The 219,358-nt window shown below is 41.1% G+C and overlaps 1 protein-coding gene across 1 annotated transcript; it reads left to right on the plus strand.

Moving 5' to 3' along the window:
- Positions 1–13,073: 13,073 nt before the first annotated feature.
- LOC136872750 (facilitated trehalose transporter Tret1) lies at positions 13,074–188,020 on the plus strand. Its single transcript, XM_068227417.1, has 4 exons — positions 13,074–13,350; positions 16,509–16,589; positions 51,360–52,148; positions 185,941–188,020. The coding sequence occupies exons 1-4, from the start codon at positions 13,074–13,076 to the stop codon at positions 187,323–187,325; spliced, it is 2,532 nt and encodes an 843-aa protein (XP_068083518.1). The 3' UTR covers positions 187,326–188,020.
- The last annotated feature ends 31,338 nt before the right edge of the window (positions 188,021–219,358 follow it).

Below are 219,358 nucleotides of genomic sequence, written 5' to 3' on the forward strand. Positions count from 1 at the left end.
GTGGACTTTCACGAAGTCTAGATTCAAATCGACATCGACATCGATTATAAGTAAACAAAACACTTCCTGGAAAAGAAATATATCAAACACATGTATCAATAAAGACAATGGCTGTAATTAACCCATTGTAACCCGCTGTCTTAGCGAGCTGTTGATCCCTGCTGTGCTCACACGAGGTTTGAACCTGAGACTCTGGTCGTCTCCATCCAGTGTACTGTAATCAAGCCCTAATTAATCTAATCATGTATCGAACAGTCATAACAAAAATAAACATCTATATTGCTCTGTGGGTCATGGTCTACGGCGTGGCAATTAAAGAACTTGCTGTCTTTATTCTCAAAAGAAAACAGACTGTTGGTCCGACCAACCTTTCTGCTTGTATCTATTCCTCCCTGTTCCAGACCCTCCCCCTCTCAGCCATAATTCACGGCTGACACTTGTCCCACGGTCCGGAGACTAAAGACACTATTCAACCTGCTTCCCGCTAGGATTTTTCTTTCTGTGTCCATCAAATTAATTCATTAGAAAACTGGCACATTTCATTCAATGCTCGGGCCAGCCCACATACCTTCAGTACACGAGAATCATTTCTCAAATTCGACCGTTAATTCACATTTCATTCTCTCATATCTCTGGAGGTCTGGAGTTCGACTCGTATCTTCTCTCCTTCCAAAAGTTCACCATCCGTTAGCTACTGACCACAGCAACACTCCTATTTCTCCGCCTCTGAGGCGAGAGTGTGTACCTATCAGATACTACCCTATTGCTCGAAATCTATCGGTATAAATCATCAATCAAAATACCTTTGGTAAAATAATAACAATAATAATAATAATAATAATAATAATCATAATAGTAATAACCCTCTAACCTTTTGCTTGAAATGTATCGCTATCAAAACACTGATCAAGATACATTAAGAAAATAATAATAATAATAATAATAATAATAATATTCAAAATTAATTAAAATTATTAAATCCTGCCAAAACACTAACAGACCTTCTATGTGTAACCTCATTAGTGTAGTGGGGGACAGGGGTTCAAACCTCGGCACGTCATTCCTTGAACATCTTCAGGTACAGCCACAACTTATATTATCATGCAACAAACTCTATCTTTACGGACATAGTGCTGATTCTAGCCCAAGCCTTTTCTTTTATACGGGCGCTTGTTGATGACTCTGTCACCTCGCTAATCCCTGCGTAACTTAGGCAATTGCTCGGATGAGATCTACATTATTAATCTACATAGCATTCTACTCCTTTTCCCCCTCAATTCCTTCTCAGCACTAAATAAACAAAATATGATAACATGCAAATGTAGCCACTAAAAAGGGGTCCCATATTCTATACACTAACATAGGATCACTCCCTTCCCATATCTAATTAATTAAAACAAAAATGAATAAAAGGATTCCCGACCATTCTGAGGCGGATTTGGCTTATTTACGAATGTTATTTATAACCCTATACTTCATGACTGTTATTTACAAAGGGAAATACTAGCATTGGGATAGAAACATAACTTTGTACTCAACGGTTGATGTCTTCGGCCCCCTCCGAAAGCTCCGGAGGCCTACCCATGTTGGATTACTCCATGGTGCTGGATCCTGGAGTCCTGGAGTTCAGAAGTTCCATATCTTGTCTCGCGTAATCCATTTTTGTAGCACACGGGTCACTGAAATTAGATTGTAATTTACACAATTTATCGATTTCTTGCTCACGTGTCACCATTCACTCCTATTACTTCTTTGTCTACCCACTGACAGTTGCATGGAGATGACTATATCGGCTACTTTCAGCTAGTCTATTACACTGTTAAGCCGGGCGTTCCCAGCATCCGCAAGACGCAGAATTTTCTATCCCTATCTTCCGTATGGTTTAATAGTTCAGGAACACTCCTCACTACCTGTTAATCAGTTAATAATCTGACCTGCGCTTTGTTCAGAAACAGCGTGGATTTATACAGTTCTTTGTTCTCCTACAGAAATTCTGCGTACTATCAAGTAGTTGTTGCTATACAAAACCCTACTTCATATTTCACGAAGTCTTAGTCTACTTTGCAACCGAGATCTTAAGTACATCTCATTACCGTAATCTTCTGTTGCCTATCACAAATTATAAGCGGAAAGACTGAAAGATTTCACTCCCGCTTTGTTCACACAGTATACAATGGAGCGGTAATTCGATAGCGGACCGGCCGTCGTTTCCCGTCGAAAGCTCCTCAACGAATGCTGAAGCTCCCTGGAAGTGCCAAAAACTTATACTGGCCCCGGCGGTAGGGGCGGCAAATGAGTTCATCCCCCACTCTTATTTCGACTGCTCCTGGATAAACCAGCCTGTCGAAATTAGCAATACGCTAGACTGTGTGACTTGGTTATGCACAAGTACTCTATGATATGCTGAGGTGAATATGTTCGGCGGATCTGCAGTAATTAATTAATCAGCTTGGAGGGGAAGTAGGGAGTCCCCGAAGGCATCTGGTTTTTCACTAGGCGTACGTACGCTAACGGAGTTATATAAGTTGTTTACCAATGCCTTTCGCTTGGAGAGTATTTTCTATCAGAACTCCTGACTTTATAATTCCACCAAAATTCTGCACACTGCTCTGAGGGGTGCAGTTTTGTTAATCAAGCCTTATTTACGCCGAAAATGCATTAAATTTAGCCCGATCGCTTTGGCGTCGCTGTACGCCGGCATTTGTTTCCCAATATGGAGTCGCTAAATAGTGTTCTTCTCCTGCTTCTTCTATGACGTGTGCCTAGTTCGGGGATTCTCTAAGCCACCCAGTGGGAGGGTGAGGCGCCTCTCTGGCGGGCGTCTTATTGCACAACCTGATGATACTCCCAACATCCACACAAAGAGAGCTTGCTGCTTGCTTCCTTACCAAGCATATCACTTGAAATAAATATTAATTGTGCCGATACGGTCACAATACGGGCAAGAAAGAAAATTATTGGTTACCCTTAAACCGACATTGTGTAAATACCATTACCATTGTAACATGTTTTCATCATGTTAATCGAATATATTAATTAATTGATTAATTGCGGTAATTAATGGGTTGTTAAGAGAACAAAACTTTACTAGGATATGCCAGCCTGCCATAAGTAAGTATAATCAATTTGGACTCGGGGTCATACGGGTTCCTCTCCACTCTCACGATGCCTTTGGGATTCGCTGAAACAGCTATCAAGACTCAGCTGTTGGAGTAAGAGACAAGGACCTCTCGGGCATGAAGTTCTAGGTCAATCAGGTGTTCCACCGCTTTCAGAAGTCCTATGAGTAGCTACTAATTATCGATATAATTATCAGAGCTACCATTGTTTCCTTTATCAATCTATTAAGTTTTACATAGGCATTCCTCAAACTGATGATCTTCATTAATGTACAGTCTGTGGGAAACACTTGTATAGTGGAAGATCTTCAGAACAAGGCCATTGTTTATATTACCATTCTTGCCTATCTTATCATGACAGCGATATCATTCAACGTATTGTCTTCCCATATTAATGACTCATTACAGTACGTTCTATTCTCAGGGATAGAAGGGATGGAAGAAATTAATTAACTCCCGAACTAACTTATCACTTTAATATAAACAGCATAACTTACACGGTGGTCAGCCAGTAGGCACATCAATAGTGGTGAACAAGTAAGTGCAATTTATTAACTTGTTAATGTAAATCTTCCTTCAGAAGAAATACTTGAACCTCACATTTTATGCATGAGCATGTTCGGTTGAGCGTCGTTTATCCGAAACAACTTAGGACTGGCGGTGTTTGGATAAATTATTTTTCGGATAACCGATAATTTACGGACAAATTGTTGTTAAACACAAAACTCTGTATGCATTTGGTATCTCATCTCTTACAAGTAACTTTATATAGAGTAATTCATTCAAGTAGACCTACACTTTAGGAAAATAAGTCTATAATTGTTTTTGTTTCAGAGGTGGTACTCGTTTAGTTTTTTGAAACTAAATCTCGCATTTTTTTAATTTTTTACTTTTTTACAATTTGCTTTACGTCGTACGGGCACTGACAGATCTTACGGTGACGATGGGATGGGGAAGTTCTAGGAGTGGGAAGTGGCCTTAATTAAGGTACAGTCCCAGCATTTGCTTGGTGTCATAACCACCTTCAGGGCTGCCTACTGGGATTCGAGCCCACTATATCTCCCGGATGCAATATCACAGCTGCGCGCCTCTAACCGCATGGCCAACTCGCCCGTTACAAACGTTTTCACCACATTCTTCTTGTTGCAATATTCATTTACAGAATCAATTTGTCGAATCAGGATGTATGTACACAAATTGTGAAGCGGAGTGGCCGCGCGTGTTTAACGCTGCAGCTATGGAACCAAGCTCTGCATTCGCGAGGTAAGTGGGTTCAAGCCCCAACGTTGGCTGTCCCGAGGCGTGATTTTCTATTTTCATTTCCAGTCCATTGCCGAAAAAACTCCTATTTATAATCTACAGACGATTCCTTCGTACTCCTCACCCGACTTTATTCACAATTAATTGCTTTCATTTCCAATAGATCCTCAGCCGAGGTTATCTTCAGTGAGGGCATCTGGCCGTAAAAACATGCCATAATTTCATCTCACCTCATCCCAAAACCCCTAGCAGAAAAACGGACATATAATATGTGAAAATAAAAACCTACAACCTGTTTTCGAGTCAATGACGCGTCAGGGATGGAATGAATGAAGCTCCCATCTAACAGAGAGGATAGGAATTGTGCCGGCTGCCGAAGCCTGTCGCACTCCTCGGGGGTAATGATTAATGGCTGACAGATGAAATGAAATCATACTGGAGAGTGTTGCTGGAATGATAGATGACAGGGAAGACCAGAGTACCTGGAGAAAAACCTGTCCCGCCTCCGCTTTGTCCGGCACAAATCTCACATGGAGTGACCGGGATTTGAACCACGGTATCCAGCGATGAGAGGCCGATGCGCTGCCGTCTGAGCCACGGAGGCCCCTTACAATTAAATTAAATTAGGTAAATGAATAGCTGAACATGACCGAGTCATACAGTCGAAACTAGTCCTATTCGTATAAGTATTGATGAGATGACTTCGCTTCTATTACTATTATTATAAAATATCACCAAGAAGTTAGTTATAAAAGGTTGTGTGTTTTAACATTCATTTTGACAGTACTCCCTTAGCACTCTCGAGTTGTGAACGTAGAGTGGCGACCCGGAAGAAAACCTGTGCCGCCTCCGCTTTGTCCAGCACAAATCTCACATGGAGTGACCGGGATTTGAACCACGGAACCCAACAGTGAGAGACGGACGCGCTGCCGCCTGAGCCACGGAGGAACTTAGACATACAATATGTATGTACACAAATTATTATTCTCAAGAACAGTAAATCTCTACTTTTTTTTTCCCCACAAAATCTGGGATTTTGCCTGAACTTACTTTGCATAGCGTCTTCTTGCGATAGTATCTCTCCATCGGTTTATCAGGAGGCCATTTCATGGCCTAACGTCATTACTATGTTGAAGAGAGCATAAAACTATATATATTTTGTTGTTTATATAGTAGAAAAGCCAGAATTTGTCTTCTTCTTTTTTATCTGTTTACCCTGCAGGGTCGGTTCTTCCCTCGGACTCAACGAGGGATCCCTCTCAGCCTCAAGGGCAGTGGCCTGGAGCTTCAGATTCTGAATCGGGGGATACAACCGTGGAGGATGACCATTATCTCGCCCAGGCGGCCTCACCTGCTATGCTGAACAGGGGCCTTGCGAGGGGGATGGGAAGACTGGAAGGAAGAGGGAAGGAGCGGCTGTGGCCTTAAGTTAGGTACCATTCCGACATTTACCTGGAGGAGATGTGGGAAATCACGGAAAACCACTTCCAGGATGGCTGAAGTGGGAATCGAACTCACCTCAACTCAGTTGACCTCCCGAGGCTGAGTGGACCCCGTTCCAGCCCTCGTACCACTTTTCAAATTTCGTGGCAGAGCCTGGAATCGAACCCGGGTCTCCAGGGGTGGCAGCTATTCACACTAACCACTACACCACAGAGGCGGACAAAGCCAGAATTATTAGATAAATTACTCACGCCCTAATTAGACCGAGTGGATTGCGGCTCGTGTTAACGAGCTACGGCCATGGAGCCAATGAGTGGGTTCGAACCCCACCGTCGGTTGTCCTAAGACGTGGTTTCCCAATTTCATTTGGAGACAAATGCCGAAAGAGTTCCTATTCATAGACCACTGCTGATTCCTTCCACCTCCGTATCATATTTCATTGCCATTTCAGGAAGTGCGTGTGGTCGTAAAATCATGCCATATCATTTCATCTCACCTCATCCCCGACACCGTATCAGGAAACGGAACTAAGTGGTAGTCATACATATTGAACCCATTTGTGATTCTTATCCATCAGACCGAGCGAGTTGGCCGTGCGGTTAGAGGCGCGCAGCTGCGAGCTTGCATGCGGGAGATTGTTGATTCGAACCCCACTGTAGGCGGTCTTGAAGATGGTTACCCGTGGATTCCCTTTTTCACACCAGGCAAATGCTGGGCCTGTACTTTAACTTAACGTACCCATTAAAGACGTACACGAAATGCTGTCAGTTGGTACAGTTATTTATTTACGTCTATTTACCAATTAACACACACATAACCTTAATCACAGTATCACAAACAAAACACTTCACTCCGAGAACATCAACAGCCGCCATTTTAACAATTGCGTATCATAGCACATAGGGATTACAAGCTTGAAACACAGTTGAAACAGATGACTACCTCGGGATGTCAGTTAACACGTGTTCACCAGTGAAACTCTTACTACACGATAACTTTACTAAACAATAACTCTCCGTTACCATCGAGACCACCTCCTTATATACGTGCCTGGCCAGGCTTCCAGAAAGATTACAAAAAATACCTTCTCAAAAGTTCTAGAGTGCTCAACAACATGATTATAATGTATGGAATAATCTACCATGATCTAGTGCCATTCTGGAAGTTACAGTGTGTTTCACAATTATGTAGTGGGTTACAAATTATATAGAGAGGTAAGAATAAATGATATAATATTAATTTACACGTATTTACATTAAGTGAACTCATATAAATATTTATGTAGAGCACATGTTTCATGCTGCCGCCTCTGTGGTGTAGTGGTTAGCGTGATTAGCTGCCACCCCCGGAGGTCCGGGTTCGACTCCCGGCTCTGCCACGAAAATTTGAAAAGTGGTACGAGGGCTGCAACGGGGTCCACTCAGCCTCGGGAGGTCAACTGAGTAGAGGTGGGTTCGATTCCCTCCTCAGCCATCCTCGAAGTGGTTTCCCCACTTCTCCTCCAGGCGAATGCTGGGATGGTACCTAACTTAAGGCCACGGCCGCTTCCTTCCCTCTTCCTTTTCTATCCCTTCCAATCTTCCCATCCCTCCACAAGGCCCCTGTTCAGCATAGCAGGTGAGGCCGCCTGGGCGAAGTACTGGTCATTCTCCCCAGTTGTATCCCCCGACCAAGAGTCTGAATCTCCAGGACACTGTCCTTGAGGCGGTAGAGGTGGGATCCCTCGCCGAGTCCGAGGGAAAAGCCGAACCTGGAGGGTAAACAGATGATGATGATGATGATGATATGTTTCATGGCATAACCTCACACACAATACGATCATTTGACTACGTAAATAATAATAATACTAATACTAAATGGATGTTATCAAAAGTCATAACAATAATAATAATCATTGAATATTGAATTTTCACGACCGCATTGTAATCGAAACAGACTTTCAACGTATTAGGTCGTGTTACGTACATGTAGTACGTGTTGAAGAGATGTTAAGTACAGAACAAAAATGGCCAGCCGGACACCAGTGGGATCCGAACCCACAACTGCCCGATTCCGCGTCGGTTGCTCTACCAATTGAGCTATGGTGGCCTAGGCCATCTTTGTTCTGTTTGAAAGGATCTGAGCTACAGGTCTGGCACTGCTGCTAGCACACTGTAGAGTGCGTTTAAGTCGCCTGTTGTGGGGCATGTCCATGAATGTTGAATTTTCACGACCGCATTGTAATCGAAACAGACTTTCAACGTATTAGATGTTAAGTACAGAAAAAAATTGGCCAGCCGGACACCAGCGGGAGGTTGTGGGTACTCTGTGGGTTGCTCTGTACTTAACATCTCTTCAACACGTACTACATGTACGTAACACGACCTAATACGTTGAAAGTTCGTTTCAATAATAATCATAATCGTAAAATAATAATAATAATTCGAGCTCGATACTTGTATTATTTACCCATGGGTGAGAGAATATTGTTTTCAAGTTATATCTGTTTATCATACTTGCGTCAACTCAGTCCACTCGGTCTCAGGACGTCAACTGAATAGAGGGTTTTTTATTCCCACCTCAGCCATCCTCTAAGTGGTTTTCCGTGGTTTCCCCACATCTCCACCAGGCAAATGCCGGAATGGTACCTAACTTAAGGCCACGGCCGCTTCCGTCATTCTTCCTTGTCTATTCCTTCAGCTTTTCCCAAACCCCACCCTTCTCCCACAAGGCAGGTGAGGCCCCCTGGGCTAGGTACTGGTCCTCCTTGCCAGGTATACTCCCGACCAAATGTTTCATGCTCCAAGACACTGCCATTGAGACGGTAGAGGTTGAATCCCTCGCTGTGTCTGAGGGAAAAACCAACCCTGGATGGTAAACGGACTAAGAAAAAAGAGAAATACCCAGTCTCATCTTAATATGAAATAAATATGAATCATTAAACCTCGAAATTTAATTCATCACGTTCTAATAAATTCGTAATGCCATTTCATTAAACTCACATTGTTCCCTTCCAAATGCCTAAATCCATGTCAATTCTTACGATACCAGAACTGACTGGACCTAACCGTATAATACCAGTACTACGTCATGAAAGATAAATTAAGTTACATAAAAAATAAAAACATAGCGCAAGGACCAGGTACTACCAAGCAACAGCTGCTCAGCCTATGGGCTGCAGATTACGAGGTGTCGTGCGGTCGGCACGAAGAATCTTCTCAGCCATTATTCTTGGATTTCTAGACCGGTGCCCCCATCTCACCGTCAAATAGCTTCTCAATTGCAATCACGCTGAGTGGACCTTGAACCAGCCCAGAGATCCAGGTAAAAATCGATGACCTGTCCGGGAATCGAACCGGGGCCTCTTATCAGGAGGCAGGAAAGCTGCCCCTACTCCACGGGGCCAGCTAAATTGAGCTACATAAATATATAAAATGTCAGGTTGGGAAAAAACGCTGGAACAGGTAGATCATTTCAAGAAGGTATTCAGAATGTGTACTCCCAGGATAGTAGTATAGTAAGTGAGATTGAATCAAGTGCAGCAAAGCTAATACAGTGAGCTCGAAGTTGGGATCAACAGTATTCTATAAGAAGGAACTCGGCTCTCGTACAAAACTACAGCATCTTTACACTGGTCTGTTTTCAGAACAACTTTGCTTTACGGGAGTGAAAGCTGGGTGGACTCAGGATATATTTTTAATAAGTTAGAATTAACCGAATTTTGGCTTGATTTGATATGATTTGTATATTTATAATCAACAGAGCCATTACTTCTCCAATTACAGATAATAAATTCAAATAATAATACTAAATAAATAAAATGGTGTATGGCCTCCGGAGAGGACTGGTGTGGGTCTCTTTTTTCGTAGACGGCCTATTAGGCCACCTGCTTGTCTGTGAAGATGAGGGTCCTACCTAGGATGATTTCTAATGTTGAATACGCCACAAACACCCAGCCCCGAGCCATTGGAATTTAACAATTAAGGTTAAAATCCTCGACCCGGCGAGGAATCGAACCGGGGATTCTCTGGATCAAGTGCCAGCACGCTAACAATTTAGCCATGGAGCCAGACACAACAATACTAACAAATAATAATAATAATAATAATAATAATAATAATAATAATAATAATAAAGCAATACACAATACAAAAATATTTACAAAACTCATATGGAAGAAGAGAACATGAAAACGGGAACGTGTTTATAGATTTGAAATGACAGATAGATAAAATAAGTTAACAAATGCGCAGAGGGATACAAGGAACTCTCTGTCTATGAAGCGTCCGTAAGATATCTATGAATTATGGTAGCTACGAGTGGAATACATCCACCGTCGTGCTAATTTCATTCAGGGATCTCAGCGTCTGCATAAACCAGGAGTTCTTGTGTGATTCAGTTCTGCACCTGGGTAAGTGAAAGGCCGCGCCTCAACCGTCTGAGCCACTCAGCCCGGCTAAATCAGAAGTAACCGACATGAAAGTAGCGAGAATGCTTCGTCATACAAGCAGATGAGAACAATGGCAAGAGGGTACTCGGAATAAGGAAAAAAATCGCAAATCAGAGGAAAGTATGGCTTCCTCCTTAACAAACAATCAGAGGCGGTTGTGCGGTTTTCCGGGTTCCTGCCACATCAAGATACTGTGGATGATTTAATTAATTAATTAATTAATTACAACAATTAAAATTAATTTAAAATATACACACTGTGACGAGATAAACAGTAATTACAGTGTTCGACAACAGAGTAAAGTTAGTGAACATGTGTCTACAAGAAAACTGTTAACATTTTCAACATCTTTGGTAAATGGCTGACCTTCAGATGATTTATTTATTATTATTAATATTATCATTATTCATATTATTATTAATAATATTATTTGTTTACTTATGTTATTTCGTTCACATTGCATGACTTGTATGTACGAACCCAACGGATTCCCTAACTTGTACCGGTTGGGCAAAGTAAAAATGGCTGGAAAAATATTTACAATAGGACTGACGCGGGATGACCCTTGCTAATGAATATCACAGAAAATGTTGCAAATGGCCTTGTCTGAACAAATGAAGAATGAGGATCCAAAAGTCCTGACTCCACTTCATTCAGAAACCACCGGCAGAACTCAACACGCGAAGGTTCGTCTAGACCAGAGGTGCTCAGCTGGGCGCCCGTTGAGGCTAGCCCAGTGCGGTCGGGCTGGCGTGACGTAAATACGGGCAGCTTACGTAGCATGCATACATCACAGTGAAGCGAGAGAGCGAACACACTTGGCAGGGAAGTTTGATTCGGGTTCAGTATTAAAAATAAAATAGAAATGTTATAATCGCAAAAGTAAGTCCTTCTCAACATTTTCCTGTTTGAATTATACTGCGCTCAATATAAACAGACAGTTTTATTATATTTATACATTCAAAGGAAACTGGCGCGTTATAATTTTTGTGTTACAATTTACGAAGATACAGGGTTTAAACGTAAAAGGTACTATTTATAATTCCCTGGATGGGAATGAAATTATTTCCATTCCTTAAAAAGTAAAATTCCTGTTATTTATTAAGCAAAACGTAACGTATTTACATAATTCAACATGTTTACTGCTTGATTTTGCACAGTATTGTAGTGTTATGGTGGCTTTCCCTCTTCACTGAATTTCTGAAAATATTTAAAAACTTATCTCTCAGGCGCTCGATGATAATAGCTAGCCTCTAAATGGTGAGGGAGTTTCACCACGAGTGAGGACATAGATATTTACTATCCTAAAGTACAACAACAATGCAAATGCATTTACTAAATAGATATACAGGATGCCTTGAAATAAGTAAGCTAACTGATGTTATTTCCAGTAAGCATGATTGCATTGCTGGCGAGTTTAGCAGATAATTTAAACTCAAGCAACCACAAGCCACACCTTATCCACTTTAACTCCGTATTACATTACAAATATTCCAAGAACACCTCTTAAAATATAATATTGAAAATTATGACCGCCTCTGTGGTGTCGTGGTTAGTGTGATTAGCTGCCACCCCCGGAGGGCAGGGTTCGATTCCCGACTCGGCCACGAAATTTGAAAAAAAAGTGGTACGAGGGCTGGAACGGGGTCCACACAGCTTCGGGAGGTCAACTGAGTAGAGGTGGGTTCGATTCCCACCTCCGCTATCCTAGAAGTGGTTTTCCGTGGTTTCCCACTTCTCCTCCAGGCAAATACCGGGATCGTACCTAACTTATGGCCACGGCCTCTTCCTTCCCTCATCCTTGTCTATACTTTCCAATCTTCCCATCCCCCCGCAAGGCCCCTGTTCAGCATAGCAGGTGCAGCTACCTGGGCGAGATACTGGTCATTCTCCCCAGTTGTATCACCCGACCCAGAGTCTGAAACTCCAGTACACTGCCCTTGAGGTGGTAGAGGTGGGATTCCTCGCTGAGTCCGAGGGAAAACCGACCCTGGATTGTAAACAAATAAAAAGAAGAAGAAGAAATGTGTAATTCATTACGTACAGTGCGAAATATTTTAGGTTGTTGGCCTATCGCTTTATTGTATCCGGTCAAAATACATAAACTACAATAAACAAAAATAACTTGTTTCTTACAACGTAAATTGAAAATAACGTAGATTTCTGTCTCATTTCTTTCATTATATTCTGCCTCCATTTCAAACTCGGGTATCAGCACAGTGATTGAGAGTGAGAGGGAGAACTTCGCCCAACCTTCATGGCATGTGACGTAGCCACGTCACTGTGTCTGAATAACGTACGCTAATCGCCTGCCTGCCCGTCCGCCCGTTTACAGTGGTGTGTGCCTACGGGACGAAATGCCCAGCGCGAGCACTTCTGGTATAGACGCTTTAACGCATGCACAACAGTAAATTTGTAAGGATTACAGATGCAGGTTCTTTTTCATAATGTTTCGAGACGGTGATCTCTTAGTTCCCACTTGCACAGATAAACGGCGTTTGAGATTTCGTCGGACTTCGTTCCAGTCTTTCCTTCACTCGAACAATGTTTTCTGGTGTTCGAACTTTGTTCGGACAGTTGCGGTTTTTATTCGCTACAGAGCCCGTTTCAAGCCATTTTGCCACTCAGTTTTGCATTGCAAATTTTGACGAACGATTTACGTGAACACTTGTTTCGCAAACAGTTCGGCATAGGGGTTCCACGAATCGTGCTTCGCATGACACTCGACTATGAACACGCGCGGTTTTTTCGTGAGCACCATTTTGTGTTGAATTCAACTGGTCAATAAACACTTCGACACAGCGATATACTCAGGACGGAGCATGCTAGAGATGCACACGCGAAGACACAGCGATATACTCAGGACGGAGAAAGCTGTAGATGCACAGGCACAGACACAGCGATATACTCAGGACGAAGCATGCTGCAAATGCACACGCGCAGACACAGCGATATACTCAGGACGGAGCATGCTCGAGATACGCACGCACAGACACAGCAATAACTCAGGACGTAGCATGCTGGAGAAGCACACGCGCCGACGCAGCGATGTACTCCGGAAGGAGCATGCTGGGAATGCACACGCGCAGACACAGCGATGTACTTAGGACGGAGCATGATGGAAATGCACACGCGCAGACACAGCGATTTACTCAGGACAGAGCATGCTGGAGATGCGCACGCACAGACACAGCGATATACTCAGGACAGAGCAAGCTGGAGATGTGCACGTGCAGACACAGTGATATTCCCAGTACGGAGCATGCTGGAGTGGCACGCACGCAGACACAGAGATAAGCTCAGGACGGAACATGCTGGAGAAGCACACGCGCAGACACAGCGGTATCCTCAGGACGGAGCATGAGCGACATACGCTCGTGCAGACACAGCGATATACTCAGGACAGAGCAAGCTGGAGATGCGCTCGTGCAGACATGTGACAACAACCGATTGGTGCATCGGAATTACAGTTTCCAGCATTTTCTCTGACGAGCACTTCTCCTATTCAGTATCCAGGGGCAGTTCCGGATCAGACCTTTAAATACTTTTCGGGCCCCTTATATTTGTCCCGCCCTGTATGTATCCACCCAATTCTTCGCTTCGAGCTGTGCTGACACCTGAATTCCTGTCTCAAGGGGAATATTAGTTACACCGGAACGCGGAGATACTTCTCGATCACTCTGTGTTAGGCGAGGTAAAAGAAAAGAAAAATGAAACAGCGCATGGTTTTTAATGACGAGAGTGTCAGAGAACAACTTCGGCTCGCCAGATGTAGATCGTTTGGTTTGACGACCGTAAGCGATCCGTGCATCGTGTCAGCGGAATTAACCAATTATGGTTAAAATTTCCTGATCCTGCCGGGAATTGAATCCCGGACCCCTACCACCAATCGCCAGCACGCTAACTAGTTAGCCATATATAGAAAATGCAATGAAGCAAAGGAATCAGCTGAACACATAATTTTCGAATGTGAGGCGCTGGGTAGAATCAGACTCTCCGCAGACTACCAGGTGAAGAGAGAGAAAAAATCCAAGAAGACCCAAGAAGAACAACCTGCAGCTTTGTGAAGGGAGCAGGTATATATAGGTGGGAATGAAGGGAAAACGTGGTGGTAAAAGATCTCAGAGGCCAATGCTAATTAGGAACTAATATTTAGAGGCCCCATGAAGAAAATAAGTAGAACAACTTAGCCATGGAGCCGTATTACGTGAGGTTATGATCACTTGATTTTAGTGGCAGTATAGTTACGCCACTTGTTCTTGTGCGTTATTGGGTACTGGGAATGATATTAATTTATTGTTTATTATTTCCTACTAATAACAACAACAATAATTCCTACTAATGATAATAATTTAGAATAATGACATTAATAATACTGACGGTTTTGTCTGTACATTCCTCCGAATCTAAAAAGAATGGCATTATTGTAACGGCCGGGTCCATAGGAAGAAGGGAATGCACTTTCTAAATTTGCGTAATTTCTGTATGTGTGTATGGACGCGCATCACGAGAAAACGGCTGAAGATAATTTCATGAAAATCGATATGTAAAGTCGGGGAATAAGTCGCTACAATCTAGGCCATAAATAATTATATTAACGCAGAGTGAAATGGTAGTTTAGGGGAAGGCCTAAAATTTAATTCACCGAGCGAGTTGGCCGTGCGGTTAGGAGCGCGCAGCTATGAGCTTGCATCCTGCAGATAGTGGGTTCAAACCCCACAGTCGGCAGCCCTGAAGATGGTTTTCCGTGTTTTCCCATTGTCAAACCAGGCAAATGCTGGTGCTGTACCTTAATTAAGGCCGCGGCCGCTTCCTCCTCACTCCTAGGCCTTTCCTATCCCATCGTCGCCAAAAGACCTGTCTGTGTCGGTACGACGTAAAGCCAAATGCAAAAAATAAATTCTAAAATATTTATATTATTACTCCTCCTATGGATATATACTACTTAATTGAAGTGATATAGTATTACATTTCCGTCTAATACGTTTTTACCTTACCGGCTATGATAACAGCGATATTCATGAATTTGGATTTTTCTTGCTAAGTCCATATCAGCGCCGAGCCGCGAGAAAATGGGTAAACAGAATTTAATGAAAATCGGTCTGTAAGGTCGGGGAATAAGGAACTACAGTCTACGCTATAAATAATTTTATTCACCCTGGTTGTAATGGTAGTTTAGCGGAAGGTGCCTACAAATTAATTTTAATTGCCTATGTTATTGGTCCTATCGAATAGTACTACATAACAAATGTTATAGGGATACAATTTCCGATCATTTAAATCTTATTCAGTCTTACCGTACCGTCTATGATAAAATTGGGGTGATGGTGATTATTGTTTTATGAGGAAGTACAACCAGACAACCATCCACCATTAAACACTAATCAGAGAGAAAAGAATGGAAGGGGTCAGGCTCTTCGATGTAAGAAGGTTTCGGCCTAACAAAGACGAGGGTCACGAAGGGTGTAAGTATGACACTCACTAAGCCTCCATATGTAATACTGTCGTCGGTCAGAAAAGAACGAAAGTTGACCAAGGGAGGTCGGATAGGACAGATGTGAGAAGCCTGGTACAAGTAAAAGGAAAAAAAATACCAGGACGCTGCTAAGGGCCCCGTGTTTGCCAACCCACCCTCCTAAGTTCACAACGGTTTGGGCCATATTTGGTTTACAACTTTCATTTTGAAATAATTTTAAAATCAGAGATGACTGCGAATGTGGTCTAATGGAGGAATCAAAGAGGGGATTTTTATCTTCAGCGATAAGAGTTTTTTTTATGTTATTCATTTTATTTCTCATAACTTTCAAGGCATGAAGCTAACAAACAAAAGCAACACAACAAGAAAATCACTGAATCTCTTGTTACGGTATAATGATAATGTTCACTTGTCACATGTCATTTTATCCTTTGAAAAAAATTACAATTTCTCTCGTACAGTAGTCCTCTAGAAAATAATCATTTCAAATGGGAAAAAAAGAAGTGGCACAAAACATATCATAAAAAACATATTGCTTGAAAAACACTGTACTGTTTACTGCACGCCTCACCATATGCATAACACTAGTGGACGTCAGGAGAGCTTTCCTAGAAATCTTCAGAATAGAATACAAGATAAGAGGATTTGGAAATCAGTGTAACTTGCAATTTATTGTTATGAATGTTAACTAAACGTAACAGGTTATATGTGAAGTAAAGGGTGCAGGTCTTTTATTTTCTATTTCGCCAGTCATGTGTCATTTTGCATTATTTTTCCACAGGCCAGAATTTCCTCAGTTCGTACATACTATTCACCATGGAGAAGGGGAGTCTTCGGATGCAATTCATTGCTGCTGGCTCAGGTGAGTGAAATTATTACTTCGTGGTGATGTGAATCAAAGAGTAACTGAAACAAATGTACTGTATAATATAGGGTTACAATGTCTTCAAGGCGATAATACAGCACACAAATTATTATTATTTTAGAGAAGACAATAATGTGGTGTGAGCAGAACCTGAAAGTTTCTTCTGTCTAAAACTGAACCTTCAATATACACAGATTTTCTCAGCACAAACAAGTACTCGTAAAAGAAAACTCTGAATCGACGGAAGACTCAGACCAGTGATACTGATACTCCTTTTGTCTCTCAAGAAACTAAGCGCAATTTTTCTCCTATTTGTGAAGATGAGGCAAACTGTAGAAGTATAGGAACTCAATTTTCACCGATTTTTAGGCCAGTAGTTAAGAAGTTTCTTCGAAAAAGGCTCCTAAGCGGGACGCCATTATTAGAAATTTACGAAGAAAACTTCATAATCTTCATAATTTATTGTACAAATATGAAACTAGAGCAAGTTATGCTGTTCATACCCCGTATCATCCAGTATCCGCTTTGGAAAAACTTGCTCACAAACTGCGCAATTTTATTAAAGGGCATGCTTTTTGTGACAGTCAACTGTGACAAATGAAATGACGTATAAACTTCGCATACTTCTTATGCAAAACTTAATGAAACGGCTCCTGGAAAACCTATCATTTTATCACACGAGCATGAATGAAAGAGTTTTCCAGCTTCACAATAAGCCTCTCAACAGAGAAGTACTGACGTTTTAATGAATGACGGCTTGTTTATGATCTTCTGATGAGTTGCAGATATAACAGAGAAACCTGGAAGTTGTAATTGTAAACAACAGCGGTGATTGGAAATTAGAAGTGGGAGGGGTGTGCAAAAATATGCAGAGAACGAAAATACTCTGGTTTCTAGGATATAGCGAGCGGGGGAGGGGGTGATATACTCGTGAAAACTGAAAGAAAACAGCTACACAATGGTAAGAATTTTTATACTCTCTGAGCGAATTTCGATTGAGAGGTAAAGGTTGACAATATTTACCAACTTAAGTGCAGGAATAGCTGCCTTTTTGATATTTCGATTCAATACTATAAGCCTTCATCAGAGGAACAATATTACATATGTATGACAATTTAATAAATGTACGAAGTGATTATACAATTTTATTAAAAATAATTTAGTATTTCACTACATACTAAGAAACTAAAAGACACTAAAAGGATTGTCAGACTGAAGTATGTGCGTGGCAAGCGGGTGAAACATGCCTCAGTGCCCATGACCTTGCCAAAAAATATACCCCTGCTACTCCTCCTTACAGCACAGGCAAAGTTTCCACTACTTGTTGTGACGCTAAACAAATCGGTTAGCCGCAAAGAACGACAGTTTTGCGTAATCGCGCTAATAATTTTGTTAAAAATAAAATAAAGGTAAGAATTAGCTTATAAGACAACAGGGCTTGTGCAGATTGCTTTTCTTTAATAATTCCTAGGTTCAATCAGCTAAAATAGAATAAAAATAAGTTTTCTCCACAAAGTAGGGGGGGGGGGAGGTCTGCCGCTGCTGACTATAAATTGGCATAGGAAAAAGAATAAGTATATTCTGTCATCTCTAGAATAAATTGATAATAGCGCGCTCATTAGTCGGGTGTTAAAGCGCGATCCTGGTGGCAGAGCTCTGAACTCCATCGTTACACAGTCGCTGCGCGACATCTCCCGGTCTTGTATTACAATTTTATTCAACGGTAGAAAATCATATAGTGTTCTACTATGAGGAGAACTGTTGCTGTTGCTTGAATTCTGGCCTGGGTATGCAACTCACTGCCGTCTCGAACCTAGGAGGATACAAGTCTACACCGTTTTAGTGTAACTATACCTACAGGAAATACATACCACCTGGAACCACCTGGAACCACCGGACAAATTGAGCCTCTGAATGACTGTATGCCTCACATTGCAAAACATAATACAAAATCATTATCTTACCAAATAAATTACAAAGCTAATAGCGGAAAGAGTCTCGGAAATACAAAGCTTTCGGATGAGACAGCGCCATGAACGCTATCCAGCGGCTCGCGGTTATAAATACTTGTTGTCTGATACTGTTGGCTGTTATGACGTAATACATGAACTAGAGACTCGAAATTTACGAAACTTTGTCGCTTTTAAAGTGTTTAAAGGAATTATGGAACACGAACATGTTTGACCTGCGGTTCTAAAATTGTATTAGTCACGAGACTACGCATGTAATAAAACATACAATTTGGCCTACAACTTGACGAAAACCACTTACACATATATACGTTTCTGTCTACAATGTTAGGATCAGACATGAAAAGTGACAACTATATAATTCAAAAATAGGGGCCGATGAGCTAGATGTCAGGCTCCTTTAAACAACAAGCATCATCATCATCATCACCATAGCATTAAAAATAAATTAAGTACGTTATTTTGTTCAAATTAAAGATTAGACATAAAAAGCTAACAATTGCAGGCTACATACAACTATACGCCATGAAACCATATTTACATTTAATTCTCTTAGGTATACATAGGCCTACATCTTTGGTAAAATTGACGCCTGTAGACAAGATTTTTCTAACGTTATGAGTAAGTGTAAATTAATGAAATCATACTTGGAATGCCTCTCAGAGGATAGATGTGTTCATAGCGATGTCCAGGAACCCACCATCCCGCCACCAGAAGTACTGTACTTTTCTTTTATAATCTAATGAAGAGTATTACACACCATTTTCATTCCTGAAGTAGCTACTTGCATTTCTATTGGCCAACGTAAAGTGGCATGTGATCTCATTCCCATCAATTATGATAATCATATTCCGTTACTTACCCCGGCACAATAAAAGCGCAAGGGCCGTAGACCCCCTGTGCTTGTCCCTATATCACAGGTCTTGTCCAGGTCCCATCCTAATCGTCAGCACGGCAGGAATCAATCCAGACCAATGGTGTTTCCACACGAAACTAGAGACCTAAGGCCGCTTCGCGTCTCTAACCTGGGAGCTTACGCCTCCAGACCCCCCTTGTTTGTCTCTATATCACTGGTCTTATCCAGGTCCCATCCTAACCGTCCACACGGCAAGAAACAGTCCAGACCAATGGTGTAATAATAATCACTACCATCACCACCCCACCACCACCATAACCATCACCATCACCTATCGAAGCACCACTCACTCATTAGTAGAGAGGTTGGCAGCATTGAGCACCGTCGGAAAATATCCTTCCCGAGAAGGCCGCGAGCTTGTAAACAATCTACAGTCGTTCCGCGCGTGTGAAGGTCTTGTCTCCAGGGAGCAAGTATTGATAGATATTTTATATATGTGACTAGCAAGATACCCGTACTTCGCTGCGGTTTTACACTGGAAGTTATTACGTATTTTTGGAGAGTCCACTGTCAGCTGAGCCTGTAAAATACGCCCTCAGTTCGTACGTCAAATCATTTTTGGAGAATGATTATTTATTATCTGATCTAACACTCATTTGAACCCCATTCGGAAAAATTTGAATGTTTTAAACTTTATCTTATTTTACATCTAGGATGTAAAAGGGAGCAACCTATGAAATTTTGATTTTGTACGTCGAACAGTAATAGAGGAATGAATACTTTTATAAGAGGTGAATGTTTATTTAGTATTTATTAACATCTAGGATATAGAAAACCACTCTCCATAAAAAACAATCAAGTTCGTATGTAAAACGGTCTTGGAAGAATGGATATTGTGTTTTTGAGAGTCAACCATCATCTCCACCCCTTAGGGGAGAAATATTTTGAAGTATACGATATTTTATACCTAAGACATAGAAGACCCTCTCGTAAAATTACAACTTTGTACTGTACCCATACTGTGTCATTTAGGCCAACTATTACATAATTTGGTTTCACAAACATATGTATAGATGGAATTGTTGGATGAGAACCTTCAGAAGTCACTTACCAGGTTCGAAGTCTCGTTCTCCCTACTTTTATTGCGTCTCCGGCTGAACTCATGAAGCATACGGGCGATGGAATGTTCGAAAAGAAAATAGGCACTGCATAAGATATAATGAAAGTAGGATTCTCTATAATGTGAGAGGAATACACTACTATTATTAAATGAGAAGAATCTTCGTTCAAATATATTTTTCTAAACATTTTATTATACTGATAGAAACCACACGAGATGATGCCATATTTCCACATGGGCAAAGAAACAATCAAGACTGATCCAAAAATTATACACATGGTATGCCTTCATGTCCTTGTAGTTTAATCACAGTCGTGGTTGGTCCTTGGCATACCTCAAGCCATTTGATTAATACACACTGATAGGTGATTTTATTTATTTATAACAATGGTATTAAATGGTATCTAATATTTTAATAAGCTAATCAAACATGGGTATTAAATGACATTCATTCTGTTGATTAATTATCATAAATCGACATTAATTAACCATATCTTTAATTAATTGTTAATCATCATGATTTGGCATGAAATCACAAATACATCTACTTTACACACGAGATTGCATCGCCGCATATCAAACATATGGTCCATTTGACCATGACAATTATATATTACACTGAACACATACGTGTTTACCTAAGAAATTATACATACATACATTATCATTATAGACTGTTATGCCTTTCAGCGTTCAGTCTGCAAGCCTCTGTGAATTTACTAAACGTCGCCACAATCCTCGATTTACAATTAGTGTTGTGGCCTCATTTAGTTCTATACCTCTTATCATTAAATCGTTAAAAACCGAGTCTAACCATCGTCGTCTTGGTCTACCTCTACTTCTCTTACCCTCCATAGCAGAGTCCATTAATTTCCTAGGTAACCTATCCTCCTCCATTCGCCTCACATGACCCCACCACCGAAGCCACTTGATGCGTACAGCTTCATCCATCGAGTTCATTCCTAAATTAGCCTTTATCTCTTCATTCCGAGTACCCTCCTGCCATTGTTCCCACCTATTTGTACCAGCAATCATTCTTGCTACTTTCATGTCTGTTAATTCTAACTTATGAATAAGATATCCTGAGTCCACCCAGCTTTCGCTCCCGTAAAGCAAAGTTGGTCTGAAAACAGACCGATGTAAAGATAGTTTCATCTGGGAGCTCACTTCCTTCTTACAGAATACTGTTGATCGCAGCTGCGAGCTCAATGCATTAGCTTTACGACACCTTGATTCAATCTCACTTACTATATAACCATCCTGAGAGAACACACAACCTAAATACTTGAAATTATCGACCTGTTCTAGCTTTGTATCACCCACCTGACATTCAATTCTGTTGAATTTCTTACCTACTGACATCAATTTAGTCTTCGAGAGGCTAATTTTATACCATACTCATTGCACCTATTTTCTAGTTCCCAGATATTAGACTGTAGGCTTTCGGCACAATCTGACATTAGGACCAAATCGTCACCATAGGCCAGACTGCTTACTACATTTCTACCTAATTGAATCCCTCCCTGCCATTTTATACCTTTCAGCAGATGATCCATGTAAACTACAAACAGCAAAGGTGAAAGATTACAGCCTTGCCTAACTCCTGTAAGTACCCTGAACCAAGAACTCATTCTACCATCAATTCTCACTGAAGCCCAATTGTCAACATAAATGCCTTTGATTGATTTTAATAATCTACCTTTAATTCCATAGTCCCCCAGTATAGCGAACATCTTTTCCCTCGGTACCCTGTCATATGCTTTCTCTAGATCTACGAAACATAAACACAACTGCCTATTCCTCTCGTAGCATTTTTCAATTACCTGGCACATACTGAATATCTGATCCTGACAGCCTCTCTGTGGTCTGAAACCACACTGGTTTTCATCCAACTTCCTCTCAACGACTGATCGCACCCTTCCTTCCAAGATGCCTGTGAATACTTTGCCTGGTTTCAGAAATGGCTCCAAACAAGGGCCGAGGCAGACAGGGATTTGTACGTAGATGAACTCGTCCTGGAGATTTTCTACCCTTATTCGTTTGCAGACAGATTTCACTTTCTCTACCCTAGGCCTAGAGATACTTAGTTCACTACAGATCAGATAATGGTCTGTATCATCGAAAAATCCCCGAAAAACTCGTACATTCCTAAAAGATTTCCTGAATTCAAATTCTGTTAAGATATAGTCTATTATGGATCTAGTACCCCTAGCCTCCCATGTGTAGCGGTGCATAGCCTTATGCTTGAAGAATGTATTCGTAACAGCTAAACCCATACTAGCACAGAAGTCCAGCAAACGCTTCCCATTCCCATTAGCTTCCATATCTTCCCCACATTTACCAATCACCCTTTCGTATCCTTCAGTTCTATTCCCAACTCTCGCATTGAAATCGCCCATTAGCGCTATTCTATCCTTGCTGTTGACCCTGACCACGATGTCACTCAATGCTTCACAAAACTTGTCAACTTCATCCTCATCTGCACCCTCACATGGTGAATACACGGACACAATTCTTGTCCTAATTCCTCCCATTGACAAATCTACCCACATCATTCGCTCACTTACGTGCCTAACAGAAACTATGTTGCGTGCAATGGTATTCCTGATAAAGAGCCCTACCCCAGACTCTGCCCTTCCCTTTCTAACACCCGTCAAGTACACTTTATAATCTCCTATCTCTTCCTCCTTATCTCCCCTTACCCGAATATCACTTACTCCTAGCACATCCAGATGCATCCTCTTTGCTGACTCAGCAAGTTCTACCTTCTTTCTTCCATAAGCCCCATTAATATTGATAGCTCCCCATCGAATTCCATTTCGTTCACCAAGTTGTTTCCAAGGAGTCCCTCGCCATAGTATCTGGTTAAATTCTTCGCTCCAACATCGGTCGAACTCAGGTACCTCATCTTCCAGGGCAAAAATTTAAAACTCCAATCACGAGCTAATTCAATGCTTACCATGGGAAGGGATCTATCCTTTGCAAAATCAGAAAATTATCCGCATTACTTATAACATATTATTAGAATGGAATTGAGACTGCTCTGGTGAATGAAAAGGGTCTCGCCAGTAAACAATAACCTGCTGGAAAACGATAAGCATTCCTCCGACCCTAAATCCACCCGAAATAAACCTGTCAATCATGACAACAGCTGTGTGGCCAGCTCTGTGGCTACAAACACATTGAAATCGTCGTTCTTTCTTTCTTTCTTTCTTTTATATATCATCTCGGCTTGGTCTCAAGTACGTATTCATTTGAGAGCCATTACTTATTATTATTCATTATTTGGCTATATATTCAGCCCAATTCAATAAATCACAACAGCCTCAATTATTATTATCTTTTATCATTTCAACAACGCAACATGTGACAGCTTCACCCTTCCATACCATACCACCGCATCTCAAATCCGTTCTATTAATTCACAGAGAAGACTCCATTCTTGCAGGTTATTTAATTCTTCTATAATTCGCAAAATACCTCGGTTTGGGACATCTTCAATGATCAACTATTATCATACAGGATTTATAATACCTGAATTACCTTGAAGCAAACATATAGTTTATATTCAGACTACTATAAAAATCTTTACCAGATAATAACATTACAAAGAAATTATAAGTTTAGCTAAATCACTATTCTTCCCAAATATGTGCTTCATATACACTAAGAATTTAAGGGGATCTATATAATAATTCATGCAAATAAACCTGCTAAATATCAATGATTATTCTTAAATCATTTTAAAATCCTAACTAAAATAATAAATCTTTCCCAGTCACACACGTATGGTGTTCCCTACATTTTAAATGATCAATTATACATTTTTAATATTTACAAAATGAAAATTGCTACTGGCATGCAAATCTCGTGGTTTATATATTAAAATATGTACTTATCAAATGCTGGGTATGGTTTGCCGTCATCTCGAGGTACATCTTAGGTTTTTACTCCTTCATGATGAGCGGTCTTCTTTTTGATAGTCCTTGGTTCCTCTCCATACTACCTCAATCCAAGTCTCGAACTGTGGTCTTCTTAGTTGAGTCTCTGGACGCTCGCTGTAGAAATGACTGCAGGCACTTAGGCGCGATTCTTGTAGGCTCCAAATCTCGGGTTCGACGATCACTCACGAACATACAGGCAAAATGGGAAATCAGTTATTAAACACTGTTTATGTACTTTCAAAAGGGATCTACTGCTGACACGATACGCCGATAATTTTAAATAGATAAATGCAAATAGTGGCAAGTTTGTAGAAATCACTGTTCATTTCCCCATTAATCACACAGTCTATCACTACGCGTGTCCATGGAGTATGCAAACGCTAAATTTGTCAGGAATAGTTATTTAATTTTATTGAATGTCACTCACTCGTAAAATGCTTTGGATCGGTTATTACTGATTATTGAATATAATTAACTGTCTCACTACCTCTAAATAATCCGACGCGTTTGGCCTTTCATTGATGATTGCACCATGAGCCGCAACTAACTGTTGTTAACAATTAAAATGTTAAATATTAAAATAAGCCTTCTATTCACCAATACTGTACATTGTCTGGTACCACACGGCTTATTCCGCGATATCTTACATCGCACTGATGTGTTTTTCTCCTATGACACAACACTTCATAAACTGATATCCAACGTGTTAGTACCGCAGCTACACAAATTACAATGAGATACTGTATCTAGGTCCTGGCTCTACTTATAGCCTCCAGACAAAATGATCAGGGGGGAGGTAAATTATGCCCCTGCTGAATTTGAAGGTCCGGTAATCGGAATCTTTCAGCGACATGAAAACACTCAAATTAAAGCTTGTGACCTCTACTTTCTACTGAACACATATAAAACTAAAGCGATCAGTAGGTCATTCACAATCTCAAAAGCGTCCTTATAGAAAATCATGCGTCATGGTTCATCACGCAATATCTCCCACTTTTTTCCACACGTTGTCAGATTTCAGCAATCATCTTTACTCTGCGTACTGCTATATGACAAACGTCATTACCGATCCACTATTCAAGTATTGCATTTATATGCATCAATAATTAGCATTAAATACATCGGTTCGAATGAGACCTGACTCATAAATTTCCAAAAAATATTTCAGATGAAGGTGTTCTTCTTCTTCCTCTTTTTAGTAAATTATAGTGAAGTGGCACCAGCGAATGAGGTGTTGAATTAGTAGAGGGCATTTATTTCTCAGGGGTTAACACCCCTTAACTCAGCCCACTCTCCGACAACCTACATTTCCACGCGTAGCGTCGTCCTCCCATCTCGCTCACACGTAGAGAGAACGCGATTTCAAGGTTCAGCGGTACTGCGCTATCCTTTTCTCGTTACAGCGCAGAAAACTGCTCCCTTCGGGCTGGCGTATCGCAAATCACACCCGGTTCGGCATGTAGACTGCTAATTGCTACATTATATGTCACAGAATGTCGCGGAAAACGGCATATATAATTGACTAGACCTCCTGACATGCCTATGGCATGGTGATGAACGGTTACAGTATGTCTAACGGTTTTGGAGGGATGAATAATTTCGTTTAAGGAGCTAATCTCATTTAACACTTTAGGGGTGGAACGTAAAAAAAAAAAAAAATTCCTATTTCACACATAGGACTTAAAATATACGTCGCTATTTGGAATTTTGTCTTCGTACGTTAAACTGTTTCGGAAGAAGGAATGAATATATTTGTTTTCGGATCTTAACCACATTTAACTCTCTGACCGGTTTAATTTGTTTCAAACCTTCTGTTATTTAACACCTAGGATATCTTTTGGAATTTAAACTTCATAATTCAAACGGTTTTATTTAAATACAAATTTTTGTCATTGTTTATTGCTTTAAGTCCATTTCTTATTTGTATCCTCATAAAAATAATTCAACTCCTTCTACGCCCCCCTTAAGTTCATTCCCCCCCCCCCCACCCTCAACTCCACCACAAAACACGTGGTTTTTTTTTTTTAATAAATATTCCGAATACCTATTTTCTCGTCCGTTAACACTCTTCGTTTACGAGATATAAGTGTCCCCAAACAGATAATTCAGCTAATTTTTTAAATCATTTATCCTTCCCTTAATTGGATTTTCCATAAACAAACAAGTGTTTCTTTATATTTAAAGGAGGTTCCAAATACATATTTGTATGTGTTTAACATCTTCAGCTTTTGAGAATATAAGTATCCTCATAAAAAGAACTCAACCAGTCCTTCAGTCCCTTTTACAACCTCACCCCTTAAGTGTTTTCCGAAACAAAAAATACGTGTTAATTTATTTTTAAAAGAGATTAAGAATACCAATGTTCACGTCTATAATATGTTAACTTTTTGAGATATACCGCATAAATGCTCATTTTTAAAATTCACCCTCTTTAACACTTCCCCTTAAGTGGATTTTCAGAAGACAAATTGTGCATGTTCCTTTACTTTTATAGGAGATTCCAAATACCAAGCTTAACACGTCTGTAACGTCTTCAGTATTTGATATATAAGTATCCTCATAAAAAGAATTCAACACTTTCTTAACTTTTTTTACCTACAGTACCTTAGGTGGATTTTCCGAAAACAAAAATATACGTGTTTCTTTGTTTTGTAAAGAAGATCCCAAATACAAATATTTATGTCTGTAACGTCTTCAGTTTTTTAGATATAAGTATCCTCATAAAAAGTATTCAATGCGTTTTTCAGTCCTCGTTACAACCCCTTAAGTGAATTTTCCGAAAACATAAAAATTCTCTATATTTAAAAGAGATTCCAAATATCAATTTTCACGTCTGTATTATTTTCAGTTTTGAAGATACCAGTATCCAAATAAAAATAACTCATCCCCCTTTTCATTCCTTTTTACCCCTAATTGATTTTCCAAATACAAAAAATACGTAAACATTCATAAGCAGAACTGCTCATGTATACTGTTATTGTTTTGAGAAAAAGTACAGCTGGACAACCATCCGCTATTAACACTAATCAAAGGAAAAAATTGAAGGGAAATGACACTTTATTCTAAAAATGAACGTATGTAGATAGATAGATAGATAGATAGATAGATAGATAGATAGATAGATAGATAGATAGATAGATAGATAGATAGGCCTAGATAGATAGATGTTCTTATTAATATCATCCGTCGAAATACGTAATCTAATTGACAGAAACATGCAAATCTGTTTGGCCATCCGTTATATCATTACAGTATTACATGGAATACTGAATTGAAAATACTTAAGGACATTTGTAGTAAATTACCTTAAGCATTTCCTTTACTAAGATATTATTTACCGGCACTGCGGTTCTGAGAGGTTACCCCAGCAACATGACAAACATTGAATGCCTCCTGAGTTAAGTGCATTAAATTATGTTTGCTAACTGTTGTTACCCATTCATGTGATAATTTCTTTGGGTGAAGAGGCAAAAGTACTCTCCACATATACAACAAGAGTGATGTTCTTAGCTACCGCCTAGTTTGTGGATAACCCTTGTAGATAAATAGTACAAAGTGGTGGTGGTGGTGGTGGTGGTGGTGGTGGTGGTGGTGGTGGTGGTGGTTGTTGTTGTTATTCTTTTGAGAGAAAGTACAGCTGGACAACCATCCACTATTAACACTAATCAAAGGAAGAAATTGAAGGGAAACGACACTTTATTCTAAAAATTAACATAGATAGATAGATAGATAGATTTATTAACCATTAACAGGCTACTCCCAATTACAAATGGCGTACTATGCCCATAATTGATTTCCTACAACTAACTTATTATTTACATATAAATACATATTATTTACAAATAATCACAAATTATAATGTTCAAAAATTAACATCTTACAATACTACATAGTGATCTATTATTTTGCCATATGTAATACTGCCTTCCTAATTGTCTTTACATCAGAACAGAAGCTATCCATAGGTTCCCAACTCTGTTCAGTGCCCGAATCCTGTGGCGTCCAGTTCTACTCTTGATTTTTATTTATTTATTTATTTATTTATTCACGAAGCACAAGATACAGCTACACTGAGCAAATTTCACTTGCACTGTCAACAGACTATTTAACAAACGTAAACTTTCATAATAAAATATAACAAACATAACAAAATATAACAAGATCAGGTACACATCCTACTAATAACTGTCCAAATCGAAAACCATGAGAATGTCCATGTTCATAGCCAAGTCGTCGTGGGTCAAGATGGCGGTATAATCCCTTCACATCAACTTATCTTTAAGATACTATTTACACACCTCTCGAATACACTTTTATTTGATGCTATATCAAGCTCTTGTCTCCTATTAATATTGTTAAAGAGTGTTGGGAGGCGGATTAGGAAAGATCGTTGAAGTATTGAGTGCTGAGTGTGGGGAATGTGGAGAAGGTCTTTGGTTCTATTGGAGCGGGAAGGAACGCGGAGAGAGAAGAGAGAAACAAGATGTTCCGAGCGGTAATGTCCATTTAAGATCTCGTGGAGGAAACTCAGGTCAGCTACCTGTCGCCTGATATGCAGCGGTGACACATTAATTGCCATTAATATCTGCTGCGTAGACAGATTTCTGAGCTTGGGGTTTCTGTTCCTTACAATTGCAGCAAAGAAGGACACTGCTCTGTCTAACTGCTTGGTATTGGAGGGGGCGGCTGTTGACCAAATCGGAGAGCAGTAGTTTAAGAGAGGTTGAACGATCGTGAGGAAGAAGTGGCGAAGAGCAACGGGGTCAGAAATTTCTGTGAAGCGATAGAGAATGCCTAGTAATTTCATAGCCTTGGTTGTATATGTTTCTATATGGGTCTTAAATTGTAATTTTGTATCGAATATTACACCTAGGTCACGCTGTTGCGTAACCACGGTGATGGGCTTGTCGAGTAGGTAATATGATGTCGGTAGAGGAGATTTACGCAGTGTTATGGTCATGTGGCTGCATTTTTGTGGATTGGGGATAAGTTTCCAAGTACGACATCAGTTCGAGAGGGCATTAAGCGATGACTGTAGCAGAGCTGCATCTGCTGGATTCCTGATCTCCCTAAATATCTTGCAGTCATCAGCAAAGAGTAGGGTATTCGCTGTTTCGTTGAGTTCGGACGGCAGATCGTCCATAAACAAAGAAAACAGCAAGGGGCCAAGAGTACTGCCTTGTGGGACACCGGAGGTGACTGGTAACCATGAGGATGAAGTGCCTGATATTACCACTCTCTGCCAACGGTTATGTAGGAAGCCAGCAAGAAGGGTCAGTAGACTGCCATGTATATAAAATCGTTCGGAGAGTTTATGGAGCAACAGAGTATGGTCAACAGAATCGAAAGCTTTCGAAATGTCTACGTAGCAGATATCCAGCTGTGATTTAGCTGCAATGGCGTGTGATGCAAAGCTATGCAGAGTGGCCAGGTTTGTTAGACAAGAGCCACCTGGTAGAAAACCATGCTGCTTGGTTGAGATATACGGCAAAGTGAATGCGAGGAGACGCTGGTGTATAATTTTTTCAAAGATAAAGGATAGTGTGGGGAGAATAGAGATTGTTGCCTGATTTGAGAAGTGGAACAATATTTGCCTGTTTCCAGGTAATAGGAAAATAGCCCGCGGCAAAACATCTGTTAAATAATTTAGAGAGAGGGACGCAAAGAGTGCTGGCAGTATTTTTTTAGGAAAAGAGGACCTATAGTGTCGGCACCGGTAGCTTTGTTGGTACGAAGAGTTTGAAGAAGGTTATGAACTTCACTTGGTGTGGTAGTTATGCTTGATAGGGTTCTGTTTGAAGCTGTACCAACGGGAGGGAGCGGTTGGTTTTGTAAGGGAGGGGAGGAAGTTGGAGAAGAAATACCTGTTGAACAGTTCATTGCGATCGGCGCCATCTGCTGTTGTATCGTTGTGGTTCACGCTGACAGGAATCCGCTCCGTCCTTCTCCGTGTGTTGATGAGACTCCAGTAGCGCTTGGGATTGCTGCGGACGTTTTCAGTGACAGTGTCTACGTGTGTTTTGTAGTCTCTTCTGACCATAAACCTCGCGTGGCGGCGGATTTTAACGAAGGTATTGTGAGTGTGTGGGTTAGGGAAGTCTTTCCACAGGCGCCAAGCTCTCTTCTTATTAAATAATATCAGTCTGGTCTCTTGTGATATCCAGTGTTGATGTTTGCTAGTAGTATCCCGTTGTGCAGGTACGAAGTCTTTAATTGCAGCTTGCAGCCAGTCGTACAGCAGGTCAAGAGCCGATTCGATATCAGCTATTTCGAGGAGACTCCAGGGAAGGCATTCCAGGGCACGACACATTGCAGGCCAGTCGGCACGGCGCCAGATGTAGGTAGGGCGGTAGGATGTCCTGCTGTGAGGCTTTGAGGAGGGGTGTGGAAGGAGGAATGTAGCATCGAGGGACTGGTGGTCGCACAGGAAAAGGTTTCTGCCTGGGGTTATTGTTTTAAGTTCTAATGAGGAGAGTATGAAGTCCAGGGTGTTGGGTTCAGGGGTTGGGTACATATTAAACTGTTTCAGTCCGAGGCCATTAATAAAACTGTCTATAAAGTATGTGTCACAGTTGTTAGCTGACAGTCCGGTAGTTGGAGAAGACCACTTTATAGACAAGTTAAAGTCGCCCATTAAAATTACTTCACCATGAGGGAGAGCTGCAATGACTGAGTCCAGGCACTGCTCAAGGTCACTGAATTGGCTGTTTGGTGGTCTGTAGTAACATCCCAGAAGTACAGGGCGTCGAGGAAAGAGTAGCTCCACCCACACTAACTCACAGTTCCGTTCGAGATCTATCCTTCGTTTACATGGTAAAGCACTGTTCACTGCTAGCAACACTCCACCACCTAGAGTAGCGCGATCACGACGGAATATGCTGTAATTAGCACTGAGTGGTAGTTCACTGTCACTAGCCCAAGAGAGCCATGTTTCAGTAAGTCCGATCACGTCAACTTCTCTTAAGTCTGGCAGGGATAGTTCACAATCAGACAACTTATTGTTTAGGCTTTGCACATTCTGACAATAGATGTTTATGTCTGTTTTCATTTCACAAGTGGTGGGACCGGGGTTTAAGTGGACATCTCCAGCCAGTAGTAGGAGGCAAAGCAAGCCCCTAATCGCTGAGCGACCAGGCCTAGGCTTGTTCGGCTCCGAGCTAGTAGGGAGGCGCCTATAAGTCTGGAAAATGGCGCATCCAGTCAGAGAGAACGCGGGAATGTAGTAGTTTCTCTCTGCTAGTAGCCATGCAAAAGGAGAACTCACTTTTCACTTGCACACACCGATTCCTTAACTCGAATAGACCCGTGCAGGGAACCGTAAAGCGCAACAACTCTGATTATTACCACACAAACAACACAAACTGCAGCAGCACTAAGCTTGCGCGTGTCTCCTCCAGCCGCCATCTTGCAGGAATATGAAGTGGTATTAGTTGCAGGAGCTCCAGACAATCTAATCTATCTGTTATACATTTTATTGTGAACACTGTGTTAACACATTTGCGACGCAACAGTAAATTCTTCATTTGCAGCTGTGGGCAAAACTCATCATATAATGAAGACGTCATCTTAATTCCGAAGCCCCTGTAACTAATCCACTTCATTAATTTTACCTGCGTTCTCTCTAGTGAGTCAATTAAATATTGTTGGGATGGTATCCAGATCTAGGTACCATATTCTAACCCTCAGCTAATATATGAAATATATAGAGTTTTCAGGGTTCGAAGAGAAACAAAATCCCAACAATTTCTCTTAAGAAAACCCGAGAAACCTAAGAGATTTCCTTGTTATATAATCAATATGGTCCTGGAACGAGAGGCCATTTGTATTGCTTAATATGATATCTAAATCATTGATCATATCTACACGGTTTAAGTATAAACCATTGAAAGCATAATTATACACGACAGGGGATTTCTTACGAGTGAAGCTGATTACATTGCACTTCGAAACACTGACCTGCGACATCCACTTCTTACACCACTCACTCATACGAAGGGCATCTGATTCCAAAAGTTTACAGTAATTTTCAGACTCTATTACCTTAAAGATTTTTAAATCATCTGCGTATAACAGACACTTGCTCGACCGAAAGATAGAAGGCGAATCATTAATGACCAAAATGAGTAGATGCAGCCCTAGAATTGAACCTTGTGGAACATCTCATGTTGGGTGGTACGGAAAAGATAGAAATCATTCAGATTTTATAAGACAAGTTCTACCGGATAGATAAGATTTCAGCCATTCTAGCATCCTTCCATTCTGATAATTTAAGAATCAGGGCGCTGTGTTGTGCTTTATCGGCCAAAGAAAGATAAAGTCCACGAATTTAGTGAAAATGGAAGACTCTCTACGTCTCGAATGCTGTAATACTGTCGGGGTCTGAAAAGAATAAGAGTTGATCAAGGGAGGTCGAATGGAATAGAAAAAGTGAGGAGCCTGACACAAGCAAGTGAAAGCAATACCAGGACTCAGCTAAGGGCTTGTGGTCGCAACCCACGCTCCCAAGTTAAGAGTCAGTGGGTCACATTTTAGTCGCCTTTTACGACAGGAAGGGGATACCGTGGACGTATTATACCATCCCCACAAAGTGGTTCAAAGCCACCATCTGGGTTATGTTTAAGTCAACATTATCGTAACTTGTCGGGCTACAGTCTTCAGTTGACATTTGGCAAGAAAAAATCAAGATAATAATCATCATAAGAACACCGAGCAAGTAGCTGTGAGATTTGGCTCAAGCAGGTATCAACTTGCATTCGGGAGATCGCTGGTTAGAACCCCACTTTCGGCAGCCCTGAAGTTGGTTTTCCTTGGTTTCCTATTTTCACACGTGGCAGTTGCTGAGAATGTACCTTGATTGAGGCCACGGTCGCTTCCTTCTCATTCCTAATCCTTTCCTATCCCATAGTCTCTAGGTCTGTGTCGGTACGACGTACAGCAGATTGTTTGAAAAGAAGAAGAATTCTTAGGCATTATATGAATATTGGGCTACACTTATCATTGGATTTACATATCTCTCTTTTATACGAGTGGTAGATAACTGCTAACCCGTTTGTATAGCTTTCATAATCTTTACCTCCTGTGGGTGTGGGGTGGTAGAATAACACCTACGGTATTCCCTGCCTGTTGTAAGAGGTGACTAAAAGGGGCCCCAGGGTCTCCTAACTTGGAAGAGCTGATTGGCGACCACGGGAACTTACTTGTGCCAGGTTCCTTACTTTGTTTTTTCCTAAACGACCTCCCATGGATAGTTAACTCGAAAACGAAAACAAACACCATTATTATTATTATTATTATTATTATTATTATTATTATTATTATTATTATTATTATTATTATTATTATTGATTTAAGCCCACTAAGGAGCGCTGATGACTAGTTCTTCCTCGATGCTCTTCTTCGTTCCCAATATCTCTTGAGCCCTGCTGATAATTTCTCCTCTCTCTCCTGTGAAAAGGACTTCCGACTTCTAGGGACTCTAGGTGGTGGGGTCCAAGACTGTACCATAGCACAAAATTTGGAACGATCTTCTATATCAATGCCTGAAATCCCAGCCAAATCCAAGTCCTTCTGTACTTCATTAAGCCACAAGCTTAGAGTCTTGTAGCCTTTAACCAAAGAGAAGATCTTCTTGGGAAGCCTGTTGCTGTCCATTCGTTGTAGGTGTCCGTATAACTACAGTTTCTATTACCTTTATTGCTTCATTTAAAAAAAGTGTTTGGGAGGTTTACTAAAATATATTTAAATGCGAGGATTAGGAACATTTTAGGGATGTACTTCCACTTGAGAGATTCCGTCTTTCGTACAAACTGCTATTCATCAAAACTGTTTCAGAAGAAAATATATAATGGAACCCATAAATAAATAAAAAATCATTCATTTAAACATATGATTCTTCAGGAATAATTTCATTGTAATAACTTACTGACCTCAAACAAGACTGAATTATATGTAGATAGTCATTTATCACGCGTGGATTTTTTACCGTACCAACTGAGCTCACCATTGCTTATCACTGGAAATCGGAACACTCTGATCCCACTAGTTGACTTATTCCGACAATTTTGTGTAGGCCAGTAGCCCGTTTTCCTTAAAAATTCAAATCTATTTCACATTATTGCATCGGGTTCACCCACGTCGTAAAGAAGCTGAATACTCAATAAGGCTGTCACCTCAAATAATTGTGGGAGCATGTCCTGACGTTCCTAGACTGACCTTGCCCAGTCCTATCGGAATGAAATACAGTAGTGGGAAATAGGCTAGTAATGTATTTGTCTATATATTTTAAATGTTTACTGAAAACAGATTTGTCCAGTCAGACCGGCCGTTCTACTGGACCGATTTGCTTCTTCCCTTTTAATGTTGAAAATGTTTCTTAGTAGACAAGGTAGCGGTCCTAATACCACGAAAAACGTAAAATTAAGCAATTTCCTCACTAGTGCCGAAAGTTGAACGGATAAAGGGCCCGGAAACATTTCAAATTTTGAGTCTTGGATATCTCTATCAAACTATAAAGACAAATTTCGGAAGTTCCGGGAAAACAGTCTTGTTTCTATACTCGTTTTCTTTTTTATTTAAATCCCAGCCAAATTAACGTATTTATATAATTATTTCTGTAATATATTCCTTGGCTCAATAAGCTCAGGCATGTCTTGACTTTTTGAAAAATGTCCACACCGAATGCAGTTATAAGGGCTTAAGCACAGCGAATAGAAGGAGAAAGCGCTTCCCATTACAGCAATGGAAAAACTAGTGGCTACAGTACGGAGATTTGCCACTGCAGCGCAACGATCGCTTTGGGTGAACAGATGGCGTTGTTTGTACTGGGTGCGTACGTTTTTACTTTTAGCGGGAGTGATTTCTTGAGTGTAATAACTATATTTTGGAATATAGTGAGTGGGCCGGGCTGAGTGGCTCAGACGGTTAAGGCGGTGGCCTTCTAACCCCAACTTGGCAGGTTTGATCCTCTCTTAGTCCGGTGGTATTTGAAGGTGCTCAAATACGACAGCCTCGTCTCGGTAGATTTACTGGCAAGTGAAAGAACTCCTGCGGGACTAAATTCCGGCACCTCGGCGTCTCCTAAGACCGTAAAAGTAGTTAGTGAGACGTAAAGCAAATAACATTGATTGATTGGAATATAGTGAGTGTGAAAATGCCGCCGTAGTTTGTGCCGGGGTGTCGATCTGCTTACAGATCAGGTGGGGGTAAACATTTCTTCTCTTCACCTGAAAATGAGAATTTCTCTCAGTGGGCTAACAGATCAGATGAGGGTTAACATTTCTTCTCTTCACCTGAAAATGAGAAGAATTTCTCTCAGTGGGCTACAGCGATCCCAAGAAAAGACATGCAGCTTACGCGTAAGTCTACGATTTGTGAGTGTCATTTTTCGGAAGATCTTGTTATAAAGGTAGACTCGTTTATTAATCATGGGAAAAAAGTTTAAATTCCGAGAATAAGGTGAAGCTTAAAGCCAGGAGCTGTCCCTCATATTTTTCCTAACTTACCGTCCTATTTAAGCAAGTCCCTGAAAATTCGAAAACCCTCATTAAAACTCAAAGAACATGTTGGCAATGACAATATTAACAGTAGTAGGTTAGAATGTAATGAACTAAATTTTCCTTCGATATCTAAAATACTTAATAGTGACGATAATGTAAAAATAAAACAACCTGGTCTTATTTTGCCCCGTAAAGTAGCTGATAGTGACGTTGATGCTTCTAGAACTATTCTAAGTTTGAGGAGACAAGTTAGAAACATTGGTAGGAATTTAATTAGAACCAAAAGGAAATTAGTTGCATGCAGAGCTAAATTAAACCAGATTGCAAATAAAGTCAATGTGTCAAGTGAAGCTGAAGACAGTCTTAAGTTGCTTAGCAAGAAACAAAATGTAATTGTGGACACAATTCTCAAAAAATGAATCACCAGCCCGAAAGGTATGCGGTATTCTAATGAATTTATATTAGACAGTTTGCTTTTGAAAATCAAATCCCCTAAGGTTTACAGACATTGTTTGAAGCATGAGTTACTTCCTCTCCCTACCGAAACTCATTTGAGATGTCTATGCAAAGGGTCCAAATGTAATTATGGTATTAATGGAAATGCCGTGAATGCAATTAAAGATTTTTATTTAAACGAGCAAGACGAAAACAAGCGACTAGGTATTGTTCCCGACAGGGACCTGAACCTAGGATCTATGGTCGAGATTAATCATATAAGTCACAGACGTAATGCTATTTGAGAAGAGAAATCTGAAATAAATAACTCTCAACATCCTGGCAAGAGATTAAATAATCCTATAAATTTTATTTCAAAATCTTTATTTACGATCTAGTTGAGTAAACTTGTCTTTGTATACACAGCAATTTCGCGGGAACTCGAAGCTTGTGACGCTACGGGTGGGGCCGAGCCAGGGAACTACCAAGATGAATATTAGGAAAAGTCACCCCCACCTCATGCTGTAGCCGAGTGGGAGAGGTAAACTTTTTCGAATCGAAATATGGGAGCCATTTTTAAATCGACACTACCAACCTGATCATCTACGCTAAAATAATTAATGAAATTAATATTCCTGCATGCCTTTTTGATCCAGAAGAACTGGTTGTAATTGGATAATTTATTTGGAGTGCGTGGTGTCCTTTCTGGTAATAATCTACTGCTAAAAGAAGAAATAGTTGGTTACGTAACGACGGAAAAGAACTGGAGGCCATCTGGGTTATCTATTCGCACCTAATCGACAAGGGGATTCCCACGAGAAGGGGAGAGAGTGAGGAAGGATATCTATTGATTACCAGAGATCGCATGATCGGATTTCGTACGGATATGTCTCATTCACATCGGAGGATACTAGTCACCTAATTATCGCACTATTTTGCCTCTGTTAGGCCGAGAACAGGCTGTATGCGAGTTTTGAGAGAGGACAGTCTCTTAGTTGTTATAAGGATGTAGAAGCGTCACTCCACACACTTGGATCTTTCTTCTCTCGAGGGGCGACCTATGCCTAGGCGAGCTCACAGTTTTCCTTTTTTCTAGTGAAATGTTGTTTTTGAAAACCGCTAAACATTGCTTAATTCAAGTGAATTGTGTACTGCATTAATACACGAGACTTAAATAAGTGAGTGATCAAACCGTGTCGAGTTTTTAACATATTGTGTAAACTCGTAAACTTTTTTATTATTATTATTACTCCAACGCTTACCCGAGATAACTGATGGGACGCGTAGTAATAAATGAACAGTTCCAGTAAGATACAGGGTTAACTCAGCATTGAGTCGTGGATATTCTTGTACGGGTCGTATCGTAATACCTTGTATCAATATTCTTTGATTCGGGACTTGCTAGTCAAAGATCGCGTCGGGTTGTGCGTGATGAAGCTGACGAGCGTAACGTGGATTAAACCTACGCATATGATGTGCCTAGATAACCGAAGAGCGTCCGTTCGCCAAGGACGATGGAGATTAAACCCAGCAGTCAACATGTGGAGCCAGCGACCGTCACACTGGAGATGAGCCGGCATTAAACCTGCAAGATGGACCTGAGTTGACGAAGGTGTACCCAGCGATATAAGGCTGAGTAGCTCTTTATGCATGACGTTGGAGTAAGGGAGTTTTTTTGTAAAAAAGCTGTAGGTATAAAATGTCCGGGATTCAATTTCATTTAAACATAAATGTGCCTAAGCAGAGCACAGAATCTTTCCTTTGTAACAAGTCTGGGAGGCTTTAATTGTAAATATGGGTAAATTTATTTATGGGTAAAAGTGTTTTACTTTCCATTTTATCAGGGGAATTTTTACGTTTCATTAATCGTTCTCTATGATGAGTAGTTTAATAGATTCCGGATTTGATATTGTAGGGGAAGCTGGAATTTAACCAGCGTAGTTAGTATGCATGCTTAGTGGTATTGTGGTAGAATGAGTTGTGTGAGAAGAATGCAACTGTCAGAATTTCCCAGAGAACTGAACCTACCCTCCAATGATATATTTAGCTAGGGTCTATTTCATTTTATTTGTGTTGTTTAAATTGCAGAGTGTGTTGTTTATTAACGCGTGTGTTATTTTAATTACCGTGTGTGTTGTTTTGATTAACGCGTGTGTGATCTTTAAATCGCGTAGGCACGTCAGAATGAGAGTAGACTCATTTTAAAGGACCCATAATAATAATAATAATAAGAAGAAGAAGAAAGAAGAATCCTGAGGAAAATTCTCGGCCCCCGAAAAACAGAAGATGGATATAGACTGAGGTCACGCAAAGAGACAGAAGAGCATTCCAACATTGCAGCAGACATCCGCAAAAGACGTCTGAAATTCTATGGGCACGTCCACAGATTGCCGGCAAGTAGACTGACACGCAAGATTCTCACTTACATAGAACATCTAAAAAATATTCCATGGGTACTAGAAGTGAAGAAGGATCTGGAAAAAGCCCAGATAAACCCAAATGACACCGCGGACAGAAACCTTTATAGGAAAAAAATTAATGGATGGAAAGTGCAACCAGAGAACGAAGTGAAAAAGAAGACTGGAGCAAAGTGGACAGAAGAACGAAAAAGGATCCACGGAGAAAGGATGAGAGCTGTTTGGCAACTCAGAAAACAGAATCGTTAGAGCTTTGCGTGATCCATTGGGTCCATACGCACATAATAATAATAATAATAATAATAATAATAATAATAATAATAATAATAATAATAATAATAATAATAGGATACGGTGTCTTGATTTTCATATGTACGTGTTTGATTGACTACCATCGGATCAGCTGTGTGTGTGTGTGAGATTATGTGCCCAGATGTGGTTTACGAAGTTAGGATGACTCGAAGTCAGGACTCACGGTGTGAGATATTGTTGTCAGATTGTAATTGCACATGTAGAGACTTATAATTTGTGAGATGAATCGGGAGTGTCCTCTTGGTAATGACGACATGTTGCGTTTTAATGTGATGTGTATTTTTAAATGCACGATATTTGTCCTTCCTTTAACGAGCGGTTGGATGTCCCAAGCCTAGCCCGCTGTGAGGGGTGGCTGAGCAGAACCATAATTTTTGTGCGAGATTCGTGTGCAGTAATTCATTTGCGTTAGCTTTGACTCAAAAGTGAACGTTTAGGCTGACTGGCGGTTTGTTCTTGCAAATGAATTGATTGATTTATTGCCTCAGCTGTTTTAGATCTACTTCAGTAATAAGCGAATCGGTGTTCTGTACTTTGTATTTTCTTTATTATTGTTTCTTGCATATTAAATGGGTAGTAGAGTTTCAGGATTCCTGGAGACATCGTGGACTTGTGTTCGGTCCTGGGGTTGTGAACAGCTATCTCACAGTGTTGGGATAAATGATGTGCATATCACCTGCTTTGGGTACATAAAAATGTGTGTTTCTCATGTGTATTTTTTCTTTTTGTATCTCATATCTTGTTTGTGTTGCTTTTCGACGTTGACAATGGTTGTTACCCATGGTATTGTGTATTTAGGTAAAGATTCGATTCGAACCCAAGACTTTGATGCTTGTACAGTTTGTATCATATCATGTTAGGTCATTCCAATGGGAAAACAATTTGTGGTAGGATAGGTGTCACTCAGACTTGTCTGCATTGATTGTTTAATTTAATTGCCCAGTAATGTGGGAACAGCTTCAGTGATTTATGTTAAATGTTTCCGTACACGTTAAGTCATGACATATTTGCTGTACGGATGGTAGGTACTCGGACTTACCCCACAATATCAGATTTTAAAATAATCCACAACGATGTAGAATTAATTCTTGTAAATTACTTGTATATATATGTTTCATTCCTCATAATCATCAAGATTTAACAAACCCATTTGATTTAATTTAATTTTTATAAAAACGTGTTCTCATTCTAATATAGATATGACACTCGCCTCTTCCTACACTTTATGCCGCTAAGTTATTTTATATTTGATGCCCACTTGATTTTAACCCGTTAGCGACCCTGAAGATTTCACGCCGGTGACCATACGGTAGGGAGAGGGTGCAGTATCGCACCCTTATTACGTCCAATAACTGCGTGAATAAAGTCCTCCGACTACTCATATGATCTCAGGGTATGTCTACTACAAAATTCGCTTTGCGTGAATACAGAAGAGTGGTGTATCAGCCTAAAATTCGTAATTCCAACTTTTGCGATGGACGTCTACATCCCTATGCACCTAATTCAACGCTTAGGACAGACTAGAACCGCAATACATATCTATCAATAAATTATTCTATCATTCCATCCTATAAATAATTATATCACACACATCCAATCTTCAGCAACTAGTTTATTAACATATTTAAGCATAGGAAAGAGAAAATCGTATTATTATCATATCTGATTCTTTAAAATTCCAAATAAATATCATTATATTGTCTTTATGTACATATTAATACTAATCATGAAAACTTATAGTCTTGACATTAGCTAACATTTTCTTTCATTAAATTGATAATTGAACACTTCTCTTACGTTATTACATATCCACAGGTATGTATACTGAAAATTATTAAAATAAGTTGAATAGAGATTCACATTTTACGTCCTTACGCTTTAAAATATGAATTGTAACCATCTAAATTGTTCTTCTGTCACTGTCGAATATTCTAATTACCATTGAATGACTCGCTAAGCTTGCTATCTCTACTGTCATGTATAATCCTACCACCTAACTGGCCTAACCATTCTGTATTTAATCATTTAAACAACATCATATGACCTTATGAAATCATTAAGTAAGAATGAATTCTAATTATTTTAGTTCTTAATTAATAACATTATTTAAGATTCTAAGTTCTCCCATATACGAAATACCATTCGCTTCTTAAATTAACTCACTTCTTTCAATCGATTGGATAGCTCAATTATATCTATGGATGCCAGAATTTATCATTACAGCATTATTCTCCACCTATAACCTTGTGCAATATCAACATGAGATAATTAATTAAGGTATTCCTAACCTTACATATTTATTTCCAACATATGGATACAGTGAACACTATTTGACTTGACGTTTATCTGTGTCGGTTGGCTATGCCTTCATTATATTACTCTACTCCCACGATGTGGTGTCTTTCCATGTCAGTGCTTCTTGTGTATGATCCAGACCTAATTAAACGTCTTCTTCATATTTATTTTATCACTTCTGTATCTAATTCATATAAATTATTCTCAACAACTCATTATTTATTTCATTATAACCTGCATATCATTTATTTCATTCATAAAATCTTCATAACGTAGCCATTTCTTTTATATCCCATAACCTTTATTCGTAAACACATTACCCATGACGTATTTTTTTCATTGAAAACATCTGCACTCCACTGGATCACATCTCATTTTCCACGATGACATTTAACCTCCTAGTATATTGTATTACTCCTTTCCGTTCCTGCATCGACTAAGAATAACTTATATTCCATATCATGTTATCATAAAAACCAATGACACGTTAGGTTACTTGACCCTTCTACAATATCCATTTCACAACATATGCTGTCATTACGCTGTAGTTACACCTACTCATTTCTTCTATCAGTAATATTCTCCATAGCTAACACATTGCATTCAATACACACTATCACTCCTCTCAATCGAGGTATATCGATCTTAGCATATCTTAATTTTGAGAACTCGATTTTGACATTTTATTTCATTAATCCCATCATATCGTATATACACAATATCATATAATATTCACCTCTCAACATCTTAAATTACCGTATTTTATTTAAGAACTATATTATAGAAAACTTAGCTTGTCATTCTCGGATTTATGACGAATGTGTAGCCATCCAGGCTACCACTGCTGCATTTGGCCGGCTGGTTTCTATGGATCGGCTGGTCTCCTGTTCTACATCAGGTTGGTTGGATCATCTGGGACATCAGGTTGGTTGAATCATCTGGGACATCACATTGGTTGGGCGGTCCATTGCATACTCATCCCCAAGTTGGTCCATTGCAGATCTAGCAGCACATAGTAACGGACTTCATTCTTGCGCTAAGTTGGTCAAACTCGTTGGCTGAATGGTCAACGTACTGGCCTTAGGTCAAGAGGGTCCCGGGTTCGATTCTCGGCCGGGTCGGGGATTTTAACCGCTTCTGATTAATTCTTCTGGCTCGGGGACTGGGTGTTTGTGCCTGTTCGAACACTCTGCTCTTCATATTCACACAACACACTACACTAACAACCACCAAAGGAACACGCAATAGTGGTTACATCCCTCCATATGGGGTTGGCGTCAGGAAGGGCATCCGGCTGTAAAACAGGGCCAAATCCACATATGGCGATGCATTTCGCACCCGCGACTCCACTGGTGTGGGAATAGCGGTAGGAAAAGAAAAGAAGAGGAATTCTTGCGCTAAGTTGAATAGAATATAAATACGATATACATAACTTCATATTGACGTATTTAATGTTTCAACAGTCTATTCGTGTTTTTCTATATGTCTGATGGTAATTATGACTGCTTTCAACTACGTTATATTATGTTCGATACTGCTCAAATATGAGTTCTGCTTTAAATCGATAGAGAATTCAGATTATCTTCTGCTTTTCTGAAGTTCTTTCTCTGTTAATCTTCTTCTTGAAGTTCTCTTCTTTTATTTATTCGGCAATCTTTTTCTTCGTCAGCGATCAGTATTCCGGTCCTTGTCTGACCACTTGCCTTGTCTACTAAGTCCTTCTCACCTTATTTTAAATTGTACTACTGTTGTTTTGTAGTGAATACGTAATATATTGGTATATTTTCCTTTTTTCAACAGTTCTTTGCAGACTACCTTATTCGTATTTAGCTAACTTCCTTGCGATCCTTCACAGATGATGTCTACGTCTAGTATTCAGTCTTTGCAGTTAGTTGTGATAATAATATATTGAACCATTCTGTTCATGGTCAAAGAACGTTGATATAATGATAATTATGGTAATCATATGAGACCACAAAGAATGGACAGTAGATGGCATTTTATTGTGCAGTAGTGTCTAACATTGCGCGCTTCTCAAGAGAACTTAGCGTCAGAAGTTCCCAAGATGCTTATTAAAATTTATTATCCCAAGCGAACCTCTTGACTTTCAGCGTGGGGACGCGAACTACACCGTGAGAAAGCCGCGTGGAAGTTACATTGGAGGGAAATGTATTCAACATCTCCGCCGACAAGAGGAATATAGAGCATTGGATGTAATAATTGCAATGAGCGCATTTTTTCAGAAAATTGTTATATGCAACATGACACTAATTGTAATTGCAATAAAGGAATGAATACGTACTCTGCGCACCGTAGGATAATTTTCCTCTCCGCGGGCACGCTCCCAAGGCCACGCACACATAGAGCTCTGTAGCGTGGGTGCGCGATCGCTAATATACACGGCTGCCGAAGGCGCGTGGCGTCATTTACTGTGTGCATCGCTGTCAAGAAGGTGTCTGTCACGCAGCGATGCAGCGAAGAGAAGATTACCTTTGTCTACGAGCATCGCAGTCAGAGTCTACTTTGTCCTATGGACTTTTTCTCTTACGTCACGTGTGGACTTGACGCTGCTCATCCATCACGTAGAGGCAGTAATTTGGAGCGAAGCTACCGAACATCCTTCACGGCATCGTGGTACGACCATGGACCATAGCGACGTCCAAGCAGCACACCGACCACATCGAGGAGGCTACGATCGAGTCACCTGAACGAGTTGCAGTTGAACGTCCCAGCAGACCAGGATGTCACCAGTCATCCAACTACGATTTCTGTCGCCTACCCACAACGTTGACATGATGGCTTAAGTTAGCAATGACCGGTGGGGAACTGTTCAGATGATATCACAAGACACAAGTCCGATAACTCTAATTATTGGCATGCAGCAGTCAGGGTATCGTTAGGTCAGCAGCAGATAAATTAGGCCTTCCGCCAAGATGTAAATAAGTAGGTGTCTAGGTCACATGTAAATAGAATTTATGCCCATGACTCAGGCTTAGTTTGATATTTAATATTTGCATAATGTTGTTCTCATTTATTTCGTTAGTGTCATTATTGAATAGATACAATGTTTCAATATAGGGAAGTTAAGCTCGTGTACTTTTATTTATCCATGACTTACGCAGTCGCATATGAGTCTAGCCAGAACAAGTTGTTAGGTACTAGCTAAATGCATGGAACATGGTGGTTTGTAGTGTTAATTTGTGAGACGACGTAAAGCATAAGATCTTCTATATTTCTTTAATGCACTCGGACTGGCGTATCAAAGTGAGAGGATCATGTCTTAAGAAGCCCACAAGAAATGAGGAATGTTTGTTATGTCCAGAGTACAGAGATAAGGCCCATAAGTAGCATGAGGAATAAAGGCTTAAGTGGTAATTTGATCATTTGTGTGCCAGTAAGTGCACCAGTATGTATTTGTATGAATGTGCCAGTTAGTGCACCAGTATGAAGTTAATACATGCGTCAGTTGTATTTGAGTCATAAAGGGATAGAGTGTTGAATTTTGGACTCTAAGGAATAAATTGGCATGTTGTAATCATTGTACAATAAGAGGGCAAAATGAAAGGTAGATCAATGGGCCGCAACGAGAGGAGTGTCGTCCCTCAGCTTTGTTTACAAGTTGTCGACCTTGAGAGAGATTTATGTTGTAGAACATGGCAGCTCAGTTTATACAAAGGCCGGGGTGTGTTGAAGCCCAAAAATAGTAGGCCGTTCTGACGTCACGACACGAAAGTATGCAGGGAGGAACAATACAGTGTCTGTCAGGGGAAAAGAAGGGCAGTGAACTTTTTATACTGCGGTCTGGAAGATAAAATGCTGAACACGGGTACGGATGTCATTTGAAGATGTATGTAAATATTCATATGTATTTGCACAATGAAAATCATGTTTTTGTTATCATACTTGAAGTCATGTTGTCGTTCGATTTGGGGATAGTCCTGTGCTCGATTCCCAGATGGTAGAGGTTGTATTGCATGCTTAGTTTAGAGCCTATATTAATCATGAGTACTGTGGCATACATTCATGTTAGGAATATGTTTGTTCTTTGTAAATATGAGTTGGGTATTCGCCGACCTAAGAATTAATTCATTTTCTTTTGACGGAGCCATTACGCTGGCTGTTGCAGCATCGGCCATTTCCTGAGGCTAAAAATCTCCTCCACGAGGCCATTAACTCAAGACGAGATGTCTCTTTACGTCAAGAACTCATTTATATTTTTATGACGTCATTGTCCATTATGTAAATTTCATTGATGATTTGGTTTATAACAAAAGTATAAATATTATTGTAACAAATTTTGTATAGTATAGCGAACGTGCAGCTCATTTTTAGTAATTTTTGCTCGCGTTAGTTCACACCCTGCTCATTTTATTCCTCTTCATTTATTTTATTCTGTCATGGTGACCCCTTTTGTACCCGAAAGACCGTATTTCTGCTGTTGCTGCCGGAGCTGATGAAGAGGATATTCGAGCAAGGTAAGCTATGTGCCAATAGGATTCACCTGGTGGTGAGCGTGTTGTTCACTATAATGGACTTGGTCAGATCTCAGCATTTGCTTGACGTTGACGAAGGCGTTATTGGGCACAATATACAGTATATTTTATCTTTTTTTCAAGCAATACACTTAGCATTATTTTAGCATATTTTCCACCGCCTTCCTGATTATGCTCTACTTCTCCGACTTCGGCCCCCTGTGAACTTCTGCATCACAGTTTGCTTTGCATAAATTCCGTTTCGCGTGGTCCATACATCTATTTTAACTCCATTTTATAACGCGGTAGAAAATGCAATGATACATTATCGTGATTTTTGATGAAGTGAAATTGAGGGAATACATTAAATTTAATACAACTACATTGACAGTTGACGGATTGGTTAATTTATGAGATGAAACTCCCTACGACAAAAAGAACTTCCTGGCCAATCACGCGCTTGTATTTATGTTTGTCCCTTTGTAGCCCACCTCGATCCAGCTTGTAGCAGTGTATGCTAGCAAGAATGCAACTCCTGGAGAACTATTGTCAAAAAGTAATAATTCAGGTCATAATAATTCAATTAGAACAAGCCGGGGTGAAAGTAATTGGTTTTACGTGTAATGGAAGTCAGTGTAATAGAAGGGCGTGGATAAATTGGGGATTTTCAGGGAAGAATGATAATATAAAATGCTCCGTTGAAAAGCCGGCTGATCATCAAAGGCGAATGTGGGCATATTCTGATTCCGTGCATATTTTGAAGTGCATACGTAATTACTTCTACGATAACGATAACGATAACGATGCTCTATAAAGTGAAAGAGGTGAATTACAACTTTTTTCTCCAAGGCTTCGGACAACTAACGCTTTCGAGGGTGAGTTCAACCTTTTTGTATGTGTCTTAGATAATGTGAAATGCATAATAATTTCAACTATGTCTCAATACTTTGCAAGTCATTTCAGAATTACTGATGTTCAAATCTTTTCAGAACATAACATTAAGCCATTAAATTAGTGTGTTTACCAGCTTCCTCTATTCAAAAATTCCTGTACTGTATACACATGGGACATTAAAAGGAATAATTCAAAGGTCATTCTGGCAACTGAAAGTCTTAGAGAATTTTCGTGTACGTTTTTATAGTGCCGCGCCCGCTTATTATATTAAAGCGAGCAGCGCTGTTCACCCATAGCTACACTAGCGCAGTCTGCCACCAACACCTTTTAACTACGAGAGAGCACTCACTTCCTCTTTCAATACGCTATACCGAGCTCGATAGCTGCAGTCGCTTAAGTGCGGCCAGTATCCAGTAATCGGGAGATTGTGGGTTCAAGCCCCACTGTCGGCAGCCCTGAAGATGGTTTTCCGTGGTTTCCCATTTTCACACCAGGCAAATGCCGGGGCTGTACCTTACTTAAGGCCACGGCAGCTTCCTTCCAATTCCTAGGCCTTTCCTATCCCATCGTCGCCGTAAGACATCTGTGTCAGTGCGACGTAAAACAAATAGAAAAAAATCAATACGCTATGGCTTAAGGGATACTCTGCATTGACTCACATTGGCGCTCGTGGTGGTGCTTAAATGAAACAATGCATTGACTCACATTAGCGCTCGTAGTGGTAGAAAAAGCCAAACTGCTAATTTAATCGACCGGATAATCGATGATTAAGAAAATGATTGTAATTTTTAGAAATAAATAAAGAAAATATTCTCATACTTTATTTCATTTAACTAAAATTCGTAGCTCATATCCCCTGGATATTTTTAACATTGAGTTACTTGCCAGAAGGGCTAGAACTGTGGAATGTTATATTATTTTTTCAGGAATTACCTGCCGGTGAATCATCAGACCTATCAAGGTCTGTCAGTTCAGTCAATTCTGAGTAATCCTAAAACAAATCACTGAATGGCCACTCCACTAATTGCAGGAGAAGGCTTGCCCTAGGACGCAATGCATTATGTATTTAGCGGGTTAATAAGCGATTAACACTTCAAATAATATTCTGATATACCGTATTTGATTTTCAACCTTGGTAATGTCACTGCATGCAGCCATGTTTGATTGTACCTGTCAGGTCAGAGACTACACACCTCCTTTGATCATGGAAGAATACTATTCTCTGCTAGATACTCTGATTCTCTGACCTTCCCCAGCTTCTAAATATACTCAACAGATGGCAGAACGTTCCTAATAACTTACATGCTGCTAATAGAAAACAGTCGACGTACGGACAGACGGGAAGTATCAAGTTGACTAGCCTTCTCTATGACTATTAATAAAGCGCAGGGACAAACTCTTGTAAAAGTGGGTGTCTACTTACCCCAACCAGTATTCAGCCACGGCCAATTTTATCTCAAGCAAGATCGTTTGAAATGTTAAAATCCAGATACGCCCGAATGGTCGAAGCACAGTGGATATTGTATGGAAAGAAGTGTTATAAACTACATTATGAATGAATGAATTATTACGTACTGGTATTAAATGTCCATAAAACTATTGAAAAGGGCAGGCAATACAATATAACTACGACAGGCATATCAAGACGAGTTATCTGACCTATTTACAACGAATGCTGTGGAGCAAAATGAGTCCACTAATTTTCAGTAAAAATGGATTACTGCTGTGTGCCTTTCTGTAAATGAAAGAAAGAATGCCATGACATGAAATACTTCCATGCATTGAATTGCGTCGAAGATTGCAATAAACATCTCAAACCACTGACCATTACAAAGAAAGCTGCCGGTGAGGGTGATGAAAAGGGCTTTTATCTTCAAGATCAAGTAAAACATATTTCAGAAACGGCAACATGTGTGGTCTGAAGAATCCATACGGCATTGTATTTGTTGGCGGATAGCTTCTCCGATAGGTTACGAGTATGGGCGGTAATCAGCACAAATATAGTCACATTCATGTAGAAAATTAGACAGACACCTAAGGACGGTGAACTGCAGAGTTGGTATTTCGATGCTAATAAAAGAAAGACTGCAAACAGAAGCCAGTAATTTGAATTATCTAGAAAATGTTTTCCCCTTTATTTGCGACGAAATAACAATTAAAGTGTGGCTGCTCTATAATAAAGAAGAGGACAAATTCTATGGACCTCTCCAAGCAGGGGGAGTCTGTAAAGAAGAAATTGGTTTTAAACCCTCAACTCATCAACAAATTGTTGTGCTTTGTAATTCATGTATTGACGACGTGTACGATTCCAGCTGCCTACTTCATGGTGAAGGCATTACAAGGAATTCAGCAGGTTCTGAAAACTGTCGAAAAATGTGAATTCTATGTTATTCATTGCAAGGAATTTGCTGATGGAGAATAAGTCGTGTGTAGTTTGTCTCCACGCGACAACTATATGTTGTCTTTCGATTATTGCCATATTATTAGAATAATCAAACTCATTTTCATGAACATGACAAGGCAGATAAAGATGACATCTTTCTTAAAGGAGCTGTGTCGGGTTCAGAAGAATCTCGTGGTGAAACCAGTCCGGACTCAAAAAATAAGCATGAAGAACAAAGTTGTTTTGAAAATAGGAATGTGTTTTATGATGTACTTTTCAGTTCCTGAGGGAAAAAGTCATTGAGTGTGACGACGATCTTTTGGAGGCTGGACCTACCGTACGAATTTTGAAATCTGTGTGTAAATTCTTCAGAGCCTATGACACCAGCGAAGAATCACAGCACTTGAGGAAAAATTATGTTTTTGTCTCCAGCAGAGAGCCTCTCCAGCGGCGGAAAGACGATTTCTGACAATATCTTAAAGAAATACAAGAAGCGTCCAAAGCTCTTAAAAGGACTTACCAAACAATCACATCAAACTATTACTTGTACTGCTTTCCTACTTTTTCGTGCAATCCGTTTCCACAGAAGCATTGTTAATGTGCTGACACAGGCATTTTTAGGATATCCAGTTGAAGCCATATTTAGTGCTATAAGAATGAAATGACTGACTGCATAAGGGGAATTTTAAAATTCGGTATTTTAAGGTCCACCGATGGTGTTAACTTTAATCACAAGCATCATTCAAAATTGTCTGCCTGAATATCTTCTCCCACTCCCTGAGTATAACTTGATTTACTAGAAGATATTAGCGAGTCCCCTGAGTCAGTTTGTACCACTTTGGAAACTGCTGCGGAGGTGTATGGTTATTTGGTGTGTGTAATCGAAGAAGAAACAGATCTTAATACGTGCTTGAATAATGTTTCCATCTAATGCATCCCCACTGATGAACTTAGTCGGATAGAGGAGGTCTGCGGTATCCCCAGCACTGATTTCTTAGCCTAATTATGGGGCAACAGAAATGTGTTGAGTCGGCGCTACCGTACTGCAAGAAATCAGCTTGTCCGCTTCAGACCATAAAAGCTATGTTCCACCTACTTTTTGCCAGTGTAACATTTTGAAGTGTGTTAGTAACAACAATCACCAGGAGGTTACTAGAAACTGTGGTGGCCAAATTCGCGAAACCTCTGTGTAGTAATGTAGGGAAATACCAAACAGACAAAGTTTCTAGGTTTCCTTGTTTTAGAAACCTCTTTCTTGAAAGTTCCGGAAGCTATAAATCTCAGGGACACGAATATACAAGTAAAATGTTTCCTTCTTCATTTTTATATCCAATGTTCTATTTTGCTTATGTAGTTACTATGGCTGTATACCACAATAATGAGGGCTGTTAGGTGCTGGCATCTAGCGGCGGATTCTTTGTAAGTCGTTTTACACCTCTGAATCGCTGCTTACGTTGTAAATTATTAGTATAACGCAAGCAATGGTGTGAATATTGAATGAACAGGCAGTATAAGCAATTATCGGATGCATATCGAGTAGGCGGTGGTTATTTCACAGTTGTTGATGCACTGTTTTTAGTGTCCACTTCGAGCCACCAGAGTGAGTTTCGGTCGTTGTTGTCAGTTTTTATTACTGCTTTTCGCTATTATCTTTGTAAGGTACTTGATCTCATCACGTGCTGCGATGCCATAAGGGACTGCTTGTTTTACGATAAACAGTGGGACAGAATGGTTCGATATGATTGCTTGGCATCAATTTCCATCAGTTCTTGTCTATGTTTTATATCGATATTGCCCCTGTGCATTCAGTAAGAGGTGATTTCAAGCTGGTCATCCTTAATGCTGTACGAGTTCGCTTTAATCTTTCTGTCGAGAATTATTTTTATCTCTGTGGCATCTCGTTTTTTATTCTCTGCTCATGATACAAGTCAATGTCTCTTTTTAAACATTTTTGAACGGCTATGATTTCCATTTTGCAAAGTGTACTAAATATGAACTAACAGTTAATGAAGACACTTCCGATTGAATATAACTAGATATTGCACTTGCGAAATCGATCTCTAGTAGGTTCCTTCTTAAACAAATACATGTTAAAATATAAGTAAAATAGAATTTGTTTCACTTCGTTTTTTTTAAGAGGATATGTATTTGACTCAGATCTCTTTATATTTCAGTGACCATGGTGTATTTCATCTGCGGTACATTCGCTGGCTGGCCCTCACCAACTATCGCTCGACTGACGAGTGGCGACGATGAGCCATACCTCACGTCTGATGAGGCATCATGGGTCGTCTCCATCATAAATATCACGCAGGTCATCACTTGTGTTCCAGCTGGATACCTGGCTAACATCATCGGTCGAAAGAGTATCATTTTGATAAGTACACTGCCCTTCCTTCTGTCATGGATCCTGGTGATTGTGGCGGAATCTGCCGGGGTACTGTACGCGGCGAGGATTGTTGGCGGACTTGGACTGGGTTTGACGAACACTGTAACACCGATGTACCTGGTCGAGATAGCGGAGGACCGTGTACGAGGGGCTCTCACCACTGTCTTCATGATAATGATGAATTCGGGACTCCTATTTGAGCAGTGCGTAGGACCGTATGTTTCCAAAGCCCTTTTAGGAATTCTTTCGGCAATATTCCCCGTAATATTCGCGGTAACGTTCATTTGGATGCCGGAATCACCCTATTATTACCTCGTGCGAAATAAAAAGGAAGAGGCAGTGAAATCATTGATGAGACTGAGATGTGTCCAGGACCCGGCATTGATTGAAGAGGAGCTACACAAGATGGAACTCTTTGTTGAGGAGAACAAGAGAAATGAAGCTGGTGTGAAAGACTTGTTTACGCATAGAGGAAATCAAAAAGCTCTTTTCATTGTCACTGGTCTTTTCATTTTTCAAAATTTATGCGGGATTATAGCCATAGTTTCATACTCGACCATCATCTTTAAAGAGAGTGGCATTAAACTAGATGCGAATATTGCTGTAATGATCATGAGCTCGATACAAATCGTCCTCAGTGTCGTATCTTCATCTACTGTGGATATCATAGGACGGCGGCCAATGCTGATGGTATCTTCTGCAGGCTGTGCCTTCTCTCTAGCAACTGAAGGCCTGTTCTTTTACCTCAAGAAAAAAACAGATACTGATATGTCGGGAACCGACTGGGTACCTATATCTGCTATGGTATTATACTTAACAACTTTCCAGTTAGGTATTGGGCCTATACCAAATGCGATTATGGCGGAGATCTTCCCCACCACTGTGAAAGGAATAGCCCTATCCTATGGAACTATCCTCGTCGGAGTTGGAGCAACAATTATTACGAAATTATACCAGGTAAGGATTAATGAATAATTATTCCCCTTATTTAATGAATTCCCAGGATGGCAGAATGCTTAGTGAAATTGTATCAAGGTGAGGTATCAGAGCAAGTTTGAGGAACGGGAGTGAATGCTGGATTATTATTATTATTATTATTATTATTATTATTATTATTATTATTATTATTAGTAGTAGTAGTAGTAGTAGTAGTAGTAGTAGTAGTAGTAGTCCCAGTCTGCCAGACGTTGGTGATCACCACAGCAAATGCTCTGTATAGCAGTCCAGTGTTTAATATTGTTACGGGAAGATGTTCGTCTTGTCCCTCTTCCCCTTTGTCGTTCAACCCCTATGGGTGGGGGTGGTAGAATAACACCCACAGTATCCCATGCCTGTTGTAAGAGGCGACTAAAAGGGGCCTCAGGAGCTCTCAACTTTGGAGCGCGGTTTGGTGACCAAAGGGCCTTTAGCTGTGTCCTAAGATTGCTTCCACTTACTTGAGTCTGGCTCCTCGCTTTCATCTATTTTATCCGACCTCCTTTGGTCAACTCTTGTTATTTTCCAACCGCGACAGTATTAGGTTGTAAGGCCCATGGAGTCTCATTTTTACGCCCTTCGTGGCCCTTGGCTCTCTTTGGACGATATCTTCATTTTTGAAGTGTCGGAACCCTTCCATTCTTATCCCTCTGATCAGTGTTAATAGAGGATGGTTGCCCAGTTGTACTTCATCCTAAAACAATATTCACCACCAAATTTGCCCTTCAATTTCGCCTTTAAAATAATTTTGCAAACCTTGTATTTCTCACCATGAAGTATATGTCCCAAATACATTATATTCCTGCTTTTGATAGTAAATAATAGTTCTCAGGATTTCTTAAGTTAGAAGTGACAGACATGCAAGTATCGAGCCATTGGAGGTCACGGGCCCCTTATACCAATACACTCAAAAGGTATCCTTGAACAACCTCCGAATGTTAGACTGTGGATTTCGGCTTCAGCCTGTATATGAGGAAATTCTCAGTCTACTATCTGCGTTTGACGAGAAGTCGCGGCAGCTTGTAAGTACGGCACGAGTAATAGATACTCTTTCAGCTAGAAACTTCAGTCGTGACAGACCGTGTGACCTCTCTGAAACAGATTCATGTCCATCATTAAACTGTTCATTGTGCACCATTTACAGTAAAGGTGTAACTAAAGTACAATTGCACTACCAAATTGAAACTTCGCAACAGCACCTCAGTTCGCAAGAATCACCGCGGACGGAGCCGATGTTTATTGTCAGGCCTTGAGACTTGAGATTGGCGCATGCGCAGCAGCCATGATTACCCCTCGCATCCCTTACCTCGTCAGACGACCACAGTAAGTTCAGAGCCAGGCTAAGTTGCCCAGACAGTATAGCACTGTTTTTCTGGGCCCAGGCTGAAAGAGTAGAATCTTGCTCAGTTCGGTGTATATTGCACCCGCACCCTCCCTAAATGGCACCGGCATGGAATCTACAGGGTCGCACATGGGTCAAGAAAAATTAAAATAAATAGGCGCTGAACTAAAGTAAACTTAAAGGCGTACAGGGGAGGAGAAGCGGGGCATACTTAACTAAAATGAGAACACATTCGAATTAAAAATTTAACTCACCAACCGGTTTATTCAACCTCGATGATGATGGGAAATGGCGCATTAAAATACACTAATGAACTACATTAAAATTTATAAATGTTTGTTGTGAATTATTATGTGGACATCTGTCCATTATGCTTGATAGAAATGAGTACGTTTATCGCGAAGCGATGTATCGTGACATGAAGCGAATGGAAAATCTTACCATAACACTGAGGCTATATTATCACTAACACATAAAACTAACATGGACCGACAACGTGTCTGAGCAATCTCTACTCTAATGAAAACCTAGATTTCCCAATGAAATGACGTAAAAGAAAAATGCACTCATATGAAACAACACCTGGGTTCGAACCGACCCTCGCTAGTATATACATCGCCAGGCTGATGGACAGAACTACCACTGACCTTATTTACAACCACACCTGACATAAAGAACACATAAAATCAACATGATATGCAACAAAATACGTAAGGCACTTTGATCTTCCTTCAGACGCCGTAAACCTCCAATGTCTACGTTGAGCATCGAACTGACAACCTCTTGCGATGAAGACGGGGTCCTGTAATCCCTATCTATATTATAATCGAACAATTAACAATTATTCACTAGCAAACATTAGCATTATCGGCCGGGCCACTTGTTAATAAATACACTGTTCTGGCGTGTTGATAGAATCACATATTTGGCCGTCAAACAAGCCTCTTTCTCTTCACTTTAAAAGCCCTTCCTTTACATTGGGACACACACAAAAAACCACGACCGGTGGCAGGGGCAGACGAAATGCTCCCTCCTCCACATGCGGTCAACAGCCCTGCCATTAACAGGCGTAACATTCCCTTTCATAAAGACACAAGACCACTCCACTCGGAAGTACGTCTACAATAAACTGAGGTCTCAAAGACTCGCGCAAATCACCTCGAATTCAACACATATTTTCCCAACAGTATCACATCACTTTCACAACGCGGCTCCGGTATTACAATGCTAATATTTGCCCGATCATTATTATTGTTATTATTATTATTATTATTCCTGCCGTTCTACATAACTTACCCGCTACATTGATCATACATGGTCATCTTGCGGAATCTATTCAGCAATTACAACACAATTACGTGCTCTCACGGCACTTAACATCTGATTACTGACTGATAATTAATCGATGATCAGCACTTGGTTATCTTACCGTCACACGGCAATACCTTAATTAATTAATTAATATTCACACGGATTGATATTTGACACTCGCACTATGATCACATCCTGGTAAGCTTAATCAGATAATCAATTAAAATCATAACGCTCCCTATCTAAGTATTTCAAAAGGGGGGGGGGTTTGGGCTGTCAGTTCGGCCGCTGAGCCTCGTAGTTACGTGCCTTACACACTATAATACTTACCATTTTTACTTGCCATGCACTTATCAAAATAATAATTACTCTAATTAATAACTACTCTCACTGCACTCCCCTAAACTCATTACTCCTGGTCTTCTGACGCAAATAATCAAACAAAATCTCCCAAGAAAGAAATAATTGAATAAATCTCTACCACATGCAAAACTAAAGTATTATATTCCCTAAATTAGTTACAATCAATTACTCAGACCTGTCGTCGGTTTCCTAAACTAAGAATTAATAACTACGCGCCCATTTCGGCGCTCTATTTCAACTGGACTACATCTTTAATCTTTTATAGCGTCAGCTTACGATAAACATTTCCCATCCCCTCTAAGCATGCCAGATATTAAAAATTAGTACTCATCTCTATCACATGATGACACCTTCGTCAGCTCAGGAGGTCCATCCTGGGCTTACTCCTGGTCCATGGGCACCGCGGTGATTACTTCCATTTCCATACCACCTTGAAGTTGAGGGTCCATGGTTCGTTCCTGGTGGAGCCGCTGGCAGTTAATCCTGTACACGCACAACGTCACTGTTTAATTTCACACTCCGGTTAACAGCGTTCAGTGTGAACGTCCGGTCACGATCTCGTATACGACTACGTAGTCCGCGGTTCAGTACCAAATCCCGTCTATCTCTCAGCCACTATTCAGTCTGCTGCTACGTAAGATTATTATGCTATAGTAATGATAATAATATTACTTTACACATCACAGGTTTATAAAAAGTTAACACTGATGTTACGGAGACCAAAACTATACATTGTTTATGCGAATTCTATTATTTCACTTGAAATGGGAGTTAACTTCACTTGAACAAAGAACTAACGGGGCCTTAACCAAGCATAGCTCCGCCGTCGATGAGCCGCGAGTCCCGAGTGACGCTCGTCCCTTACTGCAGTGGTTTTTACAAGGGAGCGATACCCCTTCCACTAATTTGCATATTGCCTATTCACGGCATACTCGAGGTGTAATAGTACGGCTAATCGGTGACCAATATTTAGTTGATGCGATTGAGACATATCCACTCAATTATCCTTCGGTGGATCTCCTTCAATTAATTAAAATCTGTCCGGCTTCCCCTACCACGCGGGGTGAAGTCCCTCCGTCGAGGACGTGTCATGAGAATAAACAGATGGCCCTAGTACTTTTCCACACAGAAACAACACAGTATTCTTTCTTCTTCTGAAAGTTATCAAGAAAGGGGACATTAGACACTCTAAATAAATGTTCCAGTGACATTTATCCCTTTTAAATCGGGAGACGACTCCATAATTCGAGTTTCATTAATTTTCTAGATCGTAGGTAATTAAGTTGGCTAGTCCGAATCCAAGATGGCTCCTGTATTTCGTTTCGAAAAAGTTGGTTTCCCCTCATTCTGTGAGTCTTGAGGAGGGATGTCTTCTCTTGAGTGATGTCACGGGGAATCCCCATTCATAACCCCTCCCGGGTATAAATGAGCTTGCGTTCCGCTACGGGGCCCCCGCTACACAAAGGATAATATGGCGCAGTAGATCGCAAACAAAGAAATCTCGTAAAATAACTTTCAAAGCCTCAATTTATCTATCTTAATGATATGAATATTAATTAGTTTCGGTGTCACCTGTACTAATGTTATGAATATTAATCAATTTCAGCATTGTCTTCCTCAAATAGCATTGCGTGCATAATTACCAAGATCGATATCAACCAAAGGTCCTTGGGTCATGCCCCTGTCGGGTTCAATATGAACGCGCACGAATACGTCTGTTTCATATTGGTAGATTTACTGTAACCGTTCATCACCACGCCATACTCCATGCTAAACGCTTAGCGTACTGGCCATTCAACAGAGGGGTCCCGGGATCGATTTCCGGCAGGTTCAGCAATTTAAACAATCATTGGTTAATTTCGCTGGCACGGGACTGGATGTATGTGTCGTCTTCATCATCAGTTCATCCTCATCACGACACGAAGGTCGCCTACGGGCGTCAAATGAAAAGACCTGCACCTGGCTAGTCGAACTTTTTCTCGGACACTCCCGGCACTAAAAGCCATACGCCATTCCATTACCATGCCATAGGCATGACATGAGGTCCAGCTAATAGTATATGTCGTTTACCGCGACATTCTGCGACATATAGTGTCGTAGTGAACATTTTTTGCCCAGCCCTGGACAGGTGCATAAAATGACGTTTCCCACGTGGGGCGTTCAAATGGTTTTTATATGGCTTTATAACTTATTTGCATACTTAACCCAGTATTAACGATAAATATGTGTGTCCCAAATATACAGCCAGATATTAAGCCAGGAGTTTTGAATACCGATACTATAAATGGGGATACTAAAAAGTAGGGTAATATTGTCAAAGTTGGTATGGTTAAAACCAAATGGATGGATATATTAATTTATTCCGAATAATATTTTTAGGAGAGAGATATATAGATATAAGGAATCAGAGCGTGTGAATACAGCATTTAAAGCGAGTAAATATGTCGGGTTGAGTGTTTAAGCCATGACCAAAGAAAATTATGTTACGCGTAATGATACCCAAATAAGTGACAGAACAAATTAACTTTAAGTCGTATAATATAGAGAACAATAAAAATATCGTGTATCCAGATTTAATGGAAAGTCCACGATAGTCACTCGAAATTATAGCAGACCCAGAAAAATAATGGAGTTGTGAATCTCCGGGGAAACAGTAAAATAATTTTTTTAATATTGAAGATGAAGTGACTAAGAAGAATTCTTCAAATTCTACTAGTTACGGGTCTAGGTTAAAGGTGATGCATTTGTAGCAAGCCTTGGTAGCTTAGGAGACATGTCCATTGTGAATGAGTCAGATATCACGGTTAAGAGAGGGAGCCTCATCCCGTTACTCTTAAACTTTCTATGATGGACAGTGCGATGTTGCCAGCTTAGAGACGGGTAACTGTCTACTAATGCTTCTTACCAATCTCAAAGCTGATGACATCCAATGAAATGAAATGTCGTATAGCTTTTAGTGCCGGGATATCCCAAGACGGGTTCGGCTCGCCAGGTGAAGGTCTTTCTATTTTACCCCCGTAGGCGACCTGCGCGTCGTGATGAGAATGAAATGATGATGAAGACAACACATACACCCAGCCCCTGTGCCATTGGAATTAACCAATGAAGGTTAAAATCCCCGGCCCGTCCGGGAATCGAACCCGGGACCCTCTTAACCGAAGGCCAGTACGCTGACCGTTCAGCCAACGAGTCGGACTATTACATCCAATGTTTATTAAATATGCCATGTGTCCGGTATACATAAATTATCAAGCCTATTGTAGGCCGCGAATTTCGGTTAAATTTAATTTATGAATGGCTAAAGTAAATTCGTTTAAGGAATATTTCAGGACATTAATGATGGACAATTTATAGATATACTCAGAGAGTCACTATTAACTATTAGGAGACGTGACACAGCTGTTTTGAAGCTTGTTTCGATTTAGTGTTATTTCTATATTTCGAAAACACGCCTAACTAACTAAACCTGGAATTTGAAATCATGTTATTTGAGGTATTGTAGTCTTGCTCGATTTGGGGGATTTCTCAGATAGTGTTGTTGTGAATAGAGAAGAGTTAAGGGAGGGGATAGCCAAAATGAGTGCTGATAATGAACAGCAGGCGAAACTTTTAAGGGAACAGATGAATGCCGAAAGTGAAAAACAGGCTGAGAAACGATTACGGCGACAGCGAAATAGGCGATTCCACCGACCTCTACGCGTGTGAGAGCTTGTCTTGGTGAAGCGACAAGCTGTTTCAGATCATCCGAGGAAATTTGACCACAATTTCACAGAGCTGTATATAGGGCCCAACAGGGTCATCCAGAACTTATAGAATAACTCCTATAATTTAGAGTCCGTTGATAGGACGACGGAAGCAATCCACAACGCATCCAGTTTAAAAGTATCACGTACCCAGGCAACTGCCGGCTGAAGATCCCGAAAACCATGTTGATGGAGAACCGTTAGAAGTAGACGAGGATAAATAAGACGGCGATATCGCGGACGACCCCGAAGCTGACGAGGAGGCCGATGAGATCAACTACGTAGTAATGGAAGGAGATCTTCAAGATGTGAGAAACGATGATAACACTTCAGACGAGGCGGACTGCCGAGAATGCGCAAGTAAACGTGGCATGATGATACAGGAGTACTTACGAATCCTAATGGAGAGATACGAGCTGACACTGGAGAACGCCATCCTTCGGAAAATGAAACCGTTAACTTCAAAGAATATCTAGTCACCATATGTTAAGTAATAAAAATCCCTAGTTCGTGATTTTTCTTAGTCAAAGCGGAGGAAGGGTGTAACCGTTCATTATCGAAGCCATAGGCACGAGGATCAGCTAATAATATATGCCCTTTTCCACGACATTCTGCGACATATAGTGTCGTAATCAACAATTTTCGCCCAGCCCGGGACAGGTCCATAACTGGCACGTGAAAGAACTCCTTCGGGACAAAACTCTAGCATATCAGGATCTACGAAATCCGCAAAATCAGTTGGTGGGAGAAAAGGCAATAACATTGAAATGACCTAAATGCTACTGTAGGTAATAATAATAATAATAAAAATAATAATAATTTAAACCAAACCCCATGGCACAACAACCCCCAAGAACGATAGCCTACCAAGCTATCGCTGTCAGACCGAAGGCCTGCAGATTTTGAGGTGTTGTGTGGTCAGCACGATGAATGCTCTCGGCCGTTATTCTTGGCTTTCTAGACCAAAGCCGCCATCCCACCGTTAGATAGCTCCTCAATTGTAATCACATAGGCTGGCTGGACCTCGAACCAGCCCTCAGATCCAGATAAAAAACAAACGCGGAGCCTCTGCGTAAGAGGAAGGCCTGCTACCCGTATACCACGGGGCCAGCGCTATTAATAATATTTTCGTGTGGCTATTTCTAGTCGGGTGCAGCCCTAGTAAGACAGACACTCTGGCGAGGGTGGGTGGCATCTGCTAGATCATTGTGGTTGAGGATAGTGTTCTGTGTGATGGGTCAGTCTCAGGAATGTTATGGACAGAACAGAAATCCAGTCCCCGAGTCAAGGGAATAAACCATTTAAACTTAAAATTTTCGACTCGACCGGAAATCACATCCCGGGTTCTCTGAACGGAAGAGCACTATGCTGACCATTCAGCGAAGGAGCCGGACAAGGTTAGAGCTCTGTGGTATCGTGTCAACTTCGGGATCCCAAGATCGCGGGTTCAAACCTGGCAGAGTTAGACCAGTTTGTTAAACATGAAAAAATAAAATCTGCACTTCATGCCCTCGGCATGTAAGGTATATCTAGTGACACATTTGACGTTCAACCGTCAAAATTACTTTTAAATAACTTGGACATAGATCGTCTAACAGAGGCACGGTTTACTCTGCCATCTGGTAGAGTAAACCGGAACGTCGAAACACGTGGAGGCAACCTGAATGGCGTCAAATAAAAATGCATGCACGCAGCGCTTTAGTCACGGCAAGACAAATACCGGATGCCAGACTATTCTGGCGTTTAAAATTAGTGGGCTCCAGCTACTTACAACAAAGCGAGATAGATAATTGTCCTTATTGGCGTAGTTAAGGCCATTAGGCCTTCTCTTACACTAAACCAATTATTGTACACTAGTGTCCAAAAGTTAAGCATAATGACTAAACGAGGCCAAACTGCCTGATAGGAATGTCAGACGGATTGTTGAACAAACGGAAGCTGAATCACACTACATAATGTCACATAAATTGTCCAAAGAAACTGTATCAGGAAGGTTCTGATAGCTAAGGTACACCTTTAGCAACAATATGCAACAAATATGCTGTTAATAGGGTGTATGGTTTCCCCTAACGGCCACACATGCTTCGCAGCGACGTGGCATGTTCTCTATCAGATGGTCAAAGAGCTCTTGTGTCAGTCGATCCTATTCCTCCGAAATGGCAATGCGAACGTGTTGGAGGGTCCTTGGTGGAGGCTGACGGGATGCAATTCACTTCCCCAATGCATCCCAGGCATGTTCTATATGATTCAGATCCACAGACCCCGCTGGCCAATCCATGCGATGAATGTCTTCCCTAGCCAGAAATTCATCCACCCGAGCAGGGTGGTGCGGTCGGGCATTATTCGTCCATTAAGAGGAAGTGTGGACCAACCGCACCTCTGAAGAGTCGAACATGTGGTCTCAGTACTTCATCCCTGTATCTCCAAGCGTTAACAGTGTTCCTCGGATCACCCATGAAGATGTGCAGGTCCGTACGGCCATTCAACATGATGCCGCCCCACAACATGACGCCACCACCACCGTATTGGTGCCGTTCCACGATGTTCCTCTGGTTATATCGACTACCCGGTTCTCTCCAGATTAATGTGCGACGGGAATCGTTCTGCAAACTGAAGCGGGATTCATCCGTGAAGAGCGCATGCCTCCATTCATTCATGGTCCAGTTTCGATGTTGACGGCTCCACAGTAAACGGCTCCTTCTCTGTGCTGGAGTGAGCGGGACGCACACCGCTGGACGTCAGGCAAACAGCCCTGCTGTTCTGAGCTCCCGGTACACAGTTTGCCGGACACGGCAGCCCCTGAGACGGCTGCAAACTCCGTCGACAATTGTCTTGCAGGTACACTCCGATTTCGTCGGGTGGTTAAGGCCAGATATCGGTCCTGCTGTGGGGTGATTACCCTTGGTCGACCTGGTACTGGTCTACGATTAACATCTCCTGTGTTTCGAAATCGTCTCCAAAGCCTGGAAATGACACTTTGTGGCACATTCAAGGATACGGCGACTTCGGTCTGTGTCTGGCCTGCTTCCAGGCTGCCGAGTATTCTACCCTGCAAAACGGGGTCTAAATGGCGTCGTTGTGCCATTATGTTGTCAAGTTCACCACGAGGCTACACTCCGCACACTATTGACGTCCGAAACGGGGGAGGAGCATACGGTCAGCTGTTTCCAATATGGCTGCGAGATAGTGACGGGAAGTAAACATGACAGTGATCGGGTGTGCGTCTATAGGATTTATTAAGTATTCAAAATGTCTTTGGTGTCGTATGCGCAACTGTTGAGAGTTGTCGGAGATTTCACGCGTCCATTGGTGGAAGGGAAAGAAATATTCAAGCGTAATTACTTGATATGTGTAGGTAAAAAGTTTGAAACCGAAGATGAAACTGGTGTTGTAGCGTTGTCTTTACAATCATCCCACATTGATTCAAAACAGCACAAAGTTAATGTTGTCTTGAACAAGGGGGTAAAAATGTGAAGTGAAACTGTATATGCAAAGCGGGTTTGTCAGAGAAATGTTACCGTTGACACGCTGATTCACCTTAACAGTTAAGCTACTGTAATTTTCCACTATTAGAGGTTATGGAGTAATTTCTTGTTGATTTGGTCCATACCAAAGCCTTAGCCAGGTGACGGGGGAGTTACCTGTTTTGTAAACTGTAATCTTGGGGAAGAAAGAAAATAATAATTCTACTAAGTAAATTTTGTAAAGCAAATAAATCCTAGGCTTTATACAGGCTTGTGTTGGAACAGCCCACATAAACTTAATGTTCTTCCATTTTTACCATCAGCACAAAATTTAGAACTTAGAACCGACAATAATAAGTATAAAAATTATAACTACCTACAGAATATGCAGACCAAACTTGGAAAATTATAATTTAAGAGTACTATAACCTCTACAGTCACAGCTGTTTGGGGTTGCAGAATACTTGGTTTGTCCAATTCTACCAAATAATTAGGTTATGGCTTCTAATTTAAGATGACCGGGCGAGTTGGCCGTGCGGTTAGGATCGTGAAGCTGTGAGCTCGCATCCGGGAGATAGTGGGTTCGAACCCCACTGTCGGCAGCCCTGAAGGTGGTTTTCCGTTTTTCCCATTTTCACACCAGGCAAATGCTGGGGCTGTACCTTAATTAAGGCCACGGCCGCTTCCTTCCCATTCCTAGACCGTTCCTTTCCCATCGTCGCCATAAGACCTATCTGTGTCGGTGTGACGTAAAACAAATAGCAAAAAAAGTTAATTTATGATGGAAAAATACTACATATTTTCTTTCATTGTTAGAAGTATTCTATAGGCAATTTAAATGCAGCGCTTAATTACTACCAGTTAAAGATATTACTCACATGTAGATAGTTAATTTACTGTCTGCTGTTACACATATGAAGAAGTTTACAAAGAGCGGATTACATTCTATGTGCGGCACTAAGTATTAGGCTACAAGTTTATCAGTATTTTTGATGTAGCTAAATCTTTGTGAATACAAATTAGAGACAATAAGTATCAATGAGTACAATAAACAGTACCGATACCTACGCTGTGGAAAGAAATAGTCTTCACAAGAATACAGACTGCACACTGTCATATATCGCGTAACGCGTTTTCGAATTGACAGCGCGGAAAACCATCTTTCTCTCTGAACTTTTTGTACAGGAAAGTAGTGAACAGATTTCGCATCCGTTTTATACGATTTACAACCGTATACCTCCTCAAATTTGACAATTTTCTTTCTGTTTCCATCACGACGTCAATGCTTCGCCATGTAAATAAATCTCACCAGTCACTATGTTGCAGCTTCAACATTCTACCGCGTGGCTGCGCCATCCAACTTTTCTGACGTCAATAACATGGCAAACACGATTGAGGGAATATGGAGGGCAGGCACTGGCTGTATTTACCTTGCACTTACGCCGCTAATCAAAGCAGGGAATACTCCTTTCCTATACAGAGCGAACACGTAAAATTGGTAGGTGAATATGTCGTGCGATTTGCGGTATGTTTCCTGTTGCCCTGATTGCTCGAAAATTACGCTTAACTTTTAGACACTAGTGTACATAGAATCAAAGTTAACACTACCGTAAATAATACTAAGTATAACACAGTTAAACACAATCTGAATACATAATATCAGAAATAAAATTCCACCCCAGTGAGATATACATACTCACAATAATAATAATAATAATAATAATAATAATAATAATAATAATAATAATAATAATAATAATAATCATAGCTAGTGGGATTAATGTACTAACACGATCAGTAAAACATAGAAATGCACAGTGCATTCGTATCCTGCTGTACATCTTAACGCTCGTTTAAGTAACCCTGTAGTTGTCCCAAAACAGGCACGTATGACATCTTATGATGATGAAGAAATCCATAATTTAATGCACTAGTTTGATAACCTAAATTTGCTCACACAATGGTTTTCTCCTGGTCCTACTTCCTGATATTTATAAAGAAATGTGCCTCTTTTGATCTGCGTCACTCTCTTCACTGGAACAAAAAACTCTTGAATTTGTGTATGTCGCAGTACGATAGTTTTGCAGCCACGTCTTCATAGGCTATATTTATTTTTAAATCTGCCAACTGGTGAGGCATTTCAATGAGCGTAAGGCTGGAGATGTAAAAAACAAACAGTGGTGACCTTAATTCAATGGCGGCTAATTATGTTAGTAATCAAGCCGAATCTTCGATATTTTACGATTACAAGCGTACGTGGGGAGTTAAAACTCACTGACAGAAAGGCGGCATTAAAAAGGAAAAGAAACCAAAGTAGGAGGTGTACTGTAGAAATCAGAAGGCATAGGCTACTCTGATGAGCGGATGTATGCAGAGGACATACGGCGTATACCCTCGTATAACCTCGACTACAGCCCTGCCTACATTTGGTTGCAATGATCTTCCGTTATTATCTATGTTAGGGTTATATGGACATACTTTTAGCAAGAAATGTAAAGTCTATTAAGAGAGACCCGCAGAATTCCAAATGAGCAAGGGCATTTCACCACCAAGTGAGAGGAACGGTGAAGTAACTCCCGTGAGATTTCTTTCCTCTGATGAGTTTAGTTCCTAACTATTTCTTCCGAAGAAATAATAATAATAATAATAATAATAATAATAATAATAATAATAATAATAATAATAATAATAATAATAATAATAATGTTATTTGCTTTACGTCCCGATAACTACTTTTTACGGTTTTCTGAGACGCTGAGGTGCCGACATTTAGTTTCACAGGAGTTCTTTTAGGTGCCAGTAAATCTACCGACACGAGGCTGACGTATTTGAGCACCTTCAAAAACCACCGGACGGAGCCAAGATCGAACCTGCCAAGTTGGGGTCAGAAAGCCAGCACCTCAACCGTCTGAGCCACTCAGCCCGGCCTTCCGAAGAAATGGCCGTTAGTACAGGTGTCTTCTAAGTTAGGCTTACGCCGGGCTGAGTGGCCTCGTGGAAGGATCTCCACACCAGACGCTGCAGCTGGTCACTAGTCTGATTGGATGTCTCCCTGGCGGTCTATTTCCATTAATCTTTCCCTCCATCACAAGTTTATCCAGGGTGTGTGTTCTTCTGGCGATGTGTCTGAAGTGCCGGAGGTAAGCCTGACTGATCCGCTCGAGAGGGCTAGTACGGATACCTATTTCTTCCAGCACGGACGCATTAGTTCGATATTCAGTGCAAGAAATTCGGAGAATGCATCGATAAACCCACATTGCGAAGCTTTCCATTCTCCTCTTATCTGCCTGTTTGATTGCCCAGTTCTCAGCTGCACATAGGGCAATATGGTGTATGAAGAAGTTGCAGTTTTGTGTTTGTAGCTGTATAGTCCTTCCATATCCTACTCAGCTTTGTGGTTGCTGCCCTGGCCATCACCGTTCTTCTCTTTATTTCATCGGAACACCCTCCTGTATTGGAAATCACCGGGCCCAAGTGGACAAATTTGTGGACTACCTCGATAGCAGCTATCTCCCTCACATTTGGTTGATTGCCTTTAGACAGTCATTACATTTGTCTTTTGTCTTTTCATTACCAGACCATATTTCCTACTAGTTGACATCAGCTTCTCCATAAAGACCCGTAGTTTCTTCGCACTAGCTGCCAGAATCAGCGTGTCATCAACGTACCTAAGGTTGCTGATCTTTCTACCAGCGATAGAAATACCTCCTTTCAAGTCCTCGAGCACTTTTCTCATGACGTCTTCAGTGTAGATAATGAAGAGGATGTGTGAAGGAATATATATATTTTTTTAATTTTCAATATTGTATACACTATTTTCCCTACATTTCATGCACCATTTTATTTATAATTTGGTCAGCTACAATTGTGAGATATTTGTCATATGCTTTCAGGTGATATCAGACGCTTGGGGAATAGATGTGATATTCTGGTGCTTCGCTGTGTGTACCCTCCTCAACGTAGTGTTTACGGCTATCTGGGTACCGGAGACTAAAGGGAAGTCTCTGATGGAAATACACCACGAACTATCATCCTCAAAGATTGACGATAAATTTCAGACATCACAGGAAATAATAACTAGCGTTGAGAAGGCGTAATATAAAAGGTACAACAAATTTTCAATTAGAACTGAGATGAAAATGTATTTTACTTGAGGAATCTAAAATGACCCTACCAGTATTATACCTGGTTGCATTATCAAACACAAGAAAACGGACGTCAGGCAAATACGATGTTTTAAGAAAGTGAACCAAATACCATAAACATGTGAAAAGCGGCGAGAAGGAAGGACTAGAGCTCTTATATCTCTACACTTACTGTACTCTAGTGTTAACTTATTGCGAGTGTCACACGTGCTACTGAACCTGAAACTCCCTAAATCATTCCAACACTAATGAAGATATTTCAACTTTCAACAAGATTCACCTCATCTGTGACATGTGCGACATGTGGTGGAAGTGGCCACTATTTGCGTCCAGGCAGGATCTAACCTGCGCGTCATATACAGGAAAATCCTTACTAGTATGTCCACTCTCACTGCCGGAATTTATTTGACATGGCTAAACAACCTTGGAATGGTTGTCTAATAAATTTCCCTTGGTTTCCAGTTTCTTCGACAAGGCCCGGATGGAGGACTGGCTCGGCGAATGCCGGCCTCCAGACTTTCCCAGAAATCGCTGTTGATTAGTTGACTCCAGTAGAAGGTTGGAAGGTTAGAATTGACAACACTGTAGCTATTGCTGTTGTCAGTCATACTTGGTCGCGAGAGCTGAACAGCTGTTTGCAAGGAAAGGCAAAAATAACAATACTAGGATCGAATAATGGAAAAACATGTGTAGCAAAAATAAACAAATTCGTTTTGTATCTGTTTTATTGTTTACACATATCAAGTTTTTACAACTGACAATATATGGAAAACCCGCAAATGATAGTGGAAAAATTATGCGATAAGAGCCAAACAGCTGATTGCAATGAAAGCACATCTAATCAACATAAATATATTCACAAAAATAAAAGAACGTTTCGTAGATTTCTTTCATACTTTACTACTATCATGTAAAATTGGTGGGTAAATAAATAATATACAAGTTCACGGCACACGCCAGACTGTGAAATGAATAAGGAAGAGTGATATTACAAATTTAATATTTTACACAAACATGTTCATGATACTGTAATAAGTAAACTATGCTCTTTCGGCTTCATATATTGCTACTGTCGAGCAATGAAGATAGGCAGTGCATTAATAATATGATGTAAGTAGTAGCAATGTGATACAGAAATGTATACATTCCATTTTTTTTCAATTTGCTTTATGTCGCACCGACACAGATAGGTCTTATGGCGACGATGAGGTAGAAACGAAGCGGCCGTGTCCTTGATTAAATATATAGTAGCCATATAAATCCTCAATCATCACAAATAGACTACACATAGATAATTTACTTCTCTTGTTACTGGTATCCATTCATAAACCGGCGACCCCACAGATGTGGGGAAAAGCGGTCGAAAAAGAAGAAGAAAACGATGCGACCAAAAAAATAAACATGGAGAAAGAGAAGAAAATCCGAGAAATATGGTCAGAATTTTTCACTACGGATGCAATGATAAGCCGAACCTGGACAGGACCCATTCAAAAACTCTGCCATGTACTGACCGGTTTAGCGGTTACAAGATTACCACCACAAGATTTGTATAAAAACTCACTTCCATGAGCAAGACGAAACTTGCGTGTGTAGCCTGTGCCATTGTGCGTGTGAAAGGTACCACATAACTTTGTGCCAACGATCACAGAGTATAGCGAAATGTGAACAGTCTGTGCCAGTGTTAATGTTAAACTCAGTGCTTGCGCAATTATACTATTATTAATAACAAACATCAGGAGTTTTCGTTATATTGTACCTTCCCCTTCCCACATACAAGTTTGCCGATTTCAAGAGCATCATTCCTTGCCTCTGAAAAATTATTTGGCAAAACATTTGCAATAATTAAAAGTATTTTTTCAAATGTTGGATATTCAACCCGAAAGCTGGTTTGATCCTCCACAGGAAGCCAACAGCTGTCATAGATAGCCTACACGTCAATGAAGAGGCGTACTAGGGAAACTAGGAGTGAGGTAGATTCCCGTTGCTTTCCTCACCGAGCCAGAAGTTGCTATTACATATCAGTCTGCCAAGCCAACTGAAATGCATCCACCAACCGACCTTATGAGTGATATTTTCACATCATTCATAACAGGGACTGGCTGCATAAGATATGGTATTACTAGCATCACACATACCTCGGTCACTTTCATATTGTCAAAGCCAAGGATGAGACTGAGACAGGTCAATGAAAGTAACAAATTTATTATAGCCCATACCAGAATACATAGTGCAGTGTAAACACCACACTTTGCCAGCAAAGGCATTTTCAAATAATATAGCGTACTAATTTATACTCCACACAGACACACATCATTTGGGAAACCTGTACACCAAACAATATTGTTGTATAGACAAAAACTAATGTCTCTTTTGATCCTTGCACTTTAAACCCTCTTGATTAATATTATGGCAAATCAGTGCACTTACGACACAGCAATAAAGTAACCAAGTTCATTTTACATCGCTTACAATTTAAACCCAACTGTAAATGCAATTAAAGCCTACTATACTTTGTTTAAACGAGCCAAGCATGAAAAAGAAATAGAAGGTGAATAATATTGTAAACTAAACGAGAAAACGTGGAGACTGAAAATTCACTTCGTGTTCCGCCTGATGCATTTGTAACCTTATGACTAATGAACCTGTTGCCTTCAGACTTTCCAAGTTGCGAGGTTCGAGGTGCGAGGTGCGAGGTGAAATGTGCGAGGTGCGAGGTGCGAGGTGCAAGGTGTGATGTGCGAGATGCGAGGTGCGAGGTGAATGGTGCGAGGTGCAATGTGCAAGGTGCGAAGTGGCTGTTGACATTCCTTTATCGACTTTGTTTTAGAGTAAGCTGCGAACAGTAATCACTCACTTCTCCAGAGTATGCTTATTAATTTCCCAACTATCCTGTGTGAACTCATATGCACACTGCATTGCACTGCCAGTGCAGTCTAATGACAAACGTACGGATAATCTTCATCAGTGAGGTTAAAAAGAGACTTTATAATGCTGTTGTTACCTTCTGTGATATTCTTCTCCCTCTGAATCAACGAACTCGAATAACATAGAAAAGCGGAAGCAGTGCCTGACTGAAGCCAAGTTTTCGGTGGTCATTTAAGCAAGGGGGCGTGGCCCTTGGATGACGAACAATGTTGGAAATACGCATTAGAGAATCACTGTTGCAAAATTAAGCACCGTCAGACGAAAGCTGCCGCAACATGGATGAATGGCGCTGTTCGCACTCTACGAATTTTAATGCTCACATGGATGAATTTTAATGCCAGAGCGCAAACAGCGCCAATTCATCCACGTTGCGGCACGAGACCAACATCACTATCAGCTGATTGTGACATACGAACAGCCCCGCGAACTGCCCACGATTATTACTCCAGCCCGGCTGACAAGACTTTCACACCCGCGTAACGATTTTCGTTTGACTTTCACAACCGCTGAACGACTGTCGTTTGTTTACACGCTCGCGGCCTTCTCACGAAGGATGTTATCAAGCGATGCTCAGTGCTGCCAAAATCTGTACTTAGGAACTAATGAATGAGTGGTGCTTCGATAGCTGGTTGTGGTGATTATTGTTACACCATTGGTGAGGAGTTGTTCTTGCCGTGCGGACGTTAGGATACGACCTGGGCAAGACCAGTGATATAGGGACAAGCAAAAGGGGACGTAAGCTACTTCAGAAATGAAAATGGCGTGTAATACTCTTTATGAGGTTATAAAAGTAAATGTTCTTGGGGCGGGATGGTGGGTTCCTGGACATCGCAATGAACACATCTCCCCTCTGAGACGCACTCCAAGTAAGATTTCATTAATTTCCACTTACTTATAACATTAGAAATATGTTGTCAGCCGAGTTGGATCAATACCCAGCCCACGAAATCGGAACAAGATCGTAACCATGTACGACGCAAATCCTTAAAATGAAAGACACCTACGATAGGTTACAAGGTCATTCTGGTACTATTTTAAAACTCATTGCATCCCTATGAGTACCACTATAATTGTTTAATATAATTATTATGATATTAGGCGACATATCATTTGTTGCCATTACCGTGTAATACTGGGATTAATGGATGAAAGGTAATCTTGAAAGTTGTCCATTATGAAGTGTAACCTAATTTTAAATATTAATGCGGCTGACATCTACAATAAATACTTCAAAAATTTCACAGTATTTACAGTGTTTTTGTACGTTTGACAGAAATAGGTTTACATCAAGCTAATGCCCAAGCACAAGAAAGTGACACATAGATTTCCGGACGCTGAGTATAGGCTGGCATTCTTGAAGGCGAAAATCTAACATTTTACTTCTTAAAACTTACAATGTTCGATCGCTATGCACATCTCCCCGCCACCTGGGGCCTATTCCACAAAGGTATGGTCTTGTACATTACAAGTTACTAGTGTGGGTTCTTGTAAAATATGGAGTTGTACATTTCACTTCCACAAAAGATTGAAAGTCTCTTTTGTATTACCAGTGATTTGTTACAAGTTTTACAAGTGACGACACATCAATAAACATACGTCATAACATGAATCAGCTGTTTACCTTCGTGTTCCATCGGTTGAATTAGGTTATGCTTGTCTCATTTATCGTAATATCGTATTTTAAGGTAAGTTATGCAGCAATGATTCAAAGAGCTCTTAATTTTTCTATGAATTTCGTAATGCTACTATGTTATTTATCAGTTTATTTCTTTGATGATGGCAAATTACTCCGCTATTATCACCCATTCTGGTCTCCCGCGACCCTCGCATAGTCCGCTATAGTCTGGCATATTAGACAGCAGATGCCGCTAATAACGATATTCAGCCGCCAAACTTAATTGTTGCGAAATTGCAAACTCTGCAGGAATTGTTAAAATGGTGTCAAGAGAAACGAATTTGTTCCTTTTGAGGGAACTAGAAAGAAGAAAAGATATTCTTTTCGGTACATTCAGCGAGAGTCTGAAAAAGAAAAACAAGACAAAATAAATTATTGGGTGGAAATATTTGACTTTGGAAAAGGTCATGGACCTTTTAAGGGGAAAAGTTGGACGTATGTAAGAGATATATTCCGGCCTAATTTCAAGAAGGTGAAACTAGTAAGTAAGTTTAATATAACTCAATCACTTATAGTTATATTTATATTGAAATTCTTCGATTAGATTGACTTTAATTTAGTTTAACAATAATTTTCATTTGGGTAATTATACTATCATATACTACATAACAGTTTTTTTTTTTTTTTGACAAAGATTGATAATCAAAGGCAGACTGGTACAGGTGGTGGAAAACATGCCAAATTGACTGATATTGACAATAAAGTTTTGGACATTCATGGAAAAAAGTCACCATCCGTTGACAGCCTCAGTGTCCCGGAATCTTATGACGAATCGCCCTCAACAGCCGTTCTAGACATCCCCACCCCAACATTTTCTTGCAGTGAACAGAGGCAAACAAGGCAGACAGTTAGTAAGAGTCACGAAGAAAACATGTCAGAAAAGAAAAAGGAGGAAGATTGATTTGCAAATAGATTTCTTCACCCTTAAAAACAGAAAATTAGCCCTTGAAGTGCTGGCAATGGGAAAGCAATTTTGCTTTCAGCCATCTGACACTGTGAAAAAAATATTATCCCGAATTATCCGTGGACAGAGTTGTAGTTTTAGAAGAAGTGAGTGAAGCTGTGATTGATTTAAATAGCAATTCTAATAATAGGTTAAAAATTAGGTCATAATGCCTTAGATTAGTTTTGGAGTTTGTTTAACAATATCGTAATATAACTTAAAGTGTTTTGTTTCAAAATAGCGTTTAGTATTTCATAATTATTAATAAATTGGATATACAGATGAATTATCACTCACTTTCATTGAAAAGTGTTAATTAGCTGATCTCTTCCGTAAGCTACAACGGGTCGGGCAAGTTCTTCATCTTCTGGCTCAGGTAAGTCATCAACAATGTTGTTTTCCTGAAGGTCTATTGCAATGATTTGTAACTCTCCATGAGAAATATTACATAGTGTTAGGCAACATTTGAAAATGTTAGCTGCAAAAAGATGTACTCGCAAATGGTTAAGACAGGGAATTTTTTCTTTAAGAATATCAATAGCATTTTCAATTAATCTCCTTGTATTCTTATAGGTCCTGTTAAACCTCTGCACTCTCAGCTCATCTAAATCGACTAGTTTAGGTGTAATAAGCCAATCCTGCAAGCGATAAGCAGAATCGCCAAGCAATAGTGACTGCGGAAAGGGTCTCCAACCCTGCTCCATCATTCGAAAGAGATTGCTGTTTCGAAGGATACGATCAACACGGACGCTACCTGGCCAATTTCCGCTGGCATAATAGAACTTCATACCTGGTCCACATACAAGCATACAGTTAATAGAGACCGGGCGAGTTGGCCATGCGGTTAGGGGCGCGCAGCTGGGAGCTTGCATCCGGGAGATAGTGGGTTCGAACCACTCTGTCGACAGCCCTGAAGATGGTTTTCCGTGTTTCCCATTTTCACAATAGCAAGTGCTGGGGCTGTTCCTTAATTACGGCCACGGCCGCTACCTTCCCATTCCTAAGCCTTTCCTATCCCATCGTCGACATAAGACCTATCTGTGTCGGTGTGACGTAAAGCAAATAGCAAAACAAAAAAAAGTGCAGTTAATAGAATGCTTTCCATACCGATCGACATACTGCTCTTCATGTACATAGGGTGCATCAACGTTCACCAAAGTTCCATCTACACAGCCCACAACTTGAGGCATTTGAGCTATATTATAGAAGTCGTGTACTATTAGTTCAGTATTTTCAGGCCAACGAACAATTTGAGGAAATTTTAAATCATTTATTGCAGCTACCACAGAATGTATTGACCTACAGACCGAAGATTTTGTCATCCCATGCATATCTGCAATAACATGGTAGTGACCACCATTTCCAAGCCAATATGGTGTTGTTACTAACTGTTGTTTAGGAGGGAGACATTCATTTCTGATCGAAGGATCTTCTAACCTATGCCCAATATCCATTCAAATTTCTTCCATTTGTACAGTGCTTAATCTAAAACGCTCATTGTATTGAAATACAGTGTTAAACTGGAAGCTTATTATTTCCCTATACAGACGGTAGGCTTCATTTTTAATCACCACCGATATTACTACTGCTAGACCCCATTTAACAAAATGTATATGAAATAAGTATATTTAAATAGCTCTAGTACATTTATATATTATTTTCCTTTCACTGGCAGAGAATACTTCCCAATTCACTAGTAATATACAAGTACTAGTATTTTCGTGGACCACACCCATAAAAATTCACTGGTAATTTGTAAGTATGGAGTAGTAAAATACAACTGCAGAAAATTATTTTGCCGAACAGAAACTCTGGTATTTGTACTAGTTACTATAGGTCATTCCATGTTAGAAAAACAGTATTGCTCTTATGACAACAGCGTTGCAATATCGAACAGCTCTGCTCGACAGCATCACGGAGAATTGGCGCCACATATATTGGTGGAACTGCATTAAAAATATCTAAGACTAGCAGAAGTACCCGTTCTTCGTACGGGTTATCAGAAACTGGCTTTAGTTACTCATACTATCGGTGTGACTGACTTCATTAGATATTTATATCACTGGTGTATTTACTTAAGTACGTAGAAATTATTTGTCATGTTTGGAATTATAGTGTAGGTATAATCTTCTTCTTTTCTTCATGGGGGCCTCTAAATATTAGTTCCTAATTAGTGTCGACCTCTAAGATATTTTGCTACCATGTTTTTCCTTCATTCCCACCTAGATATACCTGCTTCCTTCACAAAGCTGCAGGTTTAGTGTAAGTATACTTCCGCTAGATAGCACCACAAATATAAATATTATTGAATGTATTTGTTTGATCCGACATTTCGTAACTATTACAAATGATCAAGGAAATACGCGATGCATAAAAGAAACTACTATAATTATCGAGAATTATAATTCTCAGGGCTTGTCACTCATGTCGCACATCATATAATGAATCTGAGTATAAATGTTGAGACATTTTTTCAAGTCATCTTGACAATTGTGTACAGTATATAGATTGTTTTCATGGTTATAATGAACGTAAAAGTGGACCAAAATATCGGCACTAATAACATCAGTGATCCTACTACTCCGTGATTTGATAGAAAATAGTTTAAACTATAGGTAACAGACTCCGCAAAATGCTGAAACCTAAGGCAGTACGTAAAAACGGCGCTGGTCGCTGTACTACGGAGATCTCCGGGGCTATTATTTTTATACTTCACTCCCTTTCTATCCCCGCCCAAAGGAGTGCTATGAGCGTCTTACAAAACAATTTATATTTTCCAGATAGCAAGTCATATACGTATCAATTTTGGTTGGCAACTATGCCCAAACGAACATACAAAATCTAGCTGCTATAGAATCCTGGAGCTGACGTTGCCATGGTTACGGCCGTTCGTTTCTTTATCCGATTCCTAGAGCAAGGGTAGTGTGGTTCCAATATCCCCATAACGATTGGTTTTAAGGCCTTAAAATATGGTTTTGAGCTTTGTCTCGTCCTTGTACGACAAATTCGATTTCGCCTACTTTAGCCTATTATTTTAATATTTTTATATCTCGCCCGTTGCCGCCCCCCCCCCATCGAATTGTTTTGAAAATAAAATACAGCCCATGTTACTCACTGGTAATGTAGCTTTCTATAGGTGAAGTAATTTTTAAAATCGGTTCAGTTGTTTTTGAGTCTATCCATTACAAACAAATATACCAATTTTTCCTCTATATAATATTAGTATAGAAGTATAGATTACGTCTCTACACACACGGTTACCGTCGGGAAGGGCATCCAGTCGTAAAACAGGGTCAAATCCACATTTGTGACACATTTCGCACCCGCAACCCCACAGGTGTGAGTAAAGCGATAGAAGAAGAAGGTACTCAATTTAAATATTCACCCGCTTTCTTATTCTTTTCACCCCCTTAAGCGGATTTTGCAAAAAGAGTGTGTTCATTTTAAAGGTGATTCCAAGTACCAATTTTAAAGTCTGTGACATGTTCATTTTTTGAGATATATGTATCCTCGTATAAATAATTCAACTACTTCCTCACTTCTTTTCAGCCCCCCCCCCCGTTAAGTGGATTATCTGAAAACGAATATCTGTGATCTTTTATTTTTAAAGGGGATTCCTAATATCAATTTTCATGTCTGTAACATGTTAGGTTTTTGTGATTTATTGTAGATAATTTCGCTGCTGTAGAATTCTGGAGCTGACGTTGCCATGGTAACGGCAGTTCATTACTTTATCAGATTCCTAGAGCAGGGGTAGTGTGGTGCCAATATCTCCGTAACGGTTGGTTTTAGGGCCTTAAGACATGGTTTTCGGGCCCGTAGGGCTTACCGAGTTTTGTTTTTTGAGTCAAGAGGATTAAATTGAGCTTTGTCTCGCCCTTATACGACAAATTCGATATTTTGCCTATATTAGCCTATTATTTTTATATCTCCCCCCTGTGCCCTCTACCTCGAATTGTTTTGAAAAAAAAATACAGCCCATGTTACTCACTGGCAATGTAGATTTCTATAGGTGAAGTAACTTTTAAAATCGGTTCAGTAGTTTTTGAGCCTATTCGTTACAAACAAACAAAATTTTCCTCTTTATAATATTAGTAGGCCTATAGATACAGGGGCTATAAATGAGGTGGGGGGGTGTACTATTTAGGTTCGTACAGCGACATGGGTAAACTACTGCACGTACAAAACCTCATTATTGAAGTTCAATGCAAAGTGGGAGAAAATAGACAACATATCATTCTATAGGTTGGCGGGGAAGGGGGAGGGGGAACGCAGTTAAGTGTATTTAATAAATTTGTCCAGGAAACGCCGGGTACTACTGTGCCGTCATATCGCCCCAGGAAAAGAATGGTAACCCTTAAATGAGCTCATAATAAGTGTTAAAAATGTGGCAAACATTAAATACGCTTACGAAACAAATGCTAAATAACAAAACCAAGCACAGATAAAAATCATAGCGAATTTCTGGATCAGTATAAGTTATGCCGTGATGTATCGCTGCACACCACAGCATCAAAATCTTCAGTAACAACTGCTGTAAAGTACAAGAATATTATAACACACGCACAAATAAATAATTTCTCTTCTACAGTGATACGCTACCGGCGATTCCCAGCGTAACGAATTACGCGTTGCATGTTCCGTACCAGAGCAAATCTGAAGGAAATGAAGGAAGGCAAGAAAGCTATGGCTGTTCCGGCCATTGTGCTTCCTACCTGCGAATGTATTTATTAAACAGAGAATGTGAAGTAGTTATTTGAATAACTCAAGGGCAAAGACACGCCCCATCCATTTTCTTTCTTTCACAATACAATGAAAACCTGAAATGGCATATGGCTTTTAGTGCCGGGAGTGTCCGAGGACATGTTCGGCTCACCAGGTGCAGATCTTCTGATTTGATGCCCGAAGGCGACCTGCGCGTCGTGATGAACATGAAATGATGATGAAGGCGATACAAACACCCAGCCCCCCTGCCAGCGAAATTAACCAATGAAATTTAAAATTCCTGCAAAGAACCGAACCCCGGACCCCTGTGACCAAAGGACAGCACGCTAACCATTTAGCAGTGGAGCATCAAAAAGTACAGTGTAAAGTGCATTATAAAATTCCTTAATCACGAGGAATAGTGGGTGTCTAAGACGGCGTGTGTTCAGTCTTTGTAGGTCCAAAAGAGCAATACTGTTTTCTTTGCATAGAATGTCCTATAGAGAATGTACTTGTAATGTACAAGACCATACTTTTGTGGAATAGGACAATAATCATATGTTCTCGCGCCAGCTCGCTTTGTTTTGACAACTTTAAACATGGCTGCCCTTTATGAACTTGCCTCTGCAAAGATGTCTGGCATACAGACCTTCTATGCTGTTTTAGCTCGTCACAAAAGATGCTGGTACTACAACTGACATACGAGGGCTGTAAGTAATAAACTAACAAGTACAATTGCATCACGTTCCTTCACTGTAGTCACCCTCAACGTGTATTATATTTTCCCAAATGTCGGGAAGACGTAGTGGACCAATGTCTTGATGACAGCTACGGAAGCGCCCAACTGCGTGGAGTACGGTACAGATGCCACGTCAGAAAATCTGCGGCCTCGAAGGCGTTCCTTCAACTTTGGAAAACTGTCGAAGTCACAAGGACGCATGTTTGGTGTGTACAGAGGGTGTTCCTGTACCTTTCAAAGCCATCATTGTAATAAGAGCTTGACATTGTCAGCGACAATACAATGTACGTTGTCATGCAAAACGTTAGGGCTATCGTCTCACAATAAACGTGGAGATTTGGGTCGCATAGCCGGACGCAGATGTCGTTCCTGCAATCGGCAATAGTAGTCAGTGTTGAAGGTTTATCCTTCAGGTACAGCATGTGTAGGAATAACACCCTCGTTGTCGAATGCCACAATCAGCATAAGCTTCACCCGACTGGGTTCCTGCCGAAATTTTTGTGGACGTGGTGAAGCTAGATGACGCCATTCATTCGGCTGACGCGTTAATTTAGTCTCGTAGGCTCAAGCCCACGTCTCGTCAATTGCGACAATACGCTGCAGAAATTTGTTCCCTTCATTGCAATATCAATCTGGCTGGATGCCAGCCGGTGCATACCGGTGTGACATTTCTGTACGTTGGTGATTTGATGTGGAACCCAACTGGACGCAGTTTTGCTCATGTTAAGATATTTCGTCAGTATGTGCCACACCGTTTGATGACTGATGGATAATTCCTGGACAGTCCATCGATGGTACACGGAACCCAGAACACTCACGATGTCAATCTGATCTTAAGGAACGGACGGCCGACCTGTGTGGTGCAAATCCGCAGTCTCATTCCGAACCACATGAAACGCCTTGACCCATCGTGTACCGTCTTATACGGTAATGTATTCTCGCCAAAGGCTTCACGTAATCCTCGATAACATTCTGATGCATGTTTGCAACGGGCAACCTCGATTTTAATACATGAACGCTGATCACCTTTTGAAAACATGTTTTTTTTTACAGCAGTGAAATCTACACTCTTCACTTCAAGGCCACACAGCAACACTCCCAACTGTATACCCGTCAAATGCACACTACACAACAATAGGACCACCTGACAGCTCCCATATCCTATTTGCGCATGCGCGATCTCCTGCGAGTGTCTGGACTACGTTGCTACTACTTATTTACAGTCCTCGTATTCAGGATTCAGGGAAAAGTTTATTTTGTTTTGATTACTGTTATGGTAAATTGGGAATGAAGGATACGAAGTGGCAGAACCTTCGGGGTGTACGAAGTAATAGAGGAAAAGAGCATCATGGCAATATAAAATAATATATTTATTAAAGAATATGGCCAATTATAGACCGTTTAGAGACTACAATACAGTATTTTTCTCTTTTTATGGAAAATAATGTTTTGCTAAATATCAATTTATTGCACCTGATTTTAATTTAATATTTCATAAGTAAATTTCAAGTAAGATTTATATAAGGTTAATATAAATAAAGGGAGCCTCCGTGGCTCAGACGGCAGCGCGTCGGCCTCTCACCGCTGGATACCGTGGTTCAAATCCCGGTCACTCCATGTGAGCTTTGTGCTGGACAAAGCGGAGGCGGGGCAGGTTTTTCTCCGGGCACTCCGGTTTTCCCTGTCATCTTTCATTCCAGCAACACTCTCCATTATCATTTCATAGCATTTATCACTCATTAATAAATCACTTTGGGAGTGGCGACCCCATTGTAATAGCAGCCTATATATGCTTCATTCATTACATCCCTGACCCGGTCAAAGACTGAAAAACAGGTTGTAGGTTTTCATTTTAAATATAAATAAAAACGTTTCGCTAACATCTTTTACCCTTCATTCCGATGTGGGGGGATAAGGAGTTGGAAACGGCTTTCCACATGCGAGTACTCGCACGAGTACGCTAGTTAACCATATACCATTAAAATCTCAGATCCGACCAGGAATTGACCCCCGGACCCTCTGAACCGAGGGACTCGTCGTCGTAATTTAATTTTTCTCTTATTATTAGACGACATATAGTAGATACAAAAAGTTGTGATCACTCTATTATCAGTTGAAACATAAGGAGATAATACTTGATCATTGTTAGGCTGGAGAGCCCATAAAACTCCTTGAGTTTGACGGGATGGTTATCAGAAGTGTACGCAGCTAGAGAGGAACATTCACGCGACTGCAATGTAATGTGGTCTAATTGGAATAAGGAAGAAGCGAGTCACTTCCTTTTCAGCTTTAACAGGTTGCCCTGGAGTGCGTACCAAGAAACAGTTCATCTCCTCTGTGATACGCGGCGCCGACTAGGTAAAAAGAGTTCGTGTGAAGGTTTAGTAGAACGAAGACGAGTCCTAGATAATTCCCCTTTCGGTAATGTGCCCCGTACACTGTCTACGTCTGTTGAGTGTAGGATGTGACAAATGAATGTTGTCATTGGAGTGTGCCTGCGTGTGTATTTGAGGGATAAGAAATGCAAAGGATTCCGCTATTTCATGTTGACAATTTCCTACAATTAATGAAATATTTTTTTAATTTTTTTTTACAACTGGCTTTACGTCACACCGACACAGATAGGTCTTGCGGTGAGGATGGGACAGGAAAAGGCCAGGAGTGAGAAGGAAGTGGCCATGGCCTTAACTAAGGTACATCTCCAGCATTTTACTGGTGTGTGGGTTCGAACCCACTATGTCCTGAATTCAAGCTCACAGATGCGTGCCCGTAACAACAAGCCCAACTCGCTCGGTATAAATGAAAGAATTTCCTTAGAAAATTTCATGCTGAGCCAGCCTCCCTGGTGTAGTGGACAGTGTGTTTAGCTGCCATCCCCGGAGGCCCGGGTTCGATTCCCGGCTCTGATACGAAGTTTGAAAAAGAGGTACGAGGGCTGGAACGGGGTCCACTCAGCCTCGGGAGGTCAAATGAGTAGAGGTTGGTTCGATTAGCACCTCAGCCATCCTGGAAGTGGTTTTTCGTGGTTTACCACTTCTCCCCCAGACAAATGCCGGGATGGTACCTGACTTTAGGCCACGGCCGTTTCCTTCCCTCTTCCTTGTCTACCCCTTCCAAACTTCCCATCCCTCCACAAGGCCCCTGTTCAGCATAGCAGGTGAGGCCGCCTGGGTGAGGTACTGGTCATTCTCCCCAGTTATATCCCCCGACTCAATGTCACATGCTCCAGGACACTGCCTTTAAGGCGGTGGAGGTGGGATCTCTCGCTGAGTCTGAGGGACGAACCAAACCTGGAGGGTAAGCACCTTAAGAACGAAAGAAAGAAGGAAAGAAAGAATTTCATGCTGAAATTGCACTGTCGAGTTAACAGTACCAAGATTTCCTCATACACAATATGAGCCTTTTATTCAGGAAAACACACAACCTATTTTCGTATATATGTTAGTAGCTATAAAATGAAAACGGCAAATGCCACAAACCTGAATACAATGCAATGTAATACATTTATTATACATATTAGTAGTAATTAGAAAAAGCAGCAAGGAAGATAAATATCATTTTCTCTTATTCTTGAGAAGGCATTGATGTCAGTGCCGGCTTATTAACAGTGAGAACGAAAGTTAAGATAGGAAAGCTAAAAATCAATGCTACCGAGCTCGATATCTGCAGTCGCTTAAGTGTGGCCAGTATCCAGTATTCGGGAGATAGTGCGTTCGAATCCCACTGTCGGCAGCCCCGAGGATGGTTTTCCGTGGTTTCCAATGTTCACACCAGGAAAATGCTGTGACTGTACCTTAATTAAGGTCACGGCCACTTCCTTCCCACTCCTTCTTGTCCCACCGTCGCCATAAAACCTGTCTGTGTCGGTGCGACGTAAAGCAACTTGTAAACAAAAAGTGTTATTAGTTATAATAGACCCACTGGATTTATTTTCATGTTCTTCTATCCTGATGAGGTAGCGGGGGCGAACTATGTCCCACATGTTCATTTCGCTTCTTTACATTAACCCTGCGTGAAAGGAGGTATCAACTAATCATCACTGATCTGCATTTAGGGCAGTCGCCCAGATGGCAGATTCCCTATCTGTTGTTTTCCTAGCCTTTTCTTAAACGATCGCAAAGAAATTGGAAAATTATTGAACATTTCCCTTGGTAAGTTATTTCAATTTCCCTTCTTTTAAACGAATATTTGCTGCAATTCATTTGTTTGAATTCCAGTAGCAGGTGATCTCAATTTACCAAATGTCAATTGGGAAGGTAATGCGAACGACAGGAAGCATGAACAACAAATGGCAAATAAGTTAATATGGGAAGGTCAGCTGATTCAGAAAGTGATGGAACCAACTAGATGAAAGAATATTTTGGATGTGGTGCTGATAAAACCACATGAGCTCTATAGAGAAACCGAAGTAATAGATGGTATTAGTGATCACGAAGCTGTTTTTGTCGTAGTTAAAAATAAATGTGAAAGAAAGGAAGGTATTAAAATTAGGACTATTAGGCAGTACCATATGGCTGATAAAACAGCCATGAGGGAGTTTTTAAAAATTAAATATGATCGCTGGAAAATGGTAAATAAAATTGTAAACAGCCTCCCGGATGGGTTCAAAGCAATTGTTGAGGAATGTGAAAATAGGTTTGTATCTTTAAAGGTGGTAAGGAATGGTAAAGATCCACTATGTTATAACAGAGAAGTAAAGAGACTAAAAATGAGGTGCAGGTTGGGTCGAAATAGAGTTAGAAATGGTTATGGAAGTAATGAGAAATTGAAGGAACTTAGTAGGAAATTGAATCCAGCAAAGAAGTCAGCTAAGGATAACATGATGGCAAGCATAATTGGTGGTCATAGAAATTGTAGTGAAAAATGGAAGGGTATGTATAGGTACTTTAAGGCAGAAACAGGTTCAAAGAAGGACATTCCAGGAATCATTAATGAACAAGGGGAGTGTGTATGCGAGGATCTTCAAAAGGCAGAAGTATTCAGTCAGCAGTATGTAAAGATTGTTGGTTACAAGGATAATGTCCAGATACGGGAGGTGAGTAATACTAAAGAAGTATTAAACTTTACCTATGATAACAATGACATTTACAGTAAGATACAAAAGTTGAAAACTATCAATCAATCACTACTGATCTGCATTTAGGGCAGTCGCATAGGTGGCAGATTCCCTATTTATTGTTTTCCTAGCCTTTTCTTAAATGATCGCAAAGAAATTGGAAAAATCATTCAACATTTATCTTGGCAAGTTATTCCAATCACTAACTCCCCTTCCTATAAACGAATATTTGCCCCAATTTGTCCTCTTGAATTCCAACTTTATCTTCATATTGTGATCATTCCTACTTTTAAAGACACCACTCAAACTTATTCGTCTACGAATGTCCTCCCACGCCATATCTCCACTGACAGCTCGGCACATACCGCTTAATTGAGCAGCTCGTCTCCTTACTCCCAAATCTTCCCAGCCCAAACTTTGCAACATTTTTGTAACGCTACTCTTTTGTCGGAAATCACCCAAAACAAATCGAGGTGCTTTTCTTTGGATTTTTTCCAGTTCTTGAATCAAGTAATCCTGGTGAAGGTCCCATACACTGGAACCATACTCTAGTTGGGGTCTTACCAGAGACTTATATGCCCTCTCCTTTACATCCTTACTACAACCCCTAAATACCCTCATAACCATGTGCAGAGATCTGTACCCTTTATTAACAATCCCATTTATGTGATTACCCCAATGAATGTCTTTTCTTACATTAACACCTAAGTACTTACAATGATCTCCTAAAGGAACTTTCACTCCATCAATGCAGTAATTAAAACTGAGAGGACTTTTCCTATTTGTGAAACTCACAACCTGACTTTTAACCCCGTTTATCATCATACCATTGCCCACCGTCCATCTCACAATACTATCGAGGTCACCCTGCAGCCGCTCACAACCTTGTAACTTATTTATTACTCTTTACTGAATAACATCGTCTGCAAACAGCCTTATCACTGATTCCACTTCTTTACACTTATCACTGATATATATATTAGAAAATAATATTGCATTGAGGAATTCCCCCCTTAATAATTACAGGGTCGAATAAAGCTTCGCCTACTCTAATTCTCTGAGTTATCTTTTCTAGAAATACAGTCACCCATTCAGTCACTTTTTTTCTAGTCCAATTGCACTCATTTTTGCCAGTAGCCTTCCATGATCTACCTTATCAAATGCCTTAGATAGGTCAATCGCAATGCAGTCCACTTGGCCCCCTGAATCCAGGATATATGCTATAACTTGCTGGAATCCTACAAATACAGCTTCATTGGAGTAACCTTTCCTAAACCCAAACTGCCCTCTATCAAACCAGTTATTAATTTCGCAAACATGTCTAATATAATCAGAAAGAATGCTTTCCCAAAGCTTACATAAAATGCATGTCAAAGTGACTGGGCTGTAATTTTCAGCTTTATGTCTATCACCCTTTCCTTTATACACAGGGGCTACTATAGCAACTCTCCATTCATTTGGTATAGCTCCTTCAAACATACAATAATCATATAATTATTTCAGATATGGTACTATATCCCAACCAATTGCCTTTAGTATATCCCCAGAAATCTTATCAATTCCAGCTGCTTTTCTAGTTTTCAACTTTTGTATCTTACTGTATATGCCATTGTTATCATAGGTAAATTTTAATACTTATTTAGTATTACTCACATCCCCTATCTGGACATTATCCTTGTAACCAACAACCTTTACATACTGCTGACTGAATACTTCTGCCTTTTGAAGATCCTCGCATACACACGACCCTTGTTTATTAATGATTCTTGTAATGTCCTTCTTTGAACCTGTTTCTCCCTTAAGCACCTGTACATACCCTTCCACTTTTCACTAAAATTTCTATGACCACCAATTATGCTTGCCATCATGTTATACTTAGCTGACTTCTTTGCTAGATTCAATTTCAAAATAAGTTCCTTCAATTTCTCTTTACTTCCATAACCATTTCTAACTCTATTTCTTTCCAGTCTGCACTTCCTTCTTAGCCTCTTTACTTCTCTGTTATAATATAGTGGATCCTTACCATTCCTTACCACCTTTTAAGGAACAAATCTATTTTCACATTCCTCAGCAATTGCTTTAAACCCATCTCAGAGTCTGTTTACTTTTTTATTTACCATATTCCAGCGATTAGAGTTACTTTCTAAAAACTCCCTCATGCCTGTTTTATCAGCCATATGGTACTGCCTAATAGTCCTAATTTTAATACCTTCCTTTTTTTCACATTTATTTTTAACTACGACAAAAACAGCTTCGTGATCACTAATACCATCTATTACTTCGGTTTTTCTATAGAACTCATCTGGTTTTATCAGCACCACATCCAAAACATTCTTCCCTCTAGTCGGTTCCATCACTTTCTGAATCAGGTGCCCTTCCCATATTAACTTATTTGCCATTTGCTGGTCATGCTTCCCGTTGTTCGCATTACCTTCCCAATTGACATTTGGTAAATTGAGATCACCTGCTACTATCACATTCCCTTCCATATCAATTCCAACATAGCTGATTATCTTATAAAATAATTCTGAATTAGCGTCAGCGCTACCCTTTCCCGGTCTGTACACTCCGAAGACATCAAGTTGCCTATTATCTTTAGAGGAGAGCCTTACACCCAAAATTTCATGTGTTTCATCCTTAACTTTTTCGTGGCTTACAAATTCTTCTTTCACCAGAATGCCAACGGCCGTAGCCGTGTTGAAATACCGGATCCCGTGAGATCTCGGAAGTTAAGCAACATTGGGCGTGATCAGGAGTTGGATGGGTTGCCATGCCATGCGGAAAGGAACTGGCCACCCTACTGCACGTAAACTCCGGCTCAGGAACACCTCCGTGGAGGTTCGGACTTGCCTTCGGGCAGAACAACCCTTACCTAACCTCACCAGAATGAATACGTCCCCTCCTACCATCCTATCCTATCTCTACGATACACACTCCACTTCCGTGAGAATATTTCTGCATCCATTATATCATTTCTCAGCCATGATTCAACTCCTGTTACAATATCTGGTAAGTATAATATATATCTATTAAATTACTTAATTCGATTCCTTTGTTTACAATGCTTCTACAGTTGAGCACAAACATTTTTATGCCATCCCTACTTGATTTCCAGTTCCCTGTTGGCTTAACACCGCTCTCTAGGCCACCCCGTTTCCCTGAATGTATCTGCCTATAACCATTCTAAGCAAGTTTCCTAACCGCGGTTTAAGTGAAGGCCATCTGGGTGCAGATCCCTGTCTCCTACTCACCCATTAGGATCTAGAAATATCACTCCCAGTTTCCCACATACCCACTCCATAGTCTCAGCTGGAATTGATAAGATTTCTGGGGATATAATAAAGGCAATGGGTTAGGATAGAGTACCATATCTGAAATACTTATTTGATTCTTGTTTGGTTGAAGGAGCTATACCAAATGAATGGAGAGTTGCTATAGTAGCCCCTGTGTATAAAGGAAAGGTTGATAGACATAAAGCTCAAAATTACAGCCCAGTCACTTTGACATGCATTGCATGTAAGCTTTGGGAAAGAATTCTTAATAAAGGGTACAAATCACTGCACATGGTTATGAGGGTATTTAGGGGTTGTAGTAAAGATGTAAAGGAGAGGGCATATAAGTCTCTGGTAAGACCCCAACTAGAGTATGGTTCCAGTGTATGGGACCCTCACCAGGATTACTTGATTCAAGAAATGGAAAAATTCCAAAGAAAAGCACCTCGATTTGTTCTGGGTGATATCCGACAAAAGAGTAGCGTTACAAAAATGTTGCAAAGTTTGGGCTGGGAAGATTTGGGAGAAAGGATACGATCTGCTCGGTTAAGTGGTATGTTCCGAGCTGTCAGTGGAGAGATGGGTTGGAATGACATTATTATGACGTACCTATAAGTTTGAGTGGTGTCTTTAAAAGTAGGAAAGATCACAATATGAAGTTGGAATTCAAGAGGACAAATTGGGGCAAATATTCGTTTATAGAAAGGGGATTTAGGGATTGGAATAACTTACCAAGGGAAATGTTCAATAATTTTCCAATTTCTTCGCGATCATTTAAGAAAAGGCTAGGAAAACAACAGATAGGTAATCTGTCACTTGGGCGACTGCCATAAATGCAGATCAGTAGTGATTGATTGAAATTTATTTTCATACTAGCTGGTGTACCCGTGCTTCGCTACAGAATTCTGAGAAAGACTGTCTTTGTGGTTTTCCCAACTGAAATCATCATACATCTTTACAATGACGTCAGTAGGAATGTAGCGATTTAAAGCATTGTTATCATATAAAATACTCGAATAAATGAAAAACTGCACATTTTCTCGCTGTTAACAAACAGTGCCACGCTGCCGATCTAACAATCCAAAGTTCCAGGTACTGGTATGACCGGGCCGCAGACAACCGCGAACACTCTTCTGCCATTATTCCCTTAAATGTGCAGCACTGTTCATTCTAATCGGTGCCTCAGAGTAGGGATTGAATAGCTGGAATCCTATGTTGAACCGGTGTGTTACGTACCACTAATATCAGAAAATGTATGAACCAGAGGAAAATAATTTTTATTTATTTATTTATTTATTTATTTATTTATTTATTTATTTATTTATTTATTTATTTATTTATTTATTTATTTATTTATTTATTTATTTATTTATTTATTTATTTATTTATTGTTTTATATGGCGGGACTCACGCTATGAAGCCTCCTACATGAAGAGTTAAAAATACACTAAATAAGTTATCTACAATTTAATATCTTAAGGTATCACTTAAATGTTTTTATTAACCTAATAACTTGGCTATGATCTAATCCTGTGTATTTTTACTTATAATTATTATTTATTAACCAGGGTTGACCGAGTTTCTTAAAGCGGAAGTGGTTTGACACGCTCCTAATTTGAGCAGGTAGGGAATTCCAAATTCGACTGGCGGCGACTACAAATTATCTACTGTAACCATTTGAGCGGTGAATGGGAATGCTTAGTATTGAGGTGGATGATGATCTGGTAGGAATATTAGAAGGTGATGCTAGGTAATGGAATTGTGTGGCAAGGTATTCAGGAGTGTTTAGGTTCAGTATACGAAGTAACAGAGAAACAGTGTGTAAATTACGTCGCTCTCTTAAGCGAATCCATGAAAGTCTATCAAATGCGGGAGAAATATGGTTAAACCTTGGTATATCTGAAATAAATCAAACACGTGCGTTATGTGCCTTTTGGAGATTGATGGAAAGTAGGGCGTACGGGTTACTGTATACTACGTCACAGTAGTCGAATATTGCCATTACCATACTTTGGATAAGCAGTTTCCTTACATTTTGGTGGAGTAAATCTCTGAGTTTCTTAATGGAATGTAAGAAATAAAACACTCGCTGACATATACCTATTGCATAATTGTTCCAGCTAAGGTTCTTGTCCATTATCATCCCTTTTTAACTGTGTCTTTGAATTGTAACTGAGTGCCTCTTAATATTACTGGATGAGTATGAACGTCTGTGAGGCGTGCGTGGGTTTTTTGAGTAGCTAAAAGAATACACTGCGATTTTGGGCATTGATTTTTAGTGCATGGTCATCGGTCCACTTACATATTATTTATAGGTCATCATTCATATTAGTTATTGTAGTCGGTAGGTCACGAGGGCGTGCATGAGAATATATTTGTAGGTCATCTGCGTACACATGATATTTACAATGTTAAATTACTTGTGATAGTCCTGAAATGAAGATCCCTGTTGTATTCCAGTCTCCATAGATTGCCACGAAGAGAAATTTTCACCTACTGATACACACTGACGGCGATCAGAGAGATAGGAACACATCCAGGATAGTGTGCTTTGTGAGAAGTTAAGAGCACGTGCTAAGGTCCAGAAGAGTTAGAACAGTAACTTCTCCCTTATCCATAGCTACTCCTATGCCATTTGTAACTTTAAGTAGTGCAGTGGTTATGCTATGATTGCTTCTAAAACCTGACTGATATTTGTCAAGAAGTAAATTGGTATTTAAATATGAGATTGTTTGTCTGTGCAATATTGTCTCTAAAATTTTGGACAGAAATGGCAAAATGCAAATGGATCGAAAGTCTTTGGGTTCTACGGGATTGTTAGTCTTTGGGAGTGGGTGAACAATTGCACATTTCCAAAGGGAAGGGACTATGCCGTTCATCAGTAAGGTATTAATGATGTGGGTTAGAGTTGGTAGGATTGCTTCTAGAGTTTTTAACAGTATCTGTGGAGCAATCTCGTCACATCCTGTCGCAGTTGTCTTTATTGATCGTGCAATTTGTCTCACTTCTGCGGGAGTTGCGAGTGAAAAATATTACTGGTCTCCTCCATTGTTACTATTGTCATTGTGTAGAATTTTGTTTAATTGTCTGTTCTTTTGTTGTCTCGTCAATTTTAACGGGTCTTGTAGTAAAGTATTGGTTTAAATCATCCAGTGGTAGTTTAATGTCAGCAGTATGAATGTTTTTCCTCCTATGCCCATTTTTAACGGTTTTCCAGATTGTTGTCGTATTCCGGGTTAGCAAAATGTAGTTTTAGATTTTATGAAAGCTTTGTCTCTCTCTGTCATTAAGTCTCGTAATTACTGAGTCATCCATAGAGCCGCAGGGCGTGTTACGCGGGCAGGGTTAAACGTCACAATCAAGTCCAGTAATGTAAGTATGTGACGTGGCTGTGTGATGTGTTGCGTTAAGTGGCAAAATCGTCAAGTTGCAAGATGTAAATATATTGATTAGTTGCTTAGTATCAGTCATTTAGTCGTTAAGAATGTCAGTATTGAAGTCACCTAGTAATAAAATATGCTCATACCTGGGTAAGAGGTCCAGTAGGATGTCCTCAAGGTCGATGATGTATCCAATCTTTGGTGAGCTATACACTACACTCAGTAAGCACTTTTCACCTAGAGCCTCAATTTCCATGAACATGAACTCAGCCCTTGCGCAGTATTCACTAATTGTTTAGTAGATTACTTTATATTTTAGGTCGTTCCTAATATACATAGGTACTCCACCGCCGGCTTTACCTGTGCGATCATTTCGGATCAAGGTATAATTTTCGAGGTGGACGAGAGAATCTGATAACCAAGGTTGCATCCAAGTTTCCCCGTTCATCACGATGTGAGGGTTGACATTAGCAATTATGATACGGAGTTCGTGGAAGTTATGAATTAGACTTTGGACGTTAGCATGTACTACCTGCAAGAAATTTGGGAAGTTGTTAAAAGCATTTGTAAGAGGATTAGTTTTAGGTGGCTGGGTAGGTATGGGAGTGGAGATTTCGCTCAGCTGACCACCAGTTACCTTGCCGAAAATCGAAGCGTGTGCAGCAATCTCACTTTGAGTTGCCAACCTATACGCTATCTTTCCTAGTTATTATATGTAAATCTAATGAAGATATAATCTAAAAGTAATAGTTGAAATAGTAATACTCTAACGTCTAGTGTCTAGGTTAGTTTAAACTGTAAATTGTGTAGTGCAATGTTAGTTTCGGTCTGTCGGTTTATTTAATCCTGTCCAATTCCGCTCGGCTTGACAAAATGGCGACCAGTGCTTAGTAGCGTGTGTTTCAGTCTCCAGGTTTATCAGTGATTTGAAGGTGTAAGATCGGAATTTTAGTGTAGAACTTTAAATTAAGTGATAAGTAAAACCACCGTGCTACGAATACCAGTTCAAAGTGTTTCGCAAGTAATTAACAACAGAATATTTCTTGTAAACAGCCATGCCAAGGTAAGGAAAGGCAGCACCAATAGACAGCCCAGTGAAACGCGCCCTACAGGAAGCTCGGAGAGACAAGGAAACACTCGCCACGCTAGCAAACATCATACAAGACCAGGTATAGATATAGAGCAGCTTAAAGCTACGATAGACTTTAATACCAAAGTAATCGAGGAGACAAGGGAAGCGCTCGAGGCCAGAAGCAAGACAATATCAGACCTCAGGGAACAGTTCGGAACTAAGACCGATGCTCTAGAGCAATATCAGCGGCGGCAATCACTGCGTGTGTTCGGGGTGCGGGAATCGAGTGGCGAGGATATGGACAAAATTCTCATCGAGCTAGCTGACAATAATGGAGTACATTTAACGCACGAGGACATAGATAGAAGTCACACGGTAGGCAAGATGAGTACAGATAAGCCACGTCCGATAATAGTGAATTTCGTGTCGTACCGCAAACGGAACGAACTGTTCAAATCTAAAAAAAAAAGAAAACTGAAAGCAACGGGCAAAACAATCAGCGAAGACCTCATGTCAATTAGGATGAAACTGCTGCAAGAAGCAACAACTAGATTTTGTGTTCAATTGTTGTACAATAGACGGTATAATTATTGTGAAACACAATGGTGTGAAATATCGTGTGTGGCATGATAAAGAAGAGAAGATATAACTCCCCAGCTACTTCCGCTAATATTCAGTCAGTCTGTTATACTCGGTACGCAGCAGTAATCCCATCTATCGGAGATGAATGGCACCAGAAGACACCAAGCACATCACAATCTTCAATGTAATGTTATTGTTGATCAATTTTATGAGCTTCCTACGTTCCAAGCCTTCACAGTTTTCTTCGGACTCTGTGATATTAGAGCATTTTATAAAATTATTTATAGCGTAGACGATAGTTCCTTATTCCCCGACTTTACATCAGTCGGCATAGTTAAAACTGAAATAATTGATAAAGAGATTCAACCTATTCAATACAGTTTCTTCACGTCAACTGTTCTAAGTATTCTATAGGAGCACAATTACTTATTCAATTATATTGAATTGTATTTTATTTATCTATATAATTACTTTCCAGCGACCGAGGAAAATTACTGGATCTTCAAACTATTCTCCATTTTACTTCGGCGTTTGAAACCACAGTGCCTAATGTTGAATGTGTCGCGCTGATCACCGGGAGCTGGCAAGTTGCTTCAATGGATCTACTCGTCTTCAACTCGTGCACGATTATGGATCTTCGTATGTGCTCGATTGTGATGTGACTTTGTGCCTGTCAGTGTTTAAAAACTGGCTCATTTAACCGTTCTCCGCTATTCGTAAACATTGTGGGACTTTGCCTAGCGCTGCGTGTGCCATGCTGCCGCTCAGAGAATTGCGCACTGTTTTTTTTTTTAGTGAACTTGCATTTTACTTCTTCTGAGTTTTATAGTGTCTACCCCCGTTCATTTTTATATCGCCTCTTCTACTGATCCGGACTGTACTTGATCTTTCATTTCCTTTTCCTATGCATTGTTTTGTCATGTTTTAATCGGCTGATGATGACCTGGACTAGGGTCGAAACCGGTACCATTTCTACTTATTATTAAATGGGAATGTAATTCACTACATTTCTTATTCTTTTGTATTGAATAGGTTGAATCTCTTTATCAATTATTTCAATTTTAACTGTAATATTCTTCAATACGGAGCAATGAAATTTTTAACTTTAAATCAGTCGGCATATCCAAGGATTCTACTATGGCCAAAAGACTTCAAAGATTGATTTCTAACCTAATTTTCTAAAAGCGAACTTTCAGAAAAGAATTCTCTCCTATAAAATTTCTATGTGCAAATCTTCTTCTGTCAAATTTCTCCGGTGTCACCCCGAGGAAGGATCTTTGGGAGGGGAGGGTATACCGGGAGGTACACCTCAGCTCCGCACATTCAAAAGCAGAGCCGTAAAGAATTCAATCTATGGAACAAAACGTGAAACTGCTACTGCATTAAATTGGGACATTATTCAGAAGATGTCACTACTGAATAACTGAGAAGTTTGTCATTTCTAAGTTTCCTATGCTGATTGGAGTTATTTTGTTTTGTTTTGTTTTGGTGTACATCAAGAAGTTTGAGCTTTTATCCATAGATGTCTCTACAAAAACTGAGGTCACGCACTCTGGTGTAAAGTGGAATAATTTGTTATTGAAAGAAATTTTGTGTTCATAGGTTTTCTCAAGTAAATTAACGTTCTTTTTTTATATTTCTAGGTTTGCAACACTTCTCTCTCATTCCCCCAGTTTTGAATCTGACCAATCACCATTTTTTATAACTTTTTTAAGCCTATCACAGGCTTCTTGTAGGTATTTGGTGTAACTTTTGATTCAACCAATAAAAATGAGAGGGTGGGTCCGCATTTAGTCCAGAAATCTATCGAACTGTCCCCTCGCGTATATAAGTTGCGGCCTTTCCGGCTACCTTGTCTTTTGATCGCCGTATTTCTGAGAGAGTGTGTGTTAAGACAGGAGGTGGGGCGCCGCATTCTTCGCCAGGCAGTCCATCAACCAAGGTAATGTCCATCAGACTTATTTTTCTGCATCTACCTCCGCAGCCTTACACGAGGGGAAGGTTCAAATTTCTAATTATGTAACCTCCTGTTTTCTAAAAATGTAAACCTTCTTTCGGCTAAAGTAAAATTTCATAAATTCTTAAAACTGTAAATCGGGGATAGAGAGTGCGTTACCCTCTTGAGTTCCCCTTGAACTTAATTTGAGGTGACTATGATTTTGTAACCTTCTCTCCTTTATGTAAAGTGTCAGATTAATCTCCATTCTAGTCACCTCAGTAGCTTGGGATTAGACTCTGCATCATCGGGCTGAGAGCCCAATTAGGGTTTTTAATTTTCTAGGAGCGCAAGTGTACGCCTCCATTCATTTTGTGTTCCGGCCAGTAAGTTAACCTGTTCTCCTTTCCAAGAAGGCCCAGTAGTTTGGGTAACTGATACCCCTGTGTAAAATATTTTAATTGTAAATGGTGCCTAGAGAGACCAGAGATTATAAGGTTTTGTGCAATGTTGCCTAAAGCGGGCTGTAAGAAATTAGTTAGGGTGGGAGAGCATGTAAGCACTTTTCTGCGATTTCTAAATTCAACTGTAATATTGAGGGGTGCCTCTGCAAGGCTGTAAATTTCTTGGAGCCAAGTGCTCTTAAACTGGGATATTCCTGCCCTTGCATAAACAATGAGATTTTGCAGACGTTGTAAATTTTGTAAACTGGAGCTTGTAGCTCAGAACTTGTAAATCTGAAGCTTGAAGCCCAAAGTTGTTTAATTCCCTATTCTGGAGTGTTCCATCCTTGTACCAAAATTGGTATTGAACCAGAGATTTTGTTGTTTTCACTCAGTGAAAAATGTGTTAAGTTTGTGATTGGTAAAGAAATATAACCTTTGTTTCAAAGTTTTAATTTAATTTTTGATATCGTAGATAGACCCACTCTACCCAGCACCTTATTTCACCTCTTTCTGCTCCACGGAGTCTCAGAGACTACAGTATACTTGCGACGTTTCTTTCCAATAGAAAGAAAGCCCAAAAAGAAGAAATACAGGACAAATGCTTGATAAGAGAGGACGGTGTTCAATAGCAGTTAAGTAAACAAAATCAATTTACTGTTCATGTTAAGTTTTCTAACAACATACATTTATAACGGGGATACGTATATTTCGCTATATTTTGTGTAAATATAATAAATGGACAGGTCTTCGACATAATTCCGCTCAACGACCGAAAACATTCTCTCTTCCTACGAAGCGAATAAGCGAGCGTTTAGGCTTAAAAGCGTTGGCGAGATTTTGGAACAAAGTAGACAAAATAAACGTTATCGCCGGTTAAGGCGCAGGCTTTCTTAGCCCAAGGTGGCAAGTTCGATCCCAGCTCAATTCGGCGATATTTCTTGCTCAAGTGTGTCAGCCTCGTGTCGGAAATTTGCCGGTACGTAAAGGAACTCCCGTGAGACAAAATTTATAGTAATTTAATAATAATATCATCATCATCATCATCATCATCATCATCATCATCACTGTTTCCTAAACGTGACAACAAATGGAAATATGACACATGGTTGGGATTTCAGTCTATTATGGAGTGTTTTATTTAGCTTTTTGTGAAATATTTGATTTGCTTTAAGGTTTCAAATTGCAAAATTACTTCCTTTAATGGAAAGTAAGAGTGATGAATGATATGATAGTACAGAACTGAAAAAATCTTCACAATAATATTTTGTTTGTTTACAATCTGCTTCACGTCTCACCGACACAGATAGATTTTATGGAGACGATATGATAGGAAATGGCTCGGAGTGGGAAGGAAGCAGTCGTGGCCTTAATTACGGTGTGCCTGGTGTAAAAATGGGAGACCACGGAAAAACGAAAAAGCATTTTCAGGGCTACCGATATTGGAGTTCGAACCCACTATCTCCCGAATGCAAGTTCACAGCTACGCAACCCAAAACTCGCAACCACTCGCTCGGTATCATGCACTTCAGTGGCATTACAAGAAAGGAGGGCCATGAGGAGCCAATTATACCTGTCAATATAATCAGCGTTGTAAAAAACATGTTGATTATAATGAATGATTACGATGAAGAGTAACAGTGTATCAACCTACTGGTTACGAAAAAAAATTGTCTTTTTTAACGTACTTCTAACATTAGGTTCATGCATGTATGATCTACTAACACGATGTTAGGGGCGCTTGACACTAAATTGATGAGCATGGACTATATCTTAGAGTGTGGCTTAAAACATTGGAGTTGGTACAGAGAAAGGTGTAGTTCATCGAACTTAGAGATTTTTTGGATAATCTGAGTTTATTGACTATTGAAAACAAGTTAATATCACTTTCATACAGTAGAATTGAAGCGTTGTGGCTGGTTGGTAACTCCGGGTCCTGGGATGGTGCTGGATACTGCCTGGGCAGGAACCACGCCCGCCTGGATGTGAAGTTCTGGAATTTCTTGAAGTTCTGGAATTTCTCGAAGTTCTGGACGCACACGTTTCGGGGTTCGATTTTTAAGACAGACGTGATTCACGTGCAAGTCCCTGTACGACACTCCATTTATTTGTGGCACTGTTAAATAGATACGACCTTTCAATGATTGCATCCACTCGTACAATGAAACGTGACACGTGTTACTCAATCCTTGATTCAGACACTTCATTGAATCGAAAATATTCCTAAACAGTCACTTGAAAGACAGGATGATGGCATTAAATATTTGACCTTTTACTGGTGGAATTAATGTGTAAAATGTTAAGTTCGTGACGTAAGCTTACTAGCACAGGCACGGTAAACTAGAATATTCTATAGGATTGCCATTTATAGTCACCACAGTTCTTAATGCACAGTTTATGAAGGTTCGGAACACATTGACACATTTGCAATAAGCTTAGTAAATGAAATAGCACTCGGAAAATGTCTTATTCCGTCGATAAGCAAATTAAATAATCATTAAAGAAAAATGGTACTTGGAAAAAGTCTAACTCCGTAAATTGTGAGTTCACTTATAACGCTAGAAAGTTCTATGTTCTCTCGGAACATGGCATGTGTGTTCTAAGTTGTCACAGTCTATTATGTTGCCACGAGCCTAAGCACAAGTCCTGATGCAGTACTCGGAAAGTATTTCATATTTTCACAATCGAACGCAATGTTTTAAAATACCTTAAGTTCCACAGTTTGTCATAAGACGTAAGTGCAATGTGGTACTTGGAAGAAAAATCATACCATTCACACGAAAAGTTTACATTGACACAGCTTGTCATAGAACGCAAGTCCAACTTGCACACTCGGAGAATTTCTATGTTCCTGAAATTGATCCACGAAAGCACAAGTTCGAAATATAAGTTCAAACGTGGTACTTGCAGAAGTCACGACACTCACGAGAATTCTAAGTTCCTTCAATAGTCATTGGATAACAAAGTCCCAACGCGACACTTGAAGAAAATAACAAAGTCCCAACGCGATACTTGAAGAAAATAACAAAGTTCCAACACTCGGATTTCAAAGACTTTTCCAACTATAGGTTCGGTCTGCACTCACAGCGCTCCTCCCGTCACCCGTGCTGCAGAGACGGTGGAGTGACAGATACTGATTTTGAAGTCCGGGTCGTCCTCCTTTTATACCCGATTGTGTGGAAGTATCTAGAACATGGGTATTATCGACCCTTATAACTCTTAAAGTATACGGTGGAGTTCCCTGAAATGTTGACAGGTTGCGTCCATTATAATGGTCTTTACGATGGCAGTGTCAAAATAGCAATATTTTAACGCAAAATAGACCTTTGCAGGTAGGCTGGAACACGACCATGTATGGTCATGTAGAGGACACCCGGTATATTCAAACGATATCGATACATCGTTAATGAAAACCTAAGAGTCCAAGACTAACAACAATATCATCAGACCTCAATGCATATCGTCGCTTCATTGGTAAAACGTATCCCACAATACTCTTCCCATCCATTATTCTCCTTAAGACTGGTCACGCCTCCCAGCCACATATGGATACGCAGTCCATCAGAACAATGTCCGTTGTGTTCGTTTTCCTATGTCGACGATTAAACGAAAATGAACCTTACATGCATTGTACACTAGGAGTGCGTAAATACGTAATGCAAACGTACATTCCTACAGTACGGTACCGTAAGGTTCACTTTCCTTTACACACGGGCATAGGAAAATGAACACAACAAAATTTGTTCTGAATGACTGCATATCAATACGTGGCTGGGAGGCGTGACCAGTCTTAAGGAGAATAATAGATAGGAAGAGCTTTGTGGAATACAACCTTTTACCGGTCGAGCGACGATATATATCAATATTGGTATTCTCCCTGTACACGCGACTGGTTGATTGAGTTTATCTTGCTACTGGAATTCGCGGTTTACCATGGAATATATCCATCAACGGCTGCTAATTTCAGATGAGCACCAGCCTGCACGGTGCTAGGGTTATACTTCCGAAATGCAAATTTTCATTGACCCTCAGCCACAAGATATACTTATGTCAATAGGCGCCAGCATTCAAGGCATAGACCCTGAATAATTAGCTTTTTGAAAGAACTAAGTACACCTGTGAAAGAGAGTGAATAAATAGTGTCAGTAATGCTTGATGAAGTCCGTATAAACGTCGTAAATTAGTAGGAATGGCCAAAAATAGTTAAGAATATGATGCAGAATCTACCGTGCAAGTATTTATGGCTTTATCATTGCATTCTGGGAATGAAGATATCATTGGTCTTATTTTTCTGGTGAATAACAATAACTCAGACACTTAAAGTGTTAGAATTCATGGTTGAATTAGGTTTTGATGTTTTGTACTTTACTGCTGATACCATTTTACACAAAATATTTTGGTCATTATATTTGATTCCCTTAATTACCTTGTTTTTTTTTTGTTTTTTTTTTTTTTTTTGGAACTGTCGTGGTCCCCGTTTTATAGAGCTTCAATGTAATTTCAAATCCTTATATTATGAAGAAAAAAATGATATCGAGATATATCAATAATAATGTTATTTGTTTTACGTCCCACTAACTACTTTTACGGTCTTCGGAGACGCCGAGGTGCCGGAATTTAGTCCCGCAGGAGTTCTTTTACGTGCCAGTAAATCTACCGACACAAGGCTGTCGTATTTGAGCACCTTCAAATACCACCGGACTGAGCCAGGATCGAACCTGCCAAGTTGGGGTTAGAAGGCCAGCGCCTTAACCGTCTGAGCCACTCAGCCCGGCAATCGAGATATATCGATATTTTGTTTTGTTAGTAGGATAATATCGGCATGTCGATATCGAAGGAAATATCGATATTTTAGTACGGTATATCGGAAAGTCCCTAGATGTTATCGTTACCTACGAGGTAAGTAAAGGCCTCCGCATGCACGGTCTCTTCAAGTACTAAATTGACAGAGTAGCAGCAGTTCAAATGGCGCCGCTGGATGTCAGGTTTTCCCTCTATTCCTCAGCACGATTCCAATTTGCATTACGAAAATAACTAGCAGATAAAAGCACATTACAAACATAAAACATAGCGTTTTGAGTAGGAAAGTGATATTTCTATGACGTTTAATGAAGAAAAATAAATGTACCATCCAGTAATTCAAGATGAGGTAGTATGATTGCAACCGGAAAGTTCACGTCCTAACAAAAATGAAAATACTCCACAGCATATTTTAAAACACTGCAGTATTCACATAGCGTACGTCGATGAATGCAGAGTGGGTCTCGGTCCGCAAGTGGCCACGGCTGGCCCATGGTCCCACAGCTCTGCACTCCGACCGGCCAACCGAACAGAGGAGGGGTGGCCACGGCTCTACCGTGGCTCTTCACCTCAGTATTCGGAAGACCGGGCGAGTTGGCCGTGCGCGTAGAGGCGCGCGGCGGTGAGCTTGCATCCGGGAGATAGTAGGTTCGAATCCCACTATCGGCAGCCCTGAAGATGGTTTTCCGTGGTTTCCCATTTTCACACCAGGCAAATGCTGGGGCTGTACCTTAATTAAGGCCACGGCCGCTTCCTTCATACTCCTAGGCCTTTCCTATCCCATCGTCGCCATAAGACCTATCTGTGTCGGTGCGACGTAAAGCCCCTAGCAAAACAAAACGTATTCGGAAGACGGGACAGGGCTGGACCTCACGGCTGGTCCCCCCTGTCGACTGCCCTGAGAATGGTTTTCCGTCGTTTTTCATTCTCCTGCACTAAGGCGAATGCCGGAACAATTCCTGGTATAGACCACGGCCACCAACCCCCTCACCTTCTCCGAGCATCTCCTTCAACGTGACACATCTCCCGGACTGAGAGACGGCGTCACCGTCTAAGAGGCCCGCCTCCCCCTTCAGGTGAGGGATGAGAACATTTTAGTAGTAGTACATAGCCTAGCCTTGCCATGCAAATATGATGGACACCCTGAAGAAAGTGTTGGCATTGATTGCGGCTAGTTTTAGTAGAAATGCTAAAGCATGTGCTTTCAAAATGTTCACTACATACTACAGACTTCGAGGAAGGTTGCCACATGCTATTGTTCTCGTCACCCCGACATGATATAATTTTGACCCATTTTTCTCGTAGTTCTACATTTGCTCGTGGAAAGAAATGCCACTACCTTTCTGAAGTTTACTTTGGCAGAATGATACACAGCAATAAACCATTATTTATAACGCGCATTAAACATCCTGTGAATATGATGTTTACAAGAAAACTTTCTCGGCTCTTGCATATTTATCAACATGCACAAAACATTTTCTTAATGCAAATCCTCAGCTTGTTTAGTCATTTGACCGGGTCAGGAATGGAACGAATAAGGCCTCATCTAGCGGCGAGGATGGGAACTGTGTCGGCTGCCGAAGCCTGTCGCACTTCTTGGGGCAATGATTAATGACTGACAGATGAAATGAAATGATAGTGGAGAGTGTTGCTGGAATGAAAGATGACAGGGAAAACCGGAGTACCTGGAGAATAACCTGTTCTGCCTCCGCTTTGTCCAGCATAAATCTCACATGGAATGACCGGGATTTGAACCATGAAACCCAGCGGTGAGAGGCCTGCGCGCTGCCACCTGAGTCACGGAGGCTTCTATTTTCTTCATGTTACGTTTAAATATAAACCATATACTCACCCCAAGCTCAATACACAAATCAACGCCTCTTATGATTAATTTTAAGGCTTATCTCACATAAAAACTCACTGACTTACCTTTTTGCTTCACAGTTTCCTTATACGTCTGTGTTGTTAAACAATGGAGGGCTACCACGAAGTATAGCGGCGACTCTGGAACTAGAACGTATTTCATGCTGCGTAAACTGCCATGCGGAGGCCTTATTACTAATCACGTAGGCAACGGTGTTACATATTCCACCGTTTGTATTCGAATTATAATCCAGCCTATCAGAGGCTCAGAGCAAGCTATTATTTAATTTATTTTCCGGGTTGAACCGTGTTGTACTTGTACGCATATCACGTACAGTTTGCCGACGTTTCGAATACATTGCAGTATTCATTGTCAAGGCGACTGAAAAACCCCTACTCGATCCGAGGTAATCAGTCTCCCAGGCAGAGTTACACTACTAGTAGTAATTCAAAGAAAAACGATACATTTACGGAAAAAACGATATATTATTCGTTAAATTGAATCAAAATTTCGGTATCGATATACCGATAAATCGAAAGGAAAATATCGGTATTTCGTAAAAACCGATATATCGTTGCCATCCCTAGTTATAAACAACGCGCAGGGTCATACACCTAGCGTGGGTGGATTTGATCTCAGTGGAGGTTGATTTTTTCCTGGACAGCTTTACGCGTCCCTCTCGCGTGTTACATGAAAAAAGTAAAGCTTTTTGTGTTCACTACCGGAGGAAAATTGACTGTCTTAAACAAGGACATATTATAAGTCCTGGGTTAAAAGTAGTCTATCACCTTATATTCATCACTGCTCCAGTGCGAAATCCGCACGGGTAGCTAGTAGATACCCAATAAAGAACAAGATACAAATTTAGTTGTATGTTCACCTTTCACATTGGCTTCAGCTCTCGCCGGTATGATTAATTATTCGATAATTAAAGTACGTAGACACCAAGACTATCTAAAACTCCGTTTCACTGAAATTCTTCTGAGCCAGGCTGAGTGGCTCAGACGGTTAAGGCACTGACGTTCTGATCCCAGCTTGGCAGATTCGATTCTGGCCCTCTCCGGTGTTATTTGAAGGTACTCAAATTCGTCAGCCTCGTGTCGGTAAATTTACTTACTGGCACGTAAAAGAACTCCTGCGAGACAAAATTCCGGAACCTCGTCGTCTCCGAGAACTGTCAAAAGTAGTTAGTAGAACGTAACAACATTATTATTATTATTATTATTATTATTATTATTATTATTATTATTATTATTATTATTATTATTATTATTATTGTACCGGGCGGTACACCTCCACGCCGCTTATTTAAAATTTGCGCCAACTGAAACTCCTCTGCTGGAGGAAGTCTGAACTTTATCTACGGTATTAATTTTCAAGTTTCTCAGAAGATGTCACTACTGGGAAATGTTGTAGTTTCTGAACTGGGTCGTTTTCGACGCATTTTTGTTTCCCTATTGTAAGAAGTGTGAACTTTCTCTTCTAGAGGACACTACTGAAGATCAACAATAGTGCACCCTAGTGCGAAGTGAAAGAACTTTTTTTTGGAGAAATTTTTATTTCAAAAGTTTGTTTCTTGTTAAATTTCTTTCTGTTATTGTTTAAGTTGGCTGTATACCCTTTTCTTTCCCCTTGTTTTGTATTTAGCCAATCCCGAATTTTTAAAATTAATTTCTAACCAATCAGGTGTATCTTCTCCAAAGGGGATATGTTGCTGTACCCTAGCCAATAAAGTGATTGTGGGCGGGTGTTTTCTTCCCTGAAACGCCTCGAACTTTCCGCGAGAGTATATAAACTGCTGATTTTGGGGTCTCTGGGCCACTTCTGTTCCATCTTCCAGTGTGTAAAGTACTTAGCAGGGGGCGGGAAGCGCCTCTTTCTCCGGGCAGCAGTTCAACAATAAGGTAATGGCCGTATAATAACTTCTTTTCTTGCTAGCTCAGCAGTTTAGCTCTCGGGGCGGGTCCGAAGCGTTTCCACCATGTAACTTTCCCTAAAATGTAAAAGATACCTTGTATTTATTCTATCCTTTAAGCTACATATTGGGATAGAGAGTGCTTAACCCTCTCGAGCTCCCACTCATATTGTGTTGAGGTGAACTTATTTCTCACAACCGATTCTTCCTTAATGTAATGTAAATTGTTCTTTTCTAAAGTCACCTCTGTAGTATGGGATTAGCCCTTGCATTAGTGGCCTAGAGCCAGATTAGGGTTTTAAACAAATGCATTAGGAGTGCAGTTCGCCTCCTCTCAAATTGGTAGTTTAGAGGCAATGTAATTAATCTTTTCTCATTTAATAGGCCTCAGTAGGTTGGGTATCTTACCCCTGTGTTTATGTCCTTAGAGGACAGCTTGAAAGTCAAGTTTGGTGTGGTCTTTTATAGGCCAGAACATTGAGAGCGTATTGCTCTTTTGAAATTTGATTTCTGTGTGCCTCGAGCAGGCTTTACTGTGTAATTTTGGAGCAAGTGCTCCTGGGCATGATTGGGGTCTTCTGCCCCTTTGTTGAATTCCTGTATATTGTAAAATTGGGCTAATTGTTCAAGTATTGTGGGTTTGGCTCTCGGAGCCCATCCGGTAACTCTGTAATTGTACATTCTCGAATAGTGGCCTTGCTACTCTGTACCTGCCATGCTTGTTATTTTTTGATTTTATAAAGAAAATATAACCTTGTTAAATTTTACATGAACTCTAATGTCGTAGCTTGAGACCTGTTCACACCCGCACCTTCTTTCACCTCTAACTACCACGGAAATCTCCGTAACAATTATTATTATTATTATTATTATTATTATTATTATTATTATTATTATTATTATTATTATTATTATTATTATTATTATTATTATTGGTATTATTACATTCTTGTGAATAACCGGGAACGGCCACAGCGAGGTCTTTGATTGGATGTGTTAGCCAACGGTAGTCTGAAACCTGTAAAACTTACAAGACACTTCCAAACCAAACATTCAGAGCATACGAATAAATTTAAGCGTCACGAGCAGCAAGCTTTGAAAGTAAACGGCAAATTTCTAAGAAAGCATGCTACAGTTCCTACAAAAAAAAAAGTAAGATCATCCTTAGAGGTTTAGCTAACATCTTTGTTGTCACAGGCCAATCATTATTATTACAGAAGTTCTCGTGAGCCGGGGTTGCGTAAGAAATGTTATGTTCCTGAATGGGGAGCGCGACATTAAAAGTTTGCGGAAGACTACTGTTGACAAAGAACCGCAGCTATCGATTGGTCTTGAAGAGAATGGGTAACTACTGGGGCTTTCTGGCGGGAAAAACGCAAACCATAGAGCAGAAAACAGGCACTTGCAGTGATATGACCCGCACCAGACTACTATAGTTGAGGGTTAAGACTTCATTTCTAATCCGATATTTCCTGCATTAGACTTCATACCATTATTTTTGTTTTAGGTTTATTTACCAGATAGATACTGTACGTCTACATAACCCACACAATTATAAGGGTGAAGCTGAGGACAGAATCTGCTACCTGGGCGAGAACCCTAAATGCAAATCATTGATGATTGATGATTGACTGAGGAAGCGTGCTACCCTGGGAGGGCTCTAACCTTGGCAACTAGCCAGTTACCAACACGCCTCGGGAACTATTAATCTGCGGGTATTCCGGCAGAGTCTAGGGGTCCCACCATTAACTGTTAATGGACGCGCTAAGTGGAGGCAGTGGTTAACGTATTTTAAAGAGATCATAATATAGTAAGCGGTAATGCGTGACGTTCTCCAGGGGAGGTAGTCCCCATGGGGACAGTCATAGGTCACGAGGACGAGAGCATGTCCAGATGAGAGGTTGATCATAATCCATTCAACACAAAATGGGCCATATCTATAACTATACAGCTATTTTCGACTCACACAATCAGCTCACTTGACCGCTCCGCACACTAAACTCTCAGCTCACGATTCGTAACTGACTACTCAGCACTCCACACAGCACAACTTGATGGGATGAAGGTACCTCACGGGAATCATTGTAAGTACTTGTAAGAAAAGATCTTCATTGTGGTAACTGTATTAACGAGATCCCTTCGTATGGTTATGAAGGTATTTAGGTTTTGTAGTAAGGATGTTAGACTGGTAGTTACAGTATATTAACGAGATCTCTTCGTAACGTTATAAGGGTATTTACGAGTAGGTTTGTAGTAAGGATGTAAAGGAGAGGGCGTGTGAGTCTCTGGTAATATCCAAATTAAAGTATAGTTCTTGTTTATGGGACCCACACCAGGAATATTTGCAGAAGAACTGGAAAATATATAAATAAAAGCAACAAGATTTCTTCTAGGTGATTTCCGACAAACAAGTAGTGTTAGGAAAATGTAAGCTTTGGGCTGGGAAGATTTCAGAGTAAGGAAACGAGCTGATCGACTAAGCGGTATGTTTCGAGCTGTCATTGGACTGGTGGCGTTGAATGACTTCCGTAGACTAATAAGCTTGAGTGCAGCTTTTAAAGGGAGCAAAGATATAAAGTTGGATTTCATAAGGACAAATTGGGACAAATATTCATTTATAGGAAGAGGAATTAGGGGACTAGAATAACTTATCAAAGGAAGTTCAATAAATTGATTGATTGATTGATTGATTGATTGATTGATTGATTGATTGATTGATTGATTGATTGATTGATTGATTGATTGATTGATTGATTGATTGATTGATTGATTGATTGATTGATTGATTGATTGATTGATTGATTGATTGATTGATTGATTGATTGATTGATTGATTGATTGATATTATTATTTATTTTCCACTAATTGTAGGTACAAATTAGGGATGATGAATGGAGAAAGGCCATAGCCCCACATACACGAAAGTGCCTGCATCATCACTTAAAATTACAATACTTAGATATACGGTTGCATTCTACATAGTGTGCTTATATACATTTACCGTATTTATATAGGCATATTTACATAATACTCACCAGACCTGTTCAACATTCCAGTAGTTCGACTCTCGCTCTCTCTCTCTCTCTCTCTCTCTCTCTCCCTCTCGGATCCCCACATATACCTCAGCTAGGCCGGCTCACTCATGCCCACATACAATCTCACTCACTCGGGATCCCATAAACTTTCATCCGTCCTCCCACTCATATTGAACATTCACACAGTAGAAAAATTATGTTATGTACAGAAGGTTTTGTTATACATACATCCGTTTTTACCTCTTTACAAAATATTTCGGCAGGTAGTTATTTTATCTGTGATGGGAGTTCATTCCACAGCCGAGCAGAACGAACAAAGAATCCACTTTGATATGATGCTGTTCTTACAAATGGAGGGAAAAGGGGCGCACCTCGACCTCTTTGAGCGGAACGATAGTTCAGCTGTAAGCGGTTGAAAGGGTTTATATGAATTTTACCTGCGAGGGATTTCCTCAGGAAAGCAATATCTATTTGTTTCCAGAGCAGTTATGGAGGGCAGTGACCTGGCTGTATTTAAATGACCGTGTTGAGTAATTAGTCGTGCTCGGGGTTGAACTCTCTCTAGTTTCATCATATTCTCCACTGTAGTAGGGTGCCAGGAAGGAAGCCCGTACAACAGTATTGGCCGGACTAGTGACAAATAGGCTGTCTGAACTGCTTTCTTCCTGGCTCCCAGTAGAGATCTGTGGATGAATCCCAGGACTATGTATGCTTTGCACCTTATTTCTTCAACATGCTTGTTCCATTTTAAATTGCTGCAAACATGAATGCCATGCAATTTTATTCAGGTACAAGGCGTCAGGTTTTTACCACACAGTGAAATTTGATGTTGTAACTGTGATCTTGCTCTGGTTAAGCGGATGTATTTACATTTATGTACATTTATAGACATTCTATTTATTTTTCACCACAGAGCCACATTATCCACATCTGACTGTAACTTATTTACGTCGTTCTCATTGCGAATGGCTCTGTAAACGATGGTGTCATCAGTCTACTGTGCCATAGAAGAAGAAACACAACCTGGCAGATCCAGCGTAAATATCGTGTACAGAAGCGGCCCTAACACACTACCTTGAATCACTTCCGAGGTGACTAAAGTTCGTTCTGACCTGGTCCCACTGAACACAACGCTCTACGTCCGACCTACCAGGATTGATCGAAACCATGCCTGCAGCTTGCCCTGAATGCCATACTTGTTAACTTTTAACAGTCGTTGATGAGGTACGTGATCAAAGGCCTTACTCCAGTCGAGAGTTACGCAGTCCACTTGGGATATATTAGACTGGTCCAGGAAATGTTGCCACTCATCAATTACCGTTCTTGAAAGTGTAGTACAGGATTTTCCAGGGAGGAATCCATGTTGGTTGTTATTTAACAGGTTTCTCTCATTCAGAAAATCCAGCACATGTTTAACAATTAGGCGTTCCATGCATTTACATAAGCCAGATGTAATAGAGACCGGGCGATAGTTGTCTACATTTTCTCTGTGACCGTCTTTGAATACGGGAACGACATTTGCTTTCTTCCATTCTTCTGGCACAGTCCCACTGTTCATCGACATGTTAAAAACTGCACAAAGAGAAGGTGCTAATACTTCTGCACAGTGATGGAGAATTCTGGCCGGCACGTTGTCCGGGCCGTTCGCAGCATGAGGTCTAGTTCTCCAAGGACTTGTTACGACCTCGTTAGTAGTGAAGTACAAGCTAGTTATGGACGGAAAGGTAGGGGGTGCCCTTGTAGTGAACATGGCTTCATCCTTGTCAGCAGTGGTGAAGTTATTTTTAAATTTACTGTTAAATGTGTCTGCTATTTCTTGGGGAGAGGAAACTGATAGTCCGTTGTACTTGAAGACGGATGGAGTACTGTTGCCGCTTTTGTTTTTGACGAAAGCCCATAGCTCTTTACTATTGGAGCTAAGGCTGTGGATATATGAACTGTAGGCATCACGGATTAATGATTTGAGTTTATTCCTAGCCAGTCTGTACTTCTCCCACCTACTGTCACTTGGGTTCTCCTTCCATTTCCTGTATAGACAATTTCTCTTTCGAATCTATCTATATAAGAATGTTTTCATTCCCCACCCCGTCTGCCTCCGTAGCGTAACGGTTAATGTTATTAGCTGCCGTCCTCGGGGGCCCGGGTTCGATTCCCGGTACTGCCAGAAATTTAAGAATGGCAGGGGGGCTGGTATGTGGTTGAAATAGTACATGCAGCTCACCTCCAATGGGGGTGTGCCTGTAAAGGCCTGCACCACCTCGGGATGAGGACACGAGTTTACTTTATTCCCCACCCTGAAGGGTTACGCCCTCGCTCTGGCCAAGAGATGTGGGCGGGTTGGGAAGATGTGATGGAAGAAGGAGGTGGGTAAAGGAGGAGATGGGGGAGGAATTTTGCCTACGCCTAAGGGTGTTACTACTGTATTTATTCACTTATTCCTTTCTTTCTTTTTTGTAATAACATAGTTTACAGCTTTAACAAATCTTCAGGGATTGTCCATTATATCCGCCGCCTGGGATACCAGATATGAAGACAGACAGCGAACGGTGGAAATATTTAACCATGGGACATTGTTCTTGTAAAACACTTACAGACTTGCGAGATATACGGGAGAGTACGGGAGTTTAAACCAGTGTTTCCAGAGGAGTGAAACTGAAATGAGAATTTAAGCCGGAATGCGTGGTGGAGAAGTGGAGGTTTAAGGTTTGGTTGGCTGTGGTCTGCAGGTGATGGAGAACTAAGGAGCGATTGTAGGAGTGAATGTTGAGTAGGGAGAGAGTGACGAAACGGATGAGATCTTCTACGGTGGGTGGTGAGAATAGAGAGCGATTGGGCGATGTGGGCGGGCCTATGATTCTAATAGGGGCCACCAGGTCTGGGCGATTATGGGAAGGGGAAGGGCGGCTTCCACAACGGCGGGAGTATACGGGGTGAGTGCCTCTACAGGTATGACACTGGGGTGGTTGGTGGGTGTTGGGACATCAGAACGTAGTGTGTTGTTGGTTGCAGTGTCCACATGATGGGCGTTGGGCAGTGCAGTGCAGTGCGTGGTGAGATGATGTTTGTAGGTGAGGCACCTCTCACACCTGATGGATTGCGGAGGTGGTGCACGTGAAGGTTCAACCTTATGGTGGTGACGGTGAATCGAGACTCCGCTTGCCAGTACCCGGTCGATGTCTGCTGGTGAGGGGAGAAGAATCCGGACCATGTAAGTTGGACCCGTGGCGTTCCTGATCCGGAATGCCTTATTCGCCGGGATGCCTTCTGCGTTGAGCTCGGAGATGATTGCGTCTTCAGAAATAGAGGGGTTGACGCCGCGAATGACGCAACTAAGGAGGCTGTAGCATGGTGGGGGAGGTGGAATTTTCAAAGATGGCTGTGGGAGGGGTTGAAGGGGGTTGTTGGATCCGAGACGTTGAGCGCCGATGGCCGTAGTGAGAAGGTTAGCAGCAGCGTCTCTGTTGACCTGGATGATTACTCCATTTGTAGTTTTGCGGATATCCGCTACGTCTTCTCGGAGCATGTTGTAGCGTAATTGGATGCAAAAAATGGCCTGGGGTGAGTGCAAGTCAGCGAAAGGTCTAGTAAGTAAGAAGGAACGAGTTACTGCTGGGGCGGGTTGGAGGAAACGGGAGTGAGTGATAGGGCGTCGAGTACCGGAAACAGCAGAGAAAGTAAGCTGGGGAGAAGTGGAGGTGGGAGTGGCAGGAGTGGTTGTAGGAGGAATAGCCTGAACGGAGGTATCCATGGGTAGCGATGGGTCAGTTGGTGCCACTGCTGATGCGTGTTGTTGGACTCGTTCCTCGGGTGTTGGAGAACTTGGTGACAGATTCGAAAATTTAAACTGAAAGTTGGAGGCATTCCATTGTGGAGCTGGCGTCGTTGGGATGAATCTGGCCTGGTAATCTGGTGCTGCATAACTTGACATGACCGCCGAGGGGTAGGCGACTGCGGCTGATGGGCTGAGATCCTGGATGGTGGTAGTGGTACTAGTAGTGGCCGTTGTAGTAGTCAAACAGTGAGGAGAAAATGAAAACATGGTGTTCACATATGTTCCAGTAGACTGGCAGGACAATGTAGTCACTCTGGGTGGTGTGGTAGTTCCTGGCGATGGGCTCGTCCTGAGGTGAAACCTCCCCGATTTTGTTGTCCACCTGTTCAGTTCACTTTTTCAATAGGGAATGCCCTACGTGCCTGACTTGCGGTGACTGATAACCGTTGGACGGCTAAGAATCTCTTTCGAAATACCTGATGTTATCTCTTTAGTGATCCATGGTGTTTTTCGCTTATTAGAGATGGAAACTTTCGGCTCAGCTTGTTCGACACATCCAAAAAATACTATTTTCCAGTTTTCCCAGATCTCTTTGATGTTTATATCGCCGATGAAGGACGCGAGGGGAATAGGGAGAACTTTTGGTAGAAGGGAAGACAGGTCGCTCCAGTTGGTGCGGGAAAAATTATATATTGTCCTGGAGTAGAGTTTTGGGGACGGTTTTCTGTAGGTCAAAGTTGTGATTATAGCTTGGTGATCACAAAATCCAGGTATTACGTCCAGGAATTGGACAGATGATGGAGAGTTAGTAAGGAACAGGTCTAGCGTGGAGCGGGAATTTTGAGTAATACGAGTCGCTTCGAACACGAACTGATGGAGGCAAATGTCGTAGAAGTTGGAGTGAAAACTATTAGCAAGAGGATTGTTTGTTAATGGAGCGGCATTTCTAGACCAAGGAATTTCAAGATTGAAGTCGCCGGCAATATAAATGGCGTCGTAATTATTCTGTACTTGTTGCACACGATCCAGAGAGGAAACCAAGGCATCGTTCATCGTTTGCGAGGACTTCGGTGTACGATACACTGATCCGATGAGGAATTTATTATTACCGCACGTAATTTCTACCCACACGGCTTCAGCTGTCGTCTACAACTCGGGACGTCTAGTTTGATTACACTCTGGTTTTGCAGCAATAAGAACTCCGCCTCCTGTGGTTAAGATTCGGTCCTTACGGAACAGGATAAAGGAATCTGGTAGCACTTTTGAGTCATTAATTGTGTCTGAAAGCCATGTTTCACTGATACACACAATAGAGGGATCTAGGCTTGAGAGGGAAGCGAGAATATATCCTTTCCTTCCTGGACGTAAAATGCTGCGTGCGTTAAACGCAAAGAGAGTTGGATTATTTTTTACATATTTACAGTTGTAGCTATTTACAGAGTCACTGGTAACGTTACTGGTATTGGAAAAAAAGAGTTCGTTAGTGGCGGCATTTCGCATTGCCACCAAGTCCACGTTCTTCCCCCTTTCTTTAATTTCCTATATTCTGAAGTAGAAATTTGTGCACATGCCCTGTGACTACTTGAATAACAACTGTTACAGTTCACAAATAGTTGGTTACGACGCCCACTGCTCTCACATATTGTACAATGTTGAGGTCCGGGATGCAATTCAATGTCTCCAATTAATGCGAGAGTTAGGCACCACAGTGGTCCCCCAGCGATCGGAAGTCTGACAACTCTGCCCTTCCCATCACGACGCGGCCGCCCTACCGCCAGCAGCCCAAGGCTTTCACTGCCACACCAAGTGAGACACTTACGGGAAAGTTTCTCACTTACCAACAGTTTTTCCAGAAGATGAGTCTTCTTCAAATGACCACAAGACTTATCCGAAAGCACTGTTACACTTTTCGCGTACGTCATGGTACTTTTTACCAACAAAACTATAATTAATGAACGGAGAACACTTGTAACCACCGGCATCCACGCAGCCATCTTGATTGATTGATTGATTGATTGATTGATTGATTGATTGATTGATTGATTGATTGATTGATTGATTGATTGATTGATTGATTGATTGATTGATTGATTGATTGATTGATTGATTGATTGATTGATTGATTGATTGATTGATTGATTGACAAGATAACACAATGCCAACTGTTGCCGTTTGAAGGCAGCCTGCTTTTATAGTCCTAGTGATCAAGATCTATTATATTACGGGTGCGGACAAAATATGAGTGTTGTAGTTTCGCTTTCAAGAAAATTCACGGGGACAACAAATGAGAGGTACAATGGAGGAAGAGGTTGTGTGCCCGCTGGCCAACCGATAGCTCCCAAATCTGACTCCTCATCCCCTCCAGGAACTACCGATGGGAGCTTGCAAAGAGCTGACAGTCGGGTTACCACATAACAGGACCGCCGTGAGAAACATACGCGGTGAGGTCTTCGGTTCAGAGGGTGCCGGGTTCGACTCCCGGCTGGGTCGAGGATTTTAAGCACGTTTGATTAATTCTTCTGGCTCGGGGACTGCGAATTTGTGTTCATCCCTAAACTCTCCTCTTCATATTCAGACAACACGCCACACTGCCAACCACACAGAACCACGCAATAGTGATTAGGGTTGTCATCAGAAAGAGCATCCGGCCGAATCCACATGTGCGACACAGTTCACACCACAGACATATAGATTTAGACTGGCAATGGGCAGCAGGATTCTGAAGCCGAAAGCGTGCGGCCGCCGCCATCTTACACTATCCCGAAGCGTTCATGTAAAGTAGTAGCCGTCCTTTATTTCACTGTTAAAAATAAACATTGGCATATCAATTTACAAATCCTTAAAAATATCCAACCGCTTAAGACCGATCTATGGTCAGATCTGCTCATAATCAACACCATGATTCACATGCAACTTCGAGAACAATGACGAAATTATGCTAAAACATGCGTGTCCATTGGGTTTAGATCTAAAGCATGTGAACTCAACCTTGAAATACACTTTTTCGTACAAATGAACTGTGGCTTCATTAGGTACATTCCCTTTCATGACTGAGCTTAAAACATTACATGTATTCTCTCTAAAATACATCTCAGTAAGTTTTCACACATGAACAACATCTTTCGTAGGAGCATAGAGATTACCCATATTCTTCAAATAAATGAATGGAGAAGATTTTCTTTTTGTACAGCTGCTTCCTTACAAGTATCACACTGTAGAGAATTGACTAACATCTTTACCACTAATCCTGAGAAATATTCGATAATATTCTGTGATAATTAACACTTATGATTTATGCAAACTTGCTAATCCTTCCACTCTAATTTTAACAGAAAAATTGACTTCCTTACAACATATCCTTAAAGAATAGAAGAGATCAAGACCACTAGGCCCTATTATTTCATAAATTAACAATATAACAAAAATAATCAACATATAACCAAGTGTTGCAGTAACATAATTATTGTTAATATTTTTGTTGTTGTTGTTGTTGTCACATCCATTTAGGAAGGCTAGACTTGCACCGGTAACTTGACCTAAGCAAGGAGTCCCCCTCTTGATTATGAAAATATACAGATATATACAAACATTTACAACAGATTATTATTATTATTACTATTATTACTATTATTATTATTATTATTATTATTATTATTATTATTATTATTATTATTATTATTATTATTAAGGATACGAAAGGTTGATTGATAAATGTGGGGAAGATATGGAAGCTAATGGGAATGGGAAGCGTTTACTAGACTTCTGTGTTAGTATGGGTTTAGCACTTACGAATACTCAATCAATCAATCAATCAATCAATCAATCAATCAATCAATCAATCAATCAATACTGATCTGCACTTAGGGCAGTCGACCAGGTGGCAGATTCCCTATCTGTTGTTTTCCCAGCCTTTTCCTAAATGATTTCAAAGAAATTGGAAATTTATTCTTCAAGCATAGGACTAATTACCGCTACACATGGGAGGCTAGGGGTAACAGATCCATAATAGACTATATCTTAATCGACTTCGAATTCAGGAAGTCTGTTAGGAATGTATGGGTTTTCCAGGGATTTTTCGATGATACAGACTACTGTCGGATCTGTAGTGAACTAAGTATCTCTAGGCCTAGGATAGAGAAATCTAACATCTGTCTGCAAACGAATGGGGGTAGAAAATCTCCAGGACCAGGAAATTAGACAGAAGTACATGGATATGATTAGGCAGAAGTGTGGAACAGTGGACAATAACCAGGTTCAGGATATGGAAAGAGAATGGATGACATACAGAGATCCTATAGTACTCGTAGAGCCAGCAAGCGAATGCCTAGGAACAACTGTGTGTAAAGATGAGAAAAAGCGAACATCTTGGTGGAATGATGAAGTGAGAGCAGCTTGTAAACGTAAAAAGAAGGCTTATTAGAAACGGCTCCAAACAAGTGCCGGTGCAGACAGGGAATTGCACGTAGATGAAAGAAAGAGAGCAAAACAAATAGTTGTTGAATCCAAAAAGAAGTCGTTGGAAGATTTTGGTAATAACATGGAAATGCTCGGTCAAGCAGCAGGAAAACCTTTCTGGACAGCAATCACAAATCTTAGGGAGGGAGGGAAAAAGGAAATGAACAGTGTTTTGCGTAATCCATGTGAACTCATAATAGATCACAGGGAATCGCTGGAGACGTGGAGGGAATATTTTTAGCATCTTCTCAACGTAAAAGGAAATCTTCCTGGTGGTGTCGCGAACAACCAAGTTCATAGTGAGGAGGAAAATAATGTTCGTGAAATTACACTTGAGGAAGTGGAAAGGATGGTAAATAAACTCCATTGTCATAAAGCAGCAGGAATAGATGAAATTTGACCTGAAATGGTGAAGTATAGTGGGAAGGCAGGGATGAAATGGCTCCATAGAGTAGTAAGATTAGCATGGAGTGTTGGTAAGGTACCTTCAGATTGGACAAAACCAGTCATTGCACCTATCTATAAGCAAGAGAACAGGAAGGATTGCAACAACTATCCAGGTATCTCATTGATTAGTATACGAGGCAAAGTATTCACTGGCATCTTGGAAGGGAGGGCGCCATTTATGGTTGAGAGGAAGTTGGATGAAAACCAGTGTGGTTTCAGACCACAGAAAGGCTGTCAGTATCAGAGGTTCAGTATGCGCCAGGTAATTAAAGAATGCTACGAGAGGAATAGACAGTTGTATTTATGTTACGTAGATCTATAGAAAGCATATCACAGCGTACCGAGGGAAAAAATGTTCGCCATTGGCATTTATGTTGACAACTGGGAAGGCAGGGATGAAATGGCTTCATAGAGTAGTAAGATTAGCATGGAATGTTGGTAAGATACCTTCAGATTGGACAAAAACAGTAACTGCATCTATCTATAAGCAATGTAACAGTAATAGGGAATCTTAGGAAGGGATGGAAAAATGAATAGTGTTCCGAACAGATGTCAAACTCTTCACCCGCTGTTAATTTCCGTCAAGAGATTGAACATTTGCTCCAAGTTGGGAGTACCATTTGCTACACTTTCTTTGTATGCGCTTTTCGTTCTTAAGCATGTTTTACAATACCATTTCTGTTTAATAAATTTTGAGAGTTCACCTTCGTCCTTGAAACTTATTCATATGGTTAAGACGAGTCACCCTCCACCGCAGCGCTTTCTTCAATGTTAAACTTTCACAAAATACGGAGTCGTACTAGCACACATCCACTCACTCACTCATTCCAACTCATATTCCTCACAACGACAGTTAAGACGGTTCCAATTCTACTCACGCCAGCTATTCCACACTCTGACTCCACGATGGTGTGCAGTTCATGGTAATAAACATACAGTAATCCAAGGCTGTACACAGACAGTACTCCGTTCAATACACAAGGATACTGCGACTTCAACGGCACAATGACGACAACCAACACTACTGCCGTCCAGCCCCACTCACTCACTCTACGACTGTACACATACAGTACACCGACACGACGATATTCTGAACTCACTTACTTCACGTCGGTACACATATAGTACTCCAAGGCAGTACACACACAGTACTCCGACACGACGATACTTCGAACTCCCTCACTTCACGTCGGTACACATAGAGTACTCCAAGGCAGTACACACACAGTACGCAGTACTCCGACATGATGATAGTCTGAACTCACTCGCTTCATGAAGGTACACATATAGTACTCCAAGGCAGTACATGCACAGTACTCCGTACTCCGACACGACGATACTCTAACTCCGGTGGGACAATGACGACAACCAGCAGTACTGCCGTCACTCCAAGTCGGTACACATACAGTACTCCAAGGCTGTACACACATAGTGCTCAGTATTCCGACACGACGATTCTCTGAACTCACTCACTTCACGTCGGTACACATATAGTACTCCAAGGCTGTACACACACAGCACTTAGTACTCCGACACGACGATTCTCTGAACTCACTCACTTCACGTCGGCTCACATATAGTACTCCAAGGCAGTACACACACAGTACTCAGTACTCCGACATGATGATACTCTGAACTCACTCACTTCACGTCGGTACACATATAGTACTCCAAGGCAGTACACACACACAGTACTCAGTACTCCGACGCGACGATTCTCTGAACTCACTCACTTCACGTCGGCTCACATATAGTACTCCAAGGCAGTACACACACAGTACTCAGTACTCCGACATGATGATACTCTGAACTCACTCACTTCACGTCGGTACACATATAGTACTCCAAGGCTGTACACACACATTACTCAGTACTCTGACATGACGATACTCTGAACTTACTCAGTTCACGTCGGTACACATATAGTACTCCAAGGCCATACACTCACAGTACTTAGTACTCCGACATGACGATACTCTGAACTCACTCACTTCACGTCGGTACACATACAGTACTCCAAGGCTGTACACACACAGTACTTAGTACTCCGACACGACGATACTCTGAACTCACTCACTTCACGTCGGTACACATACAGTACTCCAAGGCAGTACACAAACAGTAGTCAGTACTCAGACATGACAATACTCTGAACTCAGTCACTTCACGTCGGTACACATAAATGTCTCCAAGGCAGTACAAGCACAGTACTCCGTACTCCAACACGACGATACTTTGACATCGGTGGAACACTGACGACAGCTAGCATTAATGCCACCCTATTCCAACCACTGAACTGTCCGTTGGCGGCTGGCCTCCATTTTATATTCTGATAATGGAGTAGTAGAATCTTCGCGGTGCGGCTTTAGAGGGAATGTTTTCGTTCCCCATTCCAGAAGGCGCACAGGAAAACCAGACGAAGGGAGCAATAGAGGAGAAACCGCAGCATATCCTCGGGCGGGCTGGGAGGTCCTCGGACTCGCTTAATCAGCCCTTCCAAGAAATACTGAAGGGTGCTAAACACAAATGACTGGCACGCAACAATAATTTCATCATTCCTAGAGACCTCAGGTTTGATTTCTGGGAAATCAAGGAGTTTTAGTCGTGAGTTTCAGAACAGAGTTCACTAAGCCTCATGAGGCCAACCAGGACCGTTCATATTATTAAATATACGATGGGCTCCAGAAAGGTAAACTTTCGAACGGACTTGACTTGAACCTTGATTGAATAAATACAAGTGAATTCAATCTGTCATAAATGAGCTTATGAAATCCCAGGTCGTGTCCGGTGTGTTGGGAATCCAATTACGTAGGGAAGCTTTACCTCACCCACGCCTAGAAATATGAGTTTGAGGAAAGGTAAACTTGTAACTATACAAATTAAAACACTAATCCAAAATGTAAAATACCACAATAAAACAAATTTTTCTTACCCATCAACACCAATAATTACATTAAAATTAGAGTCAAGGTTTGATCATGACGAATATAAGAACAAGTGTGAGGACTCCTCAAGTCCAAGCGCGCCCCGCCAGGGAAACTCCACAGTACCGATCAGCTGATTTTAGGAATGATGCCAGAGGAAACGTATTACTCCGTAACTGATGAGTATATACACTGTCTTTAAAAAAAAAAAAGAGATTACAATTAAAATACCACCGCAGGGTACAATGGAAAAATTCATACATGGAAATAAGAGCTACGGTCTTCATCACATGTTGCGGAAAACACAGGTTACTGGAGTGTACAGCACATGTACAGAGAAATAACACATAATGCCAGTATATTAAAACAAACATCAATGAACTACTTAAAGATAATACTCTACTTACAAACTCAAGTTTTCGGTTACTGAACTTTCGAAAGCTAGCGTGAAGATAAAGCGCATGTTCGAGATTGTAAATCTCCTTCGTTCTGAAGAAAAATCGACACTTCAGGTAATGATAAACAAGTTTGGGGATTATATCCATAACATGTTGAAGACAACAGCCAGTTCCTGAAGGATCAACCGACATTTTTTCTATGGAATCGATACAATAAAAAATATTTTGCCCCACAGTTTTCCATTAATTTCTTTCTCGGTCTGGAAAAGAATGTCAAAAACACTTTTCGAAGGACGTGTTAAAACACTTCATGTTGCTTGAACCATGGTATTTTATTCCGGTGAGAAGTGAAAATTTACTTTGATTATTCTCACATAGAGAATGGGCACAGTACGAACACTTAATAGATTTAGAAGAATGATCAATAACATACCCAGGCAATCGAAGAATTTCGGACTGCGCTATAATATGTAGGTACAGAGATTTCCCTGTCTTCGATATTTACTGCAAATTCTTATATTTGTCTTGCTACAATGACCCAACTTTTCATCACCAATAGGCTGACTTTTGATTCCCCATTCGCTGCTGCAATCCCGTCTTCAATCTTCTTTCTTTTCCTTATGGCGTGTAGGGTTTTTTTTCCTGTTGGGAGTTCCACGGGACTTAATCTCACTTGAAAGGTATTTCGGCAAATTAGGGTAAATGTGAGGCACTGCTCCTGGACGTAATTTCCATCTCACACGAGATGTATCCACTTTTTCACTATTCACTGTGAAATTATCTGATTTTGCCATCAAATCATCAGAGAAATGAATATGATAAATTCTGCTACTACGCGTTAACTCAGTGTCCTTCCGCGGAATAGCTCTGGTCCATTTCTTAAATTGATTTATATCCTTCTGTGTTGAAGAAGGTCGCATATCATCAACTTCTCTTCCATAGTCTGACTTACAGCCAGGCACAAAACAGTACGGCATGCTGAACCATTAAATTAATCAAGCCACATAAGATACATGCTCGAAGTACACAACACACAATGATCTGAGTTTAGAAACTGAAAACAAAGAAAATTGAACTCATTCACGGAAATATCTCACAAAGTAATGTCTCCCGCACTTTTCTATATCCGGCTTGCAGTAACTACTGGAGCACGTGTTGGATATAATCGCTTGCAGTGCTTGCAGAGGCGGGACCACGAACTACTATGCTATAATGGCTGAATCTTCACACTTGGTCTTACATTCGTCATGGTTGGGCATATTTTCGCACACATATCCTTTCAGAAAAACGTTACATCGGTAAACAACTAAAACTGGAACTTGATTCATTGGCTGCCACAATTGTCGTTCCTGAACTTGCCGATGTCATTATTCAAAAATGTTAAATTCAAAGTTCAACATACAATTAGCAGCATGCATGCTACTTCGAAGCTAAGGGCACTGGTTATCTTCAATACGGCTTGTAATTACTTCCCCATGCAACACTAGCCACCAGTTGTTCTCATCTTTAAAGATGTTGAATAACTTACTCCTTGCTTTCCAGATGACAAGGAAGTTACTTCCCCATGCAACACTAGCCACTAGTTGTTCTCATCTTTAAAGATGTTGAATAACTTACTTCTTTTTCTTTCAGATGACAAGGAAGTAGGTCACTGCCAACAGCTGGTGTGGCTACCTGGTTCTGCAATAAGTCACTACGCAACAAGTCGAACCTTAAAAGGATGAAGACTCGATAAGTCTAACGTACACAAGACTGCCAGTAACTAGACCCGCTAACGTCACCTTGACGTTAGGGCTCCAAATAATCTCAGGACACACAACCATTCCGTGCTAACTGCTGGGTCTATATACCTTTACAATCCAAACCACGCCAATACAGTTTTCCAAGAAGTCAACCCAAGCCAAGCTGAGTTAGGACCACAAAAGTTCGACGAAGTCAAGCTATATGTGACAGGCGCTCACACATTTCCTGTCTTCTTACTACACCTCGAATTACAGTACATCACTCTCAATACAACTCTGTGGTGCAGTGGTCAGTGTTTATTAGCTGCTATCCCCCGGAGGTCGGGGTTCGATTCCCTGCTCTGCCACGAAATTTGAAGATTGGTACAAGGACTCTAACGGAGTCAACTCAGCCTCGGGAGGTCAACTCAATAGATGGGGATTAGATTCCCTCCTCAGCCATCCTTGAAAAGGTTTTCCATGGTTTCCCCACTTCTACTCCAGGCAATGGGGATGGTATGTAACTTACGTCCACGGCCGCCTCCTTCCCTCTTCCTTGTCTATCCCTTCTCATTTTCCCATCCCCCCCACAAGGCCCCTGTTCAGCATAACAGGTGAGACCCCCTGAGTGAGGTGCTGGTCCTCCTTCCCAGTTGTATCCCCGACCCAAATCATACGCTCCCGAACATGGCCCTTGAGGTGGTAGAGGTGGGATAACTCGCAGAGTCCGAGGAAAAAACCTACCCTGGAGTGTAAACGGATTAAGAAAGAAAGAAAGAAAGAAAGAAAGAAAGAAAGAAAGAAAGAAAGAAAGAATTTTACAGAAATATTCGTGCATTCAAATAATAATACTGATTTAAACTAGGTGTAATGAAATCATTTATGCACAACTGAGGCGCTATGTAACGGGAGAGACAGTAAACCTCGTCATAAAGCCCGAACGGTACGATGAGGTTTGACACACCTCTGGGCTCAGATGTTAGAGTGCTGGCTTTCTGGACACAACTTCGTGGCTTCGATCCTGGCTCAGTCCAGTGGTATTTGAAGGTGTTCATATACACTGACTGACAGAGCAAATGCAACACCAAGAAGGAGTGGTCAGAACTTTATGCCAATTGCAGGGTAGACTGACGTCACTGAGGTATGCTCATGATGTGAAATGCGCCGCTGTGCTGCGCACGTAGCGAACGATAAATGGGACACGGCGTTGGCAAATGGCCCACTTCGTACCGTGATTTCTCAGCCGACAGTCGTTGTAGAACGTGTTGTCGTGTGCCACAGGACACATGTATAGCTAAGAATGCCAGGCCGCCGTCAACGGAGGCATTTCCAGCAGACAGACGACTTTACGAGGGGTATGGTGATCGGGCTGAGAAGGGCAGGTTGGTCGCTTCGTCAAATCGCAGCCGATACCCATAGGGATGTGTCCACGGTGCAGCGCCTGTGGCGAAGATGGTTGGCGCAGGGACATGTGGCACGTGCGAGGGGTCCAGGCGCAGCCCGAGTGACGTCAGCACGCGAGGATCGGCGCATCCGCCGCCAAGCGGTGGCAGCCCCGCACGCCACGTCAACCGCCATTCTTCAGCATGTGCAAGACACCCTGGCTGTTCCAATATCGACCAGAACAATTTCCCGTCGATTGGTTGAAGGAGGCCTGCACTCCCGGCGTCCGCTCAGAAGGCTATCATTGACTCCACAGCATAGACGTGCACGCCTGGCATGGTGCCGGGCTAGAGCGACTTGGATGAGGGAATGGCGGAACGTCGTGTTCTCCGATGAGTCACGCTTCTGTTCTGTCAGTGATAGTCACCGCGGATGAGTGTGGCGTCGGCGTGGAGAAAGGTCAAATCCGGCAGTAACTGTGGAGCGCCCTACCGCTAGACAACGCGGCATCATGGTTTGGGGCGCTATTGCGTATGATTCCACGTCACCTCTAGTGCGTATTCAAGGCACGTTAAATGCCCACCGCTACGTGCAGCATGTGCTGCGGCCGGTGGCACTCCCATACCTTCAGGGGCTGCCCAATGCTCTGTTTCAGCAGGATAATGCCCGCCCACACACTGCTCGCATCTCCCAACAGGCTCTACGAGGTGTACAGATGCTTCCGTGGCCAGCGTACTCTCCGGATCTCTCACCATTCGAACACGTGTGGGATCTCATTGGACGCCGTTTGCAAACTCTGCCCCAGCCTCGTACGGACGACCAACTGTGGCAAATGGTTGACAGAGAATGGAGAACCATCCCTCAGGACACCATCCGCACTCTTATTGACTCTGTACCTCGACGTGTTTCTGCGTGCATCGCCGCTCGCGGTGGTCCTACATCCTACTGAGTCGATGCCGTGCGCATTGTGTAACCTGCATATCGGTGTGAAATAAACATCAATTAATCATCCGTGCCGTCTCTTTTTTTCCCCCAACTTTCATCCCTTTCGAACCACTCCTTCTTGGTGTTGCATTTGGTCTGTCAGTCAGTGTACGTCAGCGCCGTGCAGGTGCAGAACCAGAGAATGAATTGTTGGAGAAGTAACTTTTATCCACCCTGTGTACATTCAATTTGTTCTACCTTTACTATATTTCTTATTGAACTTCATCAGTATCTTAAGTTCATCTTAGTTATTGATTTATGATGAGAATTTTAGAGTAGGTTTCCCTTCCCGCACTTAGTGGTGTAAATAACGCTTTGTCCTCACCAAAACGAGAAACTCACAGTTCAACAAGGATGACATGATATAATGCAGTTGACATGTTCCTTTCGTGTTTCGTCATGTGTACCCATTTGTCTGGGAAGTTTTCTCCTTTGTTGGCTTCAAGGGGACGTGATAGCCGAGTGACATCGTAACTCTATTTTCACCAAGGCAACCACGGTTCTAACCCCATTCAATGCATGTGGAATTTTAAAAATGAAAAGTCACGTTCCTGTAAAACTGCAGATACCATGACTGTGACTGCAATCAGTGGCGTAATATTACAGGCTGTTGTTGGCTATAAGTTTCTTATTGCTCGTTTTACTGATTTGTTCGCCGGTCAATTCTTAAACTACTATCCACATTCAAACAATGCATCATTGAGCTGATCATTTTATCGTTTCAATATGGTTTAATACCATTCAAGTAGTTAATGGTAGCATGGGAATTTTACGTTACTTGCGTTAGTAGTCGTACAATACCCGGATGTAGTGAGAAAGCATGCGCGAAACTCAAGCTGATCAGCCAGAAACTACATTCACAAATCATCTGTTTCCTCGTACAGTTTGCGGGATTTTTCCTAGGCCACGAAATAATTTTCTCCATGCGGGTTACAGTAAGATAAGTTTCTACATTCACAGCATGAGATGTCAACAGCCTGGAGGTCAATAAGAGAGTCGTACTCTGCATTTTCCTTATGACTTCCAGTGTTCAGTCAGCACGTCTCTGAATAAGAGATAGGCTCTGCTTCCGCTGCATACTAGGCAGCTATACCGCTTTTCACGAGAGTTTAATCCTGATGTAAACAAATAGGCGGAGCACCTTTCCTTTGCACGTGGACATGGACGTAGTTGATTGGAGAAGCAACCGTCGCACTCACTCGACTGTACGCGAGCTCGAAGAAAAATAGTACTTCGCATTAGTTTTATTTTAGTTTAGTTTATTACATTTAGAGAGTTTGGAAGAATACGTAATCAAATATATGGTTGTCATATAAACCGGTATATATATGTGTTTTTAATATAAAATAGTGATTAAATAACGAGAAATGAAGGCACAAGGCGTGGTGTAATACAGGAAGTCTTCTCGTAGTGGGGGAAAGTCCCAAGCTGTACAGCGTGGAGGTAAGGTGTTGCATCTTCCAGCAGTCAGTGAATCAGTATTCATAGTGAAAGAAATGGAGCAAGAGGTAGGATCATCGCGTGTAGTGAAGCACAAAAGAGGAAAACTGCTCAGAAGTGACCATAGGCAGTGGATTGTGAATGTGTTCAATAAACTAATTGAACGGAATCCAGGTTTAGTAGTTTATTCAGAAGTTCAGATCTTCGCACTGTTGTCGTATGCGATGCGCAGCCCTGTACGTCCGAACACGAGACGTTGACGGGGTGGAGGTTGGTACTACATGCTGAGCAAATCACAACTCTTTCTTTGGCGGAGGAGTGGACATACCATGTTTACATCAGGATTGAACTCTCGTGAAAAGACATGTAGCTGCTCTCAGTGTAAACATCCTACTCATAAAAACATTTCCTTTTATACATTTTCAAGAAAGCTATGTAAAGCCTCCTCTGTCCATCCTTCGAGGTAGTTGAGTAGTAGCAGGTAATAGCTTCCAGTTTTCATTTTTCCATTGCTATTGGTTATACGTCGCACCGACTCAGACAGGTCTTATGGCAACGATGGGGTAGGACAGGAAGGAAGCAACTCATGGCATTCCATTATTCGTCAGTAAGTGGGATAGAGTGGTTAGCTCTATGTCCGACCGCGTTTGTCCCACGGAATTTAAGTGGTGTAGGCTGAGTCAACCTCAGAGCCATGTGCCGCTTCGGAAGTGGTAAGTACCGTTTTCAATGAATGTTTCGACTTCTGGACGGGAAATCGCACACACATCGTTCTGGGTAAACCAAGAACGCGTTTATCGCCTCGGATAGGCAGCTCCCTATAGGAGCCCCGAGTTCTATTCTCTGCCAAGTTACGAATGTTTTATCTTAATCTGGCTACTGATTTGAGGTGAGAACAATTGACGAGCTGTCTGATTGTTAGATACTGGACCCGATCTAGAAATCAAAGAATAACGACTGACAGGATTATTCTCTTTTTTCTTTGCAAGTTGCTTTACGTCGCACCGACACAGATAGGTCTTATGGCGATGATGGGACAGGAAAGGGCTAGAAGTGGGAAAATAGTGGCCGTGGTCTTATTTAAAGTACAGTCCCAGCATTTGTCTGGTGTGAAAATGGGAAACCACGGACAACCATATTCAGGGCTGCCGACTGTGGGGCTCGAACCCACTATCTCGCGAATACTGGATACTGGCCGCAAGGATTCTTCTCGCTGACCACCCGTCACCTCGTAATCTGTAGGTCTTCGAGATGAGTAGCAGTCTCTTGGTAGGGCAATCCCCATCAGGGCTGGAGGTGTCACGTGGTTGGTAGTTTTTGTTTGTTTGGTGATATTACTTGACTTAAAAATCCACCTCACAGAGTTTTTCATTTTCAGAATCCATTTGCCATTGCCCCCATCAATTAATATATGCGATCATTCTCTCAGAACTCAGCTACAATCAGGCGGCGTTAAAATGCACGCAAGTGCAATACGAAAGGAGCAGGAAGTTGCTGGTAACTCACCTATAATAAATAATTATAACAAATTCAATTTAAATAAGGGTAGAGCCGTAGATAATGCTGTAGTGTTGCATACAACAGGGTAGTTAATAAATTAATTCCATGTCAGGATAACCACACATACCAGCACGACAGTTTTCTTCATTGAAAATTCTAAAAATCTTCCTATTTGTCTTCTTTCTTGTGGGCATGAGCTGATGACGTACATGTTAGGCCCCGTTGAACAACAAGCATCATCATAAAACAAGCATCTTCTGGGTATTGGATAACCTAAAAATAAATTTTACAAACTATAGATACCGAAATAACTGTTTTATATAGCGACCACATATTGTCAGAAACAAAGAACATGTATTAGGAACAGTGAGACGTGTCTCACTAAGGGGGTTATTGCGTTGAGGAAAGTTGCAACTGGGTGATTTCCGACAAAAGAGTAGCGTTACAAAAATGTTGCAATGTTTGGGTTGGGAAGAATTGAGAGAAAGAAGAAGAGCTGCTCGACTAAGTGGTATGTTCCGAGCTGTCAGCGGAGAGATGGCGTGGAATGACATTAGTAGACGAATAAGTTTGAATGGCGTTTATAAAAGTAGGAAAGATCACAATATGAAGATAAAGTTGGAATTCAAGAGGACAAACTGGGGCAAATATTCATTTATAGGAAGGGGAGTTAGGGATTGGAATAACTTACCAAGGGAGATGTTCAATAAATTTCCAATTTCTTTGAAATAATTTAGGAAAAGGCTAGGAAAGCCACCTGGGCGACTGCCCTAAATGCATATCAGTATTGATTGATTGATTGATTGATTGATTGATTGATTGATTGATTGATTGATTGATTGATTGATTGATTGATTGATTGATTGATTGATTGATTGATTGATTGATTGATTGATTGATTGATTGATTGATTGAACTATGAACTATGAACAGTGTCGAATGATCAATCAATCAATCAATCAATCAGTCAAACAATCAATCAATCAATCAATCAATCAATCAGTTAGTTAATTAAGTATGTGATGCTCTACTCAGAAACCACCAACTTAAACACTGGTATGGTAAACATTTACATTTCTTAGCTCTGAACACAAATATACTGATAAACAAATCATAAGAACAGTATCAAGGCTGAAACATAGAAATCCACACGGTAAACGATAATTGTTACCAAAACCACAGTAGATACCAACATCTGAAATCGAAATTTCCTAATGAAACTTATTATTTATTAGTGATTTAAACCCACTAGTGAGCGCTTATAACTAGTTTTTTTGGATGCTCTCTTTAGTTCCCAATACCTCTTGAATTCTGCTATTAGTCTCCCGTTCTTTCCTGTGAAAGATTTTTGCGAGATTTAACAACTTTTGGTAGAGGAAACAACGAATTTAACAATTTAAAAAAAAATACAGAGGTCTGAGACATCAGTATCAGAAATCCCAGCGGAAGCTAAGTCCTTTTTTACTGCATTGAGCCACATGCTTCCAGTCTTGTACCTTTTGATGAGTGAGAAGGTCTTCTTCGTAAGCTTGTCGTTGCACATTCTCAGCAGGTGTCCGTAAAACTTCAGCCGCCGTCGTCGCATGCTAGTGCGAGCCGTTTCCAACTGTTGATGCAGTTCAGACTTCGCTTTCAATCGGTAGGTTCCATCCAGGAATACTCTGGTCCCATGACTATTCCGGAGGATGCATCTTTCTAATTTTTTCAGGTCGTCCATGATGCCTTTTCCGTTTATCAGCATATAAGAACTGGGGTCTGACAAGAGTTTTGTAGTGGCATATTTTGGCGTTCTTCGAAATACACTTCTTGTTGTAACGGTTTTGCGACAGTTGGTATGCTGCGTTGAATTTGGCACATCTGTCTGAGATGGAGATTCCGTCTCTACCATAGGACTGGACCCATTCGCTAAGATACCGGAATTTTACTTTTTCTTTCCATAGATGGTCGTCAAAGGCGCTTTCGCAGGGTGCTTACTCTCGAAGTACTTGGTCATATCGTATGATATTTGTAGTCCTGTCTTCGCCGCTATCTCATGTACGGATTGAGCTGCAACTGCAATATCCTTAGAGTTGTTGGTTAGGATCGCGATGTCATCTGCAAAGGCCGGGCTCGTGATCTCGATCTTTCTTGTTCCGGGTTCAATGGCAACCGGTTTGATTCCGAGATTGCTCAGTGTGAGTTCCCAAGTCTTTATGACTTTCTCGAGCACAAAATTGAAGAGAATAGGCGAGAGGTCATCTCCTTGTCTCACATGACCTGATCTTGAAACTCCGAAACAGTTCTCCTCTGAATTTTACCTTGCTATTTGTTTTACGTCGCACCGACACAGATATGTCTTATGGCGACGATGGGACTGGAAGGGCCTAGGAATGGGAAGGAAGCGACCGTGGCCTTAGTTAAGGTACAGTCCCATCATTTGCCTGATGTGAAAATGGAAAACCACCGAAAACTATCTTCTGGGCTGCCGACAGCGGGGTTCGAACCCACTATCTCCCGAATACTGGATACTGGCCCCACTTAAGCGACTGCAGCTATCAAGCTCGGTAATTTTACCTTGGAGGAGGTGTCTGTGAGAGTCTGTTCGATGAGCGTGCGTGTGTTGTAATCTACTCCTTGTTCTCGCAGCACTGAGGAGAGTGTCTGGTGGTCAATGAAGTCATAAGCCTTTGTGAAGTCGACGAATACCACGCCCCTCGTATGTTTTAACTGGAGAGTAGTTTTCAGGTTGAAAATCTGCTCGGTGCAGGACCGTCCTCGCTGAAATCCTCCCTCTTATTCACTAATTGTGTGACCACACTGGCTCTCCACATTGTCCTGTAGAATCCTAAACAGAACTGTGTAGGCTACTGGCAACAGCGATATTCCCCGATAGTTGCTGACATCACTTCGGTCGCTTTTCTTGTGCAGTGGGTGTATTAGAGCTTCAGGTATCCTGCCAGTCTACCAACAGTTAACCAGGAACCGGTGTATGGCCTTGGCAATCGTAGTTCCGCCTGCTTTAAGTGCTTCCGCAATGATACCATATTCCCCGGGTGTCTAATTATTCTGGATGCAGTTGATGGTGGTAGTTATTTGCTGAAGTGTAGGTTGTTCAGATGGGAGGCAGTCATCAACTGTGTCTACTGTGTAGTTTTTTCCTTGGGATCTTGGGAGTTGAGTAACTGGTCGAGGTAGTCCACCAGAAGTTGCACGTTCCCACGGTTTCAAATAACCAAATTCCCTTTTCGGTTCTTGAAGTGAAGGCATTGTAACCGTACAACAGGGTTACAGATTTCATTCATAATTTATTATTATTATCATTAATTAACCCGATTCATTAGATTTTATATTCTGATTTTCATCACGTATACTGTAATACAATTAGGTATCACGCATATTATGTTATTTAATCATTGGATAAGGGAATTTTCATTGTAATTATTCTGTATATTAATAAGTGGTATTTGTTGGTTTCAAATAGTCATACTGTAGCTTGTAACTCTGGCCAGATGAGCTGGCATATTATTTTGCAATCGAGGCTATGTTTAACCGAGACTGTATTGAGCAAGTAGGTTTTCCGCTGACACATGACTGATGACATCAGTGCGTGGGCACGTGATTTCGACCGATTGTCTGTATTCGTCAGCTACCATATGTTGATATGGAAGGGATGAACAGAGAGTAGGGAGATGAGTGGTCATCACGAGGTTATAAAAGTCGATGCAAGAGTGGTGAGCAGAAGGAAGCAGTGCTAAGAGGTGTTTGAAGAGGTCTTAGAATCGTCGAAGAGGTCTACGAGTGGTGGTTGGATCTGAGTAGGGACTTTTTTTGCTAGGGGCTTTACGTCGCACCGACACAGATAGGTTTTATGGCGACGTTGGGAGAGGAAAGGCCTAGGAGTTGGAAGGAAGCGGCCGTGGCCTTAATTAAGGTACAGCCCCAGCATTTGCCTGGTGTGAAAATGGGAAACCACGGAAAACCATCTTCAGGGCTGCCGATAGTGGGATTCGAATCTACTATCTCCCGGATGCAAGCTCACAGCCGCGCGCCTCTACGCGCACGGCCAACTCGCCCGGTGAGTAGAGACTGGTACTAGGCTGATATTGAAACATCAGGTAGAAGTTCGCAATGTAAGATTATTTCAGATTTACCAGAGATTTAGTGCCATGGTACGCAGAAGTATAGGTAATATATATATATATATATATATATTGAACTTTACCGATATATATGCAGTTAATTGTCGTCATGGTACTTCGAATTCTTTATTGAATTCTACGATGCAAATCGCGAAATTTGTCGAGAATTGAATCTTACGTAGATACATCATATCGCATAGAACTGTTGTTTTATTTCAACAGTCTCTATATTAGTTCTCAGGACGTGTGAAGCTAGATAATATGCCTGGATATTACAGGTCCTTTCAGTGAAGTTTTCCAATTTCTTACAATCAATATTGAGTGGACGTAACTGCATTGGAGTTTACTACACTAGTACAGGGAATGTAGGTCAACTCCAGGTTACATAAGAAGATAACAGCAGACGGCTTCCGACTTCAGCTCATTGGTTTTTCCAGGAATTTCAGGTTCAACAGCGGTGTGTGCAGACATCAGGTAATTACAGCATCAGACATGTTATGCATTAATAACATGAAGAAGAATGTAATCAGCAGCGATATCATATTTCATTTAAAGTTCATGCCAATAGCTTTCCTTGTTTAGATTAAATTTTATTTTTGATTGTAACAACAAGTCTCACTGGTTATATATATTTTTGTTAAATTAAAGTACGGCAATGCCAGTTCATTGTGATGTAAATTATAGTCATAAACTCAGTTTTATTTTAATAATAATAATTGATTCTATTTCCAAGTACAATCCTCAATTGTGGAAATGTAACCGTAATCTACAATTGTCCTGATCCATATTCTTGTATATTGCCAGATGTGTGAATTTATCACCTCACGCCTTGAGATAATTGAGATAAGAGGCATGCTCTACGAATTTTGTTGCTTAATAAAGCACCTGGCGCTCAACGAATGTAATGTATATTGTGTGAAGGAGATTAAGGTGTTAGGGTAATGGTAGGAGTAGTCACAACATGGTGGATTATATCCTGAGAGCTCCTCTTTGAAAGCCCGAGAAAAGTTTCTGGTGTTGTACAGTTTGAATTCTTCATCCAACCTTTCTAGCCTCGACCGATCATAACATCCCTTCACACGTCCAATGGTTCTGCTTGACAGTGTTCGTACCTTTTTGAAATTCTCCCAGTCTTTCTGTCGCTTAGTCGAATTCCACTTCGTCCAGACTTTAGCTCGCTTGTCGACTGCACGGTCACACTCTGTATTCCACCATCTGTGTCGTCGCTTCCTTCGAGGTTGTCCGAGGTTATACAAGGTCTCGCATACTGTGGACTTCAGTTGGTTCCAGTCATCCATCTCTCTTTGAAAGAAGCCATTTGCAAAGCATTCTTTATTGTCATGGAGGAACTGGGAACCTGTCCTCAGTAGGGTTAGAGGGTGCTTGTCGCTTAGGTAGTAATCTGGTCCTCATTTGGGTGAAAAAATGGTCGGAGTCGACGTTCCATCCTTTAAGAATCCTCACGTTATTATTATAAAAATTACACTGACTGACAGAGCAAATGCAACACCAAGAAGGAGTGGTCAGAACTTTATGCAAATTGCAGGGTAGACTGACGTCACTGAGGTATGCTCATGATGTGAAATGCGCCGCTATGCTGCGCACGTAGCGAACGATAAATGGGACACGGCGTTGGCGAATGGCCCACTTCGTACCGTGATTTCTCAGCCGACAGTCATTGTAGAACGTGTTGTCGTGTGCCACAGGACACGTGTATAGCTAAGAATGCCAGGCCGCCGTCAACGGAGGCATTTCCAGCAGACAGACGACTTTACGAGGGGTATGGTGATCGGGCTGAGAAGGGCAGGTTGGTCGCTTCGTCAAATCGCAGCCGATACCCATGGGGATGTGTCCACGGTGCAGCGCCTGTGGCGAAGATGGTTGGCGCAGGGACATGTGGCAAGTGCGAGGGGTCCAGGCGCAGCCCGAGTGACGTCAGCACGCGAGTATCGGCGCATCCGCCGCCAAGCGGTGGCAGCCCCGCACGCCACCTCAACCGCCATTCTTCAGCATGTGCAAGACACCCTGGCTGTTCCAATATCAACCAGAACAATTTCCCGTCGATTGGTTGAAGGAGGCCTGCACTCCCGGCGTCCTCTCAGAAGACTACCATTGACTCCACAGTATAGACGTGCACGCCTGGCATGGTGCCGGGCTAGAGCGACTTGGATGAGGGAATGGCGGAACGTCGTGTTCTCCGATGAGTCACGCTTCTGTTCTGTCAGTGATAGTCACCGCAGACGAGTGTGGCGTCGGCGTGGAGAAAGGTCAAATCTGGCAGTAACTGTGGAGCGCCCTACCGCTAGACAACGCGGCATCATGGTTTGGGGCGCTATTGCGTATGATTCCACGTCACCTCTAGTGCGTAGTCAAGGCACGTTAAATGCCCACCGCTACGTGCAGCATGTGCTGCGGCCGGTGGCACTCCCGTACCTTCAGGGGCTGCCCAGTGCTCTGTTTCAGCAGGATAATGCCCGCCCACACATTGCTCGCATCTCCCAACAGGCTCTACGAGGTGTACAGATGCTTCCGTGGCCAGCGTACTCTCCGGATCTCTCACCAATCGAACACGTGTGGGATCTCATTGGACGCCGTTTGCAAACTCTGCCCCAGCCTCGTACGGACGACCAACTGTGGCAAATGGTTGACAGAGAATGGAGAACCATCCCTCAGGACACCATCCGCACTCTTATTGACTCTGTACCTCGACGTATTTCTGCGTGCATCGCCGCTCGCGGTGGTCCTACATCCTACTGAGTCGATGCCGTGCGCATTGTGTAACCTGCATATCGGTTTGAAATAAACATCAATTATTCGTCCGTGCCGTCTCTGTTTTTTCCCCAACTTTCATCCCTTTCGAACCACTCCTCCTTGGTGTTGCATTTGCTTTGTCAGTCAGTGTATTATCCTTCCCTAATGAATTGCCACATGTTTAATCCGATAAAAAACCCGTCAAGTGCACCTAAAATTAAGTTTCTTACTACAAAGGGGTCTGCGTTTTCGTTGTGGCTGCAATGGTTCTCCAGTCAGTTACGCGTTTGCATGTTGAAGCACGCGTCCCAGAGCACGCGAGCTAAGTCCATTGCTGACGTGAAAATATTGTTCAGTGTGCGTGGTAACAAACTAACTGGCAATGGTGTTCTTGTAATCTGGAAAACTGTGTTGTTTTGATCAGCAAGATAATGAAGGTGACTACAGAAATGAGAAGATAAACATGTAAATGACGGGGGGAGGGGGAAGGGAGGTGTTGAGCCTAAGCCCTGATAATGAAGGTGACTACAGAAATGAGAAGATAAACATGTAAATGACGGGGGGAGGGGGAAGGGAGGTGTTGAGCCTAAGCCCTGAATGCCCTAATATTGCCAAACCTGAAGAAAGAACCTACGTAACAGAAGAAGAAACAAGCAAAGTCTTCTCCAGATAGGCCATGGAGGACTTTGGATAAGTGGAATATACAGGTTTCCACTTTCCGTAACCTCAGCACTAATTGTAAGTATGTGGAGTGGTTAGCCGGACTCCTTTACTCCCAGAAATTAAACTGGTGCTCAATTTTCTTGCAGGCTGGATGAATCTAAGGGCCATGTGACACTCCATGAGCGGAAATCTAGTTTCTTAAATTTTTGACTTGGGCTTTATGTCGCACCGACACAGATAGGTCTTATGGCGACGATGGGATAGGAAAGGCCTAGGAGTTGGAAGGAAGCGGCCGTGTCCTTAATTAAGATACAGCCCCAGCATTTGCGTGGTGTGAAAATGGGAAACCACGGAAAACCATCTTCAGAGCTGCCGATAGTGCGATTCGAACCTACTGTCTCCCGGATGCAAGCTCACAGCCACGCACCTCTATGCGCACGGCGAACTCGCCCGGTTTTTGACTTCTTGATGGGGAATCAAACTCAGGTCCTTCTGGGGAAATCGAGCATGCCTTTACCACCTCCCCGTAGCTGTGACTGCCTATTATGAAGTCTTTATCTGAGTCCTGGCATTCTTCGCTTTACTTGTGCCAAGGTCCTCACTTTCATCTATGCTATCCGACCTCCCTTGGTCAACTCTTGTTCTTTTCCGACCACGACGGTATTAGTTATCGAGTCCCAGGGAGTCTTCCATTTTCACACCCTTCGTGGCCCTTGTGTTTCTTTGGCCGATACCTTCATTTTCGAAGTGTCAGATCCCTTTTCTGTCTGATTAGTGTTGGTCGAGGATGATTGCCAATTTGTACTTCCTCTTAAAACAATAATCACCACCACCACCTGAACCCGTCAACGACTGGTATACATCAGCTAGTATAAGCTAAATTCCTCCCATTAATGTTACAGTGAACGGAGGCTGCTTATTATGAGATGGGGGCGGGGAATTTTGAAAGAAACCCCATTTCTTCATCAGAAGCTTTATTTATATTTATTTAGCGTCTGGTGATAAGATAAGGTTGAAGTACATAATATTACAATTTCTTATCTTAGGTCGGCGGTCAGCGGTTACAGAGTACGTTTCGGCTTACAAATAGCCACAGCTGTTCCGAGGTCCGGCAGCTCAGCACTCCGACCGAGCAGAGGAGCGGTGGTCACTGATCTACGTCACTGTATTCGTCGGATTTCCTGAGAATGGGTTTCCATTCTCCTACGCTAAGGCGAATGCCTGGGCAGTTCCTGGTATAAGCCATGGCCGACGGGCAGCAACCCCTTCACCCTCACCGTATATCTCCTTCACCTTATCCAATCTTCCTGGCCAGAGAGAGGGTTTTACCCTGTAGCTGACCCGCCTCTCCCTTCAGGGGAGGAATGACAACTTGTACTAGATTAAGTCAGATTTCCTCCTTCTCTTTCATTATTTTCACAGACTGACAGAGTCCCAGGTGCAACCTGTGTTGCACATATGGACCTGGACTATGCACTTCCTGACGCCAACCCTGTCTGGAGGGATCTATTCACTATTCCGTGTTACTGAGGTGGTTGAAAATTTGGTGTGGTGTTGTGTATGTTAATGAAGTATTGTGTATTAGGATGATCCGAGCCAGAAGATTTGACTTGTCGCAACTGCAGTTCCTGAACTGGCTACGAATCAAACTCAAGATCCTCTGAATCAAAGGACCAATTAGTCAAAAGCAGGACGACTAAAATTTTTCACATTATCCACTTATATATTAACCGACATACCGAGCAAGTGGCTGCTCGATTTGTGTCACTTAGCTGTCAGCTTGCATTCGAGAGATAGTGGGTTCGAACCCCACTGTCGGCAGCCATCAAGATGGTTTTCTGTAGTTTCCTATTTTCACACTAGCAAGTGCGGGCTGGGGCTGTGCCTGAATTAAGGCCACGGTCACTTGCTTCCCCCTCCTAGCGCCGTCTTATCCCATCGTCGCCAAAAGACCTATCCCTATCGGTGCGACGTAAAGCAAATTGTACAACAACAACAAAAACAGTTTTAAAGATCCAAATATCTTATGTTTGCTACAAAATCCAGTTGACGAATCTGCTGGAGAACTTCGTCAGAACTAGGACATTATTATGTTTGCTTCTGAGGTATAGGAATTGCGCATGGTATCTGTGAACGAAAAAAAAAAAAAAAAAAAATTCCTATAATCCTTGCGTACACCTCTGGGAAGACGATGTCACGGACCTTTTACTTTTAGAAAGGTACAGTTACTGACAAAAAGGAGCCATTGTCAAACTTTGCTAAGGCCTTTCGTAATAAAATATTTCTTGTCTAACTCTAATATACATCTTTTCAATATACACTTTGTCGCTAAACTTATATAGTCCTAGAAATGATAATCATTTGAGATTTAGTTATTTATTTTTCCTGACTTACATTTGTAGCGAAATTAAGACTCACGGCCCTCTCTTACACTTAACCACTTTACACAATAAAATTTAAAAATTTAAACATATCGTGTCAAAGAACAAAAAGAGAACTTGTTTACGTTCCGAAGATATTTTGCTTCACGACTTCAAAATAGAATACACGTCTGTCCACGATGAAGACTTCTCTCACAATGACTGTAACGACGTACGGCTATTCGTGTCGGGAGTGTCCGAGGGCTCGCCAGATGAAGGGTCTTTTGATTTGTCACCTGTAGGCGACCTGCGCGTCGTTATTAGGATGAAATGATGATGAAGACGATATATACACGTAGCCCCCGTGCCAGTAGAATTAACCATGAATTAACCAATTATGCTTAAAATTCCCGAACCTGCCGGGAATCAAACCCGGGACGCCTGTGACCAAAGGCCAGCAAGCTAACCATTTAACCATGGAGCCGGACACAATGGCGGTTTGAAGTTGAAAATACTTGACCTTTGGCCTATTGTAAGTGGTCCTCTCATTCGACACCAGATGGCTCAATGTGCGTGAGCTCTCTGTGTGGAAATGCTCATCGAGGCGCTAAATGTCTGCACGGCCAGTGGCGCGGTTATGGGGAAGGTGGTGGGTCGAGGGGTGGGGGTGGGGGGAAGTTGTCAACCCATTTCGTAAGAAAATGTTTTAATTCCATTTTAGCGGCGTAAAACCAGGAATTTAAGAAATGCAATCGATACTAACCCTGTTGCCTTATCACCTAAACATTTTCCCTTTAATTTCTTACTGATTGAACTTTAGCAAATTATCACTTTTTGCTGTTTATTTTCAACAAGCCACATTTTTTAATGAAATTATTAAGGACCATTTGTAAATCCTAAAAAGTAGCCTACTTCTATTTAATTGGAACATATGTGTAATTGTTCCATAGGTGAACGTTTTAATGTATGGCATTAATCAAAACGTCAAAGAAACTAGTATTACCACAGTTATGTTGGTAAACTGTCGACCTTACTTCTTACCCAAACTTGCTCAGAGAGCATAAAAACTTACCATTTTAGTTTTATTTTTTCGTCTACGCAACCCCCCATACTCACGAGGGCACCGATAATTATTCTGCCCCCACCCCCACTGCCCGCTTCTAATTCACAATCGCCACCACTGTCCACGACACACACGGAAGCATGTGAGGTCGATTCCCTGTCTGGAATTCGCTCTTCTCGAGTCACAAAATGGTCTTAGGATTCACTCAGCCTATACAAGAAATAAGTACTAGGTTAATTCCTGGGGGTAAAGGTAGCAGGACATAGGTCTGATCACTCTCTCTCACACTGTACCGGGGTTACAAATTGTGGGAGACTTTACCTACAACTCCTCTAAGCACCTCTTCGGCCTGTATGAAATAGGCTATACATTTTGCTTCTTCCATCGTTTAAAATTATCCTGAAACCAAAAACGTAGCCTATATTGACAGAGTAGATAAATCTCCGAGTACTAACCAGCCACGTAAATTCTACGAAAATTGTATTCGTTTCTTTTGATCATGCATGTACTCGGGAACGTAAGGTTTTCAGCCAATCGTCTATTGTGTCAGAGAGTGTACTATCAACAGAATTTGTGAAGCAGAGTGGTATCACAAAGGGATGATTTTCAGTCAGGTTGGCGAAACTTCCACAGTATTGTTTTCATAGGCAGTGTATTGTAATAATTTACCGTTATATTTACTTTCAATGCTTTATTTTATTTTGGTTCTTTTAATTTACGCTATTTTCGTTTGAATCGTATTGAGTTTCGCAATCTTCTTCTTCTTCTTAATCTGTTTACCCTCCAGGGTTGGTTTTTCCCTTGGACTCAGTGAGGGATCGCAACTTCACCGCCTCACGGGCAGTGTCCTGGAGCGTGAGACTTTGGGTCGGGGGGATAAAACTGGTGAGAATGACCAGTACCACGCCCAGGCGGCCTCTCCCGCTATGCTGAACAGGGGTCTTGTGGGAGATGGGAAGATTGGAAGGGATAGACAAGGAAGAGGAAAGGAAGCGACCGTGGCCTTAAGTTAGGTACCATCCCGGCATTTGCCTGGAGGAGAAGTGGGAAACCACGGAAAACCACAACTAGGATGGCTGAGGATGGAATCGAAAACCCCTCTACTAAGTTGACCTCCCGAGGCTGAGTGGACCCCGTTCCAGCCCTCGTATCACTTTTCAAATTTTGTGGCAGAGCCGGGAATTAAACCTAGGTCTCTGCGGGTGGCGGCTAATCGCACTAAGCACTACACCAGGGAGTATTTCGCAATCTTTGTGTTGAATTTGAATAGATTTTCACTTCTCTATTTTACTCTATTTGACGTCGCATTGATATAGGTTTTATGGTGACGATGGGATAGCAAACCGCCAAGGTACGTAGAATACAAGGTAGGGATCACGAGAGAGGTGCGCAGTGGCAAAGCAGAGCTGTGACGTCACGCAGGACCCTCGTGTTGAATCTGCTCTGAATGAGGTAGAGGTAGTTCGAATAAGAATCGCTGTGCACGCAGAAGCACACAATAGTAACATATCTGTGGTGTATAAGAAACCGTGTGTGTTTATTTTATGAGATAAAACGTAAAAAGCAGTACTAGTGTACACTTTTCAGTATGCTTTCTCATGCCATTGCAGGCTGCACAAATCATAGCAGGCACGCGAAGGAACGAAACATACACTTTCATGTATACCCTAAAACCACTGACGTAAATATATGGTGACAGAAGTAATCAAGACATTATCGAAAGCTATCTTTCTCAGCTTCGAGGGTTCGGAAGGCTTTATGGCGATCCTCTTCCGACAGCTGTGACGCGATAGGTGAAGTCATTGCTTCTATATAGCCTCAATTCTTCCGAGGCGATAAGAAATTCCAACTGTTCTCCGGAAGATTATGAAATATTACGCCCAAATACGTACTAATGAACTCGATCAAAACTCGGATATCGTGTGCCAGTCTAAGGCCAGCGTTGAGCCCACAACATCCTATTTTTTATCGGAGGATGAGGAAGGGTTCGTTAAAGCCCTTGAAGATCTAGTAAAACAGTTCGAGGACAGTCGTGAACCCAAGGAGTTGCTTGAAGACTTCACTGGCTATAAAGCTTTTAGGATAAAGAAGAAGAACCTCGATATAGAAAGTAATTACGGAGAGAAAATAGGTCAAAGTACAAGGGGTGGAAATTAAATTTCAAAAAGAGTCCCATTTTTTTTTTGTTTTTTTGTGCACGTTGCTTTACGTCGCACCGACACAGATAGGTCTTACGGCGACGATGGGACAGGAAAGGGCTAGGAGTGGGAAGGAAGTGTCCGTGGCCTTAATTAAGGTACAGCCCCAGCATTTGCTTTGTGTGAAAATGGGATACCACGGAAAATCATCTTCAGGCCTGCCGACAGTGGGGTTCGAACCCAATCTCCCGAATATCGGATACTGGCCGCACTTAAGCGACTGCAGTTATCAAGCTCGGTAGTTTCAATTTTACCACGGGAAAGAACTGAAAGAGGGTTCTAACATCATCACAAACCTTACGGATATCCTGAAAAAGAAATTCCCCGAAATTTATGAGCTTGCAAATTGCTTCGTGAGAAGCCGTTCTTTTATTCGAATGGACGCTTTAAACAGAAGTAAGACATTCCAGAGACCGGGTTTCAGTTAATACAACACCGATAAAGAAAGAAGAAAAGCAAAGAAATTCCACTGATGCTATGGAAAAGTGTGTTTGATTTTCTTTTTTTTTTAATATCAGCATTATTCTTTGTGTATAACATACCTGTTATTTTTTATTTATGAAAGGCAATTTATTATGTTGTATATGAAACCAGTGCTAATAATGTTAATATACAGGCTCATTAATATGGCCTATCTAATGTTAACGTGGAATTCGTCATTTCCTGGCACTTGGAGGAGAACATTTACTGTACTGTTTGTGTTGTGGACAGTTTCCTAACATTTGCTGTCTGTGTTGTTGACAGTGTATATAGTTTCTCAATACTGCTTGTAACAACGGACATATTTTTTGCAGTCATCAAGCTTTAATGTTCGAGTCTGTAACAATTAGAGCCCCTTGTTATTGTTATCATAGGTGTTGAGAACATGAACATATGGAATGGCCATTCCACTGCGATCACAGTCTTAGCATTGTTACAACCTTTTATACAGATCGAAATAGTTCAGAAACGCAGCTGGATTCACATTGTAGCCTATTTGATCTCCTATAATTACTCTACTGTAACAGTGAAGTAGAATGCATTTTCTTAGGTGATGTTAAAATATCAATGTTCTCTTATCTCTAACTTGTGGCTAAAACAGAATAGCTTTCAGCAGTGTATTAGCCTACCTCATACAGAAGACAAGGCGCTGAGGGTTCACGTTGACGTCATCGACGGCCAAGTGTGGTGGGGAGACCTGCGCGTGATCCCTACCTCTTACTCTAACTACCTTGGCAAACCGCTAGCAGTAGAAAGGAAGCGACCATGACATTAGCTAAGGTACATCCCCGCCGTTTGCCTGGTGCGGAGATGGAAAAATAGGGAAATCATCTGCAGGGCTACCGAGAGTGGGGTTCGAACCTACTAACTCCCGAATGCAAGCTAGTAGCTACATGACCCAAACCGCACAGCCACTTACTTGGCGAACGGGTTTCTGTTATAGATGCATAATACATCATAAGAAAAACAGGAAGTATTAATGACTTTGTTGATGAAGTGCAAGTAACACATGGGGATCACTGTAAGTGTCTAGGCGTTAATATGAAGAAAAACTTTAATTCGGGTAATTACATAAACGAGATTGCATATAAAAGTTACAGATCTCTGCACATGGTTATGAGGGTATTTAGGGATTGTATTAAGGATGTAAAGGAGAGGGCGTAAGCCTCTGGTAAGACGCCAATTAGAGTAAGACTCCACACCACGATTACTTTATATGAGCTGTGGAAAATATCCTACGGAAAGCAACATGGTATGTTCAGAGCGATTTCAGACAAATGAGTAGTGATGCGATGATGTTACAATGTTTGGTCTGGGAATGTTTGGGAGCAAAGAGACGAGCTGCTCGACTAGGCGGTATGTTCCGAGCTGTCGCAGGAGAAATGGCGCGGAATAACATTAGCAGACAAATAAGCTTGAGTGAAGTTTTTAAAGTAGGTAGGGAAGATTAAATGTGAAGATAAAGTTGGAATTAAAGAGGACTAACTGAGGCAAGTATGCTTTCGTAGGAAGAGAACTTAGGGATTGGAATAATTTATCAAGGGAGGTGTTCGATAAATTTCCAACTGATAGGGAATCTGTCACCTTGACAACAGCTCTAAATGCAGATCAGTTGCAAATGTATAAAAGAAATCCATAGCCTGTTTCCAGACATTCGACCGGGTTAGGAATGTAATGAATGAAGCCCCAATTTAGCGGTGAGGATAGGAACTGTGCCGGCTGTCGAACCCTGTCGCACTTCTCTGGGGCAATGATTAATGACTGGCAGATGAAGTGCAATGATATTGGAGAGTATAGCCGGAATGAAAGACGACAGGGAAAAGCTGAGTACATGGAGGAAAACCTATCCCACGTCCGCTTGGCCCAGCACAAATCTCACATGGAGTGACCGGGATTTGACGCACAGGTCGCCTAAGTGCGTCAAATCAAAAGACCTACACCAGACCTTCCCGGATGCCACACGCCAAAGTTCGACTCGTTGGCTGAATGGTCAGCGTTCTGGCCTTTGGTTCAGAGGATCCCGGGTTCGATCCCCGGCAAGGTCGGGGATTTTAACGTCCATTGGTAAATTCCAATGGCTCGGGTGCTGGGTGTTTGTGCTGTCCCCATCATCTCTGCAACTCACACACCACACATAACACTATCCTCCATCACAATAACATGCACTTACCTACATATCGCAGATGCCACCCACCCTCATCGGAGGGTCTGCCTTACAAGGGCTGCACCCGGCTAGAAATAGCCACACGAAATTATTATACCGGGATTTGAACCACGGAACCAAGTGGTGAGAGGCCGGCGCACTACCACCTGAGCCACAGAGGTTTAGTTTTAAATGAAAATCCACAGCCTGTGTACAGTCAGTGACCGGGTCAGGAATGGAAAGAATGAAGCCCCATCTAGCGGCGAGGATAGGAATTGTCCCGGCTGCCGAATCCTGTCGCACTCCTCTGGGGCAATGATTAATGAAATAAAATGAAATGGCGTATGGCATTTAGTGCCGGGAGTGTCCGAGGACAAGTTCGGCTCGCCAGGTGCAGATCTTTTGATTTGACTCCCGTAGGCGACCTGCGTGTCGAGATGAGGATGAAATAATGATGATGAAGACGACACATACACCCAGCCCCCGTGCCAGCGAAATTAACCTATGATGGTTAAAATTCCCGAAAATGCCGGGAATCGAACCCGGGACCCCTGTGACCAAAGGCCAGCATGCTAACCATTTAGCCACGGAGCCGGACAATGATTAATGACTGACAGATGAAATGAAATGATATTGGAGAGTGTTGCTGGAATGAAAGATGATAGGGAAAACCGCAGTACCCGGAGAAAATCTCACATGGAGTGACCGGGATTTTAACCACGGAACCCAGTGGTGAGAGGTCGGTGCGCTGCCGCCTGAGCCACAGAGGCTTCGTTGTAAATGAAAAACAAAATAAAAATGTTATTAAATTAATTAATTAAATAAATAAAAACTATATACAGCGCAGGCTTACTCGATCTAGAAATTATAGTTACGGAGTGAAAGCGTCTTGAATACCCTGCCATTTATTATCTCTTATAGCCAAAGGTCATTCTTGACCCTCTTTCCATGACGTGCTATCCAATGGAGTTCATATGACAATTCTGAGGTCAGATGTGTAGTGCCCATTCAGCTCGGAGCATTCTTATTGACACTACAAATAAGAATCCTCCGTGCGGGGTGGAGCGGTTTGGGGTGGGGGTACTGTAACTCCCGGTGTAAGTCAAGTCAGTGAAACCAGTGCAGTCAGTTGCCTGTCCCCTGTACAGCCTGCGGGACACAGGCATACCGGAACTAACAGTTACCAGGTCAGTGGGTAGCTATTCTAGACGTAGTGTTCATTAACGTTTCAGGTGACAGAGTTTGCATCTTTGTTTTCAATGATTTGAACCAGAAGCCATTAATTAATGAAATTTTACTTGAAGTACTTATAGCAAGAGGGTTTTTTTTTTTTTTTTTTTAAATCGGTCTTTCAGGCCTGTGAAACACAAGTTATAAATTTATGAAAACACTAGAGCATATCTGTTGAGCCTCCGTGGCTCAGGCGGCAGCACGCCGGCCTCTCACCGCTGGGTTCCGTGGTTCAAATCCCGGTCACTCCATGTGAGATTTGTGCTGGACAAAGCGAAGGCGGGACAGGTTTTCCTCCGTTTCGCCACTCTACGTTCCCATCTCGAGAGTGCTAAAGGAATACTGTCAAAATGAATGTTAAAACACACAACGATTTTTAACTAACTTCTTGGTGACATTTTATAATACTCGTAATAATAATAATAATAATAATATAAGTGAAGTCATCTCCGTACAGACCATGAAGGCCCTTTGAGGCTGGAAGGTAAAGGTTCCTACTATCCGTGACCTCGGCACTTGTTAGGGTAAAACGGTTAGCTCTACGCCCGGCCGCCTTTGCCCCAAGGAATTAACCTGTACTAATTTTTGGTGTAGGCTGAGTGAACCTCAGGACCATATGCACCTCCGGAAGTGGAAATCTCGATCCTTGAATTTTTCTACTTCCTGACGGGGAATCGAACCCACGTCCTTCGGATGAACCGAGCACGCCTTTACCGCCTCGGCCAGGTAGCCCCTCTAATAAAAATAATAATGATAATAATAATAATATGGCTACTTGGCTGATGGTCAAAGTAGTGCCCTTCGGTTCAGAGGCCCCTCAGTTCGATTCGCGATCGGGCCAAGGATTTCACCCAAGTATAGTTAGTACCTCTGACTCGGGGACTGTGTTTTTGTTTTCTTAATCTTAAAACTCTCTAATTAAGCTTCCATGATAACAAAATTATATCAACTGACCAATTTACTAATTGGATAGAGTAACCGATGCGAAATCAGAAGGTTGTGGGTTCGGATCTCACTGGTGACCGTTTGGCTATTTTTGTTATGTGCATAATATCTCTTCAATATGTACTGTATGAACTGAAGACGACCTAATCAGTTGAAAGTTTATTTTGAGTACAATGTGGTCATGAAAATGAAATACTCATTAAATTTTGAATTCATAAAAAGTTTGTGGAACGTTTACAACAACTCAATATAGAAACGTGTGCGTTAAAATCACTTGCTCAAAGTATCATCTTGGGTATAATACATCCACATATTTACAAAACCTAATGGTTTAGATTTATCTTTAAAAGTTTGCAGTGATTCAAGTCTTACTGTACGGCCAGAAAGGGATGGAATGGAATGCGGTGACCCAAAGCAACTTGAACAAAATCAAGCAGCTTCATTTATTATGTATGCAATATCCATAATAAATGTATTTCTTCACAAGTTCCTATCATTACATTAGTTTCCCCATTGCTCTTTCTCATAAAATATAGTTCTGAATTTTTTCACATTCATTTTGAATTTTGGTTTGTTCAAGAGAGTTTACAATAACTTATCTCTTAACATTTAATTCATATTATTTTCTGACTATGTTATGACTAAAATACCTACCGCGAACTTCCTGGTGGTTATGGTTCTAATAGTTTTCTCAATTAATAATTTGAATAGATAGGGGGACAGAGGGCTGCTGCATTGTTAAATCATTTTGTTTCCCAAGTAAAGTCACCCGATAATGTTCCAACATCTACCCTACAGTCTGTACTAAGAGCAAGGCTAAGTTGTTCAGACTGTACAGTTGTAGACTTCTGAGCCCACGTTCGCGAGTTTGATCCCAGCTAAGTCTGGTCGTATTTGAAGGTGCTCATAAATGTCAGCCACGTGTCGGTGGATTTACCGAGTATATGAACTCCCTCGGGACAAAATTCCAGCACTTTGGCGTCTTCGAATACCGTAAAACTAGGGAGTGGGATATAGACCCAACATTATTATTTACAAGCGGCCTGTAGCAGCAAACGCTGCTTATATTCATGGTGATTAAAAATGTAACCAAGCAATGAAAACAAAATAAATGTAGGCTACATACCTGTATTATTAGCCTGGCTGGTGGCCATGGTCGTTAGCGTGAAGTCTATATGGTCACCATCGGAATGTTGGCCGGTAGGGTAGGAGAGGTGATGTTTAGAGACAGTCAAAATTCTTGAATAAGAGGGCTAAAATTCTTGATTAAAAAAGATAAAAATTCTTGAGTGAAAACGAAAATTAGTAAACATGAAATAGTGGTTTTTACTAGCAATATGCTTCTTCACGCCATCTGATATCTCCCATGCTATCCACTTGTTGCAGTAAGTACACAACATCAAATTTCCTGACTTCGTCATGCCATCTTGCGAAAATTGATTCAGTCGTTCTTCCAAACGTACCTTCGGCGGCATGACAGGCAGTTTAAGATCACAGAAGGCAAAAAGTAACAATGAAGATAGCAATGCAAGCCAAGATACAGCCAAGAACGCGGCTGCACAAGAAATGACATATATCGATGTACGATCGATAGTCTTATACCTCCTCGATTCATCTGCCACCCATTAGACCGTTTATGAACCATTTCAACTCCCCCATTTACCGCCAGCAATTCAAACCTTGCGCATTTTTCAAACAGAACTGCTAAAATTTCCAAATTAAATCAAGTGTTTATCAATTCTTTTCGCGAATAACGAGAGAAAATATTCTAAATTCGCCAGTCATAGGATTTTTGCGATTTTTCGCGAGTGTTTCGCGACTTGAAAGTGTAATTAGTCGTCCATGATATATTTTATACGAACCATGTTTACTTGGTTTTTAGTTTTTTCGTGATTTCGCAAGTTACAAATTTTGACTTTCTCTAGTGATGGCATGCAATTTCTAACCACTAGATTGCGTGCCAAAAGCCTGGGCTAAATTCCAGACTTCTCCGCGGTTTTCAAATGGAGTGAGGGCGTATGACGCTGTTGATGGCGATTCGTCCTTCGGATGGGGAACAGACCCCTTGGTGGTATCGGACAGGTACTGCTTTTCACCCTCTCCCTTCCTACTATCACACCACTTCATTCATTTCATCTCATTAATTCTTCTACAGGGTTAACGTTAGGAAGGACACCCGATGTGAAACTCGCTACGAAGATTTTTCTCGCCTCATACCCGACGCCCGTACGGAGACGGAACAAGGGCTGGACATACATACATACATACATACACACTTGTAAGATTTCTTTTTGTCGTTGCAAATATCATAAAGGGAACTGCAGTGTCATAACGGGACCTGCAGCCTTGTCGTGAAGAAAGACATGTTAGGATCTTTAGAAGCTGATTAAGTTCTTGGCATGAGAAAAATGTTTCTCTTACCAGCACCTGTAATGACTTCCACTTTATAGATTATTCCAGTACGTCACGTACCTCCATCCGAGCTATTAAATAATCATGAGCCCAAGTTCAAGTTTTTGATGAGTAAAGCAATATTGAACCCTACTTTCAGGATATGTTTGTTTAGTGGCATTCCTGAAGGTGTGATGTTGAGAAACTCCAGCGATATGTTCCTCTCCTTTGATCGTCCGTGATGACCGTCGGTACTGCAGTTCTCTTTGACATATCCAGGAATGAAGTTATTTTGAAATTTCAACTCTGTAATCAGATGGCTTTGGAGGGATGAATATTTTTGTTTTCGGGTCTTTACCTTCATTTAACCCCCTAAGGAAGTGAATGTTTTAAAACTCTGCCTTACTTAACATCTAAAATACGGGGCGGTGGGAAACAACGTGAACCAGGTATGTGAGCGTTAGAGGGTTGGTCATGCTGATAAATAATTTGAAAGAAATTATTCGGTATCTCGCACCGTTGCAATTTTATCAGCTGCTGAAGTTGGCCAATCAGATGGCTTCGTGGGCGAATTCGTATAGGCTTTGCGCGTCATTGTTGCTCTGCCTCTGCTTCTGGTGTAAAATTTCAACTTTGTATGGCAAACAGTTTTGGGGGAATTAATTTTTAATTTTGGGGGTTTAATTCCCATTCAATTCATTTTATCAAAACCTTCCTTTATGATCACCTAAGATGTAAGGGTAACTAACATGTGATATTTGAACATCCTACGTTACAGGGTTTCAGAGATGTAGTGACGAGTCATTGAGTGGAATTTGACTCAATATTAATTTTCATTTTTTAATGTTTTGAATTTATAAGCGAGCATTTGCCGTTTCCAGCACACTTCTTCAGTTTATGAGGAATCGAATAAGAATAATGTTATTTGTTTTACGTCCGACTAACTGCTTTTACGGTCTTCGGAGACGCCGAGGTGCCGGAATTTAGTCCCGCAGGAGTTCTTTTAAGTGCCAGTAAATCTACCGACACGAGGCTGTCGTATTTGAGCACCTTCAAATACCGCCGGACTGAGCCAGGATCGAACCTGCCAAGTTGGGGTTAGAAGGCCAGCGCCTTAACCGTCTGAGCCACTTAACCCGGCTATGAGGAATCGAACGAGGCATTTCGTATTGTCATAGATTTCACAGTACTCTCACAATTTCGTGTAAGCAACGGAATAAGAGACCTGATTTCCTAATCTCCAAATAAAACGAACCGCTTATGGTGACATTCTTGTTGTTAATAAATTCCTCTTCTTGACAAATGCGTCCTTGTTCAAAATTATTCTAGTTCTCAAATTCAAATTAAAGTCAAGAAAGTTCCATTTTTATTATTATCATATTATTTCATTAAAAGTTTTTCTGCTTGTTTAACGCCGCGCTGACACATTGAAGGTTTTTGGTGACAGAAGTATGGGAAAGGGAAAGGATTGGGAAACTAGTGGCCGTGGCCTAATTACGGTACAGCCCCAGCATCTGCCTGGTGTGAAAATGGGGAACCACGGAAAACCATCTTCAGAGCTACCGACGATGGGATTCGAACCCACTATCCCTCGAATGCAAGCTGATAGCTATGTGATCCAAACCGCGCAGCCACTCTCTCGATTCCGTCTGCAGATGTGGATATTAAGACATCATTTAGTATGTGGTGAGGATGTATTCGTTGCTGTCTATTAATTTCTAACCGGGCGAGTTGGCCATGCGGATGGAGGCGCGCGGCTGTAAGCTTGCATCCGGGAGATAGTGGGTTCGAATCCCACTGTCGGCAGCCCTGAAGATGGTTTTCCGTGGTTTCCCATTTTCACACCAGGCAAATGCTGGGGCTGTAGACTACCTTAATTACGGCCACGGCCGATTCCTTCCAACTCCTAGGCCTTTACTCTCCCATCGTCGCCATAAGACCTATCCGAGTTGGTGCGACGTAAAGCCATTTTAGCAACAACAAAAATCTCTAGGGTTTCTAAAATGTACAATTTTAGCCCTTTCGGATGTGTGCGTAAAACACCTTGGGAGAATTTTGTATATTTGGTACTTCACGCCACGTAGATGTACAGTGCGTCTGCTGACATTCCACTGACCCACTATGCTGGAATTCGATCAAGTAACGTTCGACCAAGAAGCGTAACTTCTAACGAGGCTACAACATCCAGCTGGTCTTCAATGTACTAACGATGTACCGTATTTTATATACGATTCGCGTTCTAAAAATCACGGCGATCATCCAGTCTTATATTCAGCACAACCTTGTTATCATTATGATTATTTACTATCAACGTGCGTGTGTCAGACTTCGCCAGCCTTTTATCTTACCTCAGCGTAAACATTGACTCTGTCCCTCGCTGACTCAGCACTAGATGATTTCACATTCAAGTCGTTGCACTTCATACCTTGAGTAGCTCACAAACATATTGCATCATTAAAAACAAAGTAAAACATGAATTCTATTCACAGACCCTGGGTTCCAATCTCACTCTGTAGATGAGCTTAAATAGAAGAAGGTATATTATTATTAGCTTATTACTATTATTATTATTATTATTATTATTATTATTATTATTATTATTATTATTATTACCGAGCGGAGTGGCCGGAAGTGTAAACGCGCTACAGATACGGAGCCAGGCTGTGCATTCGGAGGACGCGTGTGTCCAAATCCCACCGTCAGCTCTCCTGAGAATGGTTTCCTGTGGTCTCTCACTTTCACTTCCAGACAAAAGCCGGTGCAGTTCAAAATCATAGACCACAGCCGATTCCTTACCCAGTTCCATTCACCGTCACTTACATCGCCCTCATTAGCTACTCATCTGAGGTTGACGTCAGCAAGAGCATCCGGCTGTTTAAAACATGCCATAGGAATTCGTCCCACTTCATCCCCGTTCAAGTATCAAGAAATGGGACGAAGGGGTAGAAAAATAAGCAATAATAATAATAATAATAATAATAATAATAATAATAATAATAATAATAATAATATTATTATTATTATTATTTTCTTTCTTTCTTTCTTTCTTTCTTTCTTGATCTTTCTATCCTCCAAGGTTGGCTTTTCCTTCGGACGCAGAGAGAGTTCCCACCACTACCGCCTCAAGGGCAGTGTCTGGAACGTGAGACTTTGGGTCGGAAGATAAAACTGGGGAGGAGGACCAGCACCTCGCATACCTCGCATAGGTGGCCTCACTTTCAATGCTGAACAGGGGCCTTGTGGAGGGATGGGAAGATTGGAATGGATAGAAGGGATAGGTTGGAAGGGATACTGCGGTGATGGGGGTGAAAGTTCCCTTTGGGGATCATTGTTAAGTACCTAGGTCTTAATACACTGACTGACAGTGACAATGCAACACCAAGGAGGAGTGGTTCGAAAGGGATGAAAGTTGGGGAAAAAACAGAGACGGCACGGACGAATAATTGATGTTTATTTCAAACCGATATGCAGGTTACACAATGCGCACGGCATCGACTCAGTAGGATGTAGGACCACCGCGAGCGGCGATGCACGCAGAAACACATCGAGGTACAGAGTCAATAAGAGTGCGGATGGTGTCCTGAGGGATGGTTCTCCATTCTCTGTCAACCATTTGCCACAGTTGGTCGTCCGTACGAGGCTGGGGCAGAGTTTGCAAACGGCGTCCAATGAGATCCCACACGTGTTCGATTGGTGAGAGATCCGGAGAGTACGCTGGCCACGGAAGCATCTGTACACCTCGTAGAGCCTGTTGGGACATGCGAGCAGTGTGTGGGTGGGCATTATCCTGCTGAAACAGAGCATTGGGCAGCCCCTGAAGGTACGGGAGTGCCACCGGCCGCAGCACATGCTGCACGTAGCGGTGGGCATTTAACGTGCCTTGAATACGCACTAGAGGTGACGTGGAATCATACGCAATAGCGCCCCAAACTATGATGCCGCGTTGTCTAGCGGTAGGGCGCTCCACAGTTACTGCCGGATTTCACCTTTCTCCACGCCGACGCCACACTCGTCTGCGGTGACTATCACTGACAGAACAGAAGCGTGACCCATCGGAGAACACGACGTTCCGCCATTCCCTCATCCAAGTCGCTCTAGCCCGGCACCATGCCAGGCGTGCACGTCTATGCTGTGGAGTCAATGGTAGTCTTCTGAGCGGACGCCGGGAGTGCAGGCCTCCTTCAACCAATCGACGGGAAATTGTTCTGGTCGATATTGGAACAGCCAGGGTGTCTTGCACATGCTGAAGAATGGCGGTTGACGTGGCGTGCGGGGCTGCCACCGCTTGGCGGCGGATGCGCCGATCCTCGCGTGCTGACGTCACTCGGGCTGCGCCTGGACCCCTCGCACGTGCCACATGTCCCTGCGCCAACCATCTTCGCCACAGACGCTGCGCCGTGGACACATCCCTATGGGTATCGGCTGCGATTTGACGAAGCGACCAACCTGCCCTTCTCAGCCCGATCACCATACCCCTCGTAAAGTCGTCTGTCTGCTGGAAATGCCTCCGTTGACGGCGGCCTGGCATTCTTAGCTATACACGTGTCCTGTGGCACACGACAACACGTTCTACAATGACTGTCGGCTGAGAAATCACGGTACGAAGTGGGCCATTCGCCAACGCCGTGTCCCATTTATCGTTCGCTACGTGCGCAGCACAGCGGCGCATTTCACATCATGAGCATACCTCAGTGACGTCAGTCTACCCTGCAATTGGCATAAAGTTCTGACCACTCCTTCTTGGTGTTGCATTTGCTCTGTCAGTCAGTGTATAAGGAAAGATCTTCATTGGGGTATTCACATAATTATGATTGTAAATAAAGGGTACAGATCTCTGCACATGGTTATGAGGTTATTTTCGGGTTGTAGTAAGGTATAAAGGAGAGGGCATATAAGACTCTGGTAAGACCCCAACTAGAGTATGGGTCTAGTGTTTGGGACCCTCACCAGGAATCAAGAACTGGAAAAAATCCAAAGGAAACCAGCTCGATTTGTTCTTGGTGATTTCCGACAAACGAGTAGCGTTATGAAAAGGTTGCAAAGTTTGGGCTGGGAAGACTTGGGACATAGGAGACGATCTGCTCGACTAAGTGGTATGTTCCGAGCTGTCAGTGGAGAGATGGCGTAGAATGACGTCAGTAGACGAATACGTTTGAGTGGTGTCCTTAAAAGTAGGAAAGATCACAACATGAAGATAAAGTTGGATTTTTAGAGGATAAATTGGGGCAAATATGCGGTTAAAGGAAGGGGAGTTAGAGATTGGAATAAATTAGCAAGGGATATGGTCAATAAATTTCCAATATCTTCGCAATCATTTAAGAAAAGGTTGGGAAAACAACAGATAGGGAATCCGCCACCTGGGCGACTGCACGAAATGCAGATCAGTAGTGATTGATTGATTGATTGATTGATTGATTGATTGATTGATTGATTGATTGATTGATTGATTGATTGATTGATTGATTGATTGATTGATTGATTGAAGAGGGAAGGAAACCGCCGTAGCCTTAAGTTAGGTACCATACCGACACTTGTCTTGAGAAGAAGTTGGAAACCGCGGAAAACCACTTCGAGGATGGCTGAGGAGGGAATCGAACCCCCGTAAACTCATTTGACCTCCTGAGGCTGAGTGTATCTCGTTCCAAGCCTCGTACCACTTTTCAAATTTCGTGGCAGAGCCGGGAATCGAACACGGGCCTCCGGGGATGGCAGATAATCCCACTAACCATTACACCCAGTGGCGGACATTTCCTATTATTATTATTATTATTATTATTATTATTCACCTGCGTAGCGTAACAGTTATCACTATTAGGTACCGCCGGAGGCCTAGGTACGATTCCCGGTACTGACAGAAATTTAGGATGAACAGAAGGGCTGGTGAATGGTTGAAAAGGTACAGTACATATAGCTCACCTCCACACGCGCAGGCCTCCCATGGCTGTCAAATTGAAAGACCTGCACCAGATACCATTATTTTATGGATATTTTCGTGGTGTAACGCCAGCGTGCCCGTCTCGCACCTGAAGGCTGTAGGTTCGGTTTCCGCTCAATATTCTGAACTGAGTTCTGGTACGGGTTTCACTCAAACTCGTGAGACCAACTGAGATAAGAGATGCCGCGGAACTGGTTTTACAAACCAAGCAATAATCCAGGGATGTCGTAACGCTGACCACGAACACTTCAGTTCTTGAAGACCATCTGTTTCCGCAGTCGTCATGGAAGGCCAATATCCTGATTGACTTTGCTGCCACAGGTTTCGTTTTGGTTTGTGTTTGTTTGTATGTTTGTTTATTTGTTTGTTCGTTGGTTGGTTTGTAACTTTTATTTAACTGCAAGCACTTCCAAGGTTGCCAAAATTACTTCTGAAAGAAGTATGTCACGGACTTACCGACACAAGTTTCATGTATTTATTTATAGCACCCTTAAATGGACCGTATTGCATCACCGTAACGTTGGGCCGTAGAGACTAGTGGCTAACCAACTGTATCAAAACAACAGTTAGCGGCCAAAAAAAGTTGGCCCTACTAGCAATATGTTTCTAAAGGAAGCTACTTTTCTCCTGTATAGATCCCTACTGCGAATCCGGCATTTAAGCATATAAAATGCTCTAATTTGTTGCCAGTGTTCGCCTAGATTAACTGTTCTGAAATAGAATGCTTGAGAGGACCTACTGTCAGGGGCACCAACTCCAAGGCGCACAGGTCCCTTGGGTCCTCCCGAAAAGTATTTGCGACGGACCACCCCTCCGTTACAAACCTACGTAATTAAATAAACGAAGACGATGCTTCCAAAATTGTTGAGCGTTTTTCAACTCCTACGAACGATTCTTGTATCAGCATCTACAGCAGAAAGGTATATTTCGATTCCGAGGAGACTGAGGTCAACATTAAATTCCAAGTGTTTAAGCCACCTATTAAATAGGTGAAAAATTCAACTCTTTGCACAAGGACTCAATGGCTAATGAATTAATTTCCAGGACAAAAATACGTAACTCAACTTTCGCTGTAAAAATTAAATTTGAACTTTATTTACGATCAAATATTTCTATACCAGCGCCGTCTGACGGCGGTGGTTTATATCGTATTGTTTAGTAGCTGTAAGATGTTCCATTAGAGTATTACTTCAGCCCGGCTGTCATCTTATTTGTAATGTTATAGTGGAAATTAATGAAATCTTACTTGGGGAACATCTCAGAGGAGAGATGTATTCATTGCGATGTCCAGGAACCCACCATCCCGCCCGAAGAAGTACATTTACTTTTATAACCTAATGAAGACTGTTATACGCCATTTTCATTTCTGAAGTAGCTACTTGCATTCCTATTGTCCAATGTGAAGTGGCACGTGATCCCGTTCCCGTCAATAATGTTAATCATAATCCGTTACCAACCTCGACCAATGGTCTTGTCCAGGTCCTATCCTAACCGTCCGCACGGCAAGAACCAGTCCAGACCAATCGTGTTTCCACACGAATGTAGAGGCCTAGGGCCGCTTCGCGGCTTCTAACCTGGAAAGTCCCCAGACCGCCTTTGCTTGTCCCTATATCACTGGTCTTGTCCAGATCCTATCCTAACCGTCCGCACGGCAAGAATCACTCCAGACCAATGGTCTTGTCCAGGTCCTATCTTAACCGTCCGCACGGCAAGAACCACTCCAGACCAATGGTCTTGTCCAGGTCTTATCCTAACCGTCCGCACGGCAAGAACCAATCCAGACCAATCGTGTTTCCACACGAAACTAAAGGCCTAGGACCGCATAGCGGCTTCTAACCTGGGGGCTCAGCCCCCAGAACCCTTTGCTTGTCCCTCCAGCTATCGAAGCACCACGCACCCATTACTTTCTAAGTACAGATGTTGTCAGCACTGAGCACCGTTTGACAACATCCTTCACGAGAAGGCCGAGAGCGTGTAAACAAACGACAATCGTTGTGTGGGTGTGAAAATCTTGACAGCCGGGCTGAATTAATAATCCATTTGTAGTCAATTTCTATTAATTCTGTAATGTAAATATTGTATTTTCTGGTTATATGGAAGAGAGGGTCTACTGATCTTTATCTTCCCGGACAAAATAAATGGGTAATAATAATTCTTTACAAAGCAACTGAAAAAATATTCCTCCAATAGAGACCTAAAACCAAGTCTAAGGAAATGGACTGGATGCGGACTTGCCTACCACCCGTCATCTCCCAAACCCCCTCCATTTCAAATATGTTCTGCTACTATTGAGGTCACCAATAGACCGTCAACTTGAGCATTCACTCAGTCACGCAGCAAGTCTTCTGCCTGAAACATTCGCATTACCCTACGTATTTCACAATTTAATTGCATAGCAAGGACAATCAACATGCTTGAAAACTATAAACAAATAATGAGGAACATCGTTAAGGATTGCGGTAGTGATTTTAAGAGGAGGTACAATGAGCAAACCATCCTGTTAACATTAATAAGAAGGAAAACTGAAAAGATCCGACCTTTCGAACAATACGAATATCGGAAAGGAAGGTTAGGAACCACGAAGGATTCCCTACGGCCCACAAATATAATACCTTCGGGGTCGTAATCACTCATTCCCACACTTGCCACGAAGCTAGAGGTCTGAAATTTGGCTCAGATGTTCTATATTATCCAACAGGAAAACTAACGTGTTTCATCCCGATGTTTTGTGATTAATGGGGGTGAAATCGTCCCTCGTGCATAGCCTAACTTGGGCGAAATATGTAATTTGTCATAGAAGGACCGGACAAAGCTCAATTTACGCCCCTCAATGCGAGAAATAATACTCAGCCCAAAAAAACTATATATTTAAGGCCCTAGAACCAACCCTTTTCGAGATATATAAAAATAATCCTCGCTCCGGTAAGCTGATTGGTTCATTGCTAAACGTAAGACCCGATGACTCACTTGTATTCGCCATCTCTCTCGAATTGCGTTTTATACACATAAAAATAATAATAAGAAGAAGAATTGTTCCGGGGTTTTTGTGGACCAGAGAGGTGTAAGAAGTGAATGGGTGGACAGTGAAAAGATCAGAGCGTAAATTAAAGTACAAAATTTTGAAATGTTATTTGTTTCCTTCTGTTTTTCTGAGTTTAAAATTTGATAGATAATTTGAATAAGCAATGACAAATAACAGTTCAAGAGCTCGTTACCTCGGATAATAAAAGTGGACTGTAAGTCCAAAAATCATATACAATGGAGAAAATTATAGACACAATAGTTTACAAGAAATAAACTTTGTAGCTCGAAAGGTACACTATTACAAGAGCATATTTGCTCCACACACTTGCACTTTAGGAGACTGAACTCCGCAACTTACTACAGTCCAGCCTCTCAGAGCCACAAGCTTCTTGCCCATTTTACACTAGATAAACTTCAAAACTGTGTTTACTGTCATTTCTGCTCCACAGTCTGTTACACACTCGTCTATGAATAAAGATAATTAACATAGGGGCAATGAGTGGCCATTCTAAATGGCCTTAATGTACAATATAAAGGCTTTAAGACGATCGGCCATGAACAAAATGCTAGGAGGTGAAACACTTGCACTTGCACTCCTTTTGAAATACACTTACGGGAATGAAGCAAATGCTGATAGAACTGCACAAAAATGGTTTTCTCGCTTTCGAGCTGGACGGTTTGACTTGTCTGATGATCCACGTCCTGGAAGACCTACAGAATCGCTTGAATGAGTTGCTTCATGAGACTCCTCGTCAAACAACGCAGGAAATGGCAAAAGTTTTTGAATGTGATCAGTCAACTATTGTACGCCATTTGCATTCGATGGGTAAGGTACAGAAATGGGCACCACATGTGCTAAGTGACAGCAATAGGGAACATGCATGATCCGGGGTTTTAATTAAAAATATGCTAATCTGATTCAAAATTTCATGCAGAATTCAAAAATGTGATCAGAATGTACAAATAATAACTCCAAACGTGATAAAAATCTACGAAAATGTCATGTCACGCAAGCACGCGATCTCATTGGTCTGACGTCATCGTACAGGTTGACTGAATTAGCAGACGAAGTAACACATAGTGTGCTGTGAGAAGCAGGATACACTTCGCGTATTTCTACTTTGCGTTAGTGTCTAGTATGGTTAAATTCGAGGTCTATACATTGGATAATAATCTGAGTGGTATATTTTAGACTTAAAATGAATCCTGCACAGACAGTGAGGCAGAAAACTTATAAATGGTGTAGAGTTCCGATGTGCAATAGCACATCGCAAACCATACCAAACAAATTGTTTATAAATGTTCCAAAGACGCTAAAACTAGGGAGAAATGGATTTTGGCGAGCCGGAGAAATGCTGGTGATATATCGGAAAAGTCTACAGTTTATTTTTTTTGAAGATTTTTAACGTAAGATGAATTTGTTTGAATTTTCAAATCACTTTTCCATGTCAGCTGTTCTAGTGGTACAACTTTAAATTTTAATGTATGATGCTTTATTTAAGTGCTTCAATTACATCTTGGAATATGAAAGTAAAAAACAGTGCATTAAATAATGCTGATTATTAAAGTATTCTCCAAACCTAACCTATGTTTTGGGTGATCCATGTCAAGATAATAAATCAAAGGGGTTATGAACCATTTTGACAGCTCTAATTCTACCAATATATCTTGGCATGGGACAGTTATGTATGTCTTTATTGAAGAGCTTAATTGGTAAAGAAATTTAGGCTATATCTAAATACTCTATAATGTAACAAAGAATAGGCGTGTACATCATGAAAGGAAACAACGTGAATTTAACAAATGTATAACTCTACACAAAACCAATGCTTGTCTGTTGGGGTCTTATAAGTTAACAATACTCAATTATAATAATTATCATAATATTAATGAAATAAATAACATAATTGCACACAGGTGAAAATAGTGATGTAGGTGTTTAAAATATTATCCAACTTAGCCTAAGTTTTAGGTTATACAAGCCAAGTCAATAAACCGAAGGGTAAAAATACCGCGCGAGTTGGCCGTGCGGTTAGGAGCGCGCAGCTGTGAGCTCGCATCCTGGAGATAGTGGGTTTTGAACCCCACTGCCGGCAGCCCTGAAGATGATTTTCCGTGGTTTCCCATTTTCACACCAGGCAAGTGCTGAGGCTGTACCTAAGGCCACGGCCGCTTTGTTCCCATTCCTAGGCCTTTCCTGTCCCATCGTCGCCATAAGACCTATATGTGACGGTGTAACGTAAAAAAAAAAAAAAAAAGTAAAAGTCACAGCACCCAAAGACATTCCTGTATTGAGCGACTAAAATGTCACCGGGACACTTTTCTTTCCTGATATGCTCAGCTTGTTAAAAGCCAAATGTAATTAATGTTATTGGCTTCACGCCCCGCTAACTACTTCTACGATTTTCGGAGACGCCGATGTGCAGGAATTTAGTCCTGCAGGAGTTCTTTTACGTGCCAGTAAATCTACCGACACGAGGCTGACGTATTTGAGCACCTTCAACTACCACCGGACTGAACCAGGATCGAACCTGCCAAGTTGGGGTCAGAAAGCCAGCACCTCAACAGTCTGAACCACTCAGCCCGACTTGTGAAAACTAGATGAAGTCATATTTATCTTTATCATGTTTAACTTTTTCCCTCCACAAAGATATTTAATTCTCTTTCATGGGCCCTGGAAGTGGGTAGGCCAGTTGTCCCAACCATAATTATATATTTTTTGGGGAATGATAGATTATAGCCCTATAGTACTATGATCTTTCTTTCCTTCTTTCTTTCTGTCTTTCTTTCTTTCTTTCTTTCTTAATCAGTGTATCCTTCAGGGTTGGTTTTCTCTCGGACTCAGCGAGGGATTTCACCTCTACCACTTCAAGGGCAGTGTCCTGGAACGTGAGACTTTGAGTATGGGATGGAACTGGTGAGGAGGGCCATTACCTCCCCCAGGCGGCCTCACCTGTTATGCTCAACAGGGGCCTTGTTGGAGGATGGGAGGATAGGAAGGGATAGACAAGGAAGAGGGAAGGAAACGGCCGTGGCCTTAGGTGCCTGGAGGAGAAGTAGGAAAATACGAAAAACCACTTCGAGGATGGCTGAGGTGGGATTCGAAACCCTTCTACTCAGTTGACCTCCCGAGGCTGAGTAGACCCCGTTCCAGTCCTCGTACTATTTGTTTTCAACTTTCATGGCAGAGCCGGGAATCGAAACCGGGCCTCCGGGAGTGGCACACATTAACCACTACACCACAGAAGCGGACTAGTACTATAATGCTACCTATATGTTTATGTTAGTGCTGAAATCCGATTTCTTACTTTACTAATGCTGAAAGCCCGAAAATGTAATGTTCTTCTTTAATAGGGGAATCAGTCTAGAAGGAAATGTTGAAAGTGATGTGATATCTATCCAGGTTCGTTGTTATCCTAATACTATGGGTTACAGTACATTGCACGTATATAAAAGACGCCACTTACAAACTTGCTTGTTATCCGCGAATTTCTTCGGCCACAAAAGTCACATTTTTCAAGAATGATGACATCTACACATGGTAGATTGTCTGACTGTGCTGTTTCGAACCTTTCTTCTGTCATTTCGAAGTTATTCGCGATCGTGAATAATAAACAATCTGCTTTTAGCAACGGCTGATGCACAACGGCTGATAGAGCTCCATGCGGTACTGGATCGTGACGTCACAGCGCGCCGCTTACGTCAGAGGCCGTTTCACTCGCCTTGCGGAAAGGCACTATTAAATATTTTTTTAATGGTAGAAAACAAGGCAACATACCACAATGTAATACGTTTACGTACTATTTCATTGGTGTACTTTTCAAAAAAAATATTTTTGAAAATGATGCATGTTCCCAATTATAATCAACAAGTAAACATCTGTTCGTCATTGCTTGCCCGGCACCGGTTGGCTTGTGATAGCCACGAAGCATTCCTTTCGAATATTGCCACCGGTGACGAGAAATGGTGCCTGTGGAGGAAAGAGTAGGTCAGCCCATCAAAACAAGCAACTCACCGTCCAAGGATAGTGCCCATCACAGAAAATCATGTTGTGTGTTTGGTGGAACAAAGATAGCATTACTCACCATGAACTTCTTTTGAAAAATGTAATGATTACCTCTGCCGTGTATAGTGACTAGCTAAGACGGCTTGCCGTAGCTATTGACAAAAAAAAATGTCAAAGACAACAACCAGTCTTATTGCCCCATAATAACACTCGTCCACATACAGCGCAATTGACCAAAGGTGTGCTTGCTGAACTTGGCTGGGAACCTATTCCTCACCCTCCGTATTTGCCTGACCTTGCCCCCTCAGATTTCCATCTTTTCCGCTCTTTTTCTAACAACATTCAGGGGCAAGTGTTTCCTGACGAAGCTTCCCTTAACCCATGGCTAACAGATTTCTTCCAGTCAAAACCAAAACAGTTCTACAGGCGAGGAATTCAACTGCCACCTGAACGTTGGCAGAAGGTCTTAGAGAATGGAGGTGAATACATCACTGAGTAATTGTGAGTTACAGTGCGTGACAGTGACAATAAAATAAAATATACAGAATGGAAACCGCACGAACTTATGCATCGACCAATAATACTGTTTTTACGTCCCACTAACTACTTTGACGGTTTTCGGAGACGCCAAGGTGCCGGACGTTTGTCCCTCAGGAGTTCTTTTACGTGCCAAAAATCTACCGCCACGAGGCTGACGTATTTGAGCCTCTTCAATATTCTGACTGTCGGGAAGTATTATAATCTGCCGTAATTATTATAGGCCGGCACTGCGGTCTACGGTTAGTGAGCTTGCCACTTATTGGGAGGCCCCGGCTTCGATATCCGGGCATGCCAGTAATTTTTATCTTGATCTGTGGGTTGATTTAATGTCCACTGAATCTACGTGAGAACTGCTGAGAAGCTGTTTGACAATGAGATAGCGGGACCGGACTAAAAAGCCATGAATAACAGTGGAGAAGATGCGTTACGCTGATCACGCACCACCTCGTAATCTGCAGACCTTCAAGCTGAACAGCGGTGGCTTGGTAAGCCTAGGCCCGACAGCGTTATAGCACCATGAGATTCAGTTGTGTTTTTTTTTTTTTTTTTTAACAATTTGCGTTACGTCGTACTCACACAAATAGGTCTTATGGCGGCAATGGGACAGGAAAGGACAGGACATATAGAAAGGATGAGGCATTTTTGTATGTGAGTTATTAAAATAAATACACATCATTTTCTTTTTCATAAATATGTTCGGAGGGAGGAAGCACAATGGCACGAACAGCCATCGCTTCGTTGCCTTCCTTCATTTCCCTTCTTCTGTGTTGCTCCGGTACAAGCCGCTTGTAGTCCCTCACTCTATGAACCGCCGGCAGCGCACTTGTGTAGTGAAGTAATCTACAGTATTTATTTGTTGCGTGTATATTTTTAGGCTTTAAATCAGTACGTACTTGTCTTGTGTTGAGTGAGAGTTGGTTGTATATAGCATAGTATTTATATTTTTGTTCTATTATTTTCGTACTGGACAGAAGCTGTTACTGAAGATGCTGGTGTTGTGGTGTGCAGCGATACGTCATGGCATAACTTGTACTGATATCTGTGCTTGGTTTTGTCATTTAGCTGTTCTGTCTTAAGCGCATTTTCATTTTACCACTTTCTACGACCGCATATAATTTTTACTTGTGTTTTTGTAACGATACGACAGCACAGTAGTACCCCGCGTTGCCTGGGGAAACTTATTAAATACAGTGAAATGCATCCCTCAACCCTCGATCGCATAAAGTATGTTATTTTCCTATTTTCTGCTCCAATTTGCCTTACACTTCAAAGCCGAGATTTATTGTGTACCGCAGTGTACCTCTGATTTCGTACATAAAATTAATTTGCAGTTTAGTTTCTTCCGATTTTTATCTTGGACTTAAATAAATGACTAAATTTCGCAAATTTATGTGCCGCCGTTTTCCCGAGATCGTGTTTAGTAGAGACGTTCGATGTGGCAACCCTGTTGTCATAGGAGCAATACTGTTTTCTTAACATGGAATCAACTATAGGAGAGGAATCGACCGTGGCCTTGATTAAGGTACAGCCACAGCTTTTGCCTGGTGTGTAAATGGTAAACCACGGTAAACCACCTTCAGGGATAGGTGAAATGCGTGGTCTAAATGCATACAAAATATAATCTCGATTAATGGTAGCCAATTTAAGAAGGTTGATATTTTGGTAACCTTGTTATTTTAGCTGCTTCAGTTTTATCCACGAATATCTGTTCATTTTACGTTATCAGCAATTTCTCAGAATTATATTATGTACACTTATTCAAGCTGAAGTTCACTGTAGTTTGTTGGTATGAAGGTCGCTCTAATAATGATATTTACTTTCAGAATTTTCCAAGAAAAACTCCTGAATTACAACATAGGCCCGCATGATCAACAAAGTCAGGAGCTGCGCCACCACCAACTTAGTGGATTGCATCATTATAGGAAGAGAAACTCAACAGTATTTTTGAAAATACAGATTTTGCAGGTAAATATATTTTGTTAATTGTGCCTTCCGATATACGAAATAAATAAAATGAATCCAGGCTCTTAGCACGCAATGTAGAAGACCGGCTATAGTGTATTTCCTCAATCAGGATACCATGGATCTGGATGTTAACACGGCAGTATTATCACACGAAAACGAAGAAATGCAGGCCCTTGGAGGAGTGGAAGGTAAAGGCTTCCACAATTGTTAACTTCGGCATGTGATGGGGTAGAGTGGTTAAGCTCTACGCCCGGCCGCCTTTGCCCCCAGGAATTAACCTGGTACTCATTTTTGCTGTAGGCTGAGTGACCCTCAGGGCCATATGCACCTCCGGAAGTGGAAATCTCGTTTCTTAAATTTTACGACTTCCTGACGGGGATTCGAACCCGCCTTTACCGCCTCGGCCAGGTTATCGCTATTCTCATATTTTAGTAAACCGGTCTGCCCTCGTTTCTCTGAATATATAGAAAAAATATTCCGCAAAATTGTCAGCAACTGATTTGTCACTTGATAATTATTTCCCACTTGTATTTCATTAGGCCACACTGACATTCGAGTTCCGTTATTTAGTTTTAACGAATGCCAAAAAAAAAATCTTATCCAAGCCAATTTCATTCACTACCTGTGCGATATAGTCCAATTATGTGAATTTCAAGAAATGGAAAGACTAATATCTTCTCCCTTCACTCACCTTTCTATTCCGGTATGCTTTCCGCCCAATGTTATTAACAATGCCAGATTTTTTTATCCCCTTGAAACATGACAAAGAATTGAAGTGTACAGATGTACACGTTTTACCGTTACTCCTAATATTATTAACGATGTGTTATTTAAAATTGGACTGGCTTCAATGCCGTTGTAAAATTCTTTATACGGAGATACCGCAGTACTAGGCGGAAATTATAACCACACAAATAAAGGTACTATCAAGATTTTCCCCCAAAAGTTCAACACATACATGCTCAACCGAAACATCTACCGGTATATCAGTTTCAAAAGCTTGGTGATTGTTTCTGACAGCCCGTAAAACACCTCCCCAAAGACCTTTATTTTTTCTGTTAATATATTTCCATTGCATCGAAATACGTTATATCTCTGATCAAAAAGGTCATGGTTACTGATAGAGGGATTTATCCAACTCTACGTCAAGACCAACATATGGAAGTTTACATAAGTTTGTATAAAATATATCCAGCTTGTTTCTTAGACCTCTGCAGTTCTGGTAACACATGTTCCCATTTAATGACTTACTTAGGGGAACTCCTTATAGTTGAGCCACGGCCGACTCGATGCGTGGCTCTAACTATCTCCTTACCGGCCTTGACAATCGGGTCCATGCACTGTAAACGGAGTAGTTACACAGCTCGACACGTGGCGCTGGCGGCGTAACTATTTGCGGTAGAAATGAGTACTTCTTTATGGAAAAGATATTGACTTTGCCGATTTAACATAGTCATGGAGAATGTTACACAGGTTAATACTGTTAACATGATTAATCCTAAAGGTTACTTTCTTTGATCTTCTTCTTCTTCTTATTCTTAACCTGTTTATCCTCCAGCGTTAGTTTTTCCCTCGGACTCAGCGAGGGATCCCACCTCTACCGCCCCAAGGTCAGTGTCCTGGAGTTTCAGACTCTGGGTCGGGGGATACAACTGGAGAGGATGACCAGTACCTCACCCAGGCGGCCCCACCTGCTATGTTGAACAGGGGCTACGCTGGAAATATTAGAAGGGATAGAGAAGGAAGAGGGAAGGAAGCGGCCGTGGCCTTAAGTAAGGTACCATCCCTGCATTTGCCTGGAGGAGAAGTGGGAAACCATGGAAAACCACTTCCAGGATGGCTGAGATGGGAATCGAACCCATCTCTACTCAGTTGACCTCCCGAGGCTGAGTGGACTCCGTTCCAGCCCTCGTACCACTTTTCAAATTTTTGTGGCAGAGCCGGGAATGGAACGCGGACCACGAAGAGTGGCAGCTAATCACACTAAACACTACACCGCAGAGGCGGTACTTTCGTTGATATTTGCCAAAATAATGTCGTGAAGTGAAACTGCGGAGAGATGGAGTAGTCCAGCTGACGTTCTGATATTGACTCTAATTGCCGATTTATCTTCATTTACGGAATAAAGGAGTATGTTACATTGACTAACACAGTTAAAATGATTAGTCCTAAAGGCTACTTTCACTGATATGTGCCAAAATAACGTCGTGAAATGAAACTGTGGAGAGGTCCAAATGACGTTCCTTAACTGTGAGGAATAATAGTAATCGCTTTTATTATCATGGCATTTAGATGCATAGTAGAACTTACCACAATACTTTTGTCTTCTTGTGTTAATCTTGAGATTAAGAGTATTGTTCAATTAGAGGTGCATATGGCCCTGAGGTTCACTCAGCCTACGCCAAAAATGAGTACCAGGTTAATTCCTGGGGGCAAAGGCGGCCGGGCGTAGAGCTAACCACTCTACCCCATCACGTGCCGCGGTTAACAATGGTGGAAGCCTTTAACTTCCACTCCTCCAAGGGCCTTCATGGCCTGTACGGAGGTGTCTTTGTCTTTGTCTTTTGTTCAATTAGAGTTTTAAAATTATTCAAGTGCTGCTCTCAGGAGGGGTGCTGGACAAAACATAAAAGTCTTACTTTTTTCTATATTCGTTGTATGGATAACGTAAATATTTTGAATCAAACATGTTTAAATTTAAATTTCAATATATACAGTTTCAGATTACATTTCATCCATACCTACCACTAGAATTTTTAATACCGGTCGAGTTGGCCGTGCGATTAAGGTTGCGCAGCTGTGAGCTTGCATCCGGAAGGTAGTGGGTTAGAAACCCACTGTCGGCAGCCCTGAAGATGGTTTTACGTGCTTTCCCATTTTTACATCAGGCTGTTGGCCTACCTTAATTAAGGCCACGGCCGATTCCTTCCCACTCCTAGCCCTTTCCTATCGCACCGTTGCCATGAGACCTATCTGTGTCAGTGCGACGTAAAACAAATAGCAAGCAAAGAAGAAGAAGAAGAATTTTAAATAAATATTAAGTGAGAGAAGAGTATTTTGAGTAAAAACATTATAAACTGTTCATTGCTCAGGTAACAACACTTCATACGTTGGCCTTACCGTCATAACAGTAATTGTCAGTGTTTAAATGTTAAAGTTCAGATTATCCTGGATAAAAATGTGTTGTGTTGCTGTCATATGGCAAATACGACTCCGCCTAAAGGATTTTCAATGAAAGAAAATTTAGGGGTAAAAAATACCCGATTAGCGTGATTAGCTGCCACGCCCGGAGGCCCGGCTTCGATTTATGGCCTTGCCACGAAATTTCAAAAGTGGTAGGCCTACGAGGGTTGGAACGGGGTCCACTCAGCCTCGGGAGGTCAACTGAGTAGAGGGGGATCGATTCCCACCTCAGCCATCCTCTAAGTGGTTTTCCATAATTTCCCACTCCTCCTCCAGGCAAATGCGGGGATGGTACTTAACTTAAGACCACGGCCGCTTCCTTCCCTCTTCCTTGTCTATCCCTTCCAATCTTCCCATCCCCAACACAAGGCCCCTATTCAGCATAACAGTTGCGGCCGCCTGGGCGAGGTACTGGTCATCCTTCCCAGTTGTATACCCCGACCCGAAGTCTCACGCTCCAGGACACTACCCTTGAGGTGGTAAAGATGGGATCTCCCGCTGAGTCCGAGGGGAAAGCCAACCCTGATGGGGTAAACAGATTAAGAAAGAAAGAAGAAAGAAAGAAAGAAGATACTCGTAAATACACGAAATAGAAACGGAAAACTGAGCTGAAAATGCTATCTGCTTTGTGCCACTCCGTAGTTTTGTTCTGGTCTACAGAGAATTCGTGAAATGCTAGTGTCCCTTTGCTCTTTTTATTCCTGTTAGAAATACAGAAAGGCACACAGTAATACATATTCGAATATTTCCAAGCACAGTTAATGATAAGCAAATCACTACACCATTAAAAACACGAATTAGCGCATACATTGAAATTCTTGTTTAGGACGGAGTTACAGCGTGAAATCTCCTTGCGCCGCTCATTAGGTCCTACATTTGTTCTTGTTTTTAGAAAATTTCTCCTCGAAATACAAAAAGGCGCACAATAATATCACAAATTCCAAGATTTGTAAACACAATACACAATACACCACACTACACAAAAAAGGGAATAAACTCGTTAGCGCATAACTATCAGCTCTCATTATTAAGCCAACAGTTCGGCTCCATGGCTAAATGGTTAGCGTGCTGGCCTTTGTTCACAGGGGTCCCGGGTTCGATTCCCGGCGGGGTCGGGAATTTTAACCATTATTGGTTAATTTTGCTGGCACGGGGGCTTGTATGTATGTGTCGTCTTCATCATCATTTCATTCTCATCACGGGGCGCAGGTCGCCTACGGGAGTCAAATCAAAAGACCTGCACCTAGTAAGCCGAACATGTCCTTGGACACCACAGAACACCAATATATAGGCTAACAGAAGTGCACAGTACATGTTAGAGCTTGGAAACAAAGATGACCGCAGCGTTCCTAGTGGGCTGGCTGATAAGTGATAGCACGGCCGAGGCCGAATGGATCCCTTGCTGCACTAGCGAGAGCGACGCATCAAGTAAGCCGTGGTTATAGGTATGAGAATCTTAGCTTGCAAAGTACCTGCTGGCATGGAAACTTTCGTTTTGTTGTATAGGATATCCCGCCTCCCCACACGTTTCTCAATATTTTGACATGTTGAATAACATGTAATAGTGAACATTTTTTCTCTCATAATGAATATGGCATGACTGAGCAATATGATTTACTATTGCTTCATAAATTACTTTGTATTTTCAGACTTTCGTATACATAATGAAACGAAATGCAATATGTTATTCAATATGTTAAAATACTGAGTAACGTGTGGAGACGCAGGAAATCCTAAATAAGAAAACGAAAGTTTTCATACCAGGAGGTACTCTGCAAGCTAAGATTCTCATACCTGTCACCGCTGCCAGCTCGCTAAATTCGGAAATATACAAGCTGAAAAATAAACTTTGTCACTGGGAACAGGATCACAATGTCGCATAGAATGACATTGCGTGTTCAGTTTGGAATGAGGTGCTTTGAGTGCTTTGGTTTCTGTGGGAGAAACACTAACATAACGTTATCTTCTTCTTCTTAATCTGTTTACCCTCCAGGGTCGGTTTTTCCCTCGGACTCAGCGAGGGATCCCACCTCTACCGCCTCAAGGGCAGTGTCCTGGAGCTTCAGACTCTGGGCCGGGGAATACAACTGGGGAGAATGACCAGTACCTCGCCCAGGCGGCCTCATCTGCTATGCTGAAGAGGGGTCTTGTGGAGGGATGGGAAGATTGGATGGGGGGAAGGAAGCGGCCGTGTCCTTAAGTTAGGTACCATCCCTGCATTAGCCTGGAGGAGAAGTGGGAAACCACTTCCAGGATGGCTGAGGTGGGAATCGAACCCACCTCTATCCAGTTGACCTCTCGAGGCTGAGTGGACCCCGTTCCAGCCCTCGTACCACTTTTCCTATTTCGTGGCAGAGTCGGAAATCGAACCCCGGACCTCCGGCGGTGGCAGCTAATCACGCTAACCACTACACCACAGAGGCGGACACAGAACCTTACCAAACAATAAAAACAAAATCATGATGACATTTGAAGCTTACTGAATTGCAACTTAATTAATACATTGAAAACACTACAAACATTATAAATGACAACAGGAGAAGCAGATGAAACTGATCTTTCCTTCAGAGAAAGTATAGGTACATGAAATCAATCAATCAATCAATCAATCAATCAATCAATCAATCATCAGCGATCTGCGTTTAGGGCTGTCGCCGAGGTGGTAGTTTCATTACAGTGTTCACATACAATGTTTACCAACACACAAGTCTTAAAATTGCCTAGACCTTCATCAGTTAATGAAGATAACAATAGGGTACCATGGTTTCAGCAAAAGTACAAGCATCAATAAAATACGGTTATGCCCTTCACCGTTCAGCCTACAAACCTCTGTGAATTAACTATGTACCGGTATCCTCAAAGCTATCTTTTTGCCACTAGCTCTGTGGTTTCGTTTAATTCTACAACTCTGACCTATAAGTGGTGGTGGTGGTAATTATTGATTTGAGAAGAAGTACAATTAATCAACCATCCTCTATATAACACTAATCAGAGAAAGAATGGAAGGGATCCGACACTTCGAAAAGTGAAGTTATCGGCCAAAGGAAGACAAAGGCCATGAAAATGAAAGACTCCCTAGGATTCGCAACCTAGTACCGTCAGGGTCGAAAAGAACAAACCCTGACCAAGGGAGGTCTGATAAAATAGATGAAAGTGAGTAGCCTGACACAAATAATTGGATGCAATGCAAGTACTCAGCTAAGGGCCCGTGGTCACCAACCCACGCTCCCAAGTTTGGAATCCCTAGGGCCGCTTTTAGTCGCCTCTTATGACAGGCAGGAGATACCGTGGGTGTTATTTTACCCCCCTCCACACACACACACACACACATACATACACACAGGTGAATCTGACCTTAAAATCCCTGAAAATTCTGTCTAATCATTGCCTTGGTCTTACCCTACCTCTTTTACCCACCATGACCAAGTCCATTATTCTCCTAGGAGTCATCTTTATCCATTAGTCCCTCCCGTGGGTGGGGGCGAGAGAACAACACCCACAATATCCCCTATCTGTTATAAGAGGCGACTAAAAGGGGCTCTGGATTTTGGAGCGTGGGTTCGCGATCACGAGGCCGTTAGCTGAGTCCTAGCATTGCTTCCACTTACGTGCGTCAGGTTCCTCACAGTCTATCCTATCCAAACTCCCTTGGTCAACTCTTATTCTTTTCTAACTCTGACGGTATTACTAGCTAGTTGCTTTACGTCGCACCAACACAGATAGGTCTTATGGCGACGATGGGACAGGGAAGGGCTAGGAGTGGGAAGGAAGCGGCCGTGGCCTTAATTAAGGTACAGCCCCAGCATTTGCCTGGTGTGAAAATGGGAAACCACGGAAAACCATTTTCAGGGCTGCCGATAGTGGGGTTCGAACCTACTATCTCCCGAATACTGGATACTGGCCGCACTTAAGCGACTGCAGCTATCGAGCTCGGTGACGGTATTACACATGGAGGTCTAGGGAGTATTTCATTTTCCTGCCCTTTGTGACCCTTTCCTTTCCTTAACAGGTCCCTTCATGTTTCGAAGTGTCAGATCTCAGGACTCTCAGGACCACTTGCTAGGCCACTGAACCATTGCCCATGGTTCGCGTGCTAAGATGCGACTAGAGGAACGCACACCAGGAACCCATACAGAATAATACAGATATTATTTACAACCACAGAAGTCTTAAAACTAAATTACCTATGCAACAGATGGCGTAGCAAACCTAATCGACCAATGAAGAAAATATATTGGTGCCAGCAAAAAGTCTTAAAACTACCTAGGCCTGCATACAGCTAACTTGATAATAAATTCTAGCAAAATGAACACTGTTTACAAACACAATTGTTACCGGGATTTGAATTTTCTTAAACCTTTTTGTCATGCCCAGCTAAATAATTTCTCTTGACATTCTTTTAGATGAGAAATGGAAGCTGTCTGCAAAATTACATTTTAAGACAATGTTTTCTACAAAAGGAGTAGGCTGGCCTGGAGAATACACCTTTAAAGCTATCTTCTAATGCTTCTGTATGACCATATTTGTCCAAAAATATAAACAATTGGTCATGAATATGAAGCAGAAAATCTTTCAGTTATTCACTGGCATACGTAGTCTACTGCAAGTTAGCTGATGAACAGTTTTCTTTGAAATACGTAAATAAATGGCTTTCAGTCAAGTTATGTGAATATAGATTTCCCTTGCACACATCACACTCGTTATTTATACCTAAAACTTTCAAAATATATATGTCACAGCTTGATTGTCCTCCAGAAGTTCAGAGTGGGATTCACTGATCTGACTTGAGACAGTAATTTATACCTTCAACAGAGCCAGTGCCACTTACGTACTCCGGGATTGTCATCATCAGCACTTTTAATAACTGACATAAATTGCTAAGGGAAAAACAATGCTCTCACACTTACCCATATTCTTGAAGAGCAATACAGGTTTTTAAAGGTATTACAAACTGAAAACATGTAGGATTTGTGTTGGAAGCCATGTTATTATATAACATAATGCATTCTCTAAGGGGTCCTGATTGAGAGTTTTCATATTAAGATACCTGAATCCTACTTTCTTCTACCTATTCCACAAAAACATAATAGATCTTATAGTAATCTGCCACCCATCAATGAAACTGAATGTGCATGCCTTATCTCTACCAGTTTTAAGGTCTCTTATTTTACAGGTACCGTACCTATGTCTTTCAGTATGGTGTTCCAAAACTCAATGTGTGGAGAATTTCCTGAAAGGGCACATCTATACATCTCACTTTCATGGGCATTCTGGTTACAACTGTTCAAAGAATCCAGAAGGTTGTCACTTCTTTCTACAAATTCTGCTGTGTATGTAGCTTCTGAGGGCAACACTTTGAGTAACTACATACGTTTCAATTACAGTTGGCACAGTATGGCTTAACTGTGCAGCAGGAACTTTCATTCTTACATAGCTATCCTGGAAGTTGAAATGTTCTTTCCTCAGTGTGGGCAAAGCTTTACATCGTTTCTCTTGGTCTATATTGAATATTGAATGCATTTAAATTTTACTACCCTGTGATCATTAACCTGAATCTTATTTTAAAGTAAGGCAATTCTGGTATTTTTCAGAAGACGGGGAACATCATTTATGACAACAAATGGTTCACTATTCACAAGAAAATGGGATGGACTAGGTCTATCTAAATTACCTTGACAATGCTTTCTGATTTCTCGAGCCATGGCCACAAATTGTGCAAACAACTTTCAGCCCTTACATATAACAAATACAATCAGCTGTTGTAAGGCTACATTACTTGCTGGTACCGTACTGAATTTGTGGTGATATAATATTCCAATTTCTATGAATACCTCTTAACGTGAAAACTAATGCATGATTTGCTAAAGCAAGTGACCTTCCTAAAGGACCAAGATCTTCATACCGACATATACGTTGTTCATTAGCCTCATAATATAACCCCTTTTCTACTGACATTTCATCAAATAGGACGGCACAGTATTTGTCAATATCACACATTTAAGAACCTCTACTTTCAACACTTCAACTATGAATGGATTAAGTACAGTTTTAAAAGGTATTTGAGATGGTAAAGACTTCAAAGACCTGACAGAGGGAAGATTATTGAGTAGCCAAATATCGATATGAGAGAGGCCCACGTTTATAAACTGAAAGTGCCATAACCTTATCCTCATTCCACCGCATAACAGATGGAACTTTGTTGGCGTTCTGTAAGTGAGCACTGATAAATGATTTACTGACAAAAATGATACTCACCTTCATCCATACCAGTTTGTGTGTTTTCTCCAATATCAATCCCTTCAACATCACTCTTAATACTGAAATATCTAGATTACAAATCCTGTTTGTGAAATTACTGAAATTTCATTTAGATCTACATTTCAACTTTATGCCATGTTATTACTTGGCACAGGCATGTCTAAGTTACAGGGATTATAGGGGATAATTTCCAGATGTTTAATATGAAGATAAAGTTGGAATTCAAGAGGGCAGATTGGGGCAAATATTAATTTATAGGACGTGGAGTAAGGGATTGGAATAAATTATCAAGGGAAATGTTCGATAAAATTCCAAGTTCGTTGAAAATATTTAAGAAAAATCTAGGTAAACAATTATAAATAAATGTTAATATGAGGTAAACAACTGATAGGCAATCTTCCACCTGGTCAACCACCCTAAACGCAGATCATTGATTGATTGATTGATTGATTGATTGATTGATTGATTGATTGATTGATTGATTGATTGATTGATTGATTGATTGATTGAACAACATCATAATTTAATTGGCGCCTAGTGTACCGGTAATTAATAAAGTCCTTCTCAAGAAAATGGTCTTCACAATCATAAAAACTAGAACAATTTACACAATCACTCACACGACACACGTGCTTCCACTGCTTCGGAGCATCCTTCTTTGTTTCCTTAGGATATTTATAAAATGCTTATTCTTGATGTTGAGGTTGCCAGTCATATCGACATAATAGCCACTTGTACATGCTGGAAACTTGCAGGAGTACTTTAACCTTAAGGTGCTACCTCTCTGAAATAAATAACACGACATTTGAAAACAAAGTACCAAAACTGAAAACAATGAAATGGAAGGAATGAAAAAATATAATTTAATACACTATTTACAAGTATATTTCAATAACTTACCTTCGCTGTACTTAGCAACTTTCGGGAGAAAATAACATCTCACAGTGTTTATGTTGTGACTAAATGTAGCTTACAATGAAATTGCAAAACTACAGAACTCAAACATACAGCAAAGCTTGGACATTAATCGTATCCGAAAAAATTAACAGACTCCTTCTTCGTCGCAATTTCTTCTATAGTATTAAGCATTCAGCCTTATAGAACTCATTCGCCATTTTCCAATTTATGATTGTCATTACGAGCATAGGACACGAGGCCAAGCCAGCCAATCTTGACGCGACTCCTCACCTTGCAGCGCTTCCAAGTGGCATGGCCCTGAAGTACGGCCTGTTGCAGTTTTGTCGTATCTCACCTTCACCCCCCGTGTTGGACACTCCCAGCACTAAAATCCATACGACATTTCATCAAGCCAACAAGCACCTCATTGCGAACACATTGCCAACATTTACGACAGCAAAACAATATCTATAAAACTGGAAATGCGGCAATTTGCGGTATACAGCTTCCTGTCAGTGACTAGGAGGCCAGCGCTCCAGCGGCATTATGGGGAAACTTTTCAATTGCAGCTTTATGCTTGGCTTCACAAGGCCGGTACAAGGGGCGCAGCTAGGGATCCATTCGGCCGTGGTTGGGCGAGAAAAAGTTGACCAACGCTGCACAAAAATGGTCTGTTGCTATGTCAACGATAACAGAGATGCCACATTTAAGAACGCTATTGCTACGTGGGTTGGCTTGGTTTCAGTCGCTTTTGTTAGCTGCGTTAGTTGTTGGTGGTTTATGTAATAATTTAATTGTTTCCTGAATAATATTTTCGTACCGAGCTCGATAGCTGCAGTCGCTTAAGAGCGGCCAGTATCCAGTATTCTGGAGATAGTGGGTTCGAACCCCACTGTCGGCAGCCCTGAATATGGTTTTCAGTGGTTTCCCATTTTCACACCAGGCAAATGCTGGGGCTGTACCTTAATTAAGGCCACGACCGCTTTCTTCGCAGTCCTAGCCCTTTCCTGTCCCATCGTCGCCGTAAGACCTACATGTGTCGGTGCGACGTAAAGCCAATAGCAAGAAAAGAAGAAAAACATTAATTCCGTTGTTAGTTTATTTTTTTGTAAGTTAATCAGTGGCTGGTTGTTCAGTTCTATTCTCTATTTAACATGTGTATTTGTTGAGGTTATTGTCAGTTAAGTGAAAATGCAATTTCATATTTATCGGCTATGACGTGCCCTTTCTTAAATGCTGAAATTATTAGCACGAGCTTAGGAACGGGTCAAAGTTTATTGAATTGCATTAGGCCAATAAATTTGATTAAATATTCAGCCTGTACGAAAGAGTGATATGCCGCAGACTGAGGTAACTATGCTTCGTAATTAGTGCTTTCGCCGCTCAAATGTGAGTCCAACTCTCGTAGGCCCAACCAAATAATCCAGAGAAGAATGTTGATATCCAGACCTCTCCGCAGTGTTCATATGGAAATTAGGCCTTGAGCAGTTCCCTTAGTGATACTCGACAGGTTTAAGCTATGCTAGCACCGAAATTCAACCCCTTCAGTCCTACTTTCATATCAAGTCAATCATTTCATCTCATTAACTCCTCTGATGGAGCTGACGTCACGAAGGGCATCCGGTCGTAAAACTGGCTACGAATATTTATCTCGCTTCATAAACAGCCTTGTAGAAAATGCGACAAGAGTTGCACACACACATTATAGCCGGATTTCTGAACTTTTGTTTCTGTAGGCCTCTTTTTGTTGTCTGTCGTAATTGGTGTGAACACTTTTGTTTTTACAATACTATTTGCTTTGCGTCGCACCGACACAGGTAGGTCTTATGGCGACGATGGGATAGGAAATGGCTAGGAGTGGAAAGGAAGCGTCCGTGGCCTTAATTAAGGTACAGCCCCAGCATTTGCCTGGTGAGAAATGGGAAACCACGGAAAACCATTTTCAGGGCTGCCGACAGTGGGGTTCGAAGCCACTATCTTCCGGATGCAAGCTCAAAACATAGACATTTAGTTAGGGGGAATAAAAACGGTGTTATGCATCTTGCCTATAATGGTAAATAAGACACTCGGATGAAAATTATTAAACTCCGCTCATTTCATTAACATACCCATGGTTGTGACAATATGGAAGCTGGTGGGGTATGAGTGGTGCTGAGTAATGACATTTGGAGCACAAATAGTGCCTGAGTGTTATGAAAGGTGTTGCTCATAGGATCAGTCGTGCTGCAGTGGCACCTTCTGGTCCAGTGAGAAAAGCAATGGCAAACTACCTCACTCCTCATCTTGCCTAGTACGCCTCATTTGAGCTCTGGCATTGGTTTTTGCAGTTTTTCTACAACTGCATAGCCTTTGGTGGTGCTATTTGAGGATCCAACCAGCCTCTGGGCTGATGACCTAACAGACAGACAGACTCTCGTCTTAATAAATGTCATTATAGGCTCGTTGCACAGCATACTAATAATGCACTTCTTAAGTTATGTGGAGAAAACTAGTTGCAATAGTAGTAGCAACATTCGCTCAGATAGGGAGCTTTCAAAGGGTACGGCGTAGGAGGATTTGAAATTGTTATTTAGAATCCAACTGCAAATTTCGGACTCCACCTTTATCGTTGTTCTGTTTGGATTCGGTCAATTTTATAAAGTGCTGTAAATATGCGGCATTAAATTCTCTATACTTACACATCGTAACTAACTTCGAATGTCTTTTTGTTTCGAAATTATTAATCGAGAACTAAATCATTAAAAATGTTACCTCCTTACAGGCCATGAAGGCCCTTGGAGGAGTGGAAGGTAAAGTTTACGACCCCGACACTAAGTACGATAGATTAGTTAGCTCTACGCCTGGCCGCCTTTGGCCATAGGAATTAACCTGGTACTCAATTTTGGTGTAGGCTGAGTGAAAGTAAAGACCATGTGCACCAATGCAAGTGAAAATCTTTTTAAATTTTTTTCTTAGTTCCTGACGGGGAATATGCTCGATAATGAATGTCAACACTTCACTAATTATTGCCTATTTACAAAAGTCTCTTTCCCGTCGGTGGATGCAGAGAGTGTCTCGGCCATCAAGTGGCCACGGCTGGTCCGTGGTCCAACAACTCTGCACTCCGACCGGCCAACCGAGCAGAGGAGGGGTGGTCAATTGGCTCTACGCATCTGCACTCGGGAGATGGGATAGTGATGGACCTCATGGCTGGCCCCAACCGTCGGCTGTCCAGAGAATTGTTTTCCGTGGTTTTCCTTTCTCCTGCACAAACCGAATGCCGGCACAGTTCCTAGTATAGGCCTCGGCCGCCAACCTCCTCACCTTCTCCGTGCATCTCCTTCACCATAACAAATCTCCCGGCCTGAGAGACGGCAGTACCGTCTAAGAGGCCCGCCTCCCTCTTCGGGGGAGGAATGAAAACGTTTTACTAGTAGTAGTCTCTTGTTCTCACACACAGGAGCTCGAAGTAGCCAGGATTGAACGCACTTTCGTTGGTTGCTATCACAATGTAGGACTGCTGTACGCTTGGCTTGACTCCAGACAAGACCGATAACTCGCGCAGTGAACTCATGTGATAGCTCCATTCACTGAATCCTCAGATCACGACTCGTAACTGGTTACTCAACACATAACTCAACTGTTTGAGACGAGCCTGCTTTTATATATCTGATGATGAAGTCGTAGTATCTTCGAGGTAAAGCCAGAATACGAGTGTTCTAGTTTTTTCTTCTAGATAATTCACGGAGACACCAGACGAAGAAGAAAATGGAAGCAGAAGCTGTTATATGCCCGCAAGCCCGGAGGTAGCTCCCTATCCTGACCCACTCATCTCTTCCAGAAACTACCGAATGAGGCTTGAAGGGAGCTGACAGTTGCATTAGCACGTAACAGTAAACTCCAAAAACGTTACTCTAAAGTCTGGAGTTAGTGGGGCGCAAAACCAGTATTAATATTATTCATTTCTGAAGCCCTTCCCCCGCACCGTTTATTAAACTGACGCCCGCTGAACGTACATTTTCTCTCACATTTAACATTTCTAATCAATTGACATCTCAACCATAAAATATTTCATTAACTAACCATTGAAATAAATAAATAAATAAATAAATAAATAAATAAATAAATAAATAAATAAATAAATAAATAAATAAATAAATAAATAAATAAATACATCCTCCACAATTTCTGGTCGCTGTAATTAGGAGTAAGGAGTATTCTATAATGCAAATTTTCTTCGTACTTCTGTCATTATCTTGTGGTAAATAATTTTAAATATTTACAAAGAGAAGTCTCTTTGTCAGTTTAAACATAAAGAACAATTGCACAACTCCTAAAGATCGTACGCTTTCCATGCACTAAAGAATACATTGATCGTAAAAATTATTTGGCTGTTTACTTTCCTCGATTAAACTTTATAAACTTCCATTAGCATATTGTAGGTATTTGCGAGGTCAGCAGAGCCACCCTGGTTTATTTTGAGTTTTGGCTGGAGATGCCCTCCCTGACCCCTAGTGGATTTCCAGGTGAAAATTCTAATCCGGGACCCACTGAGATTTTAAACCTCGACCTACCAGGTGACAAATAAACAGCGAAATCACTGCACAAATCACGCTATTCGTGCACTTGATATCTGGAATAATAATTTGGGTGAAAGGAGAACAGGGACTGTAAGATTTTCTTTCATTACCTTCACGGTAAGAACGTAAATTTTATATGTAAAACATACATTCTTACTCTGCTGTATCTTATTTCAGAGCTGCTTCGAGACTGTTTACCTGAGAAGACCCGTTCGGTACCAAGTTTGACGTCAAGTACAGTACATTCGACCTACCGGCAGTTGGTGTAGGGAAGGCTACCTTCCACGCCAAGGCTCGAGCGATTCGTTCCAGGTACACAGCGATCCTCTGTATGAAATCTGACTCCATTATTAATACAGCATTTCATTCCAACGTTACAGAACTTATAATAATAATAATAAATCCGTAAAAGTGAACATCTAACCAAGTAGGCTATCGTAAAGCATGCTGGATTCTGTCAAAAAAAAAAAAAACCGACACCTTAAATTAAACGAACGACAGAGACAATACCTGGAGGGAATTTAAATTTTACCTTTTAATGTTCAACTCTATTGAACTGTAGAACCCAAATAGACCTTTGATTTATGTAAATTAGGAATACTATGTACCTCTGTTTTGTAGCGACTACAACTCTTGAAAGGAAAAGGGGACGTGACAGTAGCAGTGGGAGCGAGGATAACAGTGACAAAATTAGATCCCCGAAGTCGTCTATAACAGATACTGTAAAATTCTTCTGCATCCGCAGAAATAGCTGCCCATTACATCGAACCTTTTCCACCAACATCTGAAAAAGTTTCTGCCTCTGTAGTCAATCCTGAAACTGAAGAGAATGATTGCTGCCACGAAAATGACCTGGGACGATATACAGGATGATCTTCCCAGTGAACGGTGGAAAAGAGGAAGGAGTTGTTAAGAAGTCCGTGGCTTCACCTAACAATTACAATTTTGCAATTGATGTAAGCCATTTGAGAAGAAATATGAACTATGCCTGGTTAGATCAATACGAACCATGGCTAGTGTACTCCAAGCTACTGAAGGATGCTCTCCGCAAGTGCTGTGTTTTATTCCCTCCTGCCACTTGCATTGTTCGGGGAGTTTTAGGATAATTCATAATCAGGCCATTCACAAAGTTGAAGAAAATGCACGAGAACTGCAGGAATCAAGTCACCACCAACATTCACAAAACTGCAACAGGCGCTGCGAAGGCTTTCCTCGAAAATGTGTCTGTAGGTGTTCAAGTACAACCTTTTCAACAAAACATAATCGAAGACAACCATATATTATCATCGATTATTCCTTGCGTAATTTTCTGAGGCACGAGAAAAAGAATCTGACGAAGGGATTTGCTCCGATCTGCTGAACTTACCAGTGGACTCTGGCAACAAGAAATTGAAGACTTACCTAGAGAAGTGTCATCGGAATGCCGTATACACGTCGCCAAAATTACAAAATTAACTGATAAGTTTGTGTGGTGAAGTTATTAGGGAGAGTGTATCAAATGATGCTTAGAAAGCAACAGCTTGCGCAGTCTTAGCTGACGAATCAGCCAACGTATCTAGGAAAGAATAACTATCTATCAGTTACGTTTCTGTAATGAAAACCTGTACAATATCTGAGACGAATTCATAGATTTTGTGGAACTGAAAACCCAAGATGCACCATCAGTCGCAGAAGCAACCGACAATTTTTTGGCTGGCCATAATTTTCCACCAGAAAGTTGTGTAAGACTTGGTTTTGACGGCTGTTCAACAATGGCAGGCGAATAGAGGGGCGTGCAAGTGAATTTAAGGAAAATAACATTCTCGAGCATTATTTTTTCACTGCTTGCTCCAACCAAAAAATAAATCGTGTGGTCAACGGTAAAAATAATGTACCTGAAATTAGGAATAGATTGCTACTGTACACTTCAAGGAATCAATCAATCAATACTGATCTGCATTTTGGGCAATCGCCCAGGTGGCAGATTCACTATCTGTTAGTTCCCTAGCATCGACTGCTCGCAGGAATCTGGGTCCCAATATTCCGCGAATGTGCGAGATCAGATGGTCTGAAAAATACAAAAGCATTCTAATATTGGCACACAATATCCCCCAGCTTTTCAACGTACTGGATCGATTATCTATCAAAAGAAACTACACCACGAGATAATCAGTGTACCAGCTGCATTCAGCGGTTACAAAATCTTCGTTCATTGTTGCCCTAACTGCAATAGCAAAATACTCGCAATATTGTAACCGGTGGTTAATGCCTTGCAAGCAAAGAGCATGGATTAGGTCAAGGTGGGAGAGTACATTGCCGGAATCACTGTCGTACTAGAAAAAGACCGTGATGACGCAGACCGAGTTACTGACGAATTACTTCAGAAATCACAAGACATCGACATGGAATCGGAAATACAAATTTCTGTTCCACGGTTTGCTCAAAAGCAGACACACCGGAGCAATCCACCATCAGGCTGTGATAATGAATACTGGAGGCATTCACTAATTCATTTCTTGACTCGTTTACAACATCGTTAAAAATTCGATTTTCTCAGTAAGATACCCCATCTTTTGCCTTGGCGAAACTACATCGTCTACACATGCTAAAAAGGAGTATCAGCGACGAAAAACAAAACGCGGAATATTTTACAATGTTTTATAAATTGGATGATGTCACCGTGGAGCTGGACCTACGATGTAATTTGTGGAACAAAGAGAATAATTGAACAGAGGACAAGACAAAGAATACTGAAGTCACTGACCTTTTAAAGGAAACCAATGTTTTCTTCCCGGTCATGAGGTGGGCACTCTCAATTTTGGCCACAATCACAGCCACTACGGCCACCGTAGAATTGTGTTGGTGATGGTGGTGGTGACGGTGATTATTGTTTTAAGAGGAAATACAACTAGGCAACCATCCTCCATTTTAGAACGCTCCTTCAGTGCGCTTCGAAGAGTGAAGACCTGGCTGAGGAGTACTATGAAGGAGGAAATGCTCATATGAACATGTCTGATGAGCGTGCATCGCAATTTTATTAAAGAAAATCAGGAGAGCGTGGAAAAGAAAGTTTTAGAAAAAATCCGCAAATCCGAGAAAACTGTTCTTAATCTAATATAGGGTGACCAGATTTTCCAAACAGAATAAAAGGGACGTTTCAAAATTTTCTTGACTAAATGAAAGGGCAAAACAAAACACATGTAATTAAAATTCAGCAGTACCCAGTTGGAATATAGCAAAGGTGGTGGTTATTATCGTTTTTTTTTTTGCCGTGGCCTTAATTAAGGTACAGCCCCAGCATTTGCCTGGTGTGAAAATGGGGAAACCACGGAAAACCATTTACAGGGCTCCCCACAGTGGGGTTCAAACCTACTATCTCCCGAATACTGGATGCTGGCCGCACTTAAGCGACTGCAGCTATCGAGCTCGGTATTATTGTTTTAAGAGGACGCCTGCTAGTTACAATTTGGTCCGGATAATCCAGTTTCTATTGTAGTTGTCAATCGCGCAGCGTACAGATATCCGATTTCGGAATATGACGATTACTTAACGCTTTACTTAAATTGCTTTACATCGCACCGACACAGATAGGTCTTATAGCGACTATGGGACAGGAAAGGGCTAGGAGTGTTGGAAGGAAGCATCCGTGGGTTTAAGTAAGGCACAGCCCCGGTATTTGCGTGGTGTGAAAATGGGAAACTGGGCTGCCGACAATACGACTCGAAACCACTCTCTCCCGAATACTGGATATTGGCCGCACTTAAGCGACTGAAGCTATCGAGCATGGTCACGCCATTATTAAAAAGGTGTCAAAGTTGGACCGGAATTATTAAAAGGGGATAACGGGACTACAGTCGGAGAAAAGGGACAGTCCGTCGAACTGACCACACGACACCTCGCAATCTGCAGGCCTTCGGGCTGAGCAGCGACTATAGGACAGGCAGGCCAAGACCCTTCAGGGCTATATTGCCATGTGGGGGAGGCTGGTCACCCTAGCTGTAAATTATTTGTGTAAACAAGAAATGTTAATAAAATAATAACAATGCAATATTGTGTTCAGGACGAATACTTTTTTTTTCTAAATTCTATATTCTCAGTTTTTTTGTAAGAACTGCATGGTCATTGTATTACATCTTGTTGCAACTACCTCCCACCTCCCCTTCGATCTGGCAGGACTGCCCTCCCCACCCCCTCTCTAGTTCAGAACCTGGGTACGCACTCACCGAACGATTTATTTGCATCATAACTGCAACTCTACGTTGAAAGAACTTAACTTGTAGCCGCAGCATGTTTGGCGATCAAGGCCTACAGTAACGACTAATGTGACATCACTATCGTCACACATTTTGTCGTGTTCCACAAATGTTTGCATGACACGTAGCCATAAGACATATTTATGTCATAAATACCAACGAATGAAATATCAAGAGCCCCTATTTCCGCTGGCAGATGTCACTAGAATTCAGTCCTTCATAAATGGTCTTTCTGTCAGGTGATCAGCCCAGAGGCTGGATGAATCCACAAATAGCTGCATCAGGGCTTATGAGGTTACTAGGAAACCTCAAAAACCGGTGGGGTGGAATGTTAGAAATACTGAAAAGCACTTTCAACCTATATTATGCCAAAGAAGCTGTGTTTCCTTCTCTCCCTCGCCAGGCACGTTTCCGTAATTTCCTGTTTATTTTTCTGAGCTATGCGTTATCTTTTGTGTTCCAGGTAGCTCTTAACAAATGGTGCTAGTTTGCCGACAAGATGGAGCCTGGCAATATCAGAGTACAAGTCCTCGCTGCGTTCTCAGGTAACATTTCTTATTATTTCGTTGAAAATTGTTTGCATGTACACGCATGTACAGAAATGGTGTCCCGACATACACAAAGCATGGCGTCCTCCAACCTCCTCGCTTAACGCATTGCTACAGGTTGAAAACCAGCTACAAGGATTTGTTATACCGTAATATAAATGGGCATAGTGGCGGATCTATAGCAATACACATGCTGCGCCTTCTGCGCTAGCCGTTCACTTCCTTTCCCGCCTTTTGGGTACTGGAGTGGCCTTCAACGCTCTCTCACCTCATTTACAGTACTGGAGTGGAGCAGTGTTGATTATTTATGTCGGGACAACATTTCTGCACTTGCGTGTACCAGTGAAGTGCCCATGACGAAAAATATTAAATATAGATAAAGGAGATATCAGGAGCTTGGAGGAGGAATGACGAACCAGAAAAATCGATAATTTTATAATAATAATAATAATAATAATAATAATAATAATAATAATAATAATAATGAAAATCCACAGCTTGTTTCCATTCATGCGACCGGGTCAGGAATGGAATGAATGAAGCCCCGTCTAGCGGCGAGAGCGGAAATTGTGCCGGCTGCCGAAGCCTGTCGCACTCCTCTGCGGCAATGATTAAAACAATAATAATAATAATAATAATAATAATAATAATAATAATAATAATAATAATAATAATAATAATAATAATAATAACAATGTGTATATAAACTCTACTGAATATTTACATACAAACTTATGTAGACAATTTTAAATTTACATATTTACACTACAAACACTGTTCCCTTAAAATAATAATTATCTTGATTTATCCTGAAGATATTAGAGTAAGAACACCCAGCCATTTATACTCTCACTCAGACCCCTGTTATGTTATTGCTATACGTTCCACAAACTACTTTTACGGTTTCCGGAGATGCCGAGGTGGCGGAATTTAGTCCCGCAGGAGTTCTTTTACGTGCCAGTAAATCTACTGACACGAGGGTGATATATTTAAACACCTTCAAATACCACCGAACTGAGCCAGGAGTGATCCTGCCAGGTTGGGGTTAGAAGGCAAGCGCTCAACCGTCTGAGCCACTCAGCCCGGCTCGATTTATTTTTTATTTTTCTAGAAATAATGTAAACTGTTATCAGAAACAATCATACCGGATTTCGCACCTAAGAGTCAGAACAAAAAAGAAAGGAATGCTTATCGGGTGCGTCATGCGACGTTCAGTGTCAAAGAAAAATGTCGCTCTGTTTACAGAACATATTTTATCGATGAAACTCGGGTTCATTTAACTGAGTACATGAACAGTCAGAATACCCGACTCTGGACATCCTAAAATTCTCATGCATATACTTGTGAAAACCTTTATCCAACACTCCATCTGTATAATAAAAATTATCTGTCGTTATTTTATGATTATTATATTTCGAGACATGTTTCGTCCTCCATAGGACAGCTTCAGTCGATGATGTGCAAGACCTTTAAATATAGCAAGGACATTTAAAACATTGAATATTTACTGAAATTCAAAGTCGAATGCGTCGAATTAAAATGTGACGTATTTGACATCATGTCGTGAAAGCCATTATAAATCTTTAAAATAGCAAAAATTGTAATCTTTGGTGTGACTGTCAATGGGATTAAAAAGTTATGCGCACGTCAATCAACTGCCGTATAATCTTCCATAGAATGTACAGGCTTGATGCAGATCTTTGCTGCGTCGTGGGTGGAGTAACAACTTTTCAACCAACTTGTGCAGTTTGAATCAGGAATTCAACCTACTTGTTACTCCACTTACGACGCAGCTAAGATTTTCATCAAACCTGTGTATTCTACGAAGATTATGTCTGTCTGTTAGGTCATCAGCCCAGAGGCTGGTTGGATCCTCAAATAGCACCACCAAAGGCTATGCAGATATATGAAAACCGCAAAAACCAATGGCAGTACCAAAATGAGGCGTACTAGGCAAGACGAGGAGTGAGGTAGTTTGCCATTGCTTTCCTCACTGGGCCAGACAGCGCTATTGCAGCACGACTGACCCAATGAGCAACACCTTTCATAACACTCAGACGCACTGGTTGTACTCTGAATGCCATTACTCAGCACCACCCATACCCCAGCAGCTTCCATATTGTCACAGCCATTGATGAGACCGGGACTTCAGTGGAAGCTACACTTTGCTCTGGCCTGTGGCAAGAGATGGATGCAAAAGTACTGCATCCATCTAGAAATGACAGTAGGCGGACGAAGATTATAGGGAAGTTAAATAACGTGTGCGTAACTTTTTAATCTCATTGACAGTCACATCAAAGACTACAATTTGTGCTATTTTAAAGATACTAACAATTTTAATGGTTTTCACGACATGACGTCAAATACGTGACATTTTAACTGGATACATTCCACTTTGAATTTCTGTTAACATTCAATGTTTTAAATGTCCTTACTATATGCAAGTATGAAGAATGAGATTTCCACCTAATCAATACTTTATTACAAAATGTTTAAAGTTATCTACATTAAAACAGTACCGGTTTCGACCTGTAAAAAGGTCATCATCAGCTGTTGGTGAACCTGCTTAATAGCGATTGTACATAAAACATTACTAAAACTAATTTAACAAGAATGCCTTATTCTAATATAATATTACTACTAAGATATATACATATGGTACAATATGGGGCTTAGACTCGTTGGAGTTCCATTCAAAAATCTGTGCTGTTGCGAACATTATGTCAAACAATATACATATATACATATGGTGCAATAAAGGGCTTTGGCTTTCTGGAGTCCCTTGAATGCCACACACCCCAAAAATTGTATAACAGAGGTTGAAAAAAGTACTATATTTCAAAGTGTCTTGTATATCATCGACTGGAGATGTTCTAAAGAAGGACGAAAAATGTCTCGAAATATAATAATGTTGTCTTACAGTAAAGACATAATTTGTATTGTAAAGGTGGAGTGTTTGATAGAGTTCTTCCCAAGTATATACTTACACTAATACGGGCTTTATGAGGAAATTTATTTTGTATAAATCCTCATATGCAATTCATGAAATATTCGTTTGGCTTACTATTCGCTCATTTTCAAGTTTGCTTTATAATTAGCTATGTTAATGGTCTATCTTCGTGTAATAAATTATGACAAAACCGTTGTGCTTTTTATCTCTTAATTCGCTGTCTTGCGCAATATCTTAAGCTGTCGCGTCGCAGCTCACTCTGAGCAGACACTGCTGCGAACCAAACTGTTCACTCGGATGGGCCACACGTACTGCGGAGAGTCATTTCAAACGCACTGCACGTCAAAAATCGATGGTGACACTTCAACGAGGCGTACAATGCGTGATGAGGAGTGAGGTAGCTTGCTATTGCTTTCCTCACGGGTCAGAATGTGCTATTTCAGTATGCCCGGCCCTTTATTTATTGGCAGCTTTCATAACATTCTAACACACTAATCGTGCTCACAATGTCGTTATTCACTACCACTCATACATCATCAGCTTCCGTACTGTCACAGCCATAAATAAGGCATACTTTGGTGGAAGATATATATATGTATATCATCATCATCATCTGTTTGCTTGCATCCGGGAGATAGTAGGTTCGAATCCCACTATCGGCAGCCCTGAAGATGGTTTTCCGTGGTTTCCCATTTTCACACCAGACAAATGCTGGGGCTGTACCTTAATTAAGGCCACGGCCGATTCCTTCCAACTCCTAGGTCTTTCCTATCCCATCGTCGCCGTAAGACCTATCTGTGTCGGTGCGACGTAAAGCTCCTAGCAAAAAAAATTCATCATCTGTTTACCCTCCAGGTTCGGTTTTTCCCTCGGACATAGCGAGGGATCCCACCTCTACCGCCTCAAGGGCAGTGTCCTGGAGCTTCAGACTCTTGGTCGGGGATACAACTGGGGAGTATGACCAATACCTCGCCCAGGCGGCCTCACCTGCTATGCTGAACAGGGGCCTTGTGGAGGGATGGGAAGATTGGAAGGGATAGGCAAGGAAGAGGGAAGGAAGCGGCCGTGGCCTTAAGTTAGGTACCATCCCGGCATTCGCCTGGAGAAGAAGTGGCAAACCACGGAAAACCACTTCCAGGATGGCTGAGCTGGGAATCGAACCCACCGATGGGAAGATTGGAAGGGATAGGCAAGGAAGAGGGAAGGAAGCGGCCGTGGCCTTAAGTTAGGTACCATCCCGGAATTCGCCTGGAGGAGAAGTGGGAAACCACGGGAAACCACTTCCAGGATGGCTGAGGTGGGAATCGAACCCACCTCTACTCAGTTGATCTCCCGAGGCTGAGTGGACCCCGTTCCAGCCCTCGTACCACTTTTCAAATTTCGTGTCAGAGCCGGGAATCGAACCCGGCCTCCGGGGGTGGCAGCTAATCACGCTAACCACTACACCACAGAGGCGGTCTATATATATATATTTGCTATTTGCTTTACGTCGCACCGACACAGGTATGTCTTATGGCGACGATGGGATAGGAAAGGCCTAGGAAGTGGAAGGAAGCGGCCGTGACCTTAATTAAGGTACAACCGCGGCATTTGCCTGGCGTGAAAATGGGAAACCACCGAAAACCATCTTCAGGGCTGCCGACAGTGGGGCTCGAACCCACTACCTCCCGATTACTGGATACTGGCCGCACTTAAGCTACTGCAGCTATCGAGCTCGGTGAAGCTACATTTTGCTCCGGCCTGTCCCAAAATACTGCATTCATCAAAACAACCGGCAGATATCGTTTTTAAAGCGTAAGTAGAGCCAGAGAAATGTGTGAAACTGGAAGCCTCCCCTCGTCCTTAGGCCATCATGTTACAAGACTTTTGTTTTTGAGACGACTACATAAGAGCCCCAGGGCGAAAACTACACTCTTCTACTTGTCTGTTTCCGCGAAATTCCAATGAGTCGGAAAGTCTCCATCACATACACTGGCGGGGAAAAGCGATCTATCATGGAGGCGTAAAAAATCACTCCAATGTCAGGAATGAAACCCCCTACTCTCTAATACTGTCAAAAAATATAATTTTTGGAATTTGAAGAAGATGATGATTTTGGGGAGGGGGAAAGTTTCACTTCTTAACAAGAGGGTATTTTCAGGAGGAAGGGGGGGGGGATTTAATTTAGATTCTTAGTGAGTGTTTTAATTTGGAATAGCCGAAAAATGGGGAGGTAACGAGTTAAAACAGGTTGTAAGTTAGGCAAGGGCCGCGATGTTTCTAACGGGTGTTCGGCTTCTTGGTTACCCACTGCTATTTGTTCCCGCGAAGGGTATGTCTTCCACCACCGCTCACCAAAAACCAATAGGAGTTCTTCTCAGGCAACTCTGTCAAATATCGCATTATTCACATTCCACTACAAGCTTTCACAGAGTCAAGTTCTGTAAGGCAAGCAGCCTGGCTCGTCTGCAGCGCGCTAACCTGTTCGGTACCTGATACTTTGTTACATGCGATGTTCCCGAAGAAATCTAAAAGCTTAAATACTCCGCGCTATTCCTAGAATAAACGAATTTTGGAGAAATTTCAACATACCAGTATAATAGGAGATCATCATGTCGAAACATCGAGGTTGTAAAGGAAGGTTACAGATCTCTTCACATGGTTATGAGAGCATTTAGGGGTTGCAGTAAGGATGTAAAGGAGAGGGCGCATAAGTCTCCGCTAAACCCCAGTTAGCTGGTCTGAATGGCTCAGACGATTGAGGCGCTGGCCTACTGACCCCAACTTGGCAGGTTCGATCCTGGTACAGTCCAATGGTATTTGAAGGTGATCAAATACGCTAGTCTCGCGTTAGTAGATTTACTGGCACGTAAAAGAACTCAGCGGGACAAAGTTCCGGCGTCTCCGGAAAACGTCAAAAGTAGTTATTGGAACGTAAAAACAATAACATTATTATTATTAAATATCCAATTTAATGAAACAATAACATTATTATTAGTATTATTAAATATCCAATTTAATGAAAATTCCTCCATCCATTTTCCCTTGATGCTGTAACGGACAAACATTGAACTGAAACTGACATAGGCTATTATTAATCCGAATCATGTTCATATTCAGAAAGTACGGAGGGAGAGACGATTTTATATGTATGTGGATGACAATGAGTGTATGAATGAATGAATGAATGAATGAATGAATGATATCTGTGTACCTAATCTGTGCTTTATCTTTTCTTAGCTACCTTCGCTTTCCTGACGTGCGGAACTTTCACAGGATGGCCTTCATCCTCATGCCCGAAACTGATGGCGAAGGATTCTCCATTTCCAGTATCTTCGGACCAATGTTCCTGGATCATAGCCTTTTTGGCGTTCGGAAACATTTGTGGACCAATACCCACAGGGTACTTAGCTAATGTGCTGGGACGCAAGACAGTTCTGGCGTTATCTTCAGTGCCTTTCGTTGTGTCGTGGCTGATAGTGACTTTAGCTCAGTCGGTAGAGCAGTTGTATGCCGCTAGATTCATAGCCGGTGTGGGTTACGGCATCGCCTTCACAGTTGGACCCATGTACATTTCGGAAGTAACCGAGAATCGCATCCGTGGCTCAATGGTGACTCTCTTCCAAGTCATGTTTAACCTTGGTACCTTGTTTGAGTACAGTGTAGGCCCTTATATTCCCTACGGTACTCTCGCCTTGTCTTCTGCAGTGTTCCCGCTTATCTTTCTTGTTACATTCGTGTGGATGCCGGAATCTCCTTACCATTTACTCGCGAAAGATCGAAAAGAGGCAGCAGAGAGATGCTTGATGAAACTACGTGGTAAGAGGAAACCAGAAGGTGTAAAGGAGGAATTGCACATGATGCTTATGACTGTTGAAATTCAGAGACACGACCAGGGATCTGTTCTAGATCTGGCGCGTTCTAGAGGGAACAGGAGAGCCTTTTTCATCGTAATTGCTTTGATTGCAATCCAAAACTTCAGTGGTATCCAGCCAATTCTCTCATATACATCCAGTATATTCGCTAGCAGTGGAAGCGGTATTGACGCCAACATGTCTGCCATTATCTTTGGTGTGGTAAATGTGTTGGTGAGTGTTGCCTCTGCTGCTCTCGTGGATCGGGCTGGAAGGCGGCCTTTGCTTCTAGTTTCTTGTGCAGGATCATCTGCATGTATGCTAGGATTAGGGGTTTATTTCTACTTCGCCCATATCATAGAAAACTCCGATTATTTAGACTGGATCCCACTAGCGCTTGTACTCATTTACATCGTCATGTACATGATCGGATTGGGTCCTCTTCCATGGGCTGTAGCCGGGGAAATCTTCCCAAATAATGTGAAAGGTTATGCCATTTCATTCGTCTCAGTATTCAATGCCCTTTTGTCTCTAGTTACGGTAAAACTGTTTCAAGTTCTCACTGATGCAGTTGGCGAATATGTCGTTTTCTGGATTTTCGCCATATGCTGTGCCTTAGGAACAGCTGTAGTCTTCATATTCCTGCCAGAGACGAAAGGAAAGTCTCTCCTTGAGATTCACAAGGAGATGAACAAAATTAAAAGTGAAAGAAGGGACAATACGGGATCGAGTAACTCCACTATAATAAGTACGTGTCCTGAAGAAGTGTAAATAGACCACCGTGAATAATCATCAGTAGGTCTCGATTGTCAGTGGTTTAAAAGTAGTTCATCTGAAATATATTGACAGTATGCGCACAAGAAATTAAGTACTGTTCAAATGTATTTTTTATGAACTGGGCAAACGTTTGTTCCATATATTGAGACACATGAAGTGTATAACTAACATGTATTATATTTCAAGTATGTCTGTGTCCAAATGCCAAATCTAGAACGGAGAAACTCGTTGCCCCAGGCAAAGGGCTTTCTACAAATAAAAAGACATTTGATATGAGCGCTAATAGTAAGGTACGTCACAATCAGTAACAAATAAGATTTTATTAAAATTATAAACATTTAAGCTCTGCAGTAGGCTTTTTCAATCGTAAAATTACCAGCGTTTCGCCCCAGTGTAGCAGTGGGCTCATCAGTTGGACTGTTACACCTTTCTAAGACGCTGGCGACTAGTGCGCCGTTTGGACACCACTACAAGCCTCATATGTAGGACAGTGCACTAGGGGAAGCATGTGCCTCCACTTGTATAATTATTTTCAACGAAATGTCGTGGAACAAAGCAAAGTGATCTCCACCACCACTTTTTATATTATAACAATGATATGATTGATAAGGAACACACTCACAAGAGCTTTGCATTAAGTACAAATTAAATTACTCTCCTTTCCATAGTGCCTTAAAGCATCAAATTATAAACTTTATGAAACAACTAAAAGACCTAGCTGTTTCGGTGCGACGTATAGAAAATTGTATAAACAACCTAATTCCTTGAATTCCCTTCTAATAAATAAGTTATAAATAGGTTGTAACAAGGTGTTGCTTTGCACGAAGGGAAACCTCCAAATCTAATTTTTTTACACGTTGCTTTAAGTCGCACTGACACAGATATGTCTTAAAGCGACGATGGGATAGGAAAGAGCTAGGAATGTGTAGGAAGCGGCCGTGGCCTTCAGATTTGAGAGTTATACCTGGTAATGACTTAATGATATTGTTTGCCTACCGAGCTCCTGTAACTGTCCTTTGCGCGAGCTGACAAAATCCGAGAGAATAATATCCTATTTTGAAGTAATTAGCTGACAAATACATAATTATCAGTGAATGAAAATTATTGATAAATTTTCCTTGTTATTGCACTATAAATGTTGTTTGTATTATTCTCTGTTTCTTAGCTTGTTTGTTTTCTCCGTTCATGTTGAATGCTCTTAGTAATGCAAAGTCATCAATGAAGAAAGGTAAAGCGTTGAACGATTCAGTTTCTATGATCGAAACGTCGCAAGGAAAGATAGATCTTCTGTTTCAATTATGAGAAGAATAAAGGGATGAAACAGGGCTATTGGAAAAGGTTAGGACTGTGGTGAACCAAAGGTGAAAATCTACCATTAGAAAATAAGTAATACCGTAGTTAAAAATGAAGGTCTACACCTTGCAGCATTTTAAGATATATAAATTGGGGGAAATAAAATCTGAGATTCAAACTCTACCAGCACACGGTCCACAGTAACGATCCTGTTGTGTGTTGAATTTTCATTTTGTTTGTCATTTGTAAATGGTTGTAGATACATCATGTACAATGAATGCTGTAAATATGTATATCTGTTATATTTAAATGTATATAAAGTAAGGAAGGTTTATACTGATATTAATAATTTGTTCAAACGTGTGTTCCAATAAAGTATTTTCACAATCATGGAAATTGTGTAAATTCTCCTGTATCCAAATCTGTATTTCTAGTCTCGAGTATGCTCCATCTGTATGCCTTTACAGAGAATGAAAATCATCTCACGGTACAAACCAGTCTCAAAATCTTTCCGGAGCTGCGTTTTGGAAAACTATAAACAAGCAAGAAGAAGGTAAAGATAATTTTAAAAGAATTTACTACGGAGACTGGCTGAATTTAGTGTAATACTGAGTTAATTTCAAGACATATTTTGTAAATGCAGCTGTATCACTTTTAAAATTACAATAAAAGTGTACTGAATATTTATCTGCGAGGAATGCAATTAAACAAATACACGGACGCGCTAATTCATGTTCCGTTATGAGAAAAGAAGCAATGGAAAGTGTCAGCAACAGTGCACGCCCACTACACTGCTTAGAACACAACCCTAATTCCGATATATCAGGCTCCATTGCTGGCCTTTGGTTCAAGTAGCCCCGGGTTCAATTCCCGGCCGGGTCGAGGATTTTAACCTTAATTGGTTATTGCCATTGGCTAGGGTACTGGTTGTGTGTGTCATCCTTAAACAGAAAATAAGAGGAAAACAAGTAAAGAATGTGATAATAAGAAAAATCATTGGAAAATATGAAAAAGGATTAAAAAAGAAACGTCAACTGAAATACTCGCTCCCATTTGAGCGTGGGGTTCTGCCTTTTTGGTTTGAAGTACGTGCAGTTGTATGTTTACAAACATCCTAAGCGTCGTCTTTCCGGGCTGCATAGGACAGACCAAGGTAGGAACATAGTTAAAAGGTTCACAGGGGTGATGCAAAACTTTTGACATGTGTGTATTTTTGAAGCCATCCCCGTACTGCACGGTCGCCCAACTTTTCCAATGGGATGTTGGCTTTGAATAACATCGTAGTTGTATCTTGAATAAATACAGTTTTTAAACTCTTAGCTTTCTTTTGCTTGTCTAATGAGAGTTCTCTGCGCCTGCCGTTTTACAGTCCGAGTATTTAATTTACGCTGTAAATTGTCCTTGTTTTTAAAACAATGTTCTGACACAGTATCTTCCTTCTCGCATTCGATACGCACACTACGAACGGTGCACATTAAAATATTAGCTTCCGAAACGTACAAACCTTCACTCACAAACTCTGTAGCTCAGCAGTGCACCAGGAGGGTCGTCGTTCACCCCATCTTTGCAACTGATTCTACGGTCATTTTATTTATTTTACGTGAACCAGAACTCAGTATTACATTATCAAAAGCGGGAGATTAGGTGACACATGATAACTGCAAGGGCAACATTCCGAACATTTCACTTGGCAAGAGGCCTAGGCCATACGATTAAGGGATTTCCTAGAATATTAAAAACAACAGGTACCGTACTGCATATCTCTCCAGTTGAGAAATACTTATGCTCTCTTCCATTCCTCTTAACACACGCAATATTGGAATACAATTTTCATTTCTTTATGTTCCACGAATTTCGCTTAAGTTTCGCACTAACCTCAAAATTAGTAAATTTCGCTTTAAACAAACCTTATCGCCTTAATTCGTAAAACTAAAATCACTGTTTTGTTAACTAGAATAATGTTATTCGTTAAGATATCTCAAAATATATTTTGTCGCGTTTATCGTTAGTGCGAAAATATGTTTCTAATTACCGTGTATTTCTCTTCAAACTGTAGTGCCGATATTTGTGGTATGAATCTCGCATCTAATTTGTTATATCATTATGTGACTGTATTCTTACAAATTTCTTTGACTCTTCACAATCTTAATATTCATCTTGTGATGTTTGGGACATCACTGCATGTTTTTAATTATTGAACTATGTAATTAATTTATAAGGTGTGTATATTTAATCACTGATAGGTCATGTTTAAATTAATATGTATATATATACATATATAGGGTTTCTATCATCCATTTCAGTCATCATTTCATTTCTTTGTATCGCGGCTATAACGTATTCTGTACGAACAAATTATTGGGTAAAGTATTTCAACATCATGCATATTTATAACTTGCAGTAAATTTTCCAATAGCCGTTGTGAGGTGACCAGAGTCAGCAGGCTAATTTCAGCCCAATTCCAGGAAAAGTACGTCATCTAGGTTACGAGAGACCTTACCCTCTCTACCTCATGAAGAGACAGTTGATACATTATTAACACCCACTTTTCAAACTCCGCCTTGGGACGCTTTATTTCAGCGGGAAAGTTCAGCCTATGTGAATGAACGTAATGAATCAACGTGATGGATTCACAGCAATACATCGGAGTAGGGATGAGACCTCGAATCTTACTGGACCATGTGATATGGCTGATGGAAGGAGACTTTTGAACCGATATATACCACCGACAAGAGCTGGAGAGGACATTAGCACTCTTATTCATACTCGTGAGTAGATTGTCACTACAATTCGGACTTTTCAGATTTACATTCACATTCTTATTGGACATTCTGATTCTCACTCTTGGAAGAGACTCTTACTACGATTCTACGTCTGCACGTCGGAGAAGATTTTAACTTAGTTCACTTCGCATCTGAGTATATTCTACTCAAACGTTACTCTCATTGGGACTTGTTATCTCAATGAAGAGAGGTAGTCAACGGGAGACCGGTTTTGACTAGTATAGGGCAGGAGAGCTTTTATTATGAATTTAGCTACGCTACTGTTCCGTAATACGGAAAAATACAAGTGTATTCTCTCCATGAACATAACCCATGGTGGTTTTACATTTAAAATTAGGACTCATTACGACTTTATGTAAGGAGTACCATAGGAAGTGTTAAAGACAGGAAATGCAAAAGTAGGACTGGAATCCAACTACAGATGAAGCAGCCGGCACGAGAGATCTACATATTGCTACCTTTCCACCCCACGCCATTTACCGCATAGAACCAAATGACTGCATGATAATCCCTAAAAAAATCGGGATACCGCCATATAGCACCATACGCCAAAGCGCCTGATGGAAAGGGACCTTTTTAGTCTAGAGTCAAATGCCACCTCATCAGGAAGGAACAAAAAAAATTCAGAATGATGGGTGAGCAAATGCTCTTCCGACCGTGCAAGGGTCTACTGCACCCTTCCGTTCCATAGAATCAAACCACCGACCTCCCAAGGCCATGGTGCGTTCGCGGCAGAAGATCAAAGAAAATAACACATAACCAGCTTAAAGGCATAAATGAACGGAAGGAAACCTGGGATACAATGTTATTCGGCAAAATGACAGGCAGACAAAAATTGAAATACCTATTTATTGAGCCTTGATAAATCAAATTAATTAAAGGTTGATCCTGAATATTTATAGTATATCAATGTTGAATATGCAATGTCCAACGGACTAAATACAAATTGTAAAGTGTCAAAAAAATTTATTTCTCCTTTACCTCTTTCTTCTTCCCGACATGATGATAAATATTACATTATAATTTGTATAACATACATTTTTTTTTAAAGTCAGAAATATCCTTATAAATGCGACGGTTATCATTAATAACTTTCTTCACTATCAAAAGAAGCAATTATTTATACAACAAATTAAATTGAAGATAACTTGAAGTGGTCACCTAGCTAAATTAATTATATTACAAAAATAAACAAAGAATAAATGAATGCTAGTCGATATAATCCTAATCAAAATAAAATGACTGATGTCGGGTCCAGAAATCGAACCCACATCCCAATGAATCCAATGACAAAAATTACGAAAATAAAACTCGATTTTATATCCACATAAAGAGTGAAACACGACTAAAAGTGTATTAAAAAAAAGAAAATATGTACACAGTATGAAAATAAACAATAACAATATACACATGCAATTGGCTGTATATAAAAAAAATGTGACAACAAAAATCCATGGTTGCCTCAGAACTCGAACCAATGATATCCAAGATAGCATCGACAAACGGGACTAAAAAAACTGCCTTTCTTAATTAATCATATGGTCAACAAATAAATGATAATACTGGCGTTCCAGTTAGTTAAATATTATTATAAGATCATACATGAAAAAGTCAAAGAACCCTTTAAACAATAATCGGTGTCGCACGGCCTTCATTCTAAGTGGAATAGCTCGAACAATACAGCATACAGTAATCCTTTAAAACGGACAAGCCTTCTTCAATCTCCCCACATCGTAAATCTCTGGACGTCAAAGCCCGGGTAAATAATGGCCCAGTGTAGCAGAAATATCCTTTCAACATCTCAAGGTGAAAGCAAATCGTTTCCCTTGGAACACATATTTGTTAAATAATCTTATTTCATTATATATTCTCATATCATATTTCCAAAGCTCCACTGGCTTATAAATTCACTGTCCTGCCACAATTATATAATAAAATATCAATCCACTGTTCATTGTCTCATATTCACATCCATCAACTCAGAATGACCAGCTTCGATTCCATCCGATTACAGAATACAGCCTAGGTTTTTCCTACGTTTTAAAATCAAATCAATAAAATCAAATATGGATTTTAAACATATCCATAACGTTTTTCGCATATATAGAAAGGGAAAATATTTCACATAAAAGGAAAACGCTGATCACAATAGGAGGGCGTCTGTTCGATGTCTAGGCATGTCACTAGTTACGCATATAATTAATACAGCCATCTACAAATATAATCATGCAAATTACGTGAAAATAAGAGTGCCTTGCTATCCTAATGTTAACAGTCGATAATCCATTTTTACAAGCATAATCACATGCATTATCATAATAAGCTTGGATATCACGTAAATAAATATACAAAATTACGGCTCGGCTCAGTGCCAAAAACAAATCCACTATCTATTACATTTACCTAATCTAAGCACTCTGACTAACTAATATTTTATCATCGCGTCAAATACATGCATTACGTTAATTATATATATATTTAAGCCCATGGATTAGACTATAAATTCCATGAAATGAACATAAATGAATATGAAGACCACTCACAAGGTCTCTTTCTAATTTAAAAAAATACATGCAATTTACATGTCTAACCTAATTTACGTGATCTGCATAATGAATAACCGCGCATTTATTAAAAAAATTATTTCATTTTAGTACTTATCATCATGTCGTAACAATCCAAGGTTCGGGTCCCGGGTAAGACCCTCATTCTTTCCTTTTAAGCTTCCATGGTGTTGACGTTGGTTACGGGTTCACGTCCGTTGCTACTCCCGCTGAGCACGTTCATATTCCAATGGTTATCTTCTACACTTATAACAGTTTTTATGAGATTAAGACTTGTTGCGTCACTTTAACACAAAAAATACAATTAATAGCACTATAATGAAATTAATACTTGTTGCATCACTTAAAAAGTTACAATTATACCGTTCTTGCGATCACATAACTTCAACCTGTTTTTAAATACTATTGTTTGTAGACAATTACAATATTCTCGAAGATATAAACTGTACATTTACAGTCTGAAACACTAAATAGATCAGAACACCATCAAACCGTGGTTCTGCTTTGGATCCTTCGCGTGAAATGGATACTGTTGTCATCATCTGATTCCTTTTATAAACTTTCCCCCTTCCATGCAAGAGACAATGGATAGTCCCCACTACTTTTTTAATTAATAGTTCCACGTGTCGTATGACATCGGTAATACACTCAAACGTGTGACTCAGATTCTTAAGTAGTCTGGTTATGTGCGGAACCTGAAATGTTCGGCCATTTATTCATTTATTCAAAATTAATTATCAAAATAATGCCCCAACAATGTCTTCCATGAAGGTGCTGCGTACAAGGGACGCTTAGCGTGTTATATAATGCAACGATTGCGTATTCTTCCACACGTTAATATATTATAAAGAATTAGAATTTTGGCAGATGTCTATAATTAAATCATATCACATCCCGAGGTTTCCCATATTAAATATTATGCATGTCTCGAAATCTCATCATAATAATGCGATTCGCGAGCTGGCAACATCGTGTTCGGCCATTTTTTTCAACGGGTGACGGTATCATTATCGATTTTTCTGGCTTGAGATTTTCTTCCCTCTCTCTCTCTATCTGTGTATCCTTTTAGTTAAGACGGAGTGGTGTTTAGCAGGTTACAAAGGTTGTGTAAGCATGTGCAACCTAATGCAACTTTTTGTAACAAGTACGAGGGAGCTTTACAAACGTTTTTCACTGCCAAATAATTAATAAATAAATATGTACATGACCGATAAGGTCACATCTGCCTTTCCGTCGGACTCAAGAAATTTGGAAAGGGTTACAAATTTCTTGACTGATTTCAATTTATTGAAGAGACGCTCATTTATATATTTAATTGTGGTCTCTTCGGCAGTGTATTGTTCTCAAGAGCTCTCGGTTTTCAACCCTAAACCTTTGGTTATCCCGTTCGAGTATAAAAGCAAGTTGACCCAAAATTTCTCGACGTTGTTTTAATTCTTCACAATTTTGACACCATGGGATATCCTCGTCTTCCTGGTTTTGAGTCCTTGTCATCTGGACTTCAGCTTCCTCAAGATTCTCATCTTCTTCATCCTGTGGAATGTTGTCATCATCTTCATCTTGATCCTCTCCTTCCTCCTCGGAGTTCTGGTCCAAATCTACTCTAATGCTTCCTGGTGGATAATATAATTTTTGATTTTATTGTATCAAGTACAGTTTCCTTTAATCTGCGATCACAATCTGAAATATAGGTATTTACTTTAATGTCCCTTATACTACTACTCTGAAGATAGAGTTTGACACTTTAATCTTTCTTCTCTCTTTTCCTGCCAGAATGTCCTAATGATGTCGATGCTTCTGGATCGTATGTCATCACTAAAGACTTCTATTTAAGATCCCTACTTATGTCTCCTTGAGTTTCCAATTCTGGACCTCCATATTCGGTTGCTTGCTGCAACGCGGCTGTCTTCCGTCTGTTCTGTCGAATACGTTTCCGCTGCTCCACGTATCGTCTGGGATTCAAAATTCGCCCATCTACTTTTTCTTTCCAATTCGCGGGTTGTGGCTTCAAACCTCTTCTGCGTCGACTTCTCTTCTTTGAATACCATCTTCTCGGACTAGTACACTGTTCGTACTTGTAACAGTACCGTTTGATATGATACTGTCTTTTCCGTTGGCCTGACGATCCATTCTTCTTTCTTCTAGGCTGTGATCTCCAATTTGAACCTTTCGTGGGACTATGCGTCTTCTTCTTCTTCTTCTTTCTTATGTCCGACTTCTTTAATGAGATAGACTGCTTCGCCTCCTTTTGGATACGCATTTCAGTTTTACCTGACATACCTAATGTCTGAGTCTCAACACCTTCGACGCGCTCAATTACCGTTTCCTCTAAATTCTTACTCGTTTTATCTAACTGTTTACATATTTCTTCTTTACCTTCCTCTATAGAACCGTTCATCTTTTCACTACTCTGTCTTATATCTTGACCTAACTTTTGAAAAGTATTTTTTATGTTCTCATTCAACTGATCGAATTTCTGATCAATTATATTTTTAATGTTTTCACTCCATTCATCTAAACTCCTATGAATCACTTTAATGTCTACACTATTCTGACCTATCATATTTTTAACTTCCTCTATCAGAGCCCTCATGGCTTCCATATCCATCTTACACAATATTTCAATAAGGTGGGCCCCCCTTAACTCGAACCTCGGATTAGGAGAAATCAATTTGAAAATGAAATCAATTCAAGGTTACCTCAATCCAAAATCACAAAATTTTCACAACAATGTAATTTGAATTAAATTTATAGCCTGAATACAGCTATCTCAAAATTATTCAACAGTATAATTTATCAAGGGTACCTTTCATCACAATTTTTTAAATATGTAGCCTATCATTATTATATTTATTATTATTATTATTAATTTTGAATAAGTTCGTATAATAAAAATATCGCAAGTTAAATACCAACACAGGTGGTATATGCCAATAAATTAGGCCATCCTTCCAGTATTGAGGCAGATACACCTAATACACTGGGTAATATCGTCCCAAAACTTTCCACATGAATCCTAACTTACTGCCACTTAACAACAAACACTAAAGGCCTGAGGTCACCTTTACCTATCGCGAAACACTAACACAAATTTAATAAATGATTCACTATGAGTAATGAGGCCTGTTACAACCAGTACCTCCTGACAAGTACCCATGAATACGATTACCTGAAGGGTATCGATATTCATTTTTCCTCAGATTTGGGAAAACCATTTTATTGTTTCCCATGATTTAATTAAATCCCTACATGATTTTGGGTACCTCAATTACTATGAATGACTGTCCTGGTTATCGTCACTTACACTATAACCACGACTATGTTTTCATTTTGCCATAAATATCACATTAATTTTAATCTGTCATTCACTTCTCATACTGATCCAATTATCAGCATCCCACAAATTGAACAACCATCGTGTTCCTTCATATAATAATTGGTCAGTCCTATATTCCTAAATATGGCATTACCATGCCTGACGCCCATTTTCGCAAAAGTTATCATTTGAAATTATCTCTATCGAAAACATCGAAAAATTCTGAAAATGCCGAAAAATTCAAAAATGCCGAAAATGTCTACCATTGTAAATGCCTAAAAATGCCGAAAATGTCCCACGTTGGGCGCCAAAATGCTACCTTTCCACCCCACGCCATTTGCCGCATAGAACCAAATGACTGCATGATAATCCCTAAAAAAATCGGGATACCGCCATATAGCACCATACGCCAAAGCGCCTGATGGAAAGGGACCTTTTTAGTCTAGAGTCAAATGCCACCTCATCAGGAAGGAACAAAAAAAATTCAGAATGATGGGTGAGCAAATGCTCTTCCGACCGTGCAAGGGTCTACTGCACCCTTCCGTTCCACAGAATCAAACCACCGACCTCCCAAGGCCATGGTGCGTTCGCGGCAGAAGATCAAAGAAAATAACACATAACTAGCTTAAAGGCATAAATGAACGGAAGGAAACCTGGGATACAATGTTATTCGGCAAAATGACAGGCAGACAAAAATTTAAATACCTATTTATTGAGCCTTGATAAATCAAATTAATTAAAGGTTGATCCTGAATATTTATAGTATATCAATGTTGAATATGCAATGTCCAACGGACTAAATACAAATTGTAAAGTGTCAAAAAAATTTATTTCTCCTTTACCTCTTTCTTCTTCCCGACATGATGATAAATATTACATTATAATTTGTATAACATACATTTTTTTAAAAAGTCAGAAATATCCTTATAAATGCGACGGTTATCATTAATAACTTTCTTCACTATCAGAAGAAGCAATTATTTATACAACAAATTAAATTGAAGATAAACTTGAAGTGGTCACCTAGCTAAATTAATTATATTACAAAAATAAACAAAGAATAAATGAATGCTAGTCGATATAATCCTAATCAAAATAAAATGACTGATGTCGGGTCCAGAAATCGAACCCACATCCCAATGAATCCAATGACAAAAATTACGAAAATAAAACTCGATTTTATATCCACATAAAGAGTGAAACACGACTAAAAGAATGTATTAAAAAAAGAAAATATGTACACAGTATGAAAATAAACAATAACAATATACACATGCAATTGGCTGTATATAAAAAAAATGTGACAACAAAAATCCATGGTTCCCTCAGAACTCGAACCAATGATATCCAAGATAGCATCGACAAACGGGACTAAAAAAACTGCCTTTCTTAATTAATCATATGGTCAACAAATAAATGATAATACTGGCGTTCCAGTTATTTAAATATTATTATAAGATCATACATGAAAAAGTCAAAGAACCCTTTAAACAATAATCGGTGTCGCACGGCCTTCATTCTAAGTGGAATAGCTCGAACAATACAGCATACAGTAATCCTTTAAAACGGACAAGCCTTCTTCACTCTCCCCTCATCGTAAATCTCTGGACGTCAAAGCCCGGGTAAATAATGGCCCAGTGTAGCAGAAATATCCTTTCAACATCTCAAGGTGAAAGCAAATCGTTTCCCTTGGAACACATATTTGTTAAATAATCTTATTTCATTATATATTCTCATATCATATTTCCAAAGCTCCACTGGCTTATAAATTCACTGTCCTGCCACAATTATATAATACAATATCAATCCACTGTTCATTGTCTCATATTCACATCCATCAACTCAGAATGACCAGCTTCGATTCCATCCGATTACAGAATACAGCCTAGGTTTTTCCTACGTTTTAAAATCAAATCAATAAAATCAAATATGGATTTTAAACATATCCATAACGTTTTTCGCATATATAGAAAGGGAAAATATTTCACATAAAAGGAAAACGCTGATCTCAATAGGAGGGCGTCTGTTCGATGTCTAGGCATGTCACTAGTTACGCATATAATTAATACAGCCATCTACAAATATAATCATGCAAATTACGTGAAAATAAGAGTGCCTTGCTATCCTAATGTTAACAGTCGATAATCCATTTTTACAAGCATAATCACATGCATTATCATAATAAGCTTGGATATCACGTAAATAAATATACAAAATTACGGCTCGGCTCAGTGCCAAAAACAAATCCACTATCTATTACATTTACCTAATCTAAGCACTCTGACTAACTAATATTTTATCATCGCGTCAAATACATGCATTACGTTAATTATATATATATTTAAGCCCATGGATTAGACTATAAATTCCATGAAATGAACATAAATGAATATGAAGACCACTCACAAGGTCTCTTTCTAATTTAAAAAAATACATGCAATTTACATGTCTAACCTAATTTACGTGATCTGCATAATGAATAACCGCGCATTTATTAAAAAAATTATTTCATTTTAGTACTTATCATCATGTCGTAACAATCCAAGGTTCGGGTCCCGGGTAAGACCCTCATTCTTTCCTTTTAAGCTTCCATGGTGTTGACGTTGGTTACGGGTTCACGTCCGTTGCTACTCCCGCTGAGCACGTTCATATTCCAATGGTTATCTTCTACACTTATAACAGTTTTTATGAGATTAAGACTTGTTGCGTCACTTTAACACAAAAAATACAATTAATAGCACTATAATGAAATTAATACTTGTTGCATCACTTAAAAAGTTACAATTATACCGTTCTTGCGATCACATAACTTCAACCTGTTTTTAAATACTATTGTTTGTAGACAATTACAATATTCTCGAAGATATAAACTGTACATTTACAGTCTGAAACACTAAATAGATCAGAACACCATCAAACCGTGGTTCTGCTTTGGATCCTTCGCGTGAAATGGATACTGTTGTCATCATCTGATTCCTTTTATAAACTTTCCCCCTTCCATGCAAGAGACAATGGATAGTCCCCACTACTTTTTTAATTAATAGTTCCACGTGTCGTATGACATCGGTAATACACTCAAACGTGTGACTCAGATTCTTAAGTAGTCTGGTTATGTGCGGAACCTGAAATGTTCGGCCATTTATTCATTTATTCAAAATTAATTATCAAAATAATGCCCCAACAATGTCTTCCATGAAGGTGCTGCGTACAAGGGACGCTTAGCGTGTTATATAATGCAACGATTGCGTATTCTTCCACACGTTAATATATTATAAAGAATTAGAATTTTGGCAGATGTCTATAATTAAATCATATCACATCCCGAGGTTTCCCATATTAAATATTATGCATGTCTCGAAATCTCATCATAATAATGCGATTCGCGAGCTGGCAACATCGTGTTCGGCCATTTTTTTCAACGGGTGACGGTATCATTATCGATTTTTCTGGCTTGAGATTTTCTTCCCTCTCTCTCTATCTGTGTATCCTTTTAGTTAAGACGGAGTGGTGTTTAGCAGGTTACAAAGGTTGTGTAAGCATGTGCAACCTAATGCAACTTTTTGTAACAAGTACGAGGGAGCTTTACAAACGTTTTTCACTGCCAAATAATTAATAAATAAATATGTACATGACCGATAAGGTCACAATATCATCAGCTTCAAGACAACAGAGTCTACAGTTGGTGAGCTAAAGGCATAAGTTACTGCAATTTCATTCAATTTTTCTTTTGCTTCCGTAAGTTCAGATTTCATTAAAACGCCGTTACGTCACGTTTTTCATCTTAATAAATAGCTGTTTTAAATTTTATGTTCTGAAAATATTATTATTAATGATCCTTAAATTCCAAGTTAATGTACTTAATGAATTTGTGTCCCGTCATCTCACCCCTGGGAGTTTTTGAGTCTCATTACGTATTATTATTATTATTATTATTATTAATTATCAACTTTTGTTTTCAAGCCATAAGCTTGAAGACTATCGCCCTTGGGATACTGTTTATGGAGACACAATGACATATCATTTATTTATTTTAATATTAAAGTGACCCGCCACGTTATAATTTTGTCATACATCTGTGGGCTAAGTGGGTACATCACAATCTGTCAGCAGTACCTAAAACCATTCGAGTCGGAAGAGAACAAGAATTGAGTGGAGTTTACACAAGTTTGGTTGTTACAAGACCTTTTATTCAGAACTTCCATGGTACTCGAACCAAGAAAAATCTTCCATAGTGGAAACAGCATAACATTTACACTGATAACCCAGAATATTATGGCCACCTACCTACTATCGACATAAACCCGTCCAGGCGATAGCAGCCTCACGTGACGAGGAATGACTGCTAGTCAGACACACGCACGGTGCAATAGTATCAGTGAGAGTGCTGTCCGTGTGTAGAATGCGGAAGGCGCGCGATCTATGCAAGTTTGACCGAAGGCAGATTGTGATGGCCCGGAGGCTCGGCACGAGCATTTCGGAAACTGCATGACTTCTAGGGTATTCGAGGAGTGCTGTGGTGTGTGTCTTCAACAAGTGGCGAAACCAAGGTGAAACCACGTCCAGAGGTCGAGGAGTTGGTCGGCCACGGCCACCCCTCATTACAGATGTCGGACGTTGTAGGCTGGGCAGACTGGTAAAATAGGACAGGCAGCGAACCGTGGCGGAACAAACATCAGACTGTAATGCTGGGCAGAGTACGAGTGTGTCTGAACACACAGTGCATCGAAAGATGAACCTCCGCAGACGACAACCCATGCATGTGCCAATATTAACACTACGACATCGGCAACAACGACTGAAATGGGCACATGACCATCGTCACTGGACGTTGGCGCAGTGGCAGAGCGTTGCATGGTCGATGAATCCCAATACGTTCTTCATCATGCCGATGGGAGGGTGCGAATCCGTCGTCTTCCAGGGAAACTGCTCCTTGACACCTGTACTGTGGGACGGGGACAAGCTGGCGGCGGCTCAATTATGCTAGAGGAACATTCACGTGGGCATCCATGGGTACAGTAAAGCTCGTGCAAGGCACCACGATGGCCGAGAAGTATCGTACACTGGTTGCGGACGACGTAAACCCCTTCATGACGATCATGTTTCCCAACGGCAGTGGCATTTTTTAGCAAGATAATGCGCCATGTCACAAGGCCAGGAATGTGATGAAGTGGTTCGAGGAACACAGTGACGGCGAGTTGCAATTGATGTGCTGGCCCCTCAACTTGACAGATCTTAACCCGATCGAACACATCTGGGATGTGATTGAACGTAGCGTCAGAGCTGATCGTCCCCCTCCCCGGAATTTGCGGGATCAGGTAACTTGTATATGCAGATGTGGTGCCAACTTCCTCCAGCGACCTACCAAGCCCTCACTACTCCCATACCAAGACGTGTCGCCGCTGTTACCCGTGCCAAAGGTAGACATACCGGCTACTACGTAGGTGGTTATAAGGTTCTGGCCTGGCTGATCAGTGTATTTATTTATTTATTTATTTATTTATTTATTTATTTATTTATTTATTTATTTATTTATTTATTTAATTAGGGGATGTCTTTCAGAGTCGGGAGTGTCCAAGGAAATATTATCCTTATACTTAGAGACAAAACATGATGGCCTCAGTTCCTGGAAGCGAGCTGGAAGTCAGCTGTCAATCACACCATGCACTCTTGATCCTTGTTTGGTGTGGAGAGGTTGCCAAACCACTTTCTTACACACACTCTTCACACTTTACCCTTTCTTCGTGTCGAGTGCAGTAGACCATTTGGCAACTCCGGCTACAGCAGACGTAGTAAATCCTGTAAGCCGCTAATAGACACAAGGCTGCCGCTCGTGTGAAGTGCTGTGAGGCGAGGTCGTCATTTTTAGTCCTCAAATATACCTGGTGCAAATCTTTCTATTTGACGTCCATGGAAGACCTGCTTGTCAGCATGTGATATGATAATGAGCAAGGAAGAAGATGAAAACCGGTGTTGGCACATATCGTACTCCTGTCGCATAATACCGAGGGATAGGGATGGGTTTGAACGTAGCTCGAGCAGCTCGAGCTGATGACGTCATAGCTCGATGCAGGTCGAGCAGTACTCGAGCAGGAGTATGGCCGCCACATATGAGTGATTTCCTTACACTAGAGGCGGCAAACTATCGATAGTAATCACCATTGATATTTTCCGATATTATGAGCACTACTATCGATAGTAATTGATAGTTTTCAAAAAGTGGAACGAATCATATCATTATGCCCGAAAATAGAACATTTATTGAACACAATCCACAAAAAATCAGTAGAAAGCACAACTATTTCATTCTATGTAATTTCTGAAATTCAAATCGGAATCACTCATAAATCTCTTCAGGGATATGTCCGAGACATTCTTGGGCTGCAGGCGCTTGCCCATAACTTGACTGCCCAAGAAATTCTGTTCAGCTGCAGTGTTCATTTTGCGATCGCCCGACATTTTCTCGGGTATTGTAATATCTTTGGAAAAATGTTTTACAGCATTCTAAACTGATAGCAGGAGAGTTTTCAGTTGCTTTCATGAAGTCTTTGACCTAAAATGTGCCTTATCTTCTCTCGCCTACACACAATCTCTGACAATATATCAATATTTTTTTTTTTTTTTTTGTCCCGTATTGACATCAACTCAACTAAGGTTAGGTTGAATGGAGAATCCCACCTTCCAAAATGCTAAATAGTCTTTCTGCCGGAACTGAAGTTATAGATACTTATATGCGCACCTATGAATTGAAACAAACTCCTTTCCAGTTAACTACAAACAGCGGTACAATTTCTGTTAGCGCGAAAAATAAGCCAATGAGGGAAAAAGAACTATCGTTGACTATCGATAATAGGCAACTGACTATCGATGTATGACGATAGTGGTCGCTATCGATAGTTTTCCGCCTATACCTTACACTAAATCAGTTGCGTGGCAAACTTTTTTGCTCTTTGATGTCAAATACCGCAAGTTCGTGGTAATAAAATAAGTTTATATCGAAATATTTTGGATTATTAATGACTAATCCACTAGAATTACAAGAACATAATACTAGCCATGGGAAGCCTCCGTGGCTCAGACGGCAGCGCGTCGGCCTCTCACCGCTGGATACCGTGGTTCAAATCCCGGTCACTCCATGTGAGATTTGTGCTGGACAAAGCGGAGGCGGGACAGGTTTTTCTCCGGGTACTCCGGTTTTCCCTGTCATCTTTCATTCCAGCAACACTCTCCATTCTCATTTCATAGCATCTATCATTAATTAATAAATCACTTTGGGAGTGGCGACCCCATCGTTCTAACAGCCTATATCTGCTTCATTCATTACATCCCTGACCCGGTCAATGACTGGAAAACAGGTTGTAGATTTTCATTTTCATTTTCATTTTCATTTTCATTTTCAATACTAGCCCTATCTGTCCAGTGATGCATTTTCGCAACATGCAACATCTACGGATTGTGAGATGTAATTTTAAAAATCCTTCAGTTCTGTTCAGATTTTCTTATTATTAATACGATTCTCCTGTCCCTTTTCCTAATTAGCATATACGGCAGCAAAATAATTATAAATTGAATGGGCACAAATTAAATACCGAATGGTGTATTTTATATAAACACGTATTCGTGTAGGAGAAATAGTATTTTTTATGCTAGGGGCTTTACGTCTCACCGACACGGATAGGTCTTATGGCGACGATGGGATAGGAAAGGACTAGGAGTTGGAAGGAAGTGGCTGTGGCCTTAATTAAGGTACAGCCTCAGCATTTGCCTGGTGTGCAAATGGGAAACCACGGAAAACCATTTTCAGGGCTGCCGATAGTGGGATTCGAACCTACTATCTCCCGGATACAAGCTCACAGCCGCGCGCCTCTACGCGCACGGCCAACTCGCCCGGTAGAAATAGTATCATAGTACTATAAGAAAACTGAAAAGAATATGTTATTAAAATGATACATCCAATGATCAGGGGAACCAGAAATGGTAGCAGCGACCAAATAACGACAGGAAAACCACAGAAATAGCATCACTATGCAGAGCTCATCTTCATGTCGAGCAGTCAGTTAAATTTGATAACAAAAATGTATTCTGGGCATATATCGGTTTAATAAACTGATGCGTCCACTACGACTTGTGGTACGTCCGTACTTCTGTAGAATGATCGCTAATTACTCTACCACAATGTAATGCTGGAATGTGAAGACCAAAGAGAATGAGTGAAGACGGAAGTGTGGCTCGAGTCACAACACACAAGCCCTGCTTAGAACGCATGCACGCCTACATCACGAGGGAATTTTGTGCTGCTCGATCTTGCTCGACCAAGCCCGACACACTAGTTCGTGACGTCAGCACTCGAGTCTGCTCGAGCAGGCGATCAAGTGGCACATCCCTACCGAGGGGTCTTCTCAAGGCTTACCGTCTCCATCCGACAGACGTATCACTATCAACTGCATCATGTTCCCTCACTCCATATGAATACTGTGGAGAGGTTTGGAATTTAATCCTAACTTTAGGCACGCAATCTAGTGACCAGATATTGTATGCCACCACTTCTCCTAACATGCCGGCCAATAATTTTCTATGATCCGAGGTAGTGAGCAAAAATCTTCACATCCCATCTCATACCAAACCAGTAAAATTTGTTTTTATTATTATTATTATTATTATTATTATTATTATTATTATTATTATTATTATTATTATTATTATTATTATTATTATTATTAGGGAAATCTCCCAATATTGGAAGACGTTAAGCAAATAACTACATCATTTTTTCTGTGGGTTCGTTTTGTTGTTCCAATAAGTTTTCATTCTTCCCAAGAAGGTTAGTTACGTTCTGCCGACCACTTTGGTCTGTTCTATTCTTGTTGTGGTTGCTCTGAAGTAACTTTTCAGTTGTTTACTTTGTGTCTAAAGATGTCTCATTCTAGGATGTCTGTTGAACTTATATTTGCGTTTTTGAGGCCATTTCGAAGTTCGTCAAGCCAGGGTGTTGAGTTCTTAAGCGAGGTTACATAATCTATTATGGCCGAAGAATTTCATTCTTTTCCTAATGTCAATGATAATAATAATGTCAATAATAATAATAATAATAATAATAATAATAATAATAATAATAATAATAATAATAATAATAGTAATAATAATAATAATAATCTTATTATTATTAATATGAATATATTATATTATTATTAATTAATATTATTATTATTATTATTATTATTATTATTATTATTATTATTATTATTATTATTATTATTATTATTATTATTATTATTATTATTATTATTATGGTTCATGTTTGTGGGTTACTGTAGTCACGTCCTAGTTCGTGAACCATGGGCAACGGCTGAGTGGCCTAGTAAGTGGTCCTGAGAGTCGGGATACCAGTTGCTATGGAATTGGAGTGGGCATCTCGGACATATTCTGAGTCGTGGCCCTCCTTGTGCTCAGGCGGCTAGGACTACACAATTCACCGGTGGTCCATAACCCGTTAGAGGAGAGATCCTCACTTGGACTATGTGCAAGTAGGGCAGCATCCTGCTTCATGAATTTACCGAGCTCAGAACACTTTAAGTAAGCCTCGGACCTATGGGAGTAATGGAGTCCCACTCCCATTTGACAGGCGACGGACTCCTTCGAAACAACTTGGCGAACGAAATGGAATTCGATGGGGAGCTATCAATATTAATGGGGCTTATGGAAGAAAGAAGGTAGAACTTGCTGAGTCAGCAAAGAGGATGCATCTGGATGTGCTAGGAGTAAGTGATATTCGGGTAAGGGGAGATAAGGAGGAAGAGATAGGAGATTATAAAGTGTACTTGACGGGTGTTAGAAAGGGAAGGGCAGAGTCTGGGGTAGGGCTCTTTATCAGGAATACCATTGCACGCAACATAGTTTCTGTTAGGCACGTAAGTGAGCGAATGATGTGGGTAGATTTGTCAGTGGGAGAAATTAGGACAAGAATTGTGTCCGTGTATTCACCATGTGAGGGTGCAGATGAGGATGAAGTTGACAAGTTTTATGAAGCATTGAGTCACATCGTGGTCAGGGTCAACAGCAAGGATAGAATAGTGCTAATGGGCGATTTCAATGCGAGAGTTGGGAATAGAACTGAAGGATACGAAAGGGTGATTGGTAAATGTGGGGAAGATATGGAAGCTAATGGGAATGGGAAGCGTTTGCTGGACTTCTGTGCTAGTATGGGTTTAGCTGTTACGAATACATTCTTCAAGCATAAGGCTATTCACCGCTACACATGGGAGGCTAGGGGTACCAGATCCATAATAGACTATATCTTAACAGACTTTGAATTCAGGAAATCTTTTAGGAATGTACGAGTTTTTCGGGGATTTTTCGATGATACAGACCATTATCTGATCTGTAGTGAACTAAGTATCTCTAGGCCTAGAGTAGAGAAAGTGAAAGCTGTCTGCAAACGAATAAGGGTAGAAAATCTCCAGGACGAGGAAATTAGACAGAAGTACAGAAGTTTCGAACAGTAGACAGTAAGCAGGTTCAGGATATAGAAAGTGAATGGGTGGCATACAGGGATGCTGTAGTAGAAACAGCAAGGGAATGCCTAGGAACAACTGTGTGTAAAGATGGGAAAAGGCGAACATCTTGGTGGAATGATGAAGTGAGAGCAGCCTGTAAACGTAAAAAGAAGGCTTATCAGAAATGGCTCCAAACAAGGGCCGAGGCAGACAGGGATTTGTACGCAGATGAAAGAAACAGAGCGAAACAAATAGTTGTTGAATCCAAAAAGAAGTCATGGGAAGATTTTGGTAATAACATGGAAAGCCTAGGTCAAGCAGCAGGGAAACCTTTCTGGACAGTAATAAAGAATCTTAGGAAGGGAGGGAAAAAAGAAATGAACAGTGTTTTGAGTAATTCAGGTGAACTCATAACAGATCCCACGGAATCACTGGAGAGGTGGAGGGAATATTTTGAACATCTTCTCAATGTAAAAGGAAATCATTCTGGTGGTGTTGCAAACAGTCAAGCTCATGGGGAGGAGGAAAATGATGTTGGTGAAATTATGCTTGAGGAAGTGGAAAGGATAGTAAATAAACTCCATTGTCATAAGGCAGCAGGAATAGATGAAATTAGACCTGAAATGGTGAAGTATAGTGGGAAGGCAGGGATGAAATGGCTTCATAGAGTAGTCAAATTAGCGTGGAGTGTTGGTAAGGTACCTTCAGATTGGACAAAAGCAGTAATTGCACCTATCTATAAGCAAGGGAACAGGAAGGATTGCAACAACTATCGAGGTATCTCATTGATTAGTATACCAGGCAAAGTATTCACAGGCATTTTGGAAGGGAGGGTGCGATCAGTCGTTGAGAGGAAGTTGGATGAAAACCAGTGTGGTTTCAGACCACAGAGAGGCTGTCAGGATCAGATTTTCAGTATGCGCCAGGTAATTGAAAAATGCTACGAGAGGAATAGGCAGTTGTGTTTATGTTTCGTAGATCTAGAGAAAGCATATGACAGGGTACCGAGGGAAAAGATGTTCGCTATACTGGGGGACTATGGAATTAAAGGTAGATTATTAAAATCAATCAAAGGCATTTATGTTGACAATTGGGCTTCAGTGAGAATTGATGGTAGAATGAGTTCTTGGTTCAGGGTACTTACAGGAGTTAGACAAGGCTGTAATCTTTCACCTTTGCTGTTCGTAGTTTACATGGATCATATGCTGAAAGGTATAAAATGGCAGGGAGGGATTCAGTTAGGTGGAAATGTAGTAAGCAGCCTGGCCTATGCTGACGACTTGGTCTTAATGGCAGACTGTGCCGAAAGCCTGCAGTCTAACATCTTGGTACTTGAAAAGAGGTGCAATGAGTATGGTATGAAAATTAGCCTCTCGAAGACTAAATTGATGTCAGTAGGTAAGAAATCCAACAGAATTGAATGTCAGATTGGTGATACAAAGCTAGAACAGGTCGATAATTTCAAGTATTTAGGTTGTGTGTTTTCCCGGGATGGTAATATAGTAAGTGAGATTGAATCAAGGTGTAGTAAAGCTAATGCAGTGAGCTCGCAGTTGCGATCAGCAGTATTCTGTAAGAAGGAAGTCAGCTCCCAGACGAAACTATCTTTACATCGGTCTGTTTTCAGACCAACTTTGCTTTATGGGAGCGAAAGCTGGGTGGACTCAGGATATCTTATTCATAATTTAGAAGTAACAGACATGAAAGTAGCAAGAATGATTGCTGGTACAAACAGGTGGGAACAATTACAGGAGGGAACTCGGAATGAGGAGATAAAGGCTAATTTAGGAATGAACTCGATGGATGAAGCTGTACGCATAAACCGGCTTCGGTGGTGGGGTCATGTGAGGTGAATGGAGGAGGATAGGTTACCTAGGAGAATAATGGACTCTGTTATGGAGGGTAAGAGAAGTAGAGGGAGACCAAGACGACGATGGTTAGACTCTGTTTCTAACGATTTAAAGATAAGAGGTATACAACTAAATGAAGCCACAACACTAGTTGCAAATCGAGGATTGTGGCGACGTTTAGTAAATTCTCAGAGGCTTGCAGACTGAACGCTGAAAGGCATAAAAGTCTATAATGATAATGTATGTATGTATGTAGTATTATTATTATTATTATTATTATTATTATTATTGTTACGGAGTTATCCGTGGTAGTTAGAGGTGAAAGAAGGTGCTGGGTGGAATAGGTCTCAACAACGAAATTAAAATTAATTTAAAATTTAACAAAGGTTATATTTTCTTTTCGAGATCAAGAAATAACAAGTATAACAGGAACTCATTTTTATATTAACAAGTTAAGAATATACAATTACAGTTTATTAATGGATTTTGGGCTTCGAGCCCCAGATTCACAATCCCTGAGCAATGAGCCCAACTTTACTTATACACAAGGTTCAACAAAGGGGCAGAAAACCCCAATCATGCCAAGGAGCATTTGCTCCCAATTACCCAGTTAAGCCTGCTCGAGGCACACAGAAAATACAATTTAAGAAAGAGCAACCCGCTCTCAAAGTTCAAGCCTATTCAAAGGCCACACCAAACTCTACCTTCAAGCTGCCCTCCAGGCACACAAGAACAGGGGTAAAAATACCCAGCCTACTGAGGCCTATTCACTAAAGATACAGGACAATTACATAGACCGAAAATACCAACTTGAGTGGAGGCGTAACTTGCACTCCTAATACACCTTTTTAAAACCTCTTTGGCTCTTAGGCCGCTTATGCAAGGGCTAATCCCATACTACGGAGGTGACACGATAGGAAAATTTATTACATTATGAAGCGAAGAAAAACGGTTATGAAAACGTAGTCACCTCAAAAACAATATGAGAGGGAGCTCGAGAGGGTTAGGCACTCTCTATCCCGATTTGTAGTTAAAGAGACGGAATTTATACCAAGTGTCTTTTACATTTTAAAGGAAGGTTACATGATAAAAGTTTCGAACCTGCCCCGAGGGTTAAACTGCTGAGCTAGCAAGAAATGAAGTTATTAAAAGTCCATTACCTTATGGAAGAACTGCTGCCCGAAGGAAGAGGCGCTTCCCGCCCCCTGCTACATAATCACACTAGGAAAGATGTTACTGAAGTGGCCCGGAGACCAGAAAATCAGCAGTTTAAATACCCTCGTGGAACATTCGAGACCTTTCAAGAATGAGAACCCACACCCCCCTCAATTTTATTGGCTAGGATCAAGCAACATATCCATATCGGAGAAAACATACGTTATTGGTCAAAAATTAATTAGAGAAATTCGGGATTGGCTAAATTCATAACAAGCGGAAAGAGAAGGGTTATACTGCCAACCCAAAAAATGACTGAAAGAAATTTAACAAAGAACAAACTTATGAACAAAAAATTTCTCAAAAAACAGTTCCTTCGCATCAGGGTGCACAATTGTAGTTCTTCAGTAGTGCCATCTAGAAGAGAATGTTCACACTTCTCACTACAGAGAAAACAAATATAAATCGAAAAAGACACAGTTCAGAACTCTTCAAAATTTACAATAGCGACATCTTCTGAGAAACTTTAGAATTAACATGGTTGTTAAAGTTCAGGCTTCCTCCAGTAGAGGAGTTTCAACTGGCGCAATGTTTGAATTAGCGGCGTGGAGGTGTACCGCCCGGTACAATTATTATTATTATTATTATTATTATTATTATTATTATTATTATTATTATTATTATTATTATTATTATTATTATTATTATTATCGTCCGACTCGTTGGCTGAATGGTCAGCGTACTGGCCTTCGGTTCAGAGGGTCCCGGGTTCGATTCCTGGCCGGGTTGGGGAATTTTACCTTCATTGGTTAATTCCATTGGCCCGGGGGCTGGGTGTTTGTGGTGTCTCCAACATCCCTACAATTCCCACACCACACATAACACTATCCTCCACTACAATAACACGCAGTTACTTACACATGGCAGATGCCGCCCGCCCTCATCGGAGGGTCTGCCTTACAAAGGCTGCACTCGGCTAGAAATTGCCACACGAACTTAAAATTATTATTATTATTATTATTATTATTATTATTATTATTATTATTATTATTATTATTATTATTATTATTATTATTATTATTATTATAGTCCGCCTCTGTGATGTAGTGGTTAGTGTGATTAGCTGCCATTACCGTAGGCCTGGGTTCGATTCCGAGTTTTGCCACGAAATTTGGAACGTGGTTAGAAGACTGGAAGAGGGACCACTCAGCCTCGGGAGGTCAACTGAGTAGACGGAGTTCGATTCCTACCTCAGCCATCCTCGAAGTGGTTTCCACCAACGGGGATCGAACACCTAAGCACGGTGTCAGACCATATCGATTGAGGAGGGAAAAATGCATAAAAACAAAGGACTCGCGTACCTAAAACCACTCGAGTCGAAAGAAAACAAGAATTGAATAAGGGAGTTCAGATAGGAATGTTCAGAGCTAAACACAAGTGGAACCAATGCCATACTTAGGTGGTGCATCATAATGAATACATCAGACCAGAAGTTGTGAGTACTTGACGAGACGCAGAGAACTGTGGAAAGTTGACATAAGATGTGAATGACATTTCAAGATGAGTCACCCCGGAAGTTATTTAATATGATAATGTGTTCACGTTCAAACATAATTGCTATCACAGCAGACGCATACAATGCTCAATCTCCTACCCAGAGTCCATGACCCTCAGCAGTCTACCTGGAACAACAAACGTCAAAAGTGGACTTTAAAAGCCTGTATAACAGATTGCAGGTCCGGTGAATCGTATTATTTACTTCCCTCAGTTAATGCTCGGGGATCTACAGCAATAGCCAGTAATCCCATCAGAACTTCTTCCGCCATCCAAGTTGTAAGAATAATAATAATAATTTTATTCTCTTTATGACCCACTAACTACTTATACGGTTTTTGGAGGTGCCTGGGTGCCGGAAATTTGCCCCGCAGGAGTTCTCTTACATGCCACATCTACCAACATGACGCGTATTTGAGCACCTTCAAATACCACCGGACTGAGCCAGGATCGCAACTGCTAACTTGGGGTCAGAAGGCCATTGCCTCAACAGTCTGAGCCATTCACCCCGGCATATCCAAGTTACAAACTGCCTCAGTGGATCAGGCGTAGTCTTTTTTTTTTTTTTTTCTACTTGCTTTACGTCGCACCGACACAGATAAGTCTTATCGCGACGATGGGATAGAAAAAGGGCTGGGAGTGGGAAGGAAGCGGCCGTGGTCTTAATTAAGGTACAACCCCAGCATTTGCCTGGTGTGAAAATGGGAAACCACGGAAAACCATTTTCAGGACTGCCGACAGTGGGGTTCGAACCTACTATCTCCCGAATACTGGATACTGGCCGCACTTAAGCGACTGCAGCTATCGAGGTCGGTCAGGTGTAGTCTGACTCATGATCCGAGGTACTGAGCAAATGTCTTCAAATTCCACCTCATACCTAACCCTCAAATGAAAATGTAAATCCCAGTCTGTTACCAATTTCAACCGGGTCAGGAATGGAATGAATGAAGCCCCCATCTAACGGCAAGGATAGAAACTGTGAAGGCTAACGAAGCCTGTCGCACTCCTCTGGGGCAATGATTAATGACTGCCAGGTGAAATGATACTGGAGAGTGGTTTTTTGTTTTTGTTTTTTGCTAGGGGCTTTACGTCGCACCGACACAGATAGGTCTTATGGCGACGAGCTGGAGAGTGTTGCTGGAATTAAAGATGACAGGGAAAACTGGAGTACTCGTAGAAACACCTGTCCAGCCTCCGCTTTGCCCAGCAAAAATCTCACATGGAGTGTCCGGGATTTGAACCATGGAACCCAGTGGTGAGAGGCCGGCCACCTGAGCCACGGAGGCTCAGTAACCCTCAAATACTTGGTTTTTATTTTGATATTTAAAAGTTATTATTATTATTATTATTATTATTATTATTATTATTATTATTATTATTATTATTATTATAGTCCACTTCTGTGGTGTAGTGGTTAGTGTGATTAGCTGCCACCCCCAAAATCCCGGGTTCGATGCCGGGCTCAGCCACGAAATTTGAAACGTGGTAATAGGACTGGAACAGTCTACTCAGCCTTGGGAGGTCTCTTCAGTAGAGGGGGTTCAGTTCCCTCCTCAGCCATCCTCGAAGTGGTTTCAGCGTCGTTTCCCACTTCTCCTCCAGGCAAATGCCGAGATGGTACCTAACTTAAGGCCACGGCCGCTTAATTCCCTCTTCCTTGACCATCCCTTTCAAACTTCCTATCCCATCACAAGGCCCCTGTTCCTCATAGCAGGTGAAGCCACCTGGGCGAGGTGCTGGTCCTCCTTTCCAGTTCTTTCCCCCAAAACCAAAAGTCTCACGCTCGAGGACACTGCCCTTGAGGCGGTAGATGTGGAATTCCTCACTGAGTCCGAGGGAAAACCAACCCTGGAGGGTAAACGGATTAAGAAAAAAAAATTACAGCAACAACAAAGTTATATTTTCCTTAGTTCATTAAACGGAAACATGTAGTCATTATTCAAAAAGTGTCAATTTCCATCTCCAGAGACCGTTCTTAATAACGCCGTTTTAGCTGACCTACAGTACGTATGTTTCTATGGTTCGAGCATGCTGCTATCTAGCGGAATACGACCCTATTGAATATACTCTAAGGCGGAGTTATTTCATCCAGTAACCACAGCGCGCGCTACTACAGGTCTTTGACAAAAACGTAGAGTTAACTCGCCGAGTAACTTAGAGCATTAATACTATGATGTCGAAATATAAAATATATTATACGCCAGAAAACTGAATCGTAATGAGACTCATTACAGTTCGAGTTTAATTGTGAGACAGGTTCTCCACCAATCAGATTTAAGATTTTCATTATGTTACAGGTTCTCCACCAATCAGAATTCAGATTTTCGTAATGATACAACTGTTTGACCAATTAGGTAAAAATAGCAAAATCAAACATATCGGACACTTATTAACATCAATGCAGCTTCTATTTCCAATATTCCACAATCACGCGGCATATTCCGTCAAATTCACTTCACCAACTGTATAATAAGCCATTAGTATTTGAAATAAGGCTAGGTTGTGATAACCTTCTATCAAAGCTTAGAAAACGTATGACATTGTCAAGGTCTCTGATCCACTCACGGAAAATCAATAACCCAGCGCATGCGCTCTGTGCTCTGTTCAGTAAACTCAACTGTCAAGCGACATCTCGACAGAAATTTATGAATATTTAAAAAATAGAGTTATAATTAGCGTCGAGCATTAACAGTTGTATGCAATTCGTATTGAACTCGTGTTTTAATTATTGCCATTATACACTTGTTGCATAATGTAATAGTTCGTAATTGTTAACCTATTTATAAAATGTATAAAATACATTTTGTAAAGAGTCATTTTTATTAAATATTTAATTAATAAAACTAACTAAATAATAGAAGAATAAAAAATTAAAAATAACTAAATGTATGATAAATCCCGTATTACTTCTTGCGACTTAGTGCTAAAATCTTCGTGAAGGCCAAGTCTTAAGTCTCAGACGGAATCCGGACGAGCCGGTTCCGTTGAGTATTTTAGCCCTCCAACCGAAATAGGGGTCTTGGGTACTATCTTATAACAAGATTGTCTAAAGCTGCATTGGTGTTCGGTGAGGGGACCTGTTGGGACGGAATCGGAACTGGTCAGAATGTGACCTGCCCCCTTATTAAGGGCGACTAATCTAGGATGACCTTGGGTCGCTTATAGCGGAGACCAAGGGTATCATAGTTGCCCAGCGACGACATGAGGGGATTGGGCTTGTGGATTAGTCCAGAATAGAATTTCCGGGACTTCTTCTTTAGTCTGGTTCTAATCTCGTCAGTCCTTAGGGATTGGTGGATGTGTCGATTCTGTTCAAACCATTGTGCACCTGAGATGAGACGCAGCGCACGCTTTTGGGTGCGTTGCACCTTATCCAGGTGAGTTTTGGCTGCCATTCCCCAGACCGGACTGGCATAGGCTACTCTAGAATTGGTCGAAGGGACGTCTTGTAGAGCGTGAGCCTGTTTTCTAGATTTAGGCCTTGATCGGCTTTCATAAGAGGGATAATTTCAGATAAGCGTCTATTCCCTTGAGCCGAAATCGAATTAATATGTTCTTTGAAGGTGAGTCCTCTATCTAGGATCACACCTAGGTATTTAGTAGCATTTCTCCACCGGATCACTTCGCCAAAAAAGACCAGTGGGAGAGCGTTAATCCTAGTACCTTTGGAAAAATTACTTGCATTAATTTTATTTACATCCATGGTTCGAGAGTGGAGAGGTCGTCTTGAATGTAATTTCGTGCTCTAGGTGGTTGCCACGAGACAGAGGAGATTGCCGTATCATCAGAATACATGTAGACCTTCGCGTGCGTTGGCTTGAAAAGAGTCGGGGAGAGAACTCCACCCTGGGAAACACCCGCCAAAATGGGGCGAGGGCTTGACGGGGTTTTGTTTACTTCGATCTGAAATTTCCTGTCTTGACGATTGCTTTTGAATATTTGGATCATAAAAGAAGAGATACCAAGGGTGTTACGTTTGAATATGTATTACAATATGTATTAATGTAGCCAACAAGCACATAGTTCTGTAGGAACGTTATGGCATTAAAAAAATTATCTTAAGTCAGCACTGTAACATGAATGAATAAATGCATGTAAACATCATATTTTATTCCAGCTTCTTATGGTCAGCTGTTGATGAAGATGTCTGTAAGAAGTTCTCGTAATTTCCAACCACAGCAGCACATTGCTATAGGCACGGAGCATATACCATCTCGTGGTAAGAAGGGTAGTGATTGGTAGTAATTTCCAAATCACCAAAATAGGACAAAAGGACACATCAAAATGGTGTGATTTATTGTCAACACCATGAAAATAGATGTTACCCAATTTACACTTCTTCATCAGTCACTTCAAATAAATAAGTAAATAAATAAATAAATAAATAAATAAATAATAGTCATCATTACTTCAATACAGTATTGAAAAAATATGGATATTTGAGAGCTGCTTTGGGAAAATACTTATTACACTACATTAAAAAAAATTGCAAACAAAGTTCAATTAGTCGTTATGTCCCCTCCTTGTTACCTTCAGGATTTTCCTGGTGCCCAAAGAAATCTTCGAATATCTCCGGTGATGTATTAAAACTCAAACATTTAGCCGTCACGTTCTTTGGGCGAACTCTGTCGACGGCACAAACAAGCTTGCAAACATCTTGGTTTAATTTTAACAAATATGTTCAGAGATGCTTAACTACGTAATTACTGGCATAATCGCACGTTCTTTGCACGGGGGTTTTATGGTTGTCACAGCACAGAAAACCATAGCTAGAGATATGAGCGCTACCAAGAGAACTGAAAATTAACTATCCTAGCAGCTCGTTAAACATCGCTCCGCATTAAACATTTTTCGTGTTTTCACACTTTTCTTTTACCCCGTAAAGGCTGAATTTTTCAGAAAGGTTTCTGTGTTGTTACTTATCAACATGTAAGAATGAAAATCTCGTAGGCCTATGTCTTATTTAAGTAATTTAACAGGAGATGCAAAGAACTATATTTCTTAAGATTACAAAACCTCCATCAATAGGTTTATTGATAATTGTTGCATAACATCTCTGCAACCATTTAGGAAAAGGCTAGGAAAACAACAGATAGGGAATCTGCCACCTGGGCGACTGCCCTTAAATGCAGATCAGTATTGATTGATTGATTGATTGACAACTTTGTAATGACAACTTATAAAATGTTTAATTAATACGACTGTTATTTTTTACAATTTGCTTTACGTTACACCGACGCAGAGAGGTCTTACGGCGACTATGGGATAGGAAAGTGCTAGGAGTGGCCTTAATTAAGGCACAGGTCTAACATTTGCTTGGTGTGAAAATAGGAAGCCACGAAAAACAATCTTCAGGAATTCCGACAGTGTAGTTCGAATCCACTATATACCGAATGCAACCTGACAGCTACATGACTCACGGCATGCAGCCACTCGCTCGGTAATCACTAATAAGACTGTTACTGGACATATGAGTTTTTCATATTTTCGCGGTTAAGAGTTGTGAGATTTACACTATATTTCAATAAATTTTCAGAGACTAAAACCTTACCGAAAGAATGGGGGAATTTCGACCTGAAGGCTGGACTGCAGTACGCTCCCAGCCATTCACCAGAAAACACTCGAGTTATTTCCTGAACTGTTTCAGTAACAGCAGAGTACCTGGCTCCCCAGCAAACAACATTTACCCGTCCAGTTTGAACAGGCTGCGAAGTGTCTACTGTTTCTTCAGTAACTATGGTTAAAATTACTATTTAATTATTTGATCAGTTTTCTATAGTGCATGGGTTGAAAAGAAGTCATTATATTCCACTGCTTTCTTATTGCCAAACAAAATGCACCCAATTCCATCAAACAGTACAATTTTCTTTTCTAGTTGTTTTACGTCGCACCGACACAGATAGGTCTTACGGCGACGATGGGACAGGAAAGGGCTAGGAGTGGGAAGGAAGCGACCGTGGCCTTAATTAAGGTACAGCCCCAGCATTTGCCTGGTGTGAAAATGGGAAACCACGGAAAACCATTTTCAGGGCTGCCGACAGTGGGGTTCGAACCTACTATCTCCCGAATACTGGATACTGGCCGCACTTAAACGACTACAGCTATCGAGCTCGGTGAACAGTACAATTAATCCTGATGTTGTCTATATGGCCTTAGAAAATATCAAGCAATCTATTAAGCATTCTTGTCACCGGTGGAAACTGGGTCATGTTCTGTCGAGAAAGTAATGATTAACAAAGCCATACATTTAAAGTTAGATGAAATGTTTCATTATCTCCTGGATACTTTGACTGGCATGCCAAAAGTCCTGGGATGGGTCCTCCTCTCTCACTCGGCCAAGTGCAGCAACTCGCCGTAGCGTCATTTCCACAAGTGGAAGAAACACTGTTGAGAGATTCTGACACATGCCGTTTGGATAACTACCCACAGCTTCCTGCTAGGTGTACTGTCTTGGGTGTGAATGGACCTCACTACCACGTCACATAAATGGTCGGCAGATTTATATCAGGTGAATGAGATGGCTACAGTAATCGTCCAAATTCTCCAGAACACTCCTAGAACAAATTCTAGACAACGTGGGGCCGATGACACAATCCAACAATCGAGATGCTGTACGTAATTGACGGTCCATTTTAATGTGATTTTCCTGAAAATATTCTTCAGGGTTAAGGAGAAATTTTTAGCTGTATACTCCTCCTTCACTGAAAATGTGGCTGGTTTTTCCTCAGTCATTTTAAAAGCTATAGAAACATTCATGGTTTCTCCACTAATATTGAAGGCTAGATGATAGGACATCCTGTGCGATTTGGGATATTTTACTGTTGAGAGATTCCATATTTCCTTGGAGTTCGAGTTTTAGGGTTTTAATTTTCCCCTGTACGAAATTATCAACTTGTTTGAACTCCCTCTCTAAGTCAGTTTTAACTTCCGCTACACCGCAACAGATACGAGTAATCTGCGCGTGAGCGCTATCTAGTTGTGTCTTGACACGTTTATCAGCCTCCTCTTGCTGGTTTTTCAAA

This window comes from Anabrus simplex, chromosome 4 (assembly GCF_040414725.1).
Source record: "Anabrus simplex isolate iqAnaSimp1 chromosome 4, ASM4041472v1, whole genome shotgun sequence".
NCBI classification, from domain to species: Eukaryota; Metazoa; Arthropoda; class Insecta; order Orthoptera; family Tettigoniidae; genus Anabrus; species Anabrus simplex.

What these genes read in the sequence shown, in the direction of transcription:
- LOC136872750 (XM_068227417.1), top strand. Translation starts at nt 13,074, where the DNA reads ATGCTAGAGATGCACACGCGAAGACACAGCGATATACTCAGGACGGAG. An exon ending in ATTCATTGCTGCTGGCTCAG is followed by an intron (nt 16,590 to 51,359) that starts GTGAGTGAAATT and finishes TTTATATTTCAG; the next exon opens with TGACCATGGTGTATTTCATC. An exon ending in GACCATCATCTTTAAAGAGA is followed by an intron (nt 52,149 to 185,940) that starts GTGGCATTAAAC and finishes ATCTTTTCTTAG; the next exon opens with CTACCTTCGCTTTCCTGACG.